This window comes from Pipra filicauda, unplaced genomic scaffold (genome assembly GCF_003945595.2).
Source record: "Pipra filicauda isolate LSUMZ 115617 unplaced genomic scaffold, ASM394559v2 scaffold226_size1812527_pilon, whole genome shotgun sequence".
Classification (NCBI taxonomy): Eukaryota; Metazoa; Chordata; class Aves; order Passeriformes; family Pipridae; genus Pipra; species Pipra filicauda.
The window spans coordinates 491,887-737,092 of NW_024104339.1; the positions used below are offsets into that span (position 1 = coordinate 491,887).

Below are 245,206 nucleotides of genomic sequence, written 5' to 3' on the forward strand. Positions count from 1 at the left end.
CAGGCCCAGAAACACACATCTCAGGCATGAGCTGTGGCACTGACCATGATCCTATGATTTTCCCAGCCCTGCTAGTATGATCCTAAAGTCCTTCCTCCCTGCCTTTGGTCCCCTGTGTCCAGCTGGGCTATGGCATTGCTCACAGCATGCAGGTGCTGGTCAAACACAGGGATCCTTGTGTCATGGCCCCACGGTGGGCAAGGGAAGCCCACAGACACCTCACAGCCTCTATGTGTGGATGTGGAGCAGCCAGCAGTGATCAACAAGGCACAAAACCCCAGGGAGAGCCAGCCCCTTTAATAGCTTCTGCTCTGTGGCCCAACAGCGGACACACTTCATGGCTTTATTTATTATAAAAGACCTTTAAGAAGATGATCTCTTCCCAAAACCACCCCTCAGCTTTATTTCTACCCACAGGGACTGTGTCTAATGGGGTGCTGGCACTGCCAGGGCAGCAGGGCTGGTTCCAGGTTTTTTAGACAAGGGGGACATTCCCAAGCCTGGAGGTGACCCCCTCATTCCCTTATAGATCTATGCCTTGGAAACTGCAAACCCAAACTCCATTTCTAGGCAGCTGGATGACAATCAAGCCCAGTGTTTATTGCAATGCTCCTCATTTGCCTCAGGTCTATAAATGTACATTCAAAAATAACAGCTCTGTGTATCCCAGCTGGACACATTTGGGCTTGAATGATGAACAGGCTGATCCGTCGGTGAAGGAGAGTCACCTCCTGGTCCCGAGTGTGGTGGGAGCAAACAGGCCAGTTACCTGCTCAGGATCTCTGTGCATCGAGTCAGAGCCTCAAGCACAAACAACTCCAGCTCTCCTTTCAAGTGTATTTGGTGTGAACCCGTGTGGTGTCTCTGGCATCATATCCCAGCACAGGGAAAAGACCTGCTGGCCCTAGAGAGCTACATCCCTTGGGTCTGCCCCTGTCTTGGGGGAAGAAGACAGGTTTGAGCAGCTGCTGTAATGATGTGCCAGCTTGTTTTGGCTCGAGGATGGGCAGTGAGAAGGCTCTGGAGCGCTTGGGCAGTTCGTGTTCACATGGTACCATTGGGAAAAAAACAGGTTGGATCCCATGAAGCCACCCCGGCTGCAGAGAGGGGCCGACAGCCAGTGGGGGTCTGGTGGAGCCGAAGGGTTTGTGATGCTCAGCAGCTGTGGGGGCTGCCCATGGTGCTCCCACATTGTCCCAGCTCCCAGCCTGCAAACCCTGCATCCAAAGCAGCTCTTGGCCAGGGAGCTGCATTTCAGGGGGCTGCACATCCCAAGTATACCTCCCCAAAGCAAACTCACCACCCAGAGAAGCACACAGTGGTTTAAACAGTGAAAAAAAAAAAAAAAATTGCTTGTGGTATGTAACTCCCATTACCTTGGGCCAACCATGGGCCAACCATGTCAACTTTGTGCACCCCCCCCCAAAGAACTGCTTTCAGAAAGCCTCAAGTCAATGTAGGCTCTGTCCCTGTTCCTGCAGCAGCCAGGGAAGGCACAGGTTCCAAAGCACCACTTCCAGAGCCTCTCCAGGTCCCAGATGGGGAGGTCTGGCTGCCACTGCTGAATTGGGTTATTTGTTGGTTATGTAGCTTTAAGCTCATGTCCTTTTGGGGACAGCCAAAAGGAGAGGGGAGAGCCAAGCCAAAGGTGTGAGCAAGGAGCACAGGGTGGCTAATCTCAGCCAAGCCGTGGCTACCACCTCTGCCCATGGGGCTATGTGTCCCAGTGGGGAATTTTACCCCTGCAGCCAGCAAGTCCTTGGGCCAAGAGCACACGGTGGGATCCCAGACAGCGTGGAGACACACAGCACTGAGGGCTGATGGCCTCTGTGGGGTCAGCAGGGATGCACTTGGTGCATCCCTGGGGCTTTGCCTGGGGCAGTCCAGTGCCAGCTCCCACTCGGGACAGCCAGGTCGTGGCTGTCCTATGGCAGTGCCGTAGGCAGGGAGGGGATGCCAGGCTCTCCCAGCTGCTGGGATGTCCTTTCTCTTGGGGCTGGGCAGAGGAGCAGCAGCAGTGGCTGCTTTCTGGTGCCAGACAGGTTGCTGCAGTTCAAGGCCAGACTGCTGTGGGCTCAGAGAGGCAGGAATGAACCAGACAGGGAAGGAAGAAGATGTGGGCACAGCTATGCCAAAAGCATCCCTCTTGGAGCTGTCCCTTGGTCCAAACACTCCCTTTTTGGTGCTCACCTCTAGCTTCCCAGCAGCGTTGGCTGTTCCCAGAGCTCATCAGGCCCAGCACAGTCACCTGGCAGTGGTGGCTGGCACATGCTCTGACCCTGGACGTACAGAGCCAGGACAGTGGTGGAGCTGCAGAACAAACTGACTCTGTGACACAGCCTGCTGGGCACCACTGATGGGCTCCTGTGCTGGTTTTGGCTGGCATAGAGTTAAATTTCTTCACAGCAGCTGCTATGGGGCTGTTTTCTGCGAAGAAAATTAACTCTACCCCAGCAGAAACCAGCTCCCCGGCCTTTAACAGCAACATCTACCCAAACATCTTCCCTTGCAGCATGTGAGAACTGCAAACAGCATCCATGGAAGTGGTTGTGACAATCCTCCACAATCACAACCCCAAAGCTGTCCTCTGGACATCCATGAGGCCTCTGCTTCACCCCCTTCTCAGCTATGCTGTAGTTCCTCCACCAGTCCAGCTTCCCCCCACCAGTGGCATCTTCCCAGGCAGCTCCACACCAAAGGCTTTGGGATGTTTGCTGCTCCAGAAATGCTCTGAGTGATTCATGGGCGATGAGCAGCTGGGAGAAGAGCCCCACTCTTCATCCCAAATCAGCTCTAAAGCCCCAGCTCTGAAGCTGTGGCAGCTTCTTGGGGAGGAGGAGAAGTGGGGATCCCTTCCACCAGCTGGAGGATGGCTACATCTCAGGTGTGACAGTGCCTCAAGGGCTCTCTCTGCACAGCCTGATCCATGGAAGGAATGGTACTGTCCCCATATCCCCCTGCAGGGACTCTTCCAGCAGGGAAGCACTTAGCCATCCCATTGCATCAGCTGCAAGAAACAGCCCAGCTGAGCCAGTGCAGGGAGCCTGGGCAGCATCCACCTGCTCCCCCAGCCCTTCCAGCCACCCCTCTCTGCAGATCCAGGCACTGGGAGGGAAAACACCCCCGAGGCAGCCCCTTGTGATGAAAGCCTGTGGACAAAACAAATCACCCACGTGATCCCCGACTGTAACGCAGAGGGGAGGGTAGAGAGCTGGTCTGTGCCCTGCAGTGCACCAGACAAGGGAAGTGACACGCTGAGGGGGACCTTGTCCATCAGAAATGCCAGGCTGGCCTCGTGGGGGGTGCAGATGCAGCACAGAGACCCCAGGAGCCAGTGGGAAATGCCCCCTGGCCAGGCTGTCAGGTCCACAGGGCCAATCCTGCTGCTGGTCTCTTGTGGCACAGCTGGGCTGGGGTCTGTTTTCCAGGTCCAGGTGGCTGTGGTGCTTCAGCTCACCCTCCTCTTCTTCTCCACAGCAGGGACAGCATCTGTCTGTCTGTCCATCCATGCTTTTGGCCTTCAGCAGGACTCCACAGGGACACGAGGGGGTGGCTGCAGCCCCAGGTGGCCGTGGGAGGCCAGTGTTTAGGTGGCCTGGCCGGGTGGGAGGCGTTTGCTGTCCAGAATGGCCTTCCAGTCATCGGACCAGGAGTGCAGCCGGCGGCTGGGGGGCTTCAGCTGCAGGTGCTTGTTGTGGCAGGCAGTGAAGAGCACGTGCTCCCAGGTGGGGTTCAGCTCGGCCCCTGCAAAGCAAGGAGAGAGTTCAGTGCTCTGGACAACTCCCCTGCGAGACACTGAGGTTGACTTTGCTCCAACGTGAAGAGCCTGAAGATACAAAACCCTGATAAGAGCCTAATAAATCATGGAGGGACCAACACCCATCACTGGCTGCATCCAGGCACTCCCTCAGCCCTCACCTCTTACCTGTTATATCAGGTCTGTCATCTATAAGCAGGTCAGCAGAAACCACTGTCTTATCCCGCGTCAGAACGATCTGCTCAAGAAACTCAGGGCCAAAGTGCTTCTCCACCCAGGCATACTGGAAGGCAAGAGGCAGGAGGTGAGCTCAGGGAAGGCTGATGGATGGGGCAGGGGCTGCTTGATGGAGTAGAATCAGCCCTGGCCCCTACACAGGGATAATCTCTCTCTTAATAAGTTGTTTAGTGGGATAGATTTGGATGCTGCTGGAGCATAAGTTCTTTTAAAGCCCAGCAGCTTTTGATGTCGTGATGAAATCCTAAGACCAAGAACCTCAGTGTGTGCAAATGGTAGAGCTCAGCTGATGGCGGAGCTGCTGCTCTGTGAAGATGCTTAGGGACAAAACTGATGGCACAGGGAAATGTTGTTGCCATTTTACAGCTGGAGGCATATAGGGGTCAGCTGGCTTTGCTGGGCAGCCTGGACAGGAGGGGGAGCTGAGATTTGGACCTGCTCACCTTCTCGTAAGGGCAGTAGCGGTACTTCTTGATGGGGCTTGTGCAGATGAACACGTCGGTGCTGCCACGAGGAGAAAAACAGGGGCAGAGTGTCACTCTGTGCCAGAGCAGGCAGGACCCCGAAGGTGACCCCCCACCACACACAGACCAAACCAGGGTGATTTAATCCCCCATCTCATAGGATCTCACCCACACCCCCAGCACAAGAGCAGAGCTGACGGGAAGGGGCTGCACATGGCTGATGTTCTTGGTGACTGCTCCAGGAATCAAAGCCCTCTCTCTCCTCCCATCCCTGGTGGCTGGGGGCAATTTATTTTTAATGCTGATGTTGTATCAGCTCTTCTGCCAGGAGGTGGATGAGCCTGCAAAGCCACAGCTACTCCCCCGTCCATCCCCACACCACGGGGCAGGTTCCTACTCACTCTGCCAAATTTGCCATTTCCTTCACAGCTTCCACAGCCCCAGGGAGCGGGTCCAGCTCAATGAAGAAGTTCTTGGATTCCCAGATGCTGATGGCTTTCTCCTGTGAGTGGAAAGAGAGCAGTTACTGCACAGGGCTTCTTGCTACTCTTCTGGCATGCAAGTCTTCCTCACCTTTTGTGAGGATAGAGGATGGTGACAGTGAGAAAGGTGGGAGCACCAGCTCCAGTCCCCTCCTGCTAACTCCCCCTGCCTCTGTGGATGCCTCTGGTCCCCACCTGCCAATCTGCACCCATTCCATTCAATTTAGATTGGAGATGCTCTGCAACAGACTTGGTTTTGCCTCTGCAGCCCCAGATAGAGAGGGAGCAGCACGTTCCTTCAAGGCAAAACACAAGAGATTATCCAGATCTGACCCAAACCCTGGGTGTGGGTCCAGAGGGATGGACCCACGAGGATCCAGCTGACGTGGCCTGGTAGCCCTGCTGTAATGTGATGCTGCTCAGGCACAGATGCTGTCTGGCCTATTTGTCTCCATGAGATCACTTAAAATAGCAGCCGGGCTGCTCTCCCAGGAGCAAGTATATTACAGGATGAACCACATGTCAGGATGAATGCAGATGCTCTTCCTCAGGGATGCCTGGGCAAGGTCTACCAAGCAAATAGAGCATCTCCAGGCAAGGATTTGAAACACTTAACATCCAGGTCAGCAGCCAGGATGCAATGGTATAGCACAGGGAGAACAGAGATGAGACCACAGGGAACAAAACCTTGGGATGAGGGCAGAGTCCAGGGGCTGCCTGCTATGGATCCAGCACAGCTCTAAAGAACAGCATCCCCTGCACTGCCTCAAACAGGTAACAGCTTGTCAGGCGCCAAGGAAAGCAATTATTTTGCACAAACACCAGGTCCTTGGGGAGGAGAGCTGGGAAGAAGCAGAAGCAGCCCTGTCCTGGTGTTGTGATGCAGCTGAGGAGCTGCAGATGCAGCTGGGAGAAGTTTTGAAGGGAGCTCTGCCCTGAAGGACTGATTTTCATTTTGAACACTTCTGTTTCTAAATTTGAGGGAGAGGAACAGGGACAAAAGGAACTTCAAGCCCATCCCAGCCTTCTCGCAATCTGGCACTTGGCAGTTCCCTCCTGCCTGATGAGTGGGAATCTAGTGAGTAACCACCACATTTTGCCTTTACTATGCCTGTACTGGGGGAATAAAGCAGGCAACCATGAGCAACTGGGGCTTTACTGGGAACTACAAAGCTCAGGGCAGCAACACCCCAGAGCAAACACAGGATCGCTTAAGGAGTCCCATCCTGCTTTAGCCAGTGCCAGGACACGGGCTGCACACCTCGCCTCCTCTCAGGAAGGTAAATGCATCAACCCATCACATATTTGGGCATTGAGCTTTTAACATGACATGCCAGAATCAAACCCTGTATTTCTCAAAAATCCTAAGTAACGTGACAAGACCAGACACCCAATTTAAAAAGGAGAGACTCTGTTGCACTCTTTCCTTTTGCCCAAGCAGCAGAAAACATCGGTGGATCAGAGGAGGGAATAAAAGCCTTCTTCGTGGCTGTCCAAAATGAAACACATTGATTTGTGCAGAGAGCCAGCAGAAATGCCTCCTGGCTCCATGGCAAGAACAGCTGCCCTAAAAGTTTGCCATGGGGTCAGGTACATATTCAAACTAGAGTTGCTCTGCTTCAAATTAGTGAGCAATGATGTTCTATTTTTAAGACACTGACTGCAGTTGCACAAGAGACACCTGAAAAACACAGCCTGATGCAGCAGAGCACTTCAAACTGCATTGAAGTGTTTTCTTTCAGCAAGGACTTCCGCAGTTATCCCGCTTCCAATTATGTTAAAAAGCATTTTGCGATCAAGCTTGAGGAGGGAAGAACTAAGCTCATCTTGAGGAAAAGACCCATTCAGCTCCCAGAGACAGAATAACTCTCTGTGGCACAACCATCATGCTGGCCCAGTAGATGGAAAAATCCCCTGGGCTGGGAATCCCACCAAGTGTCAGAAGGACACACCCTCAAATTCCTTCTTCTTATGTCTCCCCATGAGGAGTTTCCCCGCCTGTCCAGGGCTTCCCATCCTTCCAGGTCTGTGTGCTCAGTGCATTGCTGAGCTGTTCTCTCTTTCAGAGCTGTGACCTGCAGCTCATTGGACTCTTCAGCTTCTATTTTCTAGTCCCCTACATCAGGTCAATGGTTCTCTCTGAGGAGGGGGACTGGAATGGCCCATGTGCACACATCCACAAAGCAGATCCTGTTCTCTTCATCCCTGTTCTGAAACCATGGGTGAAACCAGGACTGCTCTGAGGTCGATTTGTGGAAATTTTGTTCCTTGTTCAGCCCAAGGTTTCAGTGGTTTTACATGATCACAGCAGACACAAGATGAGCTCACTTCATTTAACACATCCAACGTAGTTAAGATCAAGGAAGAAAAATTCATTATCATGCATTACCCCTGCCAAACTTTTAACATCTGCTTTACTGCATGAATGACGTTCTCCATTTCCCTTTCGTCAATCCCACCCAGAGAGGACATGTTATTTCTTTAGCTCATCAAGATGTTTAGGACTTTGCCCATGGGAGAGCTCCGGACCTTATTCCTGCTCCTTTCCTTGTAGCCATCATCCTACTAAAAACAGGAGCACTTTTATTTGCTGTAACACCTTTCAACCAGTGCAACTGCAATCCATGGATGAGATGAGAAACTTGAAGAGGCAGAAACCTACTCTCTGCTATGGTCAGCCCATTGTTAAACGATAAAGTACAACATAAAGAGAGTTTCTGCTTTTAGGCTTTAATCATTAAAATGAATACAGTAATTTTCAGGCATGGAGGGTCTGGGGTTGTTTTAATTTTAAGTAAGCCCTTACATGAAGCATTAATTGCATGATTTGCTCTCAACTTTTGTGCTGCATCCCACCCCTCACTTTGCTGTTGAGGAGCTAAATAATCCATCTAGGAACAGTATCAATCCATGTGTCCAAATCAGAGCTAGAAAAAGCCACCTATGCAATTTGAGGTATTTTAAGACAGATATTCTGAAACATCTCCTTTCCTTGCATGTATCTCCATCCATGAATGCAGGGAAAAAGACCACTAGACCACTTGAGTAACCTGGTCTAGTGGAAGGTGTCTGCCCACAGCAGGGGGTTGGAACGAGATGAGCTTTAAGGTCCCTTTCAACCCAAACCATCCCATGCTTCTATGAAAGAGACACTGGATTTCTGGGGAAAAAGGCAACACTGGAAGCTCTCCTGTGTGCAGACCTGTACCTGTGCTTTGGTGGGAGCTCTGGCCAGCACCCACAGCCCTCCCCAGCACTGCACCCACGACCTGGGGGTCAGGGGGTCCCGCGGGGCCGAGCTCCAGCCCCAGCCAGAGCACACGCAGAGCCGGGGGATGCACAACTCACACTCAGCTCAGGTCCCAGGCGCCCGTACTGCTCCGACACCCAGAAGCCCCTCCGGTCCTCCAGGGCAATGTAGGGCTTGTCGGGGTACCTGGCCCTGAACTTCTTGAGGAAGCCTCCCTCAAAGTCGGCCAGCACCCCATCCATGTCCACCAGCACCCGCAGGGCCCTGCGGGACCCCCCGGCGGGGCCGAGCCCCCTGCCCAGCCCTGCCAAGGGGCTGCAGTGCCGGGGCCGCAGGTGCAAGAAGCAGCTCAGCAAAATCATGGTGGAGGGGGCTGGGGGAAGGGGATGAGGGGCTTCGGGAAGGAGATGGGAGGGGGTTTGGGGAAGAGGGACTTGGAGAAGGGGATGAGGGGCTCAGGGCAGGGGATGGGGGTCTCAAGGAAGGGGATGGGAGGCTTGGGGCAGGGGATGAGGGGCCTGGAGCAGAGGATGGGAGGCTCGGGAAAGGGAACAGGTGCTCAGGGATGGAGGGCTCAGGACAGTGGATGGGGATCAGGGCAGGGAATGGGGTGCTTGGGGAAGGGGATAAGGGTCTCAGGACTGGGGATGAGGGGCTCGAGGAAGGAGATGGGGGGCTCTCCAGCTAAAAGAGGGGCCTTTATTTCAAGCAGGCACCCCGCCAGCAGGCAGCCGTGGCAAGCGCATCCCTTTGCAGCAGAAGCAAGGAGCGGAGGGGCGGATGCGAGGGGGACCAGAGAGGCTGCGGGGGGCTGCGGGGGGGATGCAAAGGCCCGTCCTGGCGCCCAGCGCGTCCTCCCCCTCCCCGTCCCATCCCTCCCTGGCAGCGAGCGCGGAGCGGGCGGCGGGGGGGGACCGGTACCGGTGCCGGTGCCCGGAGGTGCCCGGCGCTGAGCTCGCCCCGACCCGGCAGTGCAAAGCCCAGTTCCTCTTCCCGGTGCTGGGCCGAGCCCGGAGCGCCGGCACCGCCTTAAAGCGGCACAAGCGCCTGTGACAGCGCGGCTGCTCCACGCCGCCCGCCCGCTTTAAGGCTGCCCGGGCCCCGCGCCCTCCCCTTCCCCTTCCCTTCCCCTTCTCCTTCCCCTTTCCCTTCCTCCCGGCCTCAGTTTCCCTCTCTTTCAGTCTTGGGGATTCTCCATTTCCCCTCGCTTGCTGCGGACCCTGTCCCTGATCCCGCCCTCTGCCCCCATGCCCGTCCCTGCCTGCAGAGATGGTGGGTTTTGGGGGCGCAGATGTGTAGGGGCACAGTAACGTGATCTTTGCATAAAATACACCCTTTTCTGCCAGTTCACGCGGAGGGGACACGCTGTGGCCAGGGTGTCGGGAACCCTTAAAAGCCGGAGCCCAAAAAGCCGGTTCCGTGACCCCAAAGAAGCACCGACAGCACCACGAATGTTCTGACACGGGACCAAAGATCTGGTCAAAAAGTGCTGTGAGGGTTAAAACTGATGGAGAAGGGGCAGCTCTCCAAGTGGCACTGACAGGATTAGGCAATCGCTGAGCTGGGAAAGATTTTACTTGACAGCAATAATACAGTTCCACTATATTTAATTTTTCAAGTCCAGAATGTTTTCCAGTGGAATATATTATCCTTCGATCATAGAAAGGGCATGAAAATGCACTGTAGGAATCAGGTGACCTGGGGAAGGTCACAGTGAGGGAAGGAGAACTGGCTGGGTGGTGAACCCAGCAGTGAGGCTGGGAGGGCAAACGGGGGAAGTTCAAGTCTGTGTTGTGCTTTCACTCCCACTTGGAGGCATTTTGCTCCCTGCGAGGAATGGGATTTCAACACAGCTGGATGTTCCTGACTAAGCAGGGAGGGAATACATAGAAGTTTATGGCTCCCCAGGGCAGTGGTCACAGCCCCAGGGCTGACAGAGCTCAAGGAGTGTTTGGACAATGCTGCCAGGCACATGGTGGGTTTGTTAGGGTGTCCTGGGCATTGCCAGGAGTTGGACTGGATGATCCTTGTGAGTCCCTTCTGTTGCCAAATACCTCCAAAATCATTGCGAAGAATAAACACCAATTCATTCCTTTTTCACATATTTATACATTTTTAACAAATTAATTAATGTTCATTGGTTCTAAATTACATAATTCCCTTTCATTAATTAGTATTCCATCCACTATTGGTTATTAATCTCTCATTGCTTATGCTAATTAGTTCATCTTTCTAGTATCTTTTTCCCCTGGTAGGGATTTTCTAACACAAATATCAAGCCTTTGTTAGTCTTCTTCCTCATCTGCTGGTTTCTGCAAAAGGCCCTTGTTTCCAGATGTCCAGTTTCAACAACACATTTCTCTCTCACGGGCTGTGTTCATTGAAGCACTTTTTGTTAAAAGGTTAACTTTTAACAAAATGTACAGTTTTAGTACTTTTCCCAAGCTGTCGTCTCACAAAAGTTGCCTTATGACAACTTTTTGCTGTATGCTGGCTAAAAGTGATTTAAGGCCTAACACATAAGCTAAAACAACTAATTAAAGGGTTTCATTAAAGCCACTGGAAATATTAGAAAGGTTGTATCATTTTCAGCACTTCCAGCTCAGGATGGTCTATAATTCCGTGATCTCCACACAGGCTTCCATCATCTCCATGGATACTGAAGCACTGACACATTCTCTGCCTGCAGAAGCTCCCGAGGGATGGAAAACACACTCCCACGTATATAAACCGAGTCAACCAGCGGGATACAAACCCCGTTCCCCGATATCCGGGCGAACATTACACGGAATCAGAGGACAACCACCGCGTTCCCAGGGGACAAGAGGGATTAAATCTGCACTGCTCGTGCAGTGCCAGCACTCGGGAGGGCTTGACCGTATGGCGAGGGTCCCCCTGTCGCGATGGTCCCCATGTCGCCACGGTCGCGGTGTCGCGGGGGGTCCCCGAGTCGCGCGGAGGTGACGCCGATGACGTCACCACCTCTCCCCCCTCCGGCCCTGCTGAGTCACGGCCCCTCCCGCGCCTCCTGACGCGGGGCCGGCGGTTGCCACGGCGACCGCACCTCTCGCGAGAGGCGGCGCGACCGGCGCGCGGCGGCGGGCGGTGCGCGGCGCCCGCGGCGGCCCCTCATTGGCCGGCGGCGGCGGCGGCTCCCGGCGCGCGCCGCTTTCCCCCCCCACACCCCCTCCCCTCACACACCCCGGGCCCCGCCCCTCCCTCCCTCCCGCGCGCGCGGCCGCGGCGCGAGCCGCCAAGATGGCGTCGGCCCTGGAGCAGTTCGTCAACAGCGTCCGGCAGCTCTCGGCCCAGGGTGAGGGGCACGGGGGGACACCGGGGGCACCGCGGGAGCCCGCGGGGCCGCGGGAGGGCGGCGGCGGCCGGGGGAGCCCGCCGGGCCGCGCGCGGGTGGCGGCGGGGCGGGAGGGGGCGGGCCGGGGCCTGCCCGCTCGCACGGCGCTCCCTCAGGCGCGGGGCCGCGGCGCCGCATCCCCCGGGCCCGACCCGGGGTTCTTTCGGGCTCTACACCCGCAGGGGCTGCGGCGACCGTGCGCGGGTGAATCCGGGGCGGCCCCGGAGGGGTCCCGGGGGTGTGACACGCCACGAGGGGCCGGCGGTGCCCTCCCGGTTCTCCCAGGGGATGGTTTTAGCGCCAGCGGTCGTACCCGAATCTGAGCCTTTAAAACAGGGGGAGGAGCGGGCACCGCGGGGTCTTTAACTGGGATTTTGTAGCCCAGCCTGTCACCTCCCTGACGAGCGGGCAGGTTGTGATAAGTGAGTGGTTTAAAATACGGTTCTGAAGAGTCCAAGCGTCCATGCTCTACATTTTCAAGCAGAGCATGGACAGAGAGTCCTGACCCACTACGGAACAGTATGACAGGTCTGAGACCGTAACCACGTGTTCAGAAAGTGTTTAAATAACCACGATTAGAATTCCTTAGTTTCACTGCCAAACTCCTAATTTTCCTATGTGCCAAACTCCTAATTTTCCTGGTTCTTGAACTTTCCCTCTATGTTGATGGGTCTTGAGTGTTCCTCTGCCTGGAATGTTTGATCTCCAGAATTGATCAAAAATTGGTGCTTTCCTCTGTGGTCCCAAGTTTTATCTCTGGCAGTTCTTGGGTGGAGTTCCAGCTTTTTCTGACTTTGGTTTAACATGTTAAATATAGAGTATTTTTACTGGGGATATCACGTATAAGAGATAAATTATACCTACAAGGTGCGGGTACAAACCCAGTGGAAGATGGTTCTTCGTACACCTGTAGTTGAGCTGGAGAATTTTCTGTCACAAGGTTTTGGGGATGCGAAAGGCTCAAGAAGAGACTGTTTGGCTTTATGGAAGTTCTCCCATTAGGGATGAGCCAGGTAGGCATTCTCTGTGAGAAAGTCCTCAGCACAGGAAGGACATCAACCTCTTGGAGAGAGTCCAGAGGAGACCACCAAGATGATCAGAGGGATGGAGCAGCTCTGCTGTGAGGAAAGGCTGGGAGAGTTGGGATTGTTCAGCCTGGAAAAGAGAAGGGTCCAGGGTGACCTAATTGTGGCCTTCCAGTACTTGAAGAGGCCTGACAAGAAAGATGGACTGGGACTTATTTCCAAGGGCCTGGAGTGACAGGACAAGGGGGAATGGCTTCACACTGACGGAGGGCAGGGTTAGATGGGATATCGGTAAGAAATCTTTCCCTGGGAGGGTGGGGAGGCCCTGGCACAGGTTGCCCAGAGAAGCTGTGGCTGCCCCATCCCTGGAAATGTCCAAGGCCGGGTTGGATGGGGTTTGGAGCAACTTGGTCTAGTGGAAAGTGTCCCTGCCCATGGCAGGGGGTTGGAATGAGGTGATCTTTAATGTCCCTTCCTTTCACAGAATCACCATCCTGTGATTCTGTGAAAGTAAATCCAGACCCAGACAGGCATCTGGAGGACATGAGAGCACACAGAACACAGAACTGTACTTGTGGTTGTTTCTGGCTGTCAGCATTTGGCTGCCTGAGAGGTGACATAAAGGGACATTTAGTTGGGCCTGGTGTGGGAATTTCTACTTAGACTAAGTTGTTCAGTGTGTGTGTACAGGGATGGATCACAGAATCCCAGAGTGGTTTGGGTTAGAAGGGATGTTAAAGTTCATCTCGTCCCACCCTGTGCCAAGGGCAGGGACACCTTCCACTAGACTGTTGCTCAGAGCCTGTTTTGAGGAGGTTCTTTGTGTTGTTTTTTGGAGGAATGATAGAACTGTAGAGTAGATGGATTGCTCTACCAGAAGTAAGGTTTTGCAGTGCCTGAATACCATTATCAAGCCACAGAGAGTTTTACAAGCCCTGTTCCTTCTTCCCATGCATATGCCTGAGTATTTAATTCTGTATAGAGGGAGCAGTTTTGGGGGTGGATTTCCGGCATTCTTGGGCTCTGGTCCCTCATTGGGAACTTCTCGATCCCTCTGTCACTTCATTGCTGGGTCTTCCCTGATTTTCCTTTTTCAAAGGAAAAGGCCATAGAACTGAGGATAGTGTAAATCTTTCTGGGTGGAGGCACTATTCCTCATTTTATGAACACTTTTGTAAGGGTGAGAGAACATTTGTTTTTTCTCTCTAATCTCCAAGGATTGACCATTGAAACAATACTCTGCTTCAAAAGGGTGTAGTTTTAATTTATTCAATTAATAGGTGGGGAGGAAGAGTTTGAAAGCAGTTCATGAGAATGGATCTGCTTTCTTCATAGGGACTTTTGGGTTTACCAGACCCTCCTGATTAAAATAGATATGTTTCGTGCAAATAGAAAATGTTGTGGGTTTAATTATACAAAGTAAATTTAAGGACAGGTTTTTACATCCTTTTGTTGTAGGTATTTAGTTGTATCTTTAATGTTCAAAAAAATGCTTATGAGCAGACCTGAATAGTGGGTAGGGCTTGAGGAGCAGCAAGGAACAAGCTCTGGTGTATGTTTTATTAAAAAAAACAACATGTGGTGGGTTGAAAACTAATGCCTATTGTATCAAAGGAAATTAAATCTTGAGGTGATCCTACTATTTCCTGAGGTTACATAGGGTTGTAATGAGGGATGGGAATATGTGAGCGTTCTCTAATTAGAGTTTGACAACGATGCTCTTTGTATTTCAGGGCAAATGACCCAGCTTTGTGAACTGATCAATAAAAGTGGAGAGCTGCTAGCAAAAAATCTTTCCCATCTGGATACAGTGCTCGGTGCCCTGGATGTGCAGGAACACTCATTAGGGGTTCTTGCTGTCTTGTAAGTGTTGCTTGCTTTTAATTAAATATCTTAATATTAAAACTCCAGGCAACGTGCTGAATTGTCAGCCAAATGTTTTTCTTTTGGACACAAGTGTTTTCAATCTGCATTTTTTACAGTGGGTTGGTTTCCTTCGGTGGCACACGTTTTAGTAATGAAAATACCAAGGCAAATTTGTATTTTCAAAGGAAAAAAACCTTTGAAGCATGCAAATGCCATTACTGTAAAATGGTAAGATGTGGGGGGTCATTTTCCTTCAGGCTGTATTTCTTTCTCCTGTGTATGTTTTTATAAAACATAAAACATATATATTTTCTGCTGCTGTGGTTGGACAGGGCTTGGAGCAGCCTGGTCTAGTGGAAGGTGTCCCTGCCCATGGCAGGAGGGTGGAACTGGACAATCTTTAAGGTCCCTTCCTGCTCAAACCATTCTTTGATTATTATAAGTGTTTTCCATATGTGTTCAGCAAAAAGTTATAAAATTAGCTTTTAAAACTTGATTTTCAGGGCATTAGTGTGTTGAACTGTAAACACGGAGCGAGACGTTTTATTCCAGTGAAATGTGGGGTTTATCATAGTTCCTGGGGGTTTGTCTCTGGACAGCACTGAGGCTCTTGCTGCTGTCTGTAGTTCAAGATAATGCTTGAATTGCCCTGGGGGTGCTGAGGTGAGGCCCTGAACTTCAAACTGGCTGTACCTGACTGCAAGTGAAGTATCTGCAGGTTCCACTATTATTTTAAAACTGCTTTTTAAGGGAAAGATCAGAATTCTAGTATTTGTTCTATTACCCTTTTGAAACACAATACTGTAACACATGGAGATAATGCACTTGATGTTACAATTCACAAGCACCTTGTAAAAATGCATTTTGCAAGGCTACAGCCCACAGGTGCTCAGGAACCACCAGAGATGGAGAGAAACTGGAACTGAAGGGAAAGGGCTCCTAGCAAGAGAGAAACATCCAATAATTTAATAGTTGAGAACTCCTGAGCACCTTCAAGCAGGAGGTGGCTGCAGGATAGGCAGAAGTGTCCAGAGAAGTTGTGTGGCTGAGTATTAAAATTCATCAGTGTTTCTGTTATGATTTAACCATTGCACCAGGTGGAATGATTTTTGTTTGCCATAGTTTGTTCTAAATTGTAGTTTGCACTAAATTGAGAATTGGGGTGTGCCTGGAAAAGTGTTTTCAAATGTTGTGCAGCTCCTGGGGAAATCTTACACCAGCTGTCATAAACAGTTCAGATTTGTTTGCAAGCACCTACGTGCAGAGACTTAGCAATGAAGATGTAGCTTTTTCATTAACCTCTAGACATTAAGTGCTAAACCTTTTGTTTCTGTGTTTCAGGTTTGTGAAGTTTTCTATGCCCAGCATCCCTGACTTCGAAACATTATTCTCACAGGTGCAGCTTTTTATCAGCACTTGTAATGGAGAACACATTAGATATGCAACAGACACTTGTAAGTTAAGTTTAATTTCAGACTTTATGTATTTTTTTTTTGATAGTTTGGTGTTATTGACTTTTCACTGTGGTGTTTTTTTGTTTGTTTTTTACTGTATTTAGTTGCTGGCCTGTGCCACCAGTTAACAAATGCCCTTGTGGAGAGAAAACAGGTGAGCAAGTATCATCTACTACAAAGAAGCTACTACATATCCAAGGCTTAAAGGGGATGTTACCAGTCTCTTACTCCATAAAGACTTGCCACTAACTTCACATTAAGTATTTCTTAGTTGTTCAGTCTACTGAGAGGTAATGAACAAACCCAAGATTTTAAGATTTCTTTAAGGAAAACAGAAGGAAGATAAATATTTTGGGAGGAGAGTCACTTAAAAGCATGCTCTGTCACACAAACTATTAAATCTATAGTACCAAGAGTGTTCTTCAGGTGATGTGTGCGTGAGTAGGAGAGAGCTGCAAAAATTATTAGCACTGGTGAGCCAGTGATACTAGGTTTGGTGTTATTCTCACTGGTGTTATGTAATGGTCTTAATGAGATGCCTTAAAATGTACAGGAAACTTGATTAAGAAATATTTGACCAGTGGTTTTGTTGCTAAGATACTGACTTTTTCAGGCCACTTTAGTGAAATCTGGCCAGAGGTAGAAGCAGAGATCAAGAATTCTATTTATTGAGAGACTGCAGTATCCTACGAAAAGGGAACCTCAAATAAACTACTACCTAATGGAACCTGTCAATTAGTGTTATTTTTCATTTGTAAGTGTCAACATAAGATCCAATGTGCTGCCATCTATGAGAAATTATCTGAAAGAGATGTAATTTCTGACAGCCCCTGCGAGGAATTAGCATTCTCAGACAAGCCATAGACAAGATGCAGATGAACACAAACCAGCTGACCTCAATACACGCAGATCTCTGCCAGGTAAGGGGAGCTTAAGGGCTTTTTGTGGCAGTAAAAGCTTATAAAATACCTATAACCCTTCGAGGAAATGCATGCTCACATATTGCAATGTAAAAATGGCTTTTCAACTGTTTTGGGTTTTTTTTTCCAATAGTAAATAATATGATATACTGAAATAAAGTCCAAATCTGATATACAGAATAATTATTAATTTTAAACGTTCAGTGCATATCCCCAGATCTTTGGTTTTGTTGATGACTTCTGAAAGTGCTTTGACATCCCTTCTTTGTGGGCCAAAAGTCACCCACAGCTTATTTTAGGAGTATCACTAATATCCAGCTACTGTCTGCTCAGCTCTGACAGAAGACATGTTTGTCTCAGTGTCTTTGGCCTGGATTTGCACTCCTGTCTCGTTCTTGCCTCCTGGGAGTTGGGGTTGGACAGGAATGTTTAGAGCAATATTTAGTGCTGCCAGCACAGTAGTTTGGCAGGCCTGGAGTTTCAAGCAGCTTTGTCAAAGTTTAATTTCTTTAAGAGTCAGATAATTTATAACAGTTCATAATCTGTGTTAAGGGGTTTCAGCCCTGATACAATGAATAAACTGTGTTACAGCACTACTGACACGCTCTGTTTTTTCACCTGTGGAGAAGTGATATTTAGTAAATAGTACTGATTAATTTAGTTTCAACTTCTCTTCCTCATGGAAATTTGAATGGAAATGGCTAATTTATGAAAACTTGATTTATTTTCTTGTAGCTCTGTTTGTTAGCAAAATGCTTTAAACCTGCCCTCCCGTATCTAGATGTGGACATGATGGATATTTGTAAAGAGAATGGGGCATATGATGCGAAGCACTTTTTATGCTACTACTACTATGGTGGGATGATATACACTGGGCTAAAGAACTTTGAAAGAGCACTCTACTTTTATGAACAGGTAACTCTAAATGAAGTGTGGTAAGTCTGGAGTCTGATCAGTGGAAAGGCAAAAGTAGACGTGTAATAGTGCTGAGAGAACACAGCACCTCTGAATTGTCACAAACTGCCTTTAGAGGTGTTTTCCTTTAAGAAGGCCTCTTACAGCCTTATTGCACCATGAAGCTGTGCAGCTCAAAGGGTGATGTTAAATTTATCTCACTATAAATATTTTTCAGCTGCGTGCTTAGAACTGCAGCACAGAAACAGGTCACAGGCTGACACACAATTTTGTGTTTGCTTAAAAATTAGTCCAGGTTTGGCTAAGGCCTTTGCTAATTTTATTTGATTTTTACACTTCTTCCAGGCTACTACAGTATTTTCTGATTTTATTTTCTCAGGGAAAGAAAAGAAAATAGCAAAACTGGGAAAACTCTGTGTATAGGGAAAGTCCTGTAAATGTGCAAAATAAGCTGGTGCAGCATTTTTCTTTTCTGTAAACAAGGGTCAGCTCTTGAGAAGTTTCAGTATCATAGCAAACTAAAATCCCCTTTCCCTATTCTGCAGACCTCTTTCATACCTAAATATGAGATCTGATGATGTAATAGCTTTATAAAACCTCTTTAGGGATTGGTGTAAATCGAGGTTCCACGGGAACTGTTTAATCGTTCCTGGTTAACAAGTAGCTACAGGTGATTTCTGGTACAACTTTAGATATATGGCAAGGAAAGAAGTTTTGATTCAATCTGAACAGGATTATTTTAAGGTAGGCATCACTATAATGTGATATGTTTTGAGTAGCTTGTATACAGTCTCCGTCTTTTTTTTGGGTATTTTTGGATAATTAATTTTGACAGAAGTTAGTTAAGCTTCAGTGCTCGAAAGAGAATTTCATATGTCATTGTGTCCTTTCTGCATGCAGGTTGAAACTGAGATTTTTATTAATGCAGTAGCTAGCAGGATCTACCAGTGAGTATACTTAATTTCTGTTCTGTTTCTTTCTTTCTTGCTTAGGCAATAACTACTCCAGCCATGGCAGTCAGTCATATTATGTTGGAATCATATAAAAAGTATATCCTAGTTTCTTTGATACTACTTGGCAAAGTTCAGCAGCTACCAAAATACACTTCCCAGATAGTTGGTAGATTCATTAAGGTAAGTCTTGTGAATACAGCTAAATAGTAGAACAACAAATCTGAATTTGTAAATGATTTTTTTTTTCTACCCTCATTTGATGGTGCTGTTTAACATTGGAGATCATGAGAAATAATTCACAGTGTGCCAGAGTACAACCCCATGCTGCCTTTCCAGCATGCAGTAGGTAAAGATTGTTTGGCAATTTCTGCATCTGTTACAAGCAAACTGTGTTGTTCTGGCACTGGAACAAGTTGCCCAGGGAAGCTGTGGCTGCCCCATCCCTGGAATTGTCCAAGGCCAGGTTAGATGGGGCTTGGAGCAACCCGGGCTAGTGGAAGGTGTCCCTGCCCATGGCAGGGGTTGGAACTCAATGACCTTTGAGGTCCCTTCCAACCCAAACCATTCCATGATTCTGTGATATTGGTGATACAGGTTTTTAAATTTAAATTTGGAAAAACTTCAGGGCTGAGTAGTACTCACCAATATTCTCTTCACTGCTACTGCACATCCCTTTATAGCTTTTTATGTTAGAATTTTAAAAATACTCAGATTTCACCTGGCTTTCAAGATGCAGTGTCCTTGGGAAAATATTCAACCTGTACTTCATCTAATTGAAGTACAAAATGCTAAACAGTTTATTCCCAAACTCTAGCTTTTTAGAGAATAAAAGCTTCTGAAAAAGCTGCAAGTTTGGAGTCTGTAGGCATTTAGAGAAGGAGGTGTAGGGTGGGAGACAAAATTGCTAGTGAGAGAATTCTTATCCTATGTAAATAACACACAGTTAATTAGTTCGTATTTAACACTGAGTTTGCTGATTTGTGACCAAACGTCTGGAGAGTTCCACAAATCTTCTAACTTCAGATACTAATAAACAAGCTCAAACCATTTTAAGGTGATTTAAATGAACTAGTTTGACCCTGAGTGTCTGTTTTCCATGCTGTGACACACCGTGGTCAAGGATGAGTGTCTTAGAGGGCAAAGCAAATCTAATGGGTGGGCAGTGACTGTGCAATATCCTACTTACCTCAGACTCAGCTTTCTTCTTGTGCTGGTCAGCTAAGGGTTTGGTTTTTTTCAGACTGCTGAAAGTAAAACTGTCACACAGAGTCCTTGAATGACGTTTATTAAATCTTATACTGCAGTAATAAAGATTTAGTGTATGAGGATCTGTCATTGCCATAAAGCCACGTATGGGCATCATGTATGTTTTATGAGAAATGCTCGAGCTACTTAAATTTACTTCTCTGCCTGCATGGCTTCTAATGTTAAAGCTCTGAACAGGTTTTGTGGTGCTGGGTGAACACTGTGTTCTTTAAGAAGGGTTCTCATTTTTTTAATTGCAGCCTCTTAGCAATGCTTACCACGAATTAGCGCAAGTTTATTCAACCAATAAACCCTCGGAGCTTCGAAATCTGGTGAACAAACACAGTGAAACCTTCACAAGGGATAACAATATGGGGCTGGTTAAGCAATGCTTGTCATCTCTCTACAAAAAGAATATTCAGAGGCTAACCAAGGTAAGAGAAATTGTGAGTGGTTTTCCTCTAAGAGTGTATCTCTGAAATATATTCCATTTAGAGCAAAATGATGACGTTGTAACGTGGCAGAGAAATGACTAAAACTGAGGTTTGTGTCTGAAGCAAATGAGACTAAAATGCTTTACATAGAAAAGCAATTCAGTTGGCTACTTATGCATTATTTAAAAGGTGATTCAGTCTATCTGTCAGAGGCGTTTGCCCACGAGGTTTTCATACATAACCAAAAAAGTGAGCAGTGTAACCCAGTGACCTTCATCTCTATTCACAGAATGGTAAGGCTGGACTTTACAGGCTACTTCATTAGGGAAGAGTAAGCGAATAGGACAGATTTTGGAAGTGTCTGAAATAAAAGGAGAAAACAGAAGCAGTGGAGTGATGTGCTCCTTCACCTGAGAGATTGGATTAATCCAAACCTCAGAAGGAAAGCAGTATAGGCATGTCTTGAAGGAAATTCAAGGGATGGACAGTCACCTTTTTCATGTAAAAAGGAGAGGGATGTGGTCAGGACTGTGCGGGGTAAAAAGGAATTGCAGAAATGGATAATGACCCCAGAAGTGCACAGTGTAACAAATTCATGTCTTCGGAGGAAGAGCTGACTCATGGTCCCTTAATAAGTAATAACTACGTGTTACACTTGTTTCTTCCCATCAGACTTTCAAAATAAGATTACTTAGGCTACAGAGGATTGACAGGGGAAATTCTTAACATCTGGTTGTAACAATTTGATACTTTGTGAATTTCAGACGTTTTTAACATTGTCATTACAAGACATGGCAAGTCGAGTGCAGCTGTCGGGGCCCCAAGAAGCAGAAAAATACGTCCTCCACATGGTAAGACCTATGACTTGGCTAAACTGTGCTAAACTTAGTGTTTGGGTTGGCAGTACATGGTCTGAGTTGTTCTTTTTCAGAGTGGAGGAAATGCTGTCAGTCTGCTATGGTGTTCAGACTGTTCTCAAAATATCTAAAAAGCTGATGTCCACCTAATGTGTGAATTATGTGTCTCTGGGAAGCTGTTAAAAAGTAAAAGCAACCAAGTTAAAGATTATTCCACAAGGAATGTGTGTGTTATAGTTACCTGAAATTCGGTTCTTGGTGATAACTTACATTAAATCCTCTCTCATTTCAGATAGAAGATGGTGAAATCTTTGCAAGTATTAATCAGAAAGATGGTATGGTCTGTTTCCATGATAATCCTGAAAAATATAACAATCCAGCTATGCTTCATAACATTGATCAGGAGGTAAATCTTTAACTGCTTTTGGAATACTGACCAAAGAGCCTTAGTCTATAAACAGAGAAGCCAGTGTAGGTAACTATAGATGTAGAGACTGAGGACTGTGAATCGTTATTTGACTATTTCACAGTACCAGTATTTAAAGGTTTTACATTCATAGTTACTGTCAGTATGTTCTCTCTTGTGTCCTGCACAGCTTGAGCTGTTTCAGGAGACTGGCTGCTTGCTGTTGGTGATGTGAAGATCCTTGAATTGAATGGATTAGAAAGATTTTTTTTTTTTTTAGAGTTTTAGACTTCAAGCATCCCTTCCACTGGCTGTCAATAACCTGCCTGTGGGTGACCCTCAAGGGACTGTCTATCAGTGGCCTTAAAAAGGATGAAGTCATGGATCAAATTAAGGGATTAAAAATGGTCTGACACTTTTGTTTGGGAGATGAGGGATGAGAATATTTTGATGTGGAACTTTAGCAATGGCAGAAGTTACTGGTTCTACATGGTACAGCCATAAAATGTCTTGAAGATCATATCCAGACTGGACAAAGTAATCAACTTAATGTATATTTTTAAGATGCTGAAATGTATAGAGCTTGATGAACGACTGAAAGCCATGGATCAAGAGATCACTGTGAACCCTCAGTTTGTGCAGAAGGTAATTGATTTTGATGTCCTGTGAGAGTATATGAGAGATTCATTCAGTGCAGTGAGTATGTTCTACTGAATGTTGTTATTTACAGTGTTAATATTCCATATTATTAATAATAATATGTGCATAAACATCACAAGCCACCATAAAGATAGTTATGATTTTTGAAGGAGTTTTGTCCTAATTAATCCTGCAGGGATTTCAATCAGAAAGGAAGTGCATGTTATTTTCATATGCACCTTATTTTCCTACCTGTTAACTTCAAAGAACTGTCATTCTCAAACCTTCAGGCCTGTTTCTGAACAGAACTAACTCTCTCCCTTTCAGAGTATGGGCTCTCAAGAAGATGACTCAGGGACCAAACCATCCAGTTATTCTTGAAATTAATGTTGCTCACCACTCCGCTTTCAAGTAAAAGCTTATGAAAGAATCACGCCTGGAATAGGGCATTGAGGAGTTCCACGAAGAGAGCAGAGAGAACTGAGCTTTGCTTTTCACCTGGACATTAAGAAAATAAAAGAACACCCTCTCAGTACTGTATAATATCAGAAATATTCTCTGCAAAGAAAAGGAAATCTCAAAAGAAACTTAAAAGTCTGTTGTGGATTTATTTATCTTCAGATTAACATCGTTAATGCATTAAATAATCTACCTTTTGTTTTAAAGGGTTTGAATGTTGCTGTGTTTCTGTAGCAGTCCTCTTCTGCAAAAAAAAAAAAAGTGTTATTCAGGGAAGAATACAAACTAGTGTTGGTTCACTTACAAGATAATTACTGGTTCATTATTCTGTATTTAAAGTTGGCTCAAAGTGCAGATTTATATGTGTGGTGGGGGCAGAGGGGTGGAGTTTAAGCAAATCATAATGTAGAGAATTTGCATATGGCCGGTGTAGCTGGTGCTGTCTGTTAAACGAGGAAATAAGAACTGTTCTTCCCAAAAGGAGGAGGATACCGGCGAGTCCTTGCGAGGAAGTTTGCTGCAAAGCAGGAATCACTATAGGGAAACGAGACATGACAGCAGTTTATGATTTTAAGTTTCTGGTACAAAATATTTGCTAATATTATTTGCTCTTAGATGAAACTTATTAGACCTGAACGAAAGGATATTTGGAAGATGTTGGTGTTCTGGAGGATTCTAGATAGGAAGTTGTTTACACTGAAAGGAATTTAAATGTTTGTTCCTATACAACTGCCATAAGGGTATTCAAGAGGCTTTTCTGTGGTGGAAACCAGTATTTCTACATGGAACATAAATAGAATTTTAAACAGCTCTCAAAATGCAGGATTTTATTCTGAGATAACATGCTGGAATGGTACCTGCTTTTTAATTCACTATTTTAAACTTTAAAACTTTGTTGTTGGATTCTTTAAAGTGCTTCACCCCTTAAATCAACGGGCTGCTTAATTTTCTGTAGTTCTCGTGTATCCGAAGGTTCTCACTGTTCAAACACCTTCCTGTCAGTGCAATTCTCCTGCTGTCAGGCAGAAATAAACCTGTCATCAAGTCAGAATTCGAGAAGCTCAGCAGCCTCTGCTTTCTGCTGAAACACCTGACTAGGAGCTGCTTGGCACTGCTAACCTGGCAGCTTGTTTTCAGGAGCCCAAGTGGGAGCTGAGCATTTCTGGCTCTTGCTGTGTGAAGTTTGTTTGTACTGAGGTCACCCGTGGCTGAAAATATCCCATTTGTGCTTCCAGTGCTGATACAGAAGTGTTGGGGCTTTCACCCCAAACTGGTGTCTCAATTCTAGCAGGACCTCTGTGACAGTGGGTGAAAGGAGGTGTCCCAGGTTGTTTTGATGGTGCATGGTGTTTTTGAAAGTACGAAATAGCAATTTAGTATCAAACACGGTGTAGGTCTGTGGTGTGAGCATCTCACCACTGAGCACTTGTGCTTCCTGCTGTAGAGGCTTCCATGGAGGCAACTTTTACACGTGATCCTAAAGCAAAATCTTGGGTTTATTCATAACTTGCCTTACCAGTCTTGTAACTAAAGAGATTTATGATTTTTGAAGGTTTTTTTTTTTCCTAATTAATCCTGCAGTGATTTCAGTGCTGAACATACACCATTTTCCTCTCTGTTCCCGTGGAAGTCTTAAATGAGTGGATTAGTGATGCTGTGGGCTCGAGCACCAAGTGGGGTGGTTGTTACAACCACTGTGGCACTCACAGAAAGAACTGCAAACAACCTACCCCAAACCCCCCCCCATCCAGAAACATGCCTGGCTCGCCTCTCCTTGCCAAGGGCACACTTGCCAGGGGAGAAAGTATTCAGGATGGTGTCCTGGAGTTGGAGAAACACCACAAATGTCCATTTTTACACCACTAGTTCCTATTAGTGAGCGTGGATTTACCTGCTGAGAGCTGCAGGATGGCTTTCCAGCTGTGGAATTGGAAGCAAACTTAATCTATGCAGCTGGCAAATAGCTGCTACATTTTTCTCTTCTTTTTTCTTGCCTACAGTAGATAAAATAAATCCATGCTCACATCAAAAGGATGGCAGAAAGAGCTGTGTAATAGTTTCAAGTGATTCAAGTTATAGATCTGATTTTTAAGAGGGCAAATGCTTTTAAAGTTAGAGAACTGCTGAGATTCCTTTTCTGACATGGGTAGTTGTGCTGTTAATCTCTGATTTCTGTTAAAAATTCCGAGTCAGGTCCCACCTGTAGAATCAGTAGATAAAACATTCACCTAAAGTGCTTGAGGGAAGGGCTTTTAAGTCCTACTTTGATAAACACACACGGTCTGGCATCTGCATGTCTTGAGATACTGCTGAAATTAAGTCAGATTTTTAATGAAGCAGCTCCTTCAAATCTTGGAACTAATTGCATGGGCTGGTCAGCTGAGACGCTTTGAAAGCACTTGAGCTTTCTGGTTTTAATTTGTATTTACTGCAGGGAAGAACTTTTTGCTCAAATCTAAGAACAGTATGTGCTGTGCTGCTCTGAACGTGGACTCTCAGAGGTCCTGTGGCTGGTTCTTCACATCCTGCATGGCCACATTTTAGGCGTCATCCACGGAACACTTGAGTGCACGCTTTGATGTCTGAGTGCAATTTTGATGCGTCTTAATTAGCACAGACACGAAGGGTGGTTCTGAAGGCAGTGTTAGACATGCAAGTACCATTCGTAGCCACAGGAGGGGTCCCTAGGCCAGCTCCTGTTAGACTTCTAAATGTTTCTAAGAAGAAACGGTTCGAAGCTGTTTGTGTACAACCCCCCTCCTGTTTTTGTGCCACCGAGGAGCCCCAGTTTGTGACACCCACAGCACTGCCATCGTGCCACTGTGTAACTCCAGCTGCCTCCTTCCCAACTTCCCTTCTGTGTCCCGCAGCACAGCCGGTGTTTGTGTTGTCATAGGCGATCTGTATAACCTAGGAAATGTTCTCTTGTGCGGCCACAATGGCCCAGGAGGTTAGTCCTGAGAAGTTGTTTAAATGTGCTATTGGAAAATAAAGATAACAAACGAGTCGTTCTTAGTTTGTCTTAAATGAGATCGTAGGCTTTCTGTGTCTGGGTTTTCCTTAGATTTTGGGGGGCCTCTTGTTCCTGTTGCTTCTCAGGATGCGACTCTGGGTGACGGGTGGGAGGCTGCTGGTTGCTGTGTGTGGCTGTGCCCTCTGCTCAGGAGCTGTTCCAGCTCTGCTCTGGGCACCTCTGAGCTCTCCTGAGTGATCCTGAGTAGGAACAGTATTTGTGTGTCTTCCTTAGCACTTGCTGCTGCAGGTCCGTGTCTGAGATGGGCTACGGGATTTTGGATGGAACACTTCTATTGTCTCAGAGCAACCTGGTGTAGTGGAAGGTGTCTCTGCCCACGGCAGGGGGTTGGAATGGGATGGTCCTTAAGGTCCCTTCCAACCTAAACCATTTTGGGATTCATATCTGAGCTCTGTGTTTCCATAGTAATCCATCTCGCTGACCATCTCTGTATTGTGTTCATCAGACATAATGATTAGCCTGTGTGTGACTGCTTGGATCCAGATGTGAGTATTGTAGCGGTGTCAGCAATAGCTGCACTTTTTTGGATTTGAGTACAAGTTTTACTCAGTTAAATGATCTATGCTGTTGTCTTGTTGAAAACTTAACTACTTTTGTTTTGATTGGGTTATTTAAAAGTCTGTAAGGGGCAGAGGGGGAGCCAGAGCTTTTATTATTTTGAAGTCTGAAAAGATTCATAGTTCACATGGACTTTGGTTTATTTTACATCATAGATTCCTAGAGCAAAATAATCCTCTAATACTTAAACTTGATACCCTGAAGAGAAACTGGAGTAGTTTAATGGAGTGAAGGGTCTGTAATGAAGAACCTGAACAACTTGGGCTCCCTGTCCTTCCTGTGTAAACACCTCGATAGAGCTGCTTTATAAACTGGGAGAAGATAATGCATTGAAGTCTTCATCAGCCCTAATCTTAAATTCTAAGCAGTTTAAGGAATTAAAACACACGGTGCTGCCAGCGTGCTGAGTCTCGGATGAAGTCACGCCCGGGCTGCGGAGAGCACGGCACCGCCCTAGGGGCTACAGAGGGGGAAAGGGCCTGTGTGGCAGCCGGTGGCGAAGCTCGTGAGCCCGGTAGCCACAATTCCCGACCCCGCCGTGTGCCCCCGGTCCCAGTTCCTATCCCGGCTCCTTCAGGGGCTCCGCCCGGGGCCCCTCCCGGAGCCCGCCGGTCACGTGACCCGCCGCGCGGCTCGCACCACTCCGCGGGGGGAGCGCGGCTCGCTCCCGGTGCCGCACCGGCGGGTCGCAGGCGGCGGCTCGTCTCCTCTCGGCTCCTCGGTGATCGGACACTGCTGTCCGCGCTCTGCGCTCTGACAGCGGGGCAAGGGGGCAGCGCGGGAGGGAAGGAGGTGCCTCCGGTCCTCCTCATCTCCCCCCTCTCTTGAGGTAATGGCTCCGCCCGGCCCCTGTGGACAGGGCGGCCCTGGGCCGTGCCACTGCCACAGCCGGGGGGGTGTGAGGGACCCTCGGAAGGACAAGGGGAAGTCCCGGCTCGGTCCCGCGGTACGAACGGGCTCCTCATCCATCTCTCTCTCCTTCTCCTCCATCTTCTCGCTGCTTCTTGGCGGTGGCGGGCGGGCGGGCGGGGAGCTGTCTGCGCCTGTCCCCCCCCAGGTGTCGGTGGGGATGGTACGGCCGGTGGGTCAGTCGGTGTCAGGCGCCCGCGGACACGGGCCGGGCCGGGGGATCCGCGGTGAGCGGGGCCGGGCCGGGGGGAGCGGCCACGGGAAACCGGGACCGGGGAACCGGCACCAGGGCCCGGCAGGACAGCTCGGCCCGGGTCCGGCAGGGCCTGAGGCGTTCGGGTCCGGGGGCGCTCAGCAGGACCGGCCCGGCCCGGCCTGAGACTCCGGGGAGGGGGGTCTGGTCTGTCAGACCCCAGCCTTGATCAAAGGAGGCACCAAGATATCCAGAGGGATAGAGCCCCCCTTTCCTGTGAGGAAAGGCTGGGAGAATTGGGATTGTTCAGCCTGGAGAAGCGAAGGCTCGGGGTGACCTAATAGTGGTCGTCCAGTACCTGAAGAGTATTTATAGAAAAGATGGGGCAACACTATTTAAAAGGACCTTGAGTGACAGGACAAGGGGGAACGGATTCAAATTGAAAAAGAGCAGGTTTAGATTAGATGTTAGGAAGAAATTCTTCCCTATGATGGTGGTGAAGCCCTGGCACAGGTTGCCCAGGGAAGCTGTGGCTGCCCCATCCCTGGAAGTGTTCCAGGCCAGGTTGGACAGGGCTTGGAGTAACCTGGGATAGTGGAAGGTGTTCCTGCCCATGGCAGGGGGTGGAATGAGGTGTTCTTCAAGGTCCCATTCCAACCCAAACCGTTCTGGGATTCTACGAGCCTGCCCCTGTGAGGCCAGAGGTATTTGGGCATGAGGGGTCAGTCCAGCCCCATTGCACCTCCAATGGGGCCTGAGGTGTCCTAGCTTAGCGACAAGGACCTGGATATGGGTGGGGGGGATCGGGCTGCTCCACTTCTATCCCATCAGGACACAGAGGGTTGGTCCTGGATCAGTGTAATGCTCAGGGAGATGGTGGAGTCTCCATCCCTGGAGGTGTCCAAGGAATGACTGGATGTGGCTCTCAGTGCCCTGGTCTGGTTGACAAGGTGGTGATCGGTCACAGGTTGGACTGGATGGCTGGATGGTCTTAGAGGTCTTTTCCAACCTAAATGACTCTGATTCTGTAATCAGGTGGAGTCGTGCTGCTCCCTTAGGCTAAGCTTAAAGCCAGCTGCTCCTGGAGGGATGCAGAGCAGGACTGGCACCACTCGGACCCAAGAGATGCTGTAATGTCCCGTGTGCTGACGCTGTGTTTTCTCTCCCCTCTGCAGGAGGCCTGGGGGGTGTGCTGAGCTCTCACTATGAATGCCATCGTTGCCCTCTGCCATTTCTGTGAGCTCCACGGCCCTCGCACTCTCTTCTGCACGGAGGTTCTGCACTCGCCGCTGCCCCAGGGCGCGGGCAGTGGGGACATCTCTGGGCAGAATGAGCAGGCGGAGGAGGAGGAAGGTGGGATCCAGATGAGCAGCCGGATCCGCTCGCACAGCCCGGCAGAAGGGGCCAGCGCCGACTCCAGCAGCCCAGGGCCAAAGAAGTCAGACATGTGTGAGGCAAGTGTGAAGATCTGAGTGTGGACATCAGCGGCCCTTGGCTTGACTAAAGGGCTTGCAATCCTCTAATGCAAATTGAGTTATTCAGAGAGGGAAAAAAGTGTGAATTGCACCTTTTTGTGTGTGACTGCTAGTGCCAGATGATCTCCAAGTCCTCATAAACTGTAGTGATCCATGGCAAGAGGATGAAGGAGCTGTTGCTGAGTACATAGACCTTTGACAGGATGTTGTCTTGAGGTCTCATTAAACCCTGTGATTCTCCTGTGTCTGAGAAATGCTTTTCTCATCCTTGAAGAGCATTTACTTTGTTAGATTAGGGCAGTCCATTTATTAATAATAATAATTTTAAGAGCGGTATTGATTAGGAAACAGGAAAAAATGCAAAACCAATCAAAACAATAGATAAAATACATATTCTTAATCATTCAGGACTTTTCATCCTGAAGGAGAGAAGTTTGTGTGGAAACCTCCTAGCAACCTTCCAGTATGTGAAGGGGCCTGCAGGGAATCCAGAGTAGGACTCTTTGTCAGGAACTGTAGGGGTGGGACAATGGGTTCAAACTGAAAGAGGGGAAATTCAAGTTAGATATAAGGAAGAAATCCTTCCCTGTGAGGGTGATGAGGCCCTGGCACAGGTTGCCCAGAGAAACTGTGACTGCCCCATCCCTGGAAGTGTCCAAGATTGGACAGGGCTTGGAGCAACCTGGGATAGTGGAAGGTGTCCCTGCCCATGGTGGGAGACTGGAACTGGGTGATGTTTAAGGTCCCTTCCAACCCAAACCATTCTGGGATTCTATGATTCTCATACTTTCTTCTATTAATATTTCCTCTGAGGTATCTCACCTTCCCTTCTGTAATGGCCAGGTTTTTTTGGCCAGTTGGTTTCACAGCTGCTGTAACTGAATTTTACCACTTTTAGAGCCAGCACCAAGTTCACAGTGAAATTAAATAGCAGCAAATGAGCATAAGAGCAGAGGAAGTATATCACAGAGTTCTGTGTGAGGAGGTGGGTTCAAATCCTGACCCTGACTCACATTTCTTTGTCCTCTAAGTAGCTGTGTTCCTATTTATACGTGTAAGTAACGTTTCCCGGTGTTTTGAAGGGAATTTTCAGAAGTCTTTGGAAACAGGAATAACCGCACGCTCATTTATGGCTGGATTTGCTTTTCTGCCTTCAGGGCTGCCGCTCTCTTGCAGGAGGACACCCAGGATATGTCAGCCACGACAAGGAAACCTCCATCAAGTATGTCAGTCACCAGCACCCCAACCACCCCCAGCTGTTCAGCATCGTGCGCCAGGCCTGCGTCCGCAGCCTCAGCTGTGAGGTAACGGCCCTGGGGGACAGGGAGAGACCCATTTATGGCCCTCTGCATTGCTTCAAATCCAAGATACTGCTTTGCTGATCCTGGCTGCTCTGTGCAGCCTGAAACAGGGAGGGAATGAGGCGGACAGGCAGGCACAGAAGCCTGGATTCGTTCCAGAATTGGTGGTAATTTGTAAGGTTGATCTTTGATAACCTCGAGGGTTCCTTCCTCTCACCTTGTGAGACTAAAAATATCCCTCTCTTGTTTTTGTTCCTCGTGTTTATTGTCTTTCTTTCTAAGATAAGCTGGTTTTGTAAAAATGTCTGAATCTGTTGTTGAGTGCCAAGAAGTATTTGGTCTTTGTGGACCATTGGCATTCATCATCTCATATAAGTGAAGGGAAAACCTTACAGATTAATGAGCATTTTTGTGTCAGGATCAGCAAAATCCCTTTTGGACTCTCAGTATCGTAGTTGAATGGAGCTGAATTCTTAAAATACTGTTAAATCGAAGGTTTTGGAGTGTTTGTAGGATACCTCTGGAGGGCTGTTTGACCACACTTCTTGGATAGTAGCCTAAAAAGGGCTTCGTTTATTCACCAGGTGTGTGTTAAAGTGCAGGAAGCTGTTCAGTTTTTTACTCTGTGATGTGTTGAGCTACTTTAATGTGAGTGTCCCTTCCCTTCAGGTCTGCCCAGGACGTGAAGGCCCTATTTTTTTCGGAGATGAACAGCATGGGTTTGTGTTCAGCCACACCTTCTTTATCAAAGACAGCCTGGCTCGAGGTTTCCAGCGCTGGTACAGCATCATCACTATCATGATGGACCGGATTTACCTCATCAACTCCTGGCCTTTCTTGTTGGGAAAAATTAGAGGCATCATTGATGAGCTGCAGGGCAAAGCACTGAAGGTGGGTCAGTGCACAGAGTGCTTTTGACTCAACAGCAGCAAAACATCATGATGACTGATTAACAGCTGAGTTAAAAAGCTGATCCAGCTCATGCCAGGGTGGTCATTAAGGTTGACACAAGGGACAAGAGGATGGTGCCTATCCCCATCCCTGGAAGTGTTCAAGGCCAGGTTGGACAGGGCTTGGAGCGACCTGTAGAAGGTGTCTCTGCCTGTGGCAAGAGGGTGGGAACAAGATGATCTTTACAGTCCTTTCCAACCCAAACCATTCCAGGATTCTGTATCTGGGGGTATAGGAGGGAAGGAACAGGATGCCTTTGTCATTTTAAAGAGTCAGTGTTTTTCACAGACCTGCTAGACAATAGCTCTGTGAGAAATTTAAGTAACTAAAGTTGTGAAGGACAGTGATTTTTGAGCACAAGTGTTACTTAATGATAATTTTAGTCAATCTAAGCACAAGATGTCCCTTCTCTCTGTTTCCCCATAACTGGACGAGCGTGTGTGTGACGCACCCTTTTCACTTGGTATTTTTGTTGTGATTTTTCGGCTCTGTGGGAACGTTTAATCTTTCTCAGTGTCTGACACTGCCCTTCCTCTGCGTGCAGGTGTTTGAGGCAGAGCAGTTCGGGTGCCCTCAGCGTGCCCAGCGCATGAACACGGCCTTCACTCCCTTCCTGCACCAGCGGAACGGGAACGCCGCCCGCTCCTTGACGTCCCTGACCAACGACGAGAACCTGTGGGCATGTCTGCACACTTCCTTTGCTTGGTGAGGCCAACAGTGTTTCTAGCTTCTGCAGCTCCTTCCCGAGGAGAAAATTGCCATATTCTGAAAGGCTGGGAATGTGCTTTGAGTGTTTGTGTGGTTTTTCTCTTGAGGTAATAAATGGGACTTGGTGTCTTAATTGGAAGGAGCCAGTGCTGATGCCTTTAGGACAAAAAAAGTGTCTTTTTGCTGTAAAGTAAAACTGATGTGACAGCTAATAGAAGCCATGTCTATGTAGATGGAAAGGTTTTGCAGTGTAAAAGTGTGGCAGAAAAGAATAAAAGATGCTCCTACTCCCAGTGTGCTCTGCCTTGAATTGACCTACCATGGTGGTTCACCTGGAAGTGCCCATGGTTTGTAATCAGCAGTGTGGGAGAGGCAACCATTGGGCTCTGTGGGAGTCCAGTTGCTCCAGTGCCTGACTGTCTTGTTAAACTTCCCTGGAAAGATGCCACAGAGAGGGTTGCAACACTGGCATGTGATTTGGATGGGGGATAAGTGTGTTGCAAAAAGAAATTGCGAAGTGGTGGGATCTGGGTGACTGCATGGCAGTGACTGTAAGATGTGTTGATAGTTCCACACTGAGGAAAGCACAAGGATGTGTTGGAAGGAAACACAGAGTGGTTGGTGGTTGGATTTTCTGTTGAGCTCGTGGCACCAGATTTCTTACTGGATTTTTGCACCCAGCAAGCAGCCTGCATAAACACTGCTTCTTGTTCTTTCAATGTCTCCAGGCTTCTGAAAGCTTGTGGTAGCCGACTTACAGAGAAACTTCTGGAGGGAGCACCCACAGAAGACACCCTCGTTCAGATGGAAAAACTTGCAGGTGAGATAGAAGTTTCCAGAGCTGGAAGGACCCTCTGAGAATAGTTTGTGTGCATAAACACCACATCCTTTGATCAGCATCACATGCACAGCATCTCTCATCAACTCTATCTTCGTGGCAGTCTCTGCAGCAGCTGATGCTCTCTCCCATCTGGAGATGACTCTGACAGGAATGTGAAATCCAGGCGCCTCAAAGGCTCTCTGCATGAAGATGTGGTGTTTGTCACTTGAGTAGGAGTGTTGCATCATCATGATTATTGTTCTCTCTGGCTGTGCTGGCCCTCCCAATGAATCTACAGCCAGAGGAATTTGCAGTCACCACATATAGACTTCTTGCTTCTTTTTCTATGAACTTTCTAAAATTAAAGGATCATAATTTTTTTTCTTGCACTGAATTATTTAATTAACCAATTTAGACTAAAACTTTGGCCATAACCTTTAAAACTATAGAACACATTGCTGTCAAAAGATGTGACTCTATGTGTTGTAAAAGATTAAAATTTCTTCTTGACCCTTCAACACTTATCTTTTATCTGAGTTAACACTTCATTAACTTTTAGGTGTGTCTGTGCTGTTGCCAGTGCTTTCAGTTACTGTGTTCTGAGCTCTGTCTTCCTACATACAGCCAAAATCACATGGCTGCAGCATGTGGGCACTTCTGAGACAGTTTTCATTCCTAGAGAGCAGCAGTTTTTATGACCAGTCTGCCTTTTTTTGCCAGATCTGAAAGAAGAGTCAGAAGGCTGGGATGGTTCTGAGGAAGAAGAGAAGCCTTCTTCCCAGCCAGATGTTGTGGAAGGGCAGGAACTGTCTAAATGCTCACCTGAAACGTCTCTGATGCCAGACTGCAACAGCTGGAATGTAGCTCACAGAAGGTTGTCTGTCTTTCGCTCTCTCAGGCACATGAGACAGGTAAAAGAGGATGCTGAATTCACAAACTTTGCTCCTGATAATGTTTTTCGAAAAGGTATATTTATTCCTTGCAGTCTGCACTTCTTTCCTGGCTCTGTGTTCAGCACAGTGCCTGCCCAGGCAGTAACACGATATCAGCTGCATCTCTGGGGACACTCCCTTGCTCTGGGATCACATGGGCCTCTAGTGATCATCCGTCATGTGGGTTGGGATCATATGATTTCATCTAATTCTGTATTTTTCGTCTTCCCAAGAGCAGTGACACTAACCTAATACAGAGGTTGTGCAGAATCTTCAAAGCCATTATCCTGCATGTCAACCATGTTTTTGACAGGGCAAACTGGACATTTCACACATTTTCTTAACCAATGCAGAATGCTTTGGGTTTGTTTTTCAGGTTCTTGGGGCATCAGCATTCCGAATGCTGGCTTGGCACGTTCTGATGGGGAACCAGGTCATCTGGAAAGCTCGAGATGTGGATCTTGTCCAGTCTGCCTTTGACGTGCTACGGGTAGAAACTTTTTCCTTCGTTTCCTGGCTGTATATTTTTACATGTATTTCTCTAGTAGTCCAGCCTTTATAATGACCTGTCTCTGACATTTAACCTTGTGAAGAGTGTGTTCTAAATTATGTGTTTTTGAAAACAACCACAACAACAACAAAAAAACCACCAAACAAAAAAACAAACATGCACCAAACAAAACCCCTCAACCTTTGGATGCCTTGCTTGTCCTCGGCAGCGGCGTAGTTTTTCAAGCTGAGTAGGATAATTTGATCCCCCAAATCAGGAGCATCTGCCTGAGCAGTGCTTCAGGTCTTGGCTAGCCCTGGAATTCAGGGAGAAAATTGTACTTGTTTAGTTCCAGCGTTTCTCTTGACGTGTCTCCTCCCCTCTGCAGACGATGCTGCCCATCGGGTGTGTGCGGATCATCCCCTACAGTGACCAGTACGAAGAGGCCTATCGGTGTAACTTCCTAGGGCTGAGCCCACACGTCCAAATCCCACCCCACATCCTATCATCTGGTAAGAACCTGCTGCAGAACCCTCTCCTTCCCTTGTCATCTTACGTTAGAGGACACCAGGCTGTTTTTTTTGTTTTAATAAGTATTGGCTGCATGAACTAAAGCCTGTGCCACTTCCTTTTGTTTTCCCCGTGTCCTTGCCTGGTCAGTGGTTGAAAGGTGCAACACTTTCTTCACGCACTGATCCTAGCAGGGTCTGTAGCTGTGTTTTATAGTCTGGACTAGCACAGTTCATGCTCTTTTGGGCTCTTATTGCTCTAGAGTTTGCAGTCCTCGTGGAGGTCCGTGCTGCCACCCGCTCCAGTCTCTACCCGACTCTGTTTGATGACGAGCAGTCCCTCAACAAGTATGAGTTTGTTGTCACCAGTGGTAGCCCTGTTGCAGCAGATCGAGGTGGGTGATTTGAAAGCAGAAAAGAACCTGTGTCACTGAGATTAAAAGAGCATCTTGATCTTTACCTGATTTTTGTGCTGTTCATGTACTGGCCCTTAAGGAAGTCTGAGTAGAAGCCAGTTAGTTTGCAACTGGAGTGTTGCTGTTTGAGGTGAGGTTCACAACAGACTGATTAATTATACAGGATTTGCTTTACCAGATCAGCATTTTGGTTATTAATTTTCATAAATGAGAAATGGATTCTGTAACATGGGTACAGGAATAATTGTAGGGAAATTCTGTAACCCACAGTGAACACTTCCTATCCTGAAATATTTGTGTTTATTTTGAGTAAATCTAACTTATAAGAACCATGGCTTTACTCATCTCCCACGTTCCACTTGATAGGCAGGTAGGACTGCTAGAAAAATACCCAGACTTTTTTATTTTACTAGTTTTGTTTAAGCACTTGAACATTTGCACCCAGATGTGATCTGAGTCAGGTCCATCAGTCTTGTGTTTTCTGAGAAGTCTTAATTTAGATGAATTGCCTTCACTGAGTGTCTCAAAAGACATGGCATATGGCTCATCCTTCCTGCTCTGTCCCTTGAAGATGCAGATGCAAAGCAGAGGTTTGTTCTCTCCATAGTGTTCTTCCTGTTGTAGATCCCACATGTACAATTAGTCTACTTTCCATCCAACCAGTGGCATGTCCAGAAGCTTCTGGACAAAAATAGTCACTGAAAGGTCTTTTTTCCACCAAAGCATCAAACTTACTAGGCCACAGACTGCTGGGAAAAAAAGCCTCCTAGGGAATTCCAAAAAGTGGTCCAGGAGTGCCTTGGGTTGGGTATTGGTTTACTTTTTCACTAAGTATCCTGGAACTACCTTTAACAAGAGGAACATTAAACTGAGAGTAAGTAGAGACTTCAGAATTGAGGGTTTATATTTTTATATATACGTTTGTATATTGTACAAAGCATGAAGATTTTTCATAACCTTGTGTTTTTAATGAACTTTTGATAAGGGAACAACAAAATCTAAGTGGCATTTAAAAGTGGGTCTGAAGAAAACAAAGGCTTCTGTTTGCATATCCTGGGGTCCTTCACTAAATTCCATGTTGCTTCTTGGATCAGATGCTTTTCTAGTGGGATGATCTTTAGCTCCTCTTCCATGGAAATGAAATCCAGGCAGGCCATTGGAGGATGTATTTAACAGTACTAAAGTAGTAGTAAAGGTGTAAACAGGTAACCTTTAGCTTGTGTGTCCTCTTTCTCACCCTTTCCCCCTCTTTCTGCTCCTGTAGTTGGCCCAACAATCTTGAACAAGATCGAAGCTGCCCTGACCAACCAGAACCTCTCTGTAGATGTTGTGGATCAGTGCCTTGTTTGCCTGAAGGAGGAGTGGATGAAGTAAGTACAGCTGCTTTGCTTTCAGAGAAACAGCTTTGGCACTGATCCTGGAGCAGATACAGCAGAGTGCAGGACAGACTTGTAGTCAGGTAACTTCTGCTGTAGCTCGACAGTAGCTGGATTTACAGGAGTAAATTAAGTCGGGAGTTAAGAATATCAGAGTTTTTCTGCTCTAGTCCTAACTCTCTTTTTGGCTTTCAGCAGTTTTTAACCTTTATGCTTCAGTTCACACATCTGTAGGTTACCTGCATGACAACACCTGTCTGCCTCACCTTCCTTAGGAGGATTAAATATGCAAATACCTCAGTGCCTGTCAGTGTGCAACCATATCCCAGTGCAGGTAACACGCCAAACAGATGTCAGGTTTGTGCCTGCAGGCACTACATTTCAAAGGTGCAAGTAGCTGTAAAGGAAGACCAGTCAGTCATGTGAAGCAATTCATGGAACATCACGAATGTGTGAATTTACCTGAAGGCCAGATGGACACTAGATGTGTCTCCCAGGGAGATTCCCAGCTGTCACAATTAGTTGTTGTACTTTCCGCTAGAATGAAAAAAACAAACTAGAAATATGCTTGTTACTACTGAAAATGAGTCACCTCCCTAACTAATCCCTCTTCCTCATCAAAGCATGAGAATAGTTTCCATAAAACACTGGTTGAAGCTTTTGTTAATATTTATTTGCAGTAGGTGCCAAGAGAAACTCCACTTCTTGCTTGTTCCATATTTGATGAGTGAGTCCATTTAATAGTGACAGGAGTCTCTTGTTTCTGCAGTAAAGTGAAAGTCCTCTTTAAATTCACTAAAGTGGACAGCAGACCCAAGGAGGATACCCAAAAACTGCTGAGCATTCTGGGAGCTGCAGAGGAGGACAACGTCAAGCTTCTCAAGTTCTGGATGACCGGCCTGAGCAAGACGTACAAGTCCCACCTGATGTCAACAGTTCGCAGCCCAACGTCCTCAGAGTCCCGAAATTAAAGGGTGCCCAACCTCCCCTGCTGCCTTCAGAGCAGGGAACCCCGAGTTACCTCTGCTGAGCCTGCAGCACGTGCTTTAGGTGGATGGTGCAGCTCCAGCACTGTCCTCCCGTCCTCAAACCAACTTGAAGAGTGACTTGAGTCTTTTCTAATTGCTGTGAGACTGGACTAATAAGTGCTAATACACAGTGCTGCTCTCTGTCTGAAACTCAACTCTCAGTCTATACCTGCACACTCAAGACTAAAACACAGCAATGCTCAAAGAATCAGTGTGAATTAATTAAAATCCCATCCTGTCCTCGTCAAGCATTCTGGTGCGGCAGCAGACCTCAGATCTAGATTCCTTGGCAAGACTCAGATGCCTATGACAACATCCAGTGCTCCTGGGATTGGATATGGTTAATCTCAGCAAATCCCACATAAATCTCCAAAATGCCTGAGAGAACAAGAACCAAAAAAAAAAGAGACGTCACAGGGTGTGGATCACATGTAAATTATTTCAAACCACTTTATGCTCAGATTTAAGAGACTGTTTTCTGCTGTAGCATAAGTCAGGATATCCCATGGGAGTCCTGTCACTCCTCTCTATTTATTTATATCTTAACTTGAGAAGGTTTCAGCATTTGCTTTGGAAATCTTGTCTGGGAGGGCGAATTGTAAAATAAGAAGTCTCAAAATGCAGCCTGCTTTCCTCTCAGAGGGTAAAATACTTGCCTTGTTTTGCCTGTGGTTGCAGAACTTCCAGGTAATGAAGATACACCCTCACCAGGATAAGGTTCTGGAGTTCTTCTGTCTTCAGAAGTAGTTTTTTAGCTTCCTAATTAAGTTAAGCAGAAGAGATTCAACCTGTAGGTGCTCCCTTATATAACTCTATAGTAGCCATTTTTGCTTAATAGTTCATGGAAACATTGGTGCATTTTTTAATTACCTAAACAGATATTCCTTATCTGTACTGTAAGGAATCACTGTTTCTGTTGTGAAGTCTACGGTTTATGTCTTTTTTTGGTTTTTCTGGATCATTATTGGGAAAACTTGACATTACCACAGACATTCTGACCAAGCTAAAGGCAGGTTTTACCCAGGTGACCTTCTACACTCATTCAAGCTCAGAGAGGATGTTCCAACTTGTTCACGAATTCTGTTCTTATATATAAAATATGCAGGTTGATTTTTGTCCGGAACATCTGTAAAATGGAGACAGGCATTAAATCTCATAAGAGCTATTTTTGTAAAAGGAACAAAGCCTGGTTTTGTGTTAATTTGCAATGTGTTTGTGTGTGTTGTGGTGGGGGAAGCAGCAGTTGGTCCACAAAATTCCTGCATCTTAGCCTAGATCTAACCTACAGAATTTAATAGTCTTTTCCTCTTAACATTGTTTGTGTTAGTTTATTGTAGAGTGTCCGGGTAGTCTTTATTTTTGTACTTCAAAACTGTTTTGGTCCTATTCAGAGCTGTATAACACAGCAGGTGAGACATTACTTGGCATTTACACCTTCTCAATTGCTGAACTGGTTTTATCTTTTAAAAACCAGCTTTCCTAAGCAATCCAACATCAAAACCTAGTCAAGTCATTTCTTCCAAAACAGTGAAAAGGTGGTCACAAGGTCAAGGCTGAGGCTGCTGCTTCTTCCTTGTGCTTGGTGAGTCATATGCGATGTTGCTCCATCTTCATCCTGACCTGACAAGGCTGTCATGGACACCCAGACTCTGGATAACACATCATTTTTGAGCCAGGGCGAGGAAACCACTAACTTAGCGCTTATAAAATGCCCACAGGAAAGAAGGGGGAGAGCTGCTAAGTCAGTGAGCATATAACCCAGATGTGCTTGGCTGCCAGAACACATCTATACGTGGGATTACCAAATAGTTGTCTGGGCAAGTTCCTGCAGCTCGCTGAGGCCGCGGGTGCTCCCTTTGCCGTCAGCGATAGCTGGAATGTGCACAACTTAATTAACAAAAAGTCATGTCTGCAGACATCTTTCACCACCCTCCTCCCCTCCAAACGATACGCCTTAGAGACAAACTGATTAAGGCAGGATAATTCTTTATTCCGAGGTGATCTCCTTTCCTGCCCGGCTGAGCAGCGCGTACCCGGGAGCGAGGTGGGAGCGGCGAGTGCCAGAGTGCCAGCGCTGGGTCACTGCTGGGTGCAGGCAGAGACAAAGCCTTTTTGCACCAGTTCTGCCACCCCTGTCCCCTCAGCCAGGCAGGATCCAGCAGGTCAAGGCAGGTGATTGTCCCCCTCTATCCTGCCCTTGTGAGACCCCACGTGGGGTGCTGTGTCCAGCTATGGGACCCCAGCATCAGAAGGATGTGGAGCTGCTGGAGCAAGTCAGGAGGAGGCCACGGAGACGTTCCATGTGCTGGAGCACCTTTGCTCTGCAGCCAGGCTGGGAGAGCTTGGGGTGTCCAGCCTGGAGAAGAGAAGGCTCTGGGGAGACCTGAGAGCCCATTCCAGTGCTACAGAAGAGCTGGAGAGGGACTTGGGACAAGGGCATGAAGTGACAGGACAAGGGGGAAAGGCTTCTCACTGACAGAGGGCGGGGTTAGATGGGATATTGGGGAGAAATTCTTGGCTCTGAGGATGGAGAGGTCCTGGCACAGGTTGCCCAGAGAAGCTGTGGCTTTCCCATCCCTGGAAGTGTCCAAGGCCAGGTTGGATGGGGCTTGGAACAAGCTGGGCTAGTGGAAGGTGTCCCTGCCCATGGCAGGGGGTGGGACTGGATGATCTTTAGGGTCCCTATTGCATATCTGCAGCACAAGGGCTGGTGCTTGGGGATGGGTTGGGTATATGGGGAAGGATTTGGTGTTTGGGGGTTTGGTGTTTGGAGCAGGGTTTGCTGTGTGGGGAAGGATTTGGTGTGTGGGGAAGGGATCAGTTCTGTGTGTGTGGTTTTGGTGTATGTGAGGAAGGGTTTTGGTGTTTGGGGAAGAGTTCGGCGTGTGGGGAAGGGTTTGATGTTTCAGGAAAGGTTCAGTGTTTAGGGAAGGGTTCGGTGTTTGGGGAAGGGTTGGATGTGTGAGGAAGGGAAGGGTTCAGTGTATGAGTGCTTGTGTGTGCATGCAGGTTTGGTGTATGGGAAAGGGTTCAGTGTTTCGGGAAAGGTTCGGTGTGGGGGGTTTTGCTGTGTGGGGAAGGCTCAGGCCCAAGCTCAGGCTCAGGCCCAGGCCCGGCAGCCCCTCCCCGGTGCCTCCCGCGCCTGCGCGCCGCTCCCGCGGGATGTGTCCTGTGGGATGTGTCCTGTGGGATGTGTCCTGTGGGATGTGTCCTGTGGGATGTGGAGTCCCGCAGGGCTCCCTCGGGCCGCGCTTCTCGCCGTGGCGGCGGCGGCGGCCGCGCTGGCGGTGGCGGCGGTGGCGGCCTGGCGGCGGCCGCGGCCGCTCCGGGAGGTGCTGTTCTTCCCGTCCCGGCCCTGCTGCCTCGAGGCGCTGCTGGCCGAGGCGGCGGCGCCCGGCGCGCCCGCCCTGCCCTGCCCGTGCCCGCTGCCGCGGGCCGAGACCTCGCTGAGCCGCCTCGTGCGGCGCCTCCTCTCCGCCCGCCGCTCCCTCGACCTCTGCATCTTCGCCTTCTCCTGCCCGCAGCTCGCCCGAGCCGTGCAGCTGCTGCACCGCCGCGGGGTCCGCGTCCGCCTGGTGACGGACGCGCAGTACATGGGGCTGCACGGCTCCCAGATCGGCCGCCTGCGCCACGCGGGTGAGCGCCACCGACCCCGGGCGGGGGGGGCCGCGGGGACACGGGGGAGGCTCGGACAGCCCTCAGCAGCTGCCGTGTCTTTGTAGGGATCCAGGTGCGCCACGACCAGCACAGCGGGTTCATGCACCACAAGTTCGCCATCGTGGACCGCAGGATGCTCATCACGGGCTCCCTCAACTGGACCACCCAGGCCATCCAGAGCAACAGGGAGAACGTGCTGGTCGTGGACGACGCCGCGTGTGTGAAGCCTTTTCTGGATGAGTTCGAAAGGATTTGGGAAGAGTACAATCCCACCAATTACGTTTTTCCCAAAGTCAGTAACTGACTGAGCTGCCGTACAGGGCTGGTGGAGCACTTGACAGATAACACCCTCGAATTTATTATTTTGTGTAGACATAATTGTTTTGTATCCGTCTGGGTGCAACTTGGGTAAACTCCAGAAAAATGAAGTGCTCAGTGCCCTAAAATGCCACAGATCCCTTGCTGCGGGTCATTCCTGTGCTAGAGGGAATGACCCACCTGTTTGTGAGTTGTTTTGTGAGGATGACAGTGACAGAGCTGCATTCAGAGGCATTAAAACATTGGGCAGACTCGTTGCTGTGCCTTGGTGCAGTCAAGGTATGTTCATACCATGCTGGGCAGGTTTTTCAGTGGTAAAAGACACATTTGCCAACTTGGGGTACTGCAAATGGAATTGTGTCACAATGGCTCCTCTACACCAGTAACTAAAGGAGAGATTAGAGGGCTGCAGCAGTTTGAGTTTGTATAGATTAAGCACCTGAGTTACATTTCTTGTTGGCATTAATTGTTGAAAGTTTGTAAAAGGAAATTTGTGGGAAATAGGCAGAAATTTCTAAGTTTTGATTGTGTATATGTTTCTTTTGGTTAAAGATTACTAGAGAGCTCTGGTGTAAAAGAATGAGCACAGATACTAATGACAGACTTGTCTTCCAGCAAGGAAGTGTAGGCAAGACTGGAAGGAAACAAGAGAAAACTGTTCTCTGGGAACAGTCGGTCTGTCTGGAGAGCAGACATGGCTGGAGTTGGGTCACACACTTTGGGAGAGGTCTGGAAACCCTGGTTCATTCAGGTGCTGGGACACCATGTCCTAGTCTGGGTCAGTGACCTCACCTGTGCTGGCAGCAGCAGGGAGGGAAAACAAGGGGAGGGAGGTGACATCTCTGTCCCTGCAGCTCAGAGTGGAAGAAAAATGGTGTAAACCAAAGGATTTCAAACTCTGAATAGTGGCTGTGTAAGAATTGTTTCACACTGAATACAAAGTGCTTTAACCTTTTTTCACGTTGAGAGATTATTTGATATTCTGTTACCAGGTTTTTTACCAGCGGTGCTGTGACTGGCACTGCCAAATAAACCATTTTCACAGAAAACCTCAATATCCTCATTTGGTTTTTGCCCTGCAATTCCTCTAGGTCCTTAGGTGTTATTTAGGATACACAGATATCACCAGAGATTGTAGATTTGTTCTGTTCTGCCTGAGAAAGTTCAGATGGAGGAAAGAACACGATGTTACCTGTGGTGTAGCAACTACAGAAGCACTTGGGGAAGGTCATTCTCTAGTAAATCCCGTTCAACAGCACGAGATTTAAACTACTCTAAATAAATTACTGCTTATTAAAGTGCTGCCTGTTGCATTTCCTTTGTGAAGTGTGACTATAAAAGCAAACAGCTCCCTCATTTTCAGGCTCTGGCCTCTGCCCTGTTCTTTTTGGAAGAGGACACCTCATACACGGCACGCAAAGGGTGGTGCAAAAATAGTTTATTACGATATAGTTAATGTAAAGTTAGGTAATTATATTTACAAAGTAAAAATGATCAGCTACATCCAGGGGAGCCTAGCATGTCACACAAGGTTTTGTAAGGAATAAATACTGTGAGAAAGAGGGATGTGTCTATTACAGCAAGCAGCCGATGGGGAACGGTGGCTCTTAAAAAAGCACTGAAATAAACTGGGAGTGGAAGGGAGAAGGGGAGGAGAGAGGAGCTCACGCACACTGAGAAACAGGAGCCTCCCACACCCTTCCCCATTGCAGAGGGAAAACACCTCGTGTGGGAGGTCAGGGGCTGCAGCATCCCAGCACTGCCCGGGCTCTGATGCCACTTTGCTGCTCAGCCACGTCACAGGTCAGAGGTGGAGGGCTGGCTGCTGCATCCCCTCATCACAGAGATGACTCTTGCACCCTCCTTGCTCACAATTCCTTCGGGTCATTTCCATGTACAAGTGGCAGACCATGGAGTTAACCCAGAACGAGTCCCCGCTGGTTACAGGTCAGTCGTGGGGTAAAACTGTTCTCTGAGAGAACCAAGGCAAAGCTGTTTTTCCATAGGGTAGTGAAGTACCTGAATAGCCTGCTCAGACACCACCCACAGCCTTGCAGAGCTTCCTTCTGTCCCCCCAAACCTTCATCCTTTCAAATGATTCTTTAAACTCTCAAGCCAACGAGAACTCCAGGACCCGGGAGGGCAGACCCAGGCCAAAGCCAGAGCATTCCTGTTTTCTACTTACCATGGTCTCTAGTATTTTACATGCTTTACTGTCTCTAGTTTAGAACAAACAGTGAGTGTTCCTGTCGTCCTGCACACAGGGTGAAGAAAGCATGAAGAAAACAATGGTAATTGCACCCATTATTTACAAGTTCACGGCCAGCTGGGTTAGTTCAGTTGGAACCAACTTGTCTGGCTCATCAGGTTTCTCTAGTAAATCCCACACCCTGTGTTTCTTTAGCAGCCTCACACTGAGGCCAGGCTCACGTTGTTCCCAGCCTGGTGCTCCCTGCTCCTGCAGCAGCACGTTGGATCCTCTTCTAAAAAGTGGTTTGTACTACAGGATCACGTTCAGCTCAGGAGTAACTACGTTGTAGTAGGGACAGCTACGCTGGAGGTTACACACACTGCACCACCACACTGCTGTGGGATGTGAGTCTGTGCAGCAGGGGCTGTGGATCCCTTGGGAAGTCCAAGAGAATCCCAGATGTGCTGAGCAAGGAAGCACAGTGTTACAGGTGCCTCCCACATCCGGGGGCTCACTGTGCTCACCATGACAGCCCCAGGTGACTGTGCAAGGAGAGCTGTGTCACACCAAGGAGTTGTTGCTGCTCTCTATAACAAGAGGTAACAGTTTGCACATGCACGGCGTCGATGCCACTTTCAAACACAAGATTACCGAGTCCTCTGAATGGAAAAAAAATAACCCAAATTTATAGCAAAGTAGGTTACAGCGGTCAAAGGGACTGTACACAATCTTTGGACAGGTACCTTCAAAACTAAAGGTGTAGGTCAGCAGAAAAGGCTTGAAAATATATTTATACCAGTCCTAAAACCCCAAAGAAACGGTTTATCAGGGAAGACAGGGTGGGTTGGACACGTTACACTCATCGCTTCTTTCCCAACCCGCACGTGGAACAAGATTTAAAAATCAAACCCACAACTCAGTCGCAAAAGAGAACCCTCTGCTAATTGCTGAGGAATAAATATTTACACTGCGTGCTTGGAACACTATACAGGTTTTAAATTACCTTTTTTTTTTTTTTTTTTAAAGAGAAGAATATCAAAGCTTTTTTTCTTTAAAAAATGGAAAAAAATTACAGAGCAAAGGCCAGCAACAGCGAGTGTGTGTGCTTGAGTGTCCACAACAGACTGAGTATCTGAACCAGGACAAAAAATGCAAAGGTCTCATGGAAGTGCCATCAAGTACAGTCAGTACAAAAGTGACGTATTCTGCAGTGTGAGGTGGTGAAGCTTTTACTGCAGCCCAGTTCTCTGGTACACAAAAAAAAAAAAATAGGGACTTTTCTGGTTTGCAAGTCAGCACCAGTTCTACACAATTCTGGTTTTGAAGCAAACGAACACAGCTTGCTTCTTTTTTTTTTTTTTTTTATAAGTGGGCAAAGAAAAGGTGACATTTAAAGAAGGATTCAGTCTAGTTCAGGGGAGATGGTGCAAATGGGAGGAAAATTTTACTCAGGAAAAAAATAAGATTACTTGGAGCTGACGAGAAGACGCCTGTGCCTTCACTGCACTTGACTTTTCCTAAACCCAAGTCAGTGCTATCAATAGTGTGGAGTGGTGCAAAATGCAGCAGCTTGCCCACACACTTTCCTATTTAAATAACCACTGATTAATCCCAAAAGACGGATGAAGCCTGGAGCAGGAAGAAGAAAGAGGATAACTAAGGACCACTGCTATGAGTAATAAGCCTCCCAGCTGGCTTTTTTGCACGCCCCTCTCCCCACCTTATTTTCAAGCACTGCTCTCTGCAGGAAAATTTCAGGTTTTGGCTCTTTATTGGTGCTGCAGGTTCTCCCTTTACTGAATAAGAGAACACCACCACCATGTTCATTAAAGACCCCCTGGCTTAGAGAGAAGTATTTTCAACCAATAAATTCAGCAATGAGATTAATTAATTTGGCTTATTAAACACCACTGAAGCCCTGACAGTGGTGGCTGGTCCCCCCATCCCTGCACACACACAGTGTTCCCTGTGGTTGTTCTCCCTGTTCCCTGGGGCTGTTCTCCTGCCAGCCAACACCTTTTATTTGAGCTACACCTGGTAGTGCCAGGGTGTTTTGTTTGTTTGTTTTTCCCCAGCAAACCTGCCTGTTTTGCTTTTCTAAAGCAATTTGAAGGTCCGGGCCAATATGGATTAAACAAAAGGAAACCTCTGAGCAGCTGATTCCCTGGAGCTGATCATACAGAGCCTGGGTAATCCTTAATTCAAATCCTTTTACAGATGTTTCCGGGACCCCCTAAAAGAGGGAGGGGGGTGAAGTGAGGACTGACATTTTATGTACAATAAGGTAAAAAAAATAGTGGAAAGAGAGAAGAAAAATCCAGCTTCATTCCTGATGCTGCAGGATCCCTGGCAGTGCCTCACCAGAGAGATGCAGTGCAGTGCCTTGGGTGAAGAACTTAAAAAAGTGGCCCAGAAGTTTCTATAATCTCTTGCTTAGCCCAGGGACATGTCTACAGGAAAGGAGCAAGAGCTGTACAAGTGTTCCTGGGCTGTTTCTCCCCCCAGTAACCAGCAGTAATATTTTTATATGTGTATAAATAAGAATATCCCCCACCAGCCTCTCTTCACAGGGTGATTTAGGGCTGGAGCACCACGCAGAAAGGGCAGCTCTGGACCCTCCCTGTCTTCAGCACAGAGCTTTGCCAACACATGCAGTGTCTTGCTGCCCATCCTCACCCCTTTCTTAAAAAAAAAAAAATCATATTAATGTATTTACAGATGCTGAGTCAAAAGCTGGGGATGATCTGCTCCATGTGTGCCCTCCACCTGCACAGCTGGTCTCTATGTTAAGAAATCAGCCTGGAAGCAGGAGCTTTCTGGCAAAGAAATCCAGTGCTCTTACTAGGCTCAATAACTAGTCCCAGGCAGGACACTAAGCTGCAAGAGAGGATTTTTTGGTATGAGCAAATGTACAGCAGAAAACTTCTCTCCGTGGGGAGCCTCCCGATGCTCAGCAACACGATCCTGTATCAGAAAGGGCCCATCCTGTGTCCCCAACGCCACCAGTGAGCCAATGCAAATAGCAAGTGCCAGTCCTCACGCTTAGAATTACGGCTCCTGAGCCAATGAAGCATCCAAAGGAAAAGCAGGATTTGCTGGGGGACATAAGAAGGGTCAAGGTCCACGTGGCAAGAAGGAGAGCAGCACGTTCTGCTCAGTTGGCTAAAGAGGATGAAGTCCCATCATAAGTCTTAAGAGAAGAGGAGGAGGAGGAGGAAGCTGTTCTCCCAGAGGCAGTGACGTCTTCTAAGGGAAGAGCAATGACAATAACAAGGCCTACACACAATTCCACATCCATGCTGCATCCCACAGCCTCTGCTGGGAATCACAGCTCACCACAGACCCAGAACAGCCAGAGATGAAGTGTAAAGGTGGACAGATGACTTTGGATGTGACCAAGCCATGCTCCAGGACATCTTTCCTACCCTACTCCCATCTCCAGGACTTCCATGCACACCGAGGCACGCAGAGCATCACAGCAGGAGAGTGTCCCTGGATGTGCTCTGCCCACTGAGAGGTGCTGACATCTTGTCTGGGGACAAGTGGTGCTCCTGTGGGCAGGACCCGAGCGCTGCCACGAGTGCCCCGGGAGAATCCAAGCCGAGCACTTGGCCATGGCAAGGCCACACAAGCTGGACGAGAGCCTGATTCTCACCACGTTCTGATGACATCATCTCCTGCAGAGGGCCTGGTGGCTGGAAGGGAGATGCTGCTCCAAGCAGGAGGATGAGGGTGACTCTTGTGGTGCAGCCTGGCAGGACTGGAGATGTCCATCCCCAGCCCTGTGGTGCTGAGAGCTGCGCTTGCACTGCCCGCCTAGCGGACCCAAAACCAGCAGGGAAGGAGACAGAGCTGCCTCAACCACGTGATGAGTGCCCAAGGACAAGAGGAATCTTTGCTCCTGGTGAAGGCCAGGATGTACCTTTAACATCCCAGCCTGATGTGACGCAGTTCACTTGGCACACGAACAGGGCTGGGAAGCCAACGTGCTGGAGAGCTCCTTCAGCCCTGGCGAGTGGCGAGGCAGGACCTGGGGGCTTTCCAGGTGGCATCTTGAAATTTAGCCCGGGATGAAGCCCCAACACCTGGGCAGCTGCTACAAAACAGCACAGGCTTCTTCTAGGAAGCCTCTGCTCAGCTGGCTGCGAGCATCTAGTGCTACCAGCTCCTCAACTCATTTTCGGTTTGTATCCATTTATCGGCCTCACAGTGCTAAACTGTGTATTTTAAATACAAAAACTACTAGGACTGAGAAGGTCTGAAGCACATACTGGTTTTGAGACTTTTATTTCAGGAAAAGATTAAAGAATTAAAATAGGAGCTGCCCTGCTGACAAGAAGAGTTGAATTCAAGAAGCTGATAAAAAAGGAGCATTATACGCATTGAGCACTGTGCATTTTCAGTCAATATTGGCTCTACTTTCTACTCTACTTTCCTTTGACTAGGAAAAGGGAGTTTCACATGCGCACAGACCCTGGGATACACGGGACTCAATGAGAGGAAGGGAGTAACAGCAAAAAAAGAGAGTGCTGGGCTTGATCTAACAGAGGCAAGAAAGTGATCTTACAGCTCAGCCCCTGGAACACCAACTCCGACCACCAGCGAGACGGGAGCAAAGACGTGCCGACGGGGCAGACTTGGTGCACTTCAGTAGCTGCAGCTCCCTATCCAAAACCACCTGGGCAGCCACCAAAGCTTGCCAGGCTTCGGTGGCACCTACATTCAGGATACGGCACAGTCACGGGGCAGGAGAATCACTTCTTGTATCCTTCTCCAGCGGGATGTCAGTGTTGTACCTCCAGACTCGCGCTCCCCAACAGCTTCCCCCGGGCTTTCCCCCCTTGTAGGTGCAAGTAATGCAGTCGAGATCAATGATTAGATCAGGCTCCTGGCGTGCTCTGAGCACTGGGTCTCTAGACAGCAGTAAGAGCTCGGTCTGGCCGACACCACCCAGGCCTTGCTTGCACACCAGAGCGGCCGGTACGACAGAGCTATAGCTTATTAACAGGCTACTGAGCCTTAATACTGACACTTAGTGTAATGGTTTACAGTAAAGAAAGGATTCTCCTACAAAGCGCCAAAGAGAGGGGGGAAAAACCCCAATCCAATCCCTTCCTCTCTCTCTCTCTCTCTCTCTCAGAGTCTCTGGAGCATCTCACAAGCAGGGAAAGGAGCCGGGGAGGCGAGGGGGCGGTGGGGGGGGCACCACCGCGGCGCCGGGTCCCGTCGGGAGCCTCAAGACGAACGACAGCAAGGACAGTCGTAAGGAACGAGAGACAAACGGTGCTGGTGCTGTGCTGCCTCAAGCTGGGAGGTGCGCGTGGTCAAGCGGAGCGGGGAGAACTAGTCTTTCTTCAAGTCCCTGGATTCAAAAAGCTTCAGGCGTTCTTGCACAGTCAGGCCTTCCTTCAGACTCTGGGAGAGAGAAAAGACAAGAGAGCGTGGGACATGGGCGGGCGCCCGGCACGCGGAGAGGGGGCGATGCTCAGGCAGAGGAGACGAGGCAGTGGAGGGATGGGCTCCTTGGCGGAGAGATTAGTGGGACATGCTGAGAGAAAACACACGGTTATGGAGGGCGGTTACTGGTGCCTAGAGAGAGGGTGAGATTGCAATGAACCAGGCGACGGACGAGAAGCGAATGAGAGGCACACACCATGCTGCAAGCGGGATTAGCTGACTGGGAGGTGACCCCCTGGGCCCGTGGTGCAGTGCTGGATGGGGCAATTCCAGCAGAGCTCCGGCACCATGGGAACCTCGGATGAAGCTTGGATTTGGTACCCTAAAGCCCCAGGATGCTGAGCAGGACCTGCACACTGGTCCTTCCTTGCCTCCTGCACCACTGTGGCACCCATGGGGACGGTTCTGGCTCTGGTCAATGCAGGATTTGCTCAAGGAGCCCTGGAAACTGGTGTGTGCTGCCAGTGGCCATCTCAACCACTCTAATCCCAGCCCGGGGTTATCCCAAGCCAAAACTGCCTCGACTGCCCAGGGTTAGACAGACAACTCCTAAATTCTGCTCAGGTCTGGCAGGGTCTGATGGCTGATCCAATTCAGATGCAGCATCCAGATTTCAAGGCACAACGCTCAGCTGACCATCACATAGGCCAGCCCTCCTAGCCCTTGGCACTTGGAACTGTGAAATCCCTCACCTACATGTGGGAACCCGGGAGAACAGCAATGAGAGGGGCAGAAACCCAGAAACAAATTGCTTGACTCCTGTAAGTCAGCTTTAAGCTGAAACCAGCCCGAGGGGACACACCAACCTAACACCAGCCTCTCTCCTTCCTCCAGCCTCAAACCTGTGGCATGAGAGATTCAGGGGAGCAAAGTCTTGGGAAGTGAGTTGTCCCTGCTTGCTGTGGATGACTTGGCACAGCCATCCCCCCTAAAAACAGCCCCCAGAGCCAGGGTTCTGCCCCTCCATGCCCCACTGCTGGCACAGCTGCCTGCCAGCCCGTTCCTTGGAACTCGCAAGGAATTCACTCTGCAGCTGGAACATTATTTGCTTTACAGGCTAAGACTTGCACCTTCAAAGGCACAGACTGGAGGAATGGAACTCAGCTCCTATAAGGAAAGGCTGAGGGAATTGGGATTGTTCAACCTGGAGAAAAGGAAGCTCCAGGGAGATTTTAGAGCCCTTTCCTGTGCCTAAAGGGGCTCCAAGAGAGCTGGAGAGGGACTCTGGACAAGGGCATGAAGTGACAAGACAAGGGGAATGGCTTCCCACTGACAGAGGGTAGGGTTAGATGGGATACTGGGAAGGAATTCTTCCCTATGAGGGTGGTGAGGCCCTGGCACAGGTTGCCCAAAGAAGCTGTGGCTTTCCCATCCCTGGAAGCGTTCAGGGCCAGGTCGAATGGGGCTTGGAGCAACCAGGGATAACGGAAGGTGTTCCTGCCCATGGCAGGGGGTTAGAACTGGATGATTTTTAAGATCCCTTCCAACCCACACCATTCTGGGACTTTATGATCCTATTAACAGGCAGCCATCTCTCCTTTTCCTTTCCCTTCCCTAACTGTGGTGCCAGAGGACTGTTCAATCACAGCAGCAGGTTAGACTTTTTGGATGTTTTATTTTTCCCATGTGTTTATCAAGGCAGGACTCCATGATAAACTTGCCCCAAGGCTGTGCAGATTCCCATGGTTACTGTATTTCTGGAAATGTTTTTCCTCCCACAGACCCACAAACACAGAACGGCTTTGCCAGGCAGCACGGAAATGAAAGCACTGAATTGGATTGAATTTCCAAATGCTCTGTGCTTTCTTTCCAATGGGCAGCAGAGTCTCCTGGGATGTGAGTCTCTGAGCACACACTTCCTAAGGGAAGTTTACTTTGGGCCTCTTTAAATGGGAGCAACCCGTGCATTCCAGTTCGTGCATCTGATTTCTCATTAGATGGAAGGAGGCACCAGGAATCATTAGACCATTCTGCCTGATGGTATAAATTCCAGCAAATTCAGCCCCCAGGCAGTCTCACAACCCATTTGAGTTGCTGATGAGGGGAGCCTGATGAAGTGAGACTAATATGGGATGATATCTGAGATAAAGGGATCCTCCATCACACTTCCTGGGGCTCTCCAGCCACCCCTCTGTCACCGTGCTGGGAGCTCCCCTCTCCTCTAAACTGCCTCTGCAGGTGCTCCAACCTCAGTCTTCGCCACAGGCCAGTAAATTTAACTATTGCTCCAGTTAATGGAGATATCTGGCTCATTGGGTCAGCCTCGTTTCTCAACAGCTCCCTCCTTTTGCTGGATGAGCTTGGAAGCCACTGTGTGGGATGCAGGCACAGTGCCAAGGGATGGAGAGCAGCTGGGTGGACACTGGGGGCTGGAGGAGAACTGGAAAGCAGGAGGAGGAGGTTACTGGGCAAGGAAGACTCTTGCTCAGGCCCTAATCAACCTGAAGATGCAGCAATTATGGGCAAAGGACATTTAGGGCAGCCCAGGACATCATCCTCTGGAGTTGAGGCAGGGGCCACCATTTCCCATGCTCCAGGCTGTTGTGGGAAATGCACTTACAGGCATCCCTGACCATTCCTCCACCTGGCTAACAGCAAATTGGGTGTTTTCCTGTGAGACCTGGATGGTGCTGGAGTTTAGTCTGAGGCATGCAGAGTCATTCAGGCGTGCACACTCAGTGTCCCACGCTCCCAACACAGCAAACAGGAAAACGTGCCCCACCATGCCCAAATCCTCTCCGTGTCGGTGAGCTGTGTTGGAGAGGGTGGGAGGAGCAGGAAGACGAGAAAGCCATATTCCCCTGGGAAGAGCCAGAGAGGCCGTGTTTCATACAGATCCTGGGTGCACTGACTTCTCCCCTCCCTTCCCCCCTCCTCCCCCAGGAAAAGAATTAGCCGTAAATAAACGGGTCAGTCATCAAGAGAAGAAGGGCTCTGGTTTGCCGTGGAGGTGTGAGCAGGGCATGCAAAAGTTGGGCCGCTCCCGTGGGCAGCTGCGTCGCTGGGCGGGTGCCGGTTTGTTTACCTACGTGGCAGGGAACCTGGACTCGGGTTCATTTCAGTTATCCCATGAGACCTGCTCAATAACGGACTGTTGAAGGAAAAAGCAAAATAAAGAAAAAAAAAAACAAAAACAAAAAACAAGAAGCTCATAAATCCCAAGTGCAATGGTGCTGGCGCAGCCCCAGCCCCCGCCCCGCAGCGACAGCACCCAGGCACAGACCGTGCTTGCTCTCCTCTCCTCCTTTCCCACCAAGCAACACACACAGAGACCACAGAAAAAGTGATCTGAGTTGAAGTGGTGAAGGGAAACCCAATATCAGACTGGCCCAGCAGGTCTGAGCTGCCCCAAAATGCGCAGAGGTCTCTCTGTGTTCACTGGGTGCAGCGCAGGCACCCCGAGCTGAGGAGCTGCTGCTCACAGAGCTCTGGGAGTGACTGTTTCCCCATGTGGGCACCGAGCTTGAAGCCTTTTGCCTCTCCTGCAAGGGCCCAACCACTTCAAACATCAGCATGAGACACCAGGTGAGAGGCAAAGCAGGTTTCCTCATGCTCATCTTCCTCCCAGCAGACTTATGTTTAATGCTGACTCCTGATCAGCATTATTTGCCCTGTTTTATCCCTGCAGTCCCATATGATGTAACTGGCTGCCAAGGAGAGCTTGGCACAGCATCACTGGGCTTTGGGACCAACAGCAAGCACAGAAGGCCCACAGAGGCACAGGGCCATCTGCACCATGGTAACACAAGGAAAGTGTGTGTTAAATAGGCCCAGGACCAAGGCATCGTTACCACACAGAAAGACCAAAAATCTTGCAGTCATGAACCCTAAAACCTATAATGATGTGCACATTTCCACCTCAATTCCAACTGAAAACAGGGAGCAAATACTGGGATAGTCCTCCTGTGAAAGACCAAAGAACAGGGTGAACTTCATCCTTTTTTTCCAAGCAGGGAGCAGCTTCACACCTCCAGCTCAGCAGGGTCAGGAGTGGGGGATCGGGCCCTGCCTGGCTGCACAGTCAGCCCTTTTGCAGTCAAAAACCATCCAGGCCAGCACTAGTGACTGGGAAATTCTCAGTTTTCTTCCCCTACCAATTTTTTCCCACATGGGACTCCCACTGGAGAGTAATGTAGGCACTCCCCATTCCCATCCCACTGGGCAGGAGATCTGAGCTCACCTTTGACCTGATATTCCTTAGTTGCCGGCTAACACTGGATCTGTCTTTCTTCAAGAAATCAGGGTTGCTTTTTGATTTCATAATATCTGGGAAGAAGCAAAAGAAGTGGGGTTAGCCTGGTGCCCACTGCATTCCTGCAGGGCTGGGGCTCCTCTGCCCTCCCAGCCCGAGCAGGTGTCCTGATGAGCCCAGCTCAAGCAGCACCGCCCTAAGGGCAGAGGGAGCTTTTGAGGGTCTCTGCCCCCCTGCATCACAAGGTTTTCCTGATGCAAAATGCCAGAAGGCCTTCAAAGCCCATCAGCTTCCCATCTGTGGGCTGGAAGGCCAAGTCCTACACTCAGGCCCGGATGCACGTGTTAGCTCGGGACACCCAGGACTACTTAGAGCTGCTGGAGGAGGACTGACCATATCCCGATACAGTGGTGTTCACAGGGGATTTCTCTCCCTGAGCTTCTGTGGCTGCTTTCAGCTGCTCTTTCAACCTGCTGATATCACAGTCTGCCTTGGCCTTCACGATGCTCAGCTCCGTGTAGATGTCTTTGTACTTGTCGCTGGCGTATTTCTTATCCTGGCAAGGGAACAAGAACAACCCGATGGAGCCAGACAGACAGCTGGAGCCGAGGGGGTTTGTGGATGCACTGAAGAGGAGCTTGGCAAATGCCAACGGAAGAAGAGCCGGCAGCAGGAGAAATGCTTGGCTGGGGCAACACACACCCTCGAAGCTGCTTCCAACAGTGTTACGGGACTACGGGATTTGAGACGGGCGGAAAGCTGTGAGCCAACGGCGAGCACACAGTGCTGCCCGTGCAGGCAGCCCCTCAGCTACAGGATTGTTTGTGGCTTTTGATTTTAGCCAACACACAGAATTCAAGCAGAATTCCCAGAAATGGCCTTGGCTTGTCCAGAACAAACCAGATCCACTGCTGCGAGGCTGGGCAGATCTCTTAGCGCTGATTATTTTTGCCATTTAAGTCTGATTTGATGTGACAGAAAATGGGGAAATCACTCTTAAGGGGATGTTTTCCCACACTGTCTCCTTTGTGGAATAAGTCCTAAATTGATACAGTCACAGTGGAGTGCTCTACTGATGACAGGAAAATGGGTATTGAATTCCATTCAGGGGAAAAACTGAATATTGTTTCAAATCTGGGTATAAGTGGGCTGAAACCTAAGAGCGCATACACACACACATGCAGAAGCAGAGCACAGAAAGAGGACTTGCAGAACCATCCCTGGCATTACCCTCAGTGCTGTCTGCAGCTCATCTTTGAGGGAGCAGATCTCCTGCTTCAGATACTGGATTTCAGACTCTTTGACCCGCAGCAGGACCTGTGGGAACAAACCCAGCATGTTTTCCACCCAAGCAAATGCAGTTTGATCCCGAGATGCTCGCCCGCTGTGCCCAGTGACAACTGAGCCAGGGCTGGAGGCTCAGCCCCACAAAGCCTCTGGTTCACCCTTCTTCTGATGCAAGAAAATTCCTCCTGAATCTCCTGGGAACTCGGCCAAGCTTGCACCACTGATGTGGTCCCTGCACAGTCCTCAGTTCATCCCCACTGCTCTGCATGGACTGGACCCCGGGGACAAGCAGAGACTGGAGAAGGAAGAGCAAGTGTCTGACTTGACACAGTGAGGAGGGAAGATCAGGACCCAAAAATCTCCTGGCCCCATTGCAGCCCACCATGCACAGTGCTGACCAGTCACGCAGATCTGATGTCAGAGGGACAGATGGCTGTGACACAGTGACATGGGATGGCTCCCAGGGGCCACAGCACATGTGCCCACCCACGTGCCCCTCGGCACGGCCGCGGCAGAGCTCACCTCCAGCTCGTAGGCGTCCTTGCCCTGCGTGAGAGGCGACCCAGCAGCCTCTCCCCCGCCCTCCCCCATCAGCAGGCTCCTCAGCTGTGTGATCTCTTCAGCCAGGCGATTATTCAGCTCCTGGGAAGAGGAGGAGAGCCGTTGTGGGAAGGGGGAGCACGGCCACTGCTCGGAGCAGAGCCCAACATCACCCGTGCTGGCTGCCCCGGGCACGGCAGGGACCCTCACCTGGTTGTGAGCGTTGAGCTCCTGGTTCTCCCGCTGGCACTGGCGGAGGGCCTGCCTCTCAGCCTCCAGCGCCTGCGCCAGGTGGGCATTCTCCAAACACTTCTGTGAATACTGCTCCGAAAGCACCTCCAGCTCCCGCTGCACCGACTGCAGCTCCTCCCTGCGGAACACACGCTGGGTAGTGTCCTCTCCAAATACAACCCTCCCCATGCCCACTCTTCCTTCAGCATCCCAGGACAACCCAACAGGGATCTGAGCACTGAGGATGAGGACTGCATACTCCCTTTGGGAGCCCGGAGCGAGTCAACCCTTCTCTGTCCCAGCTGGGAGAACAGCCTTGCCACGAAAAGCTCAGCACCTCCTCCTTGCCTGTTACATCTGGCTGAACGACCCTTCCACTGCAGCTGCGTGAAAAGCAGCACCGTGGCTGCACATCTGCTACTTCTGGTGACCACAAAGCAGCTGAATGTGGGTAATGTGGGAACATTGATCTGAGGACTGAAAGATTATGGGCAACCAGGAGGTTCCGATGGGTGCAGCTGGGCTGGGAAGGAAGAGGTCCCTGCAATGGCAGGTGTGCCCCCAACTCATTGCCAAAATCAAAGGGGAGAGAACAGTCTCCCGCACACGTGATCTCCCCACAAGACAGCGACAGACTGAGGATGATGATGGTCTTACAGGTATTGCCTTCGGAGGGCCTCGATGTCGGCGTTGACGCTGCTGATCTGGGAGCGCTGGGACTTCTCCAGCTCTCGCTCCAGCTCCTCCCGGTGTGCGTTCTTCATGGCTTCGATGGCTGCGTGGGACAGCACAGAGTTAGCACCCAGCACCCTCCACTCATGGGAAGGTTTTTTGAGTTCTTATTTGTTTTTTTAAAGGAACAAAAACCTGAATGATCCCAGCAAAGGTCCCACTGCATCACAGCCCCTTCAGTCTGTATTCAGGGTTCTGCAAATCCCATTTTTTCATCAAGTTCAAATGATTGTCCAATTCACACATTGTTTCCTGGACTGTGGGACTCCTAATGCAGAGACCCCAAGCTCCAGCGTTTTAACAATCCCCGGGGCACTGAAGAATGAATTCAGTGTGGAATTGTCAATAAATTAACCACAGGAATGACTAATGCCTTTCTGAGTTGGAATGCAAAACAGATCAGACCACGCAAGAGCCAAGAAGATGGGCACCAAACCTGGATAAGGACCAGGAGATGGGCCTCCATCCAAAACATCTCTCCCACCAGCCCTTTCCCATCTCCCTTTGCTCCCCACCCAGCCCTCATCTCATCCCTGCTCTGCTCCTCCATGGAGCAAACATCATCCCTATGCCCCCATCAACACAGAGCTGCCACAAGGGACCCTCTGATGTGTCCCTGTACCTGAAATGGTGGCAGCTGTCTCCTCTGCCAGCAGGCGATCCTTCTCCTCCCGCAGCTTCTCCAGCTCCCGCTGGTGCTGCCGCTGCAGGTCCTCGATCTTCTTCTGGTGTGTTTCCTCCATGGCTGCAAAGCCCCTTTCACATGTTGCCTGCAAAGGGATGAGGGGAAGGGGTTGGCCCAGGAGCACAGGGCTGGTGTCACAGCAGTGGTGAGCCCACCAGGAGCCACATGCCAGCAGGTAGGTCAGCTCATGGTCAGGTAGGTGCATCATGCATCTTCCCCTTCCTCAGCCATGGAGGAGAATGAACCTTGCAAGGTCAGGGCTTATTCCTGCAGTTGCTTGACCCAGATAGCTCTGGTGAAAGGGGAGCACAGGGTAGGTCTGGGGGCAGACCCAATGGGGGAATGCAAATATATGCCAAAAAAAAACAACCAAAAAAAAGCCTTCTATGCCCTTTCTGCTCTCTTTTCAATGCCCGGTTTTATGTGGCCACCTCTGGGTGGAAGCAGATGACACGTGACAAGAACAGGACTTTAATTCCCAACCGAGCATTGCTGCAAACATTGCAGGGGCAGTTACCTGCTATTTGAATTACTGGGAGTGAACTCTGGCCAGGACACAGGAGCAGCAATCAGGGGAGAGATCCTGAATTCCAGCCTGGTCCTTCTGCCCCCGGCACAGACCCCACTCCTGCCTGTACAGCAGACAAATGCAAAAGCCTGTTCCCAGCTCAGCTGTCAGCCCAAGCACATCGGGATCCCGGATGGACACACGGCTGTGGGACAGAGGCAGGACCAGCAAAGCCACAGGCAGGCCCAAGCCACGAGCAGAGAAAGGGCACACACTGGGGACAAGGTGCTGAGCCCCATCAGACAGCTTGGGCCAAACCTGATACCAAGCGCTGCACCAGGCTTTTCTCCTTCTTAATGTCACAGGCTGGATTTATTCCCTGATTTCAATGGATTCCTTCTTGATTAGCACTACTGTTTTTCAGAGGAAGGGAGAACTGTCACCTAAGGACCCCTTGGGAAATTTAAAGGGGACAAATTCACTCCCCCAGCAACAAAACTGCTCAGGACAGTCCAACACCACTGACCTTCACTAACATGCACCCCTCAGCATCCCTTTATTGTCAAATGCTCTGTAACCTTTGCCAACCTCATTCTCGATTTTCAGCTCCAGTGGTTTTTTCCCTCCCCTTTTAAGTTTTAATCCCAAGGCAGTCTTCACTTTCTCAGCCTTGTTGGTTTTTTTTAAACTCCTAACTCAGTGCCAGAACCTGCCTGGACTTGGCTGACTGGAGTGGCACAGAGCAGCCCTGCAGGATTCTTCATTGCACACAGAATCACAGAATATGCTGAGTTGGAAGGGATCCACAAGGATCATGGAGTCCAACTCCTGAAACACCTCTAATATTAGAGGAAAAAGGTGAACACTCCTCTATAGGTCTGGCTCCAGATTCACTATTTAATGTATTGTAAATGCAGGAGACTTGAACATGTACAAACTGGTATCTCATAAAATCATAGTTGGGAATTGAGTTGGAAGGGATCTTAAAGCTCATCAGGGTTCCAACCCCCTGCCATGGGCAGGGATACCTTCCATTATCCCAGGTTGCTCCAAGCCCCATCCAACCTGGCCTTGGACACTTCCAGGGATCCAGGGGCAGCCACAGCTTCTCTGGGCAACCTGTGCCAGGGCCTCCCCACCTTCACAGCCAAGAATTTCTTCCCAATATCCCATCTAACCCCACCCTCTGTCAGTGGGAAGCCATTCCCCCTTGTCCTGTCACTCCACGCCCTCATCCAAAGTCTCTCCCAGCTCTCCTGGAGTCACTTAAGGGGCTCTAAGGTCTCCCTGAAGCCTTCTCTTCTCCAGCCTAAAGAGTTACTTTTATGTTACTGATTCTACATTCTGCATCAGGTTCTGAAGAGAAGAATCAAGCACACTGAAGCCATTCTGGACACATGTGGGCAGGTTTATAATCACCTGCTTAACTTTCTGACCAGACAAAGTTTCTAACCCAGAGTTGCTGCTTCCATCCCACCAGGCAAACCGCAAATTTTGGCAGAGCAAAGTCGGTAACACAGGTGGGAGGTCACGTCCATTGCTCACTGTTACTTTTCACCCTCCACTTTGGTTATGGGTTTTTTGCTTCTTCCAAACCAAGAACATCCCCAAACACAAGTGACCCTGTTTGGTGCCTGGCTCACAGGATGGGTGTTACCCATCTGTCCCACTGACCTTAATCGGGGGGGGGGGGGTCAAGAGGGAGTTTTCCTTCCTAAGGGTTAAGAGGGAGGAGAGAGCATTCAGTGACCACCACCACCTCACTCCTACGGGTTGCAGCAGAACTACTGCTCTTCCCAGGCTAAAACCAGCTGGAGCTGAGCCACGCTTAACTCCCAGTCCAGTGTGCTGGATCTCGTGTCTGGAAGCAAGCTCTCCCACATTTTTGATGACTCTGAAGGGCAACCGCTCCATGAAAGCCTCACCAGCATAGCCTCTGCATCACTGCCCTTTTAGTTTCCTGTTCAACCTGGCAGCCTCTCTTGGTGCTGCTGGAGTCCTCTACCACCCTAAACTCGCTTCCTAACTGGGAATGCTCTCCTATGAAAAGCAAAACACTAAACCCAGGAGGTTGTTTTAGATGCTGGACCATCTCGGGTCACTTTTACAGCCAGTTTGACTGGTGGGGCAATCTGAACGGTGGCATTTCACTGCCAGTGGGTTTCTCTGCACCTCACCTGGGTGTCCCATAACTGTGCACTGTTTGTTGGGTACATGACTGCTGTGTCCAACACCAGCAGGGTCCTCACAGCCTCCTGCAGAGGAGCTTTGCTTTGCAACAGAATTTGGCATCTGTTTGCAGCTACTTTCCCCAGGAACATACATTTTGAGAGCATCAAGTTTCCATTTCATCCTGCATTTTTGAAGGCAGCAGAGACAGACTGGAGATTGGATCAGATTGGGAAAGACAGAGTTGAGGAATGCTTTTAAAGGGAAGTCACAAACAAAATGTATGCCTCAGGTACAGGGAGAAACATTGTGGTCTTCGTGCTGAAGGAGAGCTTGATGTTATCGAGCCGCTTTGAAACTCCCTCTCCCTCTCCACACAGAGACTACCTCCAAAAATCCACCCTCCCAAGCCCTCAGCAATGCATTTAGAATACCCCAGCATGGAGAAAAGGAAATACTATGCTTTACAGAGGCCTATCTAACACCTTGGGGCTTGCTTTGGCACGTTGACTCTTTCGGGGGATGCCCCTTAGTTCAGCAAGCGAACCCCAGGACCACACGTGCCCTCCCGTACACTCAGCAGCAGAAAGCATAAAGTGTTAAACATATCAAAACCTTTAAGTTTTCAAAGTCTTTCTGGTATTTTTCCCTCAAGGTGGAAGCGCTCCCTTCCATATGTTTGTTCTCCAGCTCGTCCCTCATGACGTTCATCTGGGCCTCCAGCTCCTGGATGCGTTCCCTCAGGCCGTGCATGGAGTCCAGGTCCCTGCCGGGGTCCTGCCCGGTGCCACCCGCCTCGCCGGCCACCCAGGTGTCCCCAGCGCCCGGGACCACCGCGGGGGACACCTCTGGGTGCTGCCTCTGGTACTCATCGAGGGTCTCCTGCAGGCGCTGCAGGTTCTGGCTGTAGTGCTCCTGCAGCGCCTGCAGCTCCTCGCCGTGGATGACCTGCAGCTCCTTGATCTTGGCCTGGAACTTTTCCTCCAGCGTTTGCATCTGCTCCAGGTGATACCGCTCCATGTTCTGCTTGTCGCGGACAATGGCATCCAGCTGGTTGAGGCCCTCGGTCCTCTCGGCCTTCAGAGCATCCTCTGTCCTGTTGAGCTGCTCTATCACGTTCCGGATCTCCTCCTCGTAACGTCCCTGGAGCTCGCTCAAGCTCTTGCTGTGTTTGTGCTCTTCCTCCTCCAGGAGCCTCCGCTGGCTGTCCAGCTGGGACACCTTGGCTTTGAGATCAGCGTTCTCCCTTTCCAGCACGGCGATCACCTCGCTGTACTCACCCTGCTGCTTCCTGAGCAAGTCTTCGTACTCATCCCGCAGGAGAGAGACCGTCTTCACACGCTCTTGGCACAGCGCGTCCATGCTCTGCAGGGACTCCCTGTAGGACTTCATCTCCCTCTCGTGCTCCAGACGGACTTTGCAAGCGGCGTAACAAACCTGAGCCTGAACAATTGCATCGTGGACTAACAAAGAGGAATACCGCTCCAGGTCTCCCATGCACGAATGGTAGGAAAGACTCTGGGATATCTTCAGGAGCTTTTGACAGTCTCTCATTGCCTCCTCAGGAGGCAGAGAGAGTAAGGCAACAGATATCTCCTTCAGAACATTGGATTTGTCCTTTAGTTGTTGGGCAAGATCTTCCTGAATGGAAACAAGAGCTCCACTACTACGGTCTGACATGCTGCCAGTCTCCTCCACCTTGGCTAATTCCTGGCATGACACCATTTGGACATGACTCCCGTCCCAGGAGATTTGGGCTCTTTCTGAAGCATCTTTTTGTATTTCAAGTGCTTCAGAAATCTGGTGCATAACTCTGTCGAACTCAGGAGTCCTGTAGGCTTTGATGATCTCCTCTAACATGCATTTGTGCTGTTGGAGAGCTGTTTTGGTATTATGGAGGTCTTCTTCAATTGTTTTTAATCTCTGATGAAAAGATTCTCTCATTTTCTGTGCGACAAACCCAAGTTCTGCCTTGATCAACGTAGCATCTGCTACAGCACTGAGAAAACACTGGGAAACCCCCAAACTTGTTTCTGTTTTGTCCTCGGCTTCTCTGTCTCTGGTGCTCAAGTGTGCTCTCAGCTCCTCTACCTGGCTCCAGAATTCGCCTTCCAGCAGCAGCTTCTTAGATAGGACACCGGCCAAATCGACGGCTGTATGAGAAACACTTGCCGGCTCCAACAAAACCACCTCAGCTGTTCCCTGGATCTCTCTCAGAAGCTGGGCTATCTCAGAGTTTGCATTTTTTAAAGACTCTGCTATTTGGTTGATGAGAGAGGCCTCAAATGCCACCCTCTCAGAAAGCCATCTCAGCTGGCTGGCGTCAAACACTTCCACTCGCTGCTCCTTGGAGACGTGCTCCTCTTCTCCCAAAACCCCTCCTTCTGGAGCGGGGCTTTCTGTGATAAGGCTTTCACTCTGCTGATACTCCAACGGGACTGGCGCCCCGCTCAAGGCTTGGATCGCGTTTGATAACGTCGTTTCCATGCTGGACAGATTAACAAGGAACAAATCACCCTCTTTTTCCTTGTCTGATTTGGGCAAGGCTCTTAGTTGCTCCCTGCACTCCTCTAAGCAAGTCAGCGCTTGATTGTTTTTCATTTGGAAACCTCCCAGCTCGCTGACGTGACTTTCTATGAGCTTGAACTTTTCCTGCCTCTCATTCTCCAGCTGTGAGATCAAAGCACTGACTTGGGACAAGCTGGTCTGAAGCTGTTCCCGCAGCTGGGACTCCGTGCTGGCCCACTGGTGGTGGAGGGCGATGAGCGTCTCCTGGTTATGGCCGTGCTGGCTTTCAAGCTTCATGGTGACATCTTTGAGTTTTTCCTCTGTAATATACAGTTTGGTTTCCAGGGAATGGATGATGGAGAGATAAGTCTCAGAGTCGCTTGTCCCTGACGAGGGGTAACCCAGAGCTGGCTCTGAGGACATGCTTTCCTCAGACAGCGATCTGTCCTGGCTCGTGTCTGAAGAGGTACTGCTTGTCCAGTTTTTCTCTGTTCCATCTGGATGGATGTATTTTTGGCACTGGATGCTCGAGAAACGGATCCTTTGCCTCTTGGCTCCCATGATTCCCACATCAGGCTTTGCTAAGGCTTTCTGAACCAACTCTTGGTCCTGGAGCTCTAGAGCTTTGGATGGGGAGCCGAATTCCTCTGCTTGCCTCTGGTTGGTCTCAAGAACCTCATCCTCCTCCTCTTTCAGTGCATAAGTCAGAGCTGGGAGGACATCCTGAGTTTGCAGAGCCTGCCCCAGTTGGGATGGATGACTTTCGTCAGCCTCAAGACTGGGACCAAGGTCTTCTGCCTCCTCAGCACATGGACCTGTGCCCACACTAGCTAACTTCTTTAGAGCCTCCTCCTTGGCCTTTAGCTTTACTTTAGTCTCCTCTAAACTGCTATCTAAAGCAACCATTTTAACCAAAGCCTCACTGAGATCTTGATCTTTCTTCTCCACAATTCTCAAGTGCATTTCCTTGACATGTCTCAGCTCTTCTTCTTTCTCTTTCAGCACCTCCTGCACACCCCGGAACTGATCCGACACCTCCTCCAACGATTGCTCCAGGTTGTGGTAGTTGGTCTCTTCCATTTTCAACTTTGCTTGTAGCTTTGCAACTTCGTTATCTGACTCGGCAACCTGATTCATGAGCTCGTGGAACCGACATTTGATCTGATCCCTCTCCCTTTCGAGCTCCTTGATGTGCTCAGCGAGTTTCTGGATGCTGGCCTCCTTCATCACCAGCTGCTCCTCCAGCTGGTGGACCAGCTCGCTGCCCTCGAACTTGGCGCTCAGCTTCTCCTTCTGCAGAATCTCCATTTGCTGCGCGCTGTTTTGCAGCTGGTTCTCGTACTCGTTGGCCTTGTCCTCCACCTCCTTCAGACTCCGTATTAAAACCTGCTTTTCCCTCTCGCAGCTCTCCAGCAAAGCCTCGTAGTTCTTCTGCAGCTTCTCCTCCATGAGGACCCGCGCCTGCTCGCTGGCGTTCAGCTGCCCGCTGAGGTCCGCGATCCTGTCCTGGAGCCGCTGCACTTCCTTCTGATGGTCCCTCTGCAGAGCCTGCTGCATCTCCAGGTCCCGCAGCTCCTGGGTCTTCTCCAGCAGCAGAGCCTCCACGCTCTTCAGCTTCTGCTCACTGGCCTTCAGCTGGGAGCTGAGCGCAGCCTCGCCGTGCTGCCACTCCTCCAGCTGCTCTTTGGCTTTCTCCTTCTCGCTCCTCAGGTCGCTCTTGAGCTTGGCCAGGGTCTGCTCCTTGATGGAGAGCTCGGCCGCCGCGTTACTGAGCCTCGCCTGCAGGCTCTGAATCTCGGCCTCGTGGTGCCGGATCACGTCCTTGGCCTCGGCGTAGCTGCGCTTCAGCGACTGAATCTGCTGATTGATCACCTCTTGACGCTGGCATTGGGCTTCCAGCTCGCTTTGGAGGTCTTGGTTGACTTTGTGGAGCCTCTGCCAGGCACCTGATGGCGAGGCGGCCACCTCGGTCTTAAAAAAATTGATTAAATACTAGATTAGTAACACTCCTGGCTTTCCCTTCTGAGTGTCACACCTCTGGCCAGGCAGGCCATGGAAAAGCTCCTTGCAGCGATTTGGCTGCTACTCACATGCTCCAATTGGGATGATTTGTTCTTGGCACAATTTATTTTGTTTAACCAACTTTTTTACTTTTTTCTTTTTTTTTTTTTTTTTTAATGAGCAACAACTGCTTTCCAGTAACAGAAAACACTGACCACGACATCAAAACAGCTGTACAGTAACAGGCTAAAAGGAAAAAAAAATAAACCCAAACTCAAACAGAACCAAAAAACAATGAAACAGAAACACCAGCAGCAAAACAGAGACAGACACACAAGAGAAAAATGGGAAGGATGAGGAGGAGGAGGGGATGGAACAAGGTGGAGGAGAAAGGAGCTGCTTTTTTTTTTTAGCAGGTTTGTTCATCTGGTTGTGAAACAAAAAGTGCACAGTTCAGGTAACACAGTCCTACCAACCAAAAGCAACAACAGAAAGTGAGGTGACAGCAAATGACATCACATCCCACCCAAACACAGGGACACGGGCCAGCTGGGGTGGAGATGTCATTTCTGTGCCTGCAGAACAGGACTGAGTGGCTGCTCAACGCATTAAAGAGATGCTGTTACACTAAAGCTTAAGGCTAGGGAGGATCTAATTTCTCTACCTGCAAAATAAAATAAACCAACAAAGGACAAAATAAGAAGCCCGACAAGTGGAGGGAGGGAAAAGGTGTGATGAGAATGTAAAAATGAAAGAAACCAACCTTTGTGAGATTCAAACCAAAGCAATGGAGCATGCAAAAAGAAAACTCACAGAAAGCGTCATGCAAAAGGCGACAGAAATTATGTATCTTAAAAAAAAAAAAACAAACACAGACAGGAAGAGGCGAGAGAAGCACAGCGTTAAGCCTGGGAATTTGGCCTGCCTTGCTGTACTCTGGTTGCTGATAAGGAAAGCCCACAGATGTGACACTCAGTTATGTTAAGTTAAATTTCATGCTTTACACCAAAAACATGCAAGAACATCCGCCTGGGATAGGTTAGTACGTGCCCCCCTCCCACCCGCCGTCTCCAGTCCCTTTGTGAGGAGCAGGAGCCCCCAAGTGTTTCTCCCAGTAGGGATCAAAGTCGGGGTCCCAAGGAAGCTCAGAGCAAGAGAGGGGTTACACGAGGCCGGAGAGGCTTCGGTGCACGGCACATGCATCGGTGGGTGTCAGTGGCTGCCCTGGGCTTGGTGACCCCCAGGCAGCTCAGGAGGGATGGGCTGGCAGCAGTCAGGCTCCTCCATCACCCCTCCCCAGAGACAACGTAGGAAAGAACCTCCCCGAAATTAGGCATGATGGAGGTGGGGGCACATGAAATTCTGAGGGTTTGTCCAAAAAAAAATGCTGTGATGTTTGCCTGCAGTCTGGGGCTGCAGAATTTCCTCAGTGACTCCACTCCCTCCACCCCAGCACATTTTGGTGGGGTCACTCCCTTCTACAATAGGATTTTAATCCCTCTGGCTCCCAGGAAACACAAGGGAAATCCCCAGAACAATTAAACTGGAGCAGGCAAAATCCTCCAACCCTTCCAAAAACCCTCTCCAACTTCCAGGTCCGAGTTTGGGTCACTGCTCATGGTAGCAATGATTTGCCCAGCCCCTCTGCACACTTCCCCTCTTGCTACCCCTCCTCATATTGGCCAACTTAAGCACAGACAATCCGATGGTGGATTCAGCATCCAGCTTTTAGCCCCATTCCCTGATTTTTTTCCATGCTTCAGGCAAAGGGAGGTTGGATGCCTTTGCCCCAGGAAAGTGGGAGTTAGTTACTCTTCCAGCACTGCCAAGTGGAACTCCTCCAAGCAGGCATTGTCAGCTCAGAGACTCCAGAATTAAATGAATTAATAACTCCTCCTGGGAGATCATGGGCAAGGAAGGCAGGATGTCCCCCTCCCAGGGCTGGCTCCACTGCCTGTGCAACTTCTTCAGGGGAAATTTTCCTGTGAGAAATAAGGACTTAAGGTTTGGTGTTGACACCGGTTTTGCTGCCACGGGAGTGCAGGGTTTGGCCACGCACGAGGCACTTTGATCCACAGCCAGTTTGGTCAAGTAGATTTGAGCAAGCCAAAATGCTGCTCCTCCACAGAACACGACTGTGGACCCATAAGAGCAGACAGAAGCTGCCCTGTGGGTGTCACAGCTCCTCTCGGCATGGATGTTCCCAAAGGAAGGGCTGGGAAAAGTTCACTTTGTTTGGAGGACGGGAGGAAAGGTTTCCCAAGGGACCATCCTGTCTCTTCTGCCAGGTCCTCCAAAACACATTTCTAGGCTTAGCTGAGGAAAGGCATCTTGTAACAGAAGAAACCACCAAAGTGACCCAAGACACCAGGTTGTCCTCGTGCAAATCCCGCTCTGGCGGCAGGGAACATGCCTGGGAGATACACCTGAGTGTGCTGTGTTTGCCCGTGTAACTGTCACACAAAATCTCCAGCCAGGAGCAACTGTTGGGCTACAGGATACTTGGAAAGCCTTGTGTGCACCCCAGTTCCTGAGGGGAATATGTGGGGAACAGAAAGGGGGAGACAGCTGTTGCAGAGGCAAACACAGTACGGGATGGATCAGAGATGGACTTTGCTGAGGTCCCTCTGCCTACCACGGCTGTGTTTTGTCTTCCCTTGGGAATGCTAATAGGTAATGCTACCTCCTACCCCATCCCAGATCAGAGGTTTTGTTCAGCAGATGATTCTGGTAGTTACAGAACTAGCAACATTTGCAAGAAGGTCAAATCTCTCGGAGCCCGCTCAGTGGTGCATGTCCCTGTGTCACCCAGGATGTCCCCAGGAACACCCCAGACTGAAGCCCACCAGGGATCCCCTCGGGTGCAGAGGAAGGCGGATCTCTCTCTCCTCCCTGCTCTCCTACCTGCAACACGTAGCCCTCCCGGGCGCTCTGCTCCCGGCCCAGCGCCACTTTCAGCTGGTCCTGCAGGTGCCGGTTCTGCTCCAGGAGCTCCAGGGCCTCCTTCTGCTTCTGCTCCAGCTGGAGGGACACGAACAGAGACAGCGTCCAGGGAGTGGGCAGGGGATCAGCCATAAGGAACAAGCGGCTTGGAGGGGACACGAAGCAGAATGAACAGGGCTTTTGATGGCACCGCTGCTCTGCTCTGCTCTGGAATCTGGATTTCATTTTGCCAGGAAAAATCCCTCCCCCCTGAAGGAACTAAATTGTGCATTAGTGTAATTCGTAAAGCTCACTGCAGCAAAGGATGAACGGCACCAGCTCGTGCCAGGCACGACCCCGGCAAATCCCTGCCCGGTTCAGCTCGGTGATACTCCTGGTTATTCCATGCCTGCACCCCTTTCATTCCTGCTAATACACCTTAATCCCAACTAACAACCATCTTTGTTATCCCAGGCATGGACCTCTTCCAAGTGAGCTGAATCTCCTCCTTTCTTCTCCTAAAATTGCAACACTGTTTGATGTAGGCTCCACAAAAAGGGAACCTTTGTGGCGTGTGCTACAACTCAAGGCAGTTTATAGCTGCAGACACAAATCTGCAGCTGCAGAGGCACACAGGATTGAGAGCTTAAATTTGGGGTCTATTTGATACACCTCGATTGTACCCATCTCATCAGACAGAGTGGCTACAAACCAACACAAATTTGGCTGCGTTGGCTGGGAGGGGGCAAGGAAGTACCAGGTTGTAAGAACAGCCCTTTCTGCCACCGTGGGAACATGAAAGCTGCCGGCAGAGCTGAACTGGAATGGACATGGATCTGTGCCTTGCCAGCTCCCAGAGGACCTACAGCATCCCTACTTGTTGCTACTACAAGGCAGCAATAAATGCAGCTTTTTTTAAGCCTATCCCAGACTTCCTACAGTGGCCACCGTGGCCTGGAGGCCATTTTGGCAGGCAGCCTGCACCCCACACACCCCTTTACCTCCTTCTCCAGCAGCGTGGTCAGGTGCTGCTTCGCCAGCCCCTCGTCCCGGTCCTCGGCGTGGGCGAGGTGCAGGGGCGTGATGGGGATCTGCTTCTCCTCCCGCAGCGGGGTGGTCTCCACCTGGTGCCAGCGCTGCTCGATCTCCACGTGCACGTTCTGCGGTTTGATGTCTGCCGGGACGGGCAGGATCCGGTCCACCTCCATCCTCAGTGCCTCTTCCGACCCTGCCCCGTCCACAGCGTCGATCATCTCGAAGCGCTTGCGCCGCTCCTCCCGCCGCCGGGCCCGCTCCCGCTCCAGCTCTCCCGGGTCGGCGTCGGTGGCACCGGTGTCCCTGGGGAAGGCGGCTGAGCCGCCACTGGAGGAGTCTGCAGCGTTCGCACGCTCCTGCACCAGGGCCTGCTGGATGGGGCGAAATTCAGCCCAGTCAAAGGTCTTGGACCGTCCTTCTCGTCGGCGTTCCCGAGCACGGCTCCGCTTCTGCTCCGGGTCCAGCTCAGCTTGCTCCGCATCTGGCTTCTCGCTCGGCTTTGGACCAGTCTCGAAGGAAGAGTTTGTTTTGCTTTTCTCTTCTGGCAGCGAGCTGTGAGGACAGAGAGAAGGTGAAGGAAAGTGTCAGTGGGTGCTGGAGATGGCCAGGCGCTCCCATGCATGCCTCGGAGAGCCGGGTGGAAAGGGGCTGCTGGAAGCCCAAGCCAATGCCACGTGGGTGCCCCTTTGCCCCTCCATCTCCTGTCGCCTCTTGGGTGCAGGAGCTTCCGCTGCCCTTCCCTGGGGTTGTGCTGGTGTGCAAAGCCTCGGTGCAAGCGGTCCCAGCTGCTCCCGAGACCCCCGAGCCCCCAGAGAGTGGCTGATCCCAACCTTGCTCCTCCTCAGCAGCCACACCAGGGCCAGTGACCACGACCCAGCAGCAGCCCGTGGCCAAGGCAGCGACCCCAAACTGTGCTGCCAGCAAGGGAAGAGGCTCCGAAAGCTCCTCCCGCACCCGGATTGTGGGGCTCCATGCACACCCGCCGGTAGACAGGGCCATAGTCACGTGCTTGCAGGGAGGATGCCACCAATCCCACCAAAGTCAGGCTGGCTTTGGAGCTGTGGGACGGGGAAGCACAGAGCAGCTCCAAGAGGTCTTGGGAAACAAGGGGAAGGTTTCCCTCGAGCTTGGAAAAATACTAGTGGGTCAAAAACTTCTCCATGCCACTATCTGCACTGAAGGTAGAGACCTCCCCTGGGGCACCCAGCCTCATGGGCAGCCCCCCCAGCACCGGGATGCATCCTGTATGTGCAGGGGTCAGTGCAGCAAGGAGAGCAAGTTCTTCAACACACCGTGGAAATCACTGAAAACACCAATTTCTCAAGCAAGGAATGATTTTTAGTGCTAAGTTAGAGGGTGGTGGGTTGAGGGGGGAGACATACTTCTCAAGCAGGGGAAGTTAACAGGGGAAGGCAATACTGTTTCCAACCTACAGATAATCCATAATGCAGTATTAGCTTATTAAATGTGGACATGCCAGCCTTGTAACATGCACATCAAAATTAGAACAGAAAACAGCAGTATGCTAAGTTTGTGGAGGAAGCCTGTCCCAAAGGAGTGGTGGGCACTTGCTGAACCCTCTTTGCTGTCTGAAGCCCCCCGAGATGCCTCCTGAAGCACAGCCCTTCTGCTCAGGCTGACTCCTGACTCTCCCTGCTTCCTCCAACCACAGCATCCTCCTGGGGTCCCGCCTCCAGCACATCCTCAACAAGCTTTCTGGAAGAGCTGGAAAGCAGCTCCCTGGGCCCTTCCCTGCAGGCCCTGGGACCACATGCATCAAGACCACCATGACCGGGAGCAGCAGCAGCAGCATCACAGCTTCTCCCGCCTCGGGAACACACCCCAGCTCCCATAGCCAACAACCTCATGGATATGCATATGCCCAAAACAAAGGATGGAGCAGAAGAGATGGCTCTGCGTGGGGCCCAGGCTAGTATCTTCCGATGCACTGTCATCCACCATCAAACCACAGGCTCAGCAGAGCTGGGTTTTGAGAAACTCTGGCAGTTACAGGCTAAAACCAGCTCAGAGATAATTCTTTCTTCAGCGCTGTCACTTGCAGCTAATAAAATAAACCCAAAAGGCACCACGATGAAACATTGCTGCTCCTCAACCACGACTCCAAAGCCAGCTCTCAATCTGGAGTCAGTTAGTGATTACAGCTGCATTTTGAAGAAGTAAAACGGGGATGAGACTGAGTCTTAATATGGAGATGAGTGTTAGAAAAAAATGGGGGTCTCGGGGTCCCTCGGATGGTGTTGGGACATAGAAATTATGCTGCTTTAAATCCCACATGAAAGAATCTCAGCATTTCTAGAGGTGACATCTCTCACAAGCTCATTTCTCCTCTGCTGCTTTCCAAAGGGCATGGGATGTGTGTCAGGGAGTGGAGGGACAGCTGCTGGGAACGGAGTGAAGAGACTCAGGAGATTGACCCAAAGTTTCTCATTTCATCTCCTGCAAGTGCCCCATGGCTATGAATTCTGCTCAAACACTTCACATCTCCTCCATCCCAGACAAACTAATTCACATCGCATGGGAGGGAGGGGGTCTTTGCCTCCAAATGTTATTTATAGGTCAAAATAAAAAGAGGTAGGTGTGGGAGCAGAGCGAGCTGCGAGCTGAGCACACTGTGGCAAGAAGCTCATGAAGGCTGCAGGGAACTGGGGAAGCACTGGGGAACTCAGCCTCACCAGGGCTGTGAGCAAAATATGGATCCAGTGCTTTCTTGGGGGTATTTTCTATTTGCCCTGTCATCGTTAGCAGAGTGTAATGAGTGTCTCTGCAGACAGCCGGGCACTGCTGAGGGCAGGCAACAGCACAGCACCTGCTCCCCATGCTGGGTGCTGACACACACAGCAATATAAACAGTCATTAGGACTTGAGAAACCAAGAAAAGGTGTGTTTGGCTCGGTGGAGACATGGCAGCAGGTTAATGAGATACGGCAAAGGTCTGCAGGAGCGTGCAGGATGGGACAGGCCCTGGGGACGGGGTGAACTCCATCGCCCCCCCCGCACGCTGAGCACCCGGACTAACATCCCTCCTGCACCCGGGACACACTGTGCCAACATTTGCCACCCTTCATCATGAGCCCTGGGCAGTCTGTCCTTCAGCTTTCCAGCAGCCCCCTTCACAAGCCACTCCCCGGGTGCGGAATGTAATGGCATCCCAAAGCCAGGTGGGATGCGCTGGGATACCCCACACCAGGTGAACACAGCCCTGCTGCACACACAGCACAGGACTTCTCAGCAACGTGACTAACCCACGCCAGCCTCCACCCCATCCAAAACCAGCTCGGTGGGAAACGACAGAAGCACACACATAATTCCCTTTTCCCAGCTCAGGATGGATTCACAGTCTGTTTGTGCAGCATAACAAGTTACTGCCCAGCCAGGACCTGCGCTTGGACCCTCTCAAGAGGGAAAGCCAAGCGAAACCACTTTGTGTGGGCTCGGAGCAGGTGCAGACAGTGAGCACAGGACTATCGTGCTGCAGTAACCTGTGAGCAACCATAAATACATCTGGCTCTTTAAAGGCAGAGAGGTCCCCTCAAATTTCCTTGGTCTTCATCTTCATATCTAGTCACATCGGAAGATACCAGTGTGGGGAAATCAAGTGTCAAGACCAGGTTGCTTCTTCCCTTCTCTCTGGCTTTTATTTAAAGAAAAAAAAAAAAAAAAAAAAAAAAAAAAAAAAAAAGGAAGGGGGGGGAAGAAAAGAAAGAAAAATAAATGGAAACTGCAGGACTTCTCATCTGAGGTGCAGAAAAGGAGGAGCATGCAGTGAATCACGAGATATACAAACCACAGAACGTTAATACAGGAGAGAACACAGTTTTCCAACCTGGGCTTCAGCACGGATAGTTTCAAAGAGAAGTTTTTCCTGGGATTGCATGGAAATCAAACATACACAGGAGTGAGGAGAGAGGCGGCTTCCCCGAGACCCCCGTGAGATCCACCAGAGCTCGGGCAGGGCTGGGAAACAGTGGCTGAGTGCCAAGTGGGATAGGGAAGGAGAGGCTGGAGCATCTCCAGGTCAACAGCAACTGGGTGAGAAGAGCCATTCCATGAACTTTGGGGACAAACCTGGCAAAAACCTGCTCGCTGTAGCTACAGTAAGGACAGGAGATGGAGTTAGTGGTGTGGCCATGTCCACGCAGCCTGTAAGAGGTGGCCCATATGAGTGTGGCCAGCAGGGTCAGCTGTGAGGACACCAAACACCCTGTACCCACAGCCACAAGCACCCACAGAAGGTACTCTGTGACACAGGGGCTCCCTTCCTCTGGCACTGACACAGGAGGAGACAACAGCGTTACTAACGCGTAAGGGGAACAAGCTGCGGCAGCTTCTGGAAGATCAAAAGAGGAGGGGAGACGATTTGCTGGCTGGAGTTTAAAATAGATCAGAGCCAAACAGCTTCTAAATTGAACCCTGGGCTCCTGCTGCCATGACCCGTGAAGGGGCTGGGCAGCTCATGCTGAACAGTAGCCAGAGGAAAGGGGGAACCCAGCACAACTGAATCCAAGTGGTTTCACAATACCTGGTGAGAATCCAAAGGAGCCTTGATATAGAAACAGTGTTTCATATTCCTATGCACAAATTAAAGCCACATTTTCAACCCTCTTTGAAATCTGTACGTGTAAGAATAACTCAGCATATCAGCGTCCCCACAAAGTGTATCCAAATTAAGCCCAGAGAGAGGGACGTGAGAAAGAGCCGCAGCTTCCAGGAATGGACAGGCTCAGAAACAGGAAAAAAAAGGGATGAGGGAAGAGTTACTCCTGCACAGCAAACCACACAACTGCAGGGGCTGCTACACTCCCCCCTTACCTTGTTACATCAGGAGCAGTGGTGGGGCGAACGTGCTTCATGATGGTCTGGATCCAGTTGCGGCGAATGCCCGACGTCATGGCAGAGAGGGTGAACTCCCCTTCCTTCGTCTAGGGACAGAGGAGGAACAGCTCAGAGGAGCTGATTGCACCCATCAGCACCATCCCAAAACCACTCTGCACCCAGTCCCAAGCCCAGTGTTGGGCCACTGATTGCTGGCCAAACAGAGGTCGCACCCAGCCCCTCCATCCCCCAGCATGCTCCTGGTGGGAATTAGCGTTTCCCAGCAATCAGGCTAATTTTGTCACAGTTGAGATCCTAAGGCTGAAACAAATCTTTGCCTTTCCTCCTTCCCTTTCCCCCAGACAAAAAAACGGCTCTCAAACCCAAGGCCACAGCTCTCTGGAGCACTCTGGGGGCTGCTGTGTGGCCTTTCTTGGGTGTTTGGGGACATGTTTCCCTTGTCACGGACGAGCATCCCCATCAGCTGTCCTGCAGCCAGACTTCCTCCTCCCCACATTTTCCTTACGTGGATCTGGAAGCCGTAGTTCCGCTGAACTGGGTACTCAGTGACATCGTAGCATGTGGATAAATCAATTTCTCCATCCAGGTCAGCTGCCTGCAGAGGAAAGAGGTAAAATAAGCCACAGAGCTATGCAGTCCCGAAGTGCAGTGGGCTCACAGGGAGGCACAGCAGGTCCCTGGGAAGCACAAAGCCCTGAAGAGCTATGCTCCAGGACCTTGGGAAGGCAGCCTGCCAGGGGGCAGTCTGGGAGAACTGGGAGCTCCCCTGGGTGCAGTGATGGGTTGAACACCAACGGGAAGACACTTACCTCCTCTGCCACTGAATCCCGGTAGTATCTCAGGCTCTGGTCAGTCAGCACAAACCAGTGCTTCTTCCACTAGGAAACAACCAAAATGGGGCAGTTACAATCCTGCTCCTTTCCTCACCAGCGGAAACACAGTGGCTCTCGTCACAGGTCCGCTGGCAGAGATGCCCCACAGGGAAGCAGCTCAACACCTCTCCCCTCCCAGCTCCACACTCGGCTTCACTGAGACCCTCCTGACAGGAAGGGGAGACCCAAACAGGCAGCAAGGCAAGGGACAGTGATGGTTTGCACCCCCAGGACCCCGAATTCCCTGGTGCTGCCACACTACAGGTGCTCCACCCTCAGCAGCACCAACCCTGTGTGTGACAGTGACACACGGTGAGAGCCACGGGGGCAGTCGGAGCCTTCCCAGCAGCTTCACTGCAAGACGATGCTTTTAGTGACTGCACTTAAAACCTTTTTAACAACAACAAAAGAAAAGCAGTAAAACATTCATGTTTTATCTGCAGTACCTAGAAACTGAGTTGGAGTCTATTCCTGGCCCTTACTCTATACAAATCCTCCTCCTGCATGCTCCCAGCCAGGCACAGGCTCACCTAAGGCAGCTTTCAGTCAATAAAGCACAATCCAGTGGCCAGTTCCTCCTCGGCTGCCTATAGATGTGCCCTCGGCCCCAGTACCCACAGCGAAGCCTAGGCCATGGCACTCACAGCCATGGGCAAGTCACCCTCATTTTCCCTCAGCAGCTGAGCAGGAGGGAAGGAAATCCAGGGAAGGAAATCCAGGGAAGGGGCAGTTTGCAAACAGCCAGGACCATCCATGCTGCCTCGGCATCAGTGCCCATGACTAAGGCTCTGAGGGAGAAGCACATCTCACATCCCTTTGGGAACAGACAGCAGGAAAACAGCATCAGCTGCTTCCCTCAGTGCCAGCTTAGAGGGATTAATTTATTTATTTATTTATTGGCCTTGTCATTTCCCTGGTACTCAGGAGACTTCACCTGAGCCTCATTACTGACACCAAAGAGGTCACTGGGTTGCAAGGGAGATGAGACCGATAAATAGAAAACAGGAACATGAAACCAGCGCTGCTATCCAAGCTGCCCTGGCTCCCTAGAAACCCATGATACAATATCCACCTGTGGGGCTTTGAAACCTCCCCAGGACAGAGGACCAGCAGTTCTCGCTCCAAGGCTGATCTACCCAGCAGGGACATCAGGGCTCTGTCAGTGCCAAGAGCAGCCCCACATGCCGCCGGCACAGCCGGGATGTTGAAGTGAGTGGATATAAAGGGCAGAGCTTCCCCCTGACTCACCTGCCCATCCTCATACTGCTTTGTCAACCAGCCCTTCTTGAAGTTCAGTAGGTCAGGCTGGAAGAAAGGAGAGAGGGATCAGAGGAGAGGGAAGAAGTGTCTGCACCCAGAAAGCAACAGAAGTGACTTGATAAAATACAGTGCAGCAATAAAAGAGACCAGCAACAGTTAAATTCACAGAATTTAATCACAGAATAGTTTGGGTTGGAAAGGACCTTTAAAGGTTATCTAGTCCAGACTGCACCATTACACTGTGTGGTGGCTAAATGTTTGCACCCAGGAGGAGCAGAGACCTGCTGCATGGTATACTCAGCTGTTCCCGTCCTACCATTTTCTCTTGCAATTCCCTACTGCTCCACCAGCATAACAGAGGAAGGAGAAAAGTGAATTACCAAGACTTCAGGCAGTTTTGTCCCTCTGTTATATATTATGAAAGAAAAACTACGTGCTGTTGATGCAAGGCTGCAGGGTTCAAAACAGGCTGAGTTCCCAAGGCTGGAAATACTGGGAATCTGAGCCCTGCACCACCCAAACAACACCTGCTCTTTCCTCCAAAGTAGGTACATGGGGATGTCAAATCCCTGAGAAAAGCAACCAAGACAGCGTGGGATAACTGCTGCCAGACCCTCCTCCCAGCTCTGCCCGTGTACAGGGAAGGATGTGGTGGAAATGCTTTCACTCCCTCGAGGCTGAACTCCTCCAGCTGCTCCACGTGCTGCAGAGAGGAGGAGGAAAAAGGACAGCAGTGTGTGAAATCCAGCTGCAGTGTCTGAAACTGGCTACAGCAAGGGGAGAAATGGAAATTGGGGTCTGGAAGCCCATTCAATCAAACCTGTGCTGTGGGGCAGCACATCCCACATGTGAATGATCCCAGGGTGGTGGGAACCCAGTCCCGCTCCACAAAAACACAAAGGGAAGTAATTCACTGAATTACAGAATCATGGAATGGTTTGGGTTGGAAGGGGTCTTAAAGATCATCTTGTTCCAACATCCTGCCATGGGCAGGGACACCTTCCACTAGACCAGGTTGCTCCAAGCCCCGTCCAACCAGGCCCTGAACACTTCCAGGGATCCAGGGGCAGCCACAGCTTCTCTGGGCAACCTGTGCCAGGGCCTCACCACCCTCACAGGGAAGAATTTCTTCCTAATACCTAATCTAAACCTGCATGATTTTCTTCCCTTCACTAGATACTGTGCACTGCCACTTCATATGCACTTCTTGCACCTTTTTATTCCCACCAAGAATTTAAAACTCACTCTTGTGGCTGTACAAGTCTACCCAAAAAGCTCCAGAAACGTTGGCTACTGCATTATTCTAACAAGTCCTTGAATAGAAGCTGTCTGTCCGCAAAAAATGCAACTTGTATTTACAGTAGCTCTGTAATCTATCTGAGAGATTAGCAAGTGTATTTATTTTGTCCCTGCAGAAGGGTGGTGAGGGAAAGGAGAGCATTTTGTATTTGTTCTGTACTGTTTGCCTCCAGGCCTGGTGAGCATTTGAAATATGCAAAGGGAGGAAAGCTCAGGAGGGCAGGTTCAGCCCTTCCTTGCAGCCTTCATCCCACTCACACCCACTTCCAACAGCATAAACATCAAGGAAGTGGCATTAGAAAACTGGGACATGTGTTGGCTCTCTGAAAACTCTCTGAGGAGCCTGGTTGAGTGGAAGGTGTCTTTGCCTGTGGCAGGGGAGTTGGAACGAGATGATCTTTAAGGTGCCTTCCATCCCAAGACATTCTAGGATTCTGTGATTCTATGAAAATGCATCAGTCATGACCCAGTGGCTGGTCCAAGTCCAGAAACTGGACTGACCCTCTGCTGAGCTGGAAATACCCTGCTGCAGCCTCTGCTGGGGGACAGCACAGGGCTAAAAGGGGTTCTGGCCAGGCAAGGTGACCCCAGCACCTTCAGGGTGACCTACAGCATCAGGGTCTAACACACCAAGCAATGCATCGAGGAAATTGGGTATTCCAGGGGAAAATAACAAGCAAAATGGGGCTGCTTCCCAAGCTCCTGCTGTACTTTGAGGAAAAGGGCTCCTCGCAAGACTCAGTCTTTTAATTTCTGCAACAGGCAAAAAGTGTGGCTCTTCTCCAGCCACAGCCAATCCTGTGACTCACAGGATTGGTCACATCTGACCCGGGTCACTGAAACCTGCTCCAAATGTGAGCATAACCCACGTCCTACGTGCTGACCGTGAGGAAAGCAGCAGACAGTGCAGTTTGCACTGGACCCACTGGGGAAAGGCCTCTCATGTCCTCCCAAAAGGCAGGGGACACGGTCCCCTGGCTCACCGTCATAGAGGACTCCGTGGACCTTCTGTCCAGTGACTTTGCCCGGCGATGTGGGGACAGGGGAGATGCAGACACGTCCAGGATGGAGCCCACGGCCGCTCCTTCGCAAGTGAAGTCCTGTGTGAACAGAATTAGCCCAGATCAGTGCAGGAACTAGGACAGAGTCCTGCTCTCTTGGCTCATGGCATAAAAATCTGCTTTATTTAAGGGGCATCGCAGCCTCAGAACAAGTGTCATTTCTTTGGCAAGACAATTTTTTGTCCTCTCAGGCATTAATTTGTTCCCAATATATCCAAGCGTATCTGGGACTCTCAAACCTGCCTGTTTCTTTTGTTACTTCACCCCATCCTGATGTGCCCTGGCCATGCCAGATCTGAAGTTTCCCTTTATATTTTGGAGAAAGGAGAAAAGACAGCCTGATTTTCCACTCTGATCTACACCTGGGCCAAGGGAGCAGAGCAGCAAGTGGCAAACCTGCAGAGACTGAGCACACACAGCATGTGGCTCCTGCAGGAGCTGCCTGCGACTCCAGACCCACACCCAGGGAAAAACCCTAGAGCTGAAGGCTCTATCCTGTGCTGCAGGATCCCAGGTGCCATCCCCCAAAGCCCACCAGGAGACCTCAGCCGAGCAGCTCACCCGTTTCCGTGGGAAAACCCTCTTCTCGCTCCTGCCCTGCCGCGTCTCGCTGGAAAGGGCAGCCCCTCCCGGCACGTTTGTTTCCATGTGCTCCGCGTTCTCAATATCTAATGCCTCAAATTTTTCAATTACCTGGGATCGCCTGGAAAACAGAGAGAAAGGGGAAACGGAAGAAGGTTTAAACGCAGGAGCAGCAACTGCGTGGAGCTGTACAACCCCACAAATTTAAGGCTGCAGAATTGCTTGACCCAGTGTTCATGCACACCTGGTTTTGGTCCCTGTTCCTCTGCAGGCTCCAGTGTGCCCAAATCCAGGGTAAAACCCCTGACACACATCCTTTCACCTATGGCTAAAGTGGGAAAAAACCCTCACACTATTTAGCTCCACAGGTAGCACCTTCAATAACTAGAAAACCCTTGCAAAACCAACAGTAACTTTTTACTTGTGAATTTTACAGCCCTTTGGGAAGCAGGGACTGTGGAGCAGCTTTGGCTTAAGCATGGCTCTCTCCTCTAGCACTGCAGCTATCGATGGCCCCCCAGGCCACAGAGCACTGATATGTCAGACCAAGCTGGGGTGCAGAAATAAAGGGGGGTCAGGTTTCTCCAGAGTGTTCACTGCAATAGGTACCCTCTAAAAACTCAGCCCCACACAGGGAACAGTCACAGGATTGCATGGAGTGAACGCTGTCCATAGATGCCTCCAGATCATGGGTCTGGCTCGCAGGATGCACCAGCTAAAGGGGAATGAGATGAGGAGCACCCTGTGCCATGGCAGGGCATTCCCTGAAAAACCTGGGGCCATTCCCTCCTCTAAACTGGGCTGCAAATCAAATATGGAGAGCAGGGAGCACAACTTGGGTCTCTCAGACAGTGCCTTGGTGGCCCATCACACCCGTGGCACTTGTGTCTCTGAGGATGGAGAACTACAAAGAAACGTGGATGGAGCGGGAGCCAACCCTGGATAAAAACAAATGGGATGCTCCTAAGGATGAGCAAATAGGCCTTTGCAGGTAGAATTAAAAGTGCTGGTTCAGCATGAAAAGCCGCTCACTGACCCACAGGAGAGGAAGCCCTGGAATCTGCAAAGCACCTGCTGGTGTCTGAGTTTGCATTCCCAGGGGTTCGGGCAAGAATCAACCTCAGGTCCTTAATCACAACCTCGGAACGTGAAGCAATAACCCATCACCAGCAAATGCCAGCTGTGCTCCAAGCTGTGAGGTTTAAAGGTCCATTTCAAACCTCCCCAAAAAGCTCAATCCAGGTGGTTTCTTGACACAAAATTTGGACCCACTTGTACCATATTTAACCTTGGTGCTGCTTCCTCTGTGTAAACCTCTAACATGCATGAAAATCACAATGGCAACCACATAAGGGGAAATAGGTTATCCAAAAAACCCCATTTTAACACTTCCCACAAAAAGGAACAGCAGGTTAAAAGCTCAAAAACCATGAAATGTTCAGTTTTCAACCAACATTTGCACCAAATTCCATAAATGAGAGGAACAGTCCGAGCATATCACATCCCCTGGGAGGCTGGGGCCCCCCCACTGCTGCTCAGAGCCAAGGCTGCCAGGACACAACCAAAGAGGAAGGGACAAAATTGGTGGGAAAGACTTTGCTTTGTAAATTCAAAGATCTTTGATGCTTTTACAGGACATCTGTTCAGCCCTTGCTACCTCCCAGTTTGCAAACTGGGAGTGGGCAGATCCTGGGCTTGTGCAGAGCTCCCAGTTTCCCCGGGATATTCTGCTTGTGAGATGTTCAACACAAGCCAGGCTGTGGAACATAAATCCATGTTCTCCATTCACTGACAGACAGGGAATTGTTTTGGAGTCCCAATTTTTTAACCCTTTTTACACTGGCCCAGCCTTCTCTGAGTCTCAGTTCAGGAGGAAATAAGAGATCCATGAATTAACATTGTCTGTGCCCTTCTGAGTGAAGGCCTGAAGAAAAAATAAAACCAGGATAAAAATAAAGAACAAAAACCCAACCAAAAAAAAAACCATAAAAACAAAATCAAAAGCAGGTTGATTTCTCATGAAAGGGGCTGCACCACCAGGTTGTTCTACGGCTTGAGATTGAGATGAGATGGTAGCGAAGCAGGCGAAGTAAAGGTGGACACGTCACACAGCAACACAGCAGGAGAAGGTGGAGAGCAACAAGACCTGGAAGAAAACAAGGCTGGAAAATGAATGAACAGAAGAGGAAATTATATATCTGTATCTACATACAAAACAAAATCAAAATCATTCCGGTTCATTCGTCATTGAAAAAGGGAGGAGAAAAATAAATCACTGCAACCAAATCACAGCCCCAAGGGTTAATATCATCCGGATTACAGGAAAGAATCTTTCTTTTTCCCATTAGATCAACATTTCAGAGATGTTATTGCCAGAGATTCTGAGGGAACAGGGAGGGAAGGGCTCTCCTCCCCACCAAAACGTGTCAGAGAGAGTTGCTCCCTCTGCACAGAAGCTCTTTGTGGACAAAACGAGGCTGGGACAGGTAGGAAGAAGCATTTTAAAAGCTGCAGTGCCATTTAGTGCTTTTCAACTACAAAAGCTCATCCCAAGGAATTCCTCGGCCATGCAGGCTGTTAATCTTTTCCAGGCCACTAAACCCGGGCTGCAGATCTCGGCTGTTAGTGTGGGGGGTGTGCAGTGGGAAGGGAAGCTCTAAAAACCAGCACGAGCTATCGTTAAAGTGATTTTCTTTGATTGGAAAAAAAGGGCTTGTTTTTATTGGATTCATTCATTACTTAGCAGCAAGAAAGATAGTGAGTGTCAGGAAAAGAAAGGATAATTTTCCCAAGAGGTCCACAAGTATGAAGAGGATAGTTTTACAAGGAATAAAAACCTATATTTGGGAGAGCAGACACTCCTATGTATGGGGAGAAGCAGAATTCAGAGCTGAGCTTTGTATCTCAAGAAGCTCCAGAGAAGGAATTTGAGGGAAAAAAGTATCTGAAGTGATTTCAGGCAGTTCTGCTCTTTATTGAGGCTAGAAATACACCTCAGCCCCTGATCACACTGCTACAGGAGGTCTTGCAGATGCCACAGTGGACTCCTGCCAGTATAAGAAGAACATGGGGTCAACTGAGAAAGCCATGGATTTAGAGGCTGCACCCCTGGAATTGTGCAAAAAAGCCAAGCTTGCCAAACAGAAATCCTGTGCTCCCCAGGGAGCTGCAGAAGGAGGGTGAGCCTGCAGCTGCACACCCAGAGGAAGGGGCTCTGGGTCTCTGCACCCCAGGGACTCCCCATCCAATGGTGGTCTCTTTCCCAAAACTGCTGGCACCCTCCTCTGAGATGTGCCAGGATTTATCCCCGCAGCTGCAGAGCCCCGCTGGGATATGGGGACTGATGTCCAAGGACATCCCTGCAGCTCACTTCAGCTGTGATTTTGTGTGCAAAACTTCAAGATTCACCCAGGGGGTTTCCAAAGAGCTGCCCCTGCTCTTCTGCCCTAGGGATGGCTCTGAGATGGGAGACTGGGGATGGCTCGACCTCTCTGGCCACAGCCCCTCTCCCCCAGCCCGGTGGGACATCCCGGTGGGTGCCACAGCCCCATCCTGCCACGTGCCAGCAGAGGGAACTCGCACTCTGCCGCTCTGCCAAAATCAGGGAGATTATCTCCTGTTTTCTGATTCCTGGTTCTGAGTGGCTGCGAGCTCAGACGTCTGCATGGGGCGTGGAGGCAGAGTCAGGTATAAATGGTCAACACGGAAAATTCCTGGACTTAAGTCACGTAATAACTGTCACGATAAGGAAGCAGGAGGAAAAGCCTTGACAAATGGCTTTAGCTGGAGCTAAGCCTAAGGTGTGTCACTCAGGATGCAGCACTGGGTACCTAAAATAATTCTTTTCCATCCATAGCTGACACTTGCACTGATTTACACAAAAAAACGGGAGGAAGAGCTGAAAATACCAACAGAATCAGAGTGAGTTTGTTTGGCTGCACTGAAAAGCAGATCTGAACAATGCCTGACTGGTGCTTTTGGGGTTGGCATGGGACACGTGATTTTGGGCAAGTGTCCCCTGACATGTTAGTGGGTTACTGAGAAGGATTATTAGAAATGGTGTTAAACCAGGGGGAAAAAGCCAACCCCACAGCATGGAAGTGAGTTATTGTATCTGCTCAACCTCAAACAGCACAGTCTGAGCTCAGAGGAGAAAAATGAGAGGGATATGGGGACTAAGTAAACTCAAGTTTAAAAAGCAGCCAAGCCAAGCTGAGCAGGGTGCTGGGGAATGTTAATTCTTTGGTGCGACGCTGGACCGTGTCTCTGTGCCCTGTTGAGTCCACCTGAGAGCTCCAACACGAGTGTCCCAGCTCTGGAACACAGGACCTCTGCACCCACACCACCTGCACGGGCCAATTCCCAGGGTACTGGAGGAGAAAACAAATGTGCCCATCCCTAAACACCCACTGAACCATCCCTGTTCACAGCACACTCCTCCAGCACTGCAGGCTGCAATCCCTCCCACAGATGGGGACCCCTCATCCTACTCTGCCATCACCCCCTCCCAAATGCTGGACTGGGCTCAGCCCCATGGGCAGCAAGCCTCCAGTGCCTGGTGCAGTGCCTGCTCCTCTCCCTACACCCGTCCTGCTCTGATAAAGGCTCTGGGCTGACACAGGGAAATTCCTGCCAATACTGATAAAGCCCCAGCTGGGCTGGGAAAAGCAGACTTTCCCTGGGAAAAGGCACTTGCCAGCAGGCAATGAGTGGAGCTGACATTAAAAAAGGACAGTCTCTGGCAGCAATGTCCTCTCCTGGGCCCTGCTATCTGCTGTAAATCTGCTCCCCAGCTCTGTGCAGGATGATCCCAGTGTTGCATGATACTCCAGAGCTGCAGCAAGGGACTGCTGGCACTGGAGGAATGCACTGTCCTGTCACACTGGGGACAGGCACTGGCCAGGGCATCCTGTGCAAGCAAACCCAGCAGGGACAGGATGTCACCCGCAGGCAGCGTCAGCTCAGCTTGCAAACCAGCAGCCACCAGCCTTTTTTCAGCCCTGTCCCCAGCCAGGGTGGCCAAGGGACTAGTGTGGCATCCTCCTCCTCAATCCTGGGGAAAGGCCAATTCCCACAGCAGAGAAAGCCAAACCTGAGCTCTCCTCATTTATTCCCAGTCCAGTACTCTCTGTGCATGCTCTGGGCCAGGTCTGGGATCCTCCTGTTGACCGGCAGCACCAGCACAAAGCTGTGCTGTACATCCCAGACCTGCTCCCAGCTCTCAGAAGCCAGGCTGGAAAACAGTCCTTTAGGGGCTGGGAAGAAACAGAGGAGAAGCTCCTGCTGAAACCATGCGAGAGAGAACATGCCCGGAGGAAAACCAGGGCGGGAAAATCAGACTGGCAGGCGGCCCTCTCACCCGGGGCCTGTCTCCCAGTGTGCTCCACTGCCCTCACTGCACAAATGTGTCTCTCCCAGGGCAAGTGGAGCCCGTCCTTGGCCTCTCCCGGAGAGCACCCGGCACGCCGGCGCACGCGGACGCCCTCCCCGTCCTCCTCCACACTGAGCTGTTTTGCAGCCCTGCCTTGGCGCTGCACTCGCCTCTCCCTCCTCTCCCAGATTAATGCCGTGACATTTTGAAACCTCTCTCAGCTCATTAGGCAGTTGCGTAACACACCTGGCACTAACACCATTTAGAGAACTCACCTAATTAATGGTGCTGGCTGCCAGCGTGTGCCACGCTGCGGGCTGGGAGGGTGGGCTGCATGGCAAATAGGGGCACCCAACACCACTGAACATCAGGGTAGCTTTAGATTGGATATTAGGAAGAAATCCTTCCCTGTGAGGGTTGGGAGGCCCTGGCACAGGTTGCCCAAAGTTGTGGCTGCCCCATCCCTGGAAGTGTCCAAGGCCAGGTTGGATGGAGCTTGGAGCAGCCTGGAAGGTGTCCCCGCCTGTGGCAAGGGGGTGGAACAAGATGAGCTTTAAGGTCCCTTTCAACCCAAACCATTCTGTGACTCTGTGATCACCCACCTCAGCCAGCTGTCCCCAGAGCAGCCAGGTAGGGTGACACCTGCCCGCTGGCACTACTAAAGACATCCCACCACCTGGCTGGTGTGGATAGGCATCCTTGAACGCAGGAGTACTGGAATACAAAGGGGCTTCACCTGGCAAATTCCACCTGCTCCATCCAGGCTGTGGCCAGGACGCAACCCTGGTGCTGCTATAAGCATGCAAGCAGGAGATGAGCCACTCATCCCTTACCTTCTCTCATTCCCAAAGAGCCGGGCCACTTCTTCTCTCCCAGGGCTACGAGCCCGGGTTCTCCGCTCTAGCCGTTTCCTCTCCACCTGGAAGGCCTCACGATTACTGATCCTAATGGCCTTGGGAACGTCGGCCAGGGTGGTGTACTGCCGGCTGGCTTTAAAAGAAAGGGGACGCCCCGATTTTTCAGCTCCCCTTCCTACATCTCTGTTGCTGGAGTCCTTGTGCTTGGAGCAACTGCTCTTCGAGTCCAAGGAGTTCAGAGAGGAGCTGTGAATCATTCGGTCGCCTGATCGGGTACCTGGGGAAGGAAAGGGCTGGGCATGCTCCTGTGAGGGCGATTTGGGATAACTGTACCTGTTGTTCGGGGTGCTGGGGCTGGGTGGGCTCGGCGGGGGCGGCAGTTGCTGCTCTTCCAGCTTCGAGTCTTGTTTGGTCTTCTCCAAGGAAAAGTACCCGCTCTCGACACGCGTCTTCCGCCCGCAGTCTATCCGGTCTCCGTTCATGGAGCTCTCGTCTAAGGGACAGAGGAGTCATCATGCTTGGTTTCAAGTCTGAGTTCTGTTTTTAACAAAAAACACCCCAATTCTACCCAGGACAAGGGCAGGAAATGAGAGCAGAGCCTTGGCCCCAGCCCTGTGCCATCTCTTGCACCCTTGGCTTTTCTCCCTCATGCCCACAGAGACAGTGGGATGGTCTGCAGGGAACTGAGGATGCTGGTCCAACTCTTGGGTTGGGCTTGCACAGGTGAAACATCTTCAAACCAAGAACTGGGTGGCTGCAGTCACTGCTCTGCACTCACTTCCATCTCTGTCCTCCCCAGCCCAGCATTAACCACAGTTCTATGGGTGCAAGGCAATGGACATCTCACTCCTGGCAAGTGGGAGTGGGTGGAAAGCATTCCCCACCTGAGTGGGCAGCATTCCCCACCTGAAAGGGCCCCAGCACTGGGACCTATCCATGGCCTGGCAGAAAGAGCACCCAACCCCACTGTTTCAGGGAGAACAATGCCATGGATCCAGCATCTTCCAGGGAATCATCATGGAAATCAAATGTAAACAGGGCTGGAGGAGGAAGCAGAGCTCAGTGCTTGGCAGCCTGGATGGCTGGGCTGAGCATGACATGGTCCTGCACCCTCTGGGTGCCCAAGTGGGGATGTGGAAGGGCTAGAAAAGGCATTTTGCTCCCAGTGTGAGGGTAGGCAGCCCCATCTCCCTGCCAGGGTGTGATTGGGCCCCACACTGTGATTTTCCAGCATGAAATGCCAACTTTTTCCTTCCTGAACTCCAGCTTGTAATGCCTGACACTAGTCCCCACACAGCAGGGATGAGGTCTGCCTCTCTCTCCTTGCTGGAATGCTCCCGGAACCAAACCCAGGGAAAACTTCTCCCTCTATAGTGGTTTTCTGCCAGCTCAGCTGCCTGAACCAGGCCACCACAGCATCACATCAGTGCTGGCACCTTTGCCCCTCACCTTCCTTGCTGTCCAGCACGGGATCCTTCAGGGAGCTGGCAGCCCCGGCCTGGCCTTGCACGGGGCTCTGTGCCGGGCTGATGCCGCTGCCCCCGTCCACTTGGTCTTTGCCCCTCATTTCTTCCTGCCAGAGCGTGGACTTGGTGGCAGGGACCTTCTCTGCACTGGGGATGTTGCTGCTGGTCACAGCCATCTTAGCAGGACCAGGCTCCTAGAAAGAACAAGGGACACAGCAGGGTTAGAGAGTTTGCCCCAGCTCCACACTCAGAGTCCCCAAAGGCTTGGCCCTGAGGTCCCAGACGGTTTGGGTGCTGGTCATGACATATCACAGCACGACAGGGATGGGACAGGGCTGCTCAGCCACGTGTCACAGCTTCATGCTGTTTTAAAACAATCCCCATCATCTCAAATGCTTCTCTTGCCAGCAAGGAGCTCCAGATTCCATCAGATGATGGATGATGCCACTTTGGTGGCCACGGTCAGGCCAGCCCAGGTTCAGAGTGTGACCCAGAAGAGGCAGCAGCTTTCCCAACTCCTTCCTCAGCTTTGTTCATTACCAGATGTTTTGCTGTTGTCATATTAAGCTTCAGCATTCGAAGATTATTTTCCTTAAAGCCACCAATAAATCAATGACAATTAACTCCCCTCCAAAGTCTCTGGATTGTGGGAAGTTTTCCAGCTGCTTGTTCCTTTTCTATGGAGTAGGGAGAATCCAGGAGTGCCTGAGCCTGCAGCCACAGGCTGGGGACAGTGGCTGCAAGGAGCATCCTCTCCATCCCCTGCTCCCACATCAGGTGGGTTTTAGTCCTGCACCTCCAAATCAGCATTTGCAGGACTGTGCCAGTGCCACCGGGGATCTCCCAGGGAGTGCTGGCTGTCCTGGCTCTGTGCACAGCCACAACAAGCAGCAAATGACCTCAATTTTTAAAAAAATCCCCTTGGAAATTTCACACCGAAGGAATGCAGTGTTGGAGGTAAACGATCCAGAGTTCACAAGCATCCCACTGAAGAGGACGCTGCTGGAGCAGGGGGTCGGGCCAATCTCCAAGGTCCCCTCCACCCTCAACCACTCATTCATCGATCCAAGCCCGAAGCTAATCACCAACTCAGGATATTTTTATATATCCCTTACACACACCCCCGTGTAATTATTTGTAGATATGTATTTAATTAGGCTGAGATGTGGGCCAAAAAGAAGTCTGTAAGGGAGCAGAGACATTAACTCTTTGCTGCTCAGGGGTATGAACATCTCCAAACAGCAGCATGCACCAAAATCAGCAGAACCAGCCTCCAGCTGCATGAAGTGTGTCTGGGCATGCTCTCCTTACCTGAGCCTGCCACACCCCTGTGCAAACAGAGGGCAGCGCCTCAAATCCCAGATTTCAGCCCCAAACCCTGCCTCAAGTTCCCACAGGCAGCAGGCAGGCACAGGCACTCCAGTCTCTCCTGCTGCCTGCACCTTTCCACTGGAGCACAGCAAAACCTGCCCTTTTTCTCCTAAAACTGCAACCTGCTTGCAAAGCAAAGTGAAAACACACAACTCTCCCTGTCCAAAAGCTGATATTCCCTGCATTGCTCCCATCCTGGTGATTTTGCAGAGGGATGATAAAAAAAATGATGGGGGGAGCTGGAAGTGGTCCTGATGCCCCAGGAGCTCCTGGCTGCAACCAAGCTCTGCTCTACCACAGACAGAGAAAAACTATGTGAGAGCTAGAAATAGCAGGAATATCCATTGTTTAAATTCTTTTTTTAAATCACAAAGGTGTCCATCCCTCCCTGGGCAGATCTAAGACATGACCTGCTGCCAGATTAGCGTGTGGCCATCTTTAGAAAGAGATCAGCCTTTCTCCACCAGCACACGGAGAGCGAGCTGAACAGCAGCCAACTTGAGGAGAAGCCATTTCACAGAGCGGGATTTGGTGCTGATTTTCTCCTCAGCATCTTCTCTCCTTCCCTGGAGCAGCTGCCTGGATTCAGGAGACAACAGCAAAGATGCTGCTTCTGCTTTCGCAGGTGGCTTGTGAGTGTCCGACACAGCGCAGCATCCGTCCGGCAGCAGGTCCCACATGGAGGCTGGCTTTGCAAAGTGAATTTGGGCCTTTTTCCAGCACCACGGGACTGGGAGTGACAGGATGGTGAGGGTGGAAGGAGGGTAGCAAGCAGAATGAGGCTTGGGGTGGCCTGCCCCAAGACAGGAGGGGCAATGTGCCATAAGGGTCCATGCTTGCCCCATCCCCAAGCACCTGGGGAGCCCGACTGTCTGTGGGGAGCCAGCATCGTTCCTGCAGCCACTTCCCTTATTTGGTGCTCAGGAGCTCAGATCCTGTACGGTTTCCAAGAAGTTGCCATGGTGATGAAATGTAACCCAGAATGATGTTTTCCTGGCTCTGCGCCCCTTCTTCTCTCCGCCCCGTCCCCCTCCTGAACCCAGCCTGGGTTTAGTGTTGTGTCAGGATGGGGTGAGCATCCCTGCCCTGCTGCATCCGCTCACTGGGGTGCCCCAAATGCACCAGCCCTCTCCCTGGGGATTGAGGATGGACAACTCGTAACACATCAGCTCTTGGTCATGGACAGAAGAGGCATCTTCCCCGAAGCATCACCAGAGTAAGCACTCGAGGGGCTGGAGGGGCTGTAAGGACCCCAGCCCTTGGCAGAAGGTGACTCAGACTTCCAGCCTGGTGTGCAAAAAAGGATCATGTTCCCCCTAATTTTTTTTTCCCGTTGCCCAGAACATCTTTATCCAGCAGCATGGTGGAAACTTACTCAGAGACATGCCGTACAAAACCCATCCATGGGCCCGGTTTGCACCAGGACCATCCTGGGAACTTCCATCAACAGGGACCTGAAAACCAGGGCTCAGGGGAGCCCCAGTCCCGGTTTTGGTCCCTGGTGTGCAACCCAGCTCGGCTGGAGGAGCCCTCCCAGCCGGTCCCCCATGGCAGCGGGACGCACGCCCAGAGGTCAGGCGGCCTCAGGGACACGGCTGTTCTCAGCCCCGGCGAGGGACGAGGGTGGCCTCGGGGTCACGTTCCCCATCTGTGGGATTCTCCCCCACTCTGGCCACGTGGGAGCCCGGCAGGAACGAGTGAGTCACAGCCAGCCCCACTTTTTACCATTTATAGTCAAAGCGAGCACGAAGCCACTGCCGGGTCCCTGGAGAGCCCGGCTCCGGCCCCAGAGCTCCCAGTCTGGTCCTGGCCTTTAGTATTTTCCTTTCATTCCCACTATCTCTGGGGTCATCTCAAAGGGGGTAACTGGAGCCTGATGGAATTTCATCCTGTTTCTGCTGAAATGGCCCACGAACAGCACCTCTCCCTGGTCCTCCACAGGGACCACATGGCTTTGTGGCCACTCTTGAGACAGTGTGGGCAGGGCCGGTGCCACAAAACAGCACCCAAGAGGTGAAACGTGGCCACAAAGCAGCCAGGAAAGCAGTGTGTGACCCTGGAAGTGATGATCAGGAATTAATTCACACTGATCTGCTGTCCTGGCTCGCCCCAGCTCTCACTCTCTGCACAGGCAGCATCAGAAGGCTGGCAGAAAGTTGATCCGGAGGGTTAGAGGGGACCTCCCCCAGGAAAAAAGCAAGGCTGTGGCCCTGAGAGGGAGGCAAGGGTCTGGGTGGCAATGTGTGTGTCTCCCTGGGGTTACCTGGGGAGTTGGGGGCTCTACCTTCCTCTTCTTCTTCTGATTCTGCTTGTTTGTCCTGGGATAGACGATCAGCATCTCCAGCCACCTGCGGGCAGAGAAAGCAGAAGGTGAGGTCTTGTGCTGTGGGGGAGCACGTAGGGATGGGAGTGACATTGACCTGGTCAGGGTCAGTGTGGTGAACAGTACCAGAAACCATTGCAACCAGCTCCTGGGGACAAAAAAAGCCAGGAGAGGAGGGGCAGAGCGATGACCTCAGGGTGCTTTGGCTCAAACCCCACTCACTGCAAGAGCGAGGCCACAGCCAAGGCTGACATGGGGCAGAGATTCAAGGATCCTGAAAGACAGCAGAGAGGGACAGAGCCTCCAGCAGGACCTTCCCCCTTCAGCAATGCCAACACCCGCACACTGCACACAAAGTGCTTTTGTCCAAGGAAGAACAGCGTGAACTTGGCATTGTGGAGTCCATCCCCTGCACAAGTCACTTGGGGGGACCCTCCTGTGCCCTGCCACTGCAGCCTGACGACCTGCCCAGCATCTCTGCCAACTCCACAGGTATCTGAGGACCGCTGGGAAACACTCCTGCTTCATATGTCCCTCCTTCTCCCTCCTGTTCCCCCCATTTCGCAGGCTGCTGCTGCTGTAAAGCACTTGGAGATGACCACATCAAGTGGGGTTTGGTTAAGCAATAAATGCCAGCAGGATGGAACGAACGCAGAACAAATTCTCCCCCAGCCAGGGAAATCTTCCTGTCGTGCTGCAACTGAAAACGAAACCCGCCTGGCTCAGCCCCAGAGTGGGACTGCTCTGGGATGATTAATGCCTGCAGTCAGGAGCAAACGCACTGCTTCAAAACCCATCGCTGGGCCGATGAGCAATAAATCAGCCCCACCTCGCTCTGCAATGCCTCTCCCTCCCGCAGCAGGCAGGACCAGCAACAAAGGCTGAGCTGTGAACCGGAGCGTGGGGAGAGGGAGGAGAGAGCAGGGCATGGGGGCTGGTCATGGTTTGGGGTGTAGTGACTGCTCCTGCCCTGGCTGGAGGTGAGGAGTTGGCTCCCCTGTGCCGTGATTCCCCTGTGCCTCTGCATCCTGGCTCTGCAGCCGCTGCAACCCCACTGCTGTGAACGGGGTCGGGGGGGACAGGTCTGCCAGCCCAAAGTGGTTCACAGAGAGGGAATGACCCATGCTCGTGTGTCTCAGTAGAGCAGGGAGGTTTCAACACAAGATAGCATGTATCTAATCAAAATCTCAAGCTCTTGGTAGAAAAATGTTGTATTTCGACGAGCGTTTACCAAAACGGGGGGAGTCGCAACCAAAGAAAATGCTCGGAAATAGAAATCTCAGCTGAAAGTGGTGACTCTGCTGCTGCCAGGGCTGGGGGAGGTGGGAGACGCCGTGACTCAGGAAGAGGGGGAAAGAGCGAGTGCTTCATCCCTTCAACTTCCTGCTCGAGTTTCAAATGTCAACAAATTTTGGGAGGGAGGCACGAGCTCCGGGAACACCACGTGGGGAACGCTCGCAGGTGAGCAGCAGCCCCGCCACAGTCCATCACTCTGTGCCAGCGGCTCTGCTCTCCCACGGCTCTGCACCCTCACCAGCTCCAGCTTCAACCCGAGACAGCATGTGAGTGATGGAAGAGGATGTTTCTAGGTCACCACCCAACACCTGGAGTTGGGAAATCTACCCTGATTTGCTTGTTTTAGTGGCCTAATCGTCAGTGTTTCTGAGTCCCTGCAGCTCAGCAGCAGGCACTCCTGTGAGCGATGATACTTTAATCATCCTTGCAGGTCAGATGCTCCCCTGGGACCATGGGGGTGGGCTGCATCCACCTCAGGATTCCGTGTCTGCCTAGGGATGGACGAGGCTAAAAGCACCATGGGGTAACCCCAGCACCCATCGGGATCCCCAGCACCCAGGATCAGCCTGGGTATGCACTGCCACAGCACCCTGCCTTGGGAAAGGTCCTACTCACCCTCCTCTTCCTCCCAGCTCATGCAAGAGCATGGCAGCGGATCTGCACTCACCCACTGATGATCTCCTTGTTCTCAGCCCGGATGAAGTGTTCCTTCTCCGGTGTCAGGATGCACAAAGAGAACTTCTGCCCTGTCCGGCTCTCCCCATCCACCACATCCGTGCACTGGTTCATGTTGATGGTGCCCTGCGGGAGGGTTGTTGGCTGCAAGGGGAAGGAGAAACGGGTATTGTTTAAGGAGAGAACAGAAGAGTGCAGAGTTGAGCCCTAAAACCTCTCTTGGTGGACACCAGGATCGTACACATGTTTGATGATCGTACACATGCTTTGATCACAAGTTCCCAGACCCATCTGTATGCTGTGCCAGCACACAGCAAAGCCCTGTGCCACACATCTGGGCAGGTATGAGTCCTGCCAGCCCAGTCTGGTCCACTGCTGCCAGCAAGACACTTCTCCTATGCCAAATATCCAGGGCATCTCCTGCTGCAGTACAGGGATCCCAAGGAAAGGCACCGCGTGTCCGGCTTTGGGTCTGCAGCTCTGAACCATCTGGGGTGGTGGGGTGGCACCTGGGGACAGGGGTGGCAAAGTAGCAAGGTCCCACTGTCCTCACCACAGGATGGCTCAGGGACAGACAGACAGACACACATGCCAGGTTTTTCCCATTAAAATTAAAAAACTCATGGATTTTGCCAGGGAAGGACCACAGCATGGATGGCACCTTATTTGTCCGGTGGGTTTTGTGAACACAGTGTCACCTCTAGGCCCCCTTGCTCCAAAGAGACCCAGTAAAGTGGGACAGGCGGTGGCCCTTGTGGCCTGAGGGGACGTAGAGGGACACCCAGAGGGGTGTCAGCACTGACAAGAGCTGACAGGTCCATCTGGAGCAGTGCTGGCTCATCCGATTACAACGTGGCCACCCGCTCCTGGTGCATGGTGCCCGCAGCCCTCCCTCCCTGAGCACGGATGCCACGGCTCCCCCATCCACAGCCTGCCTGTCCCCACCAGGCTGGGTGACACTGGGGTCCCTACAGCATCCCAGAGCAAACCTGCACCTGGGGCATAAATGACTGAGGGAGGGACCCCTCCAAGCTGCCAACGACACCGAAGGAGGACCCAAAGCAGCCCGTGGCCACCTTGTCACCCTGTCAAAGCCTCCTTGTGCCCTCCAGATGGCCGGGCCAACAAGGAGACGGATTTTTGGCAGATGCTGTTAAGGTTTTTACCATGGAAACAAGCTCCCCTGCCAGCAAAACCCCTCCAAGAGCAGCCTGCGCTATGCAAAGAAAGGGTGACTGAGGAGAGCTCAATGGCCCCAGCCTACAACCCCAGGAAATTCAGATCAGCCCCACAAAGCCCCCAGTTTACTCCTCCTGCGAGCAGTGGGAAAAAAACCCTTTCCCCAGGAAAAGGGTTTTTCCTGCAGCTGTGTCCCTGGGTGGGAGCATCCTTTGACAGCCCAGGGGTGGCATGGAGCCATCACGGGTGCTGCAGCGAATGTGTACGCAAACGGGACCAGTTGTACATCAGGAACAACAAAACCTTCTCTTTTCCTTTGTGGAAATCAGCATGCTCAGACCCCAGGGATGGAGCCCAGACCCCCGGCCCAGCGCATGCACAGCCTCCCGCCCTGCACCGCCGCGGGTACTTAGCTCCTAAGAGGATTTTTTGTCTTAGACAACAAAAATAAAACCCCGCTTTCCGGGAGCTATAAAAATCCAACGGAAAAACTTTCTCCTGTTCCAAGTGGAGTCTTAGAACCGTTTTTGTCTTGCTGGCCTTTGGCACAGCCGAGGCCTCCAGGACTGTAAGGTCCAGGTCCAACCTCCTTCCCCATCCACCCAGAGTAGTTTTGCACAAGGGAATGCAACCAGGATAGAGGGAGAGGGGGACGAGGAGGAGGGAGGGAGCCCTAGTCCCTTGGGGATGCCCTGGGCCACTTAGTCCCTCTTGCCACAGGCACCCCTTGACTCCCTGTAAGGCCCCACAGGGATTTGGCAGGGAGCTGGCACAGGAGGAGAGGAAGAGACAAAATTCGCCTGCTCTCCTCCCTCTTTAACCCCACGGCAGCATTCAGGGCGGCTTCCCTTGGAGCTCACACCCCGCCCTGACCGAAGCGTGCCAGGAGCGGAGGAGCCGGTTTGGGGCCCCCTCACCGCCGGGCTGGCCCTGCAAAGTGGTTTTGCCACTCACCCCTCCTTGTGAGGGTGAACGTTGGCATCTTGCACAGCCTGACACATGAGTTCTTGTCCATCACCACACCTCTGAGCCAGGATGCCAGGAAAGGGCTGGGAGCAAAGCTAGGACTGACCCTCTGGCACCTGCAGCACCAGGGATGAACCTGACATCCCACAGCAGCCTCCCTGAACCTCCACACCTGTCAGGAGCAGATGAAACTTGATGGACCAGCAGCCTTGCTCGCTTGGGATGGAAATTCCTTTACACCATTTATTTCCTTCCTTGGAGGCAACACAGACACTTTGAAGTGAAATGCAAATGGAGCCGGATGGAAACGCGTGTGCGCACACACGCAAACTCCACTGAGGAGGAGGCAACTCAGATCCCATCCCCACCTCTGACCACCCCATTCTAGGCTGGGGGGTTTCTCAAGGCTGGGGATCCCTGGGGAAGGAAGCAGAGCTGGTCCCTGGGCTAGTCCACGGCCAGGTGAGGACTGCGTGGCTCCCGCAATTGTAAGGGAATAAATCAATGCAGAAGCAGGGAGGTGTCGTATGGCAGAGACACCAAAACAACAACAACAAGGCTGGGACTTCAACCAGCCCTCTGAAGAGCAGATGCTTTGATACAAGGCTGAACCCAGCGTCAGAGCCCGGGGTGGTTTCGTGTCCAGGTGAGGAGTGGACGCTCAGACTCAGCTCCTGCTCCAGCTGCTGCCGGTCCCCAGCTCAGGGACAGCCCCATCCTCAAGGCGCTGGGGCCCTGCCTTTGCCATTTCCCATGCTGCTGCCAATGGGATGGAGCACAGAACTGGACCTGGTGCCTGGGTGTGTCATTTAACTGGGGTTAGGAGTGGAAGCACAGCAGAGTGCACCTCTGGAAGCACAGAGGACACCATTATGGGCACCATTACCAGCTCTCCTCAGTGCCATGAGCCATCTCCAGTCCAGTCAATGGACCTGCCCCTCGTTAGCACCAGGAAGGGAGCACTTGCACCACATGAGCAGCTACAGCTCTCCATGCTGCCAGTACCAGCAGAGCAACTGGAGCCAAGAAACAATTGCATTGCTGTTTCCCTTCGGAATGACAGATCCCTATTGACACACACACGTGCTCTCAGCGTCCCTCTCCACAACACACAAAGCCTATAGTACATTTCCTCCTCCTCCTCTCCCTCCCCGGGGTGCTCAGGACGTGAGTCACGCCATGCTCTCCACATCAACAATCCTAGCAGCCTCCAGATGAGATGCAGGGACCTTTGGATGGATACTTGTAGGATGCAGAGCCCAGAAACTGCAGCAGCCCCCTCTTTGGGCACTAGAACCGAGGGAAAAAAAGAACAGGGACCTCTTAGAAGCCCAAAGCAAGAAATCCCAAGCAGGGTATTACTGCATCCTCCTGCACAGTGCTGGATGCTCCATGGGTGATGAACTCCCAGGTGCAATGGCTGCTGCTGAAAGTTAACAGGGTTTCTCTGCAAGTCCCTAATTTCCATATGGTTTTGCAGGACTCAGGTAGAAAAAGAGGATTATTTAGATTCAAAAAACTCAGAATTTTCTCCAAGTACCTTCCCTGTCATTTCTAACACGTGGATCATGGAAGCTCAGTACAAAATACAAGGCAGTTTTGCTCAGCAGCTGTACACAGGATGTTTTGGAGCAGGTAACCCCACGGTCAAGCTCCCAAGGACTGGCTCTGCCACGGCCTCAGTGGGATACGGCCAATGCCCACACCATTCTCCGGGGTTATTACACAACGTGGGTTGACAAAATCTGGAACACAACCTTTAAAGAGAGGCGATGGGGCAGGGGGAGGAGGAAACCAAACAAAAGGGACATTTTACTTTCTGCCAAGAACCAGGAGGGGAAGAGAAAAAAAAAACAAAACACCACAACCATTTGTCTATCCCGCATGGCAGGGTGGTTGCCTTGGCACCGGGGCCTGGCTGTCCCGGGGGGAGATCATGGCTCTGCTGTCCCACTCCGCCGTGACGGGCTCATGCTCTGGTTGGCTCTGTCTTGGCTCCCAGTGCTGCCTTGGAGCAGCAGCAAGCCTGTGGTGCCTGGGGAAGAGACATCCACACATCCACGCTGCCTCCATAAATTCGTCTCGACAAATGTTAATTCTCTGAGCTAAAATATTCATGAGGGCGGCTGCCGAGTGCGCTGCTCACTCGCAGCACTCCGAGTGCTCTGCAACTGGCAGCTCCTGTGCCTGCTAAAAGCTTCACCCATCCCAGTGCCCAGTGCTTGAGGCGGGATGTAAGTGGGATCTTGGCAGGGCTGTGGGGTGGGAGGGAGCAAGACTCCACCGTCCCATGGCCACGGGCACATCCAGGCAACATGGACACAACTACGGCTTGGGCAAGGGCACTGATGCAGCTGGGACAGGCAGCTCCTGGCACCAGCACAGCACTGGGAACCCAAACCAGAGCCACATCCATTCCTGCCCAGAGGCCATCAAGAAAGCACCAACTCCTTGAAAACTCACAGAAACATTAAGCTTGGAAAAGACCTCTAAGATCATTGAGTCCAACCATTAACCCACAGCACTACCATGTCTGTCACTAAACCACATCCCTAAGCACCATATCTACATGGTTTTTGAATATTTCCAGGCAAGGGGGCTCCACCACTGCTCTGGGCAGCCTGTTCTGATGCCTGACCACCTTTTCAGTAAAGAAATTTTTCTAATCTAAACCTCCTCTGGAGCAACTTGAGGCCGTTTCCTCCTGTCCTATCACTTGTTACCTGGAAGAAGAGACTGACCCGCACCTGGCTACAACCTCCTTTCAGGTAGTTGTAAGGGATCCCTTTTCAGCCACGCGAGGCTACACACAGCCTGTCAAACCCCAGAGGGGGATGCACCTCCCAAACCCCACTGGGGGATGCACCATGCACACACCGGGCTGGCTCCAGTGCTGGCAGAGTGGCCACGGTGTGCCCAGAGCTGCCCAGGCACCGGGTGAGCACGGCTGGCACAGCAGCAGGGCTTTAATGAGCCTTTTAGGCTTCCTGCCATCAGGCACCAGGCTATCGATACGGCCACAGCACAGCCAGAGTGCTGCTGCAGGAGGATTTTATTACACTTATAGATCAGCTGGCAGGCTGAGTGTCCTGGATTTATTAAATTAGACAAAGGCTCTTGAAAACGACCTCTGCAGGCTCTGCAAAAGGATGGACTGGAGCAGTCACCCATCAAAGGGCAGCAGAAGGATGGGCTCCCCCATTCCCACGGCAGCGCTCTGCTCTCCCTGTGCCATCCAAGTAAGAGGCAGGTATCTTTTCTTGGCCACCTCAGCACAGCTTTCCCACGTGGACCCTTCCTGTATCAGCATCTACTGCTTGGTGAAGTCACTGAGAAACCTCTAGCTTGCTCAGGCCATGCACCAGGCAAAGGAAGAGGAGGTTTTTTTCCACTAGCAAGGGAATCACAGAATAATAAAATCATTAAGGCTAGAAAAGACCTTTAAGATCATCAAATCTGTCAACCCAGCACCACCACCATGTTCACCATTAAAACATGTCCTCAAGTGCCACATCCTCAAGGAGTTATCAAGCAACACATGTTCCCTGCCCGTCTGCATTCACATCTTGTGCCCCTGTGCAAGGAACAGGGAAGATGCCCCCAAATCTCACCACTGCTTGGACTCACCAGCCTGCCAGAAGTCATCATCCCCTTTCACAGAAGAAGGCACAATCAGTGCTCTGCAGATTTGGCCTTGGCACTGCCAATGTGGTTCTGCACTGGCAGCAAACCTGCACCAGCACAAGGATGGGACAGGACAGCTGTCCAGGTGTGCAGCCAGAGATGCAGGAACACCCTCCCAAGTTGGATAAATGCCATAACCCTTCTCCAGCCCCATCACATATTTCCCCACCATTGACCCTGGCTTGTTCATCACAGGTGCTGACTGGAGGCTCCTGAAATTTGTTTTAGTGGAGGAGCTCCCCACAGCTCCAGGTCACCCACTCCAAAGAGGTGGGATGGGTTAGCAAGTGCCACACACGCCTGTCTCTGCGTGCCAGGCCCCTGAAGAGCCCTCCTGAGCCTCTACCAGGAAATAAAACAACATCAGCTCCACTTCTGCCAGTGGGAAGGAATTTTCTTCCCTGGGAGCAGTTTGAGAAGGGGCTGAAGTGCAGGGGCTGGGCAGGAGAGTTCAGCCAGGGGCCGCTTTTAAGCAAAGTCGGTGTTTATGTCCACAGACAGCGAGTCTAAACACTGAGCGAGGCCGAGAGCTGCCTGCGAACTGCCCGGGAGAACCCTCGGGCTCCTCTCCCACCCAGTGCCACCTCAGCCAGGCACGGGCAGCTCCCATTCTGGGGGTGCCCAGACAGCAAGTTTGGGGCCACATATCCCATCTGTAGCTCTGCCCCCAAGGGCATCCATCCGGCGAGCGGGTGCTGGAGCGGAGCAAGCCCGGCCGGGGCTGTGCGGAGGCTGGAGTCGGCTTGTCTTGGCCTTATAAGGCTATTTTCGCACTGCTCTTGCAGCTCCCAGCTGCTCCCCACTCCAAAGCAGGGTCGGAGCTGGCAGCCAGAGCCTAGCCTGCCTCCTTCCTGTTAACCTCTTTCTTGCTGAACGGCCTCCAAGGGGTCTGTGTGTGATGGGAACAGCCTTATCCTGTCCTGGCACAAACACCCATGCCTGGCAAGGAGGGTCAACAAACCCAGTGGTGGTCACCAAGTGGGTTCAACCTCCCTCAGCACTAGGGTCTGAGCCTGTGCATCCTCAACAGCGCTGCCAAATCCAGGGAGTCCTTCAGGGAAACTTGTACCCATGGACATGCACACTCCACATCCAATGCTCCTCCAGGGGAACAGGGACAGAGATGCAGAAAACATCGGCACCGTGACGGAAATGAGAGCAAGGTCCCACTAGGATGGGGGTCGAGAGGCTGCTCTGAGCTGTCATCCCGGCTGTTTGGAGACCAAAGCAATAGCCAAACATTGCACAAAGAGCTTGGAGCATCCGCTCAACCCCTATCCCAGCTCTTTGGAGACCAAAGCAGAAGCCCAGCTTTGCAGAGATGCTTGATGGCCCTGCAATGCCAAAGGCACCACCTCACAGCCCTGCAAACCAAAGAGTTATTCTTTCCTCTTGCTCTCCGGGATTTAGATGCATCTAAAATGCAAAATGTCCTCCTCCCCTCCTTAGAAGAGGGTGGGAGGAATACATGATAACGGATCCGACCCCATCTGCTCGCAGCTGCCAGCGTGGCACCTTCCCCACTCCCCAATGCACAGGCTCAACAGCCAAAGGGGAAGCAGATATCTACAGCCTTCCAGGGAGTTGTCATGGTAATCAGCCCGATGGCAAAAACCTGGTGAGACCACGCACTAGGATGGTAAACACAGGAGGGACCAGAGCTTGGTGGAGGGATTATGGCGGGAGAGTTGCCTGGAGAGGGAAACGCAGTCATCTGGGGGTGGGAAGAAAAAACGGGTTTCATTTGCATCTTGATGGTTGAATTTTAAATTGCACTGTTCCAAACTGGCCTTGTCAACTTGATCCTCCACCCCCTCAGTGTAGGAGACAAGTCCCAGGTGGTCCCTGCACGGCGCTGCCAGGCTCACATGTGCAGGAGCTCACCACCACCTCCAGGAATGCCGGCTCCCATGTCCCTCCCCAGGAGCAAGGGGCTTCACCAAACACCAGAAACCACGTTCCCAGAAGGTCACCCCCATACAAAGATGGTTATACACACAGTGGTGCCAATTTTGGAGACAGGTCAGGGGGTTGGAAACTTGGATCGAGGCAGAATGATCTCCACCTGTGTTGGACAGCCCTGTTCCACCACAGCTGGACCTGGATTTCTGCTTCATGGGGGTGAGGAAAACACGACCAAGGCCAAGGGTCATCCAAGGAAAGCAACAAATTAAATCAATCAAATCTCTGTACCTCCCTGAGTGAATCCATCTCCCCTCCAGGCTAGAAGGGAAGAAGGCACAGGTCTCCCAGCCTCCAGCCATTCCACAACCTCTCCTGCAAATGCAACTGAACAGAGGAGTAGGAGCAGACACACAGCGACAGACCGAGCCATCAGCACCATCATAGCTGTGTGAAGCCACCTCCAAAAGCTGCTGCCTGGAGCTCTGGATAATTTAGGGCCCTGCACTGCCCTGCTGCTGTGGTGGGGTTCCCCCAAGGACCCCCTCACCCGCAAGGACTGTCAATACAGTGTCTTGCACCAGCCCTCAACAACTGCAGGGGAGGAGAGGACAATCCTGGGGATCAGCAGCACCAGATCCACCAGAGGCTCGGGCAACTCCCACGGGCGCAGATGTTTCAGTGGAAGTTCTTGAATCCGGACAAATTAGTCTGGAAATCTCATTATTCCCCAGTGCTGCTCTTATGAGCTTTGCAGAGCTTCCTGCAGGGCTGGGAATACCAGGCAGCCGAGCTCCCAGGGCGCTTGGGGGTCTGCAGTTGGAGGGGCGAGGGCCAACCCAAGCACAAGAGGCTGGGTCAGGTTGGCCAAACAAGTAGCATCCACATCCTACACCCTACACTCACACTCCCACAAAAAAACCCATACCTGCTCTGCATTGCTCCCAGCAGCTTCCTGACAAGCTCTGCAGACCTTTCCAAAAGTCCAGGCGACAGCTGGAGAGCGTTTTCTGAACTTTGACTGTTGGTCATCCCACTGAATGGCACAAAATGGGAGGCTTTTGGGCCAGTTCCTAGAAGAAAAGCTCCCAACAGGCACACACAGCTGTTGTGTGGCAAGGAGACCACCCAGCAACAACTCGAGCTGGGCTCTGCTGCCACATGCAAGGTGTGGTGGAGGTGCTGGTGCAGACAGCAAAGAGCCATCCTGGCCAGGCAGGCACCACCAGGTTCAAAGGCAAGTGGCACCCAGGGCAAAAAGTGCTTCAAACACCCAGGAAAAGATTGGGAATAACACACCAGACTGCTGGAGCTGTCCCTGTGTCCCAGGGGAGCAGTGTTTTCTCCCTAAACCTGCTGCTCACATCTGGCTCCTGCACTTCCAGAGGAGTTCAGGGAGAGGAGGCAGTTCACAGCCGTGAGCTGCTCCCGGGAGCACTCTACAACCTCTCCTTTGGGAGCAGCCATTCGACCCCAGCAGAGAGGAGCAATCTGGGGCTGATGAATCCGAGGGGGCTGAGCCGGAGAAGATTTTCTCCATCCCCCATGCCTGGGATGACAGACTTCACCCCCCCAACATCAGCCTGTGCACAGCATTAACCTCCCATGCAAGCCAAACGCCCCCTCCCTCCACACATCTGCTCCATCCATAATCCCTACTGCCCCTCCCCTAACGGGAAAGCAGCCAGGAAAGTGAACCAAAACCCTAATTATATCCCAGTAGCTCCCCAGCGCCCTGGTGATCCCTGTGACTTTATCAATGCGATCGCAACACAGCTGATGAAACGAGGAGGAAAGGGCCAAGGCTGGGTGTGCTCCAAAACCCCACCTTTTCTCCCCAGCCACAGCACCACAACAGGTGGAAATCCCATGTGAGCTCAGGATGCTGCTGGGACACTTCTAAAATCACTCCTGCAGGCCTGTCCCTTCTGCCTCCTCTGCCCAGGGACCACATCACCCACAGCAAAGGGAACTGGGAGGAGAGTGGTGACAATCGTGGGCCACAGTGCAAGAGCAGCCTTGGCCTTGCTGCAGGTTTCCAGGGCACTGTTTGGCCACAAAATCATGGAGACCCACAGCTATGGCACCCAAGGCATGGGTCGTGCAAGAGTGAGGACCCTCAGGATCACATCATAGAATCACAGAATGGTTTCGGTTGGAAGGGAAGGGACCTAAAAGACCATCTCATTCCATCCCCTGCCATAGGCAGGGACACCTTCCACCAGACCAGGTTGCTCCAAGCCCCATCCAACCTGGCCTTGGACACTTCCAGGGATGGGGCAGTCACAGCTTCTCTGGGCAACCTGTGCCAGGGCCTCACCACCCTCACAGGGCCCCATGGCAGGGAGTACCATGACAGCAAAGACAGGTTATGGCTGTGGGGTGCATGCCAGGAAAACATGGGGGAAAAAACTCTCCATGGTAGGTGGGACCTTCCCAGCTCTCCCCAGCACCTCAAGTCCCACAGGCAGCACCTCTGCCCCAGGGACCTGCTCTCCCATAACAGTGGAAGAAGTCTTGGAAGAGCTGAGCTGCCTGTGGTGGGTGGAGAGGTACAAGCCTGTTAGCACACACTTCAGCAAACCAGCTCTTGGATCAGATCCTGCAGGAAGGAGGTGAAGGGTAAATGAAGTTGCTGCACACGTGATTTACCTATGGTAATTTTAACTTCCAGCAAGGCTGTCTGGCTGTTTTATCTTGCTGCCTACTTGCAGTCAGACTTCAATGACTGCAGGAATAAGTCTCTTCCACACCTTTGAAGGAACAGGGCAAAATAAAAAGGTCTTATAAAACATGTATTACCAAAGGCACATTCACACGCTGTTTACCTGGTCCAGCAGGAAGGAAAAAGAGTATTTTGATGGCTTTTTTTTTTTAATATCTTACAGTCCATGATAACTCAATGAGCAAGACCAATAATCAAACCGGCCTGGAAATTCTCATTTTTCACCAAAAATGCCTCAAAACAGCACAGAAAAAAGGGGGAAGACTCCAGCAAAAACCCTGAGAAAAGCCGTTTACAAAACCTCACTGAAGACCTCGGCTTGTCTCCACACAAGTTTTAACCTGACAACATCCCTTTTACAGACTCCAAACCTGATGAATAATTCATGTCTGGGATAAAGCAGAAATATCATATTCACCAATGCTTACCTAACAGAGGAACAAGGACTGCAAATAAGTAATTTATTAACCCCAAACCGTGTTGCTGCTTGAACAGAGGGCACACCTTGGCTTTTGGCCCCAAAAACACTGGCAGAAGAAAAATTGCTCTTGAGCTGTTGCAAGAGCCCACCGGGGGCTGGCTGAGACCCCTCACTCTCACCACACCTTCAGCACAAACATGCCTTGTCCTCGGGGGGAACCCCCCAAGAGCAAGGCTGGGAGATGCCACCCTCCTTCCTCCTCCTCCTCTTTGGTGGTCACAGCCCCTTCTCTGTCGGGAAGAACCGGCGGTGGGAAGCCCACGGTGGTGGGAAGCCCACAACCCCGCGCTCGCCCACGGCTCCAGCCGCTTTCTCAGGCATTCCAAAATTTGGCTGGAGTCTCTTTTTGCAGCACACCCCCCCCTCCACGGCTGGACAGCTGCCTAATTGCGTATTTATTTATTTCTGCATTTTCCCAGCTCCCCGCACACACTGGCGCAGGGCGGGGGGAAAGCCAAGGCCGGCTCCCAAACGCGGACCCAAAAAAAAAAAAAAATCCCCAAAAAACCAGGGGAGTGCAGCTCCCCACATTCCCCGGAGGCTGGGAGGAAGCTGGGAAGCGCAGGGCTGGCTGGGAAAGGGGTGGGAGTGGGGGGCAGGAAGGGGGGACGCCGGCGGCATCGCCCACCCCCTTTGCTTTGTGCGCGCTTGGGGAAATTAAAAATAGCTGCGTCCAAAGAGTGGCTGCAAGCGCCACAAAGAGCGTGTTGAGCAGAGGCAGCTGCAAGCTATTTGCTGCCCCTGGTAATCAGCATCTCGGCTTGCAGAGCCCCTCTGGCCCCCCCAGCCCCTTCCTCCCCTGCCAGAAGCTGCCGCTGCCTTTCTCCAACCCACATATGTCATGTCAACAATCAATGAATACAGGATCTCTGCCGGGGGAAAAAAAGGGGGAACGCGCTTTGATTTTTGGAGCAGCTTTGTTGCCTTGTTCCATTCACGTCCTCGTCCTCCTCTCTGAGCTGTCACCGAGGGTTTTGCGGCACTGAATCCCATCAGGCAACGCCAGGATATCCCGTGCCACCCAGCAGGGATGGGATCCTCGGCAGGAACAGGGATTTGCCAGCCACTGGGATGCTGCTGCTTCTAAAGATTCCTTTAAGCAGCAGGAAAAGGGATACAATTGCCCAGCATTACCCACTGGTGGTCCTTGCCAACCTCATCTGGTGGCCAATGACAGGGCTGGAAAGAATTAAACTCAGCCCATCCTCACCACAGAGTGCAGGTGGCAGGTTCGGGGCCATACCACAGACACCTCGTTTCACACCCCCTTTCCAGCACCAGGTAACAGCAGGGCAAAAAAACTGTGGTTTTGTTGGTTCCCTGGGTGGTTTGGTCATTCCTGTCCCTGTGGACTGGCACAGCTGCTTGGAAGCCCAGGACTGCCCTGGCTTGGAAAGAGCTGGGACCAGGCACCCACTTCCTCTGCTGCCCGAGGGGGACCACAGGGCTCATGTGATGGTAACTGTGCTCGGCCTTAGCTGTGTCCCTTCACTGCCAGCCCTGACATCTTTGCTGCTAAATGCCATCAGTTTGATTTCTACATTAACATTTTACAGTAAATCACAATCTTTCCTTCACCAAGAGCCCACAGCCAGGCTGAAGGCCACGGGTATGGAGCCCAGGTTTCCAGAAGTCATTCCAGCTGCTTTAAGTGCCTGTTTCACTCTGCCTCCCGTGAACAAGATAAATGCAATCTAAACTCCAGCTCACTTCCCTCGCTGGTCTGGCACACGTCTTCTACACAAATGCCTTTGCTAGGTCTCAAGAGACGAGGAGTGGGGAAAAAGCAGAAGGATGGAGCCACTTGAACCTGTCCTCACTGCGCAGCCTAAGAGCAATTCCAGCTTTGCGGCTCGCCCTGCAGAAGACAATGGGGGCTGTGTTGTTTCCAGGAAGGAAGCACCTGGGCCAGGTCATCAAAGCAGCTTGTGTTAGGAGGTCGCTGGCTGGATCAAGCTCTCTCAACTCTGCTTTTATCCTCTCACTGCCTGTTAACTCCCAAACTTCCCGCCATGGACTGCTTCACACTTGGGCCTCTCCCGAGCAAGTCCTGCAGGCACCAAATGCCCTTCTTGGGGCACTGGGATGGGGACAACAGTGTTCTCCAAGCTCACAATAAACCCAGGCACTTTTGGTGTCCCAATGATGGTCTCTGGCCATCAATGGTCACCAGGACTGGTGTTGGAGCCACCCCTGGAGCAGCCCTTTCCTGTTCCCTCAGCCTCCCCAAACTGCCCTTCTGCAGCTCAGCAGTTTTACCTTCCCAAACACACTAAGCCAAACTAAAAGAGGTAAAACACAAGAGGGCACAGTAGGGTAGGAACCAGTCATGAAGGAGCCCACAGGTTCTTGACACCAGGACCCACCTCCAGCAGCACCCGGGGCAGGACACTTCGGGCAGAAAGAAATGGGAAGACAAGAACCCCAAAGTCACTGTTACAGGATCCCCACACCCAACCCCAGTAATGACATTTGGATCAGCATCAAGCAAGACATTAATATAAAACCACAAAGGAAGATCTGTGTATCCTTCTCACACCCCCTTCAAGGCTACTTGGTCCTGGCTTCAGCAATGCCCGGGGGAACAAGTTCTCAGGGCTCCCTGTAGGTTCATGGATTTTTTTCCCCAAAATCAGTACTGAAAATTAAACATAACAAATCCTTCAAAGATGTTACTGCATCATCTTTGAGATATGCACTAAACATCCCAGGTGAAACCTCCTCACAGATCATCATCCACCCTGCAGGACCCACCCTGACTTGATCCCATCCAGACTCAGAAAAAAATTGGGATGGGGGTCCCTGCCACTGTCCAAGTCTTGCACATTCACTCCCCTCCAGCCTTTCTGTCTCAGATTGCTTTAAATTTCAAACACACTTTGATTCAAGCCAAAAGCTTTTTATGCTAAACAGAAACTGAAAGTCTTGATCTGGCAAACAGAGGCACTGGCAAAATTATGTCCATGGGGGGAAACCACTGGGGACGAGGGGAATAGGGTTTGTAAAGCCTGGTGCTCCAGCAGAGGAGGGGGCAGGGAGAGCTTGGAAACACTTAAATGGCAAAACCTGTGGAAAAAGTAAGGACAGAGAGGCCAGGATGTTTAAGGTCCGTTTTTAATCCCTGCCAATGAATTTCCATTCTGTGCCAAAACTGAAATAAACTGCTTTGATCTGAAAAGGAGGAGAAAAACACACACACGGGTTCTTGGCTTCTTAAAACAATACAGATGACAAAGGAGGCAACTACGATGAAAATTAACGCGGTGCAGCTCTGCTGACAGTGACGTTTTAAAATGCCCCTTTCCTCCAAATAAAGAGGACCCTGGAGGGGGTCAATTAGGAAACAATTACACAGGTCTGTGGATCACAGCATCACCGAGCACACATCCCTCCTTCCCTCTGATCCCCCTCCAGCAGCCACCAATGCTTACATCTGTCTCCTTTTTTAACCATTTATCAATTCCTTAGGTTTCCATGGCCAGGAGCGGGGCCTGGGGCCGAGCAGGGCTCCAGATGTGACCCTGCAGCCCCCTGTGCGGTGCCAGACCTCCCACCTCTGAGCTGGCCTCTCTTCTCCTATTTATACACCCATCCCAGGGGTCCCAGTGCTCCCCTAACCATTCCCAGATGCCAGGCTGGCCTTGCTCTTCATCCCAGCCCAGTCCCATCAGTTCCTGGCTCCCTCCTGACCTCCTTCCCTGCCATCACAGGCTGGAGCAGGGATGTCCGTTTCATTGTACTGAGGTTAATGATATTATGATCCATCATCTGAGTTCCTGATTTAGGAGCAGGACCACTGTGCTGTGAGCCCAGGAAGAGTCTGCAATGCTGCCACAGAGAACACAACCACCCAACCCCAGTAACCTCTGGTACTGAGGTGGTTTAAGCATCCTCTTAGACTCTTTCCCAATTTTAGAAAGTAATTTGACTCCAGCAAATAGGGGGTAGGGGTAGAATCAGGGCTCACAGCCCATCCTCACACTTTACCATGCTGGAAGGTGCCAGACACGGAGCGAGACCAGTTTGTTGGGAGAAGGATATGCCATGTCCAGGGATGCTCCTCCTAAACCACTGCAAGGCAACTAGAAAAGCCCATCCAGAAGACGCTCTCACTTGGCATTAGTTATCCACAACACCTTTGAGATGCTCCCAGGTGAGCCTGAATTTTGTCCTACTTTCAAACCACCATATGCACAAAGGAAAAAAACCCCACAATTATTAGTCTCAGGCAGACTGAAAGGAGGCCTGCAGTGACAGGAGAATACCTCCAGGGAGGATGCAAAATGCCGACCTAATAAAAATCCCAGCTCAAGAAAAGTGGCACAGGGGCAAACTGAAGCACAGAGACAAGGCCTGGCCCATGGACATGTAATGAATAATTAACAAGCTGTGCTGGAGATCCAGACCCTCTCCTCTGACCTGCTCTAGCCACAGGACTGGATCCATCCCCAGGCAGCACCGAGGCCATGGGCCCACCTGCAGGTCCAGGGAGGGATTAGGCAGTGCTCTCCATCCCTACAAAGCCCCTCCTGCCTCTTCTCCGCTACGTTCCCACGCAGCAGGGCTCTATTTATAGAGACCTCGACCGCTAATTATAGATCGCAGCAATCAAAACAAAAGGAGGCAGAAGCTCTGCACTTGCCACTCATTGGCTCCGTCCCCTTAGCTCGGCACTGCTCTTGTGGCAGCTCCCATATCCCAAACAAAACCTTCCAAACCACCCCAGCACCGTGGTGCCAGGCTGCTCTCCCGTGGCAGCAGCCGCTGTGGTTTCACTGGGGACCACAGGGTGTTTTACCAGGAGAACTGAAACTTGTCCTTGGACACTCACAACACAGCAGCTCAATCCCAAGCCTGTCCCCGACTTCCTGTCACCCTCTTTGCTGCCTTCCCTCAATGGAAGACAGGCTTTGCTGGATGCTTCAGCCGTTTCACACAAACGTCAACCCCTGTCATCATCCAGCATGAAGGTTTATCAAACAGCAGGAGCAAGTCAGTGCTGAGGGGTAATTGCGGGGGTTCAGCGTGGGAAGGCAACCCTGAGTGATCAGACAACCTCCATATCCACCCATGGCTGGGAGGGAGGAATTTCTGCACGTCTGAGCAGGCTCGGCTTAGCCAGGGCTCAGCAGAGCTGGGAACGGCTGCTGGCACACTCCCCACGGAGGGGAAGGGGATGGGATCTGCTTGGCATTCCCAGGGGCCAAGTAGGCTCTGGGTGCCAGCAACTGCATGCAGCAGAAAGAGGGAGACCCCAGAGAGAGAGTCTGGCAGCTCAGCCTAGTTCAAGGGGATAAAGGTTTGTGCACATCCTCCCCATCGCGGCCATCATGCAAAAGTTTGAGTTTTCAGACTAGAAATATGGCAGAGAAAGGACAGACAGAAGGGTGGACATACAGAAAGAAGGAGGTTGAGCCTGAGCATAGACTTGGGATCAGCTCAGGTCTCAGGAGGGAGCTGGATGCCAGTGGGGTGGCTGGTGCCTGCTTGTCCCACCTTCTATGACCAAAATGCTCCAAACCAACACCAAACTTGACCCACCCCATGGTAAAAGGCCCCTGTGCCCAAGGCTGCTCTGTTCTGCAGCACCGACATCTTTTGGGACCCCTGAGGTCTCCCCAGCTTGTGCCTCTGAGCCGCCCCTCCACACCCCACTGCTCTCCAACCTGCTGGGAGCAGGGAGCAGTCTCCCTGGGCAGGCATAGGAGCATCTCCACCACCATCACCAGCCCTGGACTGCCCTCCCAAGCTCACCCCTCCCTCCAATCCCATTTTTAATAACAGCAGAAATTGCCAAACCCACAAAATTAATGTCTAAAAGGTTCAAGGCAGAGCCATTCAATCCCAGCCTGGAACTGCCTGGGAGGTCTCTGGCCAGCTGCTGCCCAGCTACCACACACTGCGGAGGCTGCTCCGCACCGAGGCCCCCACGGGACCCCCACTCAGCTCCTGAGGGGAACTGGGGCACACTGGGGGTAGATCATCCCATTTGCATGGGCTGCAAAGTGGATCCCTCACGGAAAAAACAGCGTCCCCCTGGGTGAGGCCCCAGCCCTGCGTAGGTGGTGGGCAAGGAGCCGGCACAGTTGGAGGAGTGGAGAGCCACAGGCAGGGAGCAGAACACCTCAGGGGAGGAATCAGTGCTCTGCAGCAATACCTGAGGTGTTGGGGCACAGGACTGGCTCCTCACATCCCCCACAGCCTGACCTGAGTGCCACCAGTCCCCTCCAGTGACCCCTAACACTCAGCCATCACTGCCTGATGCTGTGGGGTGGTGACAGCAGAGCTGGTGCAGGCAGCAGCACAGATCCCACGCAGGGACGTGCTCCACAGAAAGGTCAGGAGAGTATTTTTACACCATGTGTCAGACTCCAATGAGGAGGAAGGATCCGTGACTGTCTCCTTCAGCTATGGCAAGGTCAGACTCTCCTGACCACCTCCAATGGCACCACTCTCCTGACCACCTCCAATGGCTACCCAAAGGGCCATGGGGGTAGCAAGTCCAGGTGCCAGCACGGTGGGATGTCACACTGTCCAGGACACCATCCCACGCTGCACATGTGCACGTTCCCTTTTTGTTTGTATTTTTCCACTTTCTCCCTTCTCAAGGGGAAAAAGCCCAAGAGATGCCTGGAGAACCACAGGATGCTCCTGCTGTCCTCTGCGTGCTCTCTGGCAACAGTCCCCTAGGGTGCACAGGGCTGGGGCACTGCCCAGGTGCTTCTGCCCAGATGCAGCAGAATCTGGGGCAGGTCAAGCTCCTCAGGATGCAAAGAGGCAAAAAAAATCCCAGATTGTGTTTCCCAGCATCCTTGTACCTCTGCCTCACATTGGGGCATCTCCCTGCTCCAGCCAGACACAAACCACTGTCCTATCAGGGTTAGGACAGAAAACACCAGCCCAGTGCAGAGCCAGGTTGCTGACACTGAAAATGTATTAAAGCCTCCCCCGCTCCTACGGAAGACATTTAAATTATTTAGGGCACTTGGACCAACCCCAAGTGAAAATACAAACAAACACACGGCATGAAATTTGAGCCGCACTTGCCGTGCCTCCCCATCCCACGGTGCCCTCGCAGGAGGCATTGGAGGAGGACCAAGGCACACTGACCTTGTAGGGAGCCTCCCCGCCACAGACACAGGTTTCTGTGTGTCCCTGTTCCACAGATGCACTGTGCCCAGTGGCTTTGTGAACCTCCTGCCCAGGTGGATCCCAGCACATGGGTACCCACCATGCCAGAATACACAACCTCAGGCACCCTCCCACAGGCTTGCTGTAGCCAGGAGGATAAATCAGCAGCCCAGGGTGGTGAGGGCAGGGTTGACACGCTGGGTTCTTCAGCCCCACTCTGCAGTTCGCTGTGGAGGGATTTCCCTTCCTTTGATCCTCCCTCTGTTTCTCCAACAGGAGCAGTGCTGGTGGCATGCTGCAGCTCCGGGGCGGGCAAGCAGTGGGAAGGCATTCCAGCTGACCTACTTTCCACGGGCATCGCTAGGCAGGGCCTTCTTCCCGGACACTGCCAAGGTGATTCACCACCACCAAAACCCAGCTGGCTCCAAGGAACAGGGCAGGAAGGAGGCGGGGGGGATGACATTGGGGTTTCCCCCAGTGCTTCCTGCCAGCAATCCCACACCAAGCGGGACCCACCACCCTCTGCAGACCATCCACCAAGCTCCCACGCAAACCTAGCCTGGCATTGAGCCAAACCCAGCAAGCACAACTCTCCTCCAGCTTGGCAGAGCATTCCAAGGGCAGAAGACAACCCTGGTTGATCCCCACATCCTGGACATGACTGTGTCTCTGCCCGGCAGCACTTACCATCTCGTCGAGGGCGTAGCGCAGCAGCCCGTGCTCGTAGAGGATGAAGAACCGGCGCTGCCATTTCTGCAAGAGAAGACAGAGAGCTGGGTCACAGCAGTGCCAACCAGTCCCTGGAGCTGCACAGGAGCTGGGGGTCTGCGTGCACCAGGCCCACATTGCCCGTTGCTAATTTACTGTCCGGCTTTGTGGGCACCCAAAGGAGGCTGTTTTGGGGTTTCTTCCCCACCCCGCTCCTCTCTGCATTCAGACAGACCCCAAACTGCCCTGGTTTAACTATACAGAGGACAAAAATAACTAAAGACAAAAGACTCTTCCACTCCCAGCAGAGACATCCACAAGCCCTGTCACTGCTCTCCAAGACACCCAAGACCTGCAGGAACCACAGAATATATAGAGTTGGAAGGGACCCATCAGAATCATCGAGTCGAACTCCTGCCCCTCCACAGGACATCCCAACAATCCCACCACATGCCTGAAACGTTGTCAAAACACTTCTTGGACTCGAGCAGGCTTGGGGCTGTGACCACTGCCCTGAGTAGCCTGTTCCAGTGCTCAACCACCCACTAGGCGAAAAACCTTTCCCTCATATCTAACCTGAACCTCTCCTGACTCAGCTTCATGCCAGGAATACCAGGGACAGCAGAAGGATTCCCAAAGTAACTGCTCCCAGCCCTCAGTTTCATCCTGCATCATCTATTCCAGCACTCAGTGCTGGAGGGTGACAGGGTGTCATGTCAGATGTCCCCCAGCAGTGCATGAGCTCGATTTGGATGGTGGCAGTACCTCCAGGGTGGCACTGCCCAGGCGGTCCTGGCACCACGCTGGCACTGCTGTTTCTGCAGCTGCACAGCAAACCAGATTGGAGAACTGATCTGGCTGGAAAACTGCTTTTTTCATGTGTGCCAGGTTGTTTTCAGCCAAGAGCAAAAACTGGTTCAGCAAGCTGAAATAAAAAAGGTCCTGGATTCATAGCCCCAGTGCAGCAATTCTTATCTTGCTTTTCTCAGCCCTTTGGGCAAAGTCCAGAGTGCTCTGGGACAAGCAAAACTACCAAGGGCCCTGTGCACTTCCACAAGCCCCAGATGAGCAGGCAGCCTAGAGCCTGGAGGGAACTAGGGTCTCACGTCCCCTTAATGGTGGGTCAGCAAGCCTGGTACTAGCTGTGACTCCAAATAATGACCCATATACCCCAGGCTGAACTCAGAACCCAATTCTTGCTCACTCGGGAGCGATTTTTTTTATTACCAACAGCTCTGAGAGCATTTTGGCTGCATGACAGAGGGTTCAGGGACCATTGCCATCCCTCCCACGCACAAGACAGCCCTATCCTGGCAGCCCCAGCAGCAAGTTCCGTGAAAGACAAGCTGGGGGACAGGCTGAAAGTGCTCGTCACAAGCCAGCAGAGAAAGGACACTGGCTTGGCCACATCCTTCTGGGCCTCACACCCCCCAGGGCAGGAAAGTGGGCAATGCTTCGACCCCACATGATGCTGGTGTTTGTGCCAGCCATGAGCAAACCCCTTTGGGAAGGAGCTGAGTGTGTCCTGCTTTGTCTGCAGGTCCCTGCTGCCAACACTTGGCTTCAGAGCTCTGCAGGGTTATAGCAAATGGCAACCACCTCTCAGCCCCTTCCTTGCCTGCCACAAGCATATCCACATTAGGAGATGGGATGCAGCCTCCCTCCAGAGCTCTGGGCATGCCCATGATGAGTTGCAGAAAACAAAGCAGTTGTTTCTAAGCCCCAAAGGAAAACTGGGAGCTTTCTGATGGTCCCAGCATGGCTCAGAGCTGCACAGCCCACAGTCCACTGGCCTGAGAGCCTTCCTGACAGCACGACACGTGTCAGGCCAACCAGTGCAGCATCAAAAAGCAACAGCAACAAGCAATAAAACTGCACAGACTGAGCCTGACCAGCACCTGCAGCGCCCCAGGCTGCTGCCCAGCACAGGAAACCTTGCATCCCAGAGGAGGCATTCAAGCCTTGCTGCAGGAAACATCTTCCAGTTTCCTGGTTTGCACAAGGGGATGGGTGCATGGAGGCGCCTGCGGCACTCCCGGGGTCACAGCCACCCCTGTGGGCAGGGACAGTCCCTTGCTACTCCTCCTGCCACCCCCACCCACGTCATGGGGAGAGGATGTCTCAGCTTCACTTACCCGGGAGCGATGGACAGGGTTGTCAAAGTCCGTTCCTTCTGGGGCCAGCAGCAGCCAGCCACCATAAATGGGTTTGGCCTGCAAAGAAACAGCAGAGAAACACTCAGGCACAGCGGAAACTGGCTCAACATGGATCAGCACCACAGGGAATCGATGGTCATGGACCACGGGAAACCGCACCAGCACTCAGCACGAAGGCAGCTGTGTGAGCTCAGCCTCCTGCACACACGCAATCTCAGCTTTCCCAGTGCGGGGAACACGGTGCCTGATGGCAACGCGTGATGTGACACATGCCATGTGCCAAGGGGACTGAGACGAGAACTTGGGAGGAGGCAAAACCCCAGGCACAGACTCCAAACACAGCTGCTCCTGCGTGGCATCGTGCCCAGAGCACCAACTCCCGAGTACTGCCAGGCTGCAGAGCCCGTCCTCACCGTCCTTCCCCTCGCCATCGGCAGCGTGCCTCTACTCCAAAGCAATAACACACTCCAAAGGAGAGCTCGGTGTTTTCCGTTTGTTAATTAAGAGAGGAAAAACTACCCAGCGCTGGCAGTTCGCCAGCTCCCAGCCACTTCCCGTGCCGTGCACATCCAACTCCTGCTTCCCTGCACAAGGGCAGCCCCTGCCAGCCCGCTCCTCCCTGCCAGCAGCCCCCGGCTGAGCACACAGGAAGGTCAGAGCCGGGAGGAGGGAAAACAGCTCATTCAGCCGGCCGGGAAGAGAAAGGGAAAGAATACCCGGAAAGAAACTTGCAGCACTGCCGTTTATCAGTGGAAAAAAGAATATCCAGGTTCCTTCCACCAGTGGTTTAGATGCAGAAGTGGCCAGGGCGAAGCAGGCCCACGTCATGGCAAGCACTGGGATGGGGATAGGCACTGGGAATGTCCTCCCACACAAAGTCCTACAGGCACCGCTCCTGCTGCCTGTCAAGATGCAAACTATGAGCCAACACCTGGCAAGGGCTGGGGCCAAATCCTGGTGCAAGAGTGGCAAGGCATTGCCACACCAGTGAGGCGGCTTCACAGAGATACCAGGACAGGCCAGGAGGGAGGAAACCCAGGGCAGATCCAGTTCCAGGAGCCCCTGGGTCTGGGAACTCTGCTTTCCACCACGAAACATCCACGCACGTCCAGCCCAGCCCAGCCAAACAGCGACAAGGACACACGTTCCCAGCTCCTCGCTAAATGATTCAGTTCATCTTGTTGCTTTCATTCTTTTCTTTCTTGTTCCTTAAAGTTTAAAACTGTTTCCAATTCGTTACCTCCCTTAGATTCCTCCTGCCAGTTTCTGTGGTTTTGTAATGTTAAAAAAAAGTTTCCCCTCTGGAAAAATCCCTGCAAACAATAGAAGAAACTGCCTATGCACCAGAAACTGTCAAATGCATGAAGCACTGAGTAAGCAAACTGGAAACACGCCGGAGGAGCCCTTTTACTGTTTATAAAGTGAAAAGAAATAACAAAATCTCTTATCCCCCTCCACAACGTGACATACCAGCTCGGTGTGTTGCTCTGCCAGCAGCTGGGAAAACACGATTTGAGAAGACCTTCCTTCCTTCCCTCTTTAAACGGGATCAAAATCAATGAAAACGGAGCGCTGGGAGCGGGATCCAAACTTTGGGGAGTTGCTTTCCTGCATCCCAGGGCACCCCTACACCCGCCTGTTCCCACGACCAGGAGCAGCCTCGCCCCTGCTGGGGGCACAGAAAGGCACCTGCGGGCACCACAGTCCCCCTGGTTTGGTGAGGAGCCCCGAGACCCCCATGAGCCCTGTCCAGCTCACCTGGATGCTGGTGCCCTGCTCGCCCATGGCCCCCATGGCACCTCCAGCCGCCCGGCACTGGCTCCACACCCGGCTCCGTGCCGCCCACGCTGCCAGCGCCCGGCGGGTGAGGGCAGGTGAGCCCCGTTTGCCACTCCCCCGGCACACCGCGCCCCACACCCCCACCCAGAGCCGCCCGTGACGCGTCCCTGCCCATCCCGCGGGACGGCAGGACTTCGGAGTGGGGAATCCCACTGCTCCCCACCACACACTGGCATGTGGCCACGGTCAGTTCGGAAGAGCCGAATTTCCCGAATTTCTCTCCCGTTTTACAGGCAAAAAGCAAAATTGCAAATAACTGACTGAAGGTGGCCCACTGGAGATCCTTCAGTGGGTCACTGTGACAGGAAATGGGGTCTCCAAATTCCCATGAGAGCCCTGAGCAACCAGCTCTGGGGCTTGAGAAGATCTTTCAAGTGGCCTCCACTACCCAGGAACAAGAGGATGACAGCGATGGCAGGACTCAGCATCCCCAACACTTGGCACCACCATGCCAAGGTGGCACACTGGTGATGCTACAAGCAGCCAAGCTGCTTGCAGGGCTCAGCCCTCCTCCATCCCCCAATACTCTCCTCCGTGCCCCAGCACTGCCCCTGGGCACAGCTGAGTGTTCAACCCAGCGAAGCCCCATGAGCAAAATCTCTCCCTAGCAAAAGCCACAACACTGCAGCCCTCCCACAGGGCCATCCCACACCACCCTGAGCACCCCACAGCACCCAGTCCCACACAGCCCCCCCGTGTGACAGGCAGCAGGCAGGTCCCAGTGCCACATCAGGGATGAGGTAACCGTGAAACCAAAACAGAGGACATCACCAGCATCAAGTAGACTCACAGGCAGAAAGCCCTGCCCTACCTCAGCCTGGCTCACACCCCCCAGCAGACATTATTTTGCCCTCAACCACTCCAATTTTGGCTCAACTGCCTAAATATAAAGCACTGAGCACCTGAAATACACACCCTTAACACAGAGCATGGTCATTTCTGCACCAGCGTCATAAAAAACCACCAGTGGGCTACACTTAATTTGGCAGAAGCATCCAATTTCAGATATTGAAACCAAAATAGCTGAAAGGTATGAATTAGAGCCAGGCAGCGTGGGCAGCCTGGTTCCACCCATCAACAGATGAACACACAGCAGCGCTTTTTAAAGCCAAACCAAAACAAGCTCCTGCTAAAACCAAGCAAATGCCCAGAGAGGTACATATAAATAAAAGGGATATGAAGTAGAACATGAAGTGTCTGAAGTAAACTCATCACACCTGCATTGGAATGGCCCTGCTGCAGCGAGGTTTAAAATAAACCCGACGTGGGAGGCAGGTCCGGGGGGTGCTGCAGCACCAGGATGGAGCTGGAGTCACACGTTGCTTCACACCGGCTTGGCTTCCTCTGGAAATCTCAGCAAGAGGAGGAAAATGCAACACCCAGCACTGAGCAAGAGCTCAGAGCAAAAAAATTCCCTCTTCCAAGCAGATCTGTCCAACCTCAAGTTAAGGGATGGTGTTAGAGCAACCCTGGGGTTCCCAGGGAAGCTCCAGGGATATCTGAGGGGCAGCTCCAGGTAGTTCCTCCACAGGTAGCAGCCACATGAGGTACTTGGGCACTGGGTGGATGGCTTTGCTTTTATCCAGAAGGTACCTGGCTGTAGGGTGAACCACAAAATGCCGTGGAAAGCAGAGTGGAGGGTGGCTGCTGGGGTGGAGTGGGGTGATGCCCAGTTCCATCCGATCCCGTGGGACTGGTGGAAGCTGACTCAGGCAGAAACAAGCCCACGTCACCTCTCCACTTCCTGTCACACCTCTGGGAGTGTACAGGTCCTCCATCCCACCTTTGATCCGCCAATGGAGCTGGGCTGTGGAGCAGCCACAGCCCCTCACCTGCCTCTCAGGTCGCTGTCCCAGCCATTGCATTCATCCCCTCGGCCCACAGGCCTAAGGTGTATCCAGGGGGAGGATGCTGCCTCCAGCCCAGCGCCAGCAGCACGGCGGGTGGGAGGAAGCAGAGAAGGAAGTGGCCCCAGCTGGGTTTACACAAAGCTGTCAGGCTGCTGTGCTGATACTGCCCAGGCATGGACAAACCACCCCAACCAGCTCCACCAGCACTGGGAATGCAACTCCCAGCAGAGGGGAACTGGGCTCGAAGGACGTGCAGAGCCACTCAGCACTTCCCAAAGCTCAGGGTGACACAGGAACCCCTGCAGATCGCCAGAGCTCCAGGGCACCTGCTTCCAGAGGGCAGGATGGCTCACGGGAGCGTGGCAGCCCATGGAGCACCAGATCACGGGGCTAGAAGTGGGCTGTGACACCAACCAGCTGCCTGCTGCACAAGCTTTCACATCTGCTGTGTTTTTGGTGGTACCATCACCTCTTCATTCCCTGTGCAGACCAGACAGCCAAGCAGGATGCTCAGCAGCACCCTGCAGAGCTGCACCATGCTGGGTGTCTGCAGGAGCTCACAGCACAAGGTGGAACAGCAGAGCTGTACCAGCATCCACTTACCCTCTTAGGGTCCTGACACCCCCAGGGCAGAGCACCCACATCCCCACTGGGGTGCTGGACACCTGGGTGGGCTGGGATGCCCGCACAGCCAGTCCCCACCCACCCCAATCTGCTCCAAGGGAAGTCCGAATCCATCGCCGGGAGAGACTCCTGGCTCCGAGCGCGTGGCGGGAGGGATAATCTGTTTAGGCTGCTGGCAGACGTAATCAGCCTGTCTCGGGTGGAGGCAGGGCTTGTTTTGTTCAGGCTTGGCAACTGAGCGGGAAGGGGAAGAAAAATGGATTGTTGCAGTGGAGCTTCAGGCTCTGCCTGCAGCACTGAGAGCAGAGAGCCCTGTACACCAGGGAAGCAGTGCCAGGGCTTCCAGCAGCCCCGGGAGAAAACTACGTCCCCAACCTGGACCAGGTGTGAACCCATGATAGTACCCAGCCCACCACCCTTATGGGCTCAGCCCCAATATTCACCAAAGGAGCCTCTCTGACAGCAGTACCTATTGCTCCCCACACCCAGGGCAGCACAACAGGGTCACAGCTCTCAGCCAGACCCACAGAGAGCACAGTCCCAGAGCAGGGACAGTAAGGTCATTGTCCTCTGTGTGTTGGCTCCTGACCCACTCAGGGCTCCCCAGAGCCAGGGACTTGTTTCTGGCACAGCTCAAGGGAAAAGTCACCACAAACACTGGTTGCAACCTCAAAATAGGAAATCTGGGCATTTTCAGCTTTGCTCTGCTCTCAGTTTTGCACACCTTGGAGCCAAGAGAACATCGCTGATGGGTGAGTCGGAGCAGCCGTCACCCGGCAGGAATGGGGAAGGTGACATGCTGTTCAGGGAGGGAATGGGATGCGATGCCCAAGCAGGCTTTCCTGCCCACAGCACAGCTTCTAGGAACTGAGAGGTAGGCATCGCTTAACATCCTGCGTGCTCCCAGCGGGATGCCATAAGGACCACTGGAGACCTGTGACCCCGGCCAGCGGGAGGCTCCGCAAACACCGCTGTGCAGACCTGCGCTCCAGCAGCAATCCCGAGGGCCGGGATGTAGCCCAGCCCCGGTGGTTAAGCCGCTTACATCCCTGTTTCCCTGCCCATAAAGCATTTCCCCTCTGCTGTCTGTCACCTGGCGACGTGCAGGGGAGCAGGGCCAAGCCCCAGAGCAGAGGCTGTGGTGCCACCAGCGAGCATCCACAACTATTCCCAGAGCAAAAGCCCTCTCAATTCTCAACTCCACATCCAAGTGGCCACTTGCTACCCCTGGGTTCAGACCAAACAGTGCTTCTTCCAGGACAAGACCTGGGCATCTCTGGGGGACCACCCTGGATGTGTGGGGACAGTCCCCTCTCCATCCACCTCCTGTCAAAACATTTTTGCACCAGCACAGACATGAGTTGACTGCTGCCAGAGCTACAAATCCCAGGCCAGGCTTTTACCACCAACACAGCTCCACAGGCAGGACGAGGCAAAACCAGACTGGACAGACTAGACCTTGGGCACGAGGAACACCAGGTGCTGTTGCCATGGGGCAGCTGGCAGGCACTGTGCATGGCACAGCCCTCCTGGCACACCAGGAGCACCAACCCAGCCACTGGCAAACCCCCAAGGGATGGAGCTGCCTGGGCAGTTTGCTGCGTGGGCAGCAGGACTGACTGACCGACTGGAGGAACAGGAAGGGGAAAGGTTCAATTCACCCTTCATGCAAACAGCCGGCCTCCTTCTGCAAACACCCCAGCTCTGGTCCCAGGGCTGTGCTCGGGTCTGAGTGCTGCCATCAGCTTGGGCAGTCGGAGCAGGAGCTGGATGAGGCTGGATGGAGCGTGCACTGGCAACTTGTAAAGTAGTAGCAAAATGAAGTGGGACAGAACAGACTTTGCAATTCCAGCTCCTCCTGGAGCAGCCTCGAAGCCGGCGTGCCCGGCAGCAAGCAGACGTATCTAACCACTTCCCACCACTGGCCTTCCTCAGCGCCTGGGAGAAGCCGCAACATCTCTCCAGAGTGCTGGAGAGGGGATTTATCACTTTGCCGGGTGCCAGCGCAGATAAGGTGCGGCGCCATGCAAAAACCCAGCAGCAAGGCAGTGTGCAAAGGGGACGGTGCTCCAGCACCCAAAGGCGCCGCCACGTCCCTTCCCTTGGGACATGCGGAGGGTTACGTGCACCCCAAACTGACCCCAGCACCCAATGTGACACCCATCCCAAGTTCCTGCTGCTCTCCCATCACTCTCCAAGGGTGGGATGTTGCCTGGGGGTGACAGCCACCACGACCCTGCCCACCCCAGCCCCCCAGGCTGTGTCCCCCATGTCCCTGCCCTCCACAGACACCATCACAGGCGAGTTTGACATTTGGAGAGAATCTCCCCCTGTTCAGTCCTAATAATTAGTCAAGTAGAGGTAGATTTTTGCAGCATGATACAAGCAGCAGGGAGCAGGGAATGCAAGCGCGGGGGCTGCTTTCCAGGAAAGCAAGGGCTTTTTCTCCCCCAGGGAACAGGGGTGGAGGGAAAAGCGTGGCCAGGACATGATCCCTCACTCTGTCACCCTTTGGACAAGGCATGAAGCCAGGATAAGACCCCAGGCCCAGGGCATCCCGGTTCCATCGATGCAATGTCCCAGATCAAAGCCAAGCCTGCAACCCAACGCTGACACACTTCAGCCTCAGGGCTGCTGGCCACCAGCTGCTCAGCATCCAAAACAGTAGGAAAGTGATAATGTCCAATGGAGAAGTGATGGAAATAACCACCCGCCGCCACTGGGCAGGGGTGTCACAGGAGGAGGCAGTGGGAAAAAATCTACAAGTTCCATTTTCTAACTGGGTGGTCCTCTGGGCATCCATGCCACGATCTCAAATAAAAAGAAAAAAAAAGGGAACAAAAAACAACAACAAAAAAAATACTGGTAGCTGGAAAGACGTCCTCAAATTCCTCTATCTGTGCCAGTCCCCATGCCTCGGGAGAGCACACGCATGGAGAAAATTAAAAGTAACTGTTTTACACTCTGCTCTTCTTCCAATTCAGGCCAGGCAGAACTTTGAGGTTAATTCCCAGCCTGTCCCATGTTGTGGGGGCTTCATCTTACAAACCAAAGGCATGCGTGTGCAGGCATGGATCGGCCCAGGGCAGTTGGCATGGAGACCAGGGATCCCCCAGTGACAGCCCCACAGCCCTGCAGAACCCTGGGTGGCTGCTTGGGAAGAAGGTCCCACTGGTCAGGCTGGCTTTCTCCTGGAGATGGTCCCTAGGAACCATTCATCTTCCCAGGGCAGGCTCTGGAAAGCTGACCTCCACACAAGGTTTGCAGGTGGTTACAAGGGACCATGTGATACTGGCACAGGCACATCTTGCCAGGAAAGAGGGAATTCCCACGAAAAGGGAATTTCTCCCTTGCTGGGAAAGGAGCAGCATAAGGTGAGCTGGCAATGGGTGGGTGGCATAGCCAGGACAGAGCCACTACCAGCATGGTGTCTGCCAGGGACCAGCGGCCAGATCCTGCCACTGATCACAGGGTGATCCTGCCATCCTGCACAGGATCACAGGGCTCTGATCACCCACGACCCACAACAGATTTTCCCAAAGGGAGAACAGACGCGGTGACTGACCCAGTTTTTCCCATGCACCCCAGAAGGTCAAACATGGATTAGGCCGGGGGGGGGTGGGTGTCAAGGGAACGTCACCTCCCACCTGCAGCCTTGGGGGGGGGGGGACAGTCATGTCTCCAACAGGTGGTGGGACCACATGTAGCCCCAAATCACACCGATCCCCATCCGGCAGCAGAGCCACGCACAAAAACAACTCGTGAACGCAGCGCTCCCGGGATTAGGGACTTAGCGTCCGCACAGCCCTTTGAAGTTGGAAGCGCTAAGTCTGATTATTATTAGAGAGCTCCAGCTCATTAATCCTGATGTTTGGGGCTGGATTTCCCCCCTCCCAGCCCCATTCCTAAGCCAGTTCCCAAGTACGATGGAAATCCACTACTACCACTAAATATTTGTGACTCTTTGCAAACACAGTCCGAGTCTCTGCCCCAGCAGCTCCATCAGCCCAGAGCAGCCGGGAAGGAGCGGGAGCAGCTCCTGACACCCACACAGGTATTTTTATCTAATAAAAATCCAAAAGAGACACCAGTGCGTAAGTGTGAAGTACCTTCACCTTTCCTGCAAGCCAAGTACAAAGGTCAGATGACTCCCAAAGACTTTTCTAGCCTGACTCTAGGTAATCACCAACACTGTCCCTGTCCATGGGGCGAGCAGGACACGCTGACCATGGAGCCCCCATGCCGCTGTGTGGACGCCCCCCGACCCAAGCCAAGCTCGAAAAAAAAAAATGAATTAAAAAGGCAGAAGCATTCAGAGCTGTTAAATGAACCGTTATTCCTGGGTGTGCTTTGGAGCGAGCACACCCCCACGCCCAGCCAGGCTCCTGGCTGCAGCACCTCCGACACGGGGCACAAACCGGGAGGGGAGATGGGCAGGGTGGCGGGGAAGCGCCGGGGGGGGGGGGGGGGTTCTGGGGCTGCTCGGCGGGGCGGGAGGGTGCGTGCGTGCATCACACGCCACCACAGCCACCATCTTATCTGGGAAGCGGGATTACTTCACCCCAGCTGCAAGGGAGAAGCCGAGCGGGGATTGCGCCGTTTTCCCAACCGGAGCCCCCGCGCGCGGGGCCTGGATCCGGCCGCGGGGCTGACCCCGACCCCGTGAGGGCCGGACGTGGGAGCAGCTCCCCCCCAGGGCCACCCACCATCCCGGCGGGAACAAAGCCAGCGAGGGGCTGCCCGAAACACGTCCCTGGGCCCTGGCTCCCCAAGGAGGCGGGAGGCCCCCCCATGGCAGGGCAGGCAGGCGCTGTGGGGGTGCGTGCAATGCTCTGAGCCCCCCTCCCCAGTGGAAAATAAATAACGCTGCACCAGCAGGCAGCACAACCCCCAGCGGGGCAGCGGGAAGGGGCCGGCCGGGAGCGGGGGGCTCTTCCCGAGCCCCCTCCGGGACGGCTCCTTTGTCTGGGCACGGCCGCGGCGCTCCCCGCCGCCCGCCCCTTCCCGCACACACCACGGCATTTTTTCCAGTTACATTTTTTCCATATTAGCCCTCAGATTTCACGATGCCGCCCCCCCCCCCTCCGCCGCCCCCCCAGCGAGCGCAGCAATATGTCTGATCTCATTGCCATAATAGGATCGGGAGCGGGGATGGCAGCCCTGGCCCAGAAAGGTGTGGGAGGAGGGAGGGCGGCCCTGCTCCCCCACACCCCGACACCACAGATGGGCCCCCGTGCCCCAAAACACCCTCCGTGCCCCCTGCCATGGGTGCGCGCGTCCTGGGCCCGTGTCGGGCCTGGGAGGAAGAGGAGGAAGAGAGGGAAGAGGAGGAAGGCCCAGCCCTGGCAGCCCCCCAGTGCTCGGCCCTTCTCGGGAAGGCACCGGGGTACCCTTTCCATGTCCCCGGAAAAGCTGAGGGCTGTAGGGCAGGGGGTTCATGTCCGGCACGGAGGGAATGTTTTGTTTGCAGCCGAGTTTTTCCCAGGACTTTTGGGACTGCCTGATGGAGCCCACAGGACGCCTCCCACCTGCTCCCATGCACCCTAAGAGGGGACGGGATCACCCCAAGTGCCGGCGCTGGGCCCTAAATGGCCTCAGAGGGTGAGGCCCCAGGGGAGGTGGCACTGGGGTGTGCCATGGCCTAAGGGACCAGTGGAGACTGCGGGTGTCCCACTGGACACCTGGGAATCTGTGGGGTCAGCAGGCATCCCATGGGATCGCGGGACACTCTATGGGACCAGAGAGAACCCTGGACATCCCAACCAGGTTCCTGGACATCCCACAGGCTTCACAAACACCTGGGTCCCTGTGCTATCTGTGGGGTCAACGGGCACCCCATGGGACCACACACCACCCATGGGGTCAGCAGGCAGCCCATAAGACTCCTTGACACTTTATGGGACCAGTATGCACCCATGGGGCTCCTGAACACCCCATAGGATCCATGGATACCTGTAGATCCCCGTGCTATCCATGGGATCAGCAGGCACCCCATGGGGCTCCTGGACACTTTATAGGACCAGAGCGCACCCATGAAGTTCCATGGAATATCGGGACACCAGTGGGCCCCTGTGCTATTTGCAGGGTCAGAAGGCACCCCACGGGTTCACTGGATACCCTGCGGCACCAGAGAGCACCTATGGGGTTCCTGAGCACGCCATAGGATCCATGGATACCTGTGGGTCCCTGTGCTGTCCCTGGGGTCAGCGGGCACTCCATGGGACCCCGCAGCACCTCTGACAGCCCATGATACCCATGGAGCAGGAGGCACCTACAGAACCCTACAATATCTATGTGACCAGCAGGCACCCCATGGAATCCCTCGGAATCCTGTGCTAACCATGGGACCAGCAGGCACCCATGGGACCCTGTGCTATCCGTGGGATCCCAGGACATCCATGGGACCCTATACTATCTATACGATCCTAAGCTATCCATGGGGTCATGCATGGGACCCTACGCTGACAAGGGGACCCCAAGGAACCTGTGGGACCTCAGGCTACCCAGGGGGCCAGCGGAGATCCCAGGGAGACCCAGGACGCCCTGGGGGAGGTGTCCAGGGGCGTATTTCGGGGAGAAAACGGCGCGGTTTGGGGGGCAAGATCCCACCTGGTTGAGGTCCTCGTCGTTGAGCAGGTGGGACTCGCGGGGTTTGAAGCAGTTCTGGCACTTGCTCTTGTTGAAGATGTTGGCCTGGAACTTCCTGCAGGGATTGTCCTTGGCGGCCATGGCGCGGCCCGCGCCCGCTGCGCGCCCGCTCAGCGCCCGGCGGAGCGCCCGCCCGCCGCGCCCATCGCCGCCGCCCCGCGCCCGCGGGGGGCGTCAAGCCAGCGCCGAGACCGGCACAAAACCCTCCAGCGAACGCAGCAGGCAAAAAAATTAAAAACCGGGAGCGAAGCGCAAGGGCGGCCGCCTCCGCTGCGGCTCAGCGGGCGCGCATGGCCCGGGCGGCGCGGCGGGGCGCGGGGAGGGGCGGCGCTGCCCGCGCCCTGAGGGGCCGGGTGGGACGGGAAGGGGCGGCGCGGGGGGGTCGGTGCGGTGCGGGGACGGGGGTCCGGGCGGGGCGGGGCGGGGCGGGACGGGGTGCGGGCGCTGCGGGAGCCGCTCCCGACTGCGCCGCCCGCAAAGTTTCCAGCGCCGCGGAGCCAGGCGGAAAAGGGGGCGGAGCCGCCGAGCTGACGGACAGTCCCACCCACCAATGGGGGAGCACGGCCGCTGCTAACAAAAGGCCGCCTCGGCCAATGGGGAACGAGGCGAGGGAAGGGCGTGGCCGTGAGAGGGGCGGGGCGATGACAGCTGGGGGCGGGGTCGGCGCTGCTGGGCCCGGCTCGGCTGGGCTGGACCCCTTTAGGCTCCGTTTGGCTCAGCCTGGCACAGATCGGCTCGACTTGGCCCGGCTCGGCTTGGCCCGGCTCGGCTATCTTCGGCCCAAGTCAGTTCAGCCTGACTTGGCTCAGCCCGGCACAGCTGAGCTCGGCTTGACTTAGCCCTGCCCAGCCCAACTCAGCTCCCTTCAGCCTGGCTCAGTTCAGCTCAGCTCGGCCTAGTATGACACGGCTTGGCTTGGTACAGCTCAGCACGGATTGGCCCAGTCCAGCTCAGTGCAGCCGGGCTTCACTCAGTGCAGCTTGTCCCAGATGAGGTTGGCTTGGCTCAGCTCAGCTCAGTCAAGCTTTGTTTGGCTCAGCTCAGCTCAGCCCCTGTAGGAGGAGTTGCCTTTTGCCCCCTGTGCTCTGCTCTGCCATGCACAGACCCCCCTCCTACAGCACCGTGACCCCCCACAGCCCCACACACAGCCCGGGCCCCCCAGCAGTGGGACACACTGTGGCACTGCCCTGAGGTGGCAAACCATTGACCCCAGCTCCATCCCCAGCCCTGGGCACAGCCCAGCCCTGGCACAGGTGGGCACACTGGGGATCATCAGCCCTTGAACACCCAAACTTGGTGGGGGCAATACGGCCTCACACCCCTGCAGCATCTCTGTGACCTGCAGCACTGGGGACCAGCTGGGGACAAAGCAGGGACAGGATTGCACGTCCCACCTCAGCCACATTCCCGCTGTGCCACCACCTTGGGGCCAGCTGGGAACTCCTGTTTGTCCAATGAGTTTTTATCCGGTGGAAACCGGCAGGTAAATACACCAGACCGGGTGATAAGGACCCGGTGTGAGGCCACAGGTTTGGCCTCCCAGCTCTGCACCTGGAGAGCCCCCACTCTGCACAAAAGGACGGGGTCAGGGACCTTGGTGCCTGTGGAACATCACTGGGGCAGAAGAAAGGTGAGAATGCTGACCCTGGAGCAGGGGAACAGGGCAAAGGTGCCAAGTGGCACCTCCAAAATGCCCCCAAGACCGGCACGTCCCGCCACACCCAGATGCCGCTGTGGCACACAGTGTCTCCTGCTCACCCCAATATTCCCTGCTGGCATGGGAAAGGGCCCTGCTATAAGGAAGAGCCTCATGGACCTTCCTGGATTTTTGGGACCAGGAAAAACCCGTTCGAGAAGAGACGGTGGCGTGGTCCCCTTGCGCCTGGCGCTGCCCCACCGTTTGATGTGGGACCTGGCCTCGGCGGCCTCGCCACGCTGGCTCCGTGCTGTCATTCCCATTAAATAAAGCCCAGCACAACTGCCTGCTTGTTTATTAATTTTTGCTCCATCAAAGGCAGCTTTAATCTTCTCTCTCCCTGCCATGGCCACTTGCAGTGTGCACCGTGTGCCACGGATGGGGATGGGACAGCGGATCTGTGGGTCTGACCCCACTCCCACACCAGTGATTCCTGTGCAACCTCACCCAGCCCCGAGCCCACACGATGCTCCCAGGCTGAACGTGGCCACCAGCCCCACACACATCACCAGTTTGGGTGGATTTTCCCTCTTTTTCCTTGATCCTAATATTATAAAAGCATCCCAACCCTTCCCCAGGGAGGGAGGATTTTCGCCTCTGGGATTTACAGACCCTGCCACCCTTGCCATGGGTCCAGGGTTCACCTGGCACATGACTGCAGAAGTCCTGCTCTTTGGAGAAGGGCGGGTGATTTTCCCAACCAGCTTTTGTCCTTCCTTGATCCCACTTTCCTCCCTCCCTCCTTTCATCCCCAGCGTCTGATTATTCCCTGCCACATCCACTTGGCGTGCCCTGCATCCCGCAGCTCCTACAGATGCCCAGCAGTTTTTTTCCATCAAAAAGCCCCTCTGCAGCTCCATGGACACCTCTATGTGTTGTCCTCATGGTCCCCACCTCCTCGGGGCACAGACCCCACAGACTAGAGGGTCCCTCCAGGAGCAAAGGGGCTGCTCTTTCCATAGTGCCACAGGGCACTGTCTCCTCAAAAAAGGGCACGGTGTTGGCACAGGGCATGGAGCAGGGAGCAGGGACAGCGTCTCTCATCCTCAGGCTGTGCCTGCCCTGAGACGCAGCCGAGCTGCTCGGTGGCTCGGGGCCACGACCTGGCGCCACACACGGCCCTGCCAGAGCCGGCAGCACCTCGCGGGAAGCGGCTGGTGCTGGGGCTGGCTCCAGCCTCTCCAAAAATCCAGCTGAACGGGACGGGCTTCTCCGCAAACCTGTCAGGCCGCATTCAGCCGCGCAGAGCCGGCGTTCGCGCGCCGCCCGCCCGTGTGCCACATTCGGTGGCTGCTGGAAACTCACTGCTGAGGACATTCCCTGCATGCCCCAGATCCTGGCACGGCCATGGCACCAAGGGCCCCCACGCGTGCCATGGAGATGAGTGTCCCACCCCATCATCCCCCCATTGCCACCGCCACAGGTTGGGGCTGCCATGTGTAACAGGTCTCTGCAGCCCAGAGCCAGTATGGAGCAGTTTTCTCCAATGAGGGCAATTAAAATAATGGGAAAATGGAAAGTATTTGTCAGGGCTCTGCAGTGGCAGAGGGGGAAGGCGCCGTGGTGAGTCAACCATCCAAACCAAAGCCCCAGTGCCAGGTAAACCAGGAGGTGTTAGTCACTGGCTCTGGCTGTGCCGGCCTCAGCCCGGGAAGGGAATCGGCAAAACCCTCCAGCTCTGGGAACACACCAGTGAGACAAGAGCAGCACCCACTCCCTGTCATGGTGTGGATATCCCGCCAGGACCATCCATTGCCTCTGCTCACAAGGGTGTACCAGGATGGGGATGTGGCACTTGTGGCTGTGCCGTGTTTTGCCAGCAAAGCTGTGATGCAGCACATTTTTCCGCAGGGCCAAGCGCTGCCGGGGCAGGAGCAGGACAGCCGGGTGCTCCTCCCGGGTGGCCATCGCTCCCACGGGACCTTGGGCAAGTCATTTAATCCCTCTGTGCCGCCACCTCGCCATCATTACAGTGGAGCCAGACAGATGGATGCCCAGGGGAGAGGGCAGAGCTGTGGTTTAAAGCCAGCAAGCCCTGGGATCCCCTCTGGATTCAGGTTGGGACCCAGTGGCACCTCTGAGGGCTCCCATCCTCCTGCCCTGCTCCAACCTGTAGGATGCTGGATGCAGCCCCTGGTTGTGTGGGGGTCCAGAGCCCCCAGCACAGCCGTGCCTGGGGAACATCTGGCAGGGGAACCACTGATCAAGGGAGGTTCGAATGGTCCTCAAGCCATCCTGTGTCTTATAGGGGTGAAATCCACAGGTTAGAAATCCATATAGGGTGAAAAACACCCTCATGGATGGAGGGAAAGTCTCCCAGGAATTGCCCTGGGAACTGTCTCTGTGCCCTGCCTTTCCTGTGCCTGATTTTCATAGAATCACAGAATCATAGGGTGGTTTAGGTTGGAAAAGACCTTAAGGATCATCTTGTTCCAACTCCCCTGCCATGGACAGGAACACCTTCCACAAGGCCAGGTTGCTCAAAGCCCCATCCAATCCCATTTTTCTCACTGGAAAAAATAAAAGGACCCAAATTATCCACTGGAGGAAATCCACAGCACTCAAGTACAGCTGATGCATCCCACAGAGGAGGATGCAGCTCCCATGGAGCTGGAAAAGAGCACGAGGATGGTCCAGAGCAGGTTTCACACACACACAGAGGCTTTAGCTTCTCCCAGAAGCTACAGTAAATCCTGCCCCACCAAGCAGAGTTTTCCTCTTGTCCAGAGATGCCAAATGTCTGTGAGTTCATGCTCTTCTCCTACAACTGATTAATTATCCTCCCAGTTGGGTTATCACTGGGTCCTGTGGCTGCTGCTGCCATTGGACCTCACCGTGCTTTAGCAGGAAGATCTGTATCTTTTGTTCCCACACGTGTGTCCCCACCTTTAGGCTGGGCCCTGCCTGTCAGGCTGGGCAGAGGGGACCCCCCTGTGATCCCCTCTCACCTCAGCATCCCTGCTAAAAGCATCATCCCATGCAAATTCGGGTCCTCTCAGCCTCCTCCATTACTCGCCCCCTTGGCCGCCACCCCGGAGCTGCCAGTGCAGCCGTCGGATGTCTGCTCTGCTGACTCCATATAATGCAAGTTTTACAAACGAAAATGTCACATGGCCCTAAATTAAATACTTTGGAGAAACCCATTATAATGCAGCAGCACAATTAGCTTTATCAGCCAGCCCAGAGTCATGCCAAAAACCAAAGCCGACTCACTTGACAGGAGCTGCCATCCATGAAACCAAGCTAACGACCTTAATTATATTTTTAGCTTCTAATTTTTGGCTGACAGTATCCCCAATTACCCAGCCCATAATTTGTGCAGGGACTGCGATCAGCCTTACCTGGTCTGTAATTCCCAGGGTCAGCCCTTTTATCCCTTTTAAATATTAGACTCCCACTGGCTGCCCTCCAGCCCTCTGGAATTTCCCCAGGGTTTTTAGTGTTAAAAATTAGCAGCAGAGCTCCTGGGCAGGCTGCAAGTCCCTTCCTGAGAGGGTCCTGCCAGGAACACCTCTCCTGAGAAAACCCAGTGGTGTCGGGGATGGGGACAGGGAGTTGTTCCCACCAGGTTAAAGCTCCACATAATCTGATCAGCTGCTCTGACCAAAGATTGCTCTTTGACTCATCCCCCTTATCCGCCACCCACGCTTTACACCTCAGCACACAGCCCTGGCACTGAACCCTCCTTTCCCTGCTCCTTCCCTATGCATTTATAGGGTTTTATCCTCGCTTCCATGCCAGCCCTCAGCCAAGCCAGGTCTCTTCCTGTCTGTCTGTCCTTGCTCTCCAGTTGGCTACCAGGTTTGGGGAGCCAGCCCTGAGCACAGCCTGGTCTGTGGTAATGCTTCCCTTTCCTGATGTGTGCCAGGTTTTGGCAAGGAGACTCTTGCAGCATCACCGTGATGATGAACAGGGACACCTCTGGAGCCTGGGTCACCCTGGGTCTCACCACAGTGGGGTGTTGGCAGGATAAAGTGTGAAGGGAGGAACAGAGCAGTGGGGGATGTTTGGGGGGATCTGAACCCCACCAGGCACCGGGGGCTGGTGCAAATGGAGGTGGTGGGGACTGGGCAGGAGCCAGCCTGGGGCTGTGGGGCAGCATCCCCACATGAGGCCACATGGAAGTGTCCAAGGCCAAGTTGGACGGGGCTTCTTGGAGCAACCTGGTCTAGTGGAAGGTGTCCCTTCCCATGGCAGGGGGTTGGAACAAGATGAATTTTAAAGTCCATTCCAACCCAAACCATTCCGGGGTGCTGTGATCCCCCTTGGCCTTGGCTGGCAGGGCCGGAGTGTCCAGTTGGAGGATTTTCAGGCTGCAAGGGCAGCCAGAGTCCCAGCACCCAGCAGGAGCCGGGCTGGGCTGGCCAAGGGTGCCATCTCCTGGGGACAGACCCACACAGCCGGGCCCAGCATCGCACCCGGGCGCAGGAGTGGGGAGCTGGAGCTGCACCCCGAGGCTCCCCGTCCGCTGCCAGCGCTGCCGTCGGCTCCCGGCCGGGGTGCTGCAGGCAGGGCAGGCAGGCAGGGCGGCTGGAAACGTGGCCACAAGCACACCGTGGTGGTTCTTCCCGAGTGGGATGGCCACGGCACGGCCACAACTCTGAAACGATGTGTGGGGGCAGATCCTGCACAGACACCCGGCGTATCCTCACGGATCCGACCGTGCACTGAAAACCCAGGCAGTGCTGGTGGCTGTTTGCACCAGCAACCCCGTGAGTTTGGTCACGTAGTGGCTCTGTTTGCCATGAGACATTGGTGGCAGTGGCAGGACAGGGATGACGGCCAGGCAGAGCCCAGGGGACGGGCACATCCTGACTCCAGAGCGTCCGAGGGGAATTAGGGTGACAGAAAAGAGTCCTCAGCAGCCGTGCTCGGAGCCATCTGCACCCAGCCCAGCCCTGCAGTTGGCAGTTTCGACCCTAAAGGGCTCCTCTTCCCCTTCCTCCCCTCATGGCCCCTTTTTTCAGGTCCCAAAGGGAGCATGTGTGTGAGCAAATGCCTTGGCCGAGGTGCAGGGACTGCAAAAGGCAGCTGGGTTGGGGGGAGGCTGGGAGGAAAATATCCTGGCAAAGCTGCTCGAAGGGAAGGCAAAGAATCTGCCAAAATTTTTAGAGCCAAATATTATCCACCCTGTCTGCCTGTTACCTGCACCTCTCTTCACAGCACTGCCACTGGGGCAAGAGCCCAGAGGAAAAATACATCTTATTATTGGGACAAACTGGGTTCTGTCATCCCAAACAGACTATGGCATCTCTGTAGCCATGAGCAGATGGGCACTGAAGGATGCAAATCAATGTGGGGGGATGCAGAGGGGATGTTGTGGGATGCCAAGCCATGCAGATGAATGCATAGGGATGCATTGCACTGAGAGGATGCATAAGGAGCTCCTGATTGATGCTCTGGGGAACCTGTGAACACAGCAAAGGAAAGGTTTAACTCAGGAACCCAGAGCAGGGGGCTGGCAGCTGCTGCCTGATCCCCTGATGAGCACACGGACAACCCCAGGCAGGGCAGAGCAGCAGCCACCACCTTGGCTGTGAGATGGCAGCTCACAGCTCCGTGTCTGGAGGTGTTTGAGAGCCACACTGCAACCCCAGGGGCTGTGGGAGGGGTGATGCTGTTGGGGCCACAAAGGGCCAGACCTTGGGGCACACGGCTGAGGAGACCGGGCTCCAGTCCAGCACACACCGAGGATTCTAAAGCAGAAACCACACTGCCTGATCCCTGCTCAGCGAGGAGGGACAAACCACCCCCAAGTGCTTCTCACTTCCCTCTTGAAGGTCACCAGGGTGGAAACTGCAAGTCTCTGGCTGCTATTTACAGAGGTGAGTTTCCCCTGCAAAACCCCGAGAGCTGGAGGGCTTGGGCCACTGCTCCAGGGCCATTGTTCAGGGGCCATGCTCTGCCACACTCAACCAGCCCAGGCAATGCCAAAATCACAATTTCCTTCACCATCAGCTTTATCTCTGCACGGAAATGGGCCCCAGGCTCTGCCCTCTGCCCGGGCACAGCATGAATGAGATGACTCTGCACATGGACAGCCACCAGCTGCCTGCAAAGGTGCATTTCCTCCCCCAGCCCTTGCACCACACAACTCCCCTTCCAGTGCCTCTGCCTTCCACTCCCTCCCAGGACACTCCACACATCTTCCCAGTGGGACATTCAAACCCAGAACAATCCCACCCCTTTCACCAGATGCACAGCCACACACGTGGCACAGTGCTGGAGTTGCAGAGTCCCTCTGGCCACGGTGCCTCCTCTCCTGGTCCTCACTCCAAGCCCTGCGGTCCATGGGATGGTGCCGATGCTGCTTCCGTCCCTTCTACAGGATCCAGGATGTGATGGGCCACGTCCAGCCATGAGCTGCTGTGTTCCTCTGCTTTGGGCTGTGATCCCTGTGAGCAGGTTCAGCTTCTGATGTCCCTGCAATGGACACAGTAGGAAAACATCCTTCTGATGAGTTGCAGCTCGCCGTGGCAAGCACGAAGTGGGAGTTTTTGAACCGAACAGAAAAACCCTTGATGCTGCTCCACTGGCATTTATAGTAACAGATATTGCTGTTTCCTTCCTCATTCAGCAGTTTCTGCAGAAAGGTCCCACTGGACTGAGCTGAGTCACTGCTCCACTGTGCTCCCAGGGCCCTGTGCCCCTTCCCCGCACCACAGACACGGCACAGCCCTGCCCAGCACCTCTGCAGGAAACAGGGAGAATCCTCTGGAGGCTTCCAGCAGCACAGAGGCGGCTCTTTCCCACTGTGAAACCAAGCTGTGTTATTCATGCTTTGTGCCTTGAGCCCAGTCAGGACCTTGGTTGCTCAGGCAGGACATAGCACAGCTCTCCTGCCTCCCAGCCATGGATGCACCAGAGAAAATCAGTATTTAAAGTATCTTATTGGGGCCCACAAGATGAACTGTGAGCAGGAGACAAAACAGTGGTGTGGGCTGACCACCCTTTGGACAGGGAAAGAGATGCTTGGTCCCCACAGCTGCCTCCTCCACAGAGCAAAACATCCTTCTCTGTGGAATAAAACATCCCAATGGCACAGGCTGCCCAGGGCAGTGGTGGAATCACCATCCCTGGAGGGATTTAAAAGGCATGTAGATGTGGCACTTGGGGACATGGTTAGTGGTGAACATGGCAGTGCTGGGTTAAGGTTGGACTCGATGATCTTAGAGGTCTTCTCCAAACCTAATAATTCTGGGATTCTATTGCAGCCAGATGATCCAAGGGCTGGTGCCACAGAGCCCCTGTCCCTCCAAGCCCCTCTGAAAGGTGGCTGCCCGGCCCAGGACACCTGTCCCTGCTCCCGCTGACACATCAGCCCGCAGTGTCCCTCCCACCGTGACCCGCACTCCCGGCAGCCCAGGGACCCGACGAGCCAATGCAACGCGCTGGGTGTGTGGCCGATTTGCATGGAAGGGATAAGGGGAAACCCCAGGAAATGCACAGCCCAGGCATTAATCAAATCGGTCTCTAATAATAAACCCCCCAAGCCATGCAGGGGTCCGGGGCTGGAGCTCGTGGTGCCATGGCAGGAGCCGAGGGGGATTAGACACCGTGGGAGAGTCAAACGTGAGTCACCCCATGGAGGGGCTGCACGGGGAGATGGGGGTGAGGGGCTGGTCTGTGCCAGGGCTTGGGGCTCGGCCACGTTCCCAGAGTGCCGGCAGGGAGTGGAGGGTCTCCTCAGGTCCTTGCTGGAGGAGCAGAGCCACCACAAAGGGCTCCCACCCTGCTGAAGTGGTCAGTGCTGGGGGGCTGGAGGTGGAATCACAGAATGGTTTGGGTTGGAATGGATCTCAAAGCTCATCTCGTTCCCCCCCCCTCGATGGGCAGGGACACCTTCCACTAGCCCAGGTTGCTCCAAGCTCCGTCCCACCTGGCCTTGAACTTCCAGGGAAGTGTGGGAAACCACAGCTTCTCTGGGCAACCTGTGCCAGTGTCTGACCACTCTCACAGGGAAGAATTTCTTTCTAATAACTAATCTAAATCTACCCTCCTTCAGCCTAAAGTCATTCCATCTTGTCCTATGGTCAGCTGATGCTTGGGATGCAGGATCCATGGGGGAATTCAGGGTGCTGGTCTCTAATGGGTGGAGGGACAGAGAGGCAGATGCACCTGGCTCTGCTGGAAAACCCACGGCTGCAAAGCCCGGCTGCACCGTGCTGGGAGCACCATGTGCATCCTGGGGGTCTCCCGGGAGGGGAGCTCAGCCATCAGGCAGGATTTGTCCTAGATAGGGCCAAACATCTCCTTGGACCTGCCCTCGGAGCAGCTGGGAAGGAGGTTCACAGTCTGCATCCCCCTGGCTTCGACACAGCCCCAAACCTCTGTTTCCCATGCGATTATCCCTTGGGAAACTCCACCTTGGGTCAAGGATGGCTGAGGCTGCCATTCCCAGGGTTCACTGCCATCCCCAAGGACTCCTGACATCCCCAGGGCTTCCTGTAACTCCCAAGGGCTTCCTGCCATCCCCAGGGATCTTGTCATTTTTTCCTCTCTGGATATAAAGTATCTTCAAAGAGCACTGGAGGAAACCACCTCCCTCTGCCCTGGGGATATCTCCAGCCAGCTCGACAGAAAGTCATTATTTAATTTTATAGCAATGTTAATTGAACAACTGGGAAGATAAGGCCGGCATCCCTGTGCTGAGAGAGGATTTATCCCTGGGAATGGGAGGGTTTTACCTGTGCTGCCTCAGGTAGGAGCCGGCCGGCAGCGGAGGACGCGCATCCACAGCCCCTCTGCAGGGTGGGAGATGGCAGGACAGACGGACGTGCAAAGTGCCCAACCTCTGCACGCTCCCGAGTTCTAGAGAGAGAGGAGAGATCCTGGAGGAGCGCAGGGGATTTTCTGGGTAAAATCCCAAGCCTGGCTTTGCCAAGGCAGTGGTGCAGCCTTTGGGCAGGCAGGGGCCAATTCTGCACCTTTGGAGAGTTTTAACCCTTTTGGGCCCCGTCGGCACCGGCATCACCCACCGGTGCAGGAAACAGCTGCGGCTCCTGGCACAGTTCTGCTAAGGGATGTGGTGTCCCACGAGCCCTCTCGGTCAGCAAAGAGCACATTTCCACCACGGCCGCCCCCGTGCTGGGTTAGAGCTTCCTGCAGCTGCTCCGTGGCTGCAGACCCCGCACGTGGCGTTAACCTGGCACGGTGCTCATCAAGTGTAAGTTGTTGACCAGATTTTTGGGCTGCTGAGGGCTGCTCATGCCTCGTTTCTGTGTCTTTGGTGTCACACCCAGCACACATGGGCACTGGGAGCACCGTGGCAGGGGATGGTGGGGCAAACAGCCCGTCACAGGGACAGGAGCACGTCCACCTCCAGGCATCCCAGGTGGCACTAAAGCTCTCCTGGGGACACGTCCCTCCTGCTGCTTCGGAGAGTCTTACACATCAGATGGGGTTTCACTGTGATGCCATAACACCCAAGAGAGATGTCAGAAATGACACACGAACCACCTCAGAGCCACAGAGGAATTCAGAAGTTTCCAGAACTAAAATTTGTTTCGGAAAACGTCACCAGTGCTCACTTGGGTCGTGTTTCTGGTCCCCCTGTGAGTGATCCCAGCCCTAGAAAGGGATGAGGTGGCTGCAGAGCAGCCCCGTGGTGGCCACCCTGTACCTACCTGTGCCTCTCGTTCCGCAGCCATGGATGGGACACGTGTGGGGCGGGATGCCATGAACAACTGCACCGACCAGGAGTACTGGGACACCCTCGTTTCCCAGTGCATCCCCTGCAGCCTTGTGTGTGGCCGGCCCACAGCCAGGAGGTGTGATGCCGTGTGCGGTGAGTGCCAGCAGGGCGGTCACCGGTACCACGGGGCTGTTCTGGGATGGAGCAGGCAGGGATGGGGCAAAGCTGGGAGGGAGGATCAGACCCTGGGATGAACCCCAGGGTAGGCTCTGAGCCAGCTCAGCTTAGCAGAACTTTGGGCCAAAAATGCGGGACTTTTCGGCTCAAAAAATGAGCCAAAATGTTGCAAAAATGCAACGGCTTCCCAGCAATGGGCTGAGGCTGGCACTGGCTCAGCACAGACCAGGATGGAGTTGCCCACCACACTGCTTGCTCCCTTCTGGGGTCACAGGGCTGCATTAACACTCATGTCCCCCACTGGTGTCACCCCACCCTCCAAAGGCAGGGCCTGGAGAGCCATCAGGTTCAGTGGATGTGGATAATGATAAACCCAAGTTGTAGGTCTGTGAGGCTGAATCGTGGGCCTTGAGCTGGTACAGGCTCTGAGGTGTCATGTAACAGGTGGGGAGGAGGAAAAGGGACAGATGCACTTTGCACCCAGACCCTGTGCAGTGCCCCTTCCCTCCCTGGTGAGCCACAGTCTGGGATGGCTCCACCCTGTCCCAGGGCTCAGGGGACACAGCCCTGCACACGCAGCCACAAGTCACGTCTCTCTGTTGAGGACAGAGATGCCACCCCCAGCATTCTGAGCCGGGGCTCAGGCAGGTTTTGGTATGTCCCAAAAAGCTGTGCAAGCCCCAGGGCAGCAGCAGCTCTAAGAGCAGCAGCCAGGAGCTCCCAGCTGCAGGTGGGTACAGTTGGCTGCAACCATTCCCTCCCTGTGCAGCTGCCAGCAGATGCCTTTCCCCAGTATTCACCACCCAGCCAAACACCACCCCAAATCCCGTGGATCTGTCACCCTGCCAGTCCTGGAGAGGTTGTCCATGCTTATGCCAGTGCATCGGAACCGTGAGCTTGGGCTCGTCCTCTCAGGAATCCGGGTGCCCAGGGGTGCTGGGAGGGTGGTTTGGGAGCCTCGTGTGGGAGGATGTGCTGAGGACACCGTGTTCATCTCCCTCCTCTCCTGCAGAGTCCATGGACTGCAACAAGAGCCCTGGATTCTACTACGATGACCTCGTGAGAAGCTGCATCGAGTGCAGCACCATCTGTGGGCAGCACCCCAAGGAATGTGCCCCGTCCTGCGAACGTGAGTGCTATGGGGAGGGACCGGGGGCTGGGCTGGAAGAGGAGCCGGGTTACAGGACTGAGGTTGGGGAAGGGGCAGCAAAGCCCACCCTGCTCTTCATCCTGGGAGGGGGGGGATGCAGTGCCTTTTCCCTGTGTGCCAGTGATTTACAGGCCTGTCAGCTCCACCAGCCAGGGCAGGACTGGCAGCTGCAGATCCCACCTGGCTGAGCCGCCCCCAGCCCTCAAGGAGGGGGAGTGAGAAGGGACTGGTAGATCCCAAGACCTACAAGTCCCACACGGGGGTTGAGACAGTGAAATGATCCCTGGAGGTGGGGGAAGGCTGTGCACGGGGTGTGGGAAGGGATCTCCTCTATCTCACCCTGGAAGAGAAATGCCAGCAGACAGAGGGGTACACAGCTGCCCTCAGATTATTTCCCAGTGGAGAGCACGAGTGTTATCAAAAGTCAGTGAGGGAATCACGTACCCGAGGAGTGTCTGAGCTCACCCACCTCTGCCTGACCCGCAGCCTCTCCCCCGTCGCCCGCGGCCGTGCTGGAGCAGAAGGCGTGTGCGGAGCAGGAGCCGTGGCTCGTGGTGTATCTGCTGCTGGGGCTCTGCCTCTGCGCCCTCATCTGCTCCCTGCTCCTGGGCTGGACACACCTCCGCAGGAAGGGAGAGGTGGGCTCCTGCCAAGCCGGCGCTGGGACCTGCCACTGCAGGGAGGACTCTGCCAAAGGTGGGTGCTGGATGTACTGGGGGGACTGGGAGAGGGTTGTGGGCAGGCTCAGGCTCCCAGGTACTGCTGGAGGGGCAGGAAACAGAGCCAGATCCTGAGAGGGAGAGGGAGATAAAGTAAAGCCAGTGATGGGCAATGCCATTCAGCCTGAGCCTGGAAGGGGAGCAGGACTGGACCCCTGTGCCCCAATCCTCCTCCATAATCCCCTTCTCAGTCACTCCTGACGAAGTCCCAGGCACAGCTTCCTGCTGCCACATGGGGCTGGAGCTGGACCATCCACCAGCACCTCTCCACTCTCCATCCAGAAGCCAACCCTCTTCCAAAATGAACCACCTATCCCAGGAAGACCCAGTTTTAGCTCTGGAGCCAGAGGGGCTTTCACAAGTCCTTGCATTAAGGAGGAAAAATAGTGAAAGGAAAACGTGGAGGAATCCAACATGGAAAAGGAGTTTTTATTCTTCCTCCTCTTCTCCCCTGCCTTTCCAAAAAAATTGTCTACTTACCAATTTCTCTACACACACGGTGCTGGGACCTGCCTGTCCTCTCCAGTTCCAGGCCCAGCTCCTCATGGGTTTTAGTGCAGCCCTTTGGAGCATTGCTTAGGTAAAAGCTGCTCCTAAAAACCCCTCAGCTAACACAGTTTCTCTGCAGATCGGCTGGTGGAAGCGGGCAGCGTTGGTGAGGGATTCACTGGCAGCAGAGCTCCAGAGCCAGTGGAAACCTGTGGCTTCTGCTTCCCTGGACATGGCTCTGCTGTACAAGAGACCAAATCATGCCACAGCACCTTGTGTCACGCTGGGGAAAGAGCTGCTCCCTCCTACACCGGGATCTGCAGCACGGGAAGCGCTGGGGCCGCTCCCAGCCCTGACGACGGCCACTTCAAGTTTTTTTGTTCTCCTTCCCAAGAGAAGACACCCATGGTGTGACCACAGTGGATGTTCCTGCACAGGATCAGAATGGAGGGGTGCTCCCTCTGCCCCCAAATCACAGTTGCTTCACCCTCTGCTGCCAGTGACTGGAACAGCTTCTACCCGGACTGGCTGACCCAGCTCAGGCTTTGCCAGGAGCTGAAGGATAAAGTGAAGGCTGGAGGTTGCACAGGGCTGTTTGCTCCCACTCAGGAAGTTAAAATCTCTTATTCTTGTGCACTCCCAGTGAGTGACAGAAGTCACTTCTCATTTAGCAGCACCTGACTTCATCCTCCCTCTTGACCTCCACAGACCCTCCCTTGTGTCCCAGCCATTGGGAGGGATGTCTCGTGGGGGCTCTTCATCCTGGTCCCACCATCAGTGACACTTTGTCCACCAGTCCCCACGGACAGCTCACCTTTCCCTGCTTGGAATCTCCACTGTGCACCGGAACAATTTACAGCAGAGCTGTAAATACATCAAACATGGACTTGGATCCAAGGAGTTACTGGTTGAAGCTACAAGGATGCAGGGTGGAAAGCTCCACTGCCAGCTTCCAGCACTGCTTGGGAAGGGAGAACAGGTCAGTGCTGAAGGTGAGGCTTTACCTCATGACAGGACATGAGGAGCTGGGACAGGCACCAAAATCCTCAGTGGAATTTGGTTTAAATGTGGAAGCTCATCCAAGGCTGAGAACTTTCTAAAACACTGGATCTACATATGTTTGCTTTGGGTTACTCCAAATAGCTGTTAAAAGTGAGGAACCAGCTGCAGATTGAGCTGCTTCAAGGGAATATTTTTATCTGACCTGGCTTTGAAAGCTACCATAGAAAAATAAGGATTTCAACATGTAACTTGAAGTTCTCATCTCAAATAAAGGAGAGTGTAGAAATATTTTGCTTGGTGAGGAATTGCTCTTGGTAGGAGCTCATCCCTTCCACTTTCTCAAACTAAAACTTCAAGTTTGGAAGAATAAATGAGTCAATATATGTACAAACTGGCACTGGGAAAGCTGGAGAAAGCACGAGCAGAGGGTTATAAACAGACTCTGTCCCTTACATATTATGTATTTCTTTAAATGTAAATGCTTTTTTCTCATTAAAAAAGGCATCACTTGGGAGGGTGAGCCTTTCACTCTGGTCACCTCCCACACTCTCTCAGTACCAACAGTCCATTGGCCTTCCAACCTCCAGGCCTCCTCTATCTCCCACTCTCTCAATGTGAAGACCCTCTTGGCCTCCCCTCTCACATTGCTACCTTCCCTTTCCACTGGGGCCTCCAATTCCACAGCATCATCTTCCATAGCCTTAGCTCCCTTCTGTGGAGTCTGCTCCAACAGGCTCTGCTCTCATGCCATCAGTTCCTGTGGTCTCCAGACTTGTGGTTTCCTGCCCCACAACCTCAGCTCCCAGAGTCTCCAACACCTTGGCCCCAAAACCTGTGGCATCATTAGCATCCCAGTTCCTCTAGACCTCAAGTGTCTTCCAGCCCCAGAAGTTACCTTGGCCTCCACCCTTGTTCAGCCTCAGCACTCCCTTAGCCTCAGTTCTTTCTCATTCTGCATCTTTGCATAGACTAATCTCTCCTTCAGCCTCCCCAGTCTCTCGGTTTCTGTTCCAGCTCAGCCTCACTCTTTCTTGCCTTTCCACCATCTCCTGCTCTGCTGTTTGTCTCCTACACCCTTCAGTCTCCCCCTGCATTCTTGCTCAGCCTCTGCTCCTGCTCTCTGTCAGGTTCCTGTTTGTGCTCAGACCTCCAAAGCCTCTTGGTTTCTCCTCACCCTCCACTCCTGCTGTGTCCTGTTCCCTCTGTGCCTCCTACAGCACCACATCCCCCACTCTCCCTGGGGGCTCCACCAAGCCTGAACCCCCTCAGGTGGAGCCTCCCCAGCACCAACAGCATCTCTTCCTCCTCTTGGTTTCCCTCCCCTGCAGCCTGTCCCCCCGTCAGCCTCTGCAGGGTGAATCCCAGAATGGTTTGGATTGGAAGGGATCTTAAAACTCATCTTGTTCTGCCCCCTGCCCTGGCAGGGACACCTTCCACTAGCCCAGGTTGCTCCAAGCCCTGTCCAACCTGGCCTTGGACACTTCCAGGGATGGGGCAGCCACAGCTCTTCTGGGCAACCTGTGCCAGGGCCTCCCCACCCTCACAGGGAAGAATTCCTTCCCAATATCCCATCTAACCCTGCCCTCAAGTCAGTGGAAGCCATTCCCCCTTGTCCTGTCACTCCATGCCCTTGTCCCCAGTCCCTCTCCAGCTCTCCTGGAGCCCCTTTAGGCCCTGGAAGGGGCTCTCAGGTCTCCCTGGAGCCTTCTCTTCTCCAGGTGAACACCCCCAGCTCTCCCAGCCTGGCTCCAGCCCTTAGAGAATCTCCCTGGACTCCTCTGGACTCGCTCCACAGTTCCACTTCCCCCTCATGTCAGGACTTCCAGAGCTGGAATCAGTGCTCAAGGGGAAGGGGTTTTGCACCTACCTTGGGGCAGCACCAGCACATCCTTCCCTTGCATCGGGACTGGGAAAGCTCCCAACTCTGTGTCCCCTCTGCCCAAGCACTTCCCAGTGAGGATGGAGGTTCCAGGAGAAGGAAAACCCTCATGAACAGAAGGGGTGTCTCATCACACTGCCCCTCCCCAGCAGGGAGGTCCCGTGGGCAGCACTGGGGACATGTGGCTTTAGCCCAGCTCTGGCGGCCTGTGGACCTTCAAGTGTCACCTCCAGGATCCCCCAGCCACGGCTGTGCAAGGAAATTCAGAACCTTATTTAAAACCAGGATTTAAAACCTGAACCCGTGCCACCGGTTTTGCAATTAGGGCATCCCTCGAGGATCAAGAGGCATCAATTATTCAAAGGAGAAAGCTTTTAGGGAAGTGTTTGTGCCAGCGAGCGCCAGAGCTCACCCTGCGTGGCACCGGCAGCTCCTGCTCCGGCTGGCCCAGGAGGCCACTCACCTTCTCACACCCAGGCAAAGCCCATGTTGGGACAGGGCTGTTCCTCCTGTCACCAGGTGGCCCAGTGTCCCAGAAATTGGGGAGAACACTATCAGAAGCCAAGTGCTTTCCTCCTGCCCTGGGAGCAATCCCTCACCCTCCCCTCCCTGAGGGAATATAACTACAGTTATCAGCAGAGAACAGGTAACACAGAGCACCTTGAACAAAGCAGCAGTGAGAGTAATACACATCCTTAGTGCTGGAGAACCAAGAGGAATCAATGGATTTGGTATCACATCTGCAGCCATTGGCCAGCAGCTCCAATGGATCACACCTGGAGACACCACTTCCAATACTAGGACATTGTCTGTATGGAACACAAACAGTTCCAGCTGGGTGAGTCACACTAAATGGAATTAAGGGCACTAATTCTGAGCAGCAAGAGCACCCACCCATTCTCCCATTTCTGCTTTTTCCATTGGGCACCAGCATCAGGCAAAGCTTTGGCTACAGTCGAATGGCTGAGGGTCAGGAACATACACCTAAAGCCATTTTCTGGGTATTTTTGTGCCCCATGTAGGGCTCTGTTCACTGCTGGCAGGTCACAGAACACACAACCACCATGAGCCTGCATCACTGCACCAGCCTTTGTTTCCAGTCATTTCTGCAGATGCCTCCTCCCAGCAGACCCAGCTGTGTCGATATGAAATGTGTCTCAAAGCAAACAAGTCAACCCCAAACTGCTCCCTGAGATGAGGAGGGTGAGCAGCTGAAGCAGCAGAGTTGTCACTCGAGGAGGAGGCAGCCTGTCACTGCTGTCTGTCAGCACATCGGGGAGGCTCCGCTTCACTCGTGCTCTGCGTTTTCCTACAGGAGACGTTGAGGGAGTTCCAGAGAAACCTCCCGGCTCCCCAGGGAATAACTCAGCACAGGAGCTGCACGGCTGCTTCTGAAGGGATGGAGGGCAAGAGAAGGCTGTGTTTGAGAGAAAGAAAGCAGCAGGGTTCATAAGACAGCAGCTGCTCTTCCATTTTTATAGGAAAAGGGAAAATGCTCTCCCCTCCTCTCAGAACCTGCGCTGATTTACTGCTGCTGGAAACAGGACTGTGCCTGGTACAATCTGGGGAGGGACACGGAGGGTGGGATGGCAGGCAGGGAGGGTGGGGGGGAAGAAAAGAATAAGAGCTTTTAATACACCAGGAATTCTGCTTTTGAAACCAGAAAGAGCCCTGAAAGGTCCCCCTGAAAAACCATCTGCATCGGTGCAGTTGCACAGAGCAGAGCCCCCTTCACCAGATGGGCGGGGAGGAAAAAGCTAATGGTGATTTATACATCTGGCCTCGTCCCTGAACAGTTTGTTTCTAAAGGCTTAACAAAGCAGGCTGCAGTCGCTCCGGTGGCCGGGCGTGTGCCGTGCAAGAATTCATTAAGAAGGCAGCCAAAGGCTCAGACCTCGGCGCCACAAAGCGAAGGCTCCGGAGTCCTCCTGGCAGCCCGCGCGGTGGCACTGCTCCTCTGCTCCTCTGCTCCTCCGCTCCTCCGCTCCTCCGCTCCTCCTCCGGCTGCAGGACCGGCGGGAGCGCCAATGCAGCAGCCCTGGGAACGAGGAGAGGCTGATCTCGCCCTCCTCTGCAAGCCTGCTGCATTATTAAAAGGTAGCGGAGAGCGTCGTCAGGCATCTGCACGATCCCGCGCCCGATTCCAGGGGGGAAGGAAGGAGGGGCCCCCCTCCTGCGGGTGCGCCAGCCATCCGCATTTCTCCAGCCATTTTCCATTCGCGACAGGAACGCTCCGGGTAAACTGTGCAGCCCCCCAGTTACAGCTGGGAATTCTCTGAGGCACGATGGGTTACACAGGCAGGGGACGGGATGGCGACCCCCCCACCACACCCAGCGCTCTGGGTCTCAGCTGGCATTCGAGGTGCTTCAATTCCTTGCTCCTTCCTCCTTCCCCGTTGCAAGCTGTCGCAGAAATCTCTTGATGCACAAAACCTCCTCGTACTCTTCCAGTCTGTGTGCAAATCAAAAGAACTTCACCGCCCTTTTGTTCAGCTGCTCTTGCAAGATGCTCATTCAAAAAACAAACATGCTCAATTCCCTTATTTTACTGTTTTTCTGTTTATCAGATTGTGTCTCGGGGAGGTTAGACACGTATCAATCATTTCTAGTGCACAGAACCTAAAGGGTTGGACCCCTCTATGTTTTTCCACACAGGTAAAAGCCAAGGAATGGCTGGCTGGATAATTATGCAGAGGTTAATGACCAGAGAAGCTGCTGCTGCCCCATTCCTGGAAGAGTCCAAGGCCATGCTGGACAGGGCTTGGAGCAACCTGGGATACTGGAAGGTGTCCCTGCCCATGGCAGGGGCATGGAATGAGATGAGCTTTAAGGTCCAACCCAAACCTTTGTGATTCTGTGATTTTTGGTGTGACTTTTACACCAACTTACACGGCGCCCAACTCTGACTCCTCGCCCTCTCCATAAGGAAGGGAACCAAAGCTATTTTTGCTCTCTCAGCTCTGTTCTGAGCGGTTTCTCTCACAGGCTGCGATTCTACCCCCAGCCCAGCCTCCTGAGAGCAAGATCCAGCACACGAGCAGTTACTGCTGGTACCTGGACACAGCGATGGAGGGGGAGAAAAGGCCCCAGAGCTCCAAGCTACACACACCAACACACAGGCCGTGGTTCTGCAAGAGGAGAAAAGCATGTGAAGAGTTAATCCATGTGGGAGGATACAAGGAACCAATACCAGCCTAGCACATACCATGAAAATGTGTTGTTTACTTAGAGCACTGCAGAAGGGCTCAATAGCAGCAGATCCATCTCTCAAAGCTGCCCCTGCACCGACCGTTCCCAACAGATGGTACATTTTTCAATACTGAGGTTCTCTCAAGTGTCAGATATATATATATATAAATCCACCTTTGGAAGGCAGCAAGGGAAGAAAACAAACCAAAACCAGCAACAACAAAACAAGCACTTTTGAGAAATTCAAACTTATTCACAAGATTTAAAAAAAACCAACCAAACAAAAAAAAACAAACCAGAAAAAAAAAGAACCAAGACCACTCTTACAGTATAAACACGCCAATTCATTCATTTTTACTGATGGTTGCATTTATGAATTTCATTCTCGTGAAAAAAGGGAATAAAAGGAAAAAAATTAAGAAAATAGCTATTTATAGAAAACAAAACAAAAAAGGGCTCAAACAGAACAGAATCTGTGCTGATGCTTCTGATGAGCAGTCCGATGGCATTGAACATTACCTGTGCAAGCAGGCATGCTTGAAAACCTGTCTGAGTACTGCAGCTTCAGTTCCACAATCCAGGATTTCTTTTATGGTTGTTGGAAAAAAAAGAGCCTAATAGTTTCATACTGTATTTATTTAATAACTAAAATTCACAAATAAAAAGATACTTGCAAAGTCCTTTAGTTGTCTCATCCCCTCCTCCTCCACTCTACTGCTTTCAGACCCATATGCATAAAAAAATGGGTTTGGATTTTTAATTTTAACTGTTATATGATTGGTCGTTGGAGCTGAAGCACCAAATGGAGAAGATGCTTTATGGAGATGAGGGTAGAACCCTTTGCCTTCCCACACACATTTTGGAGGAACACAGGAGATGTACCAGCGCCCGGACTCCTCTGCTCCCATTTCCCCCACCCAGAGCATTCCTTTCATTTTATATTTCCTCTGTTAAGTGACTGACTGCAGCCTCCTTTCCCCCTTTCTGTCCTCGTGGGACCGCACACACGTCGGACATTGTTCATTTCTCACTCTCCAGGCTTTGAGTCAGTGTCAAGTAGGTCCTGTTACAGCTCAGTGCGAGTTGGTTTTTAATGGGTCTTTTCATTTCAGGTAGGTTTGTGTGTCGATTTAGAAGGCTTGCGTATTTTCTTCCTTGTTTATATCTGACAAGCTGCTGGATAAGGCTATTCATACTCCAGGAACTGTTTGTGATAGAACAGCAAATATCTGCAAGAGAGCAGAGGGGCAGTTTCAGTTCTCTGCTCTGCATTGGAGCAGAGGAGAGTTTTCACTGATGGGATCATAAAATATTAGGGCTGTTCATTTGGTTTTTCTTTGCAATTTCTTGAAGCAACTCCAGGGACAGTAACCAGGGATGAGAAGAAGGGAAGCCAACTGACATAATTTTACCAGCAACTGAGGAAACCGAACCATTACACATCAAACAAGAGTCCCAAAACAGCAAACAGGAGCCCCAGGGATGTCCCATCCCTGGAAGTGTTCAAGGCCAGGCTGGATGGAGCTCTGAGCAACCCGGTCTAGTGGGAGAAGTCCCTGCCCAGGGCAGGGAGTTTTTAAGGAAATTTGTCTCCTGCTACCCAGGCCATTCTGTGATTCTGTGAAACAGTCAAACCTTGTTGTACAATTTACTTAGAACGTGAAAGCTCTGGAAGATTGGACCGTGTTGGTGCTCAGACAGGAATCAACTGGACACTAATGTGACACAAAATAAAGGTGTTTTAAGACGCAACTGTTGCTTTAGAGTCACATTTACTAGAGCATCAGACACCAGGATTATTGCAAACTGCCTTCCATTTACAGGTACAGAAGCAAAAGGAAGCAGCAGCCATGTGGGTGAACACTCCCAATCAAATATCCAATGTCTCAATCTGTACTCAAATCTGGTGTTTTAAAGGATGAAAGTCTTCCTGTCCTTAATTCCTGTGTGTGTGCTGGTACAGAAAGGAGCCCAGCCCTCAGCAGTGACACGTCAGAAGAAGGAGTCTCATCACAAGCTCACACAGCCACTGATGAGCCTTAAAATGCTCCAGAGCACTTCTGACACTTTCCAGTTGTTATCCTTCCATCCAAGCCCTATGGAGCTTCCCTCACACAGTGCAGATCTACTCAGTGTCAGCCTTTATCTGAACCAGGGAAATGGATCAGAGCTCAAACCAGCCTTTGATAAGATGGACAGGCAACAGTTGTGTTGCACATCCTCTCCTCCTTGCCTCTGGCAGGTCCTTCCACAGCCATCCCCCCCTGGGCACCAGCCACTTGTGATTGATTTACAACAAACTCATTTCTTTGCTGACCTCAAAGCACAAGGTCCTTGTCAAATCTTTTAACACTAAAATTCAGATATTATGGATTTTATTTTTTTTTTCACTTCTGGGTTGAAGTTCAAAAAAATGAAAAAAAAAAACCCAAAACAGGAAAATCTATTAAAAAAATTACAAACTGAACATTGTGCCTGCAGCAATCCTTGAAAACGTCAGGAATAATTAAAGTAAGAACAGTAAAGGCTTATCTTGCCAGTACCAAGTCTACAGTTGAAAATGCAAAATGAAGACTTCAGATTTTAAGTTGCTTTAAGCACCAGTCCCCAGTGCTTCTCTCAAACGAGGAACACCACGGTGCTTCCCTTTGCAAACTGCTGCTCTGCACTCCCAAAACTTGATTAATGCAACTGTGTGAAACCATAATGTCAATCCGAAATCAATTTAAAGCCATGAGCTAAGAAACAGCTCATGTTCTCTACCTGCCTCCCACAGAGCCTTGTAACTCTGGGTCACACCATTTTCTTAATGGCTTTTCTTCAAATCTTTTACATTCATAGTAATCCAAAGGTTCTGCAGGCAAAGACTGGATTGTGTCATAGAGGTAAGTACTGCTCCCACACTGGGTGATCCCATCACTCTGGTTTTCAAAATCCTTTCCATTAGCAAGAGTTTGGACATGAGCACCAGTTACAGACACTGCTGAGTCACCTGATGTTCCTCATCCTTCCCCTCTTCTTCCTTCAGCAAATCCAGGTTTTTAAAACAATTGTGCATATATATATATATATGTATATATATATATATATATAAAATTATGCATAGATTGATGCTGAAGAACTGAACACCACACAGAGACAGGAGGTATTCAAAGGCAGAAACTATCCTTCTCTATGACTGAAAGGTTTTTTAAAGTCACAGTTTCCCTTCTTTTCCCCTTCCCAGCTGACCACTTACCCTTCACTGTCTAGCACATCCTTAATGCTTGCCTTGGTGATTATGGCATCATCACACTTGAACCACTGGTCCTTGTGCTGCCTGATGAAGCTGGTATAATGCCCACTCTCCAAGGTTCCCTGGTGATTAACTACTGCAAACAAGGAATACCTGGGGCAGAAAACAGTTAATGAATACGTGGATCAAAAGAGGAAAAACAACGGACATTTTAGACAGGCAGAAGCTTTTGTTCACAAACACATATAAGCAATGGTAAAGGATCTGATCCATCAATAAAACATCAGCTTTAACATCTACTGGGAAGAGGGAGTCCTTGCCAAGGGAAAAACCCGCATTTTTTTTTTCCTGTTTTGCTATTTCTGCAACTCTCCAGTCTGGTGACAGCCATCAGCTTTACTACTACTGGCTACCAAAGATTTTTCTTCTAAAATATTGATATTGGTACACTCCTGAAGAGGACCACTGATTATCTAGTCTGACCTTCTACTTCCCTGCATTGCTCCAGTGAACCAGAAAAAATCCATTTGAGGTATGGAGAAGGAAGCAATCTTAAATATTTCTGAACTAATTTATTGATTAATTGTCATTAATCTGGAAAGTCTGTACCTATTTTGAAATACTGAATATATTCAGCCTCAACTTCCAGCTCTCAGATGCTGCTGTGCATTTGCCTGAAAAACAGCAGACACAACTCTGTTCCAAAGATACTGATAATCAAGTTGCTCTCATTTTCCTTCTCCTTTTCTTTCCTTAAAAAGGAGAAGACTGAAGTTTTCAGCTCTTTTGTTCAAAGGTAAGATTTTGTTTCCAGTCCTAAATACACTTGTGGCTCTTTTTCAAATGCTCTCCACTCTCTTTAACTCTTTCATAAAATGCTATACTCGAACTGTGTGTGTGATACAAGCACAGCTGCCCAATGGTAAAATAATCTCTCTAATCTCACTTCATATTGTCCTACTCATGTTTAAAATTCACAGAGCTCCTTTGACACAGTGGTGCCACCACAAGGCACCTATTCACTGAATGCCTACAGAGCCACTGATTTATAGTCACCCTCTTCTAGTGGAGTCCTTTAATCCAACTAGGACGGGCACAAATTTCAGTCCCAGCTGGAGGATTCCAAGGTTGCCCCAGCTCTTTAACTGGCACCCAGATTACTGAGCAGCCCAGGTGCCTCTGCTCTCATTACCTAAATCCTCTTCTTTTTTAACACCTTCTCCAACTTAAGGCATGTGCAAACCTCAACAGTGATTAGCTGTTTCTTTCAGACCTTTTCTAACACTGTTAAACACCCCACTCCTCATGAATCAAGCTGTAGGACCACACAACACCTGCCTGGTACCTGCCTGGATGACACCTGCACCAAAACCTGGTTAGCTTGTCTTTAAATCTTTGTGTGATTCCAGTTTCCTACTCAAACTTTCAGTAGCAAATGAAGTGCCTTGAATTTAAATACACAACAGCAGCACATAACTAGCAATGAAAGTTGTAACCTTATTTAAATGAAGAGATAGGGTTTGTGTGACCATTTTTATTCCCATAAAGCTATGGATACTGGTTTCAATTACACCCTCTTTACATTCTTGAGCAAATTCCATATCATTTACTCTGACTGTTATCAATACCTGACCAAGAGATCCCAGGATTACTGGGATCATCTATCTGGGCCTTTGAGTGTCACTGTTCTATAAACTCTCTTTGGTCTTCTGGCACTCCCTTGGCCATTGCAATAGAAAGAGGATTACTTAAAGGAAACCCCCATCCCCTGTAAGGCTGTAACCAGGTTTTACCTCTGCCCACAGCCTGGTTGCTGGGGGGATCACCCCCAGCTCTCAAACTCCATGGAAGGGCAGGAATTGTAGTGAGTGAAGCTTTGTTTTGCAACAGTTCAGACTTGCTGTGCTGTCAAATATGGTAATGCAGGATATACAGCAGAGTATCTCCTTCTAGAAGGCAACTACCTTTCACAGTAGGAGTCATGGAATGTACCACTTACTTATTATCATTGTTTAGACTATCCGTCGGCTGCTGGTACTGCCCGTTCATTCTGCTCTCTTTACTGCAACACACACACACACAAAAATCCAGTCACTTAAAGCAGAGGCTTCCCAAACCCAGGAAATAGGTCTGACATGACACAGCCTGTTTGCCAAACCCGGGTCCTTACTCCACAACACTGCTGAGCATCAAAAGGCTGATTAGGATGCTAAGGATGCTTTATTTGCTCTCGGAGCAATGCTACTTCACAAACAGCATTTCTGCTCCTGGTCAAGGCTTCAGTGCTGCAAACACACATCTGTTTACGTCAAATCTTTTATCCAAAAAGCTTAAAAACAGGTTAAGAAAAGATTTGTATTTGAAACCCAGGAAAATATCTAATTACATCAATCCTTTATCTCGTGATGGGTCAATCATCCTGGCTCTGACTTGTAAATTCATTTTGTGTTTTGACAGCAGCAATAGGATTATGCTGTTGATTTCAGAGCCGGTAAAATTCAGACTACTGAGTTATGCCTGCTGATTATCCCAGCTCTATTCCATTATGCTGGATACCTTTCATCAGCAGAGCCTGTTCTATCCAGGGAGAATTCATCACAGAGGAACAGGGAAGTCTCAAAATCTCTAGAAGGTATTGGAATAAACCATATATTCTTAATATAACACTATTTAACAGAGCTTCAGGGCTCTCCTTTCTCTCCTGGTAGAAGCATCTACATTTTTCCAGGGAAATGGGGAGGGCAGGCAAACCTTGACATGACTAGTAAAATTCTAACATCAAACAGAGCTCTCTCTGAGATGCCATGTTCTGGGGCTTTCTGCGTTGCTTCAGATATAAATCAAATCTGAAAATCCTCTTGTATATTTGCATGGAGTACTGACAAATACTCGTTAACTGAGCTGATTAAATTCCTTTCATAAAGGTGTATTTGTATAAATGGCACGTCCTCCACAAACCTGGGAGGTGGAGGAAGTCTTGCTGTTTCTGTTTAAACACCAATTAGAAATACCTATTTTAGTCGGGACTATGTTTTTGCTTCTTGCAGCATTCTCTAAACAAAAGCTGAAGGTACAAAACAAAAAACTCCAGCTTTGCATATGTGCAGGAATAGAAAGGAAGGATTTTTGTAACTTCATGAATACAAGGCTAGGCATAAGGTTGGGTGTAGTCTGGATAACTGCACAGGATGGTTGGTGGGTGGGCACTCAGGTGATGGGATCAAAACAGATCTAAAGGCAGGATGGATCTGGGTCTATAAATTCAACTGGCAACAAGAAACATAACACACAGTAATTAAAAAAAAATAAGTAATGTTTAAATATAAATCTTTTTCAGGCACATGAAACTCTACAGTTTATCTAAAAATGAGTTTAGAAAAGCTACACCTCTCAAGGAGAAGCTCCCAGCAGAAGCACTGCTATCCATACTGTTCTATCCTGAGACTCAGGGATGTCCCATGTTTCATGCTGCACGTGGATGAACTGGTAACCAGTTCTGTGCAGGTCTGTGGGGGATTTTGGACTTGGTACACACCTGGAAGCCATGAAAGGTGTCATGTCCAGCTCCAGTGGAAACGAGACATACGTAGTGATCTTCCGCCTCAGTTTGGCTGAGTGTTCAAACCGCTGCAGGCAAAGGGGGACAGGTTTTTTTCTTTAGACAAAGACTAAGTTTTATGTCTTTTATAAATGTCCTAAGCTTAAAAACAACAACATGAAAGCATATTAAGAGTCAGTATTGCAGGGACACCCCCAGATTTTTCCTACCAGCTCTCTGGGCTGGGAACCCCATGTAAATTCTAACACATGTCTACCAGGAAAATAAACCACCATTTTTGGGCTCAATAGTAATACCATATTAATTAGATTGTTTACTTTAATATCTATGCATACAAACTTACTCCTAAGTGACATGAATAAAAAAAATATGCTAAACAGAGAGAGAACACACAGCCTTTACTCAAACCAGTGTTCATTTATACTAGGACTGTTCAAATCCATGGCTGCTGCCTACCCTGGCACACAGAACTGGTGACAACTGGAGCTTGCCTTCAGATTCACACACTTAATCCACCCATCCAATCATCTCAAGTGACAGGAGTCAAGCCTACACAGGAATACCAATTCAAATTAATGCAAAAAATGGAATATGATAGCAAAAAAAGCCTTGTCCCTCGGCCAAAAGGGGCCTGCAATACCCACCATCCTCTCCTCATCTTCTTGATTGAACATTACATGGAAAACAGGAACAAATACCAGAAAGAGATGAATGAGTTTCTATTTAAAGGCAGCTTCTCACTCAATTTCTCAGAAATTCTGCTCTATTTACACTTCAAGTTAATTATTTTCCAACTGTGATGCCGTAAGAATTCCCTAGCAACAGATCCAGATGTGAAAAGCTGAGACTTCTGCAATTCTTATCTTTCGAGTTTCTTTCTCGCTTTAACACGTGAAGTAAAATGAAATTTGCATTTTGCATAGACAGGACAACAAAATCACTTACGAAAACTACTTTATTTTCAAAAAAATCTTCAGTCAAATACTGAACTGAGTATGGGAAAGGGGATGAGCACATTCACCTTGACTTGCCCAAAGAGCAGAATCCCCACTTAGCACCACATTTCAGACAGAAATTGTACAGGAGTAAACTATCTGAGGGCACCAGTATTATCTACCATAATTCCATGTGACATCATCTGCTTTGGAAATCTTTAAAACTACATCGCAGTGGGGATGACACAAAAAATGTTCCTCCACTGCTATCAGAACTTTTCCATGCCTTTCCTTCAACAGAGGCATTTTTTCAGTGAAAGTGTAAAAATATTACCATGAGTGTTACTGGAGATTGGTGTCTATGCTGGTTCACGTATTAGACCAGCTTTCCATCCTGTTTCTGGATTCTGGCTGGTTAAATTCCCACAGACATACTGCAAAGCTACATTATAGATAATGTCACACTATCTTAATAGAAAATCTAGCTGGGCAATGCAAGCTGTTTTTTATATTAATTTATATCATAAAAGTTTAGTCAGTGAAAGCCAGAAGATATGTCCAGGAACTCAGCTCATCCTCTCAGAGGGGAAATCACGTCCTCTGCTCTGTCAGCCCCCTGTGAACTTACTTTGAGATGAAAACAGGCCACAATGGGTAACTTCTTCATAGTGAGTTGTTTGGTGGATTCCTGGTAGCTATGGCAACCACTACATTTGATTTTGGCACTGCTTCCTAGATGTTCTGGCCTTGTAAACCTAAAAAATACATTGAGAAGTAGAAGGATGCACAAAACAATCAGATGATTTTTCACACATGCTGCAAACAGTTTTACCTGTGGGTCACTGGCATCACAAGACACAGAGTCCATGGCTTTTAAGTGCCTTTTGGAAAAAAAACCCTATAATAATGTAAAGTGCTAATAGTTCAGAGGCTCAAATCTGACACTGACCACTGATCTACTTGGGAATATTGCACTGAGGTGCATCAGTGTCTGAGAAAGGAGCTCAGTGTCAGTTCATCTCCTACAGCAGAACAGCTAATTTTCATACAGAAAGCAAAGATCTTTTGTTTTCAAACCCAAAAACATTGTTATGGAAGACACTCCTCTGCAAAACACTCTTCTACCTTGTAGCCCTCCAGGGTTGGGATCAAAGCTCTGACATGGAAAGGGCTGTAAACACTAAGTTCTTTTCAAAATACAGATACCTTTCAAAAAACCCTGTGTTGACAACTAGAAAAATCTCTTTCAAAATTTTCAGACAGAACTGCTCAAGGGAGATATGGGAGAGACCATTACAGAACAGGGAACTGCTCAGAGAAAATGTACTACCTCGATGTTCTCACTACAAACTAAAGCAAAATCCCTCTTTTCCAGATATTGTCAGCACAGAAAGGGCAGGACCATGGACTGTTAAGACCTTTCCTCCAAGTTTAGACTTCCACGGGGAAATCAGTCATCTTCCCAGAACCTGCCCTGCAACTAGGATTTTTGAAATGAAATATCTTGAAATAAAATTGAAAATTTTACATTACTGCACACAAAGCGTGTGGGGGTAACCCTGCCCTGCCTCATTCTGACTATGACTAATGCAGACTCCAGCATTAAATGATCTCACAGCCTCTTGGTCTCTCCTCTTGATTAATTAACAAGATTTCCTTTATCTGGCCTATGTGCCATCATTCTCTGGGTTTGGTTTGCTGGTTTTTTTTCCTTTGCTATTGTTTGTTTTCTCTTAAGTCTCTAAAGAGGTTTACAAATGTGCTGTTATTGTTTCAGTGCCCTCATCTTTCTGTTTTTGTGTCATATTCCTGCTCAATCCTTCCTTCTTCAAGCCAACTTCAGTTGCATGGCCACACTGGTTGACAGACCTTTCCTTCTTGCTAACTTTTGGGTAAAAACCTAGACCCATCCTCTTTATCCATTAGAGTTCAACTTCTTTCCAAAATCCATACTCTTTGAGGGTATCTTTGAACCCAGATGTTTTTCCTCCCCCAACATCATCTCTGATTCTACTAATCTCCATGTTCAAGAAAGTCACCAAAATTCAACCAGTTTTGCCTCTTGATGCATTCCTGCATGAGCAATTTCTCCTTTGTACTAATTCCCCTGTTTCCTGAAAATTACTGATCTTAACAGTAACAACTCAGAAATCAGATGTTAGAGATTATGAATTCTTGTTTTAGGAGGATTAGCTGTGCCCCAGGTTCCAGGTAACCTCTTCCTCAGACATATATCTACACTTGCCACAAAAAAAAAAAAAAGACTTTCAGATCTTCTAAAAGATCCATGTTAACTGTACAGAAAGCCATAACCTGCTCTCCAGGTACCTGTTTCCAAGATGCCCAAGTTTCAGGCTCAGAATTAGCTTTTCCTTTTGAAAGCCCAATTCCTTTAATCCTCAATGACACCCCTACAACTCAGCTGGCAGCAGCTGACCCTCAGCTCTGCTTAGAGCAACATCAGATTCGTACTTAGATGAATATTAAATGCATGGTGAACACTTTTTATGTGCTTTCTTAGCCTACACCACCCAGAACATGGAGGCAGACACTAGTGATTTCAATCACTTAAAACCACGTTGCCTGGCAGCAGCCAATGCAAAATCTGCTTTCCCTTTGCATCGTGTGGCAACAGGTTTTGAGTGCTTATTGCCAGCCCTGCTGTTGCTCTGAGCCTCCTTTGCCTTCTCACTTTCTCATATGGAAACAACAAAAATACGTGTAAAAACACCGTCAGGGGACACAAAGCCTCACTCAGTCCTACTGTTTAGTGCCACCTGGAAAAGAGGATGAAGCCAAATCCTGTTTGTCCCCCCCAAAACTGTGTTTTGCTCACGCTGTACCTTCGCAAGCAGTCTGTGAGAGTGGTGGTGCCCGAGACGTGGCTTTCCCCGTTCACGACACTGCCATCACTCCCCGGACTCAGCGGCCAGAACGGGGTGGAAGAGCCTGGCAAATCCAAACTGATGTCCCAGAACGGGTCTATCGTTGTGGAAACACCGCTGTGGGAAAGAGAACGGTTCAATACGTGTTTAAAGGAAGGAAAATGAACGGTCTGTCTCGCTCTGGGGGTGCACACCAGGTACTGCATTTTGAGGGCTTTGGGATCTCCATCACCCCTAGAGGGCACTAAGAGATGACAGAAAATAGAGCTGCTCTAGAGTGTTTTCCCACAATTGATCGTTTTCCTGAATATTTAAAAGCCATATGTTTGGGGAAACGAATGTGATGTACTAAATGGAACATATAAGCATTTAATACATTCTCTCACTCACTGGAGCCCTGTGACTCAGAGCAGAGTCACTCTGAGATACAGGTACTGGTCATAGACCAGTATAAAAATGATGGCAGCTACATGCCATCCAAGCAGTTTAGAAGCTGGTCTTCTCTGGTCAAGACAAGGAAGATGGTGCTTAAGCCTACTTCAAAAAAAATAAAGAGCCTTTAAATATTTTGCTGCCCAGCAGTGCACTGAATTCAGCTCTGCAGTTCCTATCAGCATCTCCTACAGCCTTTGGAATTTGAAAGGCCAAAGAATAACTGCACCAAGCAGTAGCTTATGTTCTCCATCATATTTCTTTACAAGACAGCTGAAGACAAGCCAAGAGCCAGACCATGGAAAAAGCTTCTCAAAATTTTAACTAGTATTGACTCAAATCTTTTGCAGCATTTACATTTTTAAGAGAACTCCACAAGTTCGGAGTCTAAGCTCTTCATCTGGAAGCACATTCTTCTTGTACCTTTTATGTTTATTTTCTGAGTACTCCCTTCCTCTAAAACTAGTGTCTTTCACTCTGCAATCTCATTAAGCTTTCAACATTCTGCCTTTCTCCCCTGCTTCATTTGTGCAAAAGTTGTCAATTTTCAAAAGCAAACTTCTTTTGTTAAAGTTTCATCAATGTTAATATTGTGTCATAACACATCAGGCTTTGCATTATCACATAAGGATTCTGTGGGTCTACCAGGCAAAGAACAAAATTTCCTATGTTTTCCTTACAGTAAATCTTCTCCAAATCCCTCCAGGAAACTGAGAATAAAAGCAGATTCAAACAAGCCCAGCCCCACAGTCCATCTGCAGGACAGTAAGAATGCAAGGCAGAACAAAAAACAAGAACTCTGACTTCTGTGCTATGGCAACACCAAACACCTCCAAAAAGAAGTCAACTTGCTCCGGTACAAAGCAGAACAACAAATACATTTTTCCTTAATCTCATGAAACCTTTTTTTCTGGTACCTGAGATTACATGAAGTATCAGCCTCTTTGAAACCTCTCCTGATGATACATAAGGCACCTGATTGAAGAAAATTGTGGTTCTGTATCAGAATTTTCTTCAAATGTAGTTGCAATTATGTACTTTCAAATCCAAAGAGCTCTTGGGAGTCTCTTCCTCATGAACTTGGAAAACAACCTTTTCTAGATTAGTAGAGTTTATATGCATAAGCCCACGGTACCTTCTATGCAACTTTTTGGTATGTCTTAATATATGACACTTAACTGGTAACAGATTGCATTTTACCTGATAGAAATTATAGAATCCCATAATGGTTTGGGTTGGAAAGGACATTAAAGCTCATTTCATTCCACTCCACCCTCTGCCACGGGCAGAGACACCTTCCATGAGACCAGTTTGCCCCAAGCCCTGTCCAACCTGCCTTGGACACTTCCAGGGCTGGGGCAGCCACAGCTTCTCTGGGCAATCTGTGCTGGTGCCTCAAGATGCTGCATTTACACAGTTTTTGCCTTGCTGGAATTTTGCTGGTATTTACTGATGTTCAAGACAGAAAAGGTTCAGTGCACTGTTGCACTGGAGGGGTAGCAGAATCAAATCAGAGCCCAGGATCAGGAAAAAATGACTTACTGGCAGACTTGACAGGTAACATCTGACTGCAGTCCGCCTGTGAAGATTTGGTCTATGATGCAGTTACAGTGGTTGGGGTTGTTGGCCTTCTTCCCATTATCATCACCTGCAGGAATGCAAACACAGGCTCAGAAGTCAAAAATCCTCCAAGGGAACATTGGTTTGTCTTGGACTGTGTTCCTGCAACTCTTTCTAACAAACTTATACTGCAAGTTCACATGGACAATACAGAACCCTGAAAACATTGCACATTGAAGAAAGCAAGGAAACAAGATGAGAACTTCTAGAAAAATATAATCAAAGGTGATTAATTGCAGTTCACTCCTGAAGAGGTGATGCTTTAAGCCATATCAGCTCTTAGCCAAACCCTTGTTCAGGGTATCTCCCTTTACAAAGATTTGCTTTGCACTGCCTGGAATAAAGATCAGCTCTTAAGATACAGGAGTTGCCAAGATGGTTGATGAAAATGAACATTTAGCTTTTTTTCCTAATGAACAGAGAGAAGAAATATCAGCAAATGCTACTTTTTAATTATATCCCAGTCAAATTCTGCGAGTAGAGTGAGGGGAGAGGGTTTGTGAAGACCCATCAGCCCCCCCAGCCTGCTGCCTCCATCCCATCCTTTCAGCATCAACATGTTCTTTCCATACACATTTTCACCAGTGGGAAAATGAAAGATGTCCTTATCTGAAGTGGGGAAATCATGCTGTGTCCCCCTCCAGCTTCCCTGGAGACACAGCAATCCTCTGAGTTCCCAAGGGGCACAGTGAACACATTTCCATCTTTTAGGCATCACAAACTCTCACTGGAGTGACAAGGTCTTGGGAGCATAGTAGTAATTTTTATGATTTGAGTGCTGAGATTAGGCCAATTCAGCTTTCTTATACTAACCAGAGCATTAAATAACCAAAAACTTCTTCATACAGCTCTCAGGTTCAAAGCTTTCTCCCTCCATTCCCCAAAGGTGAACCAGGAGTGATACATTTTTCCTTTGATTTCCAAGGCTGTGCACTGTTTATTTTCCTTGGGTAGGATGCAACTGGGTTTGTTTTGCAGTCAGAGATGCACACACCAACTATTTCACAGCACCAGCTGATTATTTCGTGAAGGACATCTTTAAGATGTCTTCCCATCTCCTACAACAGGAACTGCTGTGACAGAACTACGTTTGGCCATGTTTCCCAGTGTCTTTAACTTTCTTGGAAGTATTTAATACCTGAAACTAAAATGCTAAGATGCTGACTCCTCAGATCACAGCTATTTCTCAAAACCAATTAATTTTGAGACAAGAATATCAAAAAAAACACCTGAAAAAACTAAAAGCATAGGGCAAAAGACCACTTTCCTTGTGACTGTGATGCTCTAGCTGGAGTCTTCTTGCAGCAGGAAGAAATAAGATTATTTTCTTTTTTTTCCAGTGAAGTTTTAGAAGTTTGTTGGAGAATATTATATAACCTGACAAAGGTTCTACCTAATACTAAGTGTGGAAAAGCAGCCATAGGTGATACCTACTAAGCTGCAATAGGCCACTTGAGTTAATTAGATCCTAAATGCCTCAGGAAAGCTCTCCCTCAGCTGCCCGATTTAGGCTTTAGAAACTTTTGTTTGAACTTCCAAGAAAAGCACATTGTTTCCTTAAAACAGCTCTTGAACAAAATGCTCCAAAATTAGATTTCAAGTGTACTGAGGTTCAAGCTGGGGGTTATCAGACCCCCTCTCAGGCATTTCTTGCTGGGAATTTCAGTTAAATCTTACTGAACTTAAGAGCTTTTAAAAGTCTCAATGCTGCTAAGCTAATGAAGAGGGCACACAGGAGAGAGACTGTACAAGGCATCTCTCACCTACAAAAATAGCTCACTTAGAAGTTTTAAAGGAAGAAAAAAAAATTTAAAAATTGCTGGTTTTTATCCTTCTTTAAAAAAACTCCACTTTTCCTTTTTAAAGAACCTCCACGTCCTTGTAATCTCACCATTCCAAACATTATCTCCCTCTGGTTTGTGTTGAGGGGGCAGAAGCAGAAAAACAAGCGTTGAGAGATTTTTTTTCCTGGACCACAGGTACCATCCCAGTTGGGCACCTTTAACAGACAAGCCATTTCCACCTACAGAGAGAACCAGCTCTCCCTTTTCAATTACCCAAGTCAATCAGGATCAGTGACGAGAGGGTCTCCAAAGAATATCCTGGCAAGCTTGTTCCCAGCAAAACAGAAGGGCATTACCCACTCAACATTATTTCCCATGACATTTGGTTGGAGAGGAGGGAAAAAAAAAAGAGTAAGATTACCACCTACTCACACTTGTCAATATGGAACAGATGCTGAGAGGAGGTAAATTATGCAGCTGAGAACTAGAAGCTGCTAGATTGTTGTGCTCAAGTTAAGGTTCCTTTCAACATTTCTGTCTCAAAAAGGAGGTTTTAATTTCTTTTTTTTTGGTTTTATTTTTGTTTTTAAAACTGGTCATAATTCTTACCAGGAAAAATCAGCAGCTTCTTCTAAGAGTGGTCAGCACAAGACTAAAATCAAACTTGAAAATACATTAATGTACACACTAATGTAATTATGAGAATGGCAGATGAGTTTGCAAGTTTGAATTCCAATTAAATGCAACTCTCAAAAAACGCCACAAAAGTTACTGCTGTGTCTGTGCAATAACTAAGCATATTAACCTGTGTTCAAATACACAGGCATTTAATATACTACTAAAGGTAAATAACACATAGCAACTGTAAGAACAGCTACAAATAACTTTCTAACATTGTTTTTGGTTTTGAAATAAAGAAGTTCTGCCTCCATTTTCCATTCTGTATTTTTTAAATGAGAAAAAGGAAGTCAAGAACTGTCAGATTTAAAAAGGGGCATCTATCAAATAAGACATTAATGTTAATATTTCTGCTTTACTTTGGCCCCCAGTGTTTTGAACATGTGCTTGTTATTTATGACAAAGCAGTGTACACACAGATCTATACGGATCATAGCAGATGACATGTTTCAGAAGCATATGCTGTATCTGTTCCTAAGAATATCAAGCAGAATTCACAGAGCAGGGCAGTGTTTTCCTCCCCAGTCTCAGCACACCATTCCTTTTTCTGTCATGATGCCTCACACCAGGCTCCAGATTTCCTTTGCAGCACTCCTTGTTAAAGGTGAATGCAGAATGCTTCATGAAATCCAAATAAATGAGGAATAATCAGTTTTGAAGTACTACTTTCTTTTTGTCAGACAACTGAATTAAGTCTGGGATAAAAATACAGAATTACTTCAATTTTTTTCTCTTGCCTTTTGAACCTGTGTGTACCAATGCCCATCTCTGTCACTTGATTGTTGTGCTCTTTTAATAAAGAAACCCCCACATCCAGTCATGTCTCTGGGCTGAATGTTACCTTTGGAGTTGCAATATTGCTCCATACAAGAAAATAACAATTCTGATCTAAGTTTCTCCAAGTTTGAATATGTCTGAGACAAAGCTGGGAAACTACAAAGTGTCTGGATGATTTGAACCTCACTGTTGTGGGGGTTTGCAGAATTAGAACCCTGAATTTCTTCCAGAGGGCTGGTAATTACGATGTACCTGTCACGTTGACTAAAAGCTGACCTAATACTTTACAGACTGGGCAGAAACACACATCATTTACATATTTTTTTTCCACCAAAATACAACTTTCCAGTTAGATCACCTCCCTCCAGCTGTTGGAATGAAAAACAAGTGATGCACAGGCATGATAGACTTGATCCCTTTTATTCAGAAACAAAGTATAGATTCAACCAGCATTAAAAACACCAACCAACCAAATCAAAACAAAACTACCTGGGCCATCCAACTCACATAATCATCACAGGGCAGTTAATTTTATGCTTCATAGGATGCAGGATTACAAGTCTTATCTTTAAATGGACATCAACAGCATGTATTTTTCCTAATTTAGGCAGTGACAGATCAGTAAGAAGCATTCACAGCTTTCTCTGACTTGCATTAGGACACTTCCTAGAAAGGTGAGTAAATGGAATGGAAAAGGGATAAGTGACCAATGCCAGCCAAACAAATATCACTGGATATTTATCCCTAAGGAGCACTCCCATTTACTTTGGTGCCTGAAGCTTTGGTTATCATAAATAAAGTCCAAAACCCAGGGCAAAGTTTTCCCCACTATTTTATTCTACTTTACTGTGTGTTAATTGTAAAACTTGATTATTAGACTGGAAGCTTTAAAAGCTTTTTTCATTCAGTAAAATAAATATTTAATATTGGCAGGGGAGGTATTATTTGCTTATTGTAGCTGTAGGACATATTCTCACTATTAGTAATAATATTTTTACATCTGTATCCTTCACATGCATTCCATGTGCATACACAAGTGGGAAAACTTTCTCATTACATTCAAAACTAGTTCATTCCAAATGTGGTTTTGCATGACTATACTTGAAATTCTGGTTTAGATTAACTTGTTTGGTTCCCATACAACTGCTCAACCACTTCTTTTAAATTACCTTGATGTGGTATAGATTATTTACAATATTTAAATAAAAGTCTCTTTATTTCTTTAGAAACAGAAATTTGAAAACCTGGGTGCACAGATGGCAAGGAAGATACGTCAGATAGATTTTTCATTTAAAGCCAAACCACACTTTCAAAAGAAAGGCTTTTCAGATTCATTATCACTCTGAGAAGAGCTCAGGGACCTTTATTGTTGCAAGTTTGGTTGTTTGGTTGTTTGTTTTTTTACAATTCTGAGCAGCAAACACTTCTTCATTAACAAATGGGGAACTATACAAGTATGAACATTATTTTATAGCAGAACTGATGAAAAAAGCTTCCAGATTTGTCATATCAATGATTCAGAAACTTTATGGGAACCAAGAAGTATTTATCTTTGCAGATAAGTTTGCTCAGTGTTGGGAAGGGAGAGGTCAGTATTTGAGTAGACTCTGTTCCTTACCCTACTTCCACACCAGTTTAATCAGGATTACTGAAATTCGCTCAGTGATTGCCCAATAACAGATATCAATAACTACAAAAGAACTGCTCTATGTGCTCCTGTCCTTAGCAGTACTTTTTTTGGAGAAGATTCTTTTGGAGGCACCTACTGTGGATCTGAACAAGCCCATGTGCTGCCATGCAAGGCTATCTCAGAGATAAAAGGGAGACTTCACAAAGGTTCAGAGAAGCAGCATTAGCCCTCCCTTTGACAGTCCTCTGATAAACCAAAAAACCAGTCTCTTAAGTGCTTTTCCTAAGAGCATTTGAGGGAAGTTGAGTGCTTTAAAGCTTCTTTCTAGTAACTAAGGATTTTTTTGTTTGTTCTGCTGGTATCAAGCCGACTACTTTTCCCTTAGAGGAATAGGAAAAATTCCTGTGCTTCATAACTGAACCAAGCTAGAGCAAACACTGGCAGATTGGGAAATACTCAGTTCAGACTGAGTTCAGCTAACTAACACAAAATACATAAATTCATAGGATTTTACAAAATCAGGACTTACCTACTTCACGTCTAAAAGCACATCACTGAATATTTTTATTGTATTGTACAATTATGGATTGTTATACACAGACTAATAAAATGAGACACCAAAACCTCTCATTTCTTTCCTTATTCACATTTATACCAGCAATTTGGCATCATAAATATATGGGACAGGTTAATATTTAAGCAGAATAATATTAAGAATAATATTAAGCCATAGCCTTTCCCCTGTTATTTTCATCAGTCCCATGACACACTGAGTAAGAGTTCTAACTACCTCAAGTATAAATAGAATTAAAATGGTAATTTAAAAAAAAAGACAGTGACTCACAATCAGTAACAGAAGAACATGATGGGGATTCAAAATGATGTACAGGCTTGTCTCCTCCTAATTCTTGGTAACTTTCGACAGTGGGATTGGTTTATTTACTTATAAATATTTTAAATCTACCGAACATTTGCTAAGAGTGCTGTGCTGGCACTATACTTAAGAAGAGATCGTTCTACCTCCTTTTGATCCAACATTCCTGGTTGATTGAAGCCTCAGCACAAGCCTTACCTTTGCAGTGTCTGTGTAGCACATCTAATGCAGCAATGAGGAACTCGTGTGCATCTTGTTGCTCGTACCCTGCTAAATGCCGTGCGTGAGTCCATACCAGGTGCAATAACCTATATGGAATGTGAGGAGATCGGTGCCCAGAGTAAAACTGCTCAAAGCAAAGAGAAGGACATGACTGTTAACAACTTACACAGCCTCGGTGCATTCAATTATTAAAACGTTAAATGAGCGCAATTAGTCAGATCAGTTTAAATCGTTTAATTCTGATGGCCTTAATAATAAAACAGAGAGACAGCTCTTTGTCACAGACTGCTGGAGAAGTGATCTCAGAACTGAGCACCTCGGTTTTCTCCCTCGGAATTCCATCATGCTGTGATGGATTAGCCAGAGAAATGTGGGGGCGCGGGGAGTGGGGTAGACAGACACAAACATCACTCAAAAATTGCTTATTGATACCACTGGCTGTTATTAAAATAGCCTGGGGTGGGGGAAGAAATTAAAAATCCTACAGCTGCAAAGGATTAGCAATTTCATTCATAAATTATGTGAATGAAATGCCCCCCACAAATAGGACAAACACTGAAGATAAGAAAATTGATGCCAACTGTCAGCCAGCCCCTGATCCATGGAAACTCTGCATCCAAAGGCTGTGCACAGTCCATTTTTTAATGGAAAAATTTCCAAGAAGAACAGTAGCCTCATGCCAGGACTGGCCTTTCACTGTATAGCTCTACCAGCACAAGGTTTTAGAAACAACCTCATTGAGCCAGCTGTTTGCAGAGCTGAAGGCACCCCTTCAGACACCTATTCCCAGAGCCAGCTGCCATCCCTGCTCTGGGTGACACCGTCAGGGTGTCACTGCCTGGGATCTGGTCCTGGACCAGCTCCTGCATCTGCTCCTTCATCTGCTCCAGTCAAAATCTGATGAGCTGGCTCCAGCAGTGACTGAAACTGCCCCAGGTGATTTTGCCAGAAGCACATTAGAGAATGCAGAGACAAATTATTCAGTCAGCAAAACCCGTGATGTGAAACCCCACTGGTGAGTGGTGACACACAGCTGGGGAAGTAAATCAGCACACAAGGGGAGGGCAGATAACTACCTACAGACTTTTTTTTTATTAAAAAAATAGCCAGATCCCACTTAAAAAAATTCAACCAAACAAACCCCAACCAAACAACCCAGCCCAAAAAAAAAAAAGCCAAAAAAACATCCATGCTAAGGGTCTGTGTTTCCCTGGGTTGAGGTTCAGCCCTTCCTTTATTTCTGTGCCATGATACCAGTTCCAAAAGCAAAGCAGGGATGCTTGTGGTGTTCCTATAGGAGTCAGAAAGGGCCCACAAGAGTTTATTCACTTGGCAGAGTATTATTTTTAAGTCATTTTGCCTTCTCTCACCTTTGGGAAAGGTATTTGCCAGTAAATGCTGCCTGCAACACCACAATTACATTTTCCCAAGATCCCATCAAATCGATGGTGGTTTATTCTCAGTTACTCTTCCCAAACAGAAGACAGTAAGCGGCAAATACACAGGACAAAAATAAGATTTAAACCTCCATCAGCACACAATTTCTCATCCTCATTGGAAAAGTGAGCTTCCTTCCCCAGCCCTGAGTTTCTCCCTTCACAGTCTCTGAGCATTTTATATAAGTGCAAACACAGGCACTGTGCTACAAACCCGCTGAGAGAAAACAGACTGTGTTTAAGGGACAGGTTGGCAATAAGCAGTACAATCTCTTCATTTTCATCCAGTCCTCATATTTGTAGGGTTTTGTACGTGGCTACAGTCTGTTTGCTCCCAAACAAATCTCTTCCTTGCAAGTGACGCTTTTCCCGAACAAGAAACTGCACCTCTGCAGCCAAACCCCACAAAATGCTTCTATAAATACAAAGATCAATAGTTAACTCTGATGCCAACAAGAATGACACCGAGGGACTGGAGCAGGAGTGTGGTAATTGAAATCTGCTGACGCAGCTGCTGCTCAACATAATTCAGGGAACTGCAGCAATAAAACTTCCCTGTTCTGTCACTCCTTACAATTAGTCCCAGAGCTCTCCGGTCATTTTAACCACCAGCACTCCGTGTAATTACAGCACTGCAGCCATGAGACCTGCCAGCAGCTTTTACATTCTCTGGTGCTTCAGTAGGATGAGAGGTAACAAGAAGCTTTATCAAATTATAAACTATTATCATACAGAAACGAGAAACCCACCCAGTAAGAACATGGGGTGGGGGAAAAGCTTTCACTGCTCAAATGAATGTAAAATGAAACAAAGGGATCTGAGCACATTCAACAGCAATGTTTTAGCTGGAATGTATAAAAAAAAAATCCATCCCATCTCTGTCATTTCCTTGTTGCTGGTAAGAGCAGCCTATCAGAGCTGTTCCAATCCACAAAAAGGAAAAAAGCCCATGTAAAGTCTTGTTCCATCACTATTATACCAACCTTTTCAGTGAATTGTGCAAATACAAATAATGGTGTATTTGTAAGTCACATTTAAAGCACTTCAATGGCACAACTGTTCCAAACGTAATTTAAACATAATTTTTTTTTGTTTAGATTTGTTTTCAATTCTGCAGTATGGGTTGTTTATATTGGAGAGAACTAGTTTGAGCAATTTGAAAGTGCTGGGTAATACACTGTTTAATCGCTGTTCCAGGAAAAAAAGGGGTGGGGGAAAGGAAAAGCTAAACCAGGATTCAAAGCTTTCATTCTTACACACGGCCCAAGCAACAGTAGTTTTGTTTTTCCACTTTAAAAACACATGCTCTTGGGTTCTAAAAAGAAGAGTCTATATGGGATTTAGAAGATTCTAGGCTTCGTAATTTGCATTATTGTTACCAAAAATATATAGGCACCAGTAAGGTTTTAAAACAAAAAACCCCATCATACACATCTGTACTTCTTCTTCCTCCTCCTGCCAAAAACATGTACAGAAGTTTCCCAATTATCCTGCATATGTATCAACTAAACAGTCTCTGAGCTGTGTAATTAAGAATTTATAGGCAGAAATCCTGTACCAGGTTCCAGTCCAATTTGAGAAGTTAAAACCTCCTCTTGGAAACTGGTTCTCAATTAAGACTTTAAACATTCTGGCAATTTACAGGGGATGAAGGGAGTGGGTAACACATGCACCTCTCAGAATAACAGAACACCTTCTGGAGGTTTCCCAAAGAGGTTCAAGTGGTCACAAAATCAATTTTGCTTGCATGAACTCTGTATGTTCTACACTTACTTCAGAGAAAGTGTTTTACTAAATCAGCACCAACTCTGTATTTTCCATGACAAAATGCAAGGCCTCTGACTAAGAGCCTTAACTACATTTTTTTCCCCCTCTTGTACCTTTGTTGTAACTTAGTTTATAAATAAGCCGCTTCACCAGTACTGTCTTCAGATATCAAAGCCATAAATCATCTTATTAGTTTCCCTTTTTGTCCTCACTTCTCAACTCTTCCTGTAGTTGTGCTGTGCACTGTGATAGGCTCAGGAGGATGAGTAATGATGAGAAAAAAAGAAGGGTTTGTTCTTTCCACCTCTGGTGGATGCACTGCATTCTGCTCTGTTCCCAGGTATTCTTGCTATTCCAGTCACAGAGCATACAGAGATACAGATCTGCTAATCCTACTTCCTGAGTGGTCATTTTGGAAAGGATTTAGATAAACCTTAGGGTGTGGACCATCCTGAAATTAATTTTCATTGGTGAAGTAAAGCTAAAACATAAATACCAGCAGGTAAAAATGAGTGCACAAACCCTTTCAGCCCAAAGGCTCAACGAATGGATTCTGTGTGTTCTATCTTCCCTCCATCCAGTTTCACCACTATCTGTTTTTCCCAAATCCTTTTCATTCCTTATGCAGTGTAAGTCATGTCATGGTTCTATTGAGAAATAGGTTTCAGGTAGCACAAATGAGAATGTTAATTGATGCAGTCAGATAATTTTAAAACAAACAGAGATCAATGCCTGGCATATTTGCAAGAAAAGCCACCAGGAAAAAAACACCTCAGTCCTGAGAACCATCTGATCCTCATTACTCACCACCAACCTACTTCAAGGTGGAAGAAGTTTGTAGCTTTCTGTCTGTCACTGAGAAATCACTCAACCCATATAATTACATGATCTTAAACATTAAAAAAAGGAACAAGCATTTTCTGTTTAAGAAGTAAAAGAGCAAAACTTGCTTATTTAGGCATAGCAAAAGCTTTACTTAATGTTACTTTTTGTCCTGGAGAGCTCTCACTCAGGCACTCACCAGATCCCCTGGCATTCCATTTGCCTCAGATCACACCTTCAGAAAAGCAGGGTGGAGGGGAGATGAAGTTAACCCTTGCCCTGATTGTTTGTCCCTGGGTAAGATGCCTTGGGATAACCACACAGTTAATCCCAGTGGGAAAGCTACGTAGAAACAAGACAGAACCTGAATCAAAGTTTCCCTGGTAATTCAATTACAAAGGAATTCTTAACCATAGCCCTGAGATCTCCGATGGTTTGCTTTCCTTCACTCAGACCTCAGCTCTGCAAAGGCAGCATAGGAACCTTCACCGTAACTACTGCAAAGAGCTGGGACACAAAAAGCTCACCGGTCTGCTCTAAAAAATGTAGGATTTCCATTTTAATTCCGAATGCAGAGAAATTAAAACTCACCGGGATCAGAATTTTACAACGGGCACTGACAGAGCCATAAACACAACAAGGTATTTCCTGCTCAAGAGTTACAATACACCAAGTTGGTTGCAGACCCTAAAGCTTTGCTCAATGAGGACTAAGCTCTAGTTTTACTTCAAGGAGGTCGAGTCACTTTTTGTGTCCTCCCACAGCACAGGGCTGCAGTGTTTAAGATGAAATAAGGACCGACATTACTGCTGTCTCCACAGTCTGATACCACAAATATGGCTGTTCCCTCATCCATATCCCCCCATGTTGCACAACATTAATTATTAGAATTAATACAAGTGTAGGCATGAATTTTGATTGGGGAGAATGAAGGCTGAGCTCCCCAAAGTGGTGTGTGAAATTAAACTCGATTACAACTGAAACTAATGCAAATGCTGCATTTAAGCCCCATTTTGGATAACAGCCTGTTCTTTGTTCCATGCTCATACTAACAAAAGCCATCCTAGGCCATCAACAGGGCTCCACACACAAAAATGGAAACAAAAATCATTACCTAGAGAGTCTTGATCTTTCCTCCAGCCTCTCGTAACACTCATTTCCCCTTTCCCAAGGGATTTTTTAAAAATGCGTGTGTGTAAACAGAGTGTGGTGATGTTCATCAGCATGAGACCTTATATCACAACTTGATGAAAGGATATCAAGATTATAACAGTTCCTTTTTTTTTTTTTTAAATAAGCAAATAGGTTTCCATATTAACAGTGTACAGAAACTGGTATTTCTATACCACAACTGATTTTTTTTATCTAGGCATTGTGGTATTTCCCCATTTAACTGCACATCTGTTTTCAATAATCCTGCAGCTGCTACCTATTGGTCTGCCTGCCTTTTGTTTTTACCTCCTTTCCTGACAGACTTGGGAACAACTGAAAACCAGAACAAAAAATAAGAAATAAAACATGCAACTAATGACTGATAAGCAGCGTGAAATGTTGCAAATTCCCTGCAGTGCTGAGTATGAGCAGAAAAGAACTTTCTACTCGAACAGCTAAGGGGGGGCTTTACCTTCCCTGTGTGTTTAACTCACCTGCAGTGACCAAAAAGAATCATCTCTGGTGAAAAAGGCACAGGAGTAAAAACAAATTGAAAATCACAAGATAAAGGTAAAGCTATTATGGGTTGGTTGAGGTTGTTAGAACAAATTTCCATGACAGCACATACACAGAAAACCTGCTCTGTGTACAAACAGCTCCAGAATCCTAAATACTCCATGACAGCACGTACTACAGCATTTTTTTATTTGGTTTTTGTGGGTGGTTTTATTTTTACTTACCAATAAAGCAGATCTATCACTGAGGGAAAGGCACAGAACTGAATTTGTTTGCTTTTAAAGACATTTTAAAGCTAGAAGCCCACATGTAGCCACAATCCTTACATTGCTAATGTGGAATTAAGAGAGTTAATAAAGCTCTTTGACTATTTTATTAAGGAAAAGCCTGTGCCTGTCTCATACAGCACAGACCAGACCTACAGAAAAAGACACACTGCAAAGCCAGTCACCTGGGTGGGAAAGGGAAAGAAGAGCAGCTTGTACAGGGAAAACACAAATTACAGCAACACATTCACTTTTCTACACCTCCTTCCTGGCCATTACTGGGTTTGCACGGAAGAGGTGACAGCAAAGATGTTTCTGCTTGTGAGAAAGCACTGAATATCTTTAAAATATTCATAAAGAGACCTACATAATCTAGTGCCTTAAACCACAAGGCTATATACTACTGCTTTATTCTCACTCCCATTATCACCCAAAGAGCCCATGACATATTTTCCAGTTACAACTTGCACCTTTAATTAAAGCACACATTCAGCTTTAAGACTAAAGCCTCGCAGATCAGTCTCAGAAGGGCAGGCAGCACTGTAATTATTTCCAAAACCACCTTTGCCTAAACAAGGGTGACTTCAGAATAGGCCATGAAAGGCCATTAGTTTCCTTTACAGCAGCTGGGTATTACTGACAGTAGGGTCTCAATCTTTACTGCTCTGTTTTGCTACACCTTGAGGGGAAACGTGGACTTACATTCCCTTTATATTTGCAAACAGAACACAATTCCTTTTGGGGGGGACAAATGGCACCTGTGGAAAGGTGATGCTTTGTGGCAAACAACACTCACCTCCTGAAAGAGTGTAGACATTTCACAGACCAGACATGAGCTGGGGCTTTGCATTTCACATTTGTGCCTGTCGGAGAGGAAGAAATCTCGCAGCAGTGGAGTGTGGGTAAGTGCCTGGACAATACAGTTCATAAAACATGTGTTCCCAAGATTGATTAGCCCTCGTAGACCTATAAAGACAGAAAGGGGGAGGGGATGCATAAGCATTATCGAGGAAACAAAACGGTGTATTTGCATTTTTATATAGTTTTCACAATATTGCCACAGCTTCGCTGTAGATGCACAGCTCCAAGTACAGTTTTATACTGGTTTAGGGAGGCTATTGGGTTTGTTGTACTCAAGTCATGAGGAGCTGCAGAAGCTTTCTGAACTACACTAGGATTTGTTTCTTAAATTCTCAGAAATAAGGAAACCACCACCAATAGCATTATTTTGCAATGGCAGTTTTGCTACATGTCACCAAAACATGTCCCTCCCCGAGCTGATACCGAAGTGCAATGACAGCAGCTGGTAAGTCACTACAGTAAGAGAACAATAGATTTAAATAAATCAATAAGTAAGTTTTCAGATGGTTTAAAAAGGCTTTCCCTCATGCAGGTCACGAAGCCAGAATAAGGTTTTTATAGTATTATAATGCAGTAATCATCTTTCTAAGACAGGCAGCAAAGGGAACAGCCCTGACAAACAGAGTCAGGCTGTGACATCCAATGCAGACTCAGAAGATTTATTTTTTTTTTTGTATTAAACCCAAGATTGGAACAAAACCACCTTAAAAGAGAAAACTCTGAACAACACTAATTCCACACTCGTTATAGGTAAATTAAACATTAATCTACAGCAGACATCAAAAAATTCAAGTTGGCATAAGAGGATTCATCACACCTTAAGTCAATGCTCAGTAATGCCCAGAGATGATTTCTTGTGCTTGGAAACCAAGATGCTTAAAGGAAAGCTCTTTTGTTGCACAACAGAAGAGAGGTTAGGAGTGGGGAAAGCTTTTCAGTCATTTGCAAAGTCTAAGTGAGAAGAAAAACATGCTCAAATCCTTGAGTATTCTTCCAAAATGTTAACATTATACCATATAGGAGTGCTAAACAAGAGCATCAGGTGGACAAGAATGCTTATTTTTAATCAAAAACTTACTTTGAAATGAGATAAAATGCACCGATAGATACAATTCTGGTATTGATTTAAAATTAACATAGTCCTCTCCTGCAATATAAATAGGATTACTACAGAAACATTGAAAAAAAAAAAACAGGATTACTTGACAGAGAACGAAGAATTTCCTTGTCGTTCCAAGAGGGGAAAAAAAAAATTATCGGCTGGCAGTGCTGTGGTAATTAGAACTAGTGCAGTTCCCTTGCAGTACAGCAGATAGTGCTCAAAGGGCTCTTTAGCATCCTGCAGCAGGAGGAGGTGTGGTCCAGTTGCTACGTTACCGAGGAGAATCAGCCCTACATCAGCTTGAACTGCTCACTGAGCTGAAGGCACGGACACAGAGCACTCCTAAATTTTTTTTCCTGCTCTAATGCAACATCGACCTCCTCCCCACAGCTTCCTGCTCCTTCTGTTTACTCTCAGGACAAAGTTTCTCATTATATTACAGTGACTTCTACTGGGCAGCAGCTTATTGCAATTATTTGCTTTATTTTCATGCTGGGAGGCAATAAGTGTGTGCACAACATTAGCAGAGTGTTAAATAGTTAATTTGTTGGAGCAGCTTGAAATATGGTGTGAGGCTTCAGCTTGGTACACAATCCTATTTCAGTGCCCAGTCTGGTCTCTGCAAACAACGTCTCAACGGGAGGGTGTTCGTGCTGTGCGAGTGGAGAAACGTTTGCTTGGTACCTCTTGCCTACCTCTCCCCTGGTTTTTTTTGCCATTTAAAATTGAGTGGTTTTATTTAAATCACAGGCTGTGCACACAGAAGGCTGGAAGGCTCCCTCACATGCAGGGTATTTCGGGAAGCAGAAGAGTCTCTCCCTATTTCTCCCTCTGGTTAGAACCAGATTTCCAAGTCAGCCTGTTCAGCACAGAAAACTAGTGGAAAACCAGCAGTAAATCTAGAGATTCACCCTAGAACTTTTCTTTTTGGTAGCTAATAGAGCAGTCACAAAAGCAAACACATAAAGGCAGCTTTTTGGAATCATTTATTAAGCATCATTTATTACATGCCTGTGGCTGGACCGCCTTTCCCTGTGACCACAAGAATCAAATCTTCCTCAAAGTTGCCACCAGAAGACAAGTTACAGGTGTCAAACTCAGAAGGCTCTTGGATTACTCTACTTGCTTGGTGTCAGTTTTTCATGGATCTAAATGGAGTGATTCATGTGCTATGACTTCACTTGAGTGAACCGAGACAAAGCAACCTGCAAAACAGACAAGGCTGAAACGTGAATACTCCAAACCCTCATAAAAATCAGAAAGTGGTGATTTGTAGCAAAACATGAGAACTTACTTGGTTGAAATGGGAAAAAGTAAAAGGAGCACACATCAATCTTATCCTTGTGGGAGCAATGACTGCAGCTGCTATACTGTCTCAAACTGATGTTTGAAATAAAACAGGTACAAGGCACTGAACTACAGCCCAAGTACTGAGTAACTAATTGCAGCACGTTGGAAAATATCAAAATTTGATGTACTTAAACTAAAAGAGCTGACAGAACTCAGAACAACACATCCTGCTGTGCTTAACTTTTATGGGAAAAAATGAGTTTTACTGGAAAGAAAACAGCTAAAAATTTAAGCCTATACAGCATTCTGGTCAATAATACATTAAGAATTGAAAAGATTTGTGCCTGCCACACCTATTCCCTGCCCATTAATAAAGCCTGGCAATGTTCAGCTGCAATAGTCAAGCATTGCAACATGTGGGTCATAAATCAACAGAAAAAAAATATGCCAAAACCTCACATGCAGCAGTTCATTTCTGCCAGCACCAGCAGTGGTCTCCAGCAGCATCTAATCAGTGGACAGTATTTGCAGAGAGGAGTGACTGTCTAGGAATTGCCAACAGGATCCAACCTCTAGTAATAATAAAGCTCTGGTATTTTGCAAAGTTCTGCTGTGCTTCATAGCATTATCTTTATTTCTGCTTCTTACAAACTGCTTCTGAAATGAGCAAAAGGAATCAGTGAGATTCTTAAAATATTCCACACGCAGATGTGTGTCCTTGTGATAAGCAGCTAACAGAAAAGCAGTTTTACCTCTGAACCTTGCTGATGTAAATGTAAATATTGGAATAAATTAAGTTTCCTTTAATCATAACACATGGAGTACAACCACTGCTCTTGTTCTGTCACAAGCTGGGCTGGCAGGGCTTAAGCACACAAGCAAGAAATCTACTTCTGCAATGCCTTGAGCACAGGGGAATCCACCTGGGAAATTCTTCGTACATTTAGTCTCAAGACTGGGTTCTAGGCAGCTGGCTTACCTTGGTCAGCTTCAGTTCTTCCATCTTCTTCCAGTAATGGTTCTGTTTTTCCCAGTGCTCAAAGGAAGAGATCTGCAGGACTGGGTAACAAGGCTTGTTGGGACACGGGGAGATCCAGAACACTGGTTCTGCCAGTCCACCCACGCAGGAGAGATGAAAAATCCAAGACAAGATAAGGAAATTCCACTTCTCTGTGAAATGCAACTGTACAGCTATTAAAGGTGGGGAAGCAGGGAAATGAGAGGACCACACATGAATACAAAATACAGTAAACCCAATCTTGCCCTCTTGGGAGAGGTTCTGTTTGTCTCTAAGCCCAGGCTTCATGCTGGGGTAAGAAAGACACCAAACAAACCAGTCTGAACAAATGTTACCCCACAGAAACCTGTGATTGATTTGAACGAAGGTTCTGGAAGAAAGCACATTGGTCACTGTATAATTCACCTTGGTGAGACAATCAGGAGATCATTCAGATGCACTGAAGAACAGCCAGTTTGAGATCCTTTATACGTTAAGGACAGGTTGGCAACACCTTACAGCAATTTTTTTCTCCTACCCCCAGTCCTCCCAGTCCCCCATCTGGTGTTGATGTTTCCCTGCAGCTCCATCAGACAGCATCACAAGTCAGTGCAAGCTGAGGAAGAGCTCACTGAAATATTTAGAGAGAGTTCAACATAACCCTTGGAAGCAAACAGTGTAGCAGAGCAATGATGATTTCTGGAATAATTTTGGGTTTTCATCCTATGTTCATCCAACAGGAATTGGCAACACCATCTAAGAGCATCTTTCTGAAAATGTATTTCAAGAGAGAACTGCCCTACTTCCTAGCACCTAAAACTAAGCCCAAATTCTCCCTCAGCTCTCAAGTTTCAGGTGCAGAACACACCAGACATGACCAGAATGGATCTGTTACAAACACTGGCCCAGTCAGAACAACACACTTCTGTTCCACCTGCACACCAGGAGCAGCAGTTTGCTAATGGGGTTAGTGACAGCAATTATTCTGAAAAGATAATCCCTTTTGAAATAATAATACAAAAATACTCATTTCAGAAAGCAGCAGTATGCAGATATGTGAAATTACAAGTCCACACAGGAAAATGTATCACATTCCGTGACACCAGTGATCACATGAGATCAAAAAACCCCCAACCATGCAGTTTTGGGGAATTTATTTCCACACAACCTCAGCTGAGCATCCTTTCTCAGAGGCTAAAACCCACAGTAACTGCAGAAGTGGGAATGATGAGTTAAATGTACTAGAACAGTTTTTTTCAGAGATTTTTTACAGAACATTTTTTACAAACTACATGATAACACACTGAGGTATGAAATTATTTTGACAACAGTTTAAGAAAAAGCTACAGAAATTTTTGCCACAGCCAAATTAAATGAAAACATTTCAACCACGTGATCTTAAAAACTAACTGAACAATTCAACGTTATCTACCTCCAGCAAACACAGAACACGCAATCTACCATAAAAATGAAAATGATCCAGAAGGGGGAAGGAAAAACTCCTCACTAAACAAGAAAAGGGAGTAGGAAGGGAAAATAAATATGTGGCTTTGGAAGACTAGACTAAAACAATTCAGTTAAATGAATGAAAAAGATGCGGTGAGATCAGATACATAAAAATAATGAATGAGCCACAAGTGCTCCAGGAGCTTCCACAACAGCAAACCCAGTGACATTAAAGAACAGCATGAAGGTGACAAGACCATCCCCCCAGAGCAGTGCTGAGCAACAAGATCAGGACACCAAGGATGCAGCTCCAGGCTTCCTGCCATTGCATCTCCTTGTTGCCCTGACCCTCTCTCATCTCGCAGGCTTATCACTTCCACTTCCCACTGACACCCCCTTCCCAAGTCCCCAAGGGCATCCTGCTCTGTCCTGCAGTGGATCAGCACAAGGAGGTTACAACCATACTGCTTATACCAGCCCCTTCCTTGGGATTTAAGGAATCTTAAATTAGCAGATAAGCTGAGAGGCAACTGCTTGAAAAAATGTCCTCCAAACTAATTCATTGATTCACATTGGTAAAGCAGTAAATCATTTTTCAACAGAGTAGTTTTGACAGCAAGAGTAAAGAAGGGATTACATGACAGATCAAAGAAATTAAGATGAACACTCAGGGCAATAATCCTTCCTCTTTGAGTTACTGCTGAACCAGGTGAAAATGTGCTCAAGTTCCCCTGTCTTTATTCTTCTGACTTGACTCTTCTTCAGCTATTCAGGGCTGCCAGGTCAGTCACTGCTGTTTGAATCACTGCAAATCCCTTCTGAAACAAGCCCCCTTTCCTGAGCTGTAGCTCCCACCCACCCACCTCCCACCCCCAAGCTATTCCATCACCAACAGGCACAACCTGGAGAGTTCCACTCACTCTTCTGCCCTTCCTGACTTTTAAGTGAAGTCAGAACAGAGTTCTAGAGCAGCATTTTTTAGCTTATAAGAAGAGATTTGTGATAAATTTTCAATTTTTCTTTATATCTTATCTTGTATGTATCTTATATATTAATATAAATATTTCGCTATCATTCCATTACCTAAAAATACCTATTAAATATCCTGTTTGTGTGTGTGTGCATCAAGATTCACAGACCACTGAATCCTGAAGTTTTGGGAGGATGACAGTGGACATTGAATTTAGGTAATATTGTTATACAAATATGGATTTCTTTTTTCTGTTTTCACAAATATTTTCATTTGGCACTGACAGGAGTCAAATAAAAGCCAGCCCCTTCCATTCAGAAGCCCTGATAATAAAACTGATAATAAACACTGAGAACAGAACCAGCCAGCATAAGACTATGAGGAACCACTCCTGTTAACAGAGAGAAAATAAATTATAGGACTATTTTAGACACACTGCATTATGCACTGCACCAAAACCTAGGAGTTTAGCAACCCCTACATAGCAGAAAGGCAATGACATCAGAAAGGGCTTTCTAGAAGAAAAAAAAAATCACAGAAAATAAATATTTGCATTCTAAATGAAATCCCATCTTTAACTTTCCAATTTCTAGCATAAGGACTCTGGATCACTGAATTTTTTTTTCCATTACTACTGAAGTAACAGATTGCTCAACAGCAAAAAATTTGCTTATGTGTACAAAAGGAAATTGTCCTCGAGTTTGTTTCCAGTTGTAATCCTGGAGTCCAGAAGCTGCTACACAGGAGGGAAGAATATGGCACATAAACAGCAAAATCATTAACTATGGAAAGAAACAGAATATATAGTCATTATTCCTCCTGTATGTATCATCAGCACCAGAAGACAAGGACTATTTATATGGATGAATCATCAAAACTCAAAGTTCTCACTCTTGGTATGTCACTGCTGTGCAGAGTAAGTGGAATTCATCCTCATTACTGACCTGTTTAACTATTAACACAACTTTACCCTGAGGCAAACACGGGTTGGTCAGTCCATTCAAAGAAATGACTCAGCACAATTTGCTTTAGAGCTGGTAAGTGACAACTCAAACCAAACCAAAACAAAAAAATCTAACCAAAACAAACAGAAAAGGGGAAATATAGTCCATGCACTGAATGCACACTGGAACCTTAACTAGATGCTTGTTTTTCTTAAGGTACTCACTCCTGAGCAACAACAGTGGGTTTTGCTTTTTCTAAAAGAGAGTTAATCCCCCACCCTTCAGATTTTAAGGTGGTTCAAAAAATTCCAAAACAACACAGCAGTTCACATTTCCCAGTTTTGCTGTCTGTAAGAAAAATCTCACTTTAAGTGTTTTGACTTAAATCCAACACTTAAAAGCATGTTTAAGTACTTTATTCAGGTTCACATGGAAACTTGAAGTCTTTTTTTTTGGTAGTTTCTGGCATATTTGTGTGCAGCTGAGCAGTTCTGGAGTGACCTCAGCATTCACAGGAGACTTTCCAAATTTATCCTTTATGTTGTGTTAGGATTGCCATTCAAAAGTCAATGATTTTGTTCTTTTTCTCCATTAAAATTTATTCATAAATCCATGAAAAGTTACCACTAAGCAAGAACCCACCTACATTAGCTTGTCAGGATAAATGCACAAGGATGTTTGTAGCAGTTCAGCAGCAGAGATGAACACATTTTTCTAGCATGTCTGTGAGGAGGATCTAGTTCATCCACACCACAATGAAAACAACAGCACTTACTGAGACACCAATAATGTTTTTCCAGCATTTAGTTTGTCCCCACCCCTCTTAGTTAACAGGGAATTGATTGTATTCGCTATTTTTATTCAATAGCTCGGTGACATCACACAACATACACTTAGAGAAGGGACAAACCACATCAAGACAGTGCAAATGTAATTGGAAGACAAAACAATAATTCAAAAGTAACTTGTTAAAGGGAGAAACTATCTGAAATCAATTAAATTCAATAAGAACAATTGTGAAGTAGGAAACAAGAAAAACTGAGTGGACAAACACAACAAAAAGAGCAATGGCTACAGCAACTCAGCCTAGACAACTTGATCTTGAGCTGTAGTTCAGAGACAAACAGCATTTTGAAACTTAACAGGAATAGGAGAAAGCCTGGAGGTCATTATTCTGCTCTGGTGACAGGTAAACCTCAGCTGGATGATGTCTGGAATTGAGCACCCATTTTAAAAAGAAATCTATGCAAACTGGTGAGAAATCAAGAAAATGAACAAAAATTTGCATGGAGTTAATATCTGAGACTGGAGAAACAACCGAAGAACCCACTGGTTGAGTTAATTAATTAAAACCAGATAATGCTGGTGGAGGAACAGCCAGGCTGACAAATTTCAAGTATTTTACAGGCCATAGCAAAGAGGACTGTAATTAACTCTTGTGACCTACCAAAGCTATAATAAAAAAAGACTGAGCTCACAAGAAGTAAAATTTAATTAGATATTAAATATAATTGTCTCACAGTTAGAAAACATTGCAATAAGGGAGTTTGGGACTCCCAGTTGTTGGAGTGGTTCCAAAGGCAGCTCCCCTGACTCAGGGGAGGTGTGTAACACCCCTTCCACTTTTTCACCCCGTGACTGCTCACACCTTCAGACCAGTATTACTGACCCAAACCACATGGACCAGCTCAGACAAGAGCAGGAAGGTGAGGGCATTTCCACACGACAGCCAAGCCCATCTGATGCCAACTCCACAGTGTAACAGTTCACTCTGCCTGTCTGAGAGAAAAAGCAGTCTCACCTTGGGGGGATGAGCTCACTGCTTGCACAGAGCGATGAGTCTCTGACCCTCTGAGCAGGTTCACACAGCTCACCATGGGTCAGGACAGACAGACAGTGACAGAACTGCAGGAACTCTCAGCCTCTCTCAAAAACTAACCCCCCTCCTCCCCTGTCCTGTAACAAACTCCCAGAGCGGGCAGGTACCCAAAAGCCACAGGCTGGGCAGTGAAACAGGACTGGCCCTAATGCCTGTATCCCTATTCCTACCACATGGCTCTGGAAACCAAAATTACCCACCCTGCTGCCACTTGGGATGGAGAACAGGTAACATCTGCTGCCACAATGAGGGCTGCTAACTCTTCTAAATGTCATTTTTAGGCTACATAAGGATTCTGTATGAGCTTTTGCATTTGTGGCTCAATGCATCATTCACTCCATTGAGTAATGCAAAAAAAAGTCACAGGATAATGCTGAGGGATTGCCTGGATCTGGTATTTCAGTTCATTTCCTTTGTGTCACACCTGCCAGTGTGTGTCAAGAAAAATTTCAGTTTGCAGCTCTCAAGTGTGTTATAAATCAATTCTGGAGGAGCTCAGCAGGGCCCCTGTGTTGTGTTGCACCTTCAGTTAAAACCAACTGCCTAACACTGGACCAAGGGTTCAGCATAGGAAATCCAAGTTTGTAGCTTATTTAAACAAAGAACTTCTAGTAATGACATAGAAATAACCAGCAACGAATGGAAATGAGACTCAAGAAAGGCCTAATTTTACCAGATTTAGGAGGAAAATGACATCTCTAAGCAATGAGTACCAAAGGTGGCTTTACTACAGATCCTTCCACAGAGCAACAGCTGCGCCTTTCCACACATCCTACTTGGACACACATTGTTGGAAGAACCTAAGGGAGAGTGACATCCTTTGAGCAAACAGATCAAATAAGTTATCCAGAGTATGATCAAACAGAAAAAGTGTATCATTTTATACTATTATTGCACAGATGAAACAAACCCCCAAGCCAGACGACTCCTGAGTGCACACAGTGTGCCAGACGCACAAAGTACTCTCTATACTCTACTTACAGCATGTACATCTCTGAGCCAATTCCCAAACTAATGATGCCAAAACAGGAGCCATTCCAAGCCCAGAGGAGTTTCCATTCTTTGCCTTAGGGCACAGTTGTTTATGATTTCATTTACCTGTGGATGCTGTGTGTGTTCAGTGATGTGCAAGCACCGTGTCCCCCTGATTCCTGGGGGAGAACTGACCAGTTAGGCTCATTTTTATTTCTTTTTCTCCATGCTCAGAGCACTTCAAACAAGGCAAGTGATCTCCTAGAACGGGTTGGGCACAGTAAACCAAGCTGTGAGGTTACAGCTTCTCATTACTTTGCAGTGGCTGCACACTTGGGTTAAGACCAAGCACACAGATCAGGCAGGAGCACTTGATGTCCTTTAAGTTCTCCTCCCTCTGATTTGGTGGTAATTGGCTCCTTTGTGCACACCCTCAGCCTGGTAAAATGAGTCAGCATTCCTAAAATATCTGGCAATACAAACAAACAAACCTCTTAAGGTTAATTTTTCATATGGCCCATGTAAATAGAGGATCTGTTTCAAGCAATACAAGGGACTACAAGTGTCTCTTCCCTCTGAATTTGAATTAAAAAACATGCTTCCAAAACAAAAGTGAGGGGTTTTGACCAAACCACTGAAAAGTACGTTGAATCTTCTACTAAAATCACAGGAAACAGTTATAGAAGATCTTGAGAGGTCACCTGGTCTAACCATCTACCTCAAAGCAAAATTAACACTACCTATATTATTCCTGACAAATGTTTCCCTGAATTGTTCTTAAAACTCTTCAGTGATGAGATCCTGCAATATTCCCTGATGCTCTTCTATTCTGAAGTGTTCCAGACTCATCTACGTAAACAAAGTAAGGCAGAGTTTAAGAACTGCAACAATATCAATACTGAATATACACAGACACAATAAAATCTACAGATAAGCTCCTCTACTAGCAATGTCAGACTTCTGAATTACAATAAATATAATACTTCAAACAGCAATAGCTTTACAAAAGCTCCTAAAATGAGTATCTTGCAGAAGATCCTGGGGTATCACTGGTTTTCTCTATCTATATGAATTTACTGTCTCCCACAGCAAGTTTAAGTTTAAAATAAATGTGGGGGAGAGGGAATGGGGAGTTAAAGCAGGATCTCTGCATAGTGCAAGAATAGTTTAGAACATTTTGGTAAGTCACTCACCTCGCAAGAAAAGGGCCCAGGAGTACTCTGCAAATAAAGGCCTTTTTTCTTCAAGAGTATGAAAAGTGTCAGGTTTTATATCTGTAATTTCACATTTCAGGATTTTTACTGACCATCTGCATTGCTAAATTGTTTTTCTCTCTCAAGTGTCTCAAGAAGAAACCAATGCAGCATGTTCTCAAAGCCAGAGCTACACAGCATGTAATCATCCACAGCAAGCATTTCTCTTTTTGATTCTCTCAGCTGAAATGAGAAAGGCTGAAAAAGACATTAAGTTCTGCAGCAGAACTTGTACCAAATTTCTCTGAATTGGTATCTTGGCGTATCAAGACCCACTGAAGAAATTTTGCCTGTTGTGCTTCAACCAGCTGCAACTCTGTCAGGAAATCTGAGCAGTGAGTGAACACTGAGGAATGCACACACACAGTCTGGAGCTCAAGTTTTCAGAACAAGCAAGAGAAGAAAACATCTTTTATATATGGCACTGGACATGATCACATCTATTATTAAATATCAAAGCATTATCTGATCCCTGTAACATATAAGGATCAATTGGCTGGAGGAGAAAGACAGAATCACAGAATCCTGGAATGGTTTGGGTTGGAAAGGACCTTAAAGATCACCTGGTTCCAACCCTACCATGGGCAGGGACCCCTTCAACTAGAGATGTGGAAACATGTCAGCCACATCAAGAGCTTGGGAAACAGAAAGGCACCTATTTCTGCACGGCAGAAAACACAACATGAGATCTCACATACAACTGTATGCACTGCACAAAATGCCTTAATTACCAGTGAAACCAGAGCCCTCACAACTGTGGTGCTAATCAACCACTCAGATACACAGAGCTGAATGAATTTCAAGCTGAATAAAGTTATGGAGAAGCTCCTAAAGCAACCAGGCAACCAAATCAGGAGCTGCCCTCTCTCACACACCCTACACAAAGCAAAGTTCAAGACATTAAAGTCCTAAGAACCAGAGCATGAAACTAATGATTAATCTCATAACTGCTGGAAGGTCAGAGAGAACAGACATAAGACACCCAACATCAAAAAAAATACCAGTAGCAGGCAAAGAACAGCAACTGTGCTTGTCAAAGCGCCTGAATGATCGATCTGGAGCATTGTGACACCGGCCTTTAAAAGCCAGTTAACCTGCAGACCCCTTCAAGGTGTTTTCAAATGGCAAAGAAGCACCTTTATACAAAATAAAACACTTCAAAAGGTGGCACGGAATAAAATATTCTCTTTTCCCTCCCCCAAAGCAGCCAAACTTAAAAGCTCAGCGAGCTCTTGCGTGCTCTGCACAGAAGCACAAGCCTTGCAGCGAGAGCCCTGTGCAGATGGCACCCGTAAGGAACAAGAGGTACTCCCACCAAACTGACAAAATAAAATTTCACACCCGCTGCCGTCCTTTCCCCCCAGTATCACACCATATGCTGCCGACAAGTTTTCCCCCTTCCTCAAAACAGATTTCACAAATTAATAACTTAAGGAGCAGGCTAACCGCCAATGAAATTAAATGCATCCAAATATATTAATATGCACAAATTATTGTTGATGAACTGGCACGGAGCTCGTCCAACAATCCACAACACACAAACCATGCCACATGCTGTTTATGCATATTCCTGCTTTCAGTATATACTGTATCTACCTTCTGTCCACACAAACCCAACTCTGGAAGCAGATAGGAAAGAGCAGAATGGAAGGTCAGAGTAAATATAATCCAAAAGTGATCCACAAAAGAACAAAACTGAGATGGGGATGACTGGCCTTGTTGAAAATGCCACGCTTGCTGTGGTGACACCGAGTTAATCAGGTTAAAATACAGTGGTTAATCAAAGTTTCTTTAGGATTGTTGCCCAGAGAAGCTGTGGCTGCCTCATCCCTGGAAGTGTTCAAGGCCAGGTTGGACGGGGCTTGGAGCAACCTGAGATAGGGGAAGGTGCCTGTGGCAGGGGTTGGAATGAGATGAGCTTTAAGGCCCCTTCCAAACCAAACCAATCCATGAGTCTACGGTTTTTTAACAGAAGAAAAACCTTCTCACGCTCAGGACGCGCCTCTGTCTGCAACAAGATGACAGGCACATGTTAAACTATAATCAGTGCAGCCACAAAGGCTAATTCTGAACTTCCTTATCTGGCTCTTGATTTAGAGATTATGAAAGTAACTGCATTGGCTGCACCACTGTACAATGAAAACATCCCCTCCAATTCAAGAAAGGTTCTGTGTTTTGGAGGATCCCCACATGACATGGACAAAAAGAGCAACATCCTATTGCTTGCCATGGTGTGGTCAAGAGAAAAGGTGACAGAGCTGCCAAGCTCAGGGTTTGCTGCTGAAGGAGGGCAAGGTCTGCATTTTGTTCCAGCACATGCAGGAAGCTGAGTGCTTTTAGCACCTCTGCTTTCCTGTGAGCACCCACTGCTTATTTTTTAAGTTACAGACTAATTTAAAGAAATGCCCTGATATGTTTTCTTTGGTTTGAAACAACCAAAACCTAAATAAGGTATTTTGCTCAGAGGCCCAGAATAAATTCTGGCTATTGCTGTTGGGTTTTCCTTGATTAAAAATCTCCCATTTCCATAAAAACCTGTTCAAGCAGAAGCTGACAAAGTCACTGACACCAACTGCCTTTTCCATTAAAAGGCCACTTTTCTCACTATATACTGAAGTTATATAATGACTTAGTGAAGAAAGCACAGCACAGGAAAAAAATTACCACTGGAGAAAGAACTAAATCAAATAATTGAGTCAGCAAACATTTTAGACATGAAATCAGCATCTACGAGGAAAAAAAGGGCTTTTTTTTTTGGTGCTTTTATCCAACTGGATCCAAGTGATGAAATTTCACCTGAAGAAATACAGAACACAATTTAGGAAAGTCAAATTGAAACACAGTCTGTAAAATAAAAAAGATGTGTCTGGTTCAGTAACAACCATGGATCCACTTCTTAGAAGTCCAGAGGAGGAAAATCGGGTTTGAATTAGAAGTCTGGAACGTGATCCAAGCCCTGGATCAAGAACCTCATCTTCTAAGGAATTTCACATTGTGCAAACTCACACAGCGTGTCTTCCTCTGCCTCCAATCCCCAAGAGCCACCTAGAGTTACAAAATTAAAGTATTTTCTATGCAAGTAATAGGAATGGCAAATTTCCAGGATCACAGAAAAATTCAACTGCAATCTGCTTATTTCGTATACAACTAGTTTTAACTTTGTACAGTCTGCAGGGGGTTTAGCTGAGGTAAATATCCCTGGAGATTGGAATTCCAGCTTCACAAACTTTGATGCTTATGTCAATATTTCTTCATCTGCAATATTTTATATTACTGCAGCTACACACAGGCCTATATTTTGGTATCTCTCTTTGGTCTTATTTCTCCACTAACAAATCATGCCAAACAAACTTTACAGTCAAAAATTTTTTTTTTTTTTTTAAGAATTCTAAAATTGTATGAAAACCCACCCCTCCTCAGGCAGTAGAGGTTCTACTCAGCTTGCTATTCTGTTTTAAACTAAACTTATTCCACATAGAGCCATACAAATTAAACCATCAAGCAGACCCTGAACCCGAAAATCTCTTCCAGAACACATTTAATGTATCACTGCAAAAGCAGTTCCAGTGCCAACCTACCACCAATCTCAAGCTTCCAGGTAACTTCTCCTCAAAACTGCTTTGGTATTTTGTTATTTTTTACAGGAACCAAGGCAAAGGATTTATTCTGTACACAGATGCTGAAAAAGAATAACCCCACAATCTCAAAGCATCATATTTGTAAGAGCTGCTAAGAACACTCCAGATCTACAGAAGTTACTCTGGTGGTTTCTCCAACAATCCAGATGGTACTGCAAGAAGATCCACCCTAATATACCATGAAGCCTAACCAGGGCTAGAAGTAGCTGTGATTTCCTTGAATATATAATTTTATTTTCCAAGCTATCCCACTACTAATGCCTGATACCCCCTGGAGAAGAGCTGTTAACTGGTTTATACTTCAACTTGTTTGGGTATTTTAACTTGACAGCAGGACTAAACCCCTGGGGGAAAAGTTCTTTCTTAAGGGAATCTGAATCCTTCTTTCACTAATCTTTACAAGCTGAAATACATGCCCTGCAAGTTTCAGCTTCTGAAAGAATTTACCTTCTTCACACGGGATGCTAAAAGCCTGAAAAGTTTGGTTTTTTGTTTAAGATCAACTTTCTGGCTTACTCTAATTTTAAGCCTTACTACTTTAAGCTAGCTTTGCACACGTGTCAGAACCTTTGTTGAGTGCAGTAACACAGGAGAAGGCAGCTCTTGCAAAATCACCAAAACAAAAAAAAACCATGTTTTCTGCCAAGTTTAGAAACTGAGCAGACTCTGCAACCAGCCTGAGCGCCCAGGAGAGGCTGGGACCACACGGCTGGAATCAAAGGGAAGCAAAAAAAAGCGTGAAGAGAAAACCTGTCCTGTCATCCCCGATGGAAGAAAGTGCCCCAGCTGCAGCAGGTATTAGAGAGCAGTGCAGTGCCAGTTCCTTTGCCTGAAGAGCAGCACCAAGATGGAAGGATGAGAGGGTGAAACATGGTAAATTCTCACTGCTCTCATCAGAAAGGCTTTTTAGAGTTTGGCTCTCAATGATCGTTAAAAAGAGTATGTCCCTGCAAAAGCATGACATGAAATGAAAACATCAACAGGACAACTCATACACTGAGTGACATCAGCTCATGTTCTTTCTGAAAGGGGGCCTAAAATTCAAACAAATATTGAGATAATAAGAGTAGAACCCCCCCTTGTTCCTCAGTGAAGCTGGCCTGGGGTCAGGCATTCTGAGGAAGTGCTGTTAATCAGTAAACTCTTCAGATGGGAAGGTAACCTGACTGACTTTTCTCTAACAAAAGTTTCTACAACAAAAGTTTGCTCACTCCAAGTAGGAAAAAAACGCTGCATGGACTTCACTGATAACTGGGTTGTCCCTAATCTCACTCAGGAGCAATTAAATCACAGATAACTCAATCAAGGGCTGTGGAGACAAACCACACACAGTGACATTACTGCAGCAATGCAAACTGCTTTCTGGCACCAGCCTTGGAAAACCAGGTGACAAACTCTCAGACAGTCAATACACAAAAAAGCAACTGAAACATCCAACCTCGAATTTCTTCTCAAAAAGCCTTTTGCAGAAAAAACCTTTACATGTTATATTGATAAAGAGCTAAGCTTAGAAAGTCCAACAAGACTTTCTGAAAATAAATCTATACAAAACTCCACGAGGAAATCACTGTTTATGTTTCAGATTTCTTAAAATATTCACGCCCCTCTAATTTTTTTTAGAATTCCCTGGGAGCTTTGGGAGGAAAGGGCTTTTTAAATTTATTTTTATGATCAGGTTTATCAATTTTAGACCTAGGAAAAATATTATACAACTCAGCCCAATGGTCAGAGCTCATGACAAGGTAAAACAGGAACAGAAGGATCTCCCTGATAGAAGGGTATCATTTTTTGATTTTACTATTTCAACCTTTTAGGAAACACTTTTCCAACCAGACAACCATTCTAACCATGAAGGTAGGTAGAAAACAGTCACAGAAGAAACATTCACCTGAATAGTCTTAAAGGTGGTTTTCCTTTCCTTCTTCACACAGCAGTTTAAAAGAATTCAAAAATCAGATTTCTATTCAAGGTGCACTTCATGCAGTCATGATTTCAAAGTATTACTGCTTACAACTCAGTAATTTAAATTTAAAGCTACAGCTAAAACTATAGTGCTGTACCAAGCCATTGTTTTTCATTCCACTTTTCCACTTGAGCTACCTTAGGTACCACTCAAGTAGAAAAAGTACACCCAAAAGCTGGTACATTCACAAAAACACCCAAGTACTAATGCAGCCTTCAACACCTCCAAGTTAGAAAAGCACAAATGCTCCTGGTAGCTTGTCTAGAGAACCAGAAATATTTTCCAGGCCACTGTTCCTCTTCCCTTGCCACCTTTACACAGGAGTTCTGCTGCAATATTTATTCCACTCATGCTGCTCTTTGTCCCACCAGGCTGCTCAGCATTATTGCAGCTGCAAAACCCACCTGCTACTCCCAGGCAGTTCTGGCTCTGCCACCTCTCCCCACCCCATCACTCCTCCTGAAGAGGATTTGCTCAGTCTCCTGGAAAGGCTGTCCCTTCTTCTGCCTTTTTGCAACACTGCAAATGGGAATCCCAGGTGGCTCCTGCTAATTACCCACGTGCATTGGGAGCCTAATTCTCCCCATTGTTAATATACCCATCTTTAGCCACAAAGTCACTTCATATGCTAATCAGAGACCAGCTGATCCCAAGCTAATACTTGATGTACTCAGGAGAACGGATCTGCTGGGGGTATTAATGACAGCAGAGCAAGATGAGCTTGGAAAATAGTTCCCAAAAGATATTGTATCACTTCTAGTTCAACCCTATAACAAAGGATTTGCTTGTGCATTTGGGGCTTGGTTGCTTCCCTCCCTTGCTGAGGGCAGCCACTTCACAGGCAGGAGGAGACTGAAGAAATAAGACTTTTCTTTTACACTGTTAGATTGTAGATTAACAATTGTTAAGTTTTATCTAATTTTTCCATACAAAAGCTTTGGCGTTTATGGGATGCTTGAAACATCAGCTTCAATCCAAAATTAAAACAAGCATTTCTATGGATAAAACTCTCTATGAATTGAATAGTCTAGGACAGGATTCAGTCCTGCTGCTGAGAGCAATGTAAAGTAACTTAGGAAATTTCTACTTTCCCCACAATTTGCCATCCCTTCAGCCTAATCTGGTTCACCTGAAAACAGTTGAGGGAGCACATGAAAAAATCAGCATGGTCATGTCTGGGGTAGAACAAGGTCTGAGAATGCCTTGGGCTGGCGTTGCTACCACAGACCATATTTATGGTCAGAGCAGACCCTACATTCTTCTTGAATGCCTTGAAATACAGAAGCTCTATAAAATTTCCAGTCTGTTGGGACATCAGAACATGAAACGTCCCACGTAAAATCCACACTGCAAGGATTTTTCATTGTGTCTTTTTGCCTGTAGGACACCTCCACGTTTCCACTCGGTTAACAGTGTGTTCCAAGTCACTTTGAAGACGCTTACAAGCAACATTGGGAACAGCCCTTCATATCCCAAAAGGTGGAATCAGCACAGTTTCCACAGCCTGCAGCAGTGCCTCGTGTGAGTTCTCATTTCAAGAGCAATTCACTCAATGGTAAAACAGTGATTCAAGGGAAGTTACCTGTGCTATCTTTTTACAAGCTGGAAAAAGCTACTATGAGATGGAAAAGCATCTATGAGATGAAAACACATGGCATTTTAAAAGAGAACCAAGCAAAATTTATGGGTATCTGTTAAGTTTTTCGTTTGGGGTTTCATTTTTTTCGAGGATATGAACAAGAAGTTCCTTCTTCAATGGGTTTCAAATTGTCCCTCAAGTAGAAAAATCAAAAGCTATGAGTTTTGCAGAGTGTTTTTTTCTAAGGAACTACCAGTTCAAGCCTCCATTATAAGATATTCATCTCATGTCTGAGTATTCTTCAGTTTTAATTCATGGTGCTGATGAAAGACAAAAGGATCCTGCAGCTGTATAAAGGTTCCAAGAGCTCAAAAAGCAGCAGACACATCCAGCTGTTTAAGCAGCACTGTGAGACTGCTACAAAACTGGGATAAAAAAAATTCCATCTGTGTACCGAGTAAAACATCCACCTAAATGAGTGTCATGCAAGTAATAGATAGAACAGGCAACCACAACAAAACATATTTTACCACCTAAGCGTGTTCTAGATATGAACATCATCACGTTTAATGTATTTCATTATTAGGGCTCAAAATCATATGCAAGTCCTTCACATGCAAGTTATGTACATCCTTTCAAGGCCATACCCATCCAGGTTTCAGAGTACTGTGCTGCATATTTTAGTTATAACACTGATACACTTTGTCTTACACAAATGCTGAAACAGGTGTTGGCACAAAAACCACTCCGGGGCATCACAGAGCAGTGAAACATCCCACCTCCCAAGTGACATCCGTGGATCTCCGGGGGTAGGACAGAAAGCCACAGACACCCCTGGCCTTCCCCTAAAAACAGCTTTGCAAGGAGCATTTTGCACATAAAAGGCAGCTGGTTATGTTTTAACAGACTCTTGTGTAAACAGAAGTGCTCAACAGATGTGCAGAGATGGTTATCAACATCATCTTCATTTTCAGAACCAATAAAACTGGACACGATGACTGTTCTCTGAGCCATTTACCTACCTCTGAAGATAAACTGGATTCACTAATATCTGCTGTGGGATTGAGAAAAACTGGATGTCAAAAGAATGGAGTATTAGAAAAAGTGAGAAATGAGAATGTCCAGCTAATTGCAGCATTTCAGTCTGCAAATAGGGCTCTTCACTGATAGGAAACTGCAAACAGACAAGTCAATGTGAGGGAAGGGAAGGCAAAAAGACTCTAAATCAGATTTATATTTAGCAGCAGGTTAGATGGAGAGAAAAGGCTCAAGGACAATGGCAGGTCTTTTCTTCCTTCAGCTAAACCCCCAACGCAGTTTTGTGAAAGAAAGCAAGTCGTCTGCTTTTAACTGCAGCCCAAAACTGCATTATGTCTCCTGGGTGCTTTGATTTTTTTTTTTCCCCCCCTCTTTTTAAATCTCAGCACACAGGCAGCTCCAGGGCTCAGTAGGAGAAATTCTTAAAAGCACGCCTGCAGAAGTGAAGAGATCAGTCATTCCCTCGTCCCCCTGTTCCGGGAGCTCCCCCGCCCAGGCAGCCTCGGATGAGATTTCACGCAACCAGACATGTCCCTTTTTAAACAGCCAGAAAAATTTAAAATCCTTTAAGAGCAGGCAGAGCATTCCTTCAGACTGGAAAGAGAAACACAGAAATGTGCTTCGATTCTTCACAAAGGTCACGTTAACCTTCAAAATTCTATCAAACTTCTTCTCCCCCTGCGCAGTTCTATTATCTTTAGTAATTTGTGACATTCTTTACAAAACACATTGGGCTTTCACAAAACACAAGATCCCAATGTGAACATGATGCAAGCAATCTTTGCCTCGTCATTTTTTCCTAGGCTGCTTGAAGTTTCCAAAGTCCAGATGTTTTTCCAGCTGTCTCCCCTGTCCCACTACTGCAAATGCATAGGTTCCTTCTTCAGAATTACTATTTTTGACACATTTTCAACTTACTCTGTGCTTCTCAGTCCATTCTTTCCAAATAAATACACCCATACTTTGGATTCAGTATGACTTACTGTATTAGAAAAATGACATTAGAAAGTTTTAGCAGGTATGTTCAGTGTATTTTGACAAATGCAAATGTGCTGAAAGTGTGATGTATTTTCATAAAACAATACTTAGCTTTACAATTGGGAAAAAAATTTTAAACAGTTTCCTGTTTCCAATGTCTATACTCACATGATCAACCCTGTGCCATTAACAACCTTGTACCATTAACCATTATCTCCAACCTTCACCACGAAAATATTACTGTGAATTTAACAGAAAAATGTCAGTTAATCTTACTTCGAGCTTGTCACGAAGCTAATTTTATTAGCTCCCCCTACTTCTCCAACTTAAAGTAGCAGGGAAAAAACTGGGAAAACTATTAATTTTCCATTGCCTTTACCCAAATACTCTCCAGTAATAAGCAGATACACCCACATTTCAGAGACTTCTTTGCTCCAGAGTACTGAACATCAAACCTTTGAGATGCATTTCAAACCCGCTGTTTGACGCACACTGGAGAACAAATCACTTTTCAGAGTCCATGTGCAATTGAAGAAATCCTGTTTAGAGTTTAGAACACGAAGCAGGAAGACATCTGTGCTGCTTCTGTCTGCTAAAACCAGATTTACCAACAGGCTGCTATGGTTAAGGATACATCACCTACAGGATTTCCCTTCATATCCCTGCACAGGATCTCTGGTGAAGGCTGAGCTAACATCAGTCATTTCTCTTCACAAGCACAGTGTAAAACAAAAAAAGATTAAGTTTTGTAGCTGTTACACAGCTGAATCATCACCAGTACCTGACGTGACAGAAAAGATATCCTTCCACAGCATGAGAAAGGCAGTATAAAATAAACTGATTTTGTTATCCTAAAGCTTACAGAAATCCACTACAATTACATCAGGGTAAAAATATTTATGGAAAAACAGCACAGAATTTTGAGCATACCAGTGACTGAGAATTTGGCTCTGGAGAGGATTTCTGGAACTTACCTATGGTGCAGTTTGTGGTTATTTTTCTCCGCTTGGGGTTGTGTCGTAGCAATTCTAACTCTCGCTTGGTCGGCTCCCATGTCGAATACTTCTCTCCAATGCCTAAGCAGAAGAAAAGAAAGTTTCAGGGAGTTGTTTAGTAAAAGGATTAAAAACTCTGTTCAACAACGTTTAAAGTGCTGTCCATTAGGTTAGATTTGATCTATGTACAACTACAGGAAACTCATTGCTTTCTATCCCTCCTCCCAGAAATATGGTTCAGAAAGGCATCACCCGTTTTTCAACAAGTATGAAGGAAGAAAAAATAAAGAGCATTTCTTTACTTATAAAGAATAGCTAGGTCAATAAACTTTCCATTATCGGATTATAATCCTCCTTCCAGTTAAAAAGAAATTCCAGCACAAGAACAAACTCGTTTTTACTCAAAAATACCTTTCTTTGTGCTCAGAGGAGGTTAAATGACAGAACCACCATATGATTTTAGAAGATACAGATAACCAAGAAATCTCATCACCAAATTTTGACAAGTTATTAAATAAATCTAAGCTGACCCAACTTAATGGACAGATATAGGCTTTATCTTTACAGAACAGCAGAATTTACTAATTCAATACACTAAACAGTTACTACATGTGTTAGGATATATCATTAGAGTATGACCTCTCCTTTTACCATTAATGTAAGATTGCACATTATCAAGTTTTAATTCTTGAGATTTGCTTTACTGACATATGGCATCTCCTAAAAATGCAATTAGTAGCAGGTTTAGACACCACCCTCCCTCCACCAACCAGCCAAAACTCTCCAAATATTAAACTACTCTTTCTCATGAACTGCAGCTAAAAATCTGTCATTATTCTCTTTAAACATCAACACTATTTCCAATACATTGTTTTTGTTCAAAGGAAAGTGCAGTAGAAATGAGTCAGGTAAGCAGCACAGAGAACAGATTTGAAATAAGCAGAGAGTTGTGTTCGGTGTAAACCTGATACAAGAAAAACACAACAGTGAAGACTCACGTGCTGACCAGCCAAGTACTGCTGCAGCATTTTATGTAGCACAGAAATTACCATGCAAGGTCAATTATTCTGAGTCACAAAGGCATCTTGGCATTGAAAATAAAGAATAATAAGATGACAAGCAATCTATTCTAAAACTGAGGATTAAAGTCAATTAAGAGTTATTTTTCACACAGTGCATGGAGCAGAAACAGTGCTGTGCTACAGAAAATAAATTATAAATCATATATATGAAAAGAAGGAGAGTAGAAAAATATAGCTGGAGGCTTACACATTCTGCATAATATACATTAAATTTTAATAGCTCTTTGATCTTCATTTTCAGAAATTGCTATGCTTGTCAGAAGCTACCCTCCCAAAAATGTTCAGTTCATAGTTACTACTGACCCTCCAGCTTCTACTAAGAGAAGGTCTCATTTTTGGATTCTTGAGGACTAGAGAATTCTTATTTACACAAATGCACCCGTCTCTCACTTTATTTGATTCAACAACAGATTATTCAAGGAGCGTAAGGGAGAATACCAGAATCATGCAGTCCCTTTCTTTTATCCAAGGTTCAGCATCAAGCCACACACCCAGGAAAACAGAAAAGGCAGGGAATGACTGAGAGACTGATGAGATGACAGAGCTGCAAAGCTTTGAACACACTGTAGGTTTGCAGAGGCAACGCGTGGGAGACCCTTTGGAGACGCACATATGGACAGTTCACACAGGACACAACACTGGCTTCCAACTGGTTTGGTATTTGATGCCTCCAGCAACCAGATTTAAAATGCTCCCTTAGGAATTTATGGAAATAACTTTCAACACCTTGTTAGTACCAGCAGTTGCACTGGGCAGCTGTAAACTCTTGTGTTTGGGTTCTCCATAGTTAAAACACGGCCAAACACAATCAGGATCACGTGATGTTGCAATGAACTCTCATGATAAAATTTAAAAAAAACCCCCTTGGATATATATATAAATCCTGGTTTAAATCAAATATAACAAAATTCATACCTGGAAACACATGTGCGCTCAACTTTAGCCATGCAATAGGTCCACATATGTCAGCAGGACTATTCATATATATTTTTATATATATATATATAATTATAGAGCTTAAATGGTTATAGAGGATGGGGACCAAAGCATTTCACAAGAGCAACCCTAAGTAAGGTTAAACATGACATACTGGATCACTCTGAAAGGTTCTGGGAGAATCAAGTATTGTTCAGTTAAAAAGAAATGAAAGCAAACAGAAAACCATGTACAGTTAATGGCACAGAGCAAAACCAGAGAGAAAACATTCTTGCAGAAGCCTTTCATTAGAAAAAAGCACAAGTTAAGTCAGATACAAAAATTAAAAAGTGTTTTCTTCCAGCTGTATAATTTGAAAGTAATACTGAGGTTTTACTACTCTTGAAAATTTGGGAAAAAAGACAGAACCATTTATTAGGAATGGTTTGATGTTTAAAAATTAAAAACAACCAAAACACAAAAAAACCGAAAAAGGTTTAATAAAAGGTTTAATAACACTCACAAGCATGCCAAAAACTCCAATATAAACTACCTTAAACAAAGATTTGCAAACCATGCACAGGTCACCATTTACAATTAAAGAAAAACAGCGTTAGAGAAGTGAAAATTAGTACTTTTTAGAATGATGCTATAAAATAGCCAAAGATTAAAGTAAGCATGTGAATTCTCCATCTAAGGAATTATTTTATTAGGTGAAATACTCAAATTGGCATTTCTCAGAGACTTCATCAGGGACATAGGGATGAGTAAAGGAAAAGGCAATAAAGGCTCTGGTTTATAGAAGTTACAATTTTGCAAGTAATCATTGTTTACTTTGTTAAACTTCAGCAAATTCCTCTTTTCCCCTCCCAAAAATTCAAACATTAACTAGAACGAAGGGCTCTGTGTATTCTCACCTCCCTCATTATTAGAGAATATTCAATACCAGAGGAAAAATAATGGTCAAGTTGCAACTTGTTCAGAGTTACATCGTGTAACCCTGAACTACAGGCGGACACGTGAACTCATCACACTGGGAGTTAATACTACAAGAGTATGAAATGAATCTCGTGATTATTTGGGGGTTTTCTTAAAAGTTTTTTTTCTCCAGGCATCATGTTGTTATGTGAGCATCTACTGAAGTATAAACTAGCACCCTTCAAGCACTGTGGATAGAAATTTGAAAATATACTGCATTTGCTCTTCAGTTTTTAAGCCAATCTCAGTTTTTGCAGACTGGATTCACTTCTGAAGTTCTTCGTTGGCAACATGCTCTGAGGTAAATTAACTGTGGTAGAAATATAAACCCAAGACACTGAGTTTGGGGTTTGTACTCATCTTGACATTCAATCTGGAGAAAGAAGGGTTTCCATCCCTCTTTATATCTTTCAGATAACATGAGGGAGGGAGGGGATGGGTAGAAGCAATGGAGAAAGATGGAAAAAACCAAGACATAATTCTCCATTAGCTCTCTCATGTGTCTCCCCTTCTCATTCCTTACATAAATTTGTGAGGAAACACACATGATTTCACAGTGAAAAGCCACAAAACAGAAGAACCTGTGCTATGACTTTAAAAAAAAAATATCTATACTGCATACTCTGGGAATTTAAAGTGGTGTTGTCTATTCCTTCACTTTATGTCTTCATTGGTCACCAGAGATTTGTTCTGCAGGGCCAGAAGATGCCATGTGCATATTTATACATATTTATACATATTTTTATACATACAAACATACACATATGTTGTATATATGTGAATATGCCATTCATGAGTCAGTTAACCTGTACAGAGGAGGTTTCCTGCCTGGCAGTTCCTCCTGGTGACTCTTCAACCTCCTCTGCACAACTCTGTGGTCCAAGATGACCAGATGAACAATCTTGTAGCTCTAATTACCCTGGAATTTAAGCTACAGGCTGATGGCCACTGCAGGACAAACTGCCTGCATCTCAGTCCAGAAGACACAAACATTAATTGCTAAGGACAAAATAACTAAAAAATTAAGTCTTTAAATTTGCATATTTAAAAGTAAGGAACTGGTGGGGCTTCCTCTTCTATAGAATCCTGAAGATGTGTTATGTTGTTGCAGTTACAACAGTTTGAAGGGTTGGAAGGAGTTTCCAGAAGCGATGCTGAGCCTAAATGAAAGGTTTAGAAACATGTTTCCATTTTGTCTTGCTCTGAAAACTACTGCTTTGTGCTAAAGCATTTTAAGGTGTATTTGTTCTAGGACTCAGTGGCAGCCTCACTATTCTCCTTTCCTCTGGCTCAGTTCCCTCAAAAGAGGGAGGTGCAGCAGGAAGCAAGGTAAGGCAGCTATCTTTCGACAGGCCATCAGGAAAGCTCTCCTTAATACGATGTTGGCTGCTATTTTTAAAATTGGAAATGAGGTTAAGAATGGTTTGAAGTCATATCAGCCCTGACTAAGGCTGTCACATTGAAACAGGATGCCATGGATTCCGTAGGAGACATCACCAGACAGAAGTCATCTGTCTTCAAATACAGACTTTCCCACTTTAAGAAAACATCCCCCCAGAGGCCACTGGAAATGGAAGATGACAAGCTTTTAGAACTGATGCTTACAAACTACTCAGTTTAGCATAAATGATACCCCCTTTCCAAACAAACAAACAAACAAACAAACAAACAAAAAAGGAGAAAAGGTTTGTTTTGTAGTAGTTCTACCAAGGAAAGGGCACATGAAATCAAGTCTGCTGCAATTATTCAATCACTGGAACACATCCAAACAAAAGGAAAATGATTTGCACGATAAAACTGGCATTTTTAACTGTGATTCATGTCTAAAATGGCAGGATAATCAGCAAAGGGACGCTTGTTAGTGAGGTGCGTCGCCAGCCCACGCCTCTTACCTGTCATTGTACACTGGTAGTGAGAAACCACTGTTGGGGTGAAGGCTAAAAAAGAAAAAATTAGGGAAAGCAAACTGAATAAAACAAATGTGTGTACATATATTTGTGTGTAAATACTTCTACATAGACACTGTGCGTGTACCATGAAAGCACAGGTGTGTAAGTAAAGCTGGCAAGTTCTATTAAAAAAAAAATTAAAAAAAAAAAAAAAAATCACACACAAGGGTGGCATTTCATGTGAGGGGAACAGATTTATTGCCTGTATCACGTAAATAAGCCTAAAGGAGCAGACTGTTACATTTGCTACCTAATACAGATCTGACTCTTGATTTTATGCAAGTTTTGCAGGATTAATGTTAGAATTTTATTTTTTTTTTTGCAATTAAAAATAAAGGTATTTTTGCTACAATTAGGTGTGGTGCACATGTTAAACCCACAGTCTGACTCCTGGAAAGTAACATCTAACATCTCTCTCCCAAGGCCTGCACTACTATCTCTAAAGAGCTCTTTCTTCCCCTTACTGTTTTTTGCCACTGACAAATGGGAGGGACAGGTATGATTAAAAACAGAAACAAGAAATTCAGGCAGGAAAACCAAACCTTGTAATTTCCAAGCTTTTCGTTGTTCTTCTTTGGCAATTTGTTCCATGTCTTTGTCGTATATGTAATCTTGACACATAAAGCAGTATATACCCCCATACAAAAGGTCTATGGCTGCAAAACAGAAGGGAAGTCGGGGAGGAGGGAAAAAGATGTGAGTTCATAAACCAGAAGGCATTTTAAAGCAGGCTTCCAAGTCAGGCATTCTTTCTTCTAAGCAGTCCACAAAAAGAGAAAAATCTGTACCTTAGAATCTGGAAAGGGGGGGTGGAGAAAAAAAAAAGGAGAGAAAACCCCAGACATTTTTCCAGTTTTGTTACGAGTTATTCAATTGCTTCTGGCACAGCAAGAAAACTGTGCAGGACAACAAAGCATCATCTGCCTTCAAGTTGTTTGTAATTCACAATTTACCTTTCAAACACATAAGTAACCAAGAGCCATCACGACAGTGACTGAACCACAACATGCAGAACTAGTAATGGAAGATTTGATATGCAAGTTTGAGCTGTCTTATCCTAAAACTTCAGTAATTTCTCTTTAAAGCCATTAGAATAACTAGAAAGCAACTATTCAAAATCCAAATGAAGGCTCAAACACAAGACAGTACTGAAAACTCAAAGACACTTGTCCAGGGGAATGGTTTTCCAGAATAGTTCATTCCACAGGTTACTTCTCTCTAATTTCTCATTTCACTCACCCTTTTAGAATGGACAAATGAACAATGACCAATGTTAAAAATACTTTTCTTACACCACCCTAAACAAAAGAAAGTTAAGAAACAAAATAAATCACCTAACTGAGAAATGTCATTTTGCTCCAACACACATCATGGAAGAAATAAGTGCAAAAACCAATCACAGCAAAATGCTGATTTTCACTACAGAGTTATGGAAAAAAGCCACAATTAAAAAAACAAAAACCAACAAACAACCGGTGGGCACTAACAAATCCTTAGCCAGCTACTACAATACAATCTGCACCAGCAAACAGCTGAGAAACACATCACCATTCTCCCCCAAGTGCACAGCCTCCATTTACTTTTGTTCCACATTCCTCTTATTCCTAGATAAACAGCATTATTAAAATAATCTCACTACAGTGGAAATTTGTTTTAAACACAGGAAACCATTCCCACATTAGGTGGCCTGTAAGAAACAGCACTGAATTGCTCTGAAGTGCTAAATAAGCCAAAGCACATTCCAAGCAGCAGGAATTCTGCCGTGGAGCTCAGCAGGCAAACACAGGTGAAGTCCCTGTGCTGCCCTGCTAGTGGGACAGTGCTCGTGGTGAGGTTTGGTAAAGTTCCTTTGTAACCCCATCTCCTCCATCCTTCACAGCCTCCACCCCCTCACAACTTGCTACCCCTCTCTCCTTTACTCCTGTGCAACCTTTTTTTTTCCCCCTCCTTCTCCTCTTTCAAAATCACTTTTTTAATGATTATGTCAAATCGCTTGCTAATTCTCATATTATGCAATAAGTAACAATGATTTTAAACAGGTTTTTCACCTTGCTTATGTGTTTCATTCTTTTGTTTTGCCTGTTTGGACCACACTCAGTTTAGGGAAGAGCATAAAACTGTTTGCAATATCTCATGTAAAGTCACAAAACCAGGATTTTCATTATCTTGTGTAATGTTCCAACACCACAATTTTCACCTTGATACCCAGAGGACTTAATATTAACTCCTTTAGCAGAATATCCCAAAAGGAGACAACACTGAGCTGTGGTGGAGATCAGTAAAAAAACACTACACAACTGAGGGGGTGATATATCACAAGCTACAGAGTATTACAGTTCTACAACATTTACTCCATTATCTATTGCATTACCAGTTCTGCACAGTTTTCTACAAAAAACTTGCTGAAACTCCAAAGTACTGGTCTTAAAACACAAAATCAAATATTATTCTCCATGCATTTTTTTAAAAGAGCCTACAAACAGCTCCCCCCCCTCCAAATAATAGAACAGGGCTGGCAGAATAGTAAATAAATACGCTGTGAGCACTAATAGTTTCAATCAGAACACACAGGCACGGCTGTGCTCCGAGGATTCCTTTTCCTTTTCTTTCTGGATTTACATGCATGAGCAATGAAGTAGAGATGTCAAGACCAAAACCAGCAAGAGACCTCCTTCCACAAACCATTTGTTCAGAGCAGGAGGAATTTCTGGTGCAAAGAACCACAAGGTTTAACAGAAACACCGGCGCAGTCAAAGCCGTAATTGTCCCGCGCCTGATTAAGGGCTCTTGAGGAAATATCCTCTCTCCAGCACACTTATGGGAACAATACAGTTGTATATATGCCAACACTTGGAATGTCTTTTTAATGACTGCAGTGGGGTTTGGACAAATTACCTCAAGCACCAGTGACAAGGCAGCCACACAGGCCTGGTCACAGCACGAAGGAAGGGCGGGAGTTTCTCACGAAAGCCAGAAAGTGGCTGCTCAGGAAAAGAGTCCACTAGGAAAGCTTGCAAGTTAATTGTGTCAGACTAGTATAATTTGATTTCTTTTCCCTTGAAATACACTTCAACTTTCTTATTCTGGTCATCTTGAGGTGAAGAAGAATGGAGGAGGCAGTGAAGGGACTGTCTTACTGACAGAAAGTCTTCCAAGAACAATTCCTTTGCACTAAGTTACACCACACCAAAAGGACAAAAATCCACACAAAACTTCTCCCCTCAAAGGATTGGGGGATCTCACTGTTAGCAACAGGCTAAAACTTTTTTTTTTATTTAAACTACATTGCCATGAAGTTCTATCCCAAACTGAATCACCTGGTCAGAAAATTCTGTAAAAAACACTATGACAGTGAAGTGTGAGAATGCACATTTGTGCTCGTATTTGGGATCACAAAACTAACAAAAAACGCCTCAAATTCATAAAAAGTTTGGGAAATACCAACCTAAAAACTATGCCCAGATGTTTCAGATTAATCACTGCAAACTCTGCCATGATACCCCACATTCCTACAATGAACATCTCTTTCAGGAGGCTCCTCCAAAAAGGCTGCTACTCCTACTTTCCAGTATCTTCTTTTCCTAACACCCTTCTCAGGAAGGTACAGGGGGATGAAATCACTCAACTTCAGTTTAAGCTTAATACACATACAGAATTGATTACCCTGGAAAAATAAAATATGCATTCAGTAGAAATATACTATTTTCTCTCGTAGGGAAGAACCAAAGTAAATTTAAAAGAATCACAGTGTCATTTTATGAAATTTGATCAATCTAGATTCCTGTTTCAGGAATTCAAAATACCTATTTGGGGATCACAGGCAAAGCAATTTAAGAATGAAAAGACATCTTGGAATGTAACGTGTTTCTTTGCTTTTATATCTTCTATGCTGACAACAGGCTGTCCTTCCTTTAAAGTCCAATCTCCTCCTACCTCTTCACATACAAAATTCTAAGCAACTGCAACACAAGAGAGGAATGAAAATATGTTCCACTTTTCATTTAAAATCAAAGCTATCAGCCTGGAGAAACAAGGAGGCATCACAGATGACCATGCAGGAATGAGAGCAACTTTATCAACTGGTACAAGTGACAGTAAGTTTTGAAAGACAACACCTCAGAGGTGAAAGTTTAAATCTGGCAGCAAAAGGTCTTTAAACTCTCCATCCAGGAGCCAAATGTTTTATTTAAGTCCAAGTGGTTTATTTTGCCAAATATATCCATTGATGTCCTTGTGAAAATGTTAAGAGACCAGAGATAATGGGAACATAACATATCTTATCCAGGTAAAAAACTTGTATGTTCAGGTGAACAGAACTGACTTTCATCAGTTGGAGGTGGGATACTTCACCATAATGTATGGCAGCATTCCATCAGATACAAGGTATTTGTGAATCATGTTTTGGTATCACCTCCCTTGGACCACTGGTTGCACTCAAGTAGAATAAAACATCCAGCAGCAACTCAGAATTCAGGTCAGTTTTTACCTATATTGAAATGAATTCCACTGTGAATTTCTGTGACTCAGTCTTGGCATATTATCAACCTCAAATCAACACACTCTTGTGTTCTATGCAAGTCACCCATATTTTGTTCAGCTTCTATAACAAAGGAGGCTAAATTGGTAATTCTTTGAGACTATTCTAATCCAACATCCTAAGCTAAATCACACACCCTGATTTCTCACCTTAAGTGTTAATCATTAAACCCATTCCAGCTAATTGGCTCAAGTTCCCAAGAAGTGATTTGCTAAACTTCAGCCAGCTCTCCACTGGTTCTTGTATCTGATCTATTAGCACAAAGCAGGGACCCAATTGCCTTCCTCAGGCTTCCCTGGCACCTGGAATCTGCACCACAGGTCACAATTCCTTAACTGGTAAGAAGGGAGGAAAAGGGGTGGAAGAAGGGCTAATCCTGCTAAATGGTGATCCAACCACTGAGAACTGCAGATTTTTACTGTCGGGGAGGGGGGAATCAAACAAAAACCAACCCCAAATTTCCTTTTGTTACCAAAGATGCAGCCTCACATACCTGATCTTTTAATATACATTAAAAATTATGGCCATAGTTAAGCATTATCCTTCCCTCTCACATTCAGTATCTAAGATAAAGGGTATTTTCTCCTAATACTCGAGATAAAACCATTCTATTCTGTAAGTACTTCAACTAAGTGTTTTTGTGGGTTGTGCCCTGCAGTCTCCAAGATGCCTATTGGCCCCATACGGATCTAGAATTTTAATGTTTAAACTTGATTTGCCTGCAATCCAAACATGGCAAGCACCCAACACTATTCTGCAAAAGCACTTGAAACAAGGAGCCAAATGGGCAGTCTCTGTGCTGTACACTTGCCTCCGTGATGGTTTAGAGTATCATCCTACATCTCCACGTTAATTCAAGCCAGGAAAGGTAAGATGAAGGAAAAACGTCCAATATCCCTATGGAATCTAAATATAAAAAATATAAAAATGCTTTTAACTGTTAATTTAGGGGAACCACAGCGTGTCAAACCATTTTACGTTAATTTGTTATGTGCAGAATATTAAATTCCAGCTCCTTGACCTCATTCAGAAATATATGTATTGTACACACACACACACAATCTACATATGTGTCCATGCATCCAGTATGCTAAAGAGGAGGCTGTAGCATTCCTATACTAAAGTTGCCCTATTATAAAATATATTTTATCTTTTGTCAGACTTCTTCCTCCCCTTCTCTGACCCTACAACCTTCCACAGTTCCCTTGTTTGCAGCAAACCTTTGAAAACTGAAAAGAATAAAATCCTCCTGTGTAAGCACCTCTTTTTGATCCCACAAAATATTATTCAGGTTTAAAGGAGAGAAATTGTTAAACTGTGGGCAGAATCCCCAAATCACAACCACCAAGTCTGGAGCTGCTTCACATGATATGGTACAAACTTCTTACACTCATCTGTATATTCTCATTTGATCAGTAGTGGAGATTTACCTCAGAAACACTATTTTCAATAAAAGCAGCAGTAAGATCCAGAACTGCAAAGCAGTTTGTAGCTGGTTCTGAGGCAAGCAGATACATGCAGAGCTGGCAGTACACAGGTAAACATTCAGCAGGTTGGCTTTCTGAGGGCTAAGAACATTCCAGGTGTACAGAGAACTCTTTGGGAATCATTTCTGATGCTAAAAGGAGCTTTTGAGGGATGGCTGGCAGGAGTTCATCAATACCTGCACCCACCAGAAGACAACTTCAGTGAACAATCCTGCTGCCTCCTTACAAGTTTAGCCTGGCTCAAAGCCAGACTGTGCTAAGGCACAGGAATGCCACACTGGAATGTGCCTCACATAAGCAGATGAGAATTGCCCTGCAATGCTTTTCACAATATATCCCAGACCAGCAGATACTGTTAATGGCTATAAGGAGGTTTAAAGACATACCCTGTGACTGACCTGTATATCCAAAATGCCTTCCTCCTTTTCCTCCTCTTCCAATCAATCATCCTCCAGTTGACAAGGATATTATGTTGAAGTACAATACCTTCTGCTATCGAATTTCATCTCACTTGTATTGCTGCTGTCAATGAAGTTACTTAATTCACAGGGCTACCCAGCCCTCCTCCTCAGTGTAACTAACACCTCTGAACTTTGTGACCATCAGGAATTTCACACACAGACACAATTCCTTCTCCTCAATTACCAGAAAACAGCAGCAAACCAAGACTGGTTCTGCTAGTAAAGTCTGTGTGTTTTACACACTCTGCTTTCAGATAATTCATCATCAACCTCCCTTTATCCTGCCTCTTATGCACCACAATTCTTGGATCAATCCCTGTCCCTTCTACCTCAAGTAATAATTTCCAGGGGGTCAAAATGTCAAATTCTTCACTAGATCCAGACAAATTAGATTCAGTGTATTTCCTGTTTTGTAAGAAAATCAGTTATGTTACAAAATAAGACATATTAGTCTGACACAATGCATCTCTGACAAAAGTACAGAACACTGTGTGCTGTTTTCCATTCACATTCATCTCCTCAACAGACTTTTCTCCACACCATCATCACCAAGTAAAGCATTGGAAGTCAAATCAAGAGGCTGGTAAAATGCCCAGATGACCTTTTCTACCCCTCTCTGAGCCTAGGTATGAACAGAAAAACCAAACTGCTAGTCCAGCACAGCAACACACTGTGCTGGGCCCAGCTTTAACTGCCCCTTCCCCACAGTGTAATGAAAGTCTTTGCTGTTTACAAAAGAACTGGCAGAATCAACACTATAGTCAATACCTTCCAACTCAAATGAAAACTAAACAAATTTTACTGTCATTCCTTTACAGAGGTGTTCTGTTTCTACATATTAAATTTCAGCAGACAGGTATGCACCAACAGCAGTAACCAGATTTTTTTCCTTTGACCAACTTTAAGTATAGAAACCAGCTTTTCTGTCATGTTTCCTCTGAATCAGATGAAAAAAACTAGTTATTTGTTTTCTAGAGGAAGTAGAAGCTTTTCAAATGGTACCAAAAATCCTCAACCTAATCTATGAGCATTATTAATCAGGCCCACCCACCCAGTTCCTCTTATCACAAATGTATTTATTGGACTGAATCTCACATGAGCATATACTTAGAGAAAACAGTTCCTCAACAAATAGTTTGTGATCTAATAAATAATGAATGTACTCTAACAGGAGTAACTTTGAAGTGAACTTAAAAATGGAATGGTACTTCAGTCTTCCAACCATTTCTGGTTTAGTCTTTAAACCACTGAACCTCAGCCCTGCTAATTCACCTTCCTCTGCTCTTGAACTCCAGAACGAGGCCTTAGAGCAGACCAAGATCCAACCCAAACCTGCATCAGGTGCTGTTTCAGAGACATTATTCACGTGTTAAAAGTGCATCTCTAACAAAGACAAGCACAGCATGGACATGCATGAGTTGCCTCCTCACCAGGAGTTTAAATAGCTCTACAGAGAGCTTTGATATCATAATTAACTAATCTAACCCAGAATGGTTATCTGAAACAGACTTTCCTAAACCTTATACCAGTGACTTTTCTTGCAGCTAAGTGTGTGTGTGTGTGTGTATATATATATATATATATATATAAAAAGTAGAGGAAAACTCCCAAGAAAGGTACATAAATAATCCACTCTCAAAATCATCAATTCTGTTTTCTCATGTGATATTCTCCCCCCACCCCAAAAAATTTTTCATCATTATGTAACAGAAAATATTCACTCAGAGAGAACACTAAAACATCATTTGGTGCCTGCCCAGGATTTTACAGTCCCAACCAGGAAAACTGATAAAAAAAATCACTGCTACGGTTTTGAGATGAACTTTATAGCACCAACCTCTCTTCTCTTTTAGAGCTACTGTTCACAGTCATCTTCCTGCTCCTGCTACTCTGGGACTAAGTTACTGTGTATTTTCCTTCATTGAGCAGCTGTAGAAGAGATAAGGAAGGAAGAGACCATCAATTTTTACAAGGACAGAAATCACCAGCAGATTCCCCAGATGCTGAACCTGATTTGGAAGGATTACCTAGGAAGATGACAGAGTATGCTGGTGGCACACATTCAGTCAGAGTAATTAAAAAACCTCCAGAAGGATTTCAAGTTATTTAGCAAATAGGCAACACCAGCAAGAGTGGAACTCCAATCACTGTCAATTAGGTAGGAGACAAGCAGCAATTACCACTTGGAGAAGAAGTTTTGGAGCCACTGAGTTTAACTCCTAAGTAACAACATCAGCTCAGTGTTGAACAGCATATTAAGAACCACAAAACAGAAGTCATGGAAATATTAACTAAGAATACAAGTCATTAGTATAGCAAACTGCCTAAATCCAGAGTAGTCACCACAGATGGACACATTAGAACTAAAATATGAAGAGGATGTTGAGAATCATAAAAGAGTTTCAGTAAGAAAAGCTAAAAATAGTTCAGGATCCTACACGTGGGGAAAAGGAAACATCTGACAGCATCAAAAAGATCAGGAATCCCAGAAGAGCTCCATAAGGATTTTTTCCTCACTGTTTCACAATTCCACACAAAAGAAACAGAGCCCAGTGGGAATATCAGCCTATCCCAGTGATTGACTAACAGAGACTGTGCAATGCAGAGATTAAAAAAAGCAGCTCCTGTAGATGGATCTTACTTCACCTCCCTGTCACCCACATCCACAACTCAAGGAACACATTAAGCACAATATGATTAATATACACTGAACAGGAAGGCAGAGGCAGAGCACAGGTATCACTGTAAGGTCAGAGTGGGAGTGTCTAATTTAGATTGTTCAGGGATGCAGAGAAAACAAGGGATGTACTTTAAAAACAGTCTGGAATATGATGCTGAAGCCTCCTGGAACATATAGCAGAGAGCTGCAAACACACCACTTCCATGCTCAGACAGCTGTTACAGCTGAAATCTCTGGCATTTCTTACAACTGTGATCAAGTGTGGAGCTCCTGCTTGTCTCCATGGAGATTGATGTTGGCTCAGCAAAAAGTCACCAAGTGCTTTAAAATAATTCCTGTTCATTTTGAAATTTCAAAGCACTTAACTTGTTTTTGCCCATCAGATGTTATTTCCCCAACTAAAATTGCTGCAGGAGAAGCAACCAAAAGCACTAGCAAAACGACAGAAATATTTTTACAGCTCATTTCACATGCAGCTGGAAATTAAACACCAAAACATATATTAAAAAAAAAAAAGAAGATAAAAAGGAAGCTCCAAAACTAGAAATCAGTCAACGTGTACAACCTTCACATCATGTGTATTTGTGCACCAAGTAAGTTATATTTAGCTGCAAAAGAATCCTTTCTGGGATAACACAGTATTGTATTCTACACTTTGGCTTGTATAATTAACTCTTGCCCTTTTTATGTAAAGACTATTCCTTTTGGGAACTACCTTATCTGACACAGTCCTAATTGTCTAGTGCCATGACAATAACTACAACAATCCTTAAGCAAGAGCATCTTCACAGAACCTCCCTCCTCTGCCCAGTTTTGGTTTCCTTTAAAGAAACAGAAGATAATTCACTACAGCAGACAACAGTAAATTCTACCTTGCACACAAATTAACTTGAATTTAAGCTTCCCAAATACATAAACAGCAGCTGACGACACGGGCAACTATAAAGCTTTTTTTAAAAGGTTCTCCATAAATATGGTAAGTTTAGTGGTAAAAATATTACAGCGTTTACAAAGTGTCCACAGACAAACAGGCAAATACTGTCAACAGTCTCAATTTAGCACAGTATTTTTTTAAACCTTAAATCTGGCCATAAACTTACATTAGCACAAAGGGTTGTTTTATATATACATGTGTATATATATATATGGCCCTTTACCAGAAATCCATCGAGTTTACCTCGAGTAATTTGAACTTCTGCGTTGGTAAAGCTTCCAAAATAATTTCCTCTAATGAACTGACTTTTAAAGCTCTTTGAAATTAAACTCTCAGAAAAGCTATAAAAAGATGCCATACAGGGTTGGGTTGGTTTTTCTCAGTTTTGAAAGAACAGCTGAGGTTGGCAGGGACCTTTGATGTCACCTTGTCCAGCCCCTGCTCCAGCAGGGCCATCCAGAGCAGGCTGCCCAGGCCCACGTCCAGCTTCCAAATAATATTCAAGGATCGACGCTCCACAACCTCTTGGGGCAACTTGCTCCAGCCCTTGCTCACCCTCACAGTAAAAACATGTCGTGTGATGATCAGACAGAGTCTCCAGTATTTCATTTTGTCCTCACTGCCTCTTGTACAATCACCAGACATTGCTAAAAAGAGCCCGACCCCACCTTTTTTAACCACTCTTTCAGATATTTGCCCCACTGCTGAGGTTCCCTGAGCCACCTCTCCTGGGAGCTGAACAGCCCCAGTGCTCCCAGCCACACCATTATGGACATTCAGTACTGGAAAATATTTCCAGTATTCTGTTTTTCAAGACATTCACAAATTTAAACTATACCACTATGGAGCCTAATTTTTTTCTTTCTCGACACATATGGAGGAAGAAACTATAACGATCTGCTGGTTTAAATCATCTTTTCCATAAATAGTAAATTTACACGCCCATTTCTTAAGCACAGAGTACACAGACAGCACTGTTGGCCTTCTGGAGCATCTCTGTCTTCATGGAAAATAAAGGCAGTTTGTTCCATAAGCACTTAGGATAACTTAAATTAAGAATGGTGGCCACACTGGTCAAAAGAAAATTTATGTCATGATGTAATGCCTTTTTTTTTTCCTGTTTCTTATATCACTACAAACAATAATGTACTTTAATTTGAAGAAAAATTTAGTTGCACACCAAGCAAAATTGTGCACATCCATATTGATGCAACCGGAATTTTAAGATAAAATTATCAGGATTTTGCATTATAACTCTAAAATGTTCTAAACTATAGACAATAGGTAATTTAAAACAAAACTGAATGCTTTTGGTTTTGAACGTTAGGCAGCACCAAAGCTGACAGAACAGAAGAACTTGCTGGCATTTACCAAAGTTTGAGATGGTTGAGGGAAAGGTACTCCATATCAATTAAACTGCTTTCTTATTACTTAGGTTATTGACCCCACTGGAAAAAAGACAACACAGAAAAATGAAGGAAAAAAACCTCAACAAAACTCCAAAACTTCAGAAGTTTAAATAATTCTGATTGCTACTTGATTAGTCTTCTTTGTGATCAGAATGACTGTTTTTTCCTCAGCAAGAAAAAAAGTGAACATGACCTCCTGAAAATGAAGTTTACTGAAATAAATGTTCTAGTTCCAGGCACTAAACCCATCATTTTTAACACCTAAAGAAAAAAAACCCCAACCCTCTGCCTCCTCACATTTTTACTAATTTTCCCTATCCATGATGTTAATTCATAAATAAAAGGTACTAAAGAGTAAAAACTCAGGTTTTAAGCTGTGAACAAAAACTTAACAGTGATGCAATAAAAGCTCATGCACCAAGTTTAAAATAACGCCACTGAACTAACCCAAAGCACCAATAAAATTATCTCCCTGCCCAACAAGGTAGCTACAAGGAAATGTCACCTTATTGGCCTGGAACTGGGCTGACAGGGATAACACAGGGACTTACAAAGCACCAGCGGGTTCAGCAGGGTGAGAACTTACCTAAATTGTGTCGCTTTGTCTTCGCGTGCTCGTGAATATGTTTCTTTGTAAAACAGCCAAAGAAGACACAGTAGAGGCAAGAGTGGAGTCTGTTCAGGTGGGCACCACACATATGACAAATGCACGACTTTGCCTGAAATGGCAAAACAGACACAGAATGTGAGTGACAGAAACTCATTTCCCAGTCGCGCTCTCTGGACGCAGATCTCCCTGCCACCTTTCACTCGGTGCCTTCGGAACGCTGCGGACCAGCAGGGAAACAGTTATTATCCCCACATGAGAAAACCACCAATTGGACATATCAAAAGAAAAAACTCTTCCCTTTGTCCAAAACATTCCCAAACCTTGATAGGGAACTCATTAGGAGCAGACGACAGTCAACTCGCTCGCAGCTCTCAGCCTGTAGTTAATGAACACTTCAAGCAGGGTTAGCAGGCACTGCTGCTAAAATACACCAATAATTCTACTGTGTCCTCACTCCACATGGGCATTCCTGCTCCCACACCAACCATGTATCAGCAGAATGACCTGCAAAGCCACGTACAAGCCAGGAGAAAGATGTGTGTGAAATGAACCTGCTGCTCCTCCGCGATTAAACTGTTCCAGCTCCTCCACCAAGCTCATCCTGTGCCACACAGACATTCCTGCTGGTACAAAACCTCTGGGCACTATGGCTAGTGTAGCATGGGATAAAATCCCACCAGGATGCTGATAACCAGGGGAGTGAGGTCTGGATCCACCTGCTCTTGCTCAGGTCTTCGGAATTGTCCCCCACTCACAGTCCCTACCCTGCAGCAATGGGTCCCTTGGCTGAGCTGGTTCAGCTGCCAACCTGGGAGGTAAAGACAGACTCACACTAAGCTTTGGTCAAGTTAGCAAATTTAGGGGGACTGGGGAGATGGAGAAGATTCAGATGAACACCAGAGCCCAGGGAAAGCCACCCAGCAGGGAGGGAAAAGGGGTGACGAGGCAGGAACTTGGGTGGTGGAACCACAGCAAGAACTGTTTTCACAGCACCGACCTCCTCGATCCACTCAAAAGCTGTGACACAACTTGAACAGTAAAATGCACGTGGGTATAGGACATTCCATTTATCTGCTGGGAAATGCTGCCAGATCCAGCCATTAGGTTACTCCACACTGGTCCACAAAACAGTGGCACAGCATCAAATCCACACCAGTCAGAGTTACAGAAGTCGCCTTTGCCCCTCTCAGACTGGCTTTGAACCAGGAGAGGAACACGACGTGCTGACAATTCCCCAAAACAACCCAGACTGGGGAGGTGGGTGATGAAAGTTGCTGTGATTCACTGGAAATTTATAAGCACATGTGCCTGACGTGTCGGTCTGTGATAACAATACATTTTAACAAGTAGGCCTTAAGAACAAAAAAGTAATTAGAAGGTTAAATACACTTTCTGACTCTATATCGTATTTGAAGCACCCTAAGCCAACCACACCCAAACCCTTCTCCCAGCATTAAACTCAGGTACTTCAACAAATTATTTTTAAAAGTACTCTGTCTAGCAAAAGATTGGAGAGAGGTTGAGGATAAGTCTTTTGCTCAACCACACCAATAACAATAATTCAGGTCCAATACCATCTGACTGGAAGATACAGACAGGAGAAATTCATTCACAGTAAATTCATTTTTCATCTCAGACAAAATTAGTTGCATTCAGACATATGTTTAAGAGTAACTGAACTTCTGTAACAGCTCAGAGCTACAGAGAACATATAGAGATACACCTCATTTTACAGACTAATCTGAAATTACTATTTCTTTGCTTGTCAATACAGAAGTAACCCTTTTCTCTTCATATTAAAAATAAGAATTAAATCACTAAAATCCTAAGCTATCATCTAACCCAGGCAGTGCATTTCATCAAAAACAGCCCACAAACTTCTTCAGTAATATTTGCCCAGTCTGCCACGACTTAAAATTAGTGCAGAATAAATGATGCACAATCCTGTTCTCTAGTCTGGCATTTTTCTCTCAGAATACTTCTGGCTTTTAAAAAAAAAAAAAAAAATCAAAGCAGCTTGCAATATGTTGCACCATGTAAATTATTTTAAAGCTTCTACAAATTAAGACTTAAATCCTGAAATCTCACATGTTGTGTATTCAAAGTTCTCCTAAGTTGTTAGGGGAAAATGTTGAATCGAACTCCACACACCTACAGAAAGAAATATTTTAAAGTAGGGCCAAAAAAAATTCACCACCACCACAATTTCCATCTTTAGAAAAATGCTGCAGAACTGTCAAACTGTTGCCTAACGGCCGCTCTTTGGCTGCAAAAGCTAAATAGGATCAGCCTATCTGTTAAGATTGCTGCTATGACAACAACAACTCCTGCAACCAGCTATTTTACTGAGCCAGCTAAAAATAAATCTTTTAGCATTAAATGTATTGTAAACAGATGACATAACAAGCATGTAAAAGCAGATCATTTTAGGCTGAAAGGCAGAAAATTCATATCTTAAGAGTTTTTATTGCAAGGAAAAATTAAGATAAACTGAAGAACACAAAAAAAAAAAGAAATCTAGTGGTAAGTTAAAAAGAAGTTCAATCACTTCTTTAAAGGAAGCTATTTTATCCATATCCTCTATTTGTTCAGTATGGCTCAAGATGGTTTTTCTAAAACTGTAAGAAAATGAGGTTAAAAGACGACAGAGTGAGGAAAGAAATCAATATCAAAAGGCATCGTGGCTATTCTTAACCAGATTAGCTGTCTCCTTTTCATCTGTCCGTGCTTTTAAACAATTTGCTAAGTTAAAACAAAGCTGCCACTCTCCCACCCCATCCCAAATAATCAAATTACTTTGTTTCATAATACTCCCACCCCTGCTCACATCTCTTGAGGCTACAATCTAAGATGAAACAGAATACTGCAAATGAGTAATCGGAATTACTTGGATCCACAAAGTCACAAGCTTGCTTTAAAACAAGATAACTTTTTAAAATGCAAGTTGGGTCTTTCTTACGGGTCTGGACGCTTTAGGGAAGTCAGGCAGCATCTCAGCTGCAGAATCAACTTCTCAGTCATTCCTTCTCTGTGGTATGTCCTCGAAGATGCAAGAACATCCTTTCCTTATCCTAAGTCATAAATGTAGTCTCTCTCTTCCTCCACACCCTCTCCCATTATTATTCTGCTCTCTACTCCCTTCTCTCCTGTATTCTTCTCACCCTCAAGTACCCCACTCTCCATCTTTCACCCTATTCTCTCTCCCCACACACTCTATCCCTCACTTTATGTCCCCAGCCAGCCTTCCTTCAGTCCATACTGAACCTATACCCTTTAATTTTGCTCTGATATTCCAACAAACCACACACAGAAACCAGAAGAGGCCCTGAGCATTTCCTTTCTGGAAGACGAAAATCAGCTTTTTAAATGATAGAAAAATGGAAAGAATGGCACTTCTGATAGTTCTGAGGGAATGAACAACATCACAGAATCTGCGGAGTTGGAAGGGACCCACAAGGCTCATCAAGTCCAACTGATATCTGATATTAGATATCCCAATTCCCTCTACTGACCTCCTTTATTGCTACCAGGGGTAAGTCACAGGCCCAGACCCCCAGCAGCAGTTCTGTACCCTCTATAAAGAAGGTTTACACAGCCCAGCAAATGAGGGTGTAAACACTAGTGCACAACACACACGAGGGAATTAGTTGTCATCGCCTGTAAGACAAGTCAGGAGTCCACCCCTAAAACACTGCTCTTCATGCTGTTAACAGCCATGATGAAATGAGTTAAAAAACAAAGCAGCAGGCATCAGTAGGTCAAAAACCAGACTGCTGACACTCCAAGTCTTCCCAAATTGTCAGTACAGCTTATTACTATTTTACCATCCTTCCACCAAAACAGCAGTGGGGAAAATGAACACATCCCGCTGGTGTTTCGGCCTCGCACTTCCCTGTCCAACAGCTCCTGCCCTCCTGTCCTGGGCCAGCTCAGGCTCCACCTAAAGCAAGGAGGTCACACTGGGCAGGAGCATCAGTTGCTCCAAACCCCCACAAACCTGTTTCAACCTCTGGCTCCTCCAACCAAGGAAAGGCAATGGAAATAAACTATCCCTACAAAGCAAACAGTGCAGAGAAAGTAAGAGGAATCCAGTGACCTGAGCTACTGCAAACTATCCCCCCATATTTCCAGCTATTTTAGAAGTAGCTTTAGAAGCTCAACTTTTATTTGATCGTACATGAGAAGAAAAAAAAACTTTTTACAAGTTTTCCACTGTGGTACTTTGGAGTCCTGCCTCTTATGCTCACACTAAATATATCAAAGCACTTTCAGAACAGAGCAGTTTTTAGCTACAAGCTCATAAGCTGGAGACCTCCTACCTTTCACAGTCTGCAAACCACATTCACCACAAAGGTTCAGGGGAAAAGATGATCTAGGTAACACTAACAAGACAGTGGGAGGCTTGGGAGGTTAAAAGATCATAAGGAAGGTGTTGCCACACTGTACAAGTTCACAAGTAATCAAAAGAAGCAGATTCTTAAGGTAGTCTTAAAACAAACACACTAGTTATGGATCCCTGCAAGTGTCTGATCAGGTACAAATTCACAATATTAAAAAGAAAAAGCTTCCCAATACAAATCTGATTCTATTTCCTCACTTTTTAAAGCAAGCTTTTGTGTAAAAGGAAGTTTAGACACATCAGAAACAAGAAGAGAAAGTTGGTTTGGTTTTGTTTTTTTTTTAATATGGTATAATCATGACTTAAAGTTTTTGGTGGGTACATTTAATTTTTCAGCTCTAAACCACGCCTAACTCTTCAGAAAGAGCTTTAATCTCAGTCTACACAGAAGAAGGTGTTCATTGGGCAGCTCTAAATATGCCTACCCAGAGCATACAGCTGCATGTGGGGAACTCTGCCTGCATGTCTGTACCTAAACCAGAAGAGTCCAAAACTGAAACTTTTCAGATATGAAGTGCAAATTCCCTCACTGGGCCAAGATCAAGACACTGAAGGAAAACTTAACCATTCCCTCACACATTCAGAGTTCCAGGCCTTAATATTCACATTTCAGGTACAGTCAATCCCCTCTGTTCATTTTGCCTCTTCCATTCCCCTTGCTGTGTTTAGATCACAGCCTGGGCACAGAGTTTTATTTTAATTCTTATCCATTCCTGTTGCAACCAATTCTTGTCCAGATGTAAAGCAGCCACAGCAGCTCACGTTGAGTGATGAACAGTGTGCTTCCCTTAGCCTATTTTTCAGAAGAAGAAAGGACAGAATCACAAAAGATCACATAACCCACCACTGCTTCTTTCCCTGCTCAAGGTGGAGACCCCATGGCTATTTCAACAGTGGAGTTTCTTCTGCCTTGTGGGAGGAGAAAGTCAGTATTAAAGCACAGCTGACAGGATTTATTACTCTCGAGTACTTTGTACCTCAAGAGTAACAAATTTAGGTCAAATCTGTCTCACAACACTTCCATCACTCGTTATTCTACATTTACTTCCTGAGGCTGGTCTGCCACAAATCCATCAGCCATCAGCACAGGGGAGGGGATATTCCAGAAACTGAAATAATTAAAACTTCAAAGCCATGCTCTCAGGTTTGAAGAAACAAAAAGAGGTAATTGATTCTCCAGTTCTCCATGGTATGGTATATAAATCACTCCTCCACACGCTGATAGGATGATTCAGAGTGACTCTGAGTCAGTGCACTGCTCTGACACATCAGCTTTAAATAATTAAAAAAATCAACTTAGGTATTGTTCACTCACTTCCTGCAACCGAGTCTTAATTATGATACTGTCCGATTAGAAATGTCAATTATGTTTTTAAAAGAACATGCCCTCAATATTGTCAATTTTATTTTCAGACCCACTAAGGAGTATTAGTAAAGCTTTTATTAGCACAAGCAAAACTGTGCATTAGGTACAGAATTAAGTGTTCAGAAAGTCACCTTAAAAAAAAAAAAACAAACCCAAAGCCAAGTGCAGGTAACTTCTTAAACTGGGTTATTCTAAGTGTTTGTTTAGACAGCAGCAGCCCAAAAAAAAAAGGCAGAGAGAAGATGTCTATCTACACTGCTCTCCAAGTCTGAACAGGACACTTGGCTCTGACCATCTGTTTGAAGTTTGGAGACATATATCACAATTTATAATTAAAGATGAAATAGCCCAAGTTGTTAAATAACATCACAGTTCTCAAATGGAGTAAATAAAAATATACCATTATGACCATGTGAGCAGCTTGCTGCTGATTCCAGTGAGCCCTACTTCTGCCTGAAAGTGAAAAAACTGTGAAAGAGGAACTGAACATGCTAGAAAGCAACTTGAGGAAACTTTCTCCTTTCAGAGAGGGATTGTACGGATGGACAATTTTGAGCACGTTTTTCTGCATTCACTCTGAAACGAAGACATGTTATTAAATGAGAATCATGTGGTAGCCAAAGTCTATCCAAGCTCTGAAAACATAACTTTGGTTCAAGAGCTCTTCTCAAGAGAGCACTGCAAGTCAATCTACAACTACAGAATTAGACCTTGTAGTGAAACAGAAATACAGAGTAGGTATCACTCCAACTCTCTCTCCAGATTTCATCCCTGCTCTCCTTACTGTGGATGATGGGTCATGTCAAGAGATGAATAGTAAATCAGATTAATTTTTTTTAATTTTTTTTCGATTTTTGTTTTACACGAAATTCCACAACAGGTTCAAGGCTGAAATGAAACTTGGGAGGAAGAGCTGCACAATTTAAAAGACAGACAATGTGAGTTAGAGGAGAAAATAGGAGGATACTCTAAAAACGTAATTTTGCTTTTCCCATATACAGCCACAGTAGTAAAAAGTTGTATTTCAACAAGAACAAAGCAATTCTCTGGAATTCAAATGACTATGCTGAGAGTGCTTATTTGCTTCTCCTTTAGTAGGTGCTCATCCCCACCACCAGCATTTACAAACCTAAATGATTTCTCGAGTACTCTATAAAAGATGCATTTAAGGGCCTATTGTGTTTTTATACCGTTTAAATAATGGATCTTATTCAAACTAAAGTATGTCCTATAGTAAGATCCTTTTAAGAGTGGGAAGGCTATTTGCCTTGTGAAAACACATAAGCTGCTTAAGGTTCAAATGCATGGCTCTTTCCCTGGATATATATATATTGCACTGATACCTTGTATGTGTTGATTTTTATCTATTTCCTGCAATGCACCACTGCAGCAGCGAATTCCACATGAGAGCAAGGGGCCTGCCAAGACCGCAGCAGTGTGGGCTCGGATCTAGCACAGAATCCATTCCTTCACCTCCCCGTTCCCCCACCTCAGCAAATCGTGGAAGTGTTTTTAAATGTCCCATCAGGTAAGGGATCCATCTCATCCGTGAGCACACGACTTGGGAAACAATTCAGGGAATAAGCTGAACAGCCAAACCTGCCTGAAGCTGCAAGAGAGCCTTATTAGGTTCAAATGCATGGCTCTTTCCCTGGATATATTGCCCTGCATAAAACTAAATGTGGGTTTTTATCTATTTCCTGCAATGCACCACTGCAGCAGCGAATTCCACATGAGAGCAAGGGGCCTGCCAAGACCGCAGCAGTGTGGGCTCGGATCTAGCACAGACTCCATTCCTTCACCTCCCCGTTCCCCCACCTCAGCAAATCGTGGAAGTGTTTTTAAATGTCCCATCAGGTAAGGGATCCATCTCATCCGTGAGCACACGACTTGGGAAACAATTCAGGGAATAAGCTGAACAGCCAAACCTGCCTGAAGCTGCAAGAGAGCCTTATTAAACCCGGCCCATGCTGCAGAGATTGCATTTTGCCCTGCATAAAACTAAAAAATGGGATTCTTCATACGAAACCAGGTATGTTCTTGGGAAGTTTGCCACAGGACTTCGATGGAAAGACTCCAGACAGCTTCCTTACAGAAAGAAAAAAGAAATTCCAGGATACACATAGGATCAAAGTCCGAACAAATCCTACAGGCTCATTTCAAAAAGCACAGATAATCCAGCTATCTTTTCTTTAACCACTCTGAGATGTCCATAAAAATATGGGAATTTAATTAGTCCCCATCAAAGTCAAAGCAATTCCTCTAGTAGGAAAGATGTATGGGATGATGCTACAGCACAGATTCTCCATGGTGTGACTTATTTATGGGACAAAAACTCACAGGAAAAAAGACAACTAGTGGAAAATGAACAGTAACAGTGACAGAGGGCATCTAATAGTAACTATCTGATCTCTAAGGCCCTTTCCAACCCAAGTCAATCTATGATGCAAAAAACCTCAATACCACACTGAATAGGGCAGATCCATTGTTGAGCTGAACCAAAAAGCACTGGTCTGGTTGAAAACATTTCTGCTTTTAAAAGCTTCCAATGAGTTATGCACCATATTGTCAAAACTTATTTGAGTTCTTATACATGACATTTTTATATTTACTGTAGCAAAACAAGCCAACGTGTAGTACAGAAATTAAACCCCACTGCTTACAACTCTGACAACTGTGGGTTTCAATGATGATAACAGAACAAAAAAGGCAAACTCTTCTTGCCATAAGAACAAAATTTCCTCTTTGTCTAACAGGAGCTGAAGACAAGTTCTAGTCCTTTCACAGTGTCTACAAGAAAAAACCATTACAAAACAGAATATTTCCTCTTAAAAATAGGCCATAAAAATGTGGTGACAGAAAAGACCATTAACCCCTCAGTCTAAACCATGGAACGTGTCTCCATCATAGAACATGTGCACCCTCAAACAACAGTGCCATCACCAGATGAAGCATAAAATTGCCTAAAATGTTGCCCAGAGAAGCTGTGGCTGCCCCATCCCTGGAAGTGTCCAAGGCCAGGTTGGACGGGGCTTGGAGCAATTTGGGATACTGGAAGGTGCCCCTGCCTATGGCAGGGGGGTGGAACGAGATGAGCTTTAAGTCCCCTTCCAACCCAAACCATTCCGTGACTCTCTCTATTCAATGAAAATGAAACTATAATGGACAAACTAGAAATGTTGCTTGCCTAGTTCCACTTGTGATACTAAGACATCAGCATCTGAGGGCATGTTTATGTCCAGGAATACTCCAAGCCAACCTGTATGTTGCTGCCAGAGAGCAAAAGCAAATTCTCAGTGTGCTTGCACAAAACATGCTTTGATACTCAGTAAGCTGAAGATTTGTATTTCCTCATACCTCAGTACAAAACAAATTAATAATTCATGTCACTACAGCTAAATACGAGGTCTTTCATTCACTAGAAAACTTTCGTGCAGATTTGCAAGCCTAAAGTTATGGAGATAAGACAGAGGTGGGTCAGGACTGCAATTCACTCCTTAGAAGAAAAGAGTCAGATAGATGGATATTCTAAACTCTAAAGACAGGCAGGTCAGCATAGAAAAAACATTATTAAAGCAATATGAACATAAAATATGTTCTGGAAGGGAAAAGGAGCCTAGATTTCTCACATTGGTAAGATGAATGAAAATATCTTCAGAAAAAAAAAATCAACTGGGAAATAAGCATTTTCATGCCAAAAATTTACTCCTTTATCCATTTAGAGTTTGCTAATTGCTGGAGTCCCACAGAATAATCATTAATCACAAAGTGTGCAGGGAAGTGGGCGATAGATTCTTAGCAAAGAGCTTCTGGCTTTATCCACAGAATGTACAGCCAACTAATATGTTTTAACACTTCGTGATGTATTTAGAACATTAACTTGTTCTGCAAAATGAGTGCATTTTACCCTCCCTCCCAGAGGAATGAACTGGGGGTTCTGGTAAACTGTGATTGCCTCTCAAGATGAGGGCACTGGAAATTCTAGCTCCTGTTGTTCAGCAGGCCTTGGGGAACAGGTGCTTTCTGAGAAGAGAAATTTGGGATCACCAAAATAGAACCAACCTGCCCCACTAATGTCAAGACTGCTAAACACACCACTTGGTTATTACTTGATTTAACGAAGTTTCAGCTATAACCTTTCCCAGAGAAGTGTAGGATGACAACCCTGCAGGAGTTTTTGTTTCTATCCTCACTGCAGTTTGTTGACTACATCTGAGGAGACCTTCTCAGACTCTGTTTTATCCCCAGCAATATCCAAACACTCAACAACACTTCATTGGTTTGTTTTTTTTCTTTAATGTACTAATCAGGAGCGTTAAGTAAAAATCCATATATTCCCTTCTCACAGCTGCCTGTAGGCCATTAACAGATCACAGTTCATGTATTAATGTCATTGCCTAGTTCAGAAGACCTAAACAGACACATTTCTGAATTATATTAGCTAAAGGAGTGCTAGAAGGGGAAATTGTGTTTGTTGTTGGCTTTTTTATTAGGTCACATGCAAGAGTTTGCCCCTTTTTAATAGTATAATTACAAATGCAATTATCTGTGTCTTTTTGAGGTGTCATCGTCAGTAATTTTGACTCCAAAAAATTTACTGTGATTCTGAACAGTCACAGTTTAACAAACATGAGGCAAACCTGTAAGTGAATGGAGTTGACATTCAGGCCCTAAATCTGTCCACTGACATTTGTGTAAAGAAAAAAAAAAGGTCTAGAGCCTCACTGCAATGCAATTCTCTGAAAAGGAACATGGAGAAACAGCAAAGAGATTCAAATCTTCCCCCTGACCCAGCTCAGGCTGCTGCCTACAATGAAGAGGAGAACAGGAGAGCATTTATGTGCAGGTCAGATGTGACTCACCCTCTGAGCAAAGGGAGAAGTTTCTACTCAGAGCACCTTTGAACTATGTGAATTCACGAGAAGAAAGAAACTGTCCTAAGTACTGTGAGAATAAATATCAAAACAGGGTTACAGAGATTTTGTTGGTGGTGGTGGTTTTATTATTGTTGTTATGGGTTTAGGGTGATTTTTTTTATTTAACTTCCAAGCAGCTGCTGCATCTTATTAAAAAACTCTGCTGGAACAAAGAGAAGTGACCAGAAATTTGTATATTTGACTACTTATATGAGAAATGTTCATATTCAGCATAAAGTCAGAAGAAAAACATTGCTTTCCACAAATACACGAAGAACAAACTTGCACAACAATTCCAGAGTCACTGTTGTAGACTTGCACACAGTGATTCATGACTATTTTGAAACAGAATTTCTGTTCCATGTTTCACCCTTTAACATTGACTCTGTTCATCCACAATTTGGATTGAATTGAAAAGACACGGCTGAATTTCAGAGAATTTGAGTACTTGGAAGTTTTATCACCTTCAAGAGGTAGCTGCATGACTGCAGCAACCCTGAAAACTAACCCATCAGGAGACTCCAAAGGGCTACACATTGATGAAATTCATCACCACCTACAGCAAAAGACACCAAGATTTGACAAGAACATTTTGTGCTGACCAGCCAGACCCTGCTCTCTTCATTCCTGTCCTGTATTTATGAGGGGAGGTGCTAAACCATTAACTCAACGTAGATGTTCTCTCCAACAAAGGCTGATCCCTTTAGTTTAGCACCATTCACATCCTACCAGCATTATTCCCACATCTTCCTTTTAGTAGGCTGCTTGATTATATAAAGCTGCACATTGAAAACAAAAATTAGTAGATTATAGTGTTCGGTTTCATTTATGGACATTGTGCGGGGTTTGTCATTTAATGCAAAAAGCATTAGTTTAATTTAAAGCACGGTTATAAAAATTAGTTACGACCAAACAAATGCAGACTGCAGCAGCCAGCTGGGCTCAATGGCTAGGAAAGCTTATTAGGCAAAGCACATGCTTTTAGCTAGAACACACCTCTGCATTCCAAAAAGAAATCCCAGCAGGACAGCAAGGTTTCGCAACACAGGGATAAGAAAAGCAAGCAGAAAAACTCCCAGGCTGTTAATTACGGTGGAGGTCTATTTCATAATATCAACAACACATCTTTCTTCCTATTTGCCTTTCTCTTCAAAGGATGGAATAAAACAAATCCAAGGCACTTCCATTTTTGCCATGTTTTGAAAAGAAGCCTGTCCCACCTACCCTCTATGTTCCAAAGGAAGATGTTGGGAGGGCTGCAGATGAAAGAGTTAAAATACAATTAAGTTCAGAAATCACTATTTTCAGGACCTAAACCAAGCGCCCCTTCCTTGATATAAAGCATAATGTAGAAATTATACAATCTGTGTAAACATCAGTTTCTTTCTGAATCGATTAGGTTTCATAAAAATTCTGAAGTCTCTATTAAAACATGAGAGATGGAAAGGGAAGATGGTATTTCAGCTGAAGTGCTGCCCAGTCCTGGTGAGATAAATGCCCATCTGCCTTCACGCTACCAAATACAGCAAATCCTGAGTCTCCTTGTAAATACCTTCAGGAGAGTGTGAAAAAGTACAAAAAAACCCCCAAACCAACCAAACTCAGAACAACTCCTCGACACTTTACCCCACGAAAGACTTATCTTACAAAGTAATTGGACAGTTCCAAGAACCATTTCTGGTGGCCACCTCCAACCAATTGTTAGTGACCTTTCGAAATGAGCACAGTTTTTACTTAAGTAATTCAAAAGTTGAACTTAACAACTTTAAAAAAAGCCTAAAACTATTCGAGCTCTTGGAACTACTCAGTTCTGCATCAAGACAGAACACTCTGGACACAATGCCACTGTTTCATTCCATGGTGCATCTTTCTGACAGGACTTCAGAACTCTTAATATGCACGTTGCCTCACCTTCTCACAAAATGCTCTTTAAGCTACAATATGAGAAGTCACGTCACAAGAAAGCAAAGGAAAACGTTTAAAGGTGTTGAAGAACATCTTAAAATTTAATCTAACCTAAAAATTGCTTATGAACCTTAGCGACAAAGACCTGAATTTAAAAAGAAACAAATGGATTCACCTTCAGGTTTAACTCCTGCCCTTACATGTGTCAGATGGGAGAGGTATTCAAACACAAGTCTCTCACCTGCCAGGTGCTCTACAGGCTCTTACATCTGTAAGCAAGAAAAAGTAACATGCTACATAATACATAACGTTTTCCACCTCTTTTTTTTTTGTGAAGACATTAAGATTTCTATTAAAGATTTAATTTTGTCCACTGACAGAGAGCTAGAACAGTACTTTGATATAGAAGACAATTTGCCTGTCAAAGTTAATAAATTACTCCAGTTATTCTTTGATTAATCACACAGAAATTAAGAACGCAGAGAAAAGATTCTCTAAGAGAGGGGACATTTTTCAGGAACTTTACAGGCGAGTTCAAGTGGTTTTCATCAGTCCTGTGAATCTGTGCCCTGGCACTTCTTTCTCAGTAATGAAATAATTGAAATTAACGTGCCAAAAGACTTAATCAAAGCAGGTTTTCCTGACAAGCAAGTGATGGCCATGGTGACTGATGAGGGAAACAGGGGGGCAGTGCTACTACCTACAGGTGTTTAACCCAAAATCTGCATTAGGACTTCCCCGTTCACCATTCCCAGGTAAAACTCACAAGCAAAAGATTTATCAAATCTATTCATACTCCACGTGACCCCTTTGGACAAGTGTTTTCATACAGCAAATCCATCACTGCACTTTCGCTAGAGATAAGTCCAGTGAGGACACTAAAAAGTGACACGAGAAAAAATGCACAGAAAGGATGGTCAGGAATGATACGAAGAAAGAGGGAAAACAGAACCCTAGTGAATGTGACAACTTCTTAGATCAAAACTGTTTCAAGCCCACTGCATTCGAGTCTCCCTTTTCTTTCACTCACTTATGAAACTCTGCATTTTGAAAAGAACTGTCCTGTGTATATGAATCTTCCCTTGAAAACAAAACCACAACTTACGTACATACATACACATACAGATATATGTGTAGAAAAGTGTAACCACTTAGAAGAAAAGGGAATTTGAATCTTAACTTCCTGTAAAGATGGTTTCAGAATATAATTTATATATTCTTGACATTAAGCACACACTAAGGACCAGGAAGACACTGCAAATTTTCAATTAAAAATAATATCTTTACACAAGAATAGTTTGTATAATGTGAAAATACACGGGGTTTTTTTAGAGGCCTGAATCTATTTATGTCTATTTATATTAATGACACAGACATTCAGTAGTTCCCATCACACACTTGGACAGAAGCAGAATCTGTAAGAGCAGAGAGACCCTTAGGAAGAGATAAATGCACACACAAACCACAAGGCATCCATCGGTTCTGGAGCACGTGCACCTGACAAATTAGGGGCACGTGGCATTTTAGGAATAACAGTGCCTGCAGAAGATGCTTGAAAGAAGAGAAGAAGCCAGTCTGCTTATGCATTCCAGGTGATTGCCAGCAACTCCTCATGCACCTGCCACTGATTCACGGAGACACGACAGTCAGAACTACAGTTCTGTCACATTTGTCAAGCAGAAAGAGGCATCATTTAGATTCTACCTGACATTAGCAAATACTGGGCCCACAGCACGTCCATTAACACTGATAATTAAGATAAGTAGTGTTTCATTTAGCAAAAGGGCATCTGTACAGCAAAGCTGCAGACAGCTTTCAGAAAGAGAATTACTCAGATGTAATTTACAGTTTATCAGAGGGTGTGAGAGCGCACGCGTTTTTTGTAAAGCAGAACACAGAAAACTGCAGTTGTATAAATACAATACTCCTGTGATTTAAAAACCATCAGCTTGAAAAGCAAAAATCATAGATCTGAGGACTCCCAACTGGAAAAGAGATACTAATGAAAATTGGAATATGCATTGGTGGAACAAATTGCTTTTTAACTCCTATTGCAAACTAAATTCGTCTTTTAATCAGAGTAAGTCGGGAACACCAACAGCCAAACATATCCAAAAAAATACCAAAAAGAATAAATGGAAAAAAAATCTTGCATGTGGCTTAGCTGTGCTGCTCTGACAAAACACAGCAGACCTTGAAGCCTCTTTAATTGATCATTAAATTAGTGAACCTGAGCCTTAAAAAGGCAGAGAAAGAACAGATTCTGTATTACACTGGATACCACACACCTTGAAGCATCTCATATTACCATTCTCCACTTTTCCTGCCTAAGGTTAAGCAAATTACCAATGATTATATGTGCATGTTTTTTTAACATATATGCACACAAAAACCCCTCCATAAAGTTAAAAAAAAATACACTACAAGGATATTCTGTGCAATGAAACAAAGTAATAAAACCTCAAAATTCAAACTGAGACTTTCGAAAGTTAACATCTGGAAATATATTTATATTGGACCAAAAAAAAAAAAAAAAATCCAACCCAAACCCTGTGCTCTGCCCAACAGCAACTGCACAAAAAAGAAATAAATAACTGTTCACACAGGCTTGCTAAATACCAGGACATATTTTCTCATCATACAGTTCTGGTCTCTCAAGATATGAAATGAAGTTCAATTGGAGTCTTCCCTGAGACACTGGGATTGAAAGAAATAAATTTTACAACCATTTCCAATAATTATTTGCATTTTTAGTAAAACAATAGATGAAGTCACTGTATGATTAACCCTAATACAACAGAGCAGTGAGTGTTCAGTGGACTAGAACTCAGTAACTGAACACAGACTGACTGAACAACCTAAGGGACATTTTTCTTCTTTTATGCTTAGGATTAATACCATGGAAAAGGGGGAAACTTTACCACAAGCAACTACTAAACCATCATTTACACACATTTTTGGACTGTTTTTAATTAATTACCTACACATACATCTACATCTAAAACACCAAATCAATGTGAGACATCGCCTGACAGATGAGACAGAACAGTGCAAAAAGTTTAATGAAGCACAGCCTTAGGAGAGAACCAACCACACACTTCAAACACACAGACTGCTGGCAAAACTAATAAAATTAATGCTTTGTTTGTTGATCATACACGAATTACAATTACAGTTTTATTGCTCTGTATTTTATTCAAATATACCCCATTGTTTCTTGACACAAATCTATGCTTCAAAAAAATCAACGGAGTAATTAGAAAAGCTGTAGAAAATTAGAGTATTGAGTAGCATTTCCATAATTTCTCCTAAGAAATGATTAACAGACATTAGATACCATGAGCAGTGCTTTTGAGGGACTTAAGGATATACTCCATTGAAGAAAAAAGTTCTCCTTTGCAACTGGCTTCCCATCAGCCACCGTAATGCTACTTCAAGGCTCTCTCCAAGATTAAGGAGCATTGGTACAATCAAGAAATCTTACATGCTGCTACAGCTCCAAAGTGAAAGGGTTTTGATTTTCAGACTGACAGAAAAAGTTTCCCTTGTTAAGTGGTTTTAAATTCGAATTTCAACACCAAAAACAAACAAAAAAAGAAAGACAAAAAGGCAAGAAGGTCCATCCATAGGGAAAAAAACTCTGTTCGTGGGGAGCTGAGTCTACACAGTAATTTCTGCAGACTTTACAACGTCCTTCAGGGAAATCAAACCTGGCCAACAGTGTCTGTGCCAAGGCCTCATGTTAACAGTGGTGTACAGGAGAACACACTGCTGCAGTGGCAGAATCAGCTGTACCACCAAACACCACCCTGACAGAATCAACCTGAAATCCCATTTCATTTGAGGTTCAGAGGGATATTTACACCTGAACAGCACTCTGGCTTATTCTATGCTGCTTGAGTAGCTTGTAACTAGTTAATTCTCTGCTATATCCTCACTGCTTATACCAGGTTGGTCCTGAACCACCAGCAGATTAAAAATCCTCTTCCCTCATCATCTCCCCACCCAAAACAGAGGCTTTGCCTCCAACTCTTCTACGTTCCCTCACTTTGTAGTAGATACTGTACAAGCTTCTTTCCATGTCATTATTTTCAGTTCACTTACTTGCCACACAGAAACTGCAAAGTTCTGTTGTTGTGCTAGAATTTATATCAAGCAGATAACTGAATTTTGGAGAAGTTTGAACAAACCAAGGCACACACGGCAACAGGGGATCTGTGGGTCCTGCCTTCCCTTCTGAATTTCAGTTCTCTCCCCAGATCAGCAAGGATGGTCTGCTGGAATCCACAGCTTCCCCTTAAGCAGGAAATCCATCTGATGCAGTCTCACAAGTTACCACATCACATTCCACCAGGGAAACATCATCAAAAGGTAGGACTCCACAAGCTCTGCCCCAGAGCTTTAAATGACTGAGGTCCGAAATCAATCAGTTCAAGCAAATAGATTGAGCTAACACTTCTTGTCTCCCAACTGAACAACTGAATCTAAGAGGAGGGAACAGTTAGACTTGAAGATCTGAATCTGCAATCTCACTGGGAAAGAGAGAAGTAAGGTCTTTCCTTGTTCTTCCCCATACTACACAAACACTAACAGTTTTCAGAAACTTTTAATTATTTATTGCTCCCAACATACTAACAAATCTTCTCTGGCAGATGAGACATAGTTTTTTGCATGCTCTTCCATTGATCTGATTCATCCCAGTTTCCAAAACTAAGACAGACTTACTTAAGTTAGGGAAAACATTATATACAGCAGCACATTAAAGCTCCAGATCCCTCACCAAAGTTAAATAACAGCAGACATTTGTGCATGCTTGGCATCGCAAAAAAGACATTGTATTTGCTATTAAAAATAACCACAGCACAATCTGAGTGTTGGTAAGAACAGAGAACTCATCTGGCAATTTGTTCTAAACAAATCCCTGCTCCTGCACTCACAGAAACGGTACCAGGAATAAATTCAACATCTGTAACGTACAGATTGAGCTCAGACCATTCAGATGTGGCAGTGGAGGCCAGAAACACCCCAGAATTCCAACCTTTCTCTGCTCAGCTCCCAAGTGCTGTGCAGGTTCCCCCTTCAGCAGGACAAAATTATTTGGGCTCTTAAAGCCCCTGTACGTGGAAAAATGTAAGGCTGGTAATACAAACCACAGCGTTGGGTTGGGAGGAACAAGGGAAAACATGGAAGTGAGGAATAAAGTGAATTATTAAGTCTTTTATCTGAGCAAAAACCAGAACTGCCTTGGCGTACTGCACTTGAAAAACCAGTTAAGAGCTCAAAGCAAAACCAGGGGATTCTGGAGGAAAGTATTACAATTGCAAATCACCAGTAATCTCACAGAGTAAAGCAAAAATATTCCACGAGATCCAACACAGATTTCTAGTCCTGATCTCTTGCTTTGTCTCTATGGTTATAAACACGGGCAGTGTTTGGGGGACAAACACACGGTCTTTAAGCTTTAACAGCAGGATTAAAAAGCATTTGAGAGCACTGCCTCAGGCCTTCTTGAGAGCACCTGAAAGTGCTGAAAAGCTCTCCCTGCCAAGCAAAGAGGTGGTTTGCTCAAGTCTAAAAGAAGCCCTTCCTCCTCCTGATTTTCAAGGCAGCGTTTCCTATAATCCAATAGTGCAAAGAATTAAGGCAAAAAGAATGAAAAGCAGGGAAGGGCTGTGTGACACAGGAGGTTTGGGTGATTAGAGCAAACTCTCCAACACCCCATTTTTGCCTGAATTTTGACCTATGGGAACACATCCACAATAATGTAATTCTGTGGGAACTTCTCTTAAAATACAAGCGAGGATTAAAGTTATTGGTGACACAATGCCCAGCCACTGGACTTCATGAGATTTATGCTGGAAATACGCTGGGAAAAGCGTATTAGCAAGTTTATGTCTGACTACACAATCAGTAAATCTCACTTCTCTGGAAATCAGACACCAGCATGCACACAAAATGTAATAGACACCTTGTGAAAAAAATCTACAATTTTCTACAGCACATATAAGAGGGCAAATGTTAAGTTGTGCTGGGGAACTCAGATCCTGTACCAAAAAGCCACCTATTTTCTTCAGGGCTCCACAACATCTCAGAGACTAAACAGCTACTGATGTAAAGGGCTTGTGGAAGCCTCACAAGGGACAGATGTGACCATGTAACAGTGGTGACCTGTGCCCTGTGATTTGGCTTACAGAATCATCTTCCAGTGAGCCCAAATAACAAGGAGTTTGTAAGATACAGCCCTAAACTCCAGGCACAGGATGTGCATCCTGGGGCATTAAGTATAAAATTAAAATTCCAAGTGAGATAAATTCTAAGCACCTAACCTAGCTCAAGTAGTTGTAACTAAACCAAACAGCATCTTTAGGCCAGTGCCTCAATACACTGATATCCAGAGTTCACAAAGTTTCTCCTGCCTTTGGGAGATCCTAAGGACACAGATGGCAGAAGCTACAGTTCTTCAGAATCAAGCCAACCTAGTCACTCATGCTCTTAAAGAAAACAAAACTTCCACAGCTCCCAACTATAGCGGAGAACAGAACTGAAACAGCAGAGACACTGTTTAATTCCCCTCACCCTACCTTAAAAGCCTTCCTTCCTTTTTATTCTGAACACAAAACAGAACTCACCTACAAGAAAAACCAGAAAAATTAGCCACAATCAGAAGTTCACCCACCTCTTTACTAGTGTTACACAGGAATGTGTTTCACTGTATAATAGTTTTTTCCTCCCTGAAGTCAGAACAGCCATAAAAAAGGGGGAGGGGAGGTTGATTGCACGAGTTCTACAGCATCTGGCTATGCAATAAGACTCTTGAAATAATTTTCTCTAGTGTAGCATATAGCCAACAAATCTGGCAAGAAGCAACTTTCAGCATGTGTTGCTGTGACAGCAATGAATTATCACCCCAGTCTGCAGCAAGATTAACACTTACAACCTTGGCACGAAGAACAGTCTGCTCAGACTCTGTGTCAGGAGTGGTGCTCCGAGCTCAGGCTCGAAAGGGTGGGCTCACGGTAAGAAATTAAGAGCAAAGAAATGCAGACATTTGCCTAAACTGTAAACAAACAGATAATTTCTAGGGAAAAAGGCACTGTACAGCCAGAGAAGTAGGAGCACCAAGGAAAACTCAGGGTATGGAAGAGAAGAAGAGTAAGCAACCATTGCAAACAAGATACTGCCTATGATAGAGGGTGTGCTCCAAAGAACAGATACAGAACAAAAATCAGGAAACGGCCCAGCAGATTCCTCCTGCAAAAACACTGAAGTATCCAGTCAAACCAAGCTGACATGAAATAAGCTGCTCTGAAAGCCTGGTGCAAACTGTAGAAAAAAGCAATGGAGTACAACTTAGAACATTACTTATGACAAGCTACAGAGTTCATCATGTTTTGTGTGTTCTGCAGCAGGATCTGCTGCTACCTCTGAGTTAAGGGCAGGTTCAAAACCAGCTCTGGCCTCACTGGAAGGTCAGAGATGACATTACATCAAAGCCATCTCTACTAAGAAGCAGATTCATGGTCATCCATTCCACTTTTCCAGCTAACTGACCATGAAGAAACTTGAAAACAAAGCTCCTTACCACAACTTCTTAACCCAAAAACTGCAGAGGGAAGTGAAGAAGGCCACAAAGCTGAAGAAAACCTGGTGGAATCTCCTTCCTGCTTGAACACTCACCATCCTTAGACCTTCTTTTCCTTTGCAGAATTGACAGGACTGTAAAGCATAACTTCTGCTCTTTGATCTGGTTTGCTACATTTTTTTCTATAAACAGTTCGGAGACTCCACCAATCATCAGGTTCAACTCTAATGCAACTTTACTTTGCATCATGAACCAGAAGAAATGTATATTAATGCTGATAGAGTTGATTTCACATGTTATGTGCTCTACTTCCAAGATCTACTCTAGAAGGAAATACTCTAAGAAGTTAAGCAGTGTAAGTTGAAGCACATGAATAGGTGAGGTTAAACAATTCAGCTCTGAGGAAGACCAAGACAAAAGGATTTCATCTCTTGAAAGAAAAAAAAAAGAAAGAAAACTAATTCACTATAGGTAGTGGCTGGATGTAAGAGTATTTAAAGTGACAGGAAGAGTCTACAGGCATCACACTCAGCAAGGGTTTACACAGAGCAGAGATTTCTGCATGACAAAGGGAAGATTTCCCAATTTCCTTGAAAAGCTTTTATTTCACATACCTGTAAGTAGATATAACACACCTGCAAACTCTCAATACAACAGCATGAGAGAGAATTAAGAGAACAATGTGTGTTGAGAATTTTGTAAGGAAGCTATTACAAGCCATTTACTACCTTGCTAGGAAATTGCCTCTGATTCCCTGAGATTCCAACCTTCTCTGGGTAAAAAGGCAGCAAAACTGCTGGGTAGCAAAGAAGAGCACACACTGAGTAGAAGCAGTTCCTGTAACTAAGGGTCAGTTTACTTCATAAAGAAATCAGGCAAGTGCATCTAAACCTTGAAAATTAATTCTCACCACATTTTTCTTCCCAGTGCTTCATCGCTTCAAGCTGGTGTACCTTTTGTGATAGACACAGCCTTAAATCACTTGTCTTTGCTACTACAAGACAAAATGATGACTCCCAAACTTATGCCATGTCCTAAGGGATCCCAAAAGCACCTACATTCTGTCTTTGAAAGCAGAGATAAATACTCTTTAGGCTGGAATACAATAACCACTGCTTTCTGTGGTCCATTCTCCTTCCAGTTCACCCCTCCAGCACAGATAATCACTGGGGCAAGGAAGCTACAGGGCACATCCTTCCTTGCCTATTCCCACCACTATCCAGACAGTTCTGGAGGTTGACAGGGCTTTTTTTTTTGTCTCATAGTAAACTGTTCTTCCAGTAAGTCCTTTTTACATATTATCATGTTAATTGCCTTATTTAAATCAGACACTTGAAATATCTGCCCAAAATAGGCTCAGGTGCCTCAGCTGGGTGGGTTTTTCAGCTTCAGTTCTGCATGTTGGGTTGTATCAACTACCTGTGCAGCAAGTGCCACCAGAGTAAAATCCAGGCTTGGCAGCTATTTTGGGCTGCTGGATTAGAAGTGTGAGCTGCATTAATGGGCAATGAGAACAAAGTCTTCTGGGTCAAGAGAGTGAGGAAACACTGGGTGTGTGTCTCAGCTCCTCTAGACAAATGTCTATGAGCAGCCATCAGGGAATCTGATTCTTTGAGGAATTTCACCCAAATTTCACCCGTTTACTGTCCTCATCTCCCCAGGATGGAAATACTCAAACACCTCGTTTTTGTGTGGTACTTCTTGTGCAGATAAGATTATTCTACTCAGAGTGAGCATGTTCTTGAATACAAAGCCAGCCAGAGCTGAAAATACAATGCAGTAATACCAACAACTGATTTCACTGGTATTCTAAAAAATACATTTCCTTCAGTAAAAACTAAAACATCAGCTCCGCAAGTGAAGGGATTAAAACTTGTGCTATCTCTCATTTTTGAGCATATCTAAAGTTGTCATTTCGGGCAGTAAAATGAAGGGTTTGGGGTTGTGTTCCATTTTATTAAAAGAAATTTAAAAATATCAGCATTAACAACCCTTCCCTTGTCTGGCAATCTTAGGGATAACAGCATTTTTCGGTAGTCAGGAAAAAAAACAGGACAACATACCAGGAAACATCACACTTAATCAAACTGAAAAAAATCTGTCTTAATATTGAGCATCTGTACAAGCTGTGGAATTTAACATTTCACAGATACAGCACAGAAGCATAAACCTGGAGAAAAGGAGATGCTAAACACATTGGAAATGTTTTAAAAGCTGAACACTGTAACTCCGGTCCTTCCCATGGCTGCACCAGCACAAGAGTAACTGATTCCCAGGACGACTGCTTGCCCGGGGATCCCTGCCGGGGTTGCAGAGGCAGCACCTCTCCACGACCCCAGGAAGCACGTCTGGCTTTCACTGAGTGCTGCTGTCTCCATCTGGCACAGCGGCCCCGCAGGGCTCCAGCCAGCTGGCACCGCTCGGAACAGCCTCGGGGCTGCTCTACACGGCACGGGGGAGGAGGCCGGAGGAAAACCAGCACCATAAAGAGATAATTTACAGTCCCATTATCCCATCATCCTCAACTACATGCAGCAGAAGCATGATCCAGGCACATGCCCCGTGACCACATGCTTTAAACTAACCAAAAAAGAGTTACATCATCTCACCAGAGTTTGATTATAAAAGACAGAAATCTTTAACTTCGAGATGGGCCTGTTTATAGAGGGGCACAAGTGGCTCGTAACTCGATTACTCAAAAAAACACTATTCATTTCATTAAATTAAATGTAATATGAAAAGTGGATTTGCTGTAACAGCCGATCACAGATTACGGGCTTCTACACTTCCCAATTCATTTATTTTTTACAAGGAAACTGGGGTAGAAGAAAGTTATTTGCATATACAGGAATAATCTCCAACAACTGCAGACGTAAGACAAGTTTCACCTATCAGGCTCCGCACACACCAGAACACCACCTGTGAAAACAGCAAGTACAAGCACACAACTGCAGCACTAACAAAGGTTCCTTCACAGACCCTTTGGGATGAAGTCACTATTAGAAACCCTTCACAGGAGAAGCCATAAGTACAAGGACAACACTCACACACAGTCACTGGCACAGACCAGAGGACAGAGCATTTGTTACTCAGACTGCCACCACTCAGGTCCTCTCCCATCACCCAGACACTCCTCCCCTCAAGCTCTTTGATCAGTCCTACCTTGACATGTAACACAGAGCCAGTTCAGGTGAAATAACAGTAACAGGAGGGAAAAAAAAAAAATCTTTTTCATCTTCATCTGTCCTTTGTGGTTCAGGGCACAATCACACCAACATGACACAGCAAATGGTACAACAGCAAGAATGTGCAGCCCAGAGCTGAGGAAAGACATACACGCACATACTAAGAGTTGGATTTCACATTCCCCACTCATCAGTCTTTGGTGATAGCGCACAGAAAGGTCCAAATCTCACGTCTTGCTGTTTTTTGGTACATCAAATGTTGCCTGTCCTGTACCTCAGTGGGATTCTTCTCTCCCAAACCATTTGCCAATTCCATCATGGACCTGTGTCTCACTAAGACCCACATCTATAACTAGTTTTTCATTTCAATTCAAGCTTTTAAATTTGTCAGATGTGCTAACTTGCCTTCTCCTTAATGGCCTTTTCTTGTGTTCTTTTTACCACTGCATAAAACAACTTGTCTGCAAAACAGTTTCAGCCTACAGGTACAACACGCTTACAGAGTTAAATTGCTTGCTTTATAAAGAATTGCTGTAATAAAGTAATTCTCCAGGTTACTGCTAAGATGGAGTTCTATATTTCTACAGTGAGATTTTTGCAGTACATGGCCTAAGATGGGCAAAAAAACCCATCTCCTTACTGCCCGAAATCTTCCAATAAGGGCCTGAAAACTTGCATTTCAGTGATGAGATGTCTCTGTGACCTCAGACATACCAGGATCTCTCCTCTCATTTCCTTTTTGTAACATACTTAACTGCATGGATGAAGATTCACTTAGCATCACAAAGCAATTCCTCTAATGCTCCATGTATATTTTTTCACGCTTGACACTGTTTCACAGTTTTACAGTGATCTACTCCATATAATTATGAACTTCAGTACCACTCTATTTATCTTTGTGATTTAGGCCCCTTCAATTAGCAAAGAAGTGGTTGAGAGCAACTCCTCTGCATGCACAAGTGTCACTCAATTCCAGGATGTGAATCAACGCAGAAAAGTTACAAAGAGATGCAGAAAAGAAATTTAATTTATTGGGGCAACTCTGGAATTTACGTATCTAGAAAAGTCCTAAGAAAAAGAATTACTGTGTGACAAGGAAACAAACACATCAAGAAGGGCAGTAACTCTGTCCAGCATAATTTCAAGATTAATTTTCTTAGGGAACAGCCTTATCATGACAGAAGAGAGTCTAGTTCCTCTTCATACACAGAACTGCAGAAACTCTTGAAACTATTTTCACTGCTTTCCTCATTCTGTTCTCCACATCACCACTAAGATCATCCCACAATCGAAACCACAAAATGTAGTCATGAATGACCAGAGAACTGAGTGTTAATCATTCAGACAAACGTATCCAACAATGAGCTTTTGGGAGGGGATGCTTGCTAAGAGAGCAATGCACAGAAAAGATGGAATGAGAATTTCACCCTGGTCAGCAGCTGCCAACAGGACAGAGGTCCAGTTAAGAACAAAAGTGGGCAGTAATATGAAGATAATGAAGCACAGAAAAGAAAAACATAAAACCTTGAGACAAATTTTGCATTTGTCACTGGAGGGCACAGGGTCACAAAAGCTCACCTAACAAACGAGGTACTGAAATCAGTCAGCTATCTCAGCTGTCTGCACTTACCAAGCTGTCATACATCTGCTGGGCAATAAATCTTACCTTTATTTACCAAGCATATTCTAAAGAAGGCCCCTTAAAATCTGACTTGCAATGAAACAGCGAGTCTGACTGCACAGGACAGAAGCACAAATTTATAATTAGACAAATTTTGTGAAATAACATCAGGTTGTAAAAAGACACAAGAAGGGGAAGATTGTTGTTTTAAGAGAAATTAGCATAGGGGGAGGCAAAAATAAAGGTTATAAGCTGCTGTTTTCTCTCCTTGTGCTGATAAACACTGAAGTAATTCAAGTCTGTACTTGATGCAAAAACAAAAGCCCTTTAAAAACAGAAGCAAAACATACTTATAAAAGCCCTGGCAGTCAATTCAGTGAGATGAATCCAAAGCCAAATCCTATTTAAAAGGGGCTATTTGGATGCATGAACTTCTGAGTGACAGGCGAGGCAATCACCACAAATGGAACTCGGTGCCACAGGGGTGTCTGATACTCCAGCACCCCCTCACCCAACTCCACTCAACTGCTGCAGGGTCTTTTATGTGCTCAGGAAAAACAAAGGTACTCAATAACTTGGTGAACGTTGATTGTTGGTTACACTACTTTTTAAACTACAGATTAATATATGGATGAAAACTTGGTTTCGTATAGTAGGGAAGAGTTGCAACACAGGACTCCAGATTAAGACACCAATGAAAAAGAAGAGATTACACTCTAATAATTCCTCAAATGAAATGTAGGTTAATGGTCTTTACAGTTCAATTCTAACAAATACAACTCATGGAATTTCTGAAGTTGTATTTTTACATCTCAGATGTATGTGCAGAAGAGCTTGGCTGTGTGTGCAAACCAACTATCCCATGACAAAACCAGCAAAGTAAAAAGACAAAAACCATTTAAGCTCAGTCAAACCTCAGTTCTCTCTTCAGACTTACTAAGCAATGTCACAGTTAGTGAGCTGCTTCTCACTACTACTTTGAATATGAGGATATCAAATATATTTGACATGTTTAATGTCAGAATTTGTCACAGGACATGAAAACTTGCACTAGCCCCAATATTTATATTAAAAAACACTACATTTTAACTGTGTTGAAAACAACTTTTGTTACCATGTCCACTTCTTTTCTCTTTTTTTTTGAGTTTCACCTTGTCTGATACCCAGTTTTTTTATTCAATGACAAATTTAGTACACTGTAGACCTTCACAGAAATATTTCCCACCAGGGATATGCTGACATCACCACTGATACTATGCAAGAGGTAGACAAGAAGAGCCACATTAATTTCAAGCTCCATTAAACACAGGAAAGGAAGAATGAGAGGAGGGGGAAAAGTTCTCTTTACCAACTTGGAAAAGCAGCAGAGATAGGCAGAAAAAAAATTGAGAATTTTACGTTAGTGTTACATATAACTGAGAGGTTTAAAGAAAAATAAAGTCAAACCTTGAGTAATATTCTACTTAAGTAGAGAACTGAAAAAAACCAAAGACGAGTATTTGCTGTATTCCACACACAAAAGAATGTGACAGACAGACTGCTTGCTGCTAATCAGTTATCAACTGATAAAGTGAATCTCGGGTTACTTTGAGTCAACTGGTGTCTGGTAACAGTTCACTTTACGGATGCTCAAATAGGTCCTCAAATAGATAAAGTGATTCTTTCTTCTAAATGAGAGAGATCAGCTCGATGGCAGCTGCCCCAGGACTGAAGTTAAACTGCAGATCGTTCTGGAGCTGCTGTGCCAGTTGCATTAATGTGGTCCCACTCCTTGGAAAAAAAAAAAGGTGTTTTGAAGCAAACAGAACGCAGGTTAATTTTCCAAGGAGTAACTTTACAACATTGATTCTATTACCAGCTAATGCAGCAAAGTCCTTAGCTTGAATTAAGCCGAGTGTACATAAAGGAATGCCAAATCAATATGTAAGAGAATACAACTACCAAGACTGAGCTTTCATCCAGTCAGAACAGATCTATCTGCTTCTAGAACTGCTTCTGCTAAGGAAAGGTTCCCAATCCAGGCCTCTTGGATAACATATGGTTCTCCCTACGCTCCAGCACTGCTTTGCTGACAACAGAGTCCAGGATAACAGAATAAACTGTAATGTCATTATAGCATTTCACTCACTTTGCTCCATTGTCCACAGGTTAACAAGAAACTGGAGAGAGCTGCTCTAGGCAGCTCTTTCTGTCCAGGGAAGGCTCTAACAATGGCTCTTGGCATGCTTTAAAAACAAACAAACAAAAAGCTTCTTTTAAAATAAAGATCTCATAAGGCCAGCAAAATGTATACAGGTCACCTTCAAATTGCCTTTCTCTTGATGCCACTATGCCTGATATGTAAGTAAGAGGACATATGTACCTCCTCACCTTAGAAGCTGCCACAGGTTACAGACACATTACAAATACTTGGAGAATCATGGCAATACAAGTGTTAAAAAACCCAAACCTAATGTTTTCAAGTAGCCACCAGTCAAGTGAAATGGAAAGGTGTGCCTGATAAAAAGCAGCCCTACATCTACCAGGAAAAAGACAATAAGAAACCATAGGTTCTTCATAGGAATTCACAGATTCATGGGAATTCAGTTCTACACATGAACAGGAAAACCAAGGGGTGCTTGGTTTAATGTGGGAAACACAAGCTTTTAAACCGAGTTAATCTTTCTCTGGTTTAAAACAAATCAGCCACCACTGGGAATCAAACTAACAGTTCAACAGCATTTGTTACAAAGCAGGATCCACACAGTCCATCCCAAAGGAAAACTTTTTTTTTTTTTTGCTCAGATTCAAGGAGCAGCAAAGTCAGGAGAAGAGGAGCCAGCAACTTCCACTATCAGTCAGTCACATTTACCCATGTTACTCCAGTTACTAAAGCAGAAAATCCTCAAATTAAAGAAGGAGAGTAGAAGGTTTGCAAGCAATTTGCAGCTCCAGTTTCACATTAACGCTCCAGATTAAGGCTTGAAACAAAAATGAGGCTATCAGCAAACCTTTGTTTGGGGTTGAAAGCTTTGATGGCTTAAAATAAAGCTCAACAGATAGTCCAGCAAATCAAACAAAGCCATTCCACCCTGCTCACCTTCACACTACTCAGCTGTCATTTCAGTTTAAAAGCTTTCAGCATTAAGCAAATAAAATCGTGGACTGCAGACAAAATTAAAGAGATGCTACAACTGCTCCTGACAAACAGCCTGGCCATGAGCAAACCTCGAATGCTGATAAGACTACAGAGAAAAAGAAGCCTTCTTGTCCAAGAGATCCCTATTTTTTTCCTTCATCACCTTGTGCAGATCCCCCTTCTTGCTCTGCAGAAGGGAACAAACACAAGTACGCTGAAAACTGCATTTACTGTGTTGGTTTGTCTCTCCATCCATGTTAAAAACCAGAGAAGTCCTGATGGTTCAGATCCCGCAGCTCGAGAACTGCTCTCAGCCACCTTCGAGTTCACGGCACAGGACTAATTCCTAACCTTTGGCCCAGAAACCAGCCACTGATTTAAAAAAAAACAAACACAACAACGTGGTACAGGATACAAAATAGGGATTAGCACCACTAGGAAGAGGAAGGCCTTGTTTTATATTCTCCGGCGCCAGGGACAGAAGCTCGGTGGAGCATTCTCGACCTGGCTTGTCCCACGTACACAAGGAGCTACAAATCTCACGTGTGGATACCTCTCACACCAAAGATCGTGTCTTCACACCAAGAGGAAAGAGAACATTACCTTCAGCAGGTCTAAGGACCCTTTTAGTCCTTAGAGGTTAGGGACCTAAAGAAGATTGTTCAGGTATGAAACTGGAGACCTCCTGAACAATGAAGCTTGCAGTTGACTTTGACACTTCTGGTGGGCTTTCAGGGAGTTCCCACAGCACATGGCAAAGAAGAACATCCTTCCTGAGTCAATCAGACAGTTCACACAGGCAGCCAAAGCGGAGTACGCAGCTGAAAAAGAGACATGCTTCTTGAATCCTGGACTCCTCTTTCAAATTCTCCACAGGATTTGTAATCCAGAAGTTTGGTGTACACGCTAAAAACGTTAAAGAAAAACAAGCTAAGGTTTCCTTATTAATTTAAGCAATCCAAACACCGAGCCTGCGAAGGCAGCACAGCCTGCTGAGGTTCCTTGCCCAAAGGACAAGGAAAGTACAAAGCAAATCACCTCAGTAACACTTCCCTGTTCCTGGACAGGTATATGGGGCAAGGCTCTTCGGGAGAAGACGTGCCTCAACAGGCCTGAGATGAAAAGTTCCACCAGTAGCTTACCCTGAGACTGCAAGGTCATTTTAGCAAGAACGTGACACGCTGATTTAGAATGTGAACCACAATACTTGCTACTGAAAACATGACACGGCATTTATTTGCTAAGTTGTTATTATTAAGCTCTTTTCTGCTTTGAAAGTTAGGAAATGAACCAAAGTCATTTCAGGTTTGAATCGATTATGTGGCAAAATATTATAAGGAACAACGAACTGAAGTCACAAGTTCACGGGGAGAAGGACACCTGAAGAAAGGTCATCACCTATAAGAGCAAATGTTTCTTCACATCTGAAAGCATCAATGGGTCTGGAGGGTCCATGTAAAGACAGAATAATGGAATAAACAACAGAAGCTCTCAAACAGGAAGAAATACGCCAGAACGCACCCGCTGTCAGTGAGAGTGCACAGCCCCTGACAGGCAATTATTCTTTGATCTATTGGCTGAAGCACTGAACAAACACTCTGAAATTCCAGATAGAGCCTTGTGCATATCACGACTGCGGTCACAATGACCAGTTTACTTTTATCATCACGAGCCTTTTCAGAGCGGTGATAATAAGAAGCATTCAGAATGAGACAGTTTTCCATCAAGATGTATAGTCCAGTAAGATAAAATTTAATCATAAATTTAGCTGCCCTTCAAGCACTGAGACCATTACTTACCAAGGCCCGGACATTAAGATGCATTTACATGTCTAATTGCTCACTGATGGGGACCACAAACTACATCTGACACTGCAAAACGTTTTTCTCATCTCTAATTCTAAAGGAATAAGCAAAATGTTTCAAGTGTGACCCTTCAGAAAAAATGGAAAGAGTTGGCAAAAGTCTTTTCAGCATCCTCTGTCTGCTCCACAATTCCTAAATGGGGGGTAGTGGTGTCAAATTTAAGGACCTCTTATACAGTGTTACTTAATTAAGTGTGAGGTAATTTCCACATCAAAATATTTAAGGTAGAGTCCACGACCTACAGAAACATGAGTTTTGCCATCAGCTTATTAAACAGATTCTAACTATGGTAAATTAAAAATCAAGAGTTACGGGTCAAAACCCTAACACTGACACAGTCCACCCTAATTTTTGCCACTTTACATACAACTTGAGCCCTGAAATCTAGTTGCAACTTTTAACCACAATAATTACAATTTCAAGAGTCAGCCTTCAGATTTCTCCCTCTCTCCCTCTTCTCCTGCTCCGATCTCCAGCGTGACAGGCAGGTTTTTGTCTTTGCTTAGGCTTTACTATCAGCAACACAATTACACCACAGCAAACCCTGTGCCCAGAACAGCTTGTACAGAGCTCTGCACTTGAGTTTGGCCAAGGTGCAGTGAGATGAGGCAAGTCACAGCCTCGCTCCTTCGTGTGGATACAACAATGCACCATGATGACAGCTCAAATCCCAGCACAGCCACTGCTTCAGGAGCAAACACACTCCTAAAATCTTCACCAGAATCCCAGTGCCTACAAAGATACATGTATAATTTTTACCTCTTGATTCTGACTGAGAATTCAAATACACATTCAGGAGACAGCTTTCCCACCATAAACCACGCTTCAGAGCCATTCTGCTCGAACCACTGGCTGTAAAGCAAACTGAGCCACGAGCTGAAGCTCATAAAAGCTTATTCACAGAAAAGGTACGTATTAAAAACGAATAGCACAGCATTAAAATGGTCTGCCAAGGCAGAATGTAGAGTAGGTACAGCAGGAGAATGGACCCTTTCTGCCCCCTGCAGTTCCCATTGCTCCCTGGATTTTTAAGACAGCCTTAGGAGGGGTAGTAGTTACCATTCTAGAACCAGAACCATTTACATCTGGCTCTCACCAACAGCCAAGGCATTTTTACAGCTGCATTCATCTGATCAACAGTGAAACTGCCCAGTGATCAGCTACATGTATGGAATGTTTCCTGTGACAACTGTATGATGTGGTTGCCCTTCATCACAAAAAGAATATCCCCTTCTAACAAACCTTTAATTTAGCCTCATCATTTTGATTAAGACTAAGAAGAATCTTCACCAATAAACACACAGTCACAGCTGTGCTCCTAGAATATATATCCATATTATACATGTATATATAAAATATTAAAGGACAAAGGATTGTTTTCTAGTTATTTATTTCTAATTGTATGGACTATCTAGTTCATGTCTTTCTGATTATTTGACTATAAACATGCCACCAAACAGAAAATTCCATCTATCAAATTTTACATATAAAACTGTAAGGCATACATATGGACAGGGAATTTCAGTAAAGAAAAATTCCATGGAAGAAGGTCTCAAGTCCATATGCAGGGGAGGTAAGTACCTTAATTGTCATTTATAGACTTTCTCCAATCCTTATGAACACAGACAGGGAATGAACCCCATATTCAGCTACCCCAAACAGTACCCTATATATGATCATGTACTCCCACATATTTCAGGTGGGCTGAATTCAGGTACCCAACTATTTTCACACTGACAACCTGCTTTAAAAAAACAGGGGAGGGGGGGAGGCATTTTCATGTATTAGGAAAACTGGTGTTTTCCATGAGCTGACAGATAATTTTGCAACAACCCTGTTCTGCTTTATGAGCCTGGCTGTGCAAAGAGGAAGTGAGAACAGATTGATTACAATGGAATATTATGTATTTCCAGCTGTTTTCTCAAGCAATGATGAACACATCCCTACCATTAGATTTCAGAAGAAAAAAACTGTTGCAGCATACAACTGGTATGGAGGTTACAAAGGATGCTCCATATTTATAAAGAAAAAAAGGTAATTTTGCTAATAAAATTTTATTTTCATTCTTCCACGTAGCACTTGCTTTATATTTGTCTGAGACATCTTCATACCTCACTTGTATTTTTTTCTTCCCCAGCACATATATAATTTTTTCCTCCATTTAAGCTTTTAAGCTGTAAGTACCACCTATTATATCCCAGTTTGTATTTTGATGTACTAAAGGCTATATAAACCCAAATTTTGACTAATATGCTTCATAATATTGGCTTGTAGGACATTGAAAACAAGTCTGGCTACATTTTGCAGGGCTATCAAGTAACTGAATACATTTAAAACACGTTTCTTCTCAGATTCCATTTTTTCCTCTTTAAGTAAAAAACTGGAAAACTGGATTGTCCTGAGAACATGAACTGAACACAGAAAAATGGTTTGGCACCTCACCCCTGAAGTCCATCCTCCATGCTCTACTTCTATTATGAATAATAAGCTGAGCAGCTTAATGCAAAGCACTGGGATCTGAAAGTTCTCAATGGGTTGCTCCAACACAAACACAATCCGTGCTGTCCCAAAAACCAAGTTCTGCTCCGTGTGTAGCTGTTGCCTTCCCCTCCTCAGTCACCAATGCGACGACTGACAGAAATCTGCCAAGTCACTTTGAAGCAAAAACTAGTTGATTCTGGGGAAAAACAGTAATTAGTTGCACAGCGAAGAGAGAAGCCCTCCAGAAACATGCCTGTGGACAGAGATGTCATTTAGGAGATAGGTGGGGGGAAAAGCGCTCTTCCTGCCTTTTCTTCCCTGGTTCACAGGGATTTTTCCCAGGCGCCAACAGCTCCCAGAGCAAACCATCCCCTGCCCTTCCTTCCCTGTAGTCCAGGCTGAGCCAGTTTCTTCCCCCCGCCCCACTAGGGTAGGAATCCCCTGTTCCAAGTGGATTAGGAGCACGAGCAGCTTTTTTTTTTTTTTAAGGGGAAAAAAGAAAACCCCCCACAGACATAACCGAGCGAGCCGCAGCCGCGGCGCCGGGACCCGCTCCCAGCCATTGTGCTCCGCGCAGCCCCCCGGGCTCGGGCGCGGCCCCGCGGGGCTCCACAAAGCTCCGCCGCAGGCCGGACGTGCCCGGTGCCCCGGGCCTCCCCTCCCCCCGGTATTCCGGGAAACCTCCGGGAGGAGGAGGAGGAGGAGGAGGAGGAAGCGGCGGCGCTGCGGAACAGCCCCGCTGCGGAAAAGCCGCCGGGGCAGGTGGCAGGGAGAGAGAGGCCCCGCCGGGGCTGGTTCTTCCCTCCTCCATCCCGGTGCTCCCCCCTCGCCATCCCGGAGGCACCGAGCGCTTCCTCCTCCCTCCCTCCCCCCAGGACCGCGTGCGGGAGCCCGGGCCCACCTGCCCCGTGGGGAGGGAGGGAGACCCGACCCGTCCCCTCCCCGAGGCGGCGGCGGGTGGGTCGGGGAGGGAGGGAAGAAGGGGAAGGGAAGGGGGATGGATGCGAGCCGCCCCCGGGTACCTTGCGCTTCCTGGTCTCGGCCGAGCCGCTCCACACGAAGCACTGGTAAATCGCCCGCAGGTTCTGCTTCCAGTTCTCCACCTTGAAGCCGGTCACATGGCAGCACCCGGCCGCCGGCGGACTCATGTCAGACCCCCCCACATCAATCCGCCCGCACACGGGCCGGGCCGGCGGGCAGCGAGCCGGCCCCTTCCCCCGCCCCACAGCACCGACACGGGCCGGGGCCCCCCCGCCCTCAGGGGCTCCGGCCCCTCACGCCGCCGCCGCCGGGGAGCCGCTGGCACATAGAGCCGGGGCTCCGCCACGGCCCCCCGGCTCCGAACAAAGCGCGGCGGGCGGGCAGCGCTCACTCCCTCCCGCCCTTCTCCCGCACACAAAGATGGGGCGCTCTGAGGCGAGCAGGAGAAGGAGGAGGAGGCGGCGGCTGTAGCGGCCGCTGCCGCCCCCGGAGTGGCCGCCGCTCCCTTCTACCTCATAGAGGCCGCTGTGGAAGCGGCGGGCGGAGAGGAAGGGAAGGGAGGGGGGCGCTGGCGGCGGAGGCGACCCTGGCCGCGGTGCGAGCGGGCGGTGTGTGGGGAAGGGGGCGAGTCCCCGCCCGCTGCCGCTCCGGCTCCCCCCGCCGGCGCCCGCACGGCTCTTGTCCCTTTAAACCGCCCCCCCGCCTCCTTCGCCGGCTCCTTCCTCCTCCGCCTCGCCCGCGCCCCCCCCGCCCGCCGCGAGCAATGGTCCGAGCCGCTCACTCAACCCAGCCCGCCCGGCCCGGAGTGGGACAGACCAACGGGGAAGGGGCGGGAGGGGCGCCCCCTCTGCCCCGCCACCCGCGGGGGAGGGAGCGGCGGCGGGATGGAGCGCAGCGGTTGGTCGGCCTGCCTGTCAATCCATTCTTCTCTAGAGTCTCATTGGTTGCTTTCCCTTTCTTCTCCCCCCACCCTTCCCACGGAGCATTTCCCCCTGACGGAAAGGGGCGGGAGAGGGATGATTGACAAGGCATGAGACCAACTGGGAGAAGGGGCGGGGCCTGCGTGGAGAGTATAGCTGCATGATTGGGTGGAGTGGCCGTCAGTCATGTTTCAAGCCGAGAGCGGATTGGTGGAGGCCGCGGAGGGGGCGGTCCCTCCCAGCGCAGCCTGCGCTGCGGTCACATCCGCTGGTGCCGCTCTCGCCGCTCCCTCCGCGGCTTCCTGAGGGAAGAGGGATCTCCTGAGGGGAGCGGGACCGCCGCGCTCTGGGGAGAAGCTCCGCGCCGCGCTCCGAGGAGCTCCCACGGCCATATATGGTCCCTCCATACCCTCCTTCGGCCTTCTGTTTCCATAGGGAAGAAACAAAAAGTGGTGTATAACCAGAACCCGTGTTGTTTCAGTTTTTTCCTATACAAGGAAATGGGGAGGCGGTGAAAAACGTTGGAATCTGTACATAGTTTTCAGCTCGTATGCCACACACACTATAGGGTTACATAATGGAGTTAGGCAAGAGGGAAGGGATGGGAATTTTGCCGTGGTTTCTGGAGAGAGAGAGAGGAGGCTTTGCAGAGGCTTCTTAAGGACTGTGCAACAAGAAAACAAGTGGTGAAGCACCACCACGTTATTTTATCCATCCATTTCTCAGTGAATGCTAATCGCATTCTTTCTCAGGAGCTGTACCCTTGAAATCTTCACCTGGCAGATTTTGATAAGGCTCCCAGTTCCTTGACCTGCTGCTGCAGCAGCTTCCAGAAATCAGAGACATCTGTGACCCTCACCTGAGGACAAACGCGCTTTCCATTTCCTTCAGGGGTGCTGCCATTTTAAAAAAGGGAGCAGGGAAGCTGGGAGTAAAAGAGTTTTTAATGATTTGTGTATAACCATAATGTTGGGTGGCAAAGCAAACAGACCTGGGTTTGTAACCCCAGGGGGTGAGGCAGCAGCAGGACACCCTGTCCTGCCAACACACCTGTGCCATATGGGACACCTGTAATAACACGGAATGTTCAGTCTCCTGGCTCGTACTCCTTGTTAGCCTCTCCCTGAAATCCCTCTTCCATGCAGTCTGGGGATTACAGTCCAGCAATAAACCTAGAATTGCCCCACAGGTGGAAGAAAAAGCTGCCGAGAGCCAGGAAAGAGCCTGATTATCCCACTGCCTGCACAAGTTGCACTGAATGTGAAATCTGGAATGAGGATATACCCTCTCTTTGATCCTACGTAATCATTAGACCTATTAAGTCATCCCAGTGTAGCCCACAGGGGCTGCACATCCTTCCTGTGTTAACCCATTACCCTCTGAGGTGTGTTTGCCCACAACACTTCCAGCCACAGGCACCTGATTGTGGCAGCTCAACACCACCCACCCTCATGAATTTGGCTTTCTTGTGCTGCTCGAGGCATCTCAGCTTCAGAATATGGCCTATTTCATTCATTATTACCCAAAATAAGTTCCAAGGGTTCAGGTGCCCTGATACCTGTAGCAGGGCAAAAGTATAAATACATTGACCCCCAGGGGAACAGACCAGTTTTCAAAAGCAGCAGTCACAGAGAGGCAGCCCTTCCTTGTGAAAGCCACCTAAACATCCCTCAGAAGAGAGGGAAGTTAAAGATTATCAGTCCAAGGTGGATAGAAGGGAATGGAATGGGTGATTAATGTCCCAACAGCATCTAATATTTATTCTCTGCCATCTGAGTATTTCCAGTTAAACAAAACCCCCAATATTGCTACAGTCTAAATCCAAGCAGAAAGTTATTCTTATGCTGCACCAACCTACTGTTACTAATCTGGGGCTTTTCTCCATGGCTACCACATCAAAACAGGAGATAAAGATAAAAGAGAGAATTTCTGCCAATGAAATTTAAGTCCATCTCGCTGAAAAAATAGATACCAAGAAGACAATACATATGTTCAGTGTCCTGCAGGCTCTGAAATTTTCACGGAGATTTCTGTGCCACTCTGTCTTGCAGAGTCCCCGTGGTTACTCCACGTAGGGTGTGGTGTCTTGTGCAGAAATAACAAGAACTGTGAGTTTAAACACAACTGTTTTAAGAAACACCTCCAATTTTTAGTGTTTTCCTCTCAAGTAAATATTTTCTTTGGAAAAATACTAATTTTTCTCCCTGGCCATTTCCAGAGCAACTATCATAGTTAATACTTTCGCTCCCTGAGGTTCCTGCTCGCCGCTTGAAGACCTTCTGAGGATGTGAGGAGCATCCTCTGAGCCACAATGAACCCACACACAGGACACCCATCCTGGACCACACCTGCTGTCACTGTGAGCTGAGTCCCCACTCTCACCTCCAAAAGGCAGCAATAGAGAAATTTAGAGATCAACTCTTAGGGGGCATTTCCAAGGTATGGAGGTTGCCTTTCAAACTTAAAGTTCCCCCAAGGTTTTCTTGGCACCTTATTCTCCACTAAAAGGGGTCTATTTAAGCTAGAAATTCAACTTGAGGTTCTTGTTGTAAATCTTTTTGGAACCAGAATAAAATCTTCTCTAAACTCATGTGGAGAATAATGTCTCTTGAGATTTTTTGAAGCCAGCTCTTGACTGGGGGAGCTTGAGGCAAGCTCTGGGGGAGGGCAGTGTCATTAAACCCTTTGCTTTCAGTCTTGTGAAGACACCAGGATCTTTCCTGGGAAGTATAAAAACTTCCAACTCTACAAACACTTCTTGTTTGTTGCAGCCCACACAACAAAGGTGACACAACAGCACAGAGCAGCAGCCAAAACAAAATAGGAGTGGAAAATAGTGACAACACTTTATCAGGTAGTAATTGTCAAATCAGGGCCTGCTTGCTGCACACACACACACACACACACACGGGTTTACAAGTTTGCTGTAGTTTAATTTACTCTTGGGCATAGCTTGGGAGTGTTTCTAGAATAAAGCCTTTTGGTGCAGCAGATAGCTTGGGAAAGGGTTTGCCTCTGGGGGAAGGAAACAGTTTCAATCCCTCCTGTGTCTCTTGGAGGAATTTTTAATTTTAAAGCATTGATGATTATGCTAATTAGTGCTTACCCTCAAATGCCAGTGGAATATAAATGTTGATAGTAGCTAAAATATACTGCAAATGTGCAGCAAAGTCTTCCTCCAGAGAGTCATCTGCGTTCATGATGGCTCAGCTGGGAAGAAGCAGCGTTCTTCACATGGAAAAGCAAAATAACTGCCTCTTCAATCCATGTCATCCCAAGGTGGCACTTCTGGACTCCTCTGGATAGACATGAATCAACTGTTACCTTATCACTTGGGCACGCTTTTCCATGATATGTGTTAAAATGTCCAATTTAGCTCTCAGGTAAACAGGAACCTTTCCCTTTGATCGGGACTATGAGCAACATAGTCCAAGGACTGCACAGATGGGTGGATTTCAACGGATCAAACTGACTTAGAACTTGGTAATCCAACCCCTGCCGATTTCCTCTGGAATCACGGACTCCTGTATAGCTCACTTAAATCTACTGACAATAAATGGTTTCTGCAGATCTCCTCAAAGCAGTGCACAGAACTCCAAGGATTCATGGCCCATAGATTGAAAAGAGTCCTAGAAAAACACAATGCCTGTGCTTATTTTTCTGAAGATCATTCATTAGATTTCCCGTCAGCGCTGTCATAGGATGAAATCTTGGCCCCAGCTGAACTCAACAGGAATTTTGCCACTGACTTGAATGGAGCTAAAATGTCACTCCTGCTATTTGTCAAGTCAATTATATCCAGACAATACTTTAACATCTGGCTCCAAGTGAACACAGAGAACAGTTCACTCCCTCGGTCTCTGAAGACAACGCAGGACATTGGCCTTCTCCATAAAAATGAAACATTTGTTCTTGGCAAGCTGCTGTAATAGAGAGGGGATCCCTCCAGTGGCACTATCAGAACCCCATCCCTGTTCCTGAGCCTATAGTTATTGGCAATGGCATCAATTGATTCTCTCACTTTCTGGGAAGAATTTCAAAGCACCCATCTACTGTTGCAAGTCATTCTGTTGTAAAAACTTTGTTTAGAACAGCAGATCTGGCCTCACCTGTGGTTTCCCACAGACAAGGGGGGTTTTCACCCTGTTCATCTTCCATTTCCCAAAGCACTGGAATATTCCTTGTTGGGTCAGGGAGGAGCTTTTCTATCTAAACCCTTCCCTGAATATGGTGGTCAAAGATAAAGATGAAGGATAACTGGTTGAAGAACAGCTGGTATGAGGTTGTTTCCCTCTCTAAAAACCCACCTGAGACAAGACAATATTAATTTATTGCAAAATATCCAGGTGAGGTCAACGACAAGTGGG

At 47.7% G+C, this 245,206-nt stretch overlaps 7 protein-coding genes across 15 annotated transcripts; 4 read left to right on the forward strand and 3 right to left on the reverse strand.

Moving 5' to 3' along the window:
* Positions 1 to 563: 563 nt before the first annotated feature.
* NT5M (5',3'-nucleotidase, mitochondrial) lies at positions 564 to 8,630 on the reverse strand. Its single transcript, XM_027743089.2, has 5 exons — positions 8,289 to 8,630; positions 4,860 to 4,960; positions 4,438 to 4,498; positions 3,926 to 4,040; positions 564 to 3,744 (listed from the first exon to the last, which is right to left on the reverse strand). The coding sequence occupies exons 1-5, from the start codon at positions 8,550 to 8,552 to the stop codon at positions 3,587 to 3,589; spliced, it is 699 nt and encodes a 232-aa protein (XP_027598890.1). The 5' UTR covers positions 8,553 to 8,630; the 3' UTR covers positions 564 to 3,586.
* Positions 8,631 to 11,397: 2,767 nt separating this feature from the next.
* On the forward strand, positions 11,398 to 25,722 carry COPS3 (COP9 signalosome subunit 3). The gene is made up of 12 exons (XM_027743023.2): positions 11,398 to 11,503; positions 14,301 to 14,430; positions 15,775 to 15,887; positions 15,992 to 16,041; positions 16,715 to 16,807; positions 17,543 to 17,722; positions 18,715 to 18,855; positions 20,181 to 20,354; positions 21,119 to 21,205; positions 21,504 to 21,617; positions 22,182 to 22,262; positions 22,584 to 25,722. Exons 1-12 carry the CDS (start codon positions 11,449 to 11,451, stop codon positions 22,635 to 22,637), a joined length of 1,272 nt encoding a protein of 423 aa, XP_027598824.1. The 5' UTR covers positions 11,398 to 11,448; the 3' UTR covers positions 22,638 to 25,722.
* A 1,460-nt stretch (positions 25,723 to 27,182) lies between these two features.
* Positions 27,183 to 38,595, forward strand: FLCN (folliculin). 3 transcript variants are annotated; one of them, XM_027743079.2, is made up of 12 exons: positions 27,183 to 27,253; positions 28,585 to 28,863; positions 30,042 to 30,188; positions 30,855 to 31,076; positions 31,681 to 31,841; positions 32,573 to 32,664; positions 33,385 to 33,575; positions 33,973 to 34,086; positions 34,475 to 34,598; positions 34,859 to 34,990; positions 36,276 to 36,381; positions 37,157 to 38,595. In XM_027743079.2, the coding sequence occupies exons 2-12, from the start codon at positions 28,615 to 28,617 to the stop codon at positions 37,356 to 37,358; spliced, it is 1,740 nt and encodes a 579-aa protein (XP_027598880.1). In that variant the 5' UTR covers positions 27,183 to 27,253; positions 28,585 to 28,614; the 3' UTR covers positions 37,359 to 38,595. The 3 variants fall into 3 exon arrangements, with proteins under 3 accessions (XP_027598880.1, XP_027598878.1, XP_027598882.1); XM_027743077.2 differs by lacking the exon at positions 27,183 to 27,253 and adding an exon at positions 27,379 to 27,443; XM_027743081.2 differs by lacking the exon at positions 27,183 to 27,253 and adding an exon at positions 28,078 to 28,113.
* A 2,030-nt stretch (positions 38,596 to 40,625) lies between these two features.
* Positions 40,626 to 42,445, forward strand: PLD6 (phospholipase D family member 6). Its single transcript, XM_027743007.2, has 2 exons — positions 40,626 to 41,051; positions 41,138 to 42,445. The coding sequence occupies exons 1-2, from the start codon at positions 40,634 to 40,636 to the stop codon at positions 41,374 to 41,376; spliced, it is 657 nt and encodes a 218-aa protein (XP_027598808.1). The 5' UTR covers positions 40,626 to 40,633; the 3' UTR covers positions 41,377 to 42,445.
* Positions 42,446 to 42,811: 366 nt separating this feature from the next.
* LOC113999568 (myosin phosphatase Rho interacting protein) lies at positions 42,812 to 123,352 on the reverse strand. 5 transcript variants are annotated; one of them, XM_039381471.1, is made up of 26 exons: positions 122,990 to 123,352; positions 112,047 to 112,124; positions 109,891 to 109,956; positions 91,128 to 91,279; positions 89,105 to 89,189; positions 85,454 to 85,664; positions 84,338 to 84,497; positions 77,756 to 77,897; positions 77,117 to 77,233; positions 74,823 to 74,879; positions 73,512 to 73,580; positions 73,208 to 73,297; positions 72,679 to 72,788; positions 71,693 to 71,731; positions 67,815 to 68,400; positions 66,796 to 66,912; positions 59,998 to 63,861; positions 56,643 to 56,790; positions 55,946 to 56,063; positions 55,268 to 55,427; positions 55,040 to 55,159; positions 54,461 to 54,547; positions 53,624 to 53,786; positions 53,219 to 53,304; positions 52,064 to 52,129; positions 48,910 to 48,996 (listed from the first exon to the last, which is right to left on the reverse strand). In XM_039381471.1, exons 1-25 carry the CDS (start codon positions 123,107 to 123,109, stop codon positions 52,097 to 52,099), a joined length of 6,978 nt encoding a protein of 2,325 aa, XP_039237405.1. In that variant the 5' UTR covers positions 123,110 to 123,352; the 3' UTR covers positions 48,910 to 48,996; positions 52,064 to 52,096. The 5 variants fall into 5 exon arrangements, with proteins under 5 accessions (XP_039237404.1, XP_039237406.1, XP_039237405.1 ...); XM_039381470.1 differs by lacking the exon at positions 71,693 to 71,731 and having other exon boundaries at positions 42,812 to 48,996; positions 52,068 to 52,129; positions 83,981 to 84,497; XM_039381469.1 differs by lacking the exon at positions 71,693 to 71,731 and having other exon boundaries at positions 83,981 to 84,497.
* An 11,020-nt stretch (positions 123,353 to 134,372) lies between these two features.
* Positions 134,373 to 137,312, forward strand: TNFRSF13B (TNF receptor superfamily member 13B). Its single transcript, XM_027743088.2, has 4 exons — positions 134,373 to 134,511; positions 135,548 to 135,664; positions 136,172 to 136,381; positions 137,033 to 137,312. Exons 1-4 carry the CDS (start codon positions 134,373 to 134,375, stop codon positions 137,305 to 137,307), a joined length of 741 nt encoding a protein of 246 aa, XP_027598889.2. The 3' UTR covers positions 137,308 to 137,312.
* Positions 137,313 to 143,580: 6,268 nt separating this feature from the next.
* USP22 (ubiquitin specific peptidase 22) lies at positions 143,581 to 240,628 on the reverse strand. 3 transcript variants are annotated; one of them, XM_027743016.2, is made up of 14 exons: positions 239,961 to 240,626; positions 206,477 to 206,609; positions 194,925 to 195,038; positions 194,326 to 194,370; positions 189,438 to 189,539; positions 168,350 to 168,519; positions 161,571 to 161,718; positions 155,552 to 155,657; positions 153,536 to 153,694; positions 151,321 to 151,447; positions 149,734 to 149,825; positions 148,198 to 148,260; positions 146,202 to 146,351; positions 143,581 to 144,192 (listed from the first exon to the last, which is right to left on the reverse strand). In XM_027743016.2, exons 1-14 carry the CDS (start codon positions 240,084 to 240,086, stop codon positions 144,150 to 144,152), a joined length of 1,578 nt encoding a protein of 525 aa, XP_027598817.1. In that variant the 5' UTR covers positions 240,087 to 240,626; the 3' UTR covers positions 143,581 to 144,149. The 3 variants fall into 3 exon arrangements, with proteins under 3 accessions (XP_027598817.1, XP_027598819.1, XP_027598818.1); XM_027743018.2 differs by lacking the exon at positions 239,961 to 240,626 and adding an exon at positions 202,705 to 202,796 and having other exon boundaries at positions 206,477 to 206,562; XM_027743017.2 differs by lacking the exon at positions 194,326 to 194,370 and having other exon boundaries at positions 239,961 to 240,628.
* Between the last annotated feature and the right edge of the window lie 4,578 nt (positions 240,629 to 245,206).

Bases quoted from the DNA above. Each gene is read 5' to 3' on its own strand.
- USP22 (XM_027743016.2), bottom strand. From the start codon at position 240,086: ATGAGTCCGCCGGCGGCCGGGTGCTGCCATGTGACCGGCTTCAAGGTG. The intron at 194,371-194,924 runs GTTTGGTTTTCC...TTTCTTTTTTAG, and splicing joins AAAAGCTTGGAAATTACAAG to CCTTCACCCCAACAGTGGTT. The intron at 151,448-153,535 runs GTACAGCGTGAG...TGTATTTTTTAG, and splicing joins CTCACAGACTGCTTGCGAAG to GTTTACAAGGCCAGAACATC.
- TNFRSF13B (XM_027743088.2), top strand. From the start codon at position 134,373: ATGGATGGGACACGTGTGGGGCGGGATGCCATGAACAACTGCACCGAC. The intron at 134,512-135,547 runs GTGAGTGCCAGC...CCTCTCCTGCAG, and splicing joins GAGGTGTGATGCCGTGTGCG to AGTCCATGGACTGCAACAAG. The intron at 135,665-136,171 runs GTGAGTGCTATG...CCTGACCCGCAG, and splicing joins ATGTGCCCCGTCCTGCGAAC to CCTCTCCCCCGTCGCCCGCG.
- NT5M (XM_027743089.2), bottom strand. From the start codon at position 8,552: ATGATTTTGCTGAGCTGCTTCTTGCACCTGCGGCCCCGGCACTGCAGC. The intron at 4,499-4,859 runs GTGAGTAGGAAC...TCCTCGTGGCAG, and splicing joins GAAATGGCAAATTTGGCAGA to CACCGACGTGTTCATCTGCA. The intron at 4,041-4,437 runs GTGAGCAGGTCC...CTTGCCTTCCAG, and splicing joins GCTACTGCCCTTACGAGAAG to TATGCCTGGGTGGAGAAGCA.
- LOC113999568 (XM_039381470.1), bottom strand. From the start codon at position 123,109: ATGGCCGCCAAGGACAATCCCTGCAGGAAGTTCCAGGCCAACATCTTC. The intron at 74,880-77,116 runs GTGAGCCAGGGG...CCTTTCTTCCAG, and splicing joins CCACGGAGTCCTCTATGACG to CCTGACCTACTGAACTTCAA. The intron at 53,787-54,460 runs GTAATGCCAGGG...TTCCCTTGCCAG, and splicing joins AGCTGCAGACAGCACTGAGG to GATAAGAAATACGCCAGCGA.
- PLD6 (XM_027743007.2), top strand. From the start codon at position 40,634: ATGTGGAGTCCCGCAGGGCTCCCTCGGGCCGCGCTTCTCGCCGTGGCG. The intron at 41,052-41,137 runs GTGAGCGCCACC...GTGTCTTTGTAG, and splicing joins CGGCCGCCTGCGCCACGCGG to GGATCCAGGTGCGCCACGAC.
- COPS3 (XM_027743023.2), top strand. From the start codon at position 11,449: ATGGCGTCGGCCCTGGAGCAGTTCGTCAACAGCGTCCGGCAGCTCTCG. The intron at 18,856-20,180 runs GTAAGTCTTGTG...TTTTAATTGCAG, and splicing joins TAGTTGGTAGATTCATTAAG to CCTCTTAGCAATGCTTACCA. The intron at 20,355-21,118 runs GTAAGAGAAATT...TGTGAATTTCAG, and splicing joins ATATTCAGAGGCTAACCAAG to ACGTTTTTAACATTGTCATT.
- FLCN (XM_027743079.2), top strand. From the start codon at position 28,615: ATGAATGCCATCGTTGCCCTCTGCCATTTCTGTGAGCTCCACGGCCCT. The intron at 31,077-31,680 runs GTGGGTCAGTGC...CTCTGCGTGCAG, and splicing joins TGCAGGGCAAAGCACTGAAG to GTGTTTGAGGCAGAGCAGTT. The intron at 32,665-33,384 runs GTGAGATAGAAG...TTTTTTTGCCAG, and splicing joins TCAGATGGAAAAACTTGCAG to ATCTGAAAGAAGAGTCAGAA.